The sequence below is a fragment of the Schistocerca gregaria genome, chromosome X (genome assembly GCF_023897955.1).
Source record: "Schistocerca gregaria isolate iqSchGreg1 chromosome X, iqSchGreg1.2, whole genome shotgun sequence".
Classification (NCBI taxonomy): Eukaryota; Metazoa; Arthropoda; class Insecta; order Orthoptera; family Acrididae; genus Schistocerca; species Schistocerca gregaria.
In genome coordinates, this window is record NC_064931.1 from 679,978,847 (window position 1) to 680,267,204 (window position 288,358).

A 288,358-nucleotide genomic window follows, 5' to 3' on the forward strand; every position below is an offset into this window, starting at 1 on the left:
CTCCCAAGAACTATTAAGTTCGATGTGGAGTATAAATAAATTTCCAAACTACTTGCTCGAAGTCTTCACATTCCATCCGCAAAGAATGATTCGCAGTTCGATAAACACGATTTTCCCTTTTCACTGGCAGACACCAGTATTCTGTCATTCAGTCCCCTGTAATCATCTGCAAGTAAAAAATTGGTACCAACATTCATCAGTAAATTATTTTCTTCGCAGGATATTCCTCCAGAAGCGGTGGGCTCTTGTGTAGTTCCCATACATTTTCTTCCTAATGCGCTGTAACGATTTTTCCCCACTTCTGTGTAGATGGTAACGATGTTACTAAGTCGTAGCCTCGGTTGAAGAGCTGCCCTACGTCTCCAACGTAAACTGATGAAACTGTAAAGTTTGTTTCTTTTGTCTGCTTCTTTGTGCTGACAAAATGTTTTCGCACTTCATTTGCTGATTAATGTGGAAGACAAACATGGCTGCCTTCCCCTAAAACTGTGTTACTTTTGTGGATATTCTTCCGTTGCGTTTATTCTTTTTAAAGTTCACACAGCACCAGTAAGTCATTTCTTGTTTGTTTGTTGGACTGTCAAGTCACCAACATAGTTCACTACGTCGTTAACATTAAGTTAAGTGTGCCCGTGATTGTAATGAACGAAAAACGAGTGTATGTACATTGCGTCCTAATATGTTGCAATCAGTTGTTACCATCAGGAGCGCATAAATGTTTTTCGTGCATAGCTGATTTTGCCTCTATGGGTTGGCCGCCCGTAGCTGAACACCAAAAGATATTTGTGGATTTGTTTGTTTGTCAGTGGGAAACCAGCAATGATGATCGGCGCAGTCCGGCTTTGCGATTGCGATGTTTCAGTTAAGTTCTGACCTTTGTTTCTGAGATTCCTTATGCATACGGGTGGGATAAAGTGCCACACCCTGATGTTTCACACTAGAAATGCCGATCCCGCCACATGTTGGTGGGAAAGTGGGCGTTCTGAGGCTGACCTTTGGAAGATGTTCATGGAGAATGAACTAGTTAAGTGCTTTTTGAATGCTCATCGCTACGGATTCGGGTATTGGTAGGATTTGAGCCAGTTTGCATCTTACAAGTTATTGAAATTCGCATACTTGGCATCGGTTAATGTGGGATGCGTCTCATATACCCCTTCCATTGTGGAATAATGTTGTTCTTTTCTTGTTGTTTCGAGAACCAGTAGCCTATTCCTCTTGTTCGTCTGTCAGCCTCCTGAGTTCCTGCGTATTCGAAACAGCAACCCACGGATCATCACCATATGCAATGCAATGGAGTCAGGCAGATGCCATACATATACCTGTCACTAACCATTCAGTTTTAAACAGGAGTGTTTCGACGCCAATTCTGTAGAGGGTAATTGATAATGGGCAACCCTGTCGTATTGTTCAGCTATTCGAAAGCTCTTTCGTAACATGACCGTTTAATAATGTCTTGAATTAAGCCCCCATTACTAGGTTGTGCAAGATGTTGATTAACCGTTCCCCAAATGCTGTGTAGCGTTTTCAGCAGGTATTCATGACCTATCCTACCGCAGACCTTTGAAAATTCAATAGAAATCACTGCGCTGGCTGTAGAAGAGCCGATAATATCCCTGAGGCTACATGCGGTACATATCACGCTGCAGTGGGGATAGGCACAGTTTTGAATAGTTCAACAATTTCTGTAGCGCAGGATTCATACATATCTTAAGCACGCTTGTTCTATCTTGAGGTCGGCGTTAAGAAGTGTGATAGGTCGCAATTTGCTTTGGGATAAGGACCATGAGTCCCTGTTTGAATTCAGATAGCACAGTATGTCTATCCCGTATTTCATTTGCTATTCTGGTATCTGGCGCTATGAAGATTAAATGCCCGCCAGAGGAGATGGACTTAGATGGATTCATGCATCGCATATTCGTTCGAGATTGCACAGGCGGCTAACGAATGACACATGATGAGGCAACAAATTGTGGCCATCAACGTGCCCCCGCACACTACTCTCGCGCCACAGACTTAGAACAGTCCCGAAACTGCAGCACAGTTGAAATTCGTTCTCGAATGACGTCTCTGTAGCACCAGAGCCTCTGGGCTCACCTTGTCATAGATCAAAGGGGCCGCTCCCTTTGTGCAGAAGTGTTTTTCCACTTACTGCCATGCAGACTGTCCAGATCAGTGGTCATCCTGCACACTTTGTGGAAAAGAAGTGCATCTTCGATCGGAGTCTTGCAGCCACACAACCCTCTTCTATAATGCTCCAAAAGGGCCTCAAGGTACTGTACATACACTGCAGTCAGTAATCCTGCTGGATGATCCTTTCATGTGGAAGTTATTTCTGACACTACATATATATAACAAGGAAATCCGTTTTCAGGTGGACACGGGGACCAACGTCTAGGCATATGCATCTGTATTTACCCCCGATTTATGGTGTGCCTCGAATTTTCGTGTGCATGTCACCTTTCGGCAGGATGCCACGCCACGTTTTTATCATGTCAGACCCATTTTGGTGGGCTTATGTACTGCAGTGAAGCAGAAGCTTAATTACCTCCAGGCTGCTGGAGTTATTGAGCCAGTAATATCTAGTGCCTGGGCCATCCAACTAGTCATACTTAGACAGCCCAATGGCTCTGATTATGCTGGGATTTCAAGGCTACAATTAGTGCTCAATCACAGGTCGAAACTTATCATATTCTTCAGACATAAGACCTTCTTACCAAACTTGCTGGAGGAGAATACTATCCAGAGATCGACCTTGTTGACACTTAACTTCAGTTGCTGTTAGAAGAGGAATCTCAGAACATTGTTGTCGCAACACTCGTTTTGAATATGTAAATACAAGTTACTCCCATTTGACATTGCCTCAGCACACGCAATTTTCCAAAGGTATTTGGAACTTGCCAATATTTGTATTACCATATAGCTACGTTTGTGTTTTCCTCACTTCAACGATTTTAAATGTTGATTACAATGTAGAAACATCATTTGTCCAGCAAAAAATGATAAATCATAGTTTGTAATAACTGTGATGTAGGTTACACACTAGGTGATGTGAGTGATGCAATATCGTCAAAGTCATCTACTTCTGCAGTTCTTGACATATGACAGATCTGGTGGCAGTCCAAGACCAATCATCGTAGCTGCGGCTGCAACGATACTGGTTGGTGGCAGTCCAAGTATGACTGCTATATATGTGGTTGCATAGACATGTGCTACAGACACCACTGGATGGTATAAAAACGCTGGTGCTAGTAGATTCTAATAGTGTTGGCAGTAAAGAACATTTTTATTGTAGTCTTCAAGAGTAGTGTGAGAGTGATGAATATTGCATATCTAAGGAAAGTTTGCTGTAGGTAATAACATGTTTGCGTGAATTATCTGGATGATCTCATTGTTACTGGACCCTCTGGCCAGGAGTATTTGAAAAACCTCTGCACCCTCTTTACAACCCTGCAGGACACATGTCTGCCTTGTTGTTTGGAAAAGGGTAGATTTTTTCCAACCAGAAGTATTTGGGTCATTGGCTCACCAAAATGTCACCACCTTGGTTCCCTTTCCTAACCTAGGAATTTAACTGACCTGCATGTGTTTTTGGGCAAAGTCAACTATTACTCCAAGTTCCTACCCAGGCAGCCCATATTTTGCAACCCGTCAATCACTTGCATAAAAAAGGGTGTGATCTTCTATTGGATCTCTGCCTGTGACCAGGCTTTTATCGAGTTAAAAACCATGCTGAAACCTGCCTCCTGTATCTCACCTTTCTCTCCCAGACGTCTTTTGTTTGTGGTGGCTGATGCATACACCTATGGCATCGAGACAGTCCTGGTGCACTGGAAAGAGGATGCACCCGAACAGCTAACAGCATATGTGTCAAAGATGTTGGGCCATCCTCAGTTCAGCTACTCACAGATCGTAAAGGAGGCATATGCAATAGTGTTAGCCATTAAAAATTTTCATGGCTATCGTTTTTGGACGAAGTTCTCTCAGTTATGGATCACAAGCTCTTGGTTACATTATTTGGGCCTCAGCCCAACCTACCCAAGTGAACACCTCTAGTGCTTGGCATACAATTATACCATTTGGTTTTAGCCCATGGCACAAAATTCCAATGCTGACACATTCTCGCATCTACCTGCTGGCCCAGACCCTGATTGCAACCAATCGGAGGTCCTCTGCTTCCACTTCAATTTTGTACGTCAACATACATTTGACAGTTTCCCCATTAAGGCCACACATGTCACTGCCACCACGTGCTGCAACCCCATGCTGTGGTAGGTAGTCTGATACCTGACCCATGGCTGGACCACTTAACTCATCTGCCAGTTGGCGACCAACTCCAATCCCAACACATTTCTCACAGACTTTTGGTTATCAATGACAGCCTTGTTTTGGATACTCAGACTGATACGCATTGGGTAATCATTCTACTCAAATTGCATCAATGAGTCCTTAGCTTGCTGCACCAGGGATACTGGGGGATGAAGGCATTGAATGGCCAACACATGTATAATGTGACTATCAATAGTGACATTGAGAGATTTGTCCATGGCTGCACAGTGTGCATCTGCCACCAGGCAGCAACCCACCATCATTTGCACCTTGGTCTACATCCACCTCCATTTTTCAGGCCTGTTTTTGGGGTTGACGTGGTTTCTCATCATGGATGAGTACTCATATATAGTATGCATTGCATCCAGAATGAATGACACCACCCTCATTGCCTTGGCCCAGATTCTGGCCACCAAAGGGTTACCATGCACTTTGGTCTCAGATAATGGGCACCAAGTCATTGTGTCTGCTTTCAAAGAGTTCTGTGTGGTCAATGGCATAAAACATATTTGCAGCCCTCCATTCCATTCTTCCTCTAGTGGTGAAGTGAAATGCCTCATTCTGACCTTTAAGCAGCAAATGAAGAAAGCTTTCAAATACTCTGCTACTACATCAACAATTGCTGGTCATAGTCCTGCTGAGCTGCCCCATGGGTGGCAACCACAGACTCCATTTCATCTTCTGACACCAGCTGCTGCCAGCTGTCACAGCCTTACACACCTGATTTGGCTATGTGAGCCCACTCTATGGCGGTACTGTGGCTTTGAATGCCAGTGATAGCAGTACAGACCCACGGGCAATAGGTTATGTCTCTCCAAAAACAACATGGGCTCGAGCATTACGACCACAACCAGCTCCACTAGGAATGCTTGGTAACTAACTTGCTTGTCAAACAGTTATTCTCTTTGGTTGTATCTTGAATTTCTCTCTCCACCACTCTTAGCCTTCTGTTGTTGTTATCATAACAGGCTATATCCATTGTGTCTGAGGGTCTGGCAAGATCTAGGTCCTCAGCGGACATCAGAATTTTCATCTCATCCTCCACTGATTCAGCCTCTGGGACTGAGGATGATCTGAAGCCCAGCTGCTTTTGGGCACTTCAGCCACTGGCAAGTGTCATCTTTCCCAATAGCAGAAACCTGGGAAGGGAGTGACCCAAGGGACCCCTTCCTAGCAAGAGGAGCTGAAGAAGACTTGCGTTTCTCTGGCTGAGAAGGGGGGACTGGTGTCCCCGATGGTTGGGGGAACAATGCTCCCAACGGTGTGGGAGCAACAGGGAGGGAAGTGCCTCCACCATCAAGGGGGCAGGTGTAGTCTTCTGGCTCTGAGAGCTGACTGGAACTTGTGGAACTGATGGGGCTACAACTGTCCTCATAGCAGTGGCATAAGAGGAGGTCATAGCCACAGGATGTAGGCACTCAGATTTCCTCTTTGCCTCAGTGTAGGTCAGTCGGTCCAGGTTCTTGTATTCCATGATTTTCCTTTCTCGCTGTAAAATCCTGCAGTCTGGTGAGCAAGGGGAATGATGCTCTCCGCGGCTGACGCAGGTGGGAGGCGGGGCACATGGAGTATTGGGTTGGGATGGACGTCCACAATCTTGACATGTGAAGCTGGAAGTACAGCGCGAAGACATATGGCAGAACTTTCAGCACTTAAAGCACCACATTAGGGGAAGGGATGTATGGCTTAGCACGACTGCGGTAGACCATCACCTTGACCTTCTTGAATAATGTGTCACTCTCGAAGGCCAAGATGAAGGCAATGGTGGCAACCTGATTATCCCTTGGACCCCAATAGACACGCTGGACGAAATGAACTCCTCGTCATTTTAAGTTGGCGTGCAGCTCATCATTAAGACGGCAAAAGAAGGTCCCTGTGAAATATAATACCCTGGACCATATTTAAGCTCTTATGGGGCGTGATGGTTACAGAAACATCTCTCAACTTGTCATAAGCGAGTAATGCCTGTGACTGGGCATAAGAAGCCATTTTTATCAAGACTGACCTTGACCGCATTTTGGACAAGCCCTCCACCTCCTCAAACTTGTCCTCTAAATGTTCTACAAAAAACTGAGACTTAATCGAGACAAAGGAGTCCCCATCAGCTCTCATACATACAAGGTACTGGGGCAAATAAGGTTCACTGCCATCCTTAGCCTGGCATTCCTCCCTTGGTGTGGCCAGGAAGGGGAATGATTTAGGATCATACGTCTTTGCATTGTACTGAGACTTGGAACGCTTACAGACTGCTGGCATTTGATCACCAGCAAGTGATGACGTGGTATGCTTAATCGCGTGTCATCTGCCCTGATACCACCCACGCAGAGCATGGGCCCTCCCCACAGGTGCCACCGAGCCACTGCAAAGGCCACCTGACAAGATGGCGATTGCCGGGAGTCCCAATGCCCCAGGATGATGGGCATCTTCTTCTTGGCATACGTGTGAGTTAGTGACACAGGCAGTAACAGGGCGATCCCTGTGTAGTCAGGGGGCTACAACCAACAGGGTACGTGGTGGCCCCACCACAACAGACTGGCTACCATGCTCGATATGAGGTGCAAAGAATACCATGGTCATCGTCGGTGCAGAAAATGACACTGCATAGTGGGGTGGCCTCGCTCAAGAGATGGAGGATGAGAGGGACTGCAATGCCACGACGAGCAAGTGGGCTAAAGATCTTGATGCACAATGCACCATGTAAGGTGCCCTTCCCCAATTGGCTCACTCTTCGGGAAAATTTTGAAAAATGGAGGTAAATCCTACAGGGGACCATCACATAAAGGCCAAAAGGTGTGAGACTCCTTTTAATCGTCTCTCATAACAGATAGGAATGCCTCGGGCCTGTTCTAACCCCTGGGCCTGCAGGGGGTTGTTAAAAATTTTAGCCACACTCCTCTACGTGCTCCTGCCTATAGCTAATACTTCACATTCTTGTTTGAAATAAGACACTATGGCATCTTTCTCCAGTCTATTGAACATGGAAATCTTTCTAAGAGTTCCAAACAAAGGAAAATCCAGGATGAAATATAACAGTATTCTCAGAAGGAAAGTAGCTACTCACCATATAGCAGAGATGCTGAGTCACAGATAGGCTCAACAAAAGACTCACAATTAAAGCTTTCTGCCATTAAGGCCTTCATCAACAATAGACAAACATATGCACATACACACCCTCATGCAAATGCAATTCATGATTGACTGCCGTGAGTAGTCAGTATACTGGGCACGGGCACTACAAATGTGGTGCGTGGACAGTAAGTTTGAAGGGTGGGTCTCACGGGTGGGAGCATGCCAGAGATGAGGCTCTGCAGTTGCACTATCCTCTGTGCCCTCAGTGGCTCAGTCGGATAGAGCATCTGCCATGTAAGTAGGAGATCCCGGGTTCGAGTCCCGGTTGGGACACACATTTTCAGCTGTCCCTGTTGATATTTATCAACGCCTGTAAGCATCTAATGGTCTGGTTTTCATTGTAATTTCATAAAAAGACTGGGTGTTGTGGTGGAATGACGGATGTGTAATGCTGGAATGGAAACAGGGAAGAGGCTAGATGGGTGCGCACAGTGACAAACGAAGTTTGAGGCCAGGAGGGTTACGGGAACACAGGATGTAATTTCTATTGTGATTACATACTTCGAACACGTGGGACTCCTGTCCTTGTAGTACTCCTTTCTTTTCCGTGCTGCTTATCTCTCCTCCTATTATTCTTTCTTCCCCCTCTTGGGGACTATTCCTTGTGTACAATGGGGAAACTGAAACTTGAGAAAGTATCGGAAGACTTAGGTGGATTTCATTTCTGTCTTCCTCTCTTTTCTTGTTCTGACTTCTCTTGTCCTTTCTCCGTTTAAGCGTTGGAGGTCTCCCTTTTTGTCTGTCTTCCTCCTTGTGCATGTGTGGAGGCCAGCTCATGTGTTTGATGCAGAAAGGGCGACTGAGTAATGCATAGCTCCCAGCACCCAGGTCAACAGGTAGGGCTTATGTGTACCCCCTAGTAAATGCCAGGCCCAGAGAGAGGTGATTGCCTGAGCTGTTATGTTCCCAACTGCCAAACTCTGTCTGGAATTCAGGAGGTGTGACCTTAATTGTGAACAATTACCTGAGGTGGGTATGCTCCCCTCTGTGGGGACCCCCAAAAGGAAGGAGACACTGGCAATCATGGGGGATTCACCCGTGGTGAGTAAAACTACTCCATCAATGCAGCCTCCGTCTAGTAAACAGAAACAGAATGATGCTTAATACATGACAAATCTCCCAGTTGCACCCTGCTATCTTGTGGTATCATGCACAGGAGGTGGTCATAACATTTCTGCAGTGACCCTGTCCATCATTCAGAAAAATGTGGGTACAATTGCAGGCCCATTGAAGTACCGCACTCACTCACACAATGGAAACTTGGTTCTAGAGACACAGTGCCTTTCAAGCCGAAAAACTGCTTAAAGCTACATTCCTCCACAGATGGCCTTTTCATGTATAGGGTTGATAGCCTGTTCATAATGAGTGTCATTGAACACTGAATTCTTCATATGGTGTCATACACAGTCAGCTGCTTGGTAGTATGACTGAGGGATATATGCAACATTATCCCTCTTATCAGGGCATAACCACAATCCATTGTGCTATGAAGAAGGTTTGTGCAGAATTAGCACCTATCCGCACCCTTTTTTTAATCTTTGATCGAGTAGAGCTCCTGTCAAAGATCAAGGCATGCTAAGAAGTTGTCATTGTCAGACCTTACATACTGAACACAATGCATTCCTACCAGTGTCAGCATTATAACCATACTAGCATGTCATGTAAAAATGCAGCCACACCTGTAACTTGTGGCAAGGGTGTTCATCAGAGGGATTGCCCACCTCCTTCTTTCTGCTGCATCAACTGTATTGGCAACCTTGCTGCAATCATCCCATGAATGATCTGTGTACATCAATTAGCAAACCCATGAAATACATGGCCACACAGACCTGCGACCTCCAGTTCACTGCTATGGTTGCAAAATCGCCTAATGCTAAGGTGACATCCTCATTTCTGTGGTTCAGTGAGTAAGAGTAATTTGCAGATGCTTTTGCATTGCAACAGCTATCTGCAGCTCACAGCCCACACATCAGATGCCACTGTCAAAGAATACTAACCATATTTTTGTAACGTGCATATTGCAGGCATTTGCTAGCATGGAAGCCTTAGATGTAAACATCAGGCATCACTCAGTCCATGTGAGACTCATGGCAGATTTTGCCAGTGCACACACAGGTACATCAAGGGGAACAACCCATGAATGTGTGGAGTACAGGCCATTTGACGATTTAAGTTACATCCTTCACTTTGATATAAACAGCTTCTATGCTTATGCCATGCAACAAAGTCTGCCACTTGGAAGATTCCAATGGATGTCCAAAGGGGTAATAGCTAGACTCAAGGGAAAGATCCAGGATGTGGCTGCAGATGCAGATATGTGCTATGTCCTGGAGGTAGAATTGGAATATGCCACCCGTTCGTATGACGAGAACAGCAACTTGCCACTATGTCCACAGTAGCTATTCCCATGAAATTATTCCTTCCTGAAGCTGATGAAAATGCTGGAGAACAAACAGCTATTGACTTTACAATCTCTTCCCCCAGTCTTGTGGATTTGCTACAATGGTGACTGCATGATGATCATTGTTACAGTGGCTACTTTTCGGTGATACTGTCACTTTCTTGTCACTGCTTGAGAGAACACTTACCACACTGGGTTCTTCAAAGAGCCAAATGGCAGTTGTGTACCTCTGCCATCACATTTGTCCTCTCTCTGTCAGACTGCATTGATGAGGTTGTGAGACACATCTATGATGTGATTAACCACACCAATGGAAATGTCATCCCCTTTTTCTGCAGCCTCAACTTGCTGATGCCCGAGCCAACCAAACAAAATGCATCAGCTATCCAGGGTCATCGAAGGGCCCTACGCCATTTCAAGCAGCATCCTTCACAGAAGACCTCTCCTCATCACTTTCAACTGGCTCTGTGCTATGGCTAGCTATCTAATTAGCACAGTAAGAAACAATGCTGGGAGCATTACATTTCCTCCTTAGGAATGTATGGCTCTCCATCTCAGGTGTGGACCAATCTCCATATTCTACTCAGCGACCAAACATCAATAACTTCCCTGCTTCTTCTCCTTCATGATGGTATATCTAACAAAGTGTCAGTTTCTGCTGAACACCACATGTCCTGCATGTCTTCATGCTGAGTATTACTCTTCTTCATCTCCATCAATGTGCTACTGAACTTGATAAGACCACTGGCCAACTCAGAGCTGTACATTAATGACTTTTGCATTTGGTATAGCACCCAATCTGTAGCCTTGGGTAAGTGATAGCTCCAAGGCACCATTCGAAGATCCTCCACTAGGATCCTTTCATATGGTTTCCAATTTTCTCCTGCAGGAACACATTTTGCATTTCTGTCATGGTACCATGCTATGTCCTGACCTAAAACTCTGCTAGATACCCAACACTTGGGCATTGTTGCATAGTCCCAAATTTTTGGTACTCCTCTTTGATAAAAAGCTGACATGGCTTTCACATATTCTTTAACTAAAGACTAGCTGCATGTGAAAGTTTAATGCTTTGTTTCTTAGCCCACACATCTTGGGGTGTGGACTGCACTACTCTTGTCCACATTTACCAAGCCCTTGTCTCGTCCCAATTGGACTACAGTTGTCACATTTATGTCTCAGCAGCACCTTCAGTTTTGAAATTGTTGGACTCAGTCCATCATCATGGAGTAAGACTGGCCACTGGCATCATCCAGCCTAGTCCCACAGACATTCTCCTCGGCCAAAGTGAGGATTTTCTCTCTTCAGTCTCAACAGTACCAACTGTTGCTCACTAATACAAGCATCAGCTGATAATTGCCTAATCATTCAACTTATCAAACTCTTACACTGACCCTCTGACACTTTTCTCATATGGGATTGCCAGTTGGAATATGGCTCAAGGACATGTGCTGTGAACTCTACCTGATCCCCTTAGAATGTGCTCCACATGTTTTACAGCATGCATGTGTTTATTTGTACCCAGATCACAAATTAGGACCAATCCATTTCAAGGATGTAAAGTTTCAGTTGCCTCCATGACCTTTTGGAGCCTGTTCTTCTGAGCTCTTCAGGATCATAGGATGCTACTACCATTCACACTGACAGTTCTAAAATCATGGGTAGAATGGTGTGTGCTTTTACATCTCCTTCCAACCAGTATCAACATTTGTTGCCGGGAATGTGCGATGTTGATACAGAGGAGCTGATAACCATTTACAGAGACCTACATTTTATTACACAAACCTCCCTTGGCTGCATTTTAATTTGTAGTGACTCAATGAGCAGTCACCAGGCTATTGATTGGTTTTACTCTTGTCGCCCTGTAATATCTGCTACTCATGAATTTCTCTACAATCTTAGTCGTAATACCTGCCCAGTTGTCTTTGAATGGGTCCCAAGTCATAGGGGTAACTGAGGGAATGAACTGGCTAGCTGTTTGGTTAGAGTAGTAGTTACTTGCCCAACATTCACTTTGACACTCCAAGATGGGGATTTGCAAGCAGAAATAAGAGTACTCACTTCGAGATGGAACATCATCTGGTGAGCTATTGGCCCCTCTAATAAACTTCATGCTATCAAGATGACTATGGCTGCATGGTGTTCCTTCTAGAAGGAATCCATCATCCTATGTTTCCTCCACATTGCTCATATCAGATTAAGCGATAGGTATATTTCATGTAACGAACCACCCCCACACTGGTTGGTAAGCCTTAAAGGCAGTATCTCATTAGCTGGTGGAATACTCACTCCTCCTGGCCCTCCATGCTAAGCATGGTCTTTCAGATTCTTTGCCTCTAATATTGATTAAGGTTTGAATTAGAAATAATTCTTTTTGCAGATGACACTAGTATTGTAATCTGTCCAAACATCATAGAGAAACAGAAGAAATGGAAAACAAGAATTCTTAAAGGTATCATTGACTGGTTTTCTGCAAATGGTCCCACTCTTAATTTTAAAAAGACACAACATAATCAGTTCTGAACTTTTAGGGGTACTACATCAATGATAAGTGTAACACATGACGAGGAAGTAATAAATATTGAGGAAACTTCAAAATTCTTATGTGCCCATATTGATCGGAATTTAAACTGGTAAAAGCACATTTTGGAACTACTAAAACAACTTAGTTCAGTCCCATTTGCACTTACAATCATTGCAAACCTTGGAGAGTGACAAATAGTAAGATGACACATTTTCATTCAGTAATGTCATATGAAATAATGTTCTGGGGTAACTCATCTTTAAGTAAGAAAGTATTCATTGCACAAAAACATGCTATAAGAATAATATGTGATGCTTACCCATGATCATCTTGTAGACATCTGTTTAAGGAGTTGGTCATTCTGAGTAATGCTTCACAGTGTATTTATTCCCTCATAAAGTTTGTTGTAAATAATCCACTACAGTTCAACTGGGACACTGATGTACATAACTGCAATACTAGAAGGAAATATAACATTCATTACTGAATATTAAGGTTTTCTTTAGCACAAAAAGGGAGTGCACAACGCTGCACTAAAAATTTTTCATCACTTACGCAGTGATAGATATGAACTGTCTGAAAGCAAAGTAAAATTTGAAAACAAACTGAGAAAGTTTCACCTTGACAACCCCCTTCTATTCCACAGAATAATTTCTATTTCTGCAATGAGTAAAAGGTTGTGGGAAGGAATTACTAACTCATATCTGTATATCTTTTTTTTTCTTTTTGCAGTATATACATAAAAAACTTAGAAATGTTCAGAATATGGCAACATGTTCTAACTAATTTGTGGTGTGAATGTAAAAGGAATTGTTTCCACATCGTTATGACCTATTGTGCAAAATGATCCAGGAAACATGTAACTAACCACTGGCAGATGTCTCACAAAAAGTTGAACTGATTTTCTGTTTTCTCTGTAAAAGTGGTTTTGTTATTTTCAGTTATAAGGTTTTAAACTACTTTCAGGGCAGAGTCAACATGGTTGCAGTTGTGGTGTATCCAGCCGCATGGCAGGATTAGGGCACTCCAGCCCTACCTCCTTTGCCAGCTGCTTTAGTCACCTTTCTTTTACGCTTTTGATTGCTTAGCGTGTGGTTAACACCTTTTTTCTGTCACACCATATTTTCTATTTTAGGGGTATCACTCTGATGAATAGTGGGTGCTATTCCTCTCTTTAACACTTTGATTGTAACAGGTCAGGGTTGGGATATTTCTCGTCATATGCAGAGCCCTAAGAAACACTCACCTGGCCCCAAGCACCTACTGACCTTATTATTTCTCTCACCTTACTTTACTATTTTGGTCATCTGCTGTCTACTACATTTTTAGCCTTATGAGTATCCCTGCTACAAGGCATCCCCTACCCTTCAATTGTCTTCACCTTTTAGTAGCTTCTCTGAGAGGTCAGATGTAGGTGAGGTTTGCCTCATCACAGATGACACTTGGGAGACCTCTCATTTGCCCTGACCTACATAATGGTCAACCTATATACTTCTACTTTTTTTAAAATTATTTGTCAGACCTTGCATCAATATTGATTAACCACTCCTACATTACTATTATAATGTGATCAAATTTCAGGTTGACTTCACTAACTCCAGATTAATTATCACTTGACTAAGGCACTGATGACCTTGCTGTTTAGCCCCTTACCCACCCACCAACCAACCAACCAAAGTTTATACAACTGGTGCACTTCCTTCTGGCACTGTTTGAAACATTTTCTATCAGCTGCTTCTCAAAAGGACTGGAGGACACATCAAACAAGACATCAAATTACAAACTCCTACATTAGGAAGTAGTCACAATTTGTGAATCAACCCATAAATAACACTACTAGAAAACAATCTTGAAATGTCTCTGAATTTGTTGTTGCTTTTACAATATCAGCTGCTGCTGGTGCCACACTGTTTATTTGATGGGATAAAAACACAGCAGAGAGTGAACATTATGACTGCAAGTAGTACGAGCTCACATTACTAATCATGAAGAATGTCTGAATCATTTTAAGCAATACTGCACAATTCAGAGTTCCAAAATCGAAGTCAGGCCGCTCAAGGGCTACTGCTGCAGTGGATGACCGCTATCTACGGATTATGGCTCAGAGGAACCCTGACAGTAACACCACGATGTTGAATAATGCTTTTCGTGCAGCCACAGGATGTCGTGTTATGACTCAAACTTTTCACAATAGGCTGCATGATGCGCAACTTCACTCCTTACGTCCATGGCAATGTCCATCTTTGCAACCACGACACCAAGCAGCATGGTACAGATGGGCCCAGCAACACGCTGAATGGATCGCTCAGGATTGGCATCACGTTCTCTTCACCAATGAGTGCCGCATATGCCTTCAACCAGACAATCGCCAGAGATGTGTTTGGAGGCAACCTGGTCAGGCTGAACACCTTGGACACACTGTCCAGCGAGTTCAGCAAGGTGGAGGTTCCCTGCTGTTTTAGGGTGGCATTATGTAGGGCCAACATACACAGCTGGTGGACATGGAAGGCACTGTAATGGCTGTACGATATGTGAATGCCATCCTCCAACCGATAGTGCAACCTTATTAACAGCACATTGGCAAGGCATTCGTGCCTCCTTCAAGCACATCTTATGAATGACTTCTTCCAGGATAACAACATTGCTCGACTAGAGTGGCCAGCATGTTCTCCAGACATGAACCCTATCGAACGTGCCTGGGATATATTGAAAAGCACTGTTCATGGGCGACATGACCCACCAATCACTCTGAGGGATCTACGCTAAATTACCGTTGAGGAGTGGGACAATCTAGACCAACAGTGCCTTGATGAACTTGTGGTTAGTATGCCATGACGAATACACACATGCATCAATGCAAAAGGAATTGCTACTGGGTGTCAGAGGTACCAGTGTGTACAGCAATCTGGACCACCACCTCTGAAGGTCTCGCTGTATGGTGGTGCAACATGCAATGTGTGGTTTCCATGAGCAATAAAAAAGGGGGAAATGATGTTTATGGTGATCTCTATACCAATTTTCTGTACAGTTTCCGGAACTCTCAGAACCGACGTGATGCAAAACTTTTTTTGATGTGTGTAGTTTGTTCTATGTGCTGTCATCCAGGCAAACATGTGTATAAGGTAAGTAATAAGTAATGACTGATCTATGGAGCACAGGGAAAGCATTACTGTGAGCATCTATCACGTACAGCTGCATAGGGAACTCAGTAGAGTGTTAGTTTGTCGTATCAAGGGTCTCGGGTTCGAGCCCTGGTCATGACAATTTTTGTACTGTAGTAAGTTTTTATATGGGACAACATGTTCCTGAAATATAAAGAGACTGTTCAGAGTTGATAGCAATGTTCTACTAGCAGTCCACTTTCCCTTAGTTTACTTGAAAGTAGCAAACCTACAGAGTACATTTGTAGTTGCACAGAATAAGCATAAATAATCGGAACAGCCAGTAGAATATTGCAATGGAATAATCTTCTTAATGTGCAGTCCTTCGCATAAATCCATTGTGTTCTCTACATTTCTGTAATTCTCACTGTCACGGCTGGATAATGGCAAAACTCGTTAATGGTCTCAGACCCTTTGAAACTTTGACACAGTTCTGTTTCAAGCATAAGTTTTCATTCTGCATTCTACAGGGTGTATGTGCAAATATGGGATTCATCAAATCTATTTGATGAATGAATGCAACTTGTTTCACACACTACTTCGTGCACAACTACTATTGTCAAACCTTTCTTCCTGAATGAAAACACTGTGCATGTGTGATGGTATTTGTATTTATTTATGAATGCTATGTACTTACTATTATTTTGTTTATTATTAGTATTACTATTTTATTATGCCTATTATTATTATTATTATTATTATTATTATTATTATTATTATTATTATTATTATTGTTGATGTTGAGAACTTTTAACATTGCAGCGCATCAGCAATCGTGAATAATTTAATGATTATAAAGAACCCGCCTCGATTGCAAATAGAAACCGGATATTGCCCCAGGTTTCAGGGCAGATAACCACGCCTTCTTCAGAACACATTAAAACTACAAACTGCCTAAAGAGGCATGGTCCAACATTAATACAGAACCCCCAAAAGGGCAAAAGACTTGCATAAAATGTACCTAAACGGTACGTGTGTACCATGTCAATAGCTATACTTAGCTCAAACATCAGAAATGTGCTTCCTCACTCCAGTCAATGTTCGGTGGGCCGCGGGCTCTCAGGTTTTTGTTACAACCATTAATACTTCCTCATGTGTGATGCAATTATTTCTTTATTCTGCTGTTCAGATTATTTGTATTTATTCTGTGAAACTATAGATGTACGCTACAGGTTTCCTACTTTCAAATAAATGAAGCGAAAGCAGACTGCTAATAGAACATTTCTATCAACTCCAAACAGTCATTTCACATGTGAGGAACTTCTTGTTCCATGAAACGGTTTCACATACAGTACAATATAAAAACTGGCATGATTAGGGCTAGAACCCAGGACCCTTGGTACTACAAAATAACATTTAAATGACTTCACAGTGGGAGATCTACAGGAAAGACCCTCACAGTGGAGGGTCCTGGGTTCGATTCCCAGCCGTGTTGGGGATTTTCTCTGCCTGGGGACTGAGTGTTTGTGTTGTCCTCATCATTTTATAATCGTTCATGAAAGTGGCTAGCCTGGACTGTGTAAAGATTGGGACTTTGTACAAGTGCTGATGACCGCGCAGTTGAGCGCCCCACAAACAAAACATCACTACCCTCACAGTTAAGCTGTTCCCGTGCTCTGTAGGTCAGATGTTGCTTATTACTTACTGTTCATGCATGTGTTCTTCGATGACAGCATATCAGAGTTTTGGTTGATACTCTGTCGATATACAATGTTTCGTACCTATCTGAGTGTCTGGCATCTGAAAGTTTGGATGTAAGAGACTCCTGCAGTTGAGTCAACTTAAGGAACTCCGTGACACCTGACAGCACTTTTGACAGTTTTCAGCTGTGAAGTGCAAATGGCTGCAAGCAAAAAACAAAAGCCATAGGTAAAGCAATGAAGAGGCATTGCCATAGAGACATTTACAAAATGGCCTTGTAGACATGTGAGATAGCTTTGTAAATAATGCATCTTTCTTTGTATGAAAGTTTCATAATTTCATAGGTGTTTCCGCAAATACATGGAAATGAAGTTTTTTTGATATTACACTAGAAACATAGTTCTGTTCTTGTTTCGTTTTCCAATAGCAAACTGGCAGAATGAATAACCGGACAATGTTCAGTTTGTCAGCTACTTATCCTATGTTTTAGCTTCACTTTACTCAAAGCCTTATGTGAACAGTTACAACTACTTGGTGGGAAAAAGATAAAACAGTCTATAGTTTCTATGTTCACAGCATTGTAATTTATCATCTGTGATATATGAAAACCACAACCTTCTCTTCACAGACATCAATATGTACCAGAGATACTGCAGTCAATAAAAACAAATGTCTTGAGGCTTCCAGCCTAGTGCAAGCCTTTCAGTTTGATGCCTCTTTAGCCACTTGCATCACTTACTTTTACAAGCATGTTTTAATTTGGTCTTGCAGTTATCAAAAACTTCCCCATGGCAGAAAAACGTAAGGTGGTCATCAGGAATTGGATCTAAGACTTACTCTTTAGCATCCAACAACACCAACCTCTAACCTGTGGATGCAATAATAAATCTGTAGATGTTTTACCTGTTCACAATAATACAACAGTGAGGCTAAACCAAAAGACACAACTTTTTCTTTGTGCATTGTATAGTGTTACAGTTGTAACAACTCACACACACACACACAAACTGATGAGCTATAACATAATGGCCACTGTCCCCTGCGAGAATGAATGCTGCCTAGGACTACAGCTGGCACATGACGTGATAAGGAAAATATATATGCAGAACAGAGATGAATGGGGAGCTATTCTAGTGACACTATGGGCAGCAAATGGAAAAACCCACTGACATAATTGACTTTGAAAAAGGGTAGACTGTTAGTGCCCAGCATCTGGGAAGAGGCACTCCGAAATGGTGAAGTTGGTTTGTGTTCATGTGCTACTGTCATGAACGCCTACTGAAAGTGATCGACAGACAATGAAACCACCAGCAGGTGATAAGATGTTGGACATCCACACCTCATCACAGAACAAAGAGGTGGAGTTTCGCCCACTCTATACAGAAACACAGGCTACAATCTACTGAGTACAATGCTGGTGCAAGAAAATGTGTTCCATCCATGCAAACTGCTACTCAAACATGCACAAAACCAAAAGTGCAAATTGGTGGTGGTGGTGGTAGTGGTGGTGGTGGTCGTAGTAGTAGTAGTAGTAGTAGTAGTAGTAGTAGTAGTAGTAGTACCATGCTATGTGGGATATTCACCTGGGCTTCCATCAGACCTACATTAGTTGTGGACTATGTGAACATTATCGTGGACCAGTTGAATCTCTTCATACTTGAAGTTTTCCTTGATGGCAATGGCATTACCAGCAACGTGACTGACCACGTCCCAAAGCTGTAATTGTATTACAGAGCTTTGAGGACCATGTTAGCGAACTCACTGTGTCTTACCCAGCAACTCTGCCTGATCTAAATCTGATGGAACACATCTGGGACACTATTGGCCACTAGCTCTGTGTCCCAAACCCTCCAGGCTGGAATTTATTGCAATTGCATGACTTGCACATAGACATATAGTGTCACATACCTCCAGAAACCTATCAAGGACTTGGTGAATACATGCCAAGCAGCATTACTGCTGTATTGTGTTGCAAAGGTCAGCCAACACGCTATTAAGCATGTGGTTGTAATATTTTGGCTCATGCATGTACACAAAGTGTTAACAGGAAGACTGAGTCACAAACAGATATTATTCTATGGCCACATTCACCAGTTCTCCATCATTCTTACACATGATAAGTAGGCTCTTTGTGACACTTTCAATTTTTTTCACACTATTTTAACTTTTTAGATGTAGCTATTTGTCTGGGTTTTGTTATGTGTGGATTATAATTGTAGAATATGATTGTTTTGTCATCATAGTAGGCCAGTGAACTACAGGTAGTCTTTGGTTGGTCTGTTACAAAGGTCGAATAGAAGAAACCCAGACATGCCTCTTACTGATCATTGTTCAAAGTTCTGTTCCACCTTAACCAAACAAATTGTATAAGCAATTTTTGTGTTTCACCTACATCGATTGACATAATTAACATTTTCAATTTACATAAAAACCTATTTGAGTAACATTTGAAAGTATTATTTTGCAGCTATGCTAATATTACCACATTTATTTATGTTGAAAGTAACAAAAACAGACACATGCATTACTGAATTAAAATGGCATGTTACTCTTGTATCTGATGTAGTTATGTGCCAAGTTATAAATGCTATTGTTGGTAGTGATAGCTCCTGATTGCACGCTGACATGACCACATAATTCTCTATTTTAGAGTTTGTGTTTCATTATATGTACACACCCAAAAATACACCAATTTGTTTTGGAGCAAATCTTCCACAATGGCTGTGTCTAGGTATACTAGTTACATTTATGCATCTTTAAAAATATTTCTTCCTGTCAGGTGCTTGTAAGTTCTTACTGTTAATTTTTTGGACTTTTTCATACCTATCTGGTGAACAATAAACCTCAGAAATTACATCTTTGATATGCACAATTTCGGCTATGCAATTGGTTTCCAAGACAGTACCAAATTTTGTGGCAATGAGGATATGCAGAGTCACATTCCTTCACAATTTTATATATATCCCACACTAGTGCACACACGCCAAAATGAGTTATCTTAATTATATTTTCATACAACAAGTGTCATTTCCTAAAATTTTATTTAAATAATACTGTATTGAATACAATAATTCTGTGATTAGTATACATAAATGAACAGACACATAATTAGTGTTTGACAATGCAGCAGTAAAAAGTATCACATGCCTCAGAGGAACTATTATTAAACATGACCCTATATTACTAATAAATACTTTGTACATTTCTTGGTGTAATGCTAATTTCACTTTGAGAGCCCACATTTGAATCAAATATGGGATCCTCTCAATGTTCTAATTAACTTCCATTTATTGAAATTCTTCACAGCCAATTGTAGCTTACAGTGGTAGAGGTAAGATATTTTATTTCTAGAATTAGCTGATAAAGAACATAGTAACTAAACAATGCAAGCAGAAACCATTTAAAATTACAATATTTAAAATGGAAGACCAATGAAAAGTAAAAGCTATCAGTGACAATAAGAAATAGCAGAGCAGCCCCCAAGTCTTTTGCTATTAAGACTACATTTCGATTATTTTCAGCATGGACCATGAACATGCTACCATAGGGAGTACTTGCATAAAAATATGTCAAAAGAACTTTATCATTGATCAAATACAAAGGTGAACAATTTATGCCACAATAAATATGAAGCAATCAAAATGCACATAATATAGATATATAATAGCAGCCAAACACTTAAACTAACATATTTGAAGGTTGTAATGATAATAATAATAACAAAAAATATAAAAAAGAACCATACAATCTTACTTCATGTAAGGATATTGCCAGTCTTTTATGGGTACAAATGTTTCTTTCACTGCCTGTATTGAAGTGAATCTCAGTAAATAATGTGGTCCACCAGCTTTGTCATTTGTACCTGAAATTATGAAACACCAAACATGAATCAGTGTTGTGGAAACAGTAAGCTCTCAAACATTAGTCAACTTTTTAGCTCTCCTCTATCCATTAACCAAGACAGATTAACATAAACACAAAAGTCATCTTTGAATAACCCTTTGCCATTAAACACTCTATATAAAGAATGCTACATGATAATTTGGTGAGACCTGTAAGGTAAAGTGACATGCACATGCTTAGTGAAGAGACTGAGTCTTCTCTCTAACGTTTGTCATAATCACATTGGCAGCTATAAATATTGATAAGATTTCTTGTCTCCCCTGTACATGGCATCTCAAAACAACATATTTTATAGCACAAATTTGTTATGTGTATAAATTCCTGACTATACTGAGAGTGTATCACCATGACTGTTCAAGAGATGGCAATGTGCTGAATGGTGTGTGTTCAGACCAAATCAGACACTCAAATACAAAGGTTTGATTTGATTTGATTTCTTTATTAATCCATGTAACAATTTACATTGTGTGGATTTCGTCAGCAAAATCATATACAATACAATATACCTACAAATTATGCACATAAAATTAATATTTCCACAAATTTTTAAAGTATGTTACATTAGTTTTATATCCTTATGTAATTTTCTTATAGTACTGTAAAATTTTGGATTTCATATTTTAATTATTTCCTCATGTATTACAATGCAGGCTACTTTAATTTCACTACATGTTTTAATTCAGATAGTCCGTTACTGCATAATAACTTTTATTTAATAAAAATTTTTTAGTTTTGTTTTGAACTGTCCAATTGTATCAATATCTTTTATATTTTGGGGTAATTTATTATACAATTTAACAGCATTGTACAACAAGCTCTGCTGCGTTTTAACTTTATTTTTCTCTCTAGATGCAGATTGTATTGGTTTCTGGTTCCATAGCTGTGTACTAAAGAATTTTTAACATAGCAGTCAATATTTTTCTTTACATACATAATACTTTGAAAAATGTGTTCACAGGGGACAGTTAGGATTTCCAGCTTTTGGAAATGTTCAAGGCAGTGAGCCCTACTGCCATTCTTGGTTATTATACGAATTGCTCTTTTCTGTAATTTGAAAACTATTTGAATATTTTTACTGTTGACTCCCCAAAATATTATTCCATAGGTAATAACAGAGTGGATATAAGAAAAATATACAGATCTGACACATGTAGTATCACACACTGCAGTCAGAATTCTGAGAGCATAGCATGCTGTAGCGATTCTGTTACTAAGTATTTTAATATGTTCCTCCCACTTTAACTGATTATCAACATGCATACCAAGAAATTTTGTGTAGTCTACACATTCTATAGTTTCATCGTTTAACTTAAAGTTGTTATAGTGTGGTTTTTTGCAGACATAGAAGTTTACAGCATTTGTTTTTTTTAAAATTTAGTGTTAGTTTATTATTGGATGCCCACTCACGTACACTGTTTAGTGTTTGTTCGGCTTTTTCTTTCAGTGCATCTGGTGATTTGTCATTGATTAGTACATCTGAGTCATCTGCAAACAATATTGTTTGTCCATGCTTGATGCTCTGTGGGAAGTCATTTATGTAAATGAGGAATAGTATTGGGCCAAGGACACTACCCTGTGAGATACCTATATTTACATAATTTGGGTCTGATGTATACTTTACAATATAGTTTGAGCGACTTGAAATATGTGAGATTTCAGTTATCTGTCTTCTATTTTTTAGATATGATTGGAACCACTTTTTCACAAGTCCCCTTATTCCCAGTTCATCTAACTTATTTAACAATATGTTGTGGTCTACTGTATCAAACGCTTTAGTTAGATCAAGAAATATACCTGTTGTGTAGTTCCCTTTATCTAACGCTTCTAGAATGTGATTTGTGAGGTGTGCTGTTGCTGATTCTGTGCTTTTCCCTGATCGAAATCCAAACTGGTCAACAGATAGTAAGTTGTATTTATTTAAATAATTCATTAGCCTATCTTTCATAATAGTTTCTAATATTTTTGCAAAGAATGAGAGTAGAGAAATTGGCCTATAATTTTCAATTTTTCCTGCATCACCTTTTTTGAAGAGAGGTAGTAATTTAGCATATTTTAAATAGTCTGGAAAGTAGCCCTGCTTGAAAGATTGATTTATAATATCAACTAAAGGTGGAAGTAGGCTCTTGATACAGTCCTTAATTATAAAAATGGGGACTTCATCCAGACCAGCTGAGTTTTTGTTTTTCAGTTTGCTGACTGCTTTGTAGACTTCTTCCTGTGTTGTAGGGAATAACACCATCGAGTGTGATACACCATTATTTGGCTTTTTGACCTGAGGGGCTGTTAAAAAATTTTCCTGTAATTTTTTTCCTATGCTACTAAAATAATCATTTATATAGTTTGCCAAATATATTGGGTCTTTTATTACAGTCCCTTCCTCTTTGATTTTCAGGCTTGACAGATTCACTTTCCTGGTACCAGTTTCCTGCTTTACAATTTTCCATACTGCCTTATTTTTGTTTTCAGCAGAGAGCACCAGTTTGGAGTTATGAGCTCTCTTTGCTGCAAGCAATATTTTCTTATATGTTTTCCTGTATCTTTTATAAAAGAGTGAGAAAGCTGGATTAGTTTGTCTGTGTTTAATGGAGCTCAGGTACTTTAGTGTTTCAGACGATTTTTTGATGCCTTTTGTGACCCACTTGTTTTTTCCTGCTGTTGATAATGGACATAACACTTTGGGAAATGTTTCTTCAAAATTTAATTTAAACAATGTCATGAAATTTTTGAATTTTTCATTTGCATCTACCTCTGAGTATACTGAGTCCCATGTTAGTCCTGCTATCTGTTTGGCAAACTCATGTCTATTTTGTTTAGAAAAAATTCGTCTGTAAATATGCCTTTTCTTTGTTTCTTCTGGAGCCACTTTTATAGTAATGATTTGACCTGAGTGATCAGATAATCCTAGCTCTGCTACCACCACCTCACAGTTTTCTTTGCCTAAATCTGTTAATACCTGATCAACAGCTGTCTTTGAGTATTTTGTTATTCTTGTTGCACTGTTAACCATTGGAACTAGATTGAAACTTTGAGCAAGACTTAGTAATGAGTCCCATGTAGCATCAGGATTCAGTTTATCTAGATTTAGGTCTCCACATATGAGAATGTGGTTCTTTGGAGTGGATATCTTGTCAAGAACATAATTAAGTTTAGAGAGAAAGATGTTGAAGTCTCCACTAGGAGATCTGTATATACATAAGATAATCAAATTCCTACACCTGTATTTGTCTCTGATTTCAACTGCTGCCAGTTCAAAATGTTGCTCTTCACTGATTACACATAAGTCGCTTCTGGTCTTATACTGATAATTTTGTTTTACATAAATACAACACCCTCCACACTTCATAGAAGTCCTACAGTATGCACACGCTAAATTATAAGACTGCAAAACTAATTGATTAATTTCAGCCTCATTGCACCAATGCTCAGTGATACAAACAAATGAGCACTCTGTAGACTCCAGCTCCACTTCTAGCTGTTGGGTCTTGTTTGCTAGGGAACATATATTTTGGTGAACAACTGTTAAGTAATTTTTGCTAACACTATTTGCATTCCCACTTTTTTTCGTTTTAATGTCATTCTGTGTTGGTTCAACTGCTTCTTTATTACGATTACACTTGTGTTTTTTGTTTGCATATGGTATTCTTGGATAGTCACCCCCTGCAGTCTGTATTAGTTTCCCTTATTTTTTATAAGGGAAACTAATACAGTCTGCAGGGGGTGACTATCCAAGAATACCATATGCAAACAAAAACTTTCAAACACTGTATATGAAGAAGCTGTTCTCACACCCTCGATACGAAATTGGTACAGTGATTTTATATAGGTAGGCAGTGTGAAAGTTCACTATCCTTCTGGCCAACCAACTACACACGAATACATACAGATGACATTCCAGTGTTCATCAAATAAAAATCTCTTTGTAGGACCTTGCAGTAGTTACAACTCCCCAGGATGACCATGGAACACAACAGACAAGCATGGCTAATATGCACAGGTTTGACAGATGGTGTTGTATGACCCAAGTCACGAGAAGGTAGCATGCTGAAGCTGTTAGGTTAGTGCAGACCTCACATGATTTCTGCTATTGAAGGGATATATCAACCACAAAGTAAACTGCAGCTCTCAGGAGGACAGATGGTAAACTTAAAGCTTACTGTGTTCCCCTCTCCCTATTTGAAGCTAATTCATTTGTAACACAAAGAACATCTAATGAATGCAATCTTTGCACAACTATGTTGTTCCTTCAAAAGATTAAGAGGAAAATAACCTGGTTTACATTTAAAAAATATTCCTTCTTGTAATTAATTTTGATGCAAACTGTAGTGCTGATACCCAGTTTGTGGACAGAAGATCAGTAGCACCAGTGTACAGTGGCACTGCACAGCAGTAACTGTGCAGGGAGCAGAGTGATTCACCACACTAGGGCAAGTATCTTGTTATCGGTGAGATGACTAGGCATAGAGATTTAGTGAAACAAATGGACAATGGAGGCATATAAATTAGTCTGGATTTTAAGGCAGGGATCACTTCTTGCTGTTGGAAGCCAGCAGCAAGATCATGATGCCAGAAATATATCAGAAAGTGAGATGACTGGGCTACACCAGTAGCAGCCATGGGTTCGAGACTGGACTACACCTTCCATCCACACTAAGTCCTTTATGGGCCTGGTACCATAGCCCTATCGACCTACAATCCATGACAAGACCAACACTGAGTTCCTAGTGGGGTTTGGCACCACAGCACCAGCTGCTATCTCACTTGTGTCCAAGGCCAATGGGTTGAACCCTGTCCATAGCTGACTCCACACAGTGCCACCACATCCACTTGTGGAGCCAAGGAGCTGTTCCCTGATGGGAATGCCATCAGAGCACAAAACGTAGCACCACTGACATGAAACAGTCATGGCTTGCAAAGGCAGCCGGCTTCAGCAATGCAGGGTGCTGGCTCACCAGTTATGGGCAGAAGCCATTGCCTTTTCATCAGCATCAGCCAGTGGCAATGGGGAGAGGCGCTGCATGCCTCACTGTGTCATGTAATTAAGTCAATAAAATTCATTTGTAACTTTCAACAGGGTCTCACATGGACCCGCTGGCCTGTTAACACCATTCACTCATCCCCCAGCATGTAAAGCATGCTATAATACCATGAATACTATAACATTCTCTGGAAAACCAGTGCTGAAAGTTAATCACGAATGGTGTGACTTGTTATTACATCCACTCAGTTGTGTAATTCCCACTGGATTTCCAGAAGCAGACTGTAATTTTGAAGCTTTGAAGTAAAGTATTTAACTTAATGATAAAAATAAAAATTATGTGGCTGGCACACAGATGTGCAGTTTGGCAATATTACTTCCACTCTGCAAGTTGGTTGATCCTTGTAATCTATAAACATGCTATCATACATGATGGTGTTAGTTTGTCCACACCAAGAATTCAGGATCAGACAAAACTTACAACTGACCTCTCCCGTACCCTGAGGACCAAATTAATCAACATTTTCTTTACTTTAAGCAACAATTTTCCAGATGCTTTGATGGAATATTGCACCATGTATGAAAGCATTATTTTAGGTATACTACCACTTGCAACAAGGATTGGTTATTCTCCCTTATGTGATAACAGGCGCTGAATGTTACTCTTCACAAGTCTTGCTCAGAATTGTTTTCATACAATGAGGCTTCACATTTTAACCCTTTACTACTCCAAGTCACTTCAGAAATTTACTTGCCTAATCTGTTGTTATTCCTTACCAATTTGATTACCTTATTAACCCTCTTATTCCTACCCATTTTGATACAGAAAAAAAAAAAGAAAAACGTACAAACTGCAGAATGCATATGGGACCTGAACACAGGTTCTCTGCTTTCGAGCCAGATGCCTTGGTCGTTACATCAGTGGCGCTTTCATCTAACACTGCATACCTTATGGGTACAAAAGAAGAAGTTGTAAAAGTTTATTTACCAGATTTCTAGAAAAATATGCATTTTATGAACCCGCTAACATGTTGATGAAAAACGCTTGATTTTCAGCTATCTATTGATACCACCAGTTCTTAGTCGATGCACGTCATCAACTTCAGGAGCAGTTTTGTCAAAGACTGTGTGTGTGTGTGTGTGTGTGTGTGTGTGTGTGTGTGTGTGTGTGTGTTCTTAATTTTAGGTTGTACACAAGCAACTTGCCAAATCTGCTGGCTGCGTTTGAGGCCTTCCCCTTGTAAATGTTCGACATTTTTTGTGCGACATGACTTGTAAAATTTCTGTATGAGTGTGTGGATATTGCAGCCTTTAACTGTGAACTACAGTGTAGTGCTGAAGACTAAGTAAATTCTTGAATGAGTTCATGGAGCTATCTGTCACTGCACTTGCAGCATTTAAACACATGTGTAATAAACATTTCATTCAGTGAACTGTAGCCACAATGTGAAAGGACATTTTTATTTCAAAAATCATAGGCTGTCCACAATTCAGTCAGTTACCAGGAACATACCAGAACAGTACTTTGGCACTGCAAGAGGTGGGTACACTCCACCTACGCCCCAACATAGTAAACAAACTTTAAAGTCAGTCACACACTTTTATTAAACTTTCAACATCCAAGTCTAATCTTGAGTCATTAAATTAGCAATAGTTCTTCTTAAAATACTTGGCATTAATGACTTCTCTTTTCATGTATGAAGTATGGTAAACAAACCTAACCCTTACGTCTTGCCTCCTGCATCTACATCTACATCCATACTCCGCAAGCCACCTGACTGTGTGTGGCGGAGGGTTCCCTGAGTACCTCAATCAGTTCTCCCTTCTATTCCAGTCTCGTATTGTTCGTGGAAAGAAGGATTGTCGGTATGATTCTGTGTGGGCTCTAATCTCTCTTCGCAAGATATACGTAGGAGGGAGCAATATACTGCTTGACTCTTCGGTGAAGGTATGTTCTCGAAACTTTAACAAAAGCCCGTACCGAGCTACTGAGCGTCTCAAATGCAGAGTCTTCCACTGGAGTTTATCTATCATCTCAGTAATGCTTTCACGATTACTAAATGATCCTGTAACGAAGCGCGCTGCTCTCTGTTGGATCTTCTCTATCTCTTCTATCAACCCTATCTGGTACGGATCCCACACTGTTGAGCAGTATTCAAGCAGTGGGCGAACAAGCGTACTGTAACCTACTTCCTTTGTTTTCGGACTGCATTTCCTTAGGATTCTTCCAATGAATCTCAGTTTGGCATCTGCATTACCAATGATCAACTTTATATGATCATTCCATTTTAAATCACTCCTAATGCCTACTCCCAGATAATTTATGGAATTAACTGCTTCCAGTTGCTGTTCTGCTATTTTGTAGCTAAATGATAAGAGATCTATCTTTCTATGTATTCACTTACATTACACTTGTCTACATTGAGATTCAATTGCCATTCCCTGCACCATGCGTCAATTCGCTGCAGATCCTCCTGCATTTCAGTACAATTTTCCATTGTTACAACCTCTCGATACACCACAGCATCATCCGCAAAAAGCCTCAGTGAACTTCCGATGTCATCCACCAGGCCATTTATGTATATTGTGAAAAGCAACGGTCCTATGACACTCCCCTGTGGCACACCTGAAATCACTCTTACTTTGGAAGACTTCTCCATTGAGAATGACATGCTGCGTTCTGTTATCTAGGAACTCTTCAATCCAATCACACAATTGGTCTGATAGTCCATATGCTCTTACTTTGTTCATTAAATGAGTGGGGGGAACTGTATCGAACGCCTTGCGGAAGTCAAGAACACGGCATCTACCTGTGAACCCGTGTCTATGGCCCTCTGAGTCTCGTGGACAAATAACGCGAGCTGGGTTTCACCCGACCGTCTTTTTCGAAACCCATGCTGATTCCTACAGAGCAGATTTCTAGTCTCCAGAAAAGTCATTATACTCTAACATAATACGTGTTCCAAAATTCTACAACTGATCGATGTTAGAGATATAGGTCTATAGTTCTGCACATCTGTTCGACGTCCCTTCTTGAAAACGGGGATGACCTGTGCCCTTTTCCAATCCTTTGGAACGCTACGCTCTTCTACAGACCTACGGTACACTGCTGCAAGAAGGGGGCAAGTTCCTTTGCGTACTCTGTGTAAAATCGAACTGGTATCCCATCAGGTCCAGCGGCCTTCCCTCTTTTGAGCGATTTTAATTGTTTCTCTATCCCTCTGTCGTCTATTTCGATATCTACCATTTTGTCATCTGTGCGACACTCTAGAGAAGGAACTAAAGTGCAGTCTTCCTCTGTGAAACAGCTTTGGAAGAAGACATTTAGTATTTCAGCCTTTAGTCTGTCATCCTCTGTTTCAGTACCATTTTGGTCACAGAGTGTCTGGACATTTTGTTTTGATCCACCTACTGCTTTGACATAAGACCAAAATTTCTTAGGATTTTCTGCAAGTCAGTACATAGAACTTTACTTTCGAATTCATTGAACGCATATCGCATAGCCCTCCTAACACTACATTTCGCTTCGCGTAATTTTTGTTTGTCTGCAAGGCTTTGGCTATGTTTATGTTTGCTGTGAAGTTCCCTTTGCTTCCGCAGCAGTTTTCTAACTTGGTTGGTGTACCACGGTGGTTCTTTTCCATCTCTTACGATCTTGCTGGGCACATACTCATCTAACGCATATTGTACGATGGTTTTGAACTTTGTCCACTGATCCTCAACACTATCTGTCCTTGAGACAAAACTTTTGTGTTGAGCCGTCAGGTACTCTGTAATCTGCTTATTGTCATCACCCGAGGAAAATCTGGATGGGAACTGTCCAGTAGCAAATGGGTTCAGCCTGTGGCAGCGTTTAACTATACAGTCCCAACTGATGACCTAAGTGAATTCTACAGTATTGAACTGTAATTCCTCCGGAAATATGAGATTCCAGGAGACATTCAGGTCTCACAGGTCAACATCTATTTATCTTATTATCATATAAAATTTGTATGAGTCAGTTCCTTAGAGAACAATTTGAAATTGTTACAATAGAACCAAATTCCATTTTTATGTCACTGTGTTTCTCAATTCACATATATTCATAATAAAAATATGGATCTTCACAACTGTCCGATCTAGGATTTCAATTTTTTTTTAATATGCCATTTCAAAGAAAATTTAAAGTAAATACAAAAGTTACAAATATCACTAACAGTTTTGTGTTAAAACCTCTGCACTTTTCCTTCATATACTTACCAAAAGTTGTGTTGTTGTCAAAAGATTTAACAAGACTACTACAGGTAGCTTGACTGTATCCAAATGGAATTAGTAACATAAGAACCAAATCTAGTCAAACTGAACATAGCAAAATAAAGGCTTAAGTGAATGTTTATACCACATGAAGGGAGTGCTACTGCAGAAGCCTGACTGCAGCTGACTGCAAGCAGAATATTACCACACTTTGTAGAAGCTATATTCAATTTCTAACTTCCCCAAAATCCAAACAGTGAAGATCACAATTTTATGGAACACACCATGTTTCACAATTATGCTGAATGGTGCTTCCTGGACTGCATCCATCATTTAGGTAATAGAAGACTTGTGGCACAGACCAGTATGATTCATGGCTCGCACAAATGAAAACAAGCTATTACAATACGTAGCACAAGTTAGTACAGTATGTGACTAAGAAAACACAACACCCCTGACTTGTGCTACCAAATTTTAAATGTAAACAGGCATTACATTTTTGTAGGTCTACATTTGAGGCGCATGTGCCACTGACGATATTTTACACAGCATAATTATGACCTTTAGAAAATAAAGTACCTGATTTCCTAGCACCGCCAAATGGTTGTTGTGCCACAACTGCTCCTGTCGATTTATCATTAATATAAAAGTTTCCAGCTCCATGGATGAGATAATCATGTGCTTTGGCAATGAATTCCCTGTAACCAAAAAATATTCAGTTACAAATTGCTACAACAGTTAAATGATACACAATTTTCATGCAGTAAAATTACAACTGAATGTACTATTTTAATCTGATTAACTGTGCTTCAGTCACCACTGTTTACAGCTTTTAGAGTAAGTGATGTTCTACGTGCACTAATTTTTAGATTACAGACTTCCAACCAATATAATGAATGGGACTTATATTTCACCAAGTAAAAAACTTATTTTACAAGACAACACCATCCATAGTTCTCTCTTGCCACTTAAAATGAAAGGCAGGACACTAGGAATTTTTAACAGTGTCGTCCTGTTGGAGCATACAATATCCCTTGCCGACAATGAATGATACACCACAGTCAACGCACATCACTAGGTCTTCCCACCAGAAGACACTGACTGACTGACTGACTGTTTTCAGAACCTTATTATTATCTACCTCCAACTGCTGATGTAACAATAAATTTCTGCAAAGATACTCAGAGAAGGTGCTTCCTCCACTGTTGCAGGTAACTTTCCTTCTCACAGACTTACCCTGGTACCCATCAGAATAACACTGCCATTCCTTGGATCTGTATGTGTTGGAGTGTGTCTCGAGGATTCTGTATGGACCCCTCTGTTGTGTTAATTTGTTGTACTGATAGCAAAGTATTTACACAATCAGACCATATGAGGAATTTTGCTTTCACTCTAAATAAAGGATCATTTTTGTGAATTTAAGCTCTTTGCTCCATACAATACATGTATTTAGTACATCAATCTTAGACAAGCTAAACCAATAGATGAGAATACCAAATCCCATTACCCAATTTATACTCTGCTATGTATAGTGAAGTAAAGTCACTATTTTGTTTTAAAATATTAGTGAATATAAACTTAAAATCATGATCAAGCACCCACAATTTCTTATTCTGAATCATGACTAAAAATCATTGGATCTTCTAAGGAGCCATGGTGGTTATCTATGCCAAGCCTGTCTAGAATTTATCTGACCTTAAAATTTCTAGACGCAAAATAATAATGATGGGACAGAACCACTTTCTGCACTTCATTCACATGCTCAAACTTTCATTCAACCAATGAGGAAGCCATTCACTGCCTCATACCAGTTGTGTAGAGCTGTACCACATTTTCATTGGAATCCGTGGTTCATTTGAAATGACTAAATATATTTAGAAACGTAGCTACATCAAGTTTTTGATGAAAGTTTGGTGATTCTGAAAGCAGTAGTTTGTAAGATGCAGCAGGATTATGGTGATAATGCTATTCAGTAAACAGAAAGAGAATTAACCAGATTCTAGATGGCTACACACCAGTTGTCACCAGTACTTGCATTGTACCTATTGTTGACAAACTGTAAATTCTGACAAAGGAATATTGTTATTCAACTATACACGAGATCACAGAATAGGTCAGGACCGATTAAGATCCTGTGCATGTAATATTATGCAACAATCTGAACATACTGGATACTCTAGACATAAATTCAGAATCACCTAACATCGTTATAACTGGCAATGAGTCACAGGTGTACAGGTAACACCTGGAAACAAAAGCACAGTCATCACAACCGAAGCATTGCCCGCCCTCCAACAATGAAGAGAGCATAACTGGTGTGAAGCAAGATAAAAGTTACACTGAGTGTTTTCTTTGATAGCTACTGAAATGTGCATTTGAAGGATAGTAACAAAAATAGTAGGAAGTAAAAGCTCTTAGGCATCTCTCTAACCTAGTTTGGTGCACAAACACAGATCATTACATGGTGAAAACCACAAAGTGTGTCTGAAAAGTTTGGTGAACAGTTCTATATGTTAAAAACTGTGCTGGTTAGGGTGAGGCAACCATGGATACACACTGAGATACATCACCAAGTGTCTGTAGCTCATGGTTTAGTGGCTAGCATTGATGCCTCTTGATCACGGGGTCTTGGGTTTGATTCCCAGTTGGGTCGGGGATTTTCTCCACTCAGGGACTGGTTGTTTGTTTTGTCCTCATCAGTTCATAATCATTCAGGAAAGTGGCAAGACTGGACAGCGAAAAGATTGGGAATTTGCACAGGTGCTGATAACCACACAGTTGAGCACCCCACAAACCAGATTTCATCAACACCCCCTATTGTGTCCTCTATTGTGGAAATCGCCAAAGTGAAGTAGTGGTGCTTGTTGAGACCATGCTGTCAGTCAGTATGAGAACTCATGTCATTGCAAAGTAGAGTAACATGTTAACATTAAGCTTTACTTCAAATTATGGAAAATTATGAAGGACTCTTGTGGAATGTTAGTGCAGATATACAGCATTGAAGCAGTGAGTAAAAACTGTGCATTTGAATGGTTTACAGCTATATCTGTGAGTAGCCAGACATCCGTGCATGTGTCAGAACCCAGGAGAAAAACACCGAGAGCTGCAAGGCAGAAGGGCCACCTGAGAAAGAGAACATGACACCGAGCTATAGCCAAACTATGCATGGCTGACTGATGGTGAAAAGGAGAAAACCTAAGCAACTGATGTCAACAACAAAGTGCAAAGCAGAAACCCTCACCACAATGGTGTCAACATGTCAAGAGCAAAGAGAGAGACAGTCTGAATTATAACCAGAGAGAAAGACCAAGTGCCAAGTGAGATAGTAATAGAATAGCCCATACTACAATGATGATGATGATCGACAATATGAGAAGCAAATACAGAACTGACTGACTGTTTTCTGGGCAGCCATATTTATATTGGCCACAAGAGCCACTAGTGGCTAGCATATTCACATGGTGGGACAAGTGGTACACCCAAGCAGTGAGTGCAGTGCTGCAGCGAGACTGCGTCTCCTAATGGCCATCTAGGTCAATTTCCTATGGCGGGCATTCAACTTATGTGCGGCCTGACACCAGAGCTTTACAGACAGATGAGCCATGTTCAGGCTGACTGTCAACAAACAGATATCCCAGACAACATCAAATGAGTGTGATGGATGCTAGTGGATGTTTGGTGGCTGTCTTTGAGAATGATAATGGAAGAGTTGAGGGTAAGCAAATACAGTCTAATCACAATTTTTAACAAACGTGTTCAGCACACATTGACAGATGAGCAGAAGCAAACTGATGGAAAAGTCCAGAGATTTCATTGACATCTGTGACCGGAATCTGCAGCTTTTACAAATCACCATTACAAGACGTAAGAGCTGGCAATACCAACATGATGCAGATGCCAAATGACATTTAATAGCATTGTGTTCATTTCTTCTTCAATTCCAAGATTAGACAATGTTGATTGCCTTTTTTGACAGCAAGGGCCTGATCCATCATGAATTTCTACCCCAGTATCAAACTGCCAATGCATAAATGTGCAAGGGAGTTTTGAAATAGCTGCTGCAATGCATCTGGCAGGTTTGGCTAGAACTTTACTTGAGTGGACGGTGGAATTTCCTCCACAATGCCTTTCCACACACTGCGGTCAGCTTGCTCAACTTTCTCAGTCAATGCAAAGTGACTGTACTTCAAAATCCTTGTTATTCTCCAGATTTGGCACCAGCTGACTTTTTGTATCTCCACATTAAATTGGACTGAAAGACTTGCACTTCACAGATGTTTGTTACATCCAACAAACAAATGACCGTGGTGCTTAGAGTGATTCCACAAGAAGTGTTTGCTGACAGTTTGCTACAGCATTGCAACTAATGTCAAAGTGTGTTGCAGTTAATGGTGATGACTCTGAAGACCAGTAAAAGTAATTTTGTTTGTAACGCTTGTTTCCTTGCAACTCATTCATTGATTCCAAACTAGTTTTGATGTTGAGAAGTGGAATTATAGTGTAGCGAGATTCTTTTGCTGGAGACACATTTCTCCTTGCACCTGTTATTCATTTATAGAATTGAAGAATCTACTGAAAGGATACAGTGGTAAAAGGGAGGATGTGAAACAACAGTGGAGCTACAGCCCATTCCAAAAGAAGTCTTCTGCAAGTGTTTCCAGCAGTGGAAGGGTCAGTGAGCTAAGTGGCCAGAAGCTCCAGGACACTTTTCACAGAGCCATTTAACAAATCCTCCTTCCCAAACTCCAAATGCAAATGGAATGGGAAGGAATCTTAATAGATAATGAAATTGGAAGTTCCCTTTGCCATGCACTTCACTGTGGTCTGCAGAACATAAATGTAGAACCAGAGGATTTGAGTTCCAATCATGTTAGGTATGCAATATATTTTTTCAAGACAAAGGGGTCCTTTTTAAACTGACCTTTATTATTACAGTTTGCTATACCTACCGGTAATGCTAAAAGGCACTTTCAGGTTAAAATCCCGACAGACTCCATGGATTTTAAATGATTATTAATGAAATGTTCAGAGGAAGATGACTCAAATTATCAGAAAGTATTTCCACTCGCCACTCAAAAAAATGTTCTGCAAAGAAGAGTCACAAAAGAATATTTAGCCATTCCTTAACGCCTAAGGCCTCCGGCATGGTCAGATTGTCCAGGGTAGTGGGGTACCTCCTGAACTCGCAGTGCAGTGAACTAATAAGACTAAGATGTGCTGGTCATGTTCTAAGGGGGATGTTCTGATCATGATCGTTAGATATGTAATATACCTTAATAAGGAGTTATAAAGAGAGAGGACAACCAGGCTTTGTTTAATGAAATATCCTGGTATTTTTGTCAACAAATTTAGGAAAGCCATGGACAACCTGAATAAGGATGGTCGGATAGAAGCTTGAACCTCCATTTACCCAAAATACAGGTCAAACATCTTCATTACTGCAGCACCTTTGAGTTTGTCAGATCCAGTAACCTGAGCTGGGGCTGTTCTGAGCCATTAGAGCTGTCATGGTAATCTCCGCGGATTTTTATTTTAATTTAATTTCATTTATTTTTTCTTCCATCATACCAGACAACAAAAAATTGCTCAACATACATCTGAAATTATTGTTATTAGTATTAAATATATACATATTATGTGCTTTCATTTAGAGATTATTGGAAAGGTCTGAATGTACCATGGCATCCAATTTACTGTAAGGTTTTTGTGTGAAACACCCTTTGTGTTTTATATGCTGTGAGCTGGCATCGCACGAGGAATGGCCATAAAGTTTTGATTAAACCTCAAAAAACTATTTACTCTTCAATGTGAGACTTTTTTGTCGGGGAGTTGGATTGTAGTAGTTTGCATTTTTGCTGTTCAGAATATCTTCCAACTCAAAAACTACCTTATCCCCATTCTTGAAACATGCAATAACTTCTTCAAACAAGGGAAGAGGATGATGTCACTCGGTGCCAAGACCAAGAACGACATTCTGGTCATATGGTCCTGTAACAGTTTGCTCCTTACAAGCATGGTTTGCCCATTACAAGCATAATCTGTTAGCAATACACCAAGCAGTCCCAAAAATCACTCAGCATCATGTTGTCTGATTATGGATGAGTTTCTGCTTGTTTTGACAGTGGGAAATCTAGAAGTTTCCACTGCTTGCATTACTTCTTTCTATGTGATTATTTATTGATTTAATCTATGTGCTCTGATAGTACACAGTGTGTAACAGATGTCTAATAAACATTGTTAACATATAGTATGGACAGATTATGGTATTATAATACATTGCCACCGACTGACTAAATTAGCTTCACTTAACAGTTCATGTCCTGCACTTAAACATAACCAGCGAGATTTATTTTGCTGGTATTCTTTAACAGAATAAAAACAATGATACTGCAATTAGGACTTCATGGCTCTGCTAAATTGTATGTTATTTTCAGTACACTTAATAATGTGGAAAGCATGTTCAGCAGCTGGATACCCATGCATAATGCTCTCTTTTTACAAAGTTGAGTGTTTCCGTGTCACACAGAGAGTTGAGTTTCTTCTGGTGTTGCGTTTGTGTATTTCATTATTTTTTGAGTCTGGGTTCAGCTGGCACCGTATTTAAAAAAAAATACAGTCTTCAGAACGTATAGACAAGATAGTGTTAGGGTCTCCAGTTTCCTGAAGATGGATTTGCAGGAGTCTCTAGGTTTGCTGCCATTAATTATCCTCACGTTCTCTTCTGGATTTTGAAAGTGCACAGGGCAATTGAAAAATTTCCCCTAGAATGTGTGCATTTTGTGTGATGTGAAAATTCATGGAAACTGTCTTTTTATTGTTGATGGTTACTTTGGTGATACTAGCTCAGCTACTGAGTTCTCCCCTTTGAGAAGTACAATTGTGTCATCAGAAAATATTATGGTCTTTTGTGCATATGCACTCAGGCTCAAATCCTTATTATACAGGATGATTAGTAGAAGTCCTAATACTGAGCCCTTTGGCATATCTTGTTTAACAGTGTAACAACTAGATAGGATTTCGGTTATTGAATTAAGCTGTTTGTTAGTGTACTTCATGCTGACTTTCTGTATGTGACTGCTTAGGAACAATGCAATGCTTCATTGGACAGTCTTCTGATACCACATTGTTAAATCTGTTCCAGCAGTATTCTGTTATCTGCCCTGTTAAAAGCCTTTGGCAGATCTACAAATATTCCTGTTGTGGACTGTTTTGTATGTAATAGATCTACTGGATAGTTGTTATTAAAGCACAGCTAGTCGCGGAGGTCCAATGGGCCGTAATTATGGAAGACAAATTGGTTACAATTTTGGCCATCAGGTGCAAATCTGGCACTGTGAATGCAGGGAAGATGTATAGAAATGTTTCCAGGTATAATGGATAGGGAGTGGAAAAATTCACATGTTGCGATAAATGCAAAATAGATGTGAATTCTGCTTCAAAATGAAAAAAAAAAAAAAAAAAAAAAAAAAAAAAAACACAAAATTCCCTAACGGGCACTATTTCATTGTGAATTGTACCCAGATGAACTACTTTATCAGAGACAGTGTGAAATATCTCTACTTTCTGCATATAAATATCGAAAATGTAGGCAATTTTCAGTTACTGGTATTGTTCATTATCTGGCGAAGCCCAATTTGTAAAGATAATACACAACCCTTACAACACTAGAAGAGGCTGGTAATCTGTGTGTCGGTTCTGCTTTCGCAGAACACGGGTGTAAGCTGTTGTCCTGTGAGAGAGAAGTGGTGCTTCTTTCCCCTCTAGCAGTCAAAAATCTAACTGTTTTTGCTCATAGCAGTCTGGCACTACACAGTGTCTGCACTCTGCGCTATAGCATCTGGAAAATGAAATCTGTAAAGTTTTTCTACTGCACCAAAATCCTTTCCCTAATGTTAAAATAGTTACTTTCAGTTCTACTTCTACACTAAATGCCTTGTCATTTCTATCTGTGGTGTGGACCACACTGCTACAAATGCCTACAAAAGGTTGAGCTTAATATTTTGCAGATTTTCTAATTGTAAAATTGGATGGGAAAGGGAAAATACTGTCCAGAAACACCTTAAATCAGAGGCACATTCAGTTCACTGATTGGAAAATGTCACTCTTTACAATATAACAATCATCTGTTGAAAGCTTAAATAGAGTCAAATGAAGAAAACAAAGGCCATTTCTGAACAAATGCTGTTGAAATTATTACAAAACCAAACATTCCAATGAAAAAAGCTTGCAATCAGCATTTTTTTAAACAGTTAATTTCAAAGAACTATGGCTTTGCTTGCCTTCAACTGTATAATGTGACAACCTTTTAAATTTGTGGATCTAATCATTTACAAAAAACCAAAAAAATTCAAATTTTGGCAAAAATAGAAGCAAATTTTACCAAAATTAGAGGCTACATTTTCTGGTTCCTTAATGGATTAGCAACAGGACATGGGCAGAAAAGGTCAAACATGTGAGACAGACATAACGTTGATTTTATTACTAACTACTGCTTACACAATTTTTTCACCATGAGCACCGGAAATGTCAACAACGTGCTGCATCTTTAAAATCATGTGATCACATCAGTTCCAGTGGATGATGGGCTCCATGTGGTTACCAAGTTGTGGAGCGACTGTAAACCGTAAAATTACTCAATAAGTAGCAACCAGTCACAAAATCATGTTTTATTTATTTACTTTTGCAAATCAATTTCAACTGATTAACAGCCATCATTGGTGCTTTCAATGAATATGTGCCCTGAGTAGTAACACTCTCTTAAGCAGAGGTCAAACATAAAATTATGTTTAACTTCTGCTTAAGACAGTGTTACTACTCAGGGCACATATTCGTTGACAGCACCGATGATGGATGTTAATCAGTTGAAATCGATTTGCAAGAGTAAATAAATAAAATATGATTTTGCGACTGGTTGCTGCTTATTTGGTAATTTTATAGTTCCAGTGGAATCTGAGCAACGTGTCACCGTATACTGTCCTTCAGGTCCCGTAGAGACCGAACATGTCCCTGGTAAATGCATTCTTTTAAACACCACCAACAACACCAGAGCCAAACGTCACACAGACTCAGACCAGGCAATCCTTCAGGCCTTACAACTGGAAAATCTCGGGAGATAACATGTTAATGAAAGGTTACATTAAGCAGATCTTTCACTGGGCAAGTGACATGTGGTGTTGTCCCATCTTGCCTAAAAACTGTGGTTTCTACACTGTTGTGCTCTTTCAAAGAAGGAATCACCTGCTGTATAAGGAGTTCTCAATAGCATGCAGATGTAACAGTATACCTGGCAGGCCTTCTGGGCGTGTTCTCTTCAAAGAAGAATGAACCAAGAATAAAGGTACTTGTGAATCCACACTACATAGTAACATACAGGGAGTACAATGACTCTTTATGCACCAGAACCCCATATGTGACAGTTGTTTGTATTCACTGCACCCTATAGTGTAAAATGTGCCTCCCACATTTTATTAACTTTGATCTGTGCCAGAAACTGAAGAGCAAATTCAAGATGTTGCTGCGGATCATGAGGTTTTAGTTGCTGCATCATCTGTATCTTGCACGGGTATCAGTGTAAAATAGATCCCAAAACTTTCCATACTGTTGACCATGGGATGGACAAGTTTCGTGACACTGCATAAGCACTAGCACTACACAGGGCATGTGCTGCATGGCCAGTTACATTAACAGCCACATTGTCAATGATTTCCATGGGGATAGGACATCTGAATTTTGTTATCGTCTTCTTTACATCATGTAATGATGTCAGAGGTCTCCTCAGACCTTCCAGTTGGCTATCCTCTGTCAATCCAGCACTGTAACTGCTGCCATTCACACAAAACTGTTTCACTAACAGCGCTTGGTCTCTCTTCTCAATAGCCATATGGTTCACTCACGTTATGGTTTGTGAAGTGGATGTCACATTGTCATACAAACAGTCTACAGTGCCAATTTCCACATGGTGGGCACAACTGGAACTTTTTTTTTTCCCAGTGTAAATCGGTTCCACATCAACACATTAGCAAATCTACCACATTTCACTGCCATACAATAACTACAATCTACAATGGACATCCATGAGTAGGAACACTTTGAGTATAACCACCTGGTAGTATCATTAATGCAGTCACATACTGCTCTTTTTGTAGATTTATTGTTTCTAAACCCATTTTGGGATAAACTCGGTAAACCATTTTTATCTATGAAGCCCATCAGTTGTTTGTGCATAATTTTTCAAATATTGTACAGAATCAGGATGAAACTGTTATAGGCCTAGAGTTGTTCATCTCTTTATCATCACCTATTTTGCAAACAAGAATTACTTTAGGCAGTTCTAGTGCTTCTGGGAAAGGATCTGCCTGGAGAAAACAGTAACAGAGGTGAGTCAGTGGTTCAGCAATAGCATGCACACAATTTTTGATGACTTTTGGTGGAATACCATAAATGCCAGCTGAATATGAATTTTTCAGCACTCTGTGGCCTTTTGCAACATCATTTTCCATGACTGTTGTAATGAATACTAACTCTGTACATGTGCGATATTTCTGGTTTGCTGGTTGGTATTTTGTGTTTGGATTATTTTTTACCAATTTTTCAGCTATGCTTGTAAAGAATTTGTTGAATGTGTTCACCACAGCTTCAGTATTAGATATAAATTCACTGTTGTGTTTAACTTCTATCTTGGTATGTGTAACTTTTTTTTTACTCTCCTTCCCTTTTCATAATATTCTACACTACTTTCACTTTGTTGTTGGATTTGGCAATGTACTCATCATTATGCAACCTTGTAGCATGGCTTTTCACACTTCTTAGGATACATGTGTAGCTTTTATAATATTTGACTGTTGAGGGGAGTCATTACTTGGTTTACATAACAATGGAGAATTCTCTTACTTTTGCAAGAGGTTTTTATAGCTAGCGTAATTCAGTTCTCTTGCTATTATTTATTGTTACTCATTCATGTGTAAAAGCCTTTTTGAAATGGTGGAGCACTCTGTCAAGAAGTATGTTGCATTCTATGCTGACATCATTGGCTGCATACATCTGTGTCCACTTTTCTTTAGTTAAGAAGGTATTTAGTTTGTTTAAGTTCCCTGGAGTGTACTACCTATGTACAGTTTAACATGGGATTGGGTTTGACGTGTCTGGTAGTATTGACATCTAGTATGACAACTAGGAGAGCAAGGAATCCTGTATTGTGTACTTCCAGTGTTGCACTAAGTTCATTTCTATTTTCAAGAATTTGGTCTATGGCTGTCTTTGATGTAGGTGTTATTCTAGTGGCCTTATTTACAAACTCATGCAGATGGTAAGATCTTGCAATGTTAAGCAATGTCTCCTTGTTTCTATTTTCAGTAAGGAAGTCAATATTAAAGTCACCCCATATAATGACAATCATATTTCCACCGAGTTATTTTGATAAAAGAAGAAAGTCCAATTTGAGCAGGAAATCGTGAATATTACTGGAGGGGGAATGGTAAATTTTAACTACAATGTGATTTAGATTTGCAAGTTTTATGGCTGCACTTTAAAAGTTCCTGTCTACTACTATTTCCTTTCTGGAAAGGGGGAGGGGTGTCAGAAAGTTTTTATTTGGTCTCTGTGACTTCTTTACCCATTTCTCTAGTGTTGGTTGCACAGTATAACCACTATTACCCTTTATCTTATGGCTTGTTTGGCTTGACCCATTTGCTTATAGGTAGCTGCTTTTTGGTTTCTGACTTCCAGTTTCATATTGTCTTCCATAGTCACCAGGAAGGCCAATCAATTGCAAATAATCTCCTAGCACATTTGTTCAGGTGAAACTTGTGTGATGTGAAGCAGTTTCTGGTTAGTCTCTCTATTTCAAAGTTCACAGCAACTCCTTTTTTTGTATACACATTTTGCATCACTGAGTAACTGAATCAGGCAGAGGTTTGCACTATTAATTTTTTCTATTTAAAATGTGTGCACCATATCTCCTGGGTATAATGGATAATAATATTCATTTTGTAACTTAGAGTGCCTATTGGTTCCAATGGTTCTACCACATGTTTCATCATTAGTTCAAGAGGTTTGTCAGTGTAATTTGAACCCCCATTACAACCACAGTATCCCACGTACAGTAGCTTCATGTCAGGTTTGTGCATTATGTACCCCCTCTTTTAGGGAACCACCGGTTTTCACTATGCTTTTTACTTGGTATGAGGGTCCTAGTTTGCCTTGCAGTATTTGAGCACAGTCTCTTCCACAACTGTGACATAATATTAGTACTCCACTTTTTTTCCAAAATTGTTTTGGTAGGTAACAGTCTGTTATTTCTTTTGTTTTTGTCTTGCGCACATTTGGTAGATAGTTTTGCTCATTGGCAGATCGCTCATACACAGTGTGGCTGATTGTTAATTATTTTTGCGTTAAATCTTGTATGATATTGAACTGTACACTTTCTCTAATGCATCCTGCACCATCTGGTTATCAGACATTACAGGTCTTTTATCACTTTTTGGATCTGTTTCATATTGGCCTACTGTCACATTAGATTTTTGTAATGTGGAAGTGTAGGCAACACTTGATAATGTTGGCAATCAATAGTGGGTTTTGAGCATAATTTATGGCATGACTATTTCTCGGAATTTGCTGTACTGGCAGACATCACTTTTTGCTACTGATATGTCTATTTGGAGCAAGGGATACGAGTTCATAATTCATGAGTTTACTTTTTTGGTCCACTCAAGTACATTACACTTCTCTTGCAGATCTTGACAGGTGGCTAAAAAAGTTATATGGATCAGTCCAACTCAGCTGCCACATTTTCACTGTGTGTGTGTGTGTGTGTGTGTGTGTGTGTGTGTGTGTGTGTGTGTGTGTCTGTGGGGGTGGGGGGTGGGGGGGGGGGGTGGGGGGGTTGAAAGGGTGCGAGTCCAGTGGGCAAAGGCTTTCGTCATGTGAGGTGTTGAAAACTTATCTGTGACTGAATTTCAATTTTTCCACTGTTGCCTCATTTGTGATATGTGAGTCTCAACTACCAGGGCCTCCACTTCTCTTGTGATTCCTGGTTCTTCACAGAGTGATGGTCTATCACACATACCACTGAGTCATATTATGCTGCCTTTTTACCATACACTTCGATCTGCATGGATTGTTGCGGCACTGTTTCTTCCAAATTCAGAAAATGAACTACCACATATTATTTCAGTTTACCAATAGGCTGCATCATTTTGTTTTGGCTCCTCTAGTGTTGTATTGTGGTACCGTGGAAGAAGAACTTCAGTGAGTGCCAGGACTGCAGACATGTACTTGCAAACAAACAAAAAGTGAATTATGAACTTTCTTTCTTCTTCTTTTTTAGGTGATAATTTCCTGTTCATTTGGACATGCCCAAAAGACACACACCACATATAGGCGAGTAGCCAACAATCTCTTCAGTGCAGATGCATAACAGGCTCGAACTGTTATGGGAATCGGTGAAATGCCGCGAGTAATGATAATAATCGACAAGGGGAACTACATTAGTACTGTGTGGATAAGTTGAGAATCAGGGTCTGACCAGAAATGTGCTAGGGTAGTCCTTGCAGTTGCAGTGACCAATTGGTCAAGACAGCTTAGTGGTCACAGCATCTGCCTAGTAAGCAGTGGGCCCAGGTTTGAATTCTAGTCCGGCACAAATTTTCAGCCTTCCACATTGATTTCAATTAATTCCCGCTGGCAACCAATGCATGTAATTCCTTTGTGTCTTAATTAAAACTTTTGACTATCCCTTGCATAGCGAGATCCCCAATAAGTGAGGCAGAGAACATTAATTTTTTCATAGATTGGTGTTGACTGTAGGAACTCACAGGCATAGAGGAGGTGGGAGAGGTGGTGAAGGGGGGGAGATGGAAACACACTCACACGTGATAAAATTAATGCCAGAATACAAATGTACACATCCATGTCAAACAACTATCAGTAAACCTTTGTGTAAGTTCAAAACTATACAATTTTATAGCTGTGGCAAATGTTTTAATTGCATGTGGGAAAGAGCTGGTCAGTAGATCAGGTTAACTGTTGAGTAACTCCAGTTTTAGGTAGTGTGCTACTTCCATTTACCTCAGGTACCACCATATGAGCCGGCATGCAACCTGAACCTGACAGGAGTATGTCTATTTCACAGATCCAGTCACCTGGCGAATTAATCTGATTTTCCAACTAGTGAGCTGCTTCCGATTATCTACAGTGTTGTCATAGAAAGTAGTGAAGAAACTGACAATATGCTCATTCGATGAAAGTCAGCAGATAAGATACTGACACTGTGTGTTCTAATATGTTTCACATGTTATTCAGAGAAGAGGATACGCAAGTGCTTCATACAAGAATATTATTACAATTGTAACCAGAAAATATTTTTTAGATGTGTTAAAATGGGGCTTCGACATGTGTTCTATGCCACATGTTGTAACACAGCAGACAGTAGAGACCCAAGCCGGTTTTTTTTTTTTTTTTTTTTTTTTTTTTTTTTTTTTTTTTTTTTGTAAGGTGAGGCAGAACACGTGCACACACCATGGTGCAGCCACTAGGCAGTGCACCACCCTTAACTTGACAGGGAAGCCGAGGAGGCATGGTGACCCTGCTAGTGGGAGACACTCGGCAAACCTGGTCCTTACGTATTCCATTAAGTGCCTCTGAAGATATGCTTAAGAGAATATCTGGAGCAGCATCTAGTCCACAGCCCTGCTGGGTCGATGGACAAATTGCTTGATTTTGTGGAGCACACAGGTAATGTGATATGTTACAGGACTGACAGAAGTAACCATCAAAACAATAATGGAAACAAACAGAAATAAAGGAACTGGAAGTGAGTGAAAAATTCAGATAGGGAATGATGCCAGCAGGACGTGTATAATCATCAACAAAAACTCAAGAAATCTTGGAATTCATTGGCATAATAGATATGTAGATGAAAGCAGGCATATTGGCAATGGGCAGCACAATAACATTCAATGAAGGTAACAGGTGAGAAACTAAGTTTTCTTTAGGCTGGGGTAGAAAATGGAGCAGGACAAACTTTGGCAAAGCACTGGAAAATTGACGAGACACGTGGCAGTAGCCTTTACGAGGCAGAACAAGAGGCAAGGTTGGAGACAGTACAAACAGAGGTAAAAGAAAGCAGAAGCGATGTAGAATGTCAGTGGACATAGACTTAAATTGCCTATTGAACCAAGAAGATTGTGATGAATATGATTTGGTAGGTTTGGCAACACTACAGGCGAACAATCAGGCAAGTGAATTTGTGATGTTAAAATGGCTAAGGCAATGTTTCTTTGGGTGTGGCATGGGCAGAGAGAGTTCCAGAGTTACATACTATATGTAGTAGCAAAAAAATTACATAAGCACTGCTAACAGCCGTGATGAAATTATGATGAGAGTGAGCAGTTTGTTGTCAATGATAATCTACTCACTGGTTAGTTCAGCAAAGATGAATGTGATTACGAACATAGTGATCACAATGCACAGGCCAGAATGGAGATGATGTGGGCAACACAGAAATATGGTGATTGGTACAAATTTCCTGGCACAGCAAGTGGGTAACATCACTTACAAGCACCGGTTTATAGAACTGGATACTGGTGTAAACTGAATGTATTTCAGGTTCAGAGGTGCACTAGCAGGAGTAAAAATGGTGGCGAGATTGTGTTCAGATGATACGTATCAGCAACTCTGTGTGTGTGTGTGTGTGTGTGTGTGTGTGTGTGTGTGTGTAAATATGGTAATTAAGACACATAATTAATTTTGGTATATGGAGGTCATTAGGGTTTTCACATAGTTGTTTTTGTTTTACTCTCCCCATGATTTCTTTATTGTATAAATTTGGTTTGCACAGGGGGGAGAGGCTTCATATATCCCCACCTATGAGGGCCGTGACTGAGATTTAGTTGAGTAGCTCATGGATTGCTTTGTTTCTTTTGTAGTGAATGGTCTAGTGGGCACAACACAAGGGTGATGCAGCAATGATGGCTGCACAGAAGCTACCACCACCTGAGGAAAGTGTGCATGAACATTGGACGAAATGCAAGCAATTCACAACATACCATAGAGTGAGTTAAATGTCAGTCCAGTGCTTTGTAACATGGGTAACGTCAGAAGATGACATCAGAAGATGCATGATAACTCGATACATACATATCAGACTGAAAGAGGCATTTGTTCCCGCGATAGCTGGATAGCTGAAATGGAAAGCGCAGTTGTTTTCTAGAAAACTGATGTGCCATTAATGCATTTACTGTAACTAAACAAGTGGCAGGCAACAAAAACCAAATATTGATCTCATAATTTGAAACGTGAAATCATTCTAATTAAAACTGTGAGTGAGCTATTTAACCTACTCTTTATTGTAATATATCATTTTCATCAGCATTTCAGCACACTTCAACTGACACCTCAAGCTTTGATTGAATTTCTGCGTCAAAAGTTGGGATTCAAACTCATGACTTCTCTAACTCGCTACATGATATAAATTTGCAGAAATTTCAGTTACTGAACCTGATCTTACAAAAGGGGGCCACCATCTTGGCCCTAGATCAGTCGTCCAGATGCAGTTGCGGACACGGGGTTTGCACTTCCCTGGGTGCTGATTTTTCAGCAAGATTGCATGGACTTTGAAGTTTTTGGAACAGCAGTCTCAAAAATTTAGAACAATTTTTGTGGTGGTTTATTATGGACTCTGAATATTTTTGCTTCAGTCAGCACTTAGAACATTTCCACCATGTGTTAGACGGACTTGGGTTTGCTGCAATTACTACTGGTCTGGACACAGAACATTATGGGACAGTTATCTCATGCATTTTAAATAATTTTGCAATGTTACTGGATTTATTTAAAATTTATAGTGAGCTTCTAACCATTATATGGAGGCTCTAGTCATATTACATCTGATTAGCTGCAGCAAGCAGATTTTTGACCAGTCTGCCATTTAAAAAATGAATAAATAGTATATAATATTGAATCCTATACTCTTTGTTGGGGAACATTATTTTCATACAGCACCTATGTATCAACCTCTCAATTTTTTTTATTCTGATTTTGTGCATCACATATTCATTTACATCTTTATTAAAAAACATAGTGTTATGAACTCTAGGCCCCAGGACAGTGATGCAAGCCAAAGACAATTATTTATTGTTATTCATCACAGTATTGTAGCAACCTGTAGGAATGTGTAATTTCTACAATCATTTAAAACTATTCCACAAAGACTGTAATAATATTGGAGCCAAACATCACGAAATCAAAGCATGAAAACGGAAGCATGTACAAGAAAATTTCTGAGGTTAATTGTATGCAAATGTATAAAAAAATTCAAAGCAGAACAAACGGTATACACATATGGAGAGGGGGAGAGAGAGAGAGAGAGAGAGAGAGAGAGAGAGAGAGAGAGAGAGAGATTTCTTTTTTAGTTTTGAGTAGTACAAATGTATTTAAAATTAGGTTTTCCCAGTGTTCTTGTTTTGAGTTGAATACACACCATCCAGAACTTTATGCTTCTTTCAACATTAAACTGTTTCACCAAATGATCTCTATCAGAATCAAAGTCTGGGTACATCAGACATATTGAGAGATATGTCCAAGTTCACTTAATTCCTGCTGCCCATAAAATGTTTAGCGACATTTTAGGTCTACAATAATTTTTAGCAATGAAGAATTTACTGATCCTGTGCTATGAATGGAGAATGCTTAACGAATTGAAGAACTGATCTAAACTACACTGATGGGCCAAAGAAAATGTTACACCTGCCCAATATCGGGTAGGGCCCCCACGAGCATGCGGAAGTGCCACAACACGACATGGCTTGGACTCGACTAATGTCTGAAGTAGTGCTGGAGGGAATTGACACCATGAATCCTGCAGGGCTGTCCATAAATCTGTAAGAGTACGAGGGTGGTGGAGATCTCTTCTGAATAGCATGTTGCAAGGCATCCAGATATGCTCAATAATGTTCATATCTGGGTTGTTTGTTGGCCAGTGGAAGAATTTCCTGGAGCCACTTTGTAGGAATTCAGGACGTGTGGGAGGGTGTCACATTGTCCTACTGCAAATGCCCAAGTCCACTGGAATACACAATGGACATGAATGGATGCAGGTGATCAGACAGGATTCTTGCTTACGTGTCACCTGTCAGAGTCATATCTCTGATGTATCAGGTGTCCCATAGTCCTGTATCACTCAAACTGCACATACTCCACACCATTACAGAGCCTCCACCAGCTTGACCAGTCCCCTGATGACATGCAGGGTCCATGGATTCATCAGGTTCTCTCTATACCCACACACATCCATTCTCTTGATACCATTTGAAATGAGACTCATCCGACCAGGCAACATGTTTCCAGCCATCAACAGTCCAATGTCAGAGTTGATGGGCTCATGCAAGACATGCAGACAACCAAAAGCCCCTATAGATGACGTTTTATTGAATGTTTCACACGCTGACACTTGTTGATGGCCCAGCACTGAAATCTGCAACAATTTGCAGAAGGGTTCCACTTCTGTCATGCTGAACGATTCTCTTCAATCATCGTTGGTCCTGTTCTTGCAGGATCTGTTCTTGCAGGATCTTTTCCTGGATGCAGCGATGTTGGAGATTTGATGTTTTGCCAGATTCCCGATATTCATGGCACACTCCTGACATGGTCATACAGGAAAATCCCCACTTCATCACTACCTTGGAGATGCTTTGTCCCATCGCTTGTGCGCTGACTATAAAACCATGTTCAAACACACTTAAATCTTGATAACCTACATTTTAGCAGCAGTAACTGATCTAACAACTGCGCCAGACTCTTGTTGTCTCATACAGGTGTTGCTGACCACAGTGCCCTAGTCTGCTTGTTTACATATCTCTGTATCTGAATATGCGTGCCTATACCAGGTTCTTTGATGCTTTAGTGTATATTCTGGGACCAAACATCCCACATAGTTTAACCTGAAAATATGAATTTATTCACTGAAGAGAGAATGTGTCAAAAAGTATGAGGTTTAGAACTTAAATAGTGGCAACTATTTATTCACAACTGATACAAAAGAGTTACATGTTTGCACCTGTTACTGTCCTTCAAAGTAGTCACCAGCATTGTGTAGGACCCATTGGCAGGGAAGTGGAAGGTGTAGTATACCATTAGCAGAGCCTGTTTTGTTGATGGTGCTAATGGAGTGGTCTACTGCCTGTCGAATCTCGAACAGTTCTGAAGCGAATGCCACGAAGTAGTTCCTTCATCTTAGGAATCAAATCAAAGTCACAAGGACTTAAGTCGTAATTACTGTTCATATTTGGAGCATCACCTGAGACCAGCTTTGCGAAAGAAGTGGTGACACTATCTGCGCAACCCAACCATCATTTTGCACGACAATACGCGGGCGCATACATCGCAAGCTTGGCTGCTCTGTTTGGTAAATGGGACTGGGAAGTACTGTACCATCCACCATACTCCCCAGACTTAAGTCCTTGTGACTTTGATTTGATTCCGAAGATGAAGGAACCACTTTATGGCATTCGCTTCAGAACTGTTCCAGAGATTCGACAGGCAGTAGACCGCTCCAATAGCATCATCAACAGAACAGGCTCTGCTAACAGTATACTACGGCCACCACATCGCTGGCAACGGGTTCTACACAACACTGGTGACTACTCTGAAGGACAGTAATAGGTGCAAACATGTAACTCTTTTGTATCAGTTGTGAATAAATAGTTGCCACTATTTAAGTTCCAACCCTCATATATAAAATGAAATATGTCTCACTCTACATGTGCGATTTGTGATTGCAATGCTATGTCATGATCACAGACATCAGCTGTTTGAAAATCTTGCACACTCTACTCTGAAGCTATCACTGAAATGGCTCAAAAGCTCAACCTGGAGAACCACTGCCCTGTGGCCAGGACTAATGTGAGGCAGAGCAATATATTGATTGACTCTTATTAGCATGCATTCTCTGAATGTATTTTGTTAATAGGCCTGTGCATTTCACATCACCTCTCTCCTAACTACTGCAAATAATGGCTGTGTTCCACCCTCTGCAACTGCAAATGCCATACAAAGTTGCAGGAGGCACAAGTGGCTGTACAGCAGACAGGGACACGAATGTAAAATAAGGGAGACAACTGAAACATTGAATCAGCCTGAAAACTTGAACAGATAAGACAAGAGAGACTTCCGGACCTGACTGGCAGCACTCACAGTCAGATTGGTTGCACGTAGTGCTTAGTACCAGCCTCTGACACAAAAACAGAACTGGCATCATGTACCTGTGACTACTAGTAGGAAAATACAGTCTTCAGAAGCTGGTTGCAAATTCACATTAGGCTACTAGCCATCAACAGGACTAAAATTCTACAAATAGCCATGAACTTACCTTCATCCTGTACACATACTGGGTAGGGATACATCAGACATAATAACAATGTATTATAATGAGCCCAAGTAATCACATGACAGTAGTAAAGATGCAGTACTTGGGAGTGCCTATCTACAGCACCAACAGTGTATGCCCTAAAGAAAGGCCTCTGACTATATGGACAAAATGAACAGTACATCCAGAAGGACTTTAATTAAAAAGCAGTAAGCCTACTGCTTAAGCTGTATATACTACTTGTCAGTGATGAAAATGGTTCATATAGCTTGTATCATATACAGGGTGTTACAAAAAGGTACGGCAAAACTTTCAGGAAACATTCCTCATATACAAATAAAGAAAAGATGTTATGTGGACATGTGTCTGGAAACGCTTAATTTCCATGTTAGAGCTCATTTTAGTTTCGTCAGTACGTACCGTACTTTCTCGATTCACCCCCAGTTGGCCCAATTGAAGGAAAGTAATGTTGACTTTGGTGCTTGTGTTGACATGCGACTCATTGCTCTACAGTACTAGCATCAAGCACATCAGTATGTAGCATCAACAGGTTAGTGTCCATCATGAACGTGGTTTTGCAGTCAGTGCAATGTTTACAAATGCGGAGTTGGCAGATGCCCACTTGATATATGGATTAGCAACGGGGCAATAGCCATGGCGCTGTACGTTTGAACCGAGACAGATTTCCAGAATGAAGGTGTCCCGATAGGAAGACGTTCGAAGCAATTGATCAGCGTCTTAGGGAGCACGAAACATTCCAGCCTATGACTCGCGCCTGGGGAAGACGTAGAACGTCGAGGAAACCTGCACTGGACGGGGCAATTCCTCGTGCAGTTGATGAGAAACCTAATGTCAGCATCAGAGAAGTTGCTGCTGTACAAGGTAACATTGACCATGTCACTGTATGGAGAGTGCTAGGGAGAACCTGTTGTTTCCGTACCATGTACAGCGTGTGCAGGCGCTATCAGCAGCTGATTGGCATCCACGGGTACACTTCTGCGAATGGTTCATCCAACAATGTGTCGATCCTCATTTCAGTGCAAATGTTCTCTTTACGAATGAGGCTTCATTCCAATGTGATCAAATTGTAAATTTTCACAATCAACATGTGTGAGCTGACGAGAATCCGCACGCAATTGTGTAATCACGTCGTCAACACAGATTGTCTGTGAACATTTGGGCAGGCATTGTTGGTGATGTCTTGATTGGGGCCCATGTTCTTCCACCTACGCTCAATGGAGCACGTTATCATGATTTCATACGGGATACTCTACCTGTGCTGCTAGAAAATGTGCCTTTACAAGTACGACACAACATGTGGTTCATGCACGATGGAGCTCCTGCACATTTCATTTGAAGTGTTCGTACGCTTCTCAACAACGGATTCGGTGACCGATGGATTGGTAGAGGCGGACCAATTCCATAGCCTCCACGCTCTCCTGACCTCAACCCTCTTGACTTTCATTTATGGGGGCATTTGAAAGCTCTTGTCTACGCAACCCCGGTACCAAATGTAAAGACTCTTCGTGCTCGTTTTGTGGACGGCTGTGATACAATACGCCATTCTCCAGGGCTGCATCAGCGCATCAGGGATTCCATGCGACGGAGGGTGGATGCATGTATCCTCGCTAACGGAGGCCATTTTGAACATTTCCTGTAACAAAGTGTTTGGAGTCATGCTGGTATGTTCTGTTGCTGTGTGTTTCCATTCCATGTTTAATGTGATTTGAAGAGAAGTAATAAAATGAGCTCTAACATGGAAAGTAAGCGTTTCCGGACACATGTCGACATAACATATTTTCTTTCTTTGTGTGTGAGGAATGTTTCCTGAAAGTTTGGCCGTACCTTTTTGTAACACCCTGTATATTTTAATGAAGTCTTCTACACCATTTACTGTTATCTAGCTGTCTGATGTATGTTCAATTCAATAAACACATACCTATCTGATGCAAAAACAGCTCCTGTAAGAGCGTATGGTGTCGTGGTGTTGACTTTTTCCAGAGTTGACCACACATCATTGTCCTTGTACACATACACAGTCAGAACAGGCCCAAAAATTTCCTCTGTCATCTGCTTAGTGTTTGGTGCTGTAGATTCTATTATTGTTGGTTGTATAAAATAACCAATCCTGGAAGACAAATAAGAAAATATCAATGAGTCTTACTGAAAGCAAACAGAAATTGCTGACCTCACTATCATCAACTGAGATACTGTATTACACAAAATTTCACACTTACAAATATTGTGCAGTTATGTGTTATATTATGTCAATTAAGTATAGTTTGGTGCTATGGGGTGTGGAGCTCACTCCAGATGTTTTCTCCTTGAACACTGCAGAAATTGGTGGTGATTACAAATACACTAGAAGGTGGTAGTGGTATAGAATTCACAAGAACTGCACTAGTGTTAAGACATGAGCCCTCTTGAGTCGAGGCTAGAGAGTAGCTGCTGGTTTATCGTTGTTTCTAGTGGCTTGCACAATCCCTTTATTATGCAAAGTGGCTGCTCTGAGGCCACTGAGTAGCCCTCTCTTGCAGCTTTTTGTGGCTGAGATTCTTGCATAGGCTTATCCACTGAAGGTGTGGGGACAGATAAAGGGCAGACAGCACTGGGAGAGGAGTCTGGAGAGGGCCTGAGAGAGAGAGAGAGAGAGAGAGAGAGAGAGAGAGAGAGAGAGAGAGAGAGCCCTGTCACTAGTAAACATTGGAGGAGGTAGCTGCTTCTCCAGTTGGGGGAGGGAAGTGGTTTGAAAATGTGTCGCAAGAACTCTGCAAGTGGAGGTCAGTGGTAGATCTGGCTTGGAAAAAAGTGGTGTGGGGTTACAGAAGTGACTTTTGTGTAATTGGTTATCAAGTCAGCAGGATGCAGATGTTCACATTTTTTTCTTACCTCAGCATGTGACAGGCGACTTGTACTTTTTGTATTTTCTTTTCTTTTTTAAATACTAGGCAAATCTGTCAACATGGAGGATGACGTTCAGTATGAAGGTGACTGTTCACGATGATGACCTATGTGGAGTGATGGTCCGTGATGACTCATGACCAAAGTGTAAACATTAAAAACACCTCATGGGCAGTGGGAGATAAAGTTTCATGTCACACATGCACATCATAACTACCTTTTTCTGGGAGGACATTTCTTTCACAGGCTAGAATGAAAGCACCTGTATCTGTTCTGTTATCCTTGGGACCCTTTTGTACGGATCAGACAAAATGTACACTTTGCATTCGAGAATATCTCATAGTTCTTTGTCCCTCCGAAGTGTAAGATCTGCCTGAAAGATAACTCTTTGCACCATATTCAGAGTTGTATATGGGGTAGTAATCACCAGTATGTCACCCTATCCATGTGTCTGAACAGCTTGAGATTATGCAGCAGAGGCAGCCTTCATCAATGGTAACCCTTTGCGCATTTTTTTCCAATGAATCAACTTCTCCAAATTCGTCTTCCAAGTGTTCCACAAGAAATAATGATTTTGTAGCAGTAAAAGTATCTCCATCTGTTCTAGAGTACACCAGGTATTGGGTAAATTGTTTCACTCCCAGTCATCCAGTTTGTCTTCCCTTGCCATGGGTAGCCAGGGTGAAGAAAGCAGTAGGATTGTAGCCATCCACACTGAAGTAGCTAGACCAGGCTGTTTCAACCGAGCTCCAGGGAGCCGGAGCGCTCACTGCGGCGGCTCGGAGCCCGCGTGGAGAGGGAAAGCGAACTCACTGCCCCCTGGCCGCATGCAGCCACAACTGACGCAATAATCCGTGTTCAATGACAGCTATGACTAGCCCTGGGAGCCCTGTACCTCTATTGGAGGATACCTTTCTATTCATTGAGAGGAATGGTCACCCACAGTGTGTTGTATGTCATAAAGTATTTTATTCTACAAAGAGGTACAATATACAACGACATTATACACATCTTCACGCAGCGCGCTACGATCAGGTAGAAGGCGTTGCACGCAGAGAACTGGTAGCCAGGCTTAAGAACGACATACCAGGAGACGTAAGTTTAAAAACGGTTTTGTAATACGGAGGGTATCAAAACATGCAACACAGTTCATGTTCCGTAATGTGTTTATAATGTTCAGGTGAATGAGAGCGGAGAAAACACTAATGAATTTGCAATTCGAGCAAGCTACAGGGTCACTCACATCATTGCGACGAGTGGCAAGCCGTTTTCGGTGGGACCACTCAAAATCGTGCATGGTAGCAGTTGCAAAATGTTTGTTTGCAACTGAAGGGGTTTGCCTGTTGAAGCAAACAACGTCTCGTCGAATCCTTGACATGGCAGCGGATTTAGAGACACAGCTCAGGAAAAAGGCGAGAGATTTGTTGCATTTTTGCTAGCGCTTGACGAAAGCACCGACATATCGGACTGTGCTCAGCTTGCAGTCTTTGTGTGTGGTGTCGACATGGAGCTGCAAGTAACTGAAGAACTCTTGGATGTGGTACCACTCGATTACACCGCAACAGAACGTGACATTATTGAAGCTGTTTGTGAACCAGTGGACAATATGAATTTGCCGTGGGATAAGCTCCATTCTGTAGCGACAGACGATGCACCACAAATGATCGGGCGTCACTAAGGTTTTGCTTCTCGTTTGAAAAATAAACGGGACAGACATTTTGACTCTTCATTGTTTTATTCACCAAGAGGCACTGTGTGCTCAAACAGTAGAGCTAGGTGGCGTAATGAAAGATGACGTGAAGTGTGTGAATTTTGTGCGGCGTCACGATATGAATCATCACCAATTCAAAGGATTCCTGAAAGATATGGAACCGGAGTATGGGAATATACCTTACCACAGTACAGTTCATTGGCTGAGTCAGGGAAAAGTTCTCGATGTTTTCTTTGCCATTAGTGAGGAAATATCCCTTTTTCTCGAAATGAAAGGGGAAGAAATGCGTTGTCTGAAAGATATAAAATGGATATCAGACCTAGCGTTCCTAGCTGACATAACTATACATCTGAATAATTTAAATCTGTCATTGCAGGGCAAAGGGCAGCTAATCATTGACATGCGCGACCAGATCAAAGCGTTCATGGGAAAGTTACGTTTATTTGAGAGGCAGATGAGTAATGGATATTAAACGTTCTTCAGTCGTCTTGCTTCTTTAAAATTACCTGAAGGTACTACTTTGGGTGATTACCAGCCAAAGTTAAAGCAGCTCAGCAAGTCGTTTGAAACACCATTCCGGAACCTCACTAGTTTGGAAATGGAACTTAAGGTGTTCAGCACTCATTTTTCAGTTTCTCCCGGTGACTTGTCATTGTCACTTCAATTGGAGATTATTAATTTGCAAAATTCAATTTTGTTGAAAGAGAGGTACTACAACACGTTGGATTTGTCACGATGGTATCGTTCATTACAGCAAAAAACATTTCCAAAGCTTCACAACAATGCCACTCAGTATCATGTGCATGTTTGGATCTGCGTATTGTTGTGAGCAGCTTTTCTCAGCAATGAAAAGAATAAAAAGTAAGCAATGATCGTTTCTTCAGGATGCAACAATGAAGGCCATCATCCGCATTAACGCTGCGAATACTTTGACGCCTGATCTTTCCGACCCTGTAATGAAAAGAAAATGTCAAGCTACAGAGGCCCAATAAATTTAGTATGCAATTTCTTGTAAACCAGTTGTTTCTTATTTATTTCCTGAACATCGTATTTCCTGGTGTAGCATGTCACCATGTTTTAGCACCTAAGAGTATGAGGTTGTCGATCTTTATGACGCAGCTGGCACATCGAAACGCTTGCCTTGCCGCCTGCCACAGCCAGCCGTGCCACGTGCCGGTGTGCCGGACCACTTGAATGGTCACAGCGAGCGACATGGCTCCCTGGAGCTTGGAGCGCTCCGCGGCTCACAACGGAGCCGACGAGCTGGAACAGCCTGAGCTAGACCTTTCTGTCAAGATGGCCAAATCAGAACGGCCATTGTGTTGGTTCAATTTGATATCTTTCATATGCAAAACAATGAAATGTCCATCCTGAAGGTACCTACTCCGAGCAAGAGCTCTGCTCAACAACACTGTCTATCTGCAGCAAAGGTAAACTGGCAAGATGGCCATTGCTGAGAGTCCTGACGCCCCAGGAAGATGGACATCTGCTCTTTTGGCATGTGTGGGGATCTAGCAGTTTCAATATCAGCAGTGTGATCCATGCATTGTTGGGGGGTTCTACTGAATGGGTATGTAACGACCCTGCCACATCATGTTTATTACTGTGTTGGTTTTCAATTGCATATGAGTCTATGCATTTATTTTTTGCAAAGGGTCACCAACACTGTAAACAGTAGGGGCTACTTAAGGCATTCTTCCCCAGTCAGTCCAAGGGCACAAAAAGAATTTGACAATTGAGGGCAAACTCAGAAGGGAACCAAAATTATTTTGCCTCAAAAGTGATGTAAGGGAAATGAATGGCGATGCCAATGAACAGAGGTGAAACCTAGGGAAATAGTCAGTTCAACATCAAAATGCCATGAGAAACACAGAAAAGCGGATGTTGAAGATGAGAGATTGCAGTACAAGAAAGGAAGTACCATTTTTACCCGATTATACGATGCGATTTTTTCCTATACTCGCCATTTGAAAAATATGGCGTCCCTCATATTAGCAGATAAAACTACTGCTACTGAGGTCAGTGTTTTCACATTGTTTAACTGAATAATATAGGGGTCATCTAACACTTATGGATGAAGTATTGGCTATTAAGGTTTTGTACAAATTTATTTTGAAGAATTCCAAAGCCACTTGCATAAGAGTAGGCTCAAGATTTTCTGGTATATCGAAGCACTTGATACAGTACTGACCTTCCTCTAACAACCATGTGAATTTGACTCATGGTCCTAGTGCAAGGGATGTATGAGAAACTATGAACTAATCACTGCTCTGCTTAAAAGTTGACAGTTTTGTGAAACAGGAGGAAATAGCATTTTATTCTAAAAACTTACAAACTTGTGTTGTATTGGAACAGATTTGCCATAAAAGTTATCATATATGTATGAATACTGTATACATACATTTATGCTGCTTTTTAAGTAAATGTAACATACAAAATCAAAAATCTTGGCCTTCAAACACCATTACTTGAAACTGAACCAAAGTCAGTATTTTATTTGATTGTGAGAAACTGTAATGGTTTAGCAAGGTTATAAATGATTCAGTTATTGTTCACATGTTAGAATACCGGAGAAAACTGTTACCAGGTTTTAGTCAGCTTCAGAGCAAGGTTGTGACATTCACATGAAACAAGGAAAAAAATATCCTGAATCAAACATCTAACAAATGAAATAAATCACATTAAACAGATTGCCATTGCTATTGCGAGAATAAATTACAGTGGCAAAACCCTACATGGAGATAGTACCAACAGAGGCCACTAGAATGCAGGAAGAGCAAAAGGTCAAGAATTGGACTGAATCATAATTGCGATCTTTTATTTATGTACTACTTACTATTGTGACAAATGATTTGCACCCTAGAGTACATTGCGGTCTGTGCTTCACTTTTGCTCAAGCACAGCACTACGGAGCTTTGGACAGGGAACAGTGACACCATCTTGGCTGAGAACTACATTAAGTGCAGGAAGCAGTGTGTTGAGCAGGCAGCAAATGTCATCCTCTTGCGAACTGTGGGAAACTATACTGCTTTCTTCAGCTTTTTATGTACATCTACAATGTTTAAACTGCAGTTTCCTTGAATAAGTTTGTATTTGGAATTGCAATTACCTTAAAATTTGACAAACCTTCAACAATAACATACATTTCTGCAGTAGATGCTGAAAGTCTAGATTGAGGTCAATGGCATACCTATATGTTTGGTGCAGCAATGTTGCGGACACTCAGAGTAAGGTATGATGGGAACAAAAAGGTTTGTCAGCTGCTGCTTCTACACAGCCAATGAGAGAATGGAAGACAGATGGTACATTTGGAGGCAAGAGACATTGTAACATTCTCAAGCCAGTATAGATGTGACATCCGCAACGTTTTCAGAAAAACAGTTATGTACCCACAACCTTGGAGATCATAATATATTTGAGATAAACAGCCAAATATTTGTGACAATAAAGATATAAGTTTCACAGTTGTTTCATTAGGATGATGATGATTAAAAACAGTGACATCATAGATGCTAAGTAAACAGAAAAGGCAGTGAATATAAAAATTAATGTAAACAATATCTTTTCCTTTATTTTATGACCTCTTGTACTATCAAATGTAGACAATCAATAAATGACATAAGAATGAGTGTAATGTTAACTTCTTGAGAAGCTGCCTTACGTCAATAAAAGTTTCTAATTTCACTTGGTCATAATATGTTAAAAAAAATATATTTTTCTCAAGGAGCCTCTTAAAAAAAGGGGGAGGGGGAGGTTGTCTTACATTTAGGGTCATCTTATTATCAGGCAAATATGGTACGTGCCGCAAACCTTGTGTTCACCATGCACATACTCGCGAAAGAGTCGTGAGGCCCCTGAGGGATACGAAGATCTAACACCAGGGTTGAAAACGAATATAAATTCTTTTAAAAATTTGTAAGTGTTCCCCAGACAATAACTTTAGTTTTGCAATCAAGGATTGAAAAAAGCTATTTTCCAATCAAAGGCCTTCTAAAAACAGGTACTTACACTCCAACATTAATGATAATAATGAATAATTGGTCACCTGTGTTGCACAGTTATGAATTATGGAGTGAAATAATAAATCTTTATTGAATTTTCTATGAGGAAATAATAAGTTGTTATGTTCTTGTACTAGACCAGTAAAAAACAATGAAGTTAGTTCTTACTCATCTGAATAATCTCCTCCAGCAATGATTGTTGTGGAAGACTCCTTCTTTGCTAGATCTATGTACGATTTGATTCTCTTAAATGCATTCTCATCGATTACAGCACCCATGAATGATTTGAAGTCTGCAGGATCTCCAACTTTTATCTGATCCCGAACTTCAAGAAGTCTTGACTTAATCTGCAAAGAATGAAAATAAATAAAAGCTTTGTATTAATTCATCAAGACACGATGCCATTCAAGAAGTGCTTATCCACTTTTGGAAAAAAAGATATATATATTTTTTTCCAAAAAATGGATAAGCACTTCTTGAATGGCATCTATGGGCTTGTAAAATGGGAACAGTGTCAAACATTATAACATTTTTCAAGAACCTATTCTTATATATAGTAACAGTCACACTATTATCATTTACACTGATCAGCCAGAACATTATGACCACCTACATAATAGCCATTATGTCCATTTCTGGCATGGATGACAGCAGCGATGCATCATCGCACAGAAGCAATGAGGTCTTGGTAGGTCGCTGGAGGGAGTTGGCACCACATCTGCACACACAAGTCACCTAATTCCTGTAAGTTCTGGGAAGGTAGGTGATGAGCTCTGATGCCACATTCAATCACATCCCAGATGTTTTCGATTAGGTTCAGATCTGGCGAGTTGGGGGCCCAGCACATCAATGGCAACTTGCCACTGTGTTCCTTGAACCACTCCATCACACCTCTGGGCTTGTTGATAAATGCCATTGCTGTTGAGAAATATGATCATCATGAAAGGGTATACGTGGTCTGCAACCAGTGTATGATACTCCTTGGTCATCATGGTTCCTTGCACAAACTCCACTGAATTCATGGATGCCCACTTGAATGTTTCCTAGAGCATAATGGATCTGCTGCCAACTTGTCTCCGTCCTGCAGTACAAGTGTCAATGAGCTGTTCTCCTGGAAGATGATGGACTCGTGGCCTCCCATCAGCATGATGAAGAAGCTATCAGGATTCATCAGACCGTGCAATGCTCTGCCACTGCACCAATGTCCAGTGCTGATGGTGACGTGCCCATTTCAATCATAGCTGCCAATGTCATGGTGTTAACACTGGCACATGCATGGTTCATTGGCTGCGGAGGTCCATCGTCAGGAGCATTTGGTGCACAGTGTGTTCACACACACTTGTGCTCTGCCCAGCATTAAAGTTTGATCTTAGTTCCACCATACACTGTTTCACCAGTCTGCCCAGCCTGTGACATCCAACATCTGTAATGAGAGGTGGCCACACAACCCCACAACATCTGGACATGGTTTTACGTTGATTTCACCATGTATTGAAGACACTCACCACAACACTCCTGAAACACACAACCAGTGGTGTAGATTCCGAAATGATCAAGCCTGGCCTCTGGGCCATCACAATCTGCCTTCTGTCAAACTCAGATCACATGCCTTCTTCATTCTACACATAGAAAACATGCTCACTGATACTGCATGTACCATGCATGTGTCTGACTAGCAGTCAGTCCTCAACTGGTGATGCTGCTATCGCTCAGATGGGTTTATATCAACAGTAGGTCCATGGTCATAAAGTTCTGGCTGATCAATATACAGTGCAATTAATTAAATAATCTTGACATACTACTAAAATACCAAACAGAACCCCCTTTTAATGATTTATATAACAGCCAGGACAAAACACTCATTACATTCAATCCATAACTACTGATAATTAAAACTGTCATCTTTTAACACATTGAGTGCAAATATCTTATTCTCAGCAAACAAATCACTATATGTTAAATTCTGATCTGCTAAATGTGGTGCACCACATAGACTGTACTCTGCTGTTAATCAGTACTATTAGAGGAGACAACCACATGGACAGACTGATGTTCAAGAGACATAAATACAATGTCCCTTCTTAAAAACTAATTAACTTTCCTTATTCATATTTCAGGTAAATAAAAAATTACAGTAACTGTTTGATTGTAGATATGCTTTTTCCAAGAGTTTTAAAATGTGTGTCATTTTCCCTATAATTTATTCAGTGAGAAGTAGCTTATCAGTTATGCAAAATGCTAGATGAGGAATGTAAGGTAGACAAGCCATTAATACACAATCACCATAGGAAACACTTCTAGTCAAGCATGTTTATCTTCAAATCATTTTTGAGACTAGAGGTGACTGCATAGTTCAATGCAAGAAATGCACAGTTTGCCCCAGTTACGACAGGTAATCCCAGGCGGAGCATCTTCTATCCATCCATTTTGTCTCTCAACTTCCTTTTCTTCTCTATGCTGTCTCTTATCAGTCAGCATTCTTTTCTTCAAAAAGTAACAAATGTTGGGCTATTAACCTCTAGGCTGAGTGAAAAAGGGCTCTGAGGTCTTCTAGTTATTACCATTAATGTGACACATTTTGATATTAGTCTTAATTACATTCTTGGAGCATTTATTCCAATCTCTTGTGAAGCATTTGTTCACTGTAAATTAGAGTAAAACACTTGTGTTGGGAATGTGATTATTGGGCAAGTGGATTATACAATCTCACCATCAGACCTGGCATCTTAAAGCCATCATTTCTATACTGATTGTGTGCGTCTATTCAAGGACGCTGATATTCGAGCAAGTACTTTGCCAGGTCATGTGCAAAAGCCTTCTAATGCATCACAGGTAATATTGTTGCAGCTTTAACATGTCGAAGATTCAGATTCATAAAACAAGGTGGGCACTACAACTGAATTGTACACAAGAATCTTTGCTGCAACATAGGCATCATGACTGTCAAATACTTGAGACTATAGTCTGGCAAAGGATGTGCTCCAGCACTGTTAATTTTTTATCGAATTTCAGACTCTATAACTGCACTTGATGAAAAGAAGCTGCTAAGGTAAGGAAAAGTGGTAACTACTCAGTCAATGTTGACACATTTCTTTATCCTTCCATAGGTGCTGGTTGGTAAGGGATCTGTGTTGCACTAGTATACAATTTGACCCCCATATTTTTGTATGCTGTGGTGTAGACATTCAGGATTAATCCTAGTTCTTTCTCTGACTGAGCTACAACTGCATTATCAGCAGCACACAACAACACAACTAATGCTACAGAAAATGTTAAACATTCCTGGTTTTTAGAGGGTTCTAATTACAGTTCCCAATCCATCCCGTAAGTTAACTTTATTCTTCAAGGAAGACCACCTTTAACTGCCTGTATCGCAGAACTCCAAAATATAAGAAGTGCATTGTCCATGTTACAATATGGAAGCAGAGCATGACAGTACCACTCCTAATGACCTGGCAATGAACTCTGGATATGGGAAAATATGATGTGAAAATCCATATTCTTGCTTTTTGAAAAGTGTGTATTAGATGACACTATTTTTAATTTATACTTTACAGTGTGTGGCTGGAAACATTTCTGTGGCCTTGCAAAGTAATATTTTCCATAAATCTCAATCAAAAACTAAGATTAAATTCTCATTTCACAGTAAGGTAAAATTTTGGAAATGTCATAATGGTAGCCTTTTGATTGCAAAATTATTTATTTGTAAAATCCAATATAGCAACTTTACTGTGTGGTCATTATCAAGTGCAACAATTGTACTTCAGCATACATCAAAAGCTAAAAATCAAGTGACATGATATGACACAGAAGCTAATTTCATCATGCTATATTCCTGATTAATACTACTTGTGTGTAAGGCACGCATTGAATTGCATTTTAAGTAAGTATTCATATTCTGCTTGCTTTTTGCTCACATCTGTAATATTGGGTGAAGTAAATGATCCCACATTTGCTTTTGTTTTGTATAAAACAGAAGCTGGTTTCTTTATGTAGTGGTCTGTGGACTAGTGTACATTTGTTCTCTTTTACACATCCATGTGTGAACTGCTCGATTTAAACTGAGTGCAAGTATATTGCTGCTATTCTACTTTATTTTTGTTCACATCCATTTCCTGTACTTTCTTGCATTTAATACTGAGCTCCAAAATTTTCAATGGAGTGGGATGATGATTTTAGTACACTGATCTCAGCTAAAACTTATTGTTTGTAGTACCCGAATAACGTGTGAACACATTTGTTTAGCTAATGGTGGATTTTTATCATTTGCAAGGTAGAACACTCTAGTCAATAAGGCTACACAGCATACTCACAAGGGAACATTCCCAGCTGTAAATAAACAGTCCTGATGAAACTTGGTAAGGATGCTGAAGGATCCAAATAATGCAATACATATTTTTCCACTTTTGTCCATTTTCACTTTAAAGGGATAAAACGCAAACTGAAAGGTAATTTGGTGTATTCAGTTTAGAGGAAATATCCTGGGAACCATGACATAAAAATGTGTTTCACAGAAAAGTTGAAATGTAATTAATGATCTTGAAACCTATGTAATCAACTTTTTTTAATAATTTATAATTTTCCAAAATACCCCACCACCATTATAATTTTTTTAAAAAACTTCTGTTCTAACATAAATTAAAGAAGCTTTCATGTCACTTTCACCCATGTGAAATAAACCTGGTTTCTGTTGTTTTGTTGTTGTTGTTGTTGTTGTGGGTTGTTTTTTGGGGAAGGAGACCAGACAGCGTGGTCATTGGTATCATTGGATTAGGGAAGGATGGGGAAGGAAGTCGACCGTGCCCTTTCAGAGGAACCATCCTGGCATTTGCCTGGAGTGATTTAGGGAAATCACGGAAAACCTAAATCAGGATGGCCGGATGCGGGATTGAACCGTCGTCCTCCCGAATGCGAGTCCAGTGTCTAACCACTGCACCATCTCGCTCGGTCCTGGTTTCTGAAACACTATTTTTGGAAAATACGGTGTACACAGTGTGTGTCAGAGCATATTCGAAATACCTAATTAAAAATCTAAATTCTCATTATGATTCTTTTGTTTCATGTTTTAAGTTGTTATTTTATGTTTTAAATTCTTTTTTGTCTTTAGTTTATAGTATACACATGTGTATTTTGTTAATTCAAAATAATAGGTAACTCATTTTTATGATACAAAATCATCACAGTAATGATAATCTGTACACAAATGTTGAAAATATAACATTCTTCTACACCATGCACATAAAATGAACACAACTTCTTTACATAACACTAATGATGGACAACACAATATAAAACAAAATTCAGCAGGGTTCAATAATAGTGGTGCAGGTGATAAACTAAATACCCTGATTTGTATCAGGCATATTCAAGTACATTGGAAAACCTTGACGAAGAGAACTGATTATGAACTAGGACTGCAGCTTCATTATATTGTGTCTCAAGTGGTGATTGACATTGCAATTGTAGTAACTATTCAGCAACTGGTCCAAAGTAATCCAAATATGGCTTTTCACATGAAGCACTCAACTACAACGGAAAACACATTTCCATGGATCACCATGTAACAAGACACAGTACATTGATGTGAACAGCACACTGGAAAGACACACAAGAGAGACTAGTTAGCACTGCTCCGTGCCTACGTATGCTTGAGTCACTGGCAGACACCACAGTGGAGACCACGCTTTCTGCCGGTGACCTCCAAAGGCCAGTCCACATTAATACATTTGGTGGCCGATTCAAATGTGCTAGCAGCGACATCACTCTCTGCACATGTGCACTAGTTGCAAGATATCACATACCTCTGCCTCATGTGAAGTGGACAGCCAGACGACGGAGGAGATGCCAGTGGCCTGATGAGGCACATCCATCGGGTCCGGAGTGGCAGCAGCCGGTGCAGTGGGACAATGTGCCAGGCGGCCATCGGAGCACAGGGTCAGAATATGAGGGGACGCAGGCTTGTGGGCTTGCACGAGGGCGCGCGGCACCTGATGACAGTGCCGGAGAGGAGGAAGCCATCGCCATTTCAACGTCATCATCAGCAAGTCCCAGTGCAGGGACAACAGGATGGGAACCCACTCCCTGTCGATGACGACTGATGTGATAATGGAGAGGGGGGCTGGTGGAGTGGCCCGATCAGAACAAGGGGCTGCAGTAACGGACCTGAGGTGGGACATGGACTGGCACCCAGAACTGGGAAGCCAGAAGCCCTGGGCACTGCACTGGAGTCAGCAGCCAGTGTAACAGGGGTGGCTCCACAGCACGTGATGGTGGGCTTGGGGTAGAGGGCAGTGGGGCACGGTATGGTGACAGGGGCAGAACTCACAAACCAGTAGCTTCTGGCAATTCATCAAGGTGCACGCCACTAAACCATCAGCCATATGGATGTCACACAGACATTGTCCTCGGTGGTGGACAAACATAGCCGGTATCCACTTGGGACAGCTCCTGAAGCCTTGCGCCCACACTGGCGATCCCGGCACGAAGTAGCCAGATGAACCCACCAGTGGCAGGTGCTGCGCAGGCCTTAGAAGGTGGAGATGTGTGCATGGCTGCTGGCCATGAAGCATCTCAGCCAGGCTCTGCTCTTTCATAGGCGTGAAGCAATAGCAATAGGTGTTCAGAAAACGGAGAAGGGCATCATCTGGCATAGAATCCATAACAAACCTTTTCATTTGGGACTTCACCATACCCATTAGTATTTCTAATGCACCACTGTACTGTGGGTGGAATCACGGAAGCGTAAGATGACCACTGCAGTGATGGGAATGAAACAATTGAAAAGTGTGAGGAACAGACTGGGGCTCATTATTAGAAACTAAGGCACAAGGCAGTCCCACAGTAGAAAACAAACACTTAAAACTGTACCAAAAAAGGAAAATGGGAAAATGCATCCACAATCAAGAGCAAACAGGAATTCAAGAAAGGACCTGCAAAGTCTACATGAACGCATTCCCACAGCTGGCATGGAGTGGGCTACGGGGCAGAGAAGCCCTGGGAGCTGCTTGTTGTTAGGCACACTGCTCACAAGCCGCAACAAAACAGACAATTTCACCATCAATACCTGAGGGGGGGGGGGGGGAGTCTCCTAGCTAACTGCAATGCGTGAGCTCGTAATTGGGAAACTTCCAAATGTACCCTGCGTTTCCATATCAAGACAGAAGCAAAGCAATTCTTCACAATCAAAGTCAGGATCACGGCCCACAGGAAGACGGGACAAGACGCCTGTATTGGCATGTTTAGACGTGCGTCGAAAGCAGATTTCGTAATTACAGCAAGACAAGAACAGTGCTCAGCATTGGTGGTGATGTGCTGCCTTGTGTTAAGACTCAAACCATGCACAATAGGCTGCATGATGCGCGACTTCACTCCCGGCAACACCAAGCAGCACGGTACAGGTGGGCCCAACAACATGACGAATAGACCACTCAGGATTGGCATCACATTCTCTTCACCAATGAGTGTCACATATGCGTTCAACCATACAATCGTTGGAGACGTGTTTGGAGGCAAACCAGCCAGGCTGAATGCCTTAAACACACAGTCCAGCGAGTGCAGCAAGGTGGAGGTTCCCTGCTATTTTGGGATGGCATTATGTGGGGCCGACGTATGCTGCTAGCAGTCATGGAAGGCGCCGTAAGGGCTGTAAGATACGTGAATACCATCCTCCGACCGATAGTGCAACATATCGGCAGCATATTGGCGAAGCATTCATCTTCATGGATGACAATTCGTGCCCCCATCATGCACATCTTGCGAATGACTTCCTTCAGGATAACGACATCACTCGACTAGAGTGGCTAGCATGTCCTCCAGACATGAACCCTATAGAACATGCCTGGGATAGTTCGAAAAGGGCTGTTTATGGACGACGAGACCCACCAACTACTTTGAGGGATCTACACCAAATCGCCGTTGAGGAGTGGGACAATCTGGACCAACTGTGTCTTGATGAACTTGTGGATAGTATGCCATGAGGAATACAGGCATGAATCAATGCAAGGGGACATGCTACTGGGTATTAGAGGTACTGGTGTTTACAGCAATCTGGACCACCACCTCTGAAGGTCTCGCTGTATGGTGGTACAATGTCCAATGTGTGGTTTTCATGAGCAATGAAAAGGGCGGAAATGATGTTTATGTTGATTTGTATTCCAATTTTCTGTACAGGTTTTGGAACTCTCGGAACCGAGGTCATACAAAACTTTTATTGATGTGTGTGTATGGCATTCGATGTTGGGAGAACATGAAGATTTTCAGATATAGTTCTGGTGAAGGATTATGTCAAATCTCCACTTGAGAAACAATATAATCAAGCTTCAGTGGCCAGTACATAATCAATTCTCTTTGCTAAGGTTATCCATACGAAAATATGCCTGAAATAAATCAGGATATTTCAATGATAGGCTGCCACTATGAGCAAACCCTGCTCAATTTTGTTTTCTACTGTGTTGTCCATCATACGTATTTGTTGTCCGTCATACATATTATGTGAAGAAATGTTGCTGATTTTGTGTGCATTGTGTAAAAAAATGTTATGTTTTAAGCATTTGTTTACAGATTGTCATTATTGTAATGATATTGTATCATAATAATGAGTTTATTATTGTTCTGAATTAACAAAATAGACATATGAGAAATGGTATACTAAAAACATAAAACAACAACTTAATACATAAAACAACAACTTAAAACACAAAACAACAACTTAAAACACAAAACAACAACTTAAAACATGAAATGAAAATAAGTAAAACAAATAAAACAAATAATAATGAACATTTAGATATTTTAATAAGGTATGTTGAGAACACTCCAACATCACACCATGTACAGCGTATTTACAAAAAAGATGTTTCAGAAACCTGGTTTATTACACATGGATGAATGTGGCATGAAAGCTTCTTTATATTATGTTGTAACAAAAGTTTTTATTTTTTCAAAATTAATTAATGCTGGTGAGGTATTTGGGAAAATTTAAAATTATTGCAAAAGCTAATTAGACAGTTTTCAAGAACATTAATTGTGATTCAACTTTTATACTAAACACATTTTTTTTATCCATCATGGTTATGGAGTTATTCTCTCTAAATCTAAAATACTAAATTACCATTCATGGTGTGTATTACATCTTAAAAGTGAAACTGGGCAAAAATGAATAAAACTGTGTTGCATTATTTTGCCTCCTTTACACACCTGCCAAGTTTTATCAAGATGATATATTTACAACTGGAAATGTTCCTGTGTCAGTGACAAGAGACAGTGCCATTCAAAGCAGAATTCCATACTCATTCAGTGAAGAGACTGCATAACAAGGCGTAAATGCAGACAAGAAAAAAATATTCCCAGACTTTTCCTGGTTAAAATACATTATTCCTGGGTGAAACAACACTATATTACAGGCAAAAGCATATATTTTCCATGTTAATTGACAATATACTTTCCCTCGGAGCTGTAAAACTTACCAGTCCTTTGAATGGTATAGGTTTTATACACAGGCATAGAACATTCTAGCATTTTAAGAGGGGGGGGGGGGGGGGAATGAATTCCATAAAATACAGCACACTAGCTTCCGAAGCACTGAAATTGAAATTGCAATGTGTTTTTTCAACCACTCATAACTCATGTCACATGACCTTCATAGATGTTCAAAGCACAGGACACATAATGTAGTCAGCCTATAGCAACATGATTTTTAAAGGAGCATGAACACACAATTAGGAAAAGTTAATGGTTTACATTTAGATACATACAGTACAGCTACATGGAAAGCTGAGCTTTTACTTATTACAGTGTTTTTTTAATTGGTGTGGTTAGACAGGATCCTAAGAGCACAGCTTAAATTCCAGCCATGCACAGCTGTGCACAGAACATTTCATGGGTTACCTGACCGAATACACATTCAGTCGAGCACTTTGACCTTTCCATGTGAAATTGCTCAAGAATTCACCTCACACATTTTTAGGGATAGTTATAATTTTTGCCATGTTGTTGCATGATTTATTATCTATGAAAGAACTAAAAGAAATATGAAAATCTAACCTTGAAGCTTGGTCTTTTTTAGGGCGTGTTACACTTTAAAATATATAAAGCACAGATGCACCAGTAAAATGTTAAATAATGGTATAGATGGTTGGTCCTTTGGACCCAAAATTTTCCTAAGTTCCTCAAAGTGTTAAATTTTGAATGAGAGTCAAATGATCCGCAATTTAATACATTCATCATACAGTCTCATACATAACATAATTTGCCTTGCCTAAAAGGAAACTTACAACGAAAGTTGTTTGTTCTTGTGGTCTTCAGTCCAGAGACTGGTTTGATGCATCTCTCCATGCTACTCTATCCTGTGGAAGCTTCTTCATCTCACAGTACCTGCTGCAACCTACATTCTTCTGAATCTGCTTAGTGTGTTCATCTCTTGGTCTCCCTCTACAATTTTTACCCTCCACGCTGCCCTCCAATACTAAACTGGTGATCCCTTGATGCCTCAGAATATGTCCTACCAATCGATCCCTTCTTCTAGTCATGTTGTCCCACGAATTTCTCTTCTTCCCAATTCTATTCAATACCGCCTCATTAGTTATGTGATCTACCCATCTAATTCTTCTGTAGCACCTCATTCCAAAATCTTCTATTCTCTTCTTGTCTGAATTATTTATCGTCCATGTTTCACTTCCATACATGGCTACACTCCACATAAATACTTTCAGAAATGACTTCCTGACAGTTAAATCTATACTCGATTTTAACAAATTTCTCTTCTTCAGAAACGCTTTCCTTGCCATCACCAGTCTGCATTTTATACCCTCTCTACTTTGACCATCATCAGTTATTTTGCTCCCTAAATAGCAAAACTCATTTACTACTTTTTCCCATTTCCTAATCTGATTCCTTCAGCATCGCCCGATTTAAATAGACTACATTCCATTATCCTCGTTTTGCTTTTGTTCATGTTCATCTTATATAATCCTTTCCGTTTTCCTACTATTGAATTCCAGCCACCCATGACTATTAAATTTTTGTCTCCCTTCAGTATCTGAATAATTTATTTTATCTCATCATACATTTCATCAATCTCTTCTTCATCTGCAGAGCTATTTGGCATATAAACTTGTACTATTGTGTTAGGTGCGGGGGCTTAGTATCTATCTTGGTCACAATAAAGCTGTTCGTAGTAGCTGTTCATAGTAGCTTCCCGCATTCCTATTTTGTTATTCATTATTAAACCTACTCCTGCATTACCTCTATTTGGTTTTGTATTTATAACCCTGTATTCACCTGACTAGAAGTCTTGTTCCTCCTGCCACCGAACTTCACTAATTCCCACTATATCTAACTTTAACCTATCCATTTCCCTTTTTAAATTTTCTAATCTACCTGCCCAATTAAGGTATCTGACATTCCACACCCCGACCCACAGAACGCCAGTTTTCTTTCTCCTGATAACGACATCCTCCTGAGTAGTCGCCACCCAGAGATCTGAATGGGAGACTATTTTACTTCCGAAATATTTTACCCAAGAGGACGCCATCATCATTTAACCATACAGTAAAGCTGCATGCCCTCGGGCAAAATTACAGCTGTAGTTTCTCTTTGCTTTCAGCCATTCGCAGTACCAGCACAGCAAGGCCGTTTTGGTTAGTGTTACAAGGCCAGATCAGTCAATCATCCAACGGCAAGGTCCATAGTTCATGGGGGGAACTCTGAAAGTAAAGCTTTTCAAACCATCATTTGCAATTTTTTCCCATGACCTGTTATAAATGTAAACAGTCATGACATCAAAAGCACTTTGTTGTTACATAGTATTGCATATCTTCATCCTATTGCCTTTTGGCACATTTTACTGTCAACAGATGCTTGTGTGTGTGCGCTATATTTTGTTGTTGTAAGTGGCATATTTTCTTTGCAACTTAAGTTTTATTTTGGTGTTTTTCTCTAGTTTGTTTTATTGCTGCAGTAGTATATTGCAGTAGCAGGCTAAAGTAAAATTGTTAGAATATCAGTTCTTACCAGTCAAAAGCACCAAAATTTAACTCAGAACTAAAACAATAAAAAATTCCCAGGGTTTTCTCCAATGAAAATATTCCCAGTTTTTTCCCATAGTTCCCATTTGTCTCAGGGCGTATACACCCTGAATAAAGTTGAATGCCAATTCTGCCAAAAGTTGCTAATATGGAGTTCTCCATTGAAAAATTACGGGAAATGGATAGTAATAAAAATAAAGCAGAATATGAGCAATATAATTATAATGCATTTAAATCGAGCACGGACTCATAAGAAGGAACAAATATAAGCAAGTCAATAGAACACCATGCGATGAAACCAGCTTCTGTTTTATATGAGACCAAAACTATCATGGAATCATTCTCCTCACTCAATATTACGCATGTGAGCAAAAATTAGGTAGAATATGAGCAACATATTTACAATGCAATTTGAAAAGTGGAATACACACACGAAGTCTTAATTAGGAACACAATGCAATGAAGCCACCTTCTGTTTACTGCAAAAAGAAAAGAAATATGAAAGACTTTAAATTGCCCAATAAGAAAGCAATATGAGAAATAATTGATAAACTAGCAGTGCTTCAACTGACTTGGCAGTGAATCAAGGTTGTGTTATCAGAAATCTTTGAGTTTTTCCCCCTGAGCTGCATGACAATGGCAACACACAGGGAAAACAATGTTGGGATAATCACACATTGTTACTTAATACTGGTACTGATATGGAATCACTCCCTAGCAGAGTTGATGTGACGTGTGTAAATTAATTTCAAGATAGTAATAAATTTCTGCTGAAAACCATACAGAGCTACAAGCTTCCACGAAGCTCTAGTTTTCCATGTCAAATGCTTTAGCGTGGCCAGTAAAGGCAATGTAAAGAGGTCTATTTTGTTCTCTGCATTTTTCTTGAATGCTGACATGCTGCTAATACCCGGAAGCTGCACTGGCTCTCTGGTAGCAAATCTTCCACAAAGGGAATAGTACAATATGTGAGAATTCAAGCCATTAGCTTTCCAAAGGCATACAGCTACTATATTCCCCAGCAGTTACTGCAGTTTCTTAAATCAGGAGACATTTCTTCACTGGTACAAGTTTTGACAATAAGTTCCTGGATATGTCTTAGGATTTCCTCACCATCCTCTTTGAGCTCCTGATGGGGTACTATCATGACCTGTGGCATCATGTTCCTTTGCCTACTTAATAAAGCACTTCGTCTAGTACTGATTCGGGTCTTGTAGATGTTCTTTCCACCCATTTGTCATGGAGCACTGATCTTTTAGAAGTGCACTCTTCTTACTAAACCTAAGTGATCTTTTGTCAAAGGTCGTGGGACCATAAATTGCTTCTGTGCCTTGGAAGAACTGTCCCATACTTTTGTTTGCAAAATATTGCTATTGTTATCCACCACACATTCTTGAGCACATGGATAGTTATTTATAAATCTCCTTTGGCAAGACAGAATGCCACACATAAAAGGTTTTCCTGTTCTCTGATATTAATGCTTCAATTTCATCACCTTTCTGTTGAACCAGTTCTGATGTTTCTCATTTTTATATCCCGTTTCTTTGCAAACATCCAGAATGATGGTCTCCAAGCTCTTCCACTGCTGCATTACATCAAGACATTCCTTCAACACTTTCTGTACTGAGAAGCATATTCTGACTTACCAAGCTTTTTGGAATCGTGTGTGGTTACAGCTCTTCTCTTGTTTCCTCCTCTTGAGGGGATAGAGACAAATGCATGACGGATCTAGGAAGTTCATAATCTGTCCAAATGTCATTAGTTCCAGTCGTTTTCGTGATGAAAACTTCCTGTAGATCTTTCTTGTGGACTATCACGTAGTCAACGGGATACCACTGCTTTGATCGAGGTTGCTACCGTACTGTTTTGAAGTGATACTTTTGTCAAAAGATGGTGTTGGTACTTGTTAATCCATGTTAAGCACGTTTTGAGAAGAGTCTAATGTCACTTGAGTTTTCCTGCCATCTACGTCCTTGCCAATTACATCACTTCACACTTTGTGGTCCCTACTTTAGCATTAATATTGCCAAGTAAGATTATTTTGACTTGGCAACTGATATTTGATACAATGTCATCCAGATCTGAATGGAATGTTTCTCTGATATCATCATCATAATCTAAGGGTGGGGGCATACTGTGGCATGCTATTTACCACCCAGTCAATATCTTAATATCATGCAGCATTCGTTATGCTCAGTTGGAAGCTCAGCCAGGTGCCTGAGAAGCTTGTTCTTGATAGCAAAGCCCATTCCATGTATTTGATGCTCATTGGTAGTCTTTTGCATCCATAAGAAGCTGTGTCCTGGAGAGAGGGTTTTCAGACATTTCTCCACAACCATTTCAGAATATTTATGTATTGAAGCTGCAAAAGCCATTACTGGAGTTCACAGGAAGTGAGTGGCTACAAATCTATCACCCTGGAAGAAAACAGAAAGGAAGGGGGGAATTTCCATGTATAGCAAGTGGAAATCTGCTAATGGATAATATGACCTGGACTTGATCTAGATTTTTTATTTTATTTTTACTTAAATATGGTTTTCCTGGGTCGCTTCAACTGTTACCTAAATGCTGCAGATATTTGTATAATTGGAAGTTTACATCATTGATTATTTTAAGGCATAATTAGCTTTACCTTCGGCCACAATGATGCAGGCACATAGAGTCGTGAACAAGCGGAACACTTCTGTCCCTGGTACTCAAATGCTGAACGGATAGTCTGAAGGGACGCAGACTCAACATCAGCACTTGGATGAATGAAGTGGAAATTTTTACCACCACATTCACCAATCAATCGGGGGTAACTCTTGTAACGGCTTACGTTGTTGCCAACAAGTTTCCAAAGTACCTCGAATGTCCTGAAAAAAAAAAAAAAATCTCTTATCAGAATGCTATGAGGAAAATCACTTTATATGTAACAGCATTTTATTAAAAAATGTATGGAATGTAAATGAAAAAAATACAAAATACAGCGTAACTACCATTATTTTTATGTTCTTTGTTGTTCTTTAGTTGCTACCATATAGCTATTATGAATAAATGAGACCTGGGGCATTTTACTTAAGACCTATGTAATTGTGGCATGTAATATCTTTATATACAATTAGCAGTGGTACTTCGATGCAAGAATATATTGTTCAGAATGTTCTTCCAGTCATTGGAGGATAACAGTTTTAATCCCAAATGGGTTGTATGAAACAAATATCAGAATATCAGTTCAAAAAATTCTGGACATTCATAATTTTGCACTAATATAATGTGTAACTGCCAGATGTTTCATTGTTGCATGTCAGTTATTTTTCAGTGCTGTATTGAGTAGAATGTTGTGTCGCTGAGTTTGCAAATTTCGAGATGGCAGAGTTAGAGGAGCAATGCATCTGCATTAAATTTTGCATGAAACTCAAGAAAACCTTTACAGAGACACACCAAATGATGCAGAAAGCCTGAGGTAATAATTCCTTAAGCCATACTCAGTGTTACAAATGGTTCACATGGTTTAAAAATGGCTGGACCGAAGTTGAAGATGACCTTCACTCAGGACACCCTTCAATGTTTACCGATGGATGCTCATATCTGGAACACCAATGAAATTGCGCAGGCCAATCAAAGACTGATTGTCTGCAGAAGAATGTGACATTTCAGTTGGATCATGTCATGGAATCCTGACACAGAACCTTGGAACGCATCGTGTTGGCACTAACTTCGTCCCACTGTTCACGAGTCAAGATCAGAAAGACCTATGCCTCGCAATCTGTGAAGAGCTTTTGGATTGCACAAATGAGAATGAGATGCTCCTTAAGAGAATCATAACTGGTGATGAGACATGGGTCTATGGATATGATGGTGAGACCAAGGTCCCATCCTCACAGTGGGCTGGGAAAGGTTCTCAAAAACAAAAAAAAGCTCGTCAAGTCAGTTCAGGTCAGATCTTATGTCAAAGCCATGCTGATAGTTTTCTTTGACGTTGAAGGATTATTTCATCATGAATTCGTGTCACAAGGACAAACTGTTAATCAATGGTACCATTGAGAACTACTGCAACACCTGCAAGAAAATGCGTGAAGGAAACAACCTGAATGGTGGGAAGACAACTTATGCCTCCTTCATCACAATAATGCACCCACACATTCATCCCCTTTAGTACCCGACTACTGCACGAAAAACAAAATCACTTCACCCTCATATGCACACAACCAGTTCTGGATGATGCATGCTGTGTAAACAGGGACCTTTCATTTTGGAACATTGCATCACCACTGGGAACAAGCATTGTACCATGGATGGACATGACCAGCCAAAATGGTCACATAATCCTAGGCAGTAATGTGACCTTGCAGGGTAACCATGGAACCCATGGAATATCACAGACAGCTGCCCAAATCACCACCGAACCCCCACCATGTTTCACTCTTGGAATGTAAATTAGGCGAGAAGTTGCAAACAGTGTGATACAAGACTCACCCAACCAAATGACACTCATCCGACCAAATGCCCTCATAACAGGCATTTTCATCGCTAATGAGCAGGTTTGGAATTCAAGATTGCCCTGCTTCTGGAGCTCCCTTCATGGTGTTTTGGCACTGACAGGGTTCCTGAGTGTGACATTAAGTTCTGCAGTGACTTTTGCAGCTGTCATCCTCTATTTTGTGTCCCAATCCTCTTTAATGGCTGTCTGTCACAATCACTTAACCCACACTTTTATCCACATTGTAAGTTAGCACGTGATGTTTTTGCGCATTCCCTGCATCCGATATAAATCTTTGATACCCTGTCTCTTGAAACACCAAACAATTTGGCTCCCTTGGTTATGGAAGCACCCACCATATGAGCACCAATAATCTGCCCAAGTTCGAATTCACTTAGCTCCAACATAATGCACTCATAACTATCCAGAATACCGTTTTGACCACAACTGACACTTGCAACACACTGAGGACATTGCACAGGAGCCTTTTGTGGTAAAACACAGCGCTACAACATGCAGCCTTGGCTAGAATCTGTATTTAAATTCAAGCATGTGTTTCTTGCAATGTTTCCATATTTTTGTCCAATCCCTGTATGTGCCCATAAGGCAGTTCATGATGAGGAGAACCCTCCCTGGTATACAGCAAAGTAGTAAGTACTGCCATCCTGCGGGTGGTGAGAGCAACCAAGCGGGCAGTCAAAGCATATTGGACTGTTGGGGAGCGACTGAGCTGTATCCTCCTCGCATTGAGTTTTTGCCACTGGTTGGTGCTGACATCTGATGAGAATTGTCAAAATAATGAATAGTAACCACTACTGATACACAAGTCTGCTCACAAAATAAAAACAGGATGCCTGCACTGATCCAGTTGGATTTGTCCTACTCTATTTAATACATTTTTCCTACAATGAAACATACCGAGGGCATTGCACAGGAGCCAGAAACACACGATTTATTATCGTACCTTTCAAGCTCACTAGCCAGGTAGGTTTCAAAATTGTAGTATAGGCCTAATAGCCTACTGGGGATATAGTAATACATTTTTAAATTTATTAAGATGCAGAGCCCAAACATAAACAACTTTTTTCTTTTTTTCTCCACAGATTGCCACATGTTAATAACAGTATGTTATAACTGTAGAAATATAATGAATTTTTTTTTTATGAAGTTCAGTTCCAAATGCCACTGACCTCAAAATATTTTAGAAAAGAAATTGCAGATATTAAGAAGGAACTAGCAGATTATAACACAGAGTAACAGAAATATGAATGTATACCAGGGACTACAAACCATCAGCTATCAGTGTACCTAATATGTGAAAGAGTCTTCTCTAATAAAGCCATGAAGCTTTCCACAATAAATGAACACCTAAGAAAGGCACACCCTGACAAGGTGACCACAAATTTAACTTTCTTTAAGTCCCTCCAAATAAGTTTGAGGAGCAAACGCCTCTCTCAAACATGTTTCGCAAGGGTTCACAGCAAAATACTGATGGTTTACTTGCAGCATACAGTATTTAATCATTGACGACTAAGTCTGGACAATTACATGCAATAGGTATGGGATTCATCCTACTATGTGTTGGTGAAGTACTGCAAACTGTGTTAAGTAAGTCACCATAGAGGATAATCAAGACTACACTACTGAGCACCAGTTCTGTGCAAAGGCAAACAGATGAAATGGTTAATAACACAGAAAGCATGTTATAATCTACACTTAGAATGGTTGATTTTGAATTACAACTTGAGTCAATTTTACCAGAGTTTGCATCTTTACCTTTAGCTTGTGTGTGCCTTAAAAAGGATGTAAAAGCTTGGTTCATGAGCTATTATTTGCAAGGCTAGTAGACACCAAAGGAGAATCAATACATGGTGTAGTATTGAACAATTCTTCAGAAAGAAGGAAAACCCAATGAAGAAAGCTGTTCTGGGTGGGTTTAGAATTCACTTTGTTATTCATCGCCAACATTTCGTGGCAAGAAACCTAAGTGACTGTTCTTACAAACCACTTTAGACTGTCATTGCTGCAGTGAATAAAATTAAATCCAAAGCTCTCAATGACAGACTTTTTTGGCTGCACTGTGATGAGCATACAAAAGTTAAATGTTTATCAAAAGGCAACTGTGCTAGGATATTTTATGAACTCTTTGATATTGTTGTGGAGTTTTTTGAAAGAAAGAATTCATTGCTTGGTGAAGTATTAAAAGTGATCAGACATGATGTTGCATACTTGTCAGGTCTGTTTGCAAAAGTTAATAAAATTAAGGTCCAACTACAGGGTAACAAAACCAGTCTTCTCAAAGCCACATCTGTGAGCTCAATATTTGTTTCAAACTTGGCTTCGTTCAAGAGAAACCTAGGCTGTCGAGAGTTTTACTGATTTCCAAGCCTCTCAGTGTTACATAAAAAGAATGGAATTCATGCTGCTGATCTGCAAGTTTACTGTGATCATTTGAGTATGTTGCATGAAGATATGCCTGAATGACTTAAGAATCTGCTTTTGATAGAAATTCTTGACTGGGTGATAAATCAAGTTTCAGGTATTGGGAAAATGGGAATTTTGGAGGAATAACTAAGGGAGCTAAAAAAAGAATGAGAGCTCAAACCAAAATTTAAGATTTCTTATCAGAAGTTTTGTCCACAGAAAAAGATCACTGGCCAGTCTCTTGCAGTATGAAGATAATAGTGGATTAAGAAGATTCGTATTTCATTCCAAACATTGTATTTGGTAGAAGATGGTTAAAATGTGGTGGTGCAGCATGTGGTGAAGCAAAGACATTAACTTAAGATTACTCAGTGTTGAGATCTGAGGCTCTTATTAACTGGATTAAACCAGATATCGGAAAATTTTATATAGACATAAATGCTTCAAATAACATGGGGGTTTCATCAAATCCAAATAAAGAGCACAAAATGACAAAAAGATGGTGCTTCATATGCTACAGAAGCAGTAGCTAGCATAACAATTCATTTTTAGCAAAGATGATGTTCTTTTTAACAAATACTCAACATGTCAGCCATCATTCATCAACAATAACTGTAGTCCAGGGGCTATGTTGTGAACAGCACTGTACAGGATATCAGTAGATATGGTGATAAATTGCTGTCAGATACTGTCTTTTAGCATATCCAATGAGATTTGACAATCATGGCAGACTTGCGACTTGAGGTAGCCCCACAACCAATAATCACACAGACTCAAGTCTGGGGATCAGGGAGGCCAAGCACAATGGAAGTGGTGGCTCAGCATGTGATCCCCACCAAATAAAGTGTGCAAGAGATCTTGGATGGAGCAAAATCATGCCTTTTCTGGTAAAGTCACCATGCTGCAACTGCTGGCACATCTGACTCCCTCTTTCAATACAGCTCATTTTATACACGATTCTCATGTGGTGTCACTGATGTGTTGCTATCCAGCCCCATTGGTTGACCAGTTTTTGCACTTGTTTTCAGTTTCAATAAAACCCCATATCATTTCTGTGAATGAGTGAATTTTCAAATGTTATTGGACTTCTCAGTAACCCTGTATCTTGATCAAGTCAATCCATCGCATTAAGGTTTTTGAGTGTTCACTCAGAACATCAATACTATCTTGTCACATTTCAAAAGTCATTGTTTAGTTATAAAATTTAAGATAAATGTCAATTTGTTGTTTTAAAACAACACACCCCTTTCTGCCAATTCAACTGTGTTTATAACAAGTGCAGCAGACACTCTCTCTTTCATTACTCTATTTATTCTTTGCCCACTGCTTTTCCAATTGGTCACCCCAGCACTAAGCAACAGTAAGTATCAAGTCAGTGCTTTGTTTGTTTTACTCATCATAATGATTTCAAGGAGACACTTGATTTTAAGAAGTAATCTTATTGTGTTTATACTCATATTTTATCTGTATAAATCATAAATATGGGCAGAATTATGTGAAGAACATTTAAAATAATTTAGAAAAATGAGAAAAGCTTTGTGGGCCACCTTCCCATATTTAGATTTTAAAGATTAATATAGGATAATTTAGGGGGGCACTAAGGACGAGTGCATTTGGCTAAGTGGGTGGTAGTCTGAATACATTTGTGAACCGCTGGTATATAGTTACTGTAAAGAAATTTCTAAAGTGGCTGAGACTACTGCATAATAGGTGTGAAACAAAGCATAGGGGCTATAGATAGGGAGATCTACATGAAATGTGTTTGGCTCTCATGAGAGCAATGTGTGAAGTATTCAATGACTACCACAGCAATATATTGTCAAAACACGTTTCATACAACCCAAATAAATTCTGGTCATGTGTAAATGTTGTCACCCCCAAAATGTTGGCACCAAAGTTAGTGTCCAGTCACTCATTGATGAGACAAGAACTGAAATTCAGTGTACCAAATCAAAAGCAAAAATACTTAACTCCATTCCCATATGTTCCTTTAAAAGGAAAACCCACAAATATTGCCCTAATTTAATTCTCATAGCATCTCATTCTTGGTTCAAGAATCATGAAAGAAGGTTGTATACATGGAAGAGGCCTGGAGATACTGGAAGGTTTCAGATAGATTATATAATGGCAAGACAGAGATTTAGGAACCAGGTTTTAAATTCTGAGACATTTCCAGGGGCAGACGTGGACTCTGGCCACAATCTATTGGTTATGAACTGTAGATAAAAACAAGAAATTGCAAAAAGGTGGGAATTTAGGGAGATGGGACCTGGATAAACTGACAGAACCAGAAGTTGTGGAGAGTCTCAGGGAGAGCATTAGGGAACGATTGACAAGAATGGGGGAAAAAATACAGTAGATGAAGAATGGGTAGCTTTGAGAGATGAAGTAGTGAAGGCGACAGAGGATCAAGTAGGTAAAAAGACGAGGGCTAGTAGAAATCCTTGGGTAACTGAAGAAATATTGAATTTAATTGATGAAAGGAGAAAATATAAAAGTACAGTAAATGAAGCAGGCGAAAAGGAATACAATCATCTCGAAAATGAGACTGACTGGAAGTGTAAAATGGCTAAGCAGGGATGGCTAGAGGACAAATGTAAGGATGTAGAGGCATATACTACTAGGGGTAAGATAGATACTGCCTACAGGAAAAGTAAAGAGACCTTTGGAGAAAAGAGAACTACTTATATGAATATCAAGAGCTCAGATGGAAACGCACTTCTAATCAAAGAAGGGATAGCAGGAAGGTGGAAGGAGTATATAGAGGGTCTATACAACAGTGATGTACTTGTGGGCAATATTATGAAAATGGAAGAGGATGAAGGTGAAATGGGAGATACGATACTGCGTGAAGAGTTTGACACAGCACTGAAAGACCTTAGTAGAAACAAGGCCCCGGGAGTAGACAACATTCCATTAGGACTACTGGTAGCCTTGGGAGAGCCATCCCTGACAAAAGTCTACCATCTGGTGAGCAAGATGTATAAGACAGACGAAAGACCCTCTGACTTCAGGAAGAATATAATTCCAATCCGAAAAAAGCAGGTGTTGACAGATGTGAAAATTACCGAACTATCAGTTTAATAAGTCATGGCTGCAAAATACTAAAGAGAATTCTTCACAGACGAATGGAAAAACGTAGAAGCCGACCTCGAGGAAGATCAGTTTGGATTCTGTAGAAATGTTGGAACACGTGAGGCAATAACAACCCTATGACTTATCTTAGAAGATAGATTAAGGAAAGACAAACCTATGTTTCTAGCATTTGTAGACTTAGAGAAAGCTTTTGACGGAATACTCTCTTTCAAATCCTGATGGTGTCAGGGGTAAAATACAGGAAGCGAAAGGCTATTTACAATTTGTACAGAAACCAGATGGCAGTTATAAGAGTTGAGGGGCATGAAAGGGAAGCAGCAGTTGGAAAGGGAGTGAGACAGGGTTGTAGCCTATCCCCAATGTCATTCAATCTCTATATTGAGCAAGCAGTAACGGAAACAAAAGAAAACTTTGGAGTAGGAATTAAAATCCATGTGGGAAAAATAAAAACTTTGAGGTTCACCGATAACATTGTAATTCTGTCAGAGACAGCAAAGGACTTGGAAGAGCAGTTGAACAGAATGGACAGTGTCTTGAAAGGAGCAAAATGAGGATAATGGATTTGTAGTCGAATTAAATCGGGTGATGCTGAGGGAATTAGATTAGGAAGTGAGACACTTAAACTAGTAAATGAGTTTTGTTGTTTGGGGAGCAAAACAACTGATGATGGTCGAAGTAGAGTGGATATAAAATGTAGACTGAGAATGGCAAGGAAAGCTTTTCTGAAGAAGATAAATTTGTTAACATTGAGTATACATTTAAATATCAGGAAGCCATTTCTGAAAGCATTTTGTGGCATGTAGCCATGTATGGAAGTGAAACATGGAAGATAAATAGTTTAGACAATAAGAGAAGAATGCTGAAGATTAGATGGGTAGACCACAAACTAATGAGGAGGTACTGAATAGAATTAGGGAGAAGAGAAACTTGTGGCACAACTTGACTAGAAGAAGGGATCGCTTGGTAGGACATGTTCTGAGGCATAAAGGGATCACCAGTTTAGTATTGGAGGGCAGCGTGGAGGGTAAAAACCATAGGTGGAGAACAAGAGATTAATACACTAAGGAGATTCAGAAGGATGTAGGTTGCAGTAGGTACTGGGAGATGAAGAAGCTTACACAGGATAGACTAGCATGGAGAGCTGCATTAAACCAGTCTCTGGACTGAAGACCACAACAACATCACTAGAAAGGCGAGTGAAATAGATATTAGCATCAGTGGCATTGAGAAACAGCTTTAATCATTAAAACTGAAATAAAACTGTAAGACCTGATGCAATCCCAAGCAGTTTTACACTGAATTTGTGTTGAATCAGCCCATCTTTCAACTATTATCCTACCATACATCCCTCTAACAAAAAAACAATACCTAGTAGTTGCAAGAAACCACATGTCACACCCGTCTACAAAAAGGATAGCAAAAGTGACCCACTAAACTACCATCCAAATATCCCTCACATTCGTTTGTTGTAGAATCTTAGAACATATTCTGACCTCAAACATAATGAGGTATTCTGAACAGAACAACCTCCTCCATGCCAACTGGCATGGATTCTGAAAACACTGATCGTGTAAAACACAACTTGCACTTTCCTTACACGACGTCCTGAAAGCCACGCATCAAGGCAGTCAGACAGATGCAGTATTTCTAGACTTCTGAAAGGCATTTGACTGAGTATCCTGTGTTTGCTTAGTATCACACACATGACCATTTGGGATATCAAGAGTAATTTGTGACTGTATTGAGGGTTTTAATTTTTATTTTTTTTAAGGGAGGATGCATGAGATTGTGGTAGAACACTTGCTGTTGATGTTTATTAATGGCCTTGTGGGCGATATTAATAGTAAACTCAGATCTTTTGCCGACACTGCAGTTATCTGTAATGAAGTCTATCTTAAAGAAACTGAATACATATTCAGTCAGATCTTGATAACATTTTAAAGTGGTGCAAAGATTGGGAACCTGCACCGAATGTTCAGAAATGTAAAACTGTGCACTTCAAAAAGAAAAAAAAAGGATAGTATCCTATGACTGTAACAAAAATGAGTCACAGATGGAATCAGTCAACTTGTACAAATACCTGGGTGCAACAATTTGCCAGAATACAAAACTGAATGGTCAATTATATTTAAAACAGGTGGCAGGCTGCATCACAGTGCTATAATACTAGGAAAATGCAATCTGTCTACAAAGGAGACTGCAAACAAAACACTCATGCAGTCCATCCTAGAATACTGCTTAAAAGAACCAGGATGTAAAAATGACATAATAGTGACTTTTTTTACTGTGTTAAATTATACTCCATTTCTTCCCAAACAAGAATATCTATGTTTCTGTGTACTGACTTATACTGTTAGGAAAGAGAGAGTATGACACATCCCCTTTTTGTCAATTCAGCTGTGTTAATCCCGGATGTAGCAGACTCTCTTCCTTTACTCTATCTGTTCTTTGACCACTGCTTTTCATGTTGGTCACCCCAGTGCTAAGAGAGAGAGAGAGAGAGAGAGAGAGAGAGAGAGAGAGAGAGAGAGAGAGAGAGAGAGAGAGAGAGAGAGAGAGTAGATAACAGTTGAACATCAAAGCAGCACTCTGCTTCAGTTTTACTCATCATATTGCTTTGAAGGAGATGCTCGATTTCAAGAAGCAATCTTACTGTTTATACTCATTAGAAACACTGTGTGGGCCACATTCTTTCGCAGAACTGTTAAATATGAGGACCCTTGTCATTCTCCCTACCCAAAGGGCCATGAGACATTTTGTAAGTATCAGAGAGCTAGTGTAACTGATGGTGTATATAGACACAATCACCTCCATCAATCTCAAAAGCAGATGTGCTATAAAACCTAACTATAGGTGTGGTGTCACCACCAGACACCACACTTGCTAGGTGGTAGCCTTTAAATCGGCCGCGGTCCATTAGTATACGTCGGACCCGCGTGTCGCCACTATCAGTGATTGCAGACCGAGCGCCGTCACACGGCAGGTCTAGAGACACTTCCTAGCACTCTCCCCAGTTACAGCCGACTTTGCTAGCAATGGTTCACTGACTTCTATGCTCTCATTCGCCGAGATGAGAGTTAGCATAGCCTTCAGCTACGTTATTTGCTACGACCTAGCAAGGCGCCAGTATCCGTACTATTGATATTGTGAATCATGTACCATAAATAGCGGCGTACGTCATTAATGGATTAAAGTTAAGTATTCCACCAGTTACGTCCGTTTTTCTCAATTCTAATTCCCTTGTCATGTTCCAGACCTCACGCCAGCCTGCGTGAGCTAAAACGCGTGCATATCGGCCTCCTTTAACCATACGGTTGGCTCTCCTGCCAACCACAACATTGGTGACGAGAGTAAAAGTGTTCTTATCTAAATTGCCCTGATTTACTTGTGTAATGGCTTCGCCACAATCTCCAGATATACTGTCCGAATTTTATCGCTTGCAGAATCAGCAGACACAGGCCTTACTGGATGCCCTTGGACAGCTCGTCCAGGGTCAACGTGCGATGCAAAATGATGCGGCAGCAGCCGCTTCACCGCTAACGCAGCCACAACACGCTGTTGCACCAACTTTTCGATCTTTTGATGCTGCACTGGAAAGCTGGACGGAGTGGTCATGCAAATTTGGATTCCATCTCGCCACCTACAGAATTCAAGGTAACGAGCGGCAGCCTTTTCTGCTTTCATCCGTCGGGGTGACCACGTACCGTGTGATAGTCAAATTATTTCCCCGACGCGACGTAGCAACTCTGTCCTACGAAGAAATTTTGTCTGCATTAGATGCATATTTCAAAGAATCTGTCAATGTAGTTGCGAAAAGGTATACCTTCTTTTGTACAAAACGTACGGCAGGTCAGACTCATCGGGAGTGGGTTGCAACCTTGCAAGGCCTTTCTCGGGATTGTGCTTTTGAGTGTCAATGTGGACTCCCTTATTCAGATACTATGGTACATGATGCAATTGCACAGAACGTTTCTGATGTTTCTATAAGGGAACAGATTTTGAAACTAGTAAATCCCTCCCTTCAACAAGTGATGGACATATTGGATCGGCAGGACACACTTGACTTTGCTCAGGATTCATTTGAAACTTCGCCAGCAGTGTGTAAGGTTAACCGGCCCGCCGGGCGAGCTGCACGGAGCAGTGAAGAGTCCTCGCGCCCGGTCGCGCCGCTGCCACCAGGCTCTCAGCCACGTGTACCGCGCCGGCAAGCAAATGAAGTGATCAAATCATGCCCGCGGTGTGCTACTAAACATTCGCGTGAGAATTGCCCATCACGCCAAGCTATTTGCTTTTATTGTAATAAAAAAGGACATATTCAGAGTGTTTGCCAGAAAAAGCTCAGGTTGGAAACTCAAAACCATTCCAGGCCCTTTGCTTCGCGCCAGAATCGGAATCGAACCAAGGATACTCAGGCTCGCGAAACTTCGCCCATGGAAATTCATGAAGTTCATACCACTCCGCCCAGTGCCACTCTCTCTAACAGTGACTGTGTTCGTCCCAAAAATAGTGTGCGTCGACATTGCCGCAACTCCCATCAAGTCGCAAGTGATTATGTACCAGTGTCGGTTCACGTTGAACGAGACAGTCGTTCTTGTCGTCAACAGGACAATAAACTTTTTGTAGACTTGGACATTAACGGCAAAGTGATACCTTTCCAGCTCGATACAGGAGCTGCAGTTTCACTGATCAATCAAGACACTTACAAACTGCTGTGCACACCTCCGTTGCGTGCCGCAAATGTTAAGTTAAGCAACTATTCAGGGCAACATATCTCTGTGTTAGGACAGTGCAGGCTTCTTGCAACATACAAAGGACAAACAAAACTTGTGTCATTTTACGTAATTCGTTCTTCTTCTGCAGTGAACTTGTTTGGTTTCGATTTATTTCAGTTGTTTAACTTGTCTATAGTAAATCAGGTCCTATCAGTGAACCAGACTGTGCCTTCAGACAGTGTTTCTCATCTCTGTGAAGAATTTGCAGACATTTTTGCACCGGGCCTCAGTTGCACTCAGAACTATAAAGCCGATTTGGAACTGAAAGTCAACGTGCAACCGAAATTTTTCAGAGCGCGCAATGTTCCCCATGCATTGCATGATGAGGTCACAAAAACATTACACAATTTGGAATCGCAAGGTGTAATTGAACGTGTGCAGGCTTCTCTCTGGGCATCACCCTTAGTAATTTTGCCAAAACCTTCCGGAAAATTGAGACTTTGTGTAGACTTCAAGGCAACAGTGAATCCACAACTAGTGATTGCAACTTTTCCTTTACCCCGCCCGGAAGATCTTTTTGACAAACTGTGCCTGGGTAAATATTTTTCGAAGTTGGACCTAGCAGATGCGTACTTGCAAATACCGGTGGACAAAGAATCCCAGCGCGTTTTGGTGGTTAACACGCATCTTGGTTTGTATAGATTCAAACGACTGCCATTCGGGTGTGCATCCACCCCTGCATTGTTTCAGCAATATCTACAAACTGTTTGTGCATCGGTCCCTACTGCAGCTAATTATCTGGACGATATTGTCATCTCCGGAAAGACGGATGAAGAACATTTGGCCAATCTCAGAACATTATTTCAGGTCTTGCGACAAAATGGTGTTCGCTTGCGGAAGGACAAATGTGTGTTTTTTTGCTCGGGACTTGCCATACTTGGGACATGTACTCAATGCCCAAGGCATACATCCCAGTCCCACGCGCCTTCGTGCCATACAAGACTTGCCTTCGCCGCAGAATTTGAAGCAGCTACACAGTGTGCTGGGAAAAATAAATTACTATAACAAATATGTTCCGCATGCCTCTTTCATTTCAGCTCCGCTTCATCGCTTACGCCGTAAAGGTGTTCCGTTCGTCTGGACGACGGAATGCGAATGTGCCTTTCGCCAGATGAAATCGGCGTTGCTTTCCAATACTTGCCTTACGCCATTCGATCCCCAGAAGCCCCTCTTATTGATGGTGGAAGCATCGGATTTCGGGATCGGTGCTGTACTTGCGCACAAAGATGGATCGCACGATCGGCCTATTGCCTTTGCGTCCACATTGCTCTCGTCTGTGCAAAGAACTTATTCACAGATCGAGAAACAAGCGTTGGCTCTCGTATTTGGTGTTACAAAGTTTCATGATTTCTTGTATGGTCATCACTTTACCATAATCACAGACCACAAATCTTTGACATCGCTTTTTCATCCGACCAAGCCTGTACCTCCACGTACAGTTCAGAAATTCATTCGCTGGTCTATTTTCGTCTTGCAGTACCGCAACGATATCTTGTATCGGTCCACTGCTAAGCTCAGAAACGCCGATGCGTTGTCCTGCTTGCCTGTTGCTGAGGATAGGGCATTCGATTCCTCCGAACTTGCTTGCATGTTCATTGATAAGGAAACCGATGACGTGGTCGATTCGTTTCCGATTGATTTTCGTCGTGTAGCTACAGACACAGCTGCCGACCCTGTCCTTGCGCCCATTCTGCGTTTTGTTGCTACGCAATGGCCCTTGTCTCAGTCACGGATCAGGGACCCGTTGGTTCACCGATTTTTTGCTCACAAGGAGAGACTTTTTGTACGACGTGGTGTTTTGCTGTTGCGTTCTGATAATGATCAGTCCAGGGTCGTGGTCCCATGTTCATTACAGTCCTCTGTCTTACAGCTTCTCCACCAAGGACATTGGGGTTTAGTGAGAACAAAACAACTAGCTCGTCAGCACTGTACTTGGTTCGGAATCGATGCCGCGATTATGAATATGTGCTCTTCTTGCATGGTGTATCCCAAACAACAATCAGCACCACCGCGGAAATTTTTGCATGGCCAAAAGCCACTTCCCCTTGGCAGTGCTTACACATCGATTTTGCTGGTCCATTCTGGAATGCTCGATGGTTGGTTGTGGTAGATTCATTCAGTAATTTTCCTTTTGTTGTCCGGATGTCTTCCACAATGTCATCTGCCACCATCCAAGCATTATCCGCTATCTTTTGCATTGAAGGTCTTCCACAGACTATTGTTTCCGACAATGGCCCACAATTCACGTCCGCAGAATTTCAGTCATTCTGCGAGGCCAGTGGTATTCAACATCTGACGTCCGTGCCGTTTTCGCCGCAGTCAAACGGTGCCGCTGAGCAATTGGTCAGGACTTACAAGTCACAGATGTTGAAGTTGAAAGAGTCGCATTCTCGGGAGGACGCGTTATTGCTCTGTTTGTCCTCTTATTGCTCTCAGCCCTGAGATCGTCGCTCGCCAGCTGAGTTGCTCCATGGTCGCCCTCATTGAACCTTGATGTCTTTGCTCCATCCGCCGCATCAGGTTCCTGTGCAGTGGCAGACACCTGCTTTTGCTCCAGGCGACATTGTCTACTATCGCCACTATCGAGGTTCACGGTGTTAGCTCGAAGGGCGCATTCTTCGCTGCCTCAGACGCGCTCTGTATCTGGTTTTGGGGGCCTCTGGTGAGGTGCGTCGGAATCTCAATCAGCTGCGCCTCTGTCGTTGCACGGGATCTGCCGCTCGCCGTCTGCTTTCAGCGTCGGTGCCGTCCGGTCAGCGCCCCGGGGACCCATCTACTGGCTCGCTCAGCCCCAGGTGTTACCGACGCTGCCTTCCATTTTGCCCCATGGCGATGCACCGCTGCCACTGCTACCGCCGCCGCCACCTGTTCTCCCGCTGGCGATGCCCGCAGTAGACGCACCGCTGCAGCCGTCAGGCGCCTCCCTGAGTCACGCGCCACCGATCGCTTCCCGGGACCAGTTGTCCTCCGACATGGAACTCTTGTCCGATCCGGACCATATGTTGTCTTCGCCCGTCGGGTGCCCCGGCTCGATGGAGGTCGACCCTTCGGCCCCTCCTGTCTCTCTACGGGCGCATACACGGCATGTTGGCGTGCACCCTGTAGCAGGTTTTCAGGCGTTCCCTAGCTCCCTGCGGTCCGAATGGCAGGGTGCGGGTGGCACAGCCTCGCCTGTTGTTAGGCTCCCCACCTCGTCGCATACGTCAACATGCAGTCCTCCCCACGGCGGGCGGATGCCACAACCGTACACCGATTTGCGGGGGAGGAATACGGTGTCACCGCCAGACACCACACTTGCTAGGTGGTAGCCTTTAAATCGGCCGCAGTCCATTAGTGGCGACACGCGGGTCTGACGTATACTATCAGTGATTGCAGACTGAGCGCCGCCACACAGCAGGTCTAGAGAGACTTCCTAGCACTCGCCCCAGTTACAGCCGACTTTGCTAGCGATGATTCACTGACTTCTACGCTCTCGTTGGCCGAGACGATAGTTAGCATAGCCTTCAGCTACGTTATTTGCTAAGACCTAGCAAAGAGCCAGTATCCATACTATTGATATTGTGAATCATGTACCATAAATAGTGATGTTCGTCGTTAATGGATTAAAGTTAAGTATTCCATCAGCTACGTCCGTTTTTCTCAATTCTAATTCCCTTGTCATGTTCCAGACCTCACGCCAGCCTGCGTCAGCTGAGACGCGTGCATTTCGGCCTCCTTTAGAAAAAGAGGCTCTCCTGCCAACCATAACAATAGGGACTTTGCTAGCAAAAACTTGCTTGCTTGCTAAATGCAAATGTGAGAACTCCAATCCCCAACAGAAGTCTCAATAACAGTATGTATGGGCCTCAAACACCTAAAGACTGGTGTTATGGATGCAGTGTTGTGTTTCAATGATGGGTCATGTCAGCAGGCTGAAAATTTTCACTTATATGGAGACAGAACATTTGGTGAACACAAAGGAAGTGTTACTGTCAATTGATCAGCTGAGGGTGCAGGAGGCTGCGAAAAGTACCCTACAGATGACAAAAGGGTAAAATTCAAAAGAGGGCCTCTGAATATAAGTTGGAGGATACAGAAACCCACAACAATGACAGCTACGGATCTGGCGAGTTTTAACACTGAATGTAAGTTGAACACATTGTATCAATGACATTAAATGTATTTTCTCGTAAGTGTTATATTTTCAGTTATATTTTCTCCAAAACTACCATATTTACCTGAGTATATGATGACTCTGATTTTAAGACAACCTTCTCTTTTTCAAGAGACTTCTTGAGGAATTTTTTAAACGTATTCTGACTAATCAAAATTGCAAACTGTTTTATTGACATTATGTATCCACCAAAACAGTTAATATTATATCTATTCTAAATTTATACCTTTTATTGGTTGTCTACGTTTTGACAAGACAAGGAGAAATAAAATAAACAAAATGAAATGATTTACATTAATTTGCAGGGTACCTCGAGTACCTCTATCGGTTCTCCCTTCTATTCCAGTCTCGTATTGTTCGTGGAAAGAAGGATTGTCGGTATGCTTCTTTGTGGGCTCTAATCTCTCTGATTTTATCCTCATGGTCTCTTCGCGAGATATACGTAGGAGGGAACAATATACTGCTTGACTCTTCGTTGAAGGTATGTTCTCGAAATTTTAACAAAAGCCTGTACCAAGTTACTGAGTGTCTCTCCTACAGTCTTCCACTGGAGTTTTAGGATTGCATTAGGATTGCATTTCCTTAAGATTCTTCCAATAAATCTCAGTCTGGCATCTGCTTTACCGAAGATTAATTTTATATGGTCATTCCATTTTAAATCACTCCTAATGCCTACTTCCAGATAATTTATGGAATTTACTGCTTCCAGTTGCTTACCTGCTATATTGTAGCTAAATGGTAAAGGATCCTTCTTTCTATGTATTCGCATCACATTACACTTGCCTACATTGAGATTCAATTGCCATTCCCTGCACCATGCGTCAATTCGCTGCAGATCCTCCTGCATTTCAGTACAATTTTCCATTGTTACAACCTCTCGATACACCACAGCATCATCTGCAAAAAGCCTCAGTGAACTTCCGATGTCATCCACAAGGTCATTTATGTATATTGTGAATAGGAACGGTCCTACAACACTCCCCTGTGGCACACCTGAAATCACTTACTTTGGAAGACTTCTCTCTATTGAGAATGACATGCTGGGTTCTGTTATCTAGGAACTCTTCAATCCAATCACACAATTGGACTGATAGTCCATATGCTCTTACTTTGTTCATTAAATGACTGGGGGGAACTGTATCGAACGCCTTGCGGAAGTCAAGAAACACGGCACCTACCTGTGAACCCATGTCTATGGCCCTCTGAGTCTCGTGGACGAATAGCGCAAGCTGGGTTTCACACAACCATCTTTTTCGAAACCCATGCTGATTCCTACAGAGTAGATTTCTAGTCTCCGGAAAAGTCATTGTACTCCAACATAATACGTATTCCAAAATTCTCCAACTGATCGACATTAGAGATATAGATCTATAGTTCTGCACATCTGTTCGACGTCCCTTCTTGAAAACGGGGATGACCTGTGCCCTTTTCCAATCCTTTGGAACGCTATGCTCTTCTAGAGACCTACAGTACACCGCTGCAAGAAGGGGGGGGGGGGGGGGGCAAGTTCCTTTGCATACTCTGTGTAAAAGCGAACTGGCATCCCATAAGGTCCAGGGGCCTTTCCTCTTTTGAGTGATTTTAATTGTTTCTCTATCCCTCTGTCGTCTATTTCGATATCTACCATTTTGTCATCTGTACGACAATCTAGAGAAGGAACTACAGTACAGTCTTCCTCTGTGAAACAGCTTTCGAAAAAGACATTTAGTATTTCGGCCTTTAGTCTGTCATCCTCTGTTTCAGTACCATTTTGCTCAGAGTGTCTGGACATTTTGTTTTGATCCACCAACCACTTTGACATAAGACCAAAATTTCTTAGGATTTTCTGCCAAGTCAGTACATAGAACGTTACTTTCAAATTCATTGAACACCTCTCGCATAGCCCCCCTCACACTACATTTCACTTCGCGTAATTTTTGTTTGTCTGCAAGGCTTTGGCTATGTTCATGTTTGCTGTGAAGTTCCCTTTGCTTCCACAGCAGCTTTCTAACTTGGTCGTTGTACCACGGTGGCTCTTTTCCATCGCTTGCAGTCTTGCTTGGCACATACTCATCTAACGCATATTGTACGATGGTTTTGAACTTTGTCCACTGATCTTCAACACTATCTATACTTGATACAAAACTTTTGTGTTGAGCCGTCAGGTACTCTGTAATCTGCTTTTTGTCACTTTTGCTAAACAGAAAAATCTTCCTACCTTTTTCTAATATTTCTATTTACGGCTTAAATCGTCACTGCAGTAACAGCTTTATGATCGCTGATTCCCTGTACTGCGTTAACTGTTTCAAATAGTTCGGGTCTGTTTGTTACAAGAAGGTCTAATATGTTATCGCCACGAGTCGGTTCTCTGTTTAACTGCTCAAGGTAGTTTTCAGATAAAGCACTTATAAAAAACTTCACTGGATTCTTTGTCCCTGCCACCCATTATGAACGTTTGAGTCTCCCAGTCTATATCCAGCAAATTAAAATCTCCACCCAGAACTATAACATGGTGGGGAAATCTACTCGAAATATTTCCCGAAGTATCCTTCAGGTGCTCAGCCACAACAGCTGCTGAGCCAGGGGGCCTATACAGACATCCAATTACCATGTCTGAGCCTGCTTTAACCGTGACCTTCACCCAAATTATTTCACATTTCGGATCTCCGTCAATTTCCTTCGATACTATTGCACTTCGTATCGCTATAAACACGTCTCCCCCTTCACTGTCCAGCCTGTCTCTGCGGTATACATTCCAATCTGAGTTTAGGATTTCATTACTGTTTACGTCTGGTTTCAGCCAACTTTCTGTCCCTAGTACTATATGGGCACTGTGACCGTTTATTAATTGCCCACTCCTACCTCGCCGCGTCTCAGGAGGCGTCTTGTCGGGCCTAGGGAGGGAATTCTCTAACCTAAAAAACCCACATGTGCACTCCACACGTACTCCGCTACCCTTGTAGCCGCTTCCGGCGTGTAGTGTTTAATCTGTGAATATAAGATGACCCTGTATTTTTTTAATAATGAATACAGGAAAAAAAACCTTGTCTTACAATTGGGTAAATACCGTAATACATCTATGTCAATGAAACTTTGTACAGAAATTTATTAAATCTTTCATTTAAATGTTCTCAAATTATTGCAATCAAATAAAATGTGTGACCCACATTTATATATTAAAAAATAATAATTTCAATTTTTACTATGATAACAAAGCTACTGTCATATAAGTAATGCACTTTGAAGAAGATATGATAACTTATGCAGGTTGCAAATGTTGCTTGATTTGAGAAAACCGTTTTTGAGAAATGTGTATCAACATTAGTTTGGTCAACCATAGGAAATACTCTCATGACAGGATTCCCTTAATTGTGTGAGACCCATACCACATAGGACTGCCAAATAATATTGAATGGATACAAAAAAAGGACACCATGAATGGTCACTGGTTTGTTCGACCCATGAGAGAGTGTTACAAAGATGCTGAAAGAACTGAACTGGTAGATGCTCGAAGATAAGCAAAAACTATCCTGTGTGATCCTATTTAGAAAGTTCCAGAACCAACTTTAAGTGATGAATCTAGGAATATTTTACAATCCCCCATGGATTGTTCCCATAGGACTTGAGGAAATAAGATTAGACTTATTACAGCACACAAAGAGGCATTTAAGTAACCATTCTTCCTGCATTTCATACATGAATGGAATGGGAGAAGTCCTAATAACTTGTACAATGAGACGTACTCTCTGACATGCATTTCACAATGGTCTGCAGAGTACAGGTGTACAAATCACAACTGTTTGCTAACACATACATACTTAAAAAACATGTACCTACCAAATTCCATTACATCATTCCAACAAAAATGTTTTTAATGAGAAGTGTGATGACAAAAAATACAATTAAAATAATAATAATAATCTAAGAGAAGGTTCTAACATAGAAGTGGACAGACTTGCATCGAAATATGCCCTGTTTTTTTTTTTTTGTTTGTTTTTTGTTTTTTTCCCCATTGGTAGTTAACATCAGTTGAAAACCACATTCTAAATTTCAGCTGCCAATATGAACATGAAGCAACTGCAAAACAATTATTAAATGTGACATTTTTTGCATAGTTTTCACACTTGCAGCTGCCTGATGTACTGCCCTGAATTCTCATGCTGTGCAATGCAGTGTTCTCTTGTCAGTGCTTCTACTGGCTTGTGAGGCTACAGCCGAATTGCCAATTGAAAGTGATCTTAATATACTTAATATCCATGAAGAGACATAGGCTAAAGAAATACAGTAAGTATTAACAATTGTACCATATATAAGACTAACAAAGATTATTTGGGATAAATGAATCTTTTGTACTTTGACACGTTCCACATCATTACGAAAGAATCGTGTTCATGATCCATGGAACAAGTAATATAACTAACTAACTAACTCATGTTTTTTCCACAAAGTTCCTTCTAAACTGGTTTGGAGAATGAAAAAATACATAGATGGTTGCTAGCGTGTCCACATTAATTTTATTCTGTGTAACTATTGTAAAAATGTGAAATATTGATGCAATGTCCCAAATTTATATTTTTTGTGCACAATGAGCATACAATTAAGGATAAAATTTGACAGTCCTGAGAATCACAGTCAGTCATTTTTAGACAAAGCTGGGCCACGATCAGGAATGAAGTCAACCTAATACTGGTGTAATTTAAGGAGTGCCACACATGCTTAATCACATTTTGAAACCAAGGAGAGGCAAACTGATACTGTATTAGCAACTGCAATTTGATAATATTGTCACAGTTGAAGACAAACATATTGCACCGATAACAATGAACCATCCACACTGATTACAGACATTTCTCTCTCTCTCTCTCTCTCTCTCTCTCTCTCTCTCTCTCTCTCTCTCTCTCTCTGTGTGTGTGTGTGTGTGTGTGTGTGTGTGTGTGTGTGTGTGTGTGTGTGTCCTTTCAGCTTTGATGAAAGTCATGTTGTACAAGATGGTATAGTTGGAACTAAACGACTTTTTCTGACTTCAAGTCCGATTGACTCTTATCTCATTTTGTAACTTAATTTTTCCATCTATACAATTCATGTTCTGAACAGTCACGGCAAAATTCCTTTCGAGCAATACTCTTACATATTCATTTATTACTGCTTTCACTCACTCAGCACACCACTGCTTTCTCTTTGCATGATAAGGTAATTTTAGTTCTTGGTGTTTCTTTAAAAAATAACAGATAATTAAATGTGCACTATCACTTCACTTGATCGGTGAAAGACGGAAGTACAAAAAATGCTCAGGGAAATTCAAAAATACAGAAATAAAAGTAAATTGGGAATGAAATAAATACAAATTGCAGGGAAGGTAAAGTGAAATGGCTGCATGAAAACGTGAAAAAAATCAAAAATGAAATGACTGTTGGGAGGACTGAGTTAGCATATAGAAAAGTCAAAACCACCTTTACTGTAACTAAAAGCAATGGCAGTAACATTAAGAGTGCAATGGGAATACCATTGTTAAATTCAGAGGAGAGAATGAATAGGTGGAAAGAATACATTGAAGATGGGTGAGGACTTGTCTGATGAAATGGCAGAAGAAGAAACAGAGGTCAATATAGAAGAGAGATGAGGTCCAGTACTAGAATCAGAACTTAAAAGAGCTCCTGAAGACAAAATTAGGAAATGCAAAATGGATAGATAACATTCAATCAGAATTTCTAAAATCACTGCAGGAAGTGGCAACAAAACAACTATTCACACTGGTGTGTAGAATGTACGAGTCCAGTATACCACCTGACTATTAGAAAAACATCATCTACACAATTCCTACGATTGCAACAGCCGACAAGTGCGAGAATTATTGCACAGTCAGCTCGACACCTCATGTAGCCAAGTTGCTGACAAGAGTAATATACAGAAGAATGGAAAAGAGAATTAAGACATCTTCATAGCATTTGTGAACCTGGAAAAAGCATTTGACAATGTAAAATGGTGCAAGATGTTTGAAATTCTGAGAAATATAAAAGGGGTAAGCTATAGGGAAAGACGGGTAATATTCAATATGTACAAGAACCAAGAGTAGAAGGCCCAGCACAAACTGCTTGGGTTAAAATGGGTCTAAGACAGGGATGTACTCTTTCGCCCCTACTGTTCTATCTATACATTGAAGAAGCAATGACTGAAATAAAAGAAAGGTTCAAGAGTGGAATTAAAATTCAAGGTGAAAAGATATCAATGACAAGATTTGCTGAAGACATTTCTATCCTCAGTGAAACTGAAGAAGAATTACAGGATCTGCTGAATGGAATGCACAGTCAATCACTACAAAATATGGATCGAGGCCAAACTGAAGAAAGACAAAGGTAATGAGAAGTAGCAGAAATGAGAACAATGAGAAATTAAAACACATCAGGATGTGGCCACACTTCCTCGATCATGAGCTTCTGTAGTTAGGTTTTTGAATTATTTGACAGTTCCTGCATGTTCGTCAGGGTCTAGAGTAGATTTCCGTAGTGCACGTCGATAGTCATTTGTTTGTTGGTTTTGTAAACTACTGACCGCTTGTGTGCCCGACCGAGACTTGAACTCGGGACCTTTGCCTTTCTACCATCTGAGCTACCGAAGCACGACTCGCGCCCGGTACTCACAGCTTTACTTCTGCCAGTATCTCGTCTCCTACCTTCCAAACTTTACAGAAGGTTCGCAGAAGAGCTTCTGTAAAGTTTGGAAGGTAGGAGAACGAGATACTGGCAGAAGTAAAGCTGTGAGTACTGGACGTGAGTCGTGCTTTGGTAGCTCAGATGGTAGAGCACTTGCCCGCGAAAGGCAAAGGCCCCGAGTTCGAGTCTCGGTCGGGCACACAGTTTTAATCTGCCAGGAAGTTTCATATCTACTGACCGCTTGTTGGTGTTAGTCACGCAGTCAGGAAGTAGTAGCTGACCGAGACAGACACAGCAACAGAGAAGTAACCGCTTTTGTGACATTTACGAGCTCCTAACCAGGAGCGAAGGGTCCTCCCGGATACCATGAAGAGCACAGTGCAGCCAACTGCAGATGGTTGTTCAAGTCGGTACCAATGATGTGTGTCACTTTGGATTAGAAGAGATTCTCTCTGGTTTCGAGCGACTAACAGAAGTGGTAAGGCCTGCCAGTCTTGCTTGCAAGATGAAGGCAGAGCTAACCATTCGCAAGATAGTCAACAGGACCGATAGCGGAATCAGAGGCTCAGACGGTTCTGCGACTGTGTAGGCTACAGATTCCTTGACTTGCGCCAAGGGGTGGTTGGGTTTCGGGTTCTGCTGAATAGGTCAGGTGTTCACTATATGCAGGAGGTGGCTACATGGGTAGCGGGGGCTGTTTGGCATGGATTGGGTGGTTTCTTAAGTTAGAGGGTCTCAGGAAAACACAAAGGTGCAGGCTTAACACAGGAAGAACGTAGATACAGGAACCATTGATATAACAGTTGTAAATTGTCGTAGCTGTGTTGGTAAAGTACCAGAGCTCGAAGCGCTAATAGAAAGCACTGATGCTCAAATCATTACAGGCACTGAAAACTGGCTAAAGCTCAGCCAAAATTTTTGCGAAAAACCTAATGGTGTTCCAAAAGTATAGGCACGGTTGGTGGTGGCATATTTGTTACTGTTAGAAGTAGTTTAACTTGTCGCGAAATTGAAGTAGATACTTCCTGTGAGTTAGTACGGGCAGAGGTCATTGTTGGCAATCAGAATAAAATAATAATACGATCCTTTTACTGACCTCCCAATTCAGATGATACAGTTGCTGAAAGGTTCAATGAAAACTTGAGTTTGATTTCAAACATATACCCGATTCATACGATAATAGTAGGTGGTGACTTTAATTTACCCTGAATATGTTGGTGAAAATATATGTTTAATTCCATATGTACACATAAAATATCATCCAAAACTGTGCTAAACGCATTCTCTGAAAATTATTTCGAGCAGTTAGTTCATGAGCCCATGTGAATAGTAAACAGTTGTGAACACACACTTGACCTCTTAGCAACAAATAATCCTGAGTTAATAATGAGCATCAAAACCGATACAGGAATTAGTGAACACAGGGTTTTTGTAGCGAGATTGAATATTGTAATCCCCAAATCCTCCAAAAATAAGTGAAAAATATACCTATTCAAAAAAGTAGATATAAATTAAATTGATGCCTTCCTGACAGACAAAATCCACTCATTCCAAATTAATAATATAAGTGTAGACCAGATGTGGCTTGAATTCAAAGAAATAGTATCAGCAGCAATTGAGAGATTTATACCAAATAGATTAACAAACAATGGATCTGTGCTTCGTTGGTACACAAAACGGGTTAGAACACTGTTGCAGAAACAATGAAACAAACATGTCAAATTTAAACAGACGCAAAATTCCCACAACTGGTGATCTATTACAAAAGCTCCAAATTTAGTGGGGACTTCAATGTGAGATGCTTATAACAGTTTCCACAATGGAGATACTATGGAAGACAGTGCCTTCTGAAATGTCTTCACAAAAGAAGACTAAGTAAATATTCAAGAATTCGAATCGAGAAGAGCTGCCAACATGAGTACTGTAGAAGTAAATATCCTCAGAGTAGTGAAGCAACTTAAATCACATAATAAAAGCAAGTCTTCTGGTCCAGGCTGTATACCAATTAGGTTCCTTTTGGAGTATGCTTAACAATCATATACAACTGTTCACTCGAGGAAAGATCCATACCCAAAGACTAGAAAGTTGCACAGGTCACACCAATATTCAAGAAAGGTAGTAGGAGTAATCCACTAAATTACAGGCCCATGTCGTTAACGTCGATATGCAACAGGATTTTGGGACATATATTGTGTTCAAACATTATCAATTACCTCGAAGAAAACTGTCTATTGACTCACATTTAAACATAGGTTTAGAAAACATTGTTCCTGTGAAACACAACTAGCTCTTTATTCACATGAAGTCTTGAGTGCTATTGACAAGGGATTTCAGATTGATTCCATATTTCTGGTTTGCCGGAAGTCTTTTGACACTGTACCACTCAAGCGGTTTGCAGTGAAATTGCGTGCTTATGGAATACCATCACAGTTATGTGACTGGATTTGTGATTTCGTGTCAGAGAGGTCACAGTTTGTGGTAATTGACAGAAAGTCATCAAGTAAAACAGAAGTGATTTCTGGTATTCCCCCAAGGTAGTATTATAGGCCCCTTGCTGCTCCTTATCCATATAAATGATTTGGGAGACAATCTGAGCAGCCATTTAGGTTATTTGCAAACGATGCTGTCGTTTATCAACTAATAAAGTCATCAGAAGATCAAAACAAATTGCAGAACGATTTAGAAAAGATATCTGAATGTTGCGGAAATGGGCAGCTGACCCTAAATAATGAAAAGTGTGAGGTCATGCACATGAGTGCTAAAAGGAATCCGTTACACTTCGGTTACACGATAAATCAGTAAAATATAAAGGCTGTAAATTCAACTAAATACCTAGGAATTACAATTACAAACAACTTAAATTGGAAGGAACACATAGAAAATGTTGTGGGGAAGGCTAACCAAAGACTGCATTTTATTCGCAGGACACTTACAAAATGTAACAGATCTACTAAGGAGACTGCCTACACTACGCTTATCTGTCCTCTTTTAGAATACTGCTGCACAGTGTGGGATTATTACTAGATAGGACTGATGGAGCACATCGGAAAAGTTCAAAGAAGGACAGCATGTTTTGCACTATCGCAAAATATGGGAGAGAGTGTCACAGAAATGGTACAGGATTTCGTCTGGACATCATTAAAAGAAAGGAGTTTCTCTTTGCGCCGGAATCTTCTCATGAAATTCCAATCACCAACTTTCTCCTCCGAATGACAAAAATATTTTGCTGACACCGGCCTACATAGGGAGAAATGATCACCATGATATAATAAGGGAAATCAGAGCTCGTATGGAAAGATATAGGTGCTCGTTCTTTCCGCATGCTATGCAAGATTGGAATAATAGAGAATTGTGAAGGTGGTTCGATGAACCCTCTGACAGGCATTTAAATGTGATTTGCAGAGTATCGATGTAGATGGGCACAACATTCGCTGTTAACAACAGCTAATGAAATCAAGGGGTGTCAAACCCTTAGTTCCCACTGAAAGCAAGGAAAAGATCAGTTTTTGTGAATTCCAGTTCATGTTGGCAGCTGAAATTTAGCACGTGAATTTTAACTAAGGTTAATCAGGAATGGAAAAAGGGACAGGGCAAGTTTCAACATGACAAGTCTGAGCATTTCCTTGTAACATTTTCAACAACTCTGATAAGCTGACCTTTAAGAATATTAATTAATTTAGTAAATCATTCACTCTGGCAACAAATAAGTGCACAAAGCAATAAAAAAAAATTCAAAAACTTTACTACTTAATCTTTCTATAATAACAGGAATTAATACTAAATACAAAAAAAAGAGGTGCTCCCACAATTTCCTTACATACGTAACAGTTTAATTTTATATTCAAATGTTTTAAAACAAGCAACTGTGAAGATGAATTGAATTTAGAAATGAAGAGTTAATACTCACCGTGCAGAACCAGTGAAGTTTATGGCAGCTAAATTTGGATGAGAAGTTATTGCATCACCAAATGTTGGTCCAACAGCTGGTACAAAGTTAACTACACCTGGAGGTAAGCCTGCTTCTTGCATGATTTTGAATATTAAATAATTGGAAAGTGCTGCTGTATCAGATGGTTTCCATAGCACAACACAACCCTATCAAGAAAAGTATCAAAATCAGTATCAAAGAAATAGTCCCATAAAAACAATATCTTCATTTAGATGCAATGAGAGGAATAAAAAAAAGAAAATTGTGCAAGAGACTCTAAATTCGTACACAGAAATATGATTACATCTTCAACTGCACCATTCAAATAAAAATCTGGTGAAATAATTAAAGTGTGGTATTTTAGTACAGACAAAGCATTTCCAAGTCATCACTACAATCTCCAAGTGAAACAGCATCCAAGGAATTACTGTTTGTCACAGGCAATGCTATTTTTAATGACAATAGTTTGTGTATTATCAATAAGTGACAGAAGAAAGGAGACATACTGTCATACATACCAATAAATATGCACTTTTAGACATTAGTTAGGATGGAGACTATACCCAACACATTTTTGTTTTACTCTCACAACTCAAAACAACCCACTGCATTTTTTGTTCAGCAAATAATTGGGTATATGGAGATGGGGAGGGAGGGAGGGAGGGAGGGAGGGAGGGAGGGAGAGAGAGAGAGAGAGAGAGAGAGAGAGATGTATCCACCACCAGTCCACCAGAGCTGCTGAAAAAGCTCATTCATATTTAGCAAATCAAATTTTATTGCCATAAGAAACAGGATACAAATATGCTCTAATAGAATGTTGCACACTTAAACTCTTACAAAACTAGATATGTCAAATGTTCCTTATTTTGGACTCTATTTGGTTTTAGCTTCAAAACATACGGTCACTTTCTTGACACATACCTTGTACATGATTTAAGTCCTTCACATCCCCCCGCCCCCTTTCGGAAAAAAAAAAAGAAAAAAAAAAACCAGAATAACAATCTGTTAGAAGCTACCCACTGACTGAATTATATTTCCCCAGAAAGTGCAAGAAAACTACTACCATGGAGTTTTCATAGCATTTTTGAAGAGGACATGAAGTTGGTCTCTCATGAGCTTTCCTGCAACCTTCTAGCACAAACTTTATTTTCAGTTAATAATGCAATGTTTCTCTGCTCTTTTCTTCCACAGCACTTTCGGTTTAGGTGAATAACTCCAGTTTTCTCCTAAAACTATGTGCACAGAATGGTTTTAACATGCCTTTAGCTTCAAGCGATGGTGTAATATAAAGGTGGAAATTCTTTCTTATGTCTTGTTACACACTTTTTATAGAGTCAAATGTATTTCCTTGTGCTATCGCAACTGTTTCATTAATTTTATACATAAAATATTTTACTTAGTGATTATTTCAACAAGAGTACTACTTATTGGTAATTCAACTCTTCTACTGTTTCACAGTGACATACAGAAATACTTATCATGGAAAATACATTATGTTCAACTCTGGGAATTTATTCTTTGGTACACTTTTAATAGTGATTAATTCTTCTAACAGTACCACAACATGTATCAACATGAATAAAGACATATCACAGCCCTCTTATGTATGATACGCCAGGTTCAAGATCAGCCTATAACACAATGAATGTGAATTGAAGCAGCTTTCTAAGGAATAAGAGTCCATTCAGTAGTTATAAAAAACCTATCAAATCGAGGTTTACAAGGGCTCTGAAAACAACTGCTTCATAAAGGAAGTTAGGTGAAGTTCCTTGTGCCCACTTGTTTCACATTTTAAGAACCTCCATGGCACTGATAAAGTCACTCAGAGTATAGTAGTTTCCATGATGAAGTAAATTTATAAAGCATCAGAAAATATTTTAACAAAAATTGAGATCCAAAATCAACACTATCCTTTTGTAGCACACTATTGACATACAGGAGCTGATGCACCACTCTTTAGAACATAGGCAAGCTGTGCCTGTTTATAATTGATGTCAATTTGATGCTGCTCACACTGAAATGTGCCACCTAACTGAAAATTAGCAACTTACCCAATCAATCTAATGTACACTCCTGGAAATGGAAAAAAGAACACATGGACACCGGTGTGTCAGACCCACCATACTTGCTCCGGACACTGCGAGAGGGCTGTACAAGCAATGATCACACGCACGGCACAGCGGACACACCATGAACCGCGGTGTTGGCCGTCGAATGGCGCTAGCTGCGCAGCATTTGTGCACCGCCGCCGTCAGTGTCAGCCAGTTTGCCGTGGCATACAGAGCTCCATCGCAGTCTTTAACACTGGTAGCATGCCGCGACAGCGTGGACGTGAACCGTATGTGCAGTTGACGGACTTTGAGCGAGGGCGTATAGTGGGCATGCGGGAGGCCGAGTGGACGTACCGCCGAATTGCTCAACAAGTGGGGCGTGAGGTCTCCACAGTACATCGATGTTGTCGCCAGTGGTCGGCGGAAGGTGCACGTGCCCGTCGACCTGGGACCGGACCGCAGCACCGCACAGATGCACGCCAAGACCGTAGGATCCTACGCAGTGCCGTAGGGTACCGCACTGCCACTTCCCAGCAAATTAGGGACACTGTTGCTCCTGGGGTATCGGCGAGGACCATTCGCAACCGTCTCCATGAAGCTGGGCTACGGTCCCGCACACCGTTAGGCCGTCTTCCGCTCACGTCCCAACATCGTGCAGCCCGCCTCCAGTGGTGTCGCGACTGGCGTGAATGGAGGGACGAATGGAGACGTGTCGTCTTCAGCGATGAGAGTCGCTTCTGCCTTGGTGACAATGATGGTCGTATGCGTGTTTGGTGCTGTGCAGGTGAGCGCCACAATCAGGACTGCATACGACCGAGGCACACAGGGCCAACACCCGGCATCATGGTGTGGGGAGCGATCTCCTACACTGGCCGTACACCTCTGGTGATCGTCGAGGGGACACTGAATAGTGCACGGTGCATCCAAACCATCGTCGAACCCATCATTCTACCATTCCTAGACCGGCAAGGGAACTTGCTGTTCCAACAGGACAATGCACGTCCGCATGTATCCCGTGCCACCCAACGTGCTCTAGAAGGTGTAAGTCAACTACCCTGGCCAGCAAGATCTCCGGATCTGTCACCCATTGAGCATGTTTGGGACTGGATGAAGCGTCGTCTCACGTGGTCTGCACGTCCAGCACGAACGCTGGTCCAACTGAAGCGCCAGGTGGAAATGGCATGGCAAGCCGTTCCACAGGACTACATCCAGCATCTCTACGATCGTCTCCATGGGAGAATAGCAGCCTGCATTGCTGCGAAAGGTGGATATACACTGTACTAGTGCCGACATTGTGCATGCTCTGTTGCCTGTGTCTATGTGCCTGTGGTTCTGTCAGTGTGATCATGTGATGTATCTGACCCCAGGAATGTTTCAATAAAGTTTCCCCTTCCTGGGACAATGAATTCACGGTGTTCTTATTTCAATTTCCAGGAGTGTATATTGCAGTGAAGTCTGTACCGTATGCATTAAGCACCCACAATGTATGTAGATTATCTGAAGAGCAGTATGAAAGTATCAAAACTTGTTATGGTTTAAATAACCTCTTCACACACATGACTAGATCTGCCTTTTAGCAAAAAGAAAATTCTAAATTTGCACAAACATGTTTCAACATAATTGTGGTGTCATCAGTGGCTGTTTATTTTCTCTGTAAATGTATATTTTTTCACAGGATATAAATGATACTTACATATTTACAAACTTATAATCTTCTTATACAACTACTCAATACTATTTAAGCCAAATCAATTTTGCTTAAAAAAAAAAAAAAATGCGCAAGGGGCTGTCTGTCACCATCCTGAAGGTTGGTTTGAACAACACAGTGCTTTACTAGGCATGGTCCTGATGAAGGTGTATGCCACTGCCTTCTTCTGACCTTTGAACTGATTGACCCAGTCAGTTATATGGGGACCTACAGTTTAACATGGATTACAAACTACAGTGAAACTTGACATTTTCCATATTAACGAACACTGTCAGAAGTGAAAGAAGTAATAGATGACAGGTAAAAACATTAGAACTGAATGATGATTTACCCAAGATCTGTAGATCTATAGACTAGCACCTGCCTAATGAGTCACATTACACTTACAGCACAAAAAAACAATGATAATTTTTGCCCTCCACACACTGATTGCAATTATTTTCTCAGAACACACAGTATAGAAGAATGTGAACCAAAACATATGATAAATTAAGCAAAAAAGCTGTATCTCATAGAAAGAATAAGGCTGCAGGACATTCTGTGGAAAAAATGCTGCTACTCAGCAGAATAACACACACAGGATGGACTGACAAATTGTGCAAGATGAACCTTCATATAAGATTTATCAAGTAGCTCTATCTATACAGTATTAATGTACTGTATTAATATTAAGTTACTGTTATCAGCATAAGGTATATTGGAGATACAAATTTTTTGTATCTCCAATACCTGAATAAAATTATACAAATATGTATTTTATGAGATTAATAAAGTATGATGCAACAATAGCAATGTGTAAACACAAATATATTAATTGTATTTGCCTTGAAAGAAAAAGACAACCCTATTAATCACATTTTCTGCAAACATGGGAAAAAGAGATAAAAATTTAGGTTTGTTCTACATGTGACTGGTTGCTAATACAATAATATGCAACAATATTATCTATCATAATCACAGAATATCTATCAATAAAAATGTGTGCAGCATTAATGAAATTGAGGGGGGGAATCTGAAATTAGTGTTATACCACTAACAATAACTTTAATGAGATGAAAAATGTACTTGCCATTAATGCAGGAGCATATGCCAAATTTCCTCCAATTGCTGTGAAATTAAATGGGCTTATGGCTGCTACAAAACCTTCCAGTCCTCTGAATCTGACGCTATTTAGTGTCACCTTTGGGTCAACACTTATTGGCTGATATTTCAACATCTCTTTCAGATAATAGGTGTTAAAGCTGCAAAACAATAACACCTATAATAATCCTGAAATCCCAGCTTGAGAATAATAAGTTACACGATTATTTGATGTAATGAGTGGAAGAAAACATACAATTTAATCACTGTGTAAAATTGCAAATCAAATTCTGCTAAAGCACAACACTGAGAGACATTCTTACATCATAACAAATCTAATAGAAAGGTGCTGTCGCGTGTGCACCTCCATCCTAATAATAATGACACACTTCACAGTTAGTGACATAGGAGTTTGTTAATTCAGATCCACAGCAAAATGTTATTGGCATTATCATCTAAACTATTTTCATTAAAGCAAAAGGGAGCAATTGACAGTAATCTGAACTGTAAAACCTTCTGCACATGACTCAGTAAGGAAATATTACCCATGAGAAATAAGTCCACAATGCAGTTGTATTTCTTGTTTCCGTCAATGTTTAGAATAAGTCTTTCCTACTTTTTAAATTGTGGAGTGTACAACGTAAGGCAGAAAAAAATAAAACTCAACATACATTCCAATTTAAGTGCATTGGACAACATTTGTGCATTGCATTTTTAAAAGGAAAAGGTTCTGTGCCATACAGACTTTCATATTATTTTGGGAACCCCCAGACTCAAAGTTCACCAGAAGCTTGACAGACCATGTGCTGTATTTTCCACTCATAACTATACTGTATTACGTTGTTGAAATAATACACAGGCTACAAAGACAGATGAGTTATGTTTGCAAAACTTGAACCTTTTATAATGATTAATGTTTCTTTCAGTGTAAAATGTTTACTTGGAACAGACATGCACGATGCAAATTTGTGCAAAAAGTTGTGTCAGGAATTAAAAATTAACCAATTACCTTGGATCTTACAAGTAATTGACTCGCCTGAACCTAAATGTGAAGATCTTCTAATGTTTGGTGCTCTGCAGTATGCAAGTATTTGTTAAAAGAAAACTCGCTGTACACGATGTGGCTTTCTAATATTTTGTTATTTCACATGGGTAGGAAGGTAGCCACAAAGCTATGATCATTCAGTATGTGTGTAAATTAAGTAACCAAGTGATGTGGTTAATAACGACACAGATAAACAGCAGTAAAATAAATGTCCCAAAAGTGTAATTTGTGCTCAAAACTTATTTATGGTCAAGTAGCAACCAATGGGAATGTTTAAATAGACATACATATTTTGACAAATTGTATGAGTTACAACTATCCTTGATCTCCATCATGTTCTGTTGAACCATCAGTTAAATATAGGTCTTCACATCACAACCAGCAACAAAAGTTGCACAACTACTTGAACACCCACTCCCTGCTGCTCCTGCTGCTGCTGCTAAGGAGTTTGAAGCTGAGTTAAACAATATCAAATAGAATATAGTTGTTTTATCAGAAATGCAAAAGAATTAAAAACAATTGCCATATTTTATGCCAGAGGAACAGAGCAAGAAAAAAATTTGAGTAAAGTTTTTATCGTAAACAAGAAAATTAGAAATGATATTGCAAATATCAAAGAAATCTCAGTCTGAAGATTGTTATTTAAAAAATAAGATAACATGCAGCAACGTGCTCACATTTGGATGAGGAGATAAAAACCACTGTGGCATTACATAAACGTATAAATGACAGCAAAGGCCATTTCAAGATGGTTAAGGGATATTTTGAATGTAAAAGTATGGCGAATACTAAAAATCAATTATTTGGTGGGAAATTTTGGTTATTGTATCAGAAACGAAAGAGGTCATTAGGACATTAACTCCTCTAATTTTCCAAAAGTGCAAGATGTTTGTCTTAAGACATTCTTTGACAAGAAAGTTAACCTAAAATGGTCTTGGCAAGGATAAAATTAAACTGACACTATTTTATGATAAAATGCATAAATTGTACAGTGTGTGATGGTTGTAGAACATTTCAAAATTTCAAGTGATTATACAACTATTAAGATGCAGTATGCAGAAAAGCCTCTGTGGAGATTGTAAAGAAGGATAAACAAACTACAAGATTTAAAACTTACTTAGATAACACAGTTGGCAAGAACATTGCCTGAAAAAGACAGAAAGTTTGGGTATTTAATTTCTGGAGTGCATATGGCTGTGATATGTTATGAAATTTCACTACGATTAATATACCTGGTGCTAACACATTATGATATGCCACAGAACACAACAGTTCCTTGGATTTGTAATGTGGATACTCATATAACTGCCTTAATCACCCTTCTCACAGTCAATGGAAAATGCAGGCAGAACAAGTACAGATTAGGTCGTTCTCCCCTTCAACACTTACTTCTAGCATTACATTGGTTTCAGTGGCACACTACTCTTCTAATTTTTACTTATGTCATTCCCAGCATTGTTAGGAAGTGAAGTCACTAGCACAGTTTACAAGGTATATTATAGTTCCAGAGAAATCATTAGGTAATGTCTGAGTGAAATGGGTAAAGGAGGGGGGGGGGGGGGGGGGGGGAGGACAACAACAGAAGACAGAGATGAAACAGTGAAGGCAGGAACGAATAAAGTAGGTAAAATACAAGCCTTAGTAGAGATCCTTGGATAGCACAGGATATATTAAATTTATTGTTGGAACAAGGAAACATAAAAATGCATCAAATGAAGCAAGTAAAAGGAAATACAGAGATCTAAAAAATGAGACAGACAGAAAATGGCTACACAAGAATGGCTAGAGGACAAATGCAAGGTTGTAGAATCACAAATGACTAGGGGGACATGTATATACCACCTATAGAAAAATCAGACACATTTGAAGAAAAGAGAAGCAGCTATATGAATATCAACAGCTCAGATGACATACATTTATAGCATTGGTATACCATTGGTGGATTTAGACTAAGGTTGACTGGACTACATTCTTTGTAATTCTGAAGGTACTAGGGATAAAATACAGGGCGCGGAAGGTTATTTATTATTTGTACGAAAACCAGACTGTGGGTATGAGTCCACAGACATGAGAGGGAAGCAATAGTTCAGAAGGGCATGAGACTGGGTTGTAGCTCATCTCAGATGTTACTCAATCTCTGCATTGAGCAAGCAGCAAATGAAAGAAATATTTGGAGAAGGATTTAAAGTTCAGGTAGAATGAATAAAAGTTTTGGGGGTTTGGCGGTGGCACTGTAATTCTGTCAGAGAAGGCAAAGTACTTGGAATAGCAGCGGAACAGAATGGGAAATGTCTTGAGAAGAAGATATAAAATGAACACCAACAAAAATAAAACAAGAGTAATGGAATGTAATTTAATTAAATCATGAAACAAGGCACTAAAAGTACTAAGTGAATTCTGCTATTTGGACCGCAAAATAATAGTTGACGGCTGAAGTACAAGAGATATAAAATGAAGACTGGCAATAACAAGAAAAGCATTTCTGAAAAAAGAAGTAATTTGTTAAAATCTAACATTAATTAAAGTTAAGAAGTCTTTCCTGAAGGTAGCTGTGTCGAGTGTAGCCTCGCATGGAAGTGAAATGAGGATGATAAGAAGTTCACACGAGAGAACAGAAGTTTTTGAAATGTGATGCTACGGATGAGTGCTGAAAATTAGATCGGTAGATCAAACAACAAATGACAAAGTAATGAACAAATTGGGGAAAAATTTATAGCACAACATATCCTTAGGTGTTGAATAGTTAATTTGCTAATGAAGGGAGTGAGTGTATTAGTTCAAACTATTCTACTTTGTATTTAATACTAAAGGAGAACAAAATTACAATAATTTCTTGTAACTCAAAATAGCGAGAACATAAGCATTTAAAAGATAAACATTCTAATAGTTTTCAAAACTTGGTTTCAATTTAACAAGAAAATCTCCAAAAATATGGTACTGACAAATTGGCTTCACAAAAACTACTATCCACACATCGATTCTTGCTCAGTAACTTTACGCTTCTGCATAAGATGCTAACAGTGTTTTGGGCCAAATTTCTAAATATTCATGTAACCCAAACACGTTTAAAAATGCAGATTGCATTCAAGATCTTACACCAGTCATTTCAGAGACTGCTATTACCTTGGTACCTGTATAAGGAGAAAATGACTGCAGTACTTCAAGAATGAATGATTTGTTGCAATCACTAATTAGTTTAGATTCAATACATACACCAGAAAATAGAAAATCAAATGAAACATTTAAGCTTCAACCCCTTAAGTGAGATTTTTCTATTATGTTATGAAGGCTATTCAGAAAGTAGAGAATGTTTCCATCTGATGCCGCTAGGTGTGCGCCGATCGCATATATGTACATGCTCAGCAGCTCAGTCAGCATCCATCCGTGACAGCGGGAACATCTCTGCGCGTCTGGTTTATTCAATATTCGAATTTGAAATGTGCACTGCAATCGAAAATCCCGCCAGTTGTGAGGTGCGATCTGTGATATGGTTTTTATTAGCAAAAAACCTAAAAACTATAGAAATTTATTGTGAACTGTGCGAAGTGTACAGAAACAACGTAATGAGTGAATGTTCCCTCTGGAAATGGTGCATTCGGTTTAAAAATGGCTGAACCAACATTCATGATGAAGAGAAGAGTGGACGCCCGAGCATTGTGACTGACGATCTTGTCACTCAAGTTGGTGAAACGATTCATGAAAACCATCACTTCACAAAAACGAAGCTTTCGCTTTCTTTTCCTCAAGTTTCATGGACTTTGTTGTTTGAAATTGTCACTCAAAAGCTAGGCTACAACAAATTTTGTGCACAATGGGTGCCCAAAATGCTTACATAGCACCATAAAGAACAGAGAATGGGGGCAACGTTGACATTTCTGGAGTCCTACCACAAACATGGTGATTCATTACTGAATTGAATCATAACCAGTGACGAGACTTGGGTGTAACACATCAATTGCGAGACAAAATTACAGTCAATGGAGTGAGGACCCACAAGGTCCTCCCAAAAACCAAGAAAATGTTTGCAAACCTTGTCAGCAAGGAAGTGGATGGCGACAGTGTTTTAGGATAGATAAAGTGTGCTGCTTATTGACTTTTTTCAAACAAGGAGCAACCATAAATTCTGCCCAGTACTGTCAAACTTTGCACAGCCTAAGAAGAGCAGTTCAAAACAAATGCCAAGGAAAGCTGACATCCAAAATTTTGTTTCTGCACGACAATGTCCGACCTCACACGGCAAACCACACTGAATAACTCCTTAATTCATTCAAACGGGAAATTTTCCCTCATCCGCTCTACAACCCTGATCTTGTACCAAACGACTTCCACTTGTTTCCCAAGATGAAGAACTGGCTTGCAACGCAGTGCTTTGATGACGATGCGGAACTCCAGGCAGGTGTGACTCACTGCCTGAAGTCTCAGGCACCAGAATTTTACGATGAAGGTCTTTCAAAGCTTGTCCACCACTATGAAAACTGTCTCAATGTGTTTGGTGACTATGTGGAAAAGTAATATGTCAGTCGCTCTTTCAGATGTATATAATAAAATGTATCTCTTCTACTAAGTTTTTTTTTTTTTAATGACAAAATTCCATACTTTCTGAATAGCCCTCATATCTTACAGTCACATGAAAACTTTACAGATCAGTCACAAGCCATCAGAAACTCTGCAGCATCAGAATCTTTTATCAATTTCTACGCAGGGCCACCACAACTTGCAACAAAAATTTGCAACTTGCGACAAGAATGAGGCATGCTCTCTCAAGTTGCATATTTTCAAATATTTAAAGTAGGTAGTCCACCAAAACATAACTGATTACCCTACAGAAGTACGCCATATGACTTTCATAGCACAGTACTTACTTAAAGAAGTCTGCTAATTCACAAGCTGAGTCAATTTCAGCTTGAACCACTGTTTTGGATTGACCCAACATAGTAACTGCATTAAGATCAAATCTATACTTTGTTGCAATCATTTCTGCTGCTCTCTGAAAGATTTTTATTTTCTCTTGCCAAGGAACCTGTGCCCATTTCTTTTGTGCTTGCAAAGCAGTGTCTATCGCATTATCTAACAATTTCTGGAATGAGAATAATTTTTTTAACAAAAAATAAAAGAAAATGGTCATTTATGACATAACTGCATAATTAACTTGCAAAAGAAAATATAACTAACCTTATCTGCCTGGTACACTTTAGCCAGTTTTTGATGTCTGTTGTGTGGCTGCAAAAGACAGGTATTAATGACAGACATTAATTATTGGCCATAAGGAACTACAAGTTATTATCAAAAGTTAAAACATTGCACATATGTCCCTGTAGGACTATAAATGAATGCAACTACAATACAATATCAAGCTTATTCCATATCCCGCACATTCCTCAAACTATTAGCCAGATACATTTCCAGTCAAGTATGTGTCCAGTCGATCTTATCTCCATATTTATTCATCGAGAAGCAGCTTCCATCACCATATTTGTCCATCAAAAATCTTGGTATAGTACAAAAGTGACAGATAGATACTTCTACTTTAACTTACAACAAAAGCGTATGCTTTCATGGTGACCTGACATTTATACACATGGTATCTGAACTGGACATGGGTGCACAGACATCACTGCAAACAGGCCCATGCCAAGGGCACAGAAACAATGGGGACATAAAAACTGGCAACAAAAAAAAAAAAAAAAAAAAAAAAAAAAAAAAAAAAAAAAAAAAAAAAAAGTCAATTTCAGATCAGTTCATGATAGATATGCGAGTTCTCCTATCCCTGCAGAATCTATCTTCTGAGTTTGAGAAAAAGCCTTTTGCTCAGCCCATGACCGAATGTGCTTGCTGTTGTGACAGTATCATTTCACCCAATTAGCATCATAAAGAAAAAACTACTATTGAACAGGTGTCAAATAGGTTATGATATGTCAACAGTCTACTCTGTTCACACAGCTCCCTTCAACACAGCTCACTCATGTTCAACAATGGAGTTTTTGCTGCTACTTTGCTGTGGTATTCGAGTATCTCAGATGCCACCGAGCAAGTGCTGAACCAAATATACTATTTGACTGAAGGCTTCTGATTTTTGACGATCTCTGCCAACTGAGGGCTGGAGTGTCACTGCTTCGAAGTATCTGATAGAATTGTAAGTGAATTGCCATGCAGATCTCTCACATAACTCATAATTTCACCTCACTTTACATTCCTGTAGGGAATGCCTCAAATGAGAACGCTGTGTCTTATTTTGAAAAATATACCTCAGATTTGGTGTCACATATAGCAGAAATATCACTACAGACGAGCTATTGAATGAAACAGCAGCTTTAAAGTTCCAGTAGAAAGAGTTGATGAGTGTTGATACAGCTTCTTATTTGCATGTTTTGAAGGTATTTTTTTCCAGAGAGTAGGTTATGAGATACTTATCTAAACAATGAAATAGCTTTGGTGTTATTTATGATAATTCAATTGACTAGAGCATTCTGTGAACACTATTTCAGCAAATTAAAGATGATGAAAAGCTACTTAAGATTGAGTGTATGTGAAGCAAGACTGTGAAATTCAGTTTTGTCAACAGAATACGACACAGCTGCTACATTTGGCTTCAATGACATATTCAAGGGGTTTTCTTTTCTCAAATTAAGAAAATAAAAAGTAAAATTATAATAAAAACACAATTCTTGGAAAGGTATGTGTTCTCCACACTTAATTGCAGCCCTTTATCTTTTATTTCCAATTAATAATTTATGCACTAATAATTTATGAGGGACTAGTAAAATATGTTCTTTATTATACATAATACTAAAATATAGTCAATGCCATGAACATTAAGACATATTTAGTTTTACTTCTAATTTCTTTATTCAGTTTATACAATGTTTTATTAATTTCCTACAATGACACATCTAATTTGTAGGGTGCAATATTTTTCCATTTATATAAATCATTTAAGCAATATTTTTCAGTAACACTTCTTTTTTATTAAACCTATTTTTGGAATTATAGAATTTCGTAAGTATGTCTAGTTTATTCTGGAGGAGCTGGGGGAGGGGAGGGGGAAGTGGCAGCTTTAGCAGTTCTGCCAGAGGGTTGAGCATCACCTCACTATGGCTCTCATGGACACTAATCCAGCCATAATTAATTATTTCTGTTAGTGACAGACAGGAAACAGCATCAGAACATTGTATCTGTGTGTTCTTGTGTGCTACGAACAAGCACTTATGTTCAGCTATCAGGTTCCAGTTCTTATTTGTAAACTTATCCGTTACATAATTGACTTGTTATTTCTATTGATTTGATTGCTAAAATGTTACATACTTATTTCTTGGTTTGTCTATATCTTTTATTTTATTGTTTATGATAAAAGAAAGTTCAAGTGTAAAAGACGTATTAACTCCATTGGAAGAAGAAATTCAATAAAGTGAGTTCACAGCAAGAAGCCTCAAATACCATTGCAGTAATTGTAGTTGTGGTAAAAAATGACAAGACGTGTCATAAAGGTAAATGTACCAGCACTCCTAAATTATTCATCATCATCATCATCATCATCATCATCATCATCATCATCATCCAACAAAATCAAGATCTTTCTATGTATGAAAAATGTGATGTTACAGTAGAAAGTGGTGAGCAAAGTATGATCCATATCTGTAACCCAAATTACTGTTGAAGCTATACAAATTGCATTTATCATAGTAATATTGGCACATGATCATCACACAGTGACAGTATTCGCATGGAAATAATTGAGCAAGTGCTGTAATTAATCCCCACTCATTTAGATCATTTGAACCCGAGCAATACATACGTAGCAATGAAACCATTTACAGTGTGTACTTATTAGGCCAACTCATTAACGTCTTCACTGTTTGCCACCAGCTTTGTTCCAGAATTTCTGTAAGAGGGTTGTGTTAACTGAATACCCTATATTTAGTAAAGATTATTGCAATGTCGTAAGGATCTTATAAGCTCAACCAATGTTTCAGAATAATTTGTGCTAATAATTTGTGAAGAGTCCTGTTCACGGATTTAGTTTTTCAGTATTCTACCAATGAATTGAGTTCTATCAAATGTCCATATCTGTTCTCAAACCACTGATACAAAACTGATATTTTCCAATGAAACAGAATATTTCAAATTTTCTGGTACTGCACATTACCAGTAACCTTAATGTAAGAAAGCTTCATAATAAATGATCAGGACTCATGTTCTTATCAAAGCAAATCCAGTGAGACACACGTAAGGTCACCTCCTTTCAGTGATCATACTACAATGAAAACATGTTTCATAATCTTCATTAATAAACTTATTTCTTGTTACTAATCAATTTGCAATTAAGAGTTGACATATACTGTGTATGTAGTTAAGTCCAAGATATATAACCAGTAGTCCTGACATTCAGATCAAAATTTTCAAACGAATTCCATAAAACACGTATGTAGTGAAATACAATCAAGAAATTCTGTTAATCCTTTTGAAAATACGTTAAACTTTTTGTGCCCTTTTAATCTCTGCTTCTCAAGGTATTAATCAAAACACTGCTTACTGTAATGTTAATTGAGTTACCAAGTCAAAACCAAACATAAATATAAAATTCCTGTGAGGCAATTTATTTCAAAAAGTATTTGTCTTTCATTTTAATGCCATCAATTCATATGAGCATAATTCAGGAGCAACTGAGCTGTAATCAGTGAGAATAAAAATTTCATCATTGTGAAGCCCTGATGCACTTCCTTTCCACTGGCTATCATATTACCATTTCAATCAACCCAATTTGTTACATTTTGTAATTATCTACATAATGGTCTTTTTAGTAAACCCATTGGATGTGCAAATGGGCAAGGCCAAATATCACAGACCAGCCATAAGAGGTTCTGTAACAGGATAAATATAGGACAGCCCGATGGCAGTCTTAGTTCAGTTTTTTGTTATCTGACCTGCCTCTGCAAGTGGGATTGTGCAGTGCTATGGCTGTTTATTTTGTGTTTAGTGCTATGATCCAAAAACTTGTGGTTTCTGCCAATTCTTATCCATATGGGACTTTTATTACAAAATAAGTATTATCTGACTAAATCACACTTTGACTTTATTAAGTTATCTGGAACTCTCTCATATTAATTTCCATTGTGGTTCAAATGAATATTTCACCAAGAATTATTACTGTTTGGTTCATGGACTAACAAGTAATTTTACATTGTTTTTACAGAAATTACCTGTGTTAATAAACATTGTTGGCTCTCAGTGAGGGCTACAACAATATTATTAAAACAAAGATTTTTGTAAACCTTTTACTCATCGATTTAAATTCTTTAACCAAAGCTCTTCCATATTTCTGTGTCAGATCTACTTGTTTGTAATTTGTATACTGGCGGAAAATAGAAATTGGAATATATGTTAACGATGACACAGCGCCATCCAAGGTGGTTCAGTTCATGCTGTATAAGCAGTTTCTTTGTCAAAGTCTACAGCAATCCTATTTATTTATTTATTTATTGCTCCTGTAAATCTAAGCCTGTATGGTGTCCAAAAGATAATTAATCATTCTTTAAGTACCACACACATTTTTTTCTCCATATATCAATTTAGCAAAAGGTTAATGTTACACAATATCTTATTAGCCTATACACTTTACCAAAACAATCTTAATTTGTGCTGCAGTTTTCATTTTCTTGAAACTTCCTTATGTGTAGAAGCAGTGCTTCACCAAGTAATCCTTCTCTGTTGATTTGAAATTGTTTCTGTCTATTATTACTTTTGTGGATTTTGGTAATGTATTAACAGTTTGGTGTCATGGTGGATTATGCATTTTTTTTAATAGTGCTGTTTCTTTTCTGTTGTACATGTGCGTCACATATTTGTCTTGCATGGTAGCTATGTACAGATTCATAAGGACGATGCATGGACTGCTACTGTTTGATTTTTCTTTTATAATTATTACATTTTCTAGCATGTAAATACATGGATGTGGTAGTATTTTATTTTTCTTAAGTAGTGGCTTCCATCATGGTCTTTGATCTATCCCTTCCATTAGTCTAGAACCCTTTTTCTGTAATTTAAATTATTTCAAACTTGGTCCACAATTTCCCCAAAATACTACACAATATTTTAGTACTGAGTGAATATAAACAAAATATATGGTCCTGAGATTATCATATGATTATGAAACATGTTTTGCCCAGTTTTCTGTTTATGTAGCCTACATGTGTATCCCATTTCATATTGTGTTGTACGCATACACAAAGAAACTTTGCACACACTGCTTTGCCATTTGTTTAGCCATTTATTTCAGAATGTGGATTAGCTAATGTCCTATTCTTGGTGGTGAACACGTCCACTGCAACACTTTTTTCCCAGATTTATCATCAAGATGTTTGAATCAAAGTATTCTGCTATAGTCTTTGTGAAGGCTTTACTGTTGTTTTCATATATAGTTCACCATTGCCATTTGAGTTTACGTATTATCATTTTGTCATTTGGAGATAGTGAGTGGAATTGTGGGCACTAGAAAATGAAGTGCAAAGTGGAGAAATTGGAATATTTCCAATGTATTCTCCTGTTTAAGTTAAATACAGAGATGACAGCACCAGAGGCAGCCAGAAACATTAGCATGATGTATGATGATAATGCGAATGGACAGAGCATGGCAAGAAAATGTTTTCTCATATTGAGGAGGATCATTTTGACATTAGTGACTCTCGATGTTCAGGAAGACCTTCATGTTTGAAGCAGACCGTTTAAATGCACTAATCCACAATCACCCATGTCAGTGAACTTGAAAACTGGAAAATGTGATCAACTGTGATCAGTCCACTGCCATGTGATGTTTGTATGCAATGGGGTAGATTCAAAAATTACTTGTATGGGTGCTGCATGCTCTAATCCAAAATCACAAAAACCAACAGGGGGCCATATGCACATATCGACTTGCTCCTCATCAATTGGCTCATGAACAACATTGACTATTCCTATCCTGTATCACTGCTGTTGATGAGAGTTGAGCCCAAACAAAGCAGCAATTCCCCCTGATGCATCTGAACGAACAGCAACATTGTGGTGTACTACAAATTGCTTCCTCCAGGTGTAATCATCACTGCTGATATTTATCATCAATAACTAAGATGTCTTGCAGAGGCAATCCAAAAACAATGACCAGAAGACTGAGTGAAGTGATGCTACTCCACGATAATGCATGCTTGCATTCTGCTAGACCAACTAAAACATTGTACACGAGTTGTGTTGGTAAGTCATGACGCACCTACCTCATTCACCTGATCTTGGGTCTTCAGATTTTTACCTTTTCCTCTCTCTATCAAACAACATTCAAGGGACTTCCTTTCTGGATAAAATGCACTCTGAACATGACTCAACAAATTCTTCACCTCAAAATCACGTGACTTCTACAATCGCAGAATCAAAAAGTCACCCCAGCACTGGCAGACTGTTGTAAATAGTGAAGGAAAGTATATTATTGATCACTAAATTCTCTGTTATGTGTATTTGTTGTTTTTATTAAACGTACAGAGAAACACTATGAACTTATGCAACAACTCAAGACCATTCACATATATTAAGAACAGGATTGGACCCAAACTGTAACTTTAGGGAACTCCATGTTTGATCACAAATACATCACACTGATGGGTACTTACTGCCACATTTACTTTATATGTTATCTCTATGAGCTGTTTTCTTTCATGGATGTATGATTTAATCCAATTATGTGCTGCTCCCCTAACACCTAAATTACAGCTCTTACCAAGTAATTTATCATGACTTATGGCATCAAACATTTTTGATAAACCTAGGAATATGCTCAGGGTATGTTCCTGCCTACCTATGGATTGTAGCATTACATACAGAAAAGAAAAGTTGCTGTTTCTGTTGAGTGATTTTTCCTAAAACCACGTTGTGATTTTATTAGTATATTATATTCATTTATGAAATTAAACAGTCTTTCATAAAAAAAATATCTCTCTAAAATTTTTGAAACTACAGACAGCAGAGAAACACTTCTATAGTTTGACACCTCTTGCTGGCTTCACTTTTTGTAGTGGTTTCACTTTAGTAATTTTTAAGCATGCTAGAAAACTGCCAGTTGAGAAGGACAGGTTTACGAGACCGATCAGTGGTTCAGGGATTAAGTCCACACATTTTTTACAATGAAATCTGGTATTTTACCTATTCCTGATGAGTATTTGCTTTAACAATCTTGCTGTACTTTTTATATATTAGTTGGCATGAGAAATATGGTGTCATCTATCTGATTAATTTTTTATATCATTTGTATGGGAAGATTATGGGTCAGTTTGCTCAATAGGCTTTTCTGCTACATTCACAAAATCACTAAATTATGCAATACATTGCAGAGGACTGTCAAAGTTGCAATATTGATTTCCTTTATTACTTGATCACTAGTTTTGAGACTAAGTTCACTATCAAGTCATCCCACAAGCTAAGCAATACCATACTTTACTGCAGCCACGTGAATGTTCATTGTAGTACAACATATCTTTAGTATACAGCAGTACATCTACATCTACATCTACATACATACTCCGCAAGCCACCGTATGGTACGCGATGGAGGGTATGCTGTATCACTACTCATGCCCACCCTGTCCACCAGATCATTTATGCATACAGGAAATAAAAGCACTCCTATCACACTTCCCTGGGGCAATCCTGGCAGTACCACTGTCTCTGATGCACACTCGCCATTGAGGACAACATACTGGGTGCTATTACTTAAGAAGTCTTCGAGCTGCTTGCATGTCTGGCAATCTATTCCGCATGCTCCTACAACAGTCTGCAATCGGGTACTATGCCACATGCTTTTCGGTAATCTAGAAATATGGGATCTGTCTGTTGCCCTTTATCCATAGTTTGCAGTACATGATGTGAGAAAAGGGCAAGTTGAGTTTCCGAAGACTGATGCTTTATAAAACCATGATGATTTGTGGACATAGGCTTTCCAGTCTCTAGGAAATTTATTATATCAGAACTCAGAATACGTTCTAGAACTCCATAAAAAACTGATGTTAAGGATATTCTTCTGTAATTTTGTGGGTCTGTTCTTTTAGCCTTCTTATATACAGGAGTCACCTATGCCTTTTTTTTTTTTTTTTTTTTTTTTTTGCTGCTTGCAATTTTTGTGCTGGCAAGAGATTTATGAGACATGTAAATAAGGGGCCAATGCTATACAGTAATCTTTGTAAAAGTGAACTGCAATTCCATCAGGACCTGGTCACTTATTTGCTTTCAACTCTTTCAGCTGTCTCTCTACACCAGCAATGCTTATCACTGTGTCCTCTATAGGAGACTGTGTGACAGTAACAACAGTATATTTCTACGATTCTTCTGTGTGAAAGATTTCTTGAATGTGGAATTTTGAATTTCGGCTTTCATTTTGCTATCTTCAACAACCACACCAGACTGGTGAGTGAGTGACAGGATGGAAGCCTTTGACCCACTTAGCGAATTTACATTGGACCAGAATTTCTCGGGTTCTCAACCACATCTTTTTCTAAGGTACAACAGTGGTAGTAGTTGTATGCTTCACGCATAGATCTTTTCGCAGACACACGGACCTCTAACCTTTGCCTGTTATCCTGCGTGCGTTTTCTTTCGAACTGTGAGTGAAACAGCCTTTGCTTCCTCAGAATTTTCCAAATTTCATTGTTACACCACAGTGTCTTTTCCACCCTTAATACACTTACTAGGTACATACTGGTCCACAGCACGATTTACAATCAGTTTAAACTTTGCCCATAATTCTTCTATGTCCACCATACTGGAACTAAACAACTGCAATGCACTAAATGAGATGATAACAACTGCTTACCTGCTTGTTCAATCAGAAACACTCTCCTAGCCTTCTTGATTGATTTGTTAACTTTTCAAAACATAGCCACTACGATGATATCGTGATCACTAATCCCTGCCTCTATACTGATGCCATCAATATGGTCTGGCCTGTTTGTAGCCACAAGGTCTAAAATATTTCCACCATGTGGGCTGCCTAACTAGCTGCTCAAGACAGTTTTTGGAAAATGTGTTCAAAAGTATTTTGCAAGACTGACTGTCTGCACCCCCCACAATGAATCTGTAGACGTCCCAATCTATACTTGATAGGTTAAAGTCGCCTCCAACTATTATTGCATAATCCGGGTACCTATGCACTACTGGCCATAGACTTTCTTTGAATGACTCTAGAACTGTCACAGCAGAGTCAGGTGCTGATAAAAGCATCCAACAATTAACTTTATTTCACCTAGATCTGTTATACATAACCAGATAACTTCATTGTCACCCTTAATTTCAACATCAACAGACACAATATTTTTGTCAACTGCAATGAACACTCCCCCTCCTATGGCATCTAATCTGTTCTTCCAATAAATATTCCCTGACACTAAGTACCTCAGAGCTTTCTACTTCGGGTTTTAGCCATCTCTCAGTCCTAGGAATAATTTGAGCATGAGGAGTTTCCTGGATGGCAGTAAATTCAGAAACTTTATTGTGAATACTTAAGGCAATTTACTGATAAAATTTTACAGTCAAAATGCCTCTACTCTGGACGCGGTCTGATGTCTCTATCTGCAAATCAACTAGTGAGTATTCATCAGAGTACCTCAGACTGACATCTAGCCTAAAAAAAAAAACCATGTGCACCCCACAAGTACTCTGCTAACCATGTAGCTGCTTCTCTCATGTAGTGCACACTTGACCTATCAACATGTACTGCACACTTGACCTATCAAGGTGAGTCCTAAAATTCCCTACCAGATAACACAAGTCTAGAAATCTGCAGCCAAGACAGTCACAGAGTCAACGATGCCTTTGTTCGAGACCCTCCACTCAGCTCCAAACCGAAGGATCCTGATCAACTCTGGGAACAATGCTGCAAATTGCAAGCTCTGCTTGCACCCTGCCAGCTGTCTGTCTGAAATGAGGATGGCTTCAGGACCCATGTGACAGGCATTGTTGTTCCCGACATTAGCCACATCCAGCAGGCGACTACACCCTGCACTATCGATAGTCTCAGGCAAGGCCACCTCCTCACTTATTACACAAGGACTGAACATTCTGATGGAAAAGCATAAAATTAGGGACCACTTTTTGTGGATTGCTTGGTTTAGCACATACTTCTGTTTTGCTTTCTGACTCCTGTTTCTCCTTCTTTCTTTGAGTAGATGATTTATTCTACTGGAGGACAGAAATCTAATATTTTTGTCTTCTTATTTAAATTATCACCCTCTTTACTAAAACTCAGTTTACCTTGTTTTTTTATAACTGCACACATTTCTACCAAAACTTTACTGCAAGTTCAAATGGGATCCATCGTGTGTTAAGCAGTTACTAGTAACGAATTTATTAAGACCTAAAAATACTGCCCCTAAAGTATCACACTGTTTTCACATCCAGTTCTTTATTCTTTTCTGTTTATCTATCACTCACTGATCTTCTATGCATAACTCCACTTACCACTATTTTGGACCTGGGACAGACAGTTTTGCTGTTAATTTTGTTGTTTTATTTATGATCTAAATTTCACTGCAACTGTGAAGACAATCTGTCCCAACATGCACAAAGACACTTTTATATATTTCACTGCAGGCTGTAGACCAAACTACCTCTGAGTTTTGTTTGGCAATCCAGATGTTTCTCAGGTGTTTATTCACCTGAGGTATCCAAACCCCAGGTCTAGCATTAATTTTACAATTCAGGACATTGATATTTTTCATAAGAGAATAGCCAATTAAAAGGAACTAGTTTTTAACATGCTGTTTCTCTTTGTAATTATCAGTTCTCTTTGTGTTTATTCCTAAACCTTTGTCTCATGGGTCATAACCCTGTGGAAGACACAGGTGCAATACCTTTTCCACACACATAAACCACTCCTATTCCAGAACTGTCATCATCATTTTCTATGCCAGCAAAGACAGGGCTTCCTGTAAAAGCTGCTACACCATAACCAACTAGTCTGTAACAACTACATAGCATTCTATGTAAGTAAGAGCAACAACAAACAGTCCACACTTATGAATTGCAACCACCAAACTAGCTAAAGTCAAGTGGAGTGAGATGTTGCAGATGTTGCTGCCCAATATAATTTGGTTGATTACATTGTTGCTTCGTCACATAGAATATGGATTTCCCCCCCCCCCCCCCCCCCCTCCCTGCCACTCCCGCCAACATGTTTTACATTACTGAGGATAAGAGAGCTCTCCCTCTGATACATCATTCATTGCAACAACCCCCTGTCCTTAGTCTCACCCCCTGTCCTTAGTCTCCCCCTCTCAACTGGTCCCTCTCCTCCATCTGTCTCCACCCTTCCCTGACTCTCTCCTCTTCTTCCCATCCCATTCCACATTACTCCATTACTTATCTATCTTCTTCTTCTTCTTCTTCTTCTTTTTAAAATATATATTTCAGTGTTTCTCCTAATGGTCCCCCACCACACTACTGTACACATCATCAAATCCTCTCCTCATTCTGTCCCTCCGCCTCCGTCTTTCCAAGTTAAGATTGCTTTGTTACCCGCTACTGAACACAAGACAGTAGATAGATTTCATTATTAAGGTTTCCAAAGCTATGCCTACATGAGCATATACTTTATTTTGCAGCTCTTTTTAACCAGAAATATCACATAAATTATTTACATTTCATATTTGTTATGAGTAATACTTTTGTCTAACAATTGATTAATGTCCCCTCAACATTACAATTTGCCATGATAGGTCTTTCATGATGACTTACTTGCTATTACAGCCCCCCTACCCCTCTTTTTTGTAACATGGCCTCTATTTTTTATACAATTTGGTCTTTGTACACTATTTCCAAAAAGTGTGAGTTTTAGTGCAGTATTTTAAGCACTTTTTCCTTCAACATAGGCCTACATTTTGCTGCTGGAAATTATTTTATATCCATTTTAGTTCACTAATTATAAACTCAAAACTAGTTTCACATTATTTTTTTTTAAATTTCATCCTCATCATTTATATATGCTTTCTTTTTACATTTTTTTCAGAGATATACCTTTATATTGGCCACCATATTTTATATCTTTCTAAAATTTCTTAAATCCTTTCATTGGTGTCTTCAAGATCATGGAGCTTTGCCATGCATTATTCTAGGTAGATCTTCTAGTGCAACCAAAAGTTGTTTTCCAAAAGATGAGTTACCTTAGTGTTATTCCATAAGACATCAGGAAAATAAGAGGTTGTTTTAATGGCTTCAACATAATTTAGGTAGTTGGTTAAGAAGTTTCAGAATATGTTTTTCCTCTATTTAAATTCTCCTCAAAATGTACATTCCAAAATTATAAGATTATTTTCCACCCACACATTTCTCACTGATGTTTAACCACTATTGTGCGGCACCAGTTGTAACTACTTTATATAAATTAGGGGAGGTACTATTTATGGAAAGAACATGTTATATATAAGGAGTAATCAAAAGGTTTCAGTTTGAGGGCGCTGGTGGAGAATATATGCACTGTAGCACAACTGCAATACAGATGTACGAACACCTACATGTAGGCAATGGATTAGAATGGCATTTCTGTCTTTCTGATGAGTGTGCAGTACATGCAAAAATGTGAACTATACCGAAGTTATTACCAAATATGTCCAAACAGAACCACTATGCAGTTATTTTTTTCTTGGCTGCAAAAAATGGTAGACATCCAATGGAGAACTAAGAATGTGTATGGAGCAGCATGTCTGTTGAAAACCACCATTGTGGAATGGTGCGCCACGGAGTGCTGCTGCTTCATGTTAATGCATGTCCCCATACCACAAATGTAATAATGCATTAGTTATGCCAACTCAAGTGGAAGACACTTGAACACTCGCCCTACAGTCCTGATCTCCACCCACACAATTATAATTCCTTCAGTCCTTAAAAAATGCTTTAAAGGATGTGCAGCACGCAGTTATGCGCTTCTTCACACAGGAGGACATGGTGTTTTACCAAACAGGTATCTTCAAACTGGTGCATCAGTGGGATGACTGCCTCAGTGCTCATTGTGATTTGCCTGACTGGCATATCGATTCCAGTCTGTACGGCCTCTGAACAGAAACTTCTTGGTTGCTTTTTATGTATGTTTAAGAAAGCTATTCATCCTTTCCTACAGTCTTTTTAATCAATCCAAATACGGAAAATACTTATGTCATCAGTAAAAAGTACACATTCTAATCACTGAATAATAAAAGGAAGGTCATTTATATACTAAAAACAGCGTAACACCTAAGACTGAAACTAATCAAAGGCAAGAGATGCCACAACATCCTGAAAACTTTTGCTCCACTATTTAAGAAAACAGTCAGCATTCTTTTTGCTGAACCCAGTGTGATCCAACAGTCATCCTAACAGTTTCACTTTCTGCTATCAAAATTCAAGATTTAGACAGTTAATAAGTCACAAAATATACAAAAAACTGTATTATTTCATTATTTAATTTTTGTAACACAGCACCCATGATGATTAATCAGAACAACATTTTTAGATGATAAATAATTGTACTATGCATGCGCATAATGATTTTTATACCCCTTATTTGGCAACAATTAGAATAAGTGTATTTCTTTTCAAGTTTCTCAGCAGTAGGCTCAATTTAAATGTAAATATTTTCACCAGGAAAATTTGTGCTGTGATTCGTAGGCTGTAGACTCCTGAAAATATCACCTAAGATGTGTGAACTACCTAACTGACGAATGAACATTGCAAGTAATAAACTGTGACAGGTGTGATATGTTCTAAAACTACCCTCAAGTTAATCAACAGCATTCAGCCACATTTATAGTGGACTAAATAAGCATAAAATCAAATTTTCAAATCAATATATTAACTAGGAGTAGTAACAATCATAAATAGAACATTAACAGATTACTAGCACAAAATCCGATATTATGATATGTAATTAAGAAACAGTTAAACTACTGCACTAAGGATACAGAGCATGCAATTCTGATTTAAACCTTTTCATTTTCTTCTGTACCACTCTTGGATATGAAATGCCAGTACTGTAGAAAGTTAAATAGTCAAAGTTCTTTTTTGTGCTATTTAAAAGCAAACACATATGCCATGTTGAAAAATGCAGAAGTACTGGTACTCTCGATATTAAATCCAATTGCTAACACCAAATCAGCCTTTCTACATGCACCACAACTGCTTATCAAAATATTACTACTGATATAGATACATAAATTCATAAATTTACATCAGGGTGAAATGACCTTGTTTACATAAAAAAATAAGTGGATCACAAAACTTTAATTTAAAATTCAAATTAACTTTTAAACAGAATCCTGTGTTCTGTGTATTTCATTTCTGCATCTTCAGCATGCTGGGATTTGAGTGCATCTACATTTTTTGTGATTACAATAACTGTTATGAAAACAATGTTAAGTTACACAGGAAGAACATTTATTTACAGATGACCAGTTTTGGAATGCTTGTCTATTATTGAATCAGGCATAACTATAAGCCTTGCATTATACCAGTCATACAAGTGAAAAACTGGCCATGAAGTCAGTAAGTGTGATACAAAACATGGCCTCCACATGTGCTCATCACTAACTGTCAGAGCAAACAGTCTTCATTTCATTTGACAGCCCCATTGAAATATAAATCTGTCAGATGTTAATCCTACATTCTTTTATATATCTCTCAAGTCTTACAAATATATCATACTTTAGAGTGCAAGGAAACATTTACAGTCACATTATATTTATTGCCAGTAGATACCAGAAACATTTTTGCATGCTTTATATATGAAACCTTCCAATTTTCACAGCACTTATAGTTCTGGATAAAGTCTTTAATTGAAAATAGTATGTTTACTTTCTTTTGCATAATAAAAGTCTTTAAATAATATTTATCTTTAAAGTAGGTTTTAACGTTATCTCAAATCAACCAAGTGTCCTCCTTGCCAACATTTAAAGAAATTATATCTCCTCTACACAAAGCTAATCATCTGGAGGAGCATGAATTCTTGGGAACTTTTGAAAACAATTGACAGTCCCATTTTGCATTTAAATCTGTCATCCAATAAATAACCAACTTTTTTGATAGTAGGTTCCCAGCATCTTAGCTTACTTGCACTGTCCTCAGAATATGTAATATACAGCAATGATACAGCTACACTCTCACCATGCTCTGTATGCAGCATGTAATAGAGCATGAATTTTTATGAGCATCTCAGAAATTTACTGTTCACTCACAGTATAAAGAAAAAAACTATGATGTTTCCATACATGCAAAATTGGGCAAAATCACTTTCTAATCAATCACAATGACTTGCGCAGATGATTAAAATAATTTACCTGCTTGCATGAACAACTGTAATCAAAGACAAGCTTAAAAATAAAGTAAGTACTGGACAGGACACTCTGCTGTTATCATCCATACATTAGCAACAATAGGTGTGTTATTCACAGTTTCGTTCCAGGTGTTCTGCAAGAGTTGCTCTCCACATTATTTTGTAGTTGCTTTCTGCATTTTGGGTATGTACTTGCAATTGCAGCTGTGTTGATCAACTGATCCCTGATGTAACCTGATGTCCAGGAGTTCAGCTGGACAGTGATACTACAAGTTGGGGAGAGCCACGATTGTGATTATCAGAAAACGCTTCACTGTAGTTGCTGAACAATTCATGTAAGAATTCAGAAGACAGATTGAATTTGACGGTTATGTACTTTTCATTGATGGCAGACTGTGTCACAGGACAGAGCAGAAGGCCTATATAAGCTTAAATTGCTGCCTCACAATTGGTGTTTCACCATTCTGCAATACATGCAAGTTTAGCTTCAATGTACCTCTACAAAATATGTCACCTGGGAGCTGTATTCTAATTGGTCACTTAACAAACTGCCAACACATCTTACAATTCCACTACACCTCTCAGCAAGAACTGCCAACATTTCCCCACAAAACATACGAGAGCTATTCACAAAGAAGGGAACGTTCCCATCTGATGCCGCTAGGTGCGCACCGATGGCGTATGGTATGTGCGTGCTCAGCAGCTCAGTCGGCATCCATCTGCGACAGCGGGAACATCTCTGTGCATCTGGATTTTTTGATAATCAAATTTGAAATGTGTGCTGCAATCTAAAACCACACCAGTTGTGAGGTGTGATCTGTGACATGGTTTTTATTGGCAAAAATCCTAAAACCTATACAAATTTATAGTGAACTGTGCGAAGTGTATGGGAACAGCGTAATGTCTGAATGTTCTTTCTAGAAATGGTGCATTCAGTTTAAAAATGGCTGAACCAACATTCATGATGAAGAGAAGAGTGGTCACCCAAGCATTGTGACTGATGATCTTGTCGCTAAAGTTAATGAAAAGATTCGTGAAAACCGTCGCTTCACAATAACGGAGCTTTCGCTTTCTTTTCCACATGTTTCATGCACTTTGTTGTTTGAAATTGTCACTCAAATGCTAGGCTACCACAAATTTCGTGCTCGATAAGCACCATAAAGAACAGTGAATGGGAGCAATGTTGACATTTCTGGAGACCTACCACAAACATGGTGATTCATTACTGAATCAAATTGTAACAGGTGATGAGACTCAAACACGTTAATTGCGAGACAAAATTAGAGTCTTACAGTCCATAGACTGGGGGCACACAAGGCCCCCTCCCAAAAACCAAGGAAATGTTTGCAACCTTGTCAGCATGGAAGTTGATGACGACAGTGTTTTGGGATAGGTAAGGTGTGCTGCTTATTGATTTTCTCAAACATGGAGCAACCATAAATTCTGCCCGGTACTTTCAAACTTTGCACATCCTTAGAAGAGCAGTTTAAAACAAACGCTGAGGAAAGCTGTCGTCCAACATTTCGTTTTTGCACGAGATTGCCTGACCTCTCAAGGCAAATCACACTAAAGAACTCCTTAATTCAGTCAAATGGGTAATTTTCCTTCATCGGCCCTACAGCCCCGATCTTGCACCAAGCGACTTCCACTTGTTTCCCAAGATGAAGAACTAGCTTGGAACGCATCGCTTTGATGACGACGCAGAACTCCAGGCGGGCATGACTTACTGGCTGAAGTCTCAGGTGGCGCAATTTTATGACAAAGGTCTTTCAAAGCCTGTCCATCACCATGATAAGTGCCTCACATCACCATGATAAGTGCCTAAATGTGTTTGGTGACTGTGTGGAAAAGTGGTATGTCCGTTGCTCTTCAGATTTATATAATAAAATGTATTTCTTGCACATAGTTTTTTTTTTTTTAAATGCCAAAATGTTCCCTACTTTCTGAATAGCCCGCCTATAACAGCACTTACTCTATACTGAAGGTTCACCATAATCACAATACCTAAAATTATTACTGAACCCATTAACAGGGCTCTGTTAGCCATGACACTTACAAACATCAGAGACCTACCTTCCCTTTATTAAAGATGGAATACTGAATACACAAACATATTAAGTTCCTGATGGGCTGCAAACATTTAGGATTATCTCATTAATATTTACTTAAAAATTTATTTTCTAGTCATTCACTTGGTAGTTTTCAAAATTTTACGCCTTTAAGTAGAATCTGCACTATCTTCCTCCACTTGTGGCTTTCATGCTACAAAGGTAACTCTGAGAAATACAAATTTAATCATGTAAGATTCAAATTTCTGCTTTGATAGCCAAATAGTAAGGCTGCTGCTCATGAAAAACAGGACATATAGGTTGAAGTCATCACACAATCTTTTATTTGTCAATTCAGAGAGATTCAAACTGTTGTCATTGTGTACACCAATAATTAGGTCCCTGCATTACATACCATCAACTGATAAATGAAATCCCCATCTTTATATTCCTTATCGCCAATTATCACAGGGATTTCTGTAGTTGTCTTGGACCATTTTGACAGGGCTGCTTGCAGCTGCTCTCTCTCCTTTGACCCAGGCTGATACTCTGAAAATTCACAAAGACATTGCAATATCTCTTAATTAAATCATTTCATAAAAGGACAAAATTTTAATAATATGATAATAATAAATTTCTACAAGTCAACATTGACAAATAAAAATAAAACCATATTTCAACTGTAATTACAAAATAATATGCCAAATTACTCTGACAAAATATATCTGATGATGTAGGTTTAAAATGTATGAAAATGTGCAGACTCGTAGTTTTCTAAACACGAGACACTAACAAGCTTTCCACACAATGCTTATCAACAAATATGTGTTTTTTTTTTGGGGGGGGGGGGGGGGGCGGGGGAGAATCAAACCCCCACTACACAAGCAACGTGAAGAGAGGTAAAGTACAAATATAAACCACAATTCTCTCTTATTTGTCACGTTAAATTGTGGCTTCACCAGATGATATGATAGTACATCTTCCACAACCACAAAACAAACCTATTTACTTAAGTAGCTCAGGATTCAGTGTCATTATTATTATTATTATTATTATTATTATTATTATTATTATTATTATTATTATCACTCATACAATCAGCTATCAGTGGCCTGCAGATATGTTTAATTCCAGAAAGTGAACAGATTATGTTACATTTTTCAACGTATTTTTTTGCTGAAAGTTTGCTTCCCAAAAATAAAAAGAATCCACACACTTTCCTAGGAAGGACAGTAGCAGTGCAAATGAAAACTACAAATACTGTAAAATTGCTCTGCAACATGCAATGCACTTACCAAGAGTAGGTTCATTCTTCACAGTAAAATCTTCTACTGTACCAAGTGCACTGGAAGAATATAATCTGCATGACAGAAACCTGTAACGGAAAAATATATCTCAATATGCATGACACATACTGTATTTTCAGCTGGTAAGAAATAGTTGGATAACTTCACAAATCTTCTTAAAAATTTACTGTACCATGTCCCCTTTTGTCTCAAGTAAGCCAAGGAAATTACAGGAAACCTAATTCCGTATGCCTTTTGCACATGCACTGCACTTGTACTCAAGTCACTTTTGTAGTTCAGTTGCTGAAATTTTCTAGATATGTTCAAATACTTATTAGAAAAAGCATTTAATGAAAGGCTGAAAGATTTATATGAGTCTCGACAACAGGATTGATTAGATTGCTGAACTGATGCATTTGGTACCACCTTTCAGCTTTGAGCTGTGATGCAATGGTGCTGGGAGAGTGACATCATGCAAAAATGCTGCTTTTGAAAGTTAGTTTGTTTCATGTAGGGGCATTCTTTAATTTATATGGTGTTAGTAGAGATTTTTTGGACTGTCCCAAAAGTGGGTCCAAGTCATCTGGGGTAGTATGTTTTTAAATTAGTTTGGTGTGTGCTTGTGTTGAAGACAGTGTACCTGTGTGCATGGGGGGGGGGGGGGGGGGGGGAGGCGGGGGGTGGAGGCAGAGGCATGGTACATGTGTGTACATATACTGTGATGATAATTCCACTGGTACTTGAATCTGACATTTTTTATTAAGTTCTACAGTTGTTTAGTACACTCTGGGGAAGATAATATTTAAAGTCCTGTTGACTAGGAAGTGAGATCAAGCTAGAAGAACACAAACAGTTGAAAAAAAAGGGTGTCTTTACTCCCAACTGACCATGAATTATTTCAGTCTGTTTTCTTTTCTTTTTTCTACAAGGTTTTCATCACTCTCATATTCTGTAAACTTTTGTGGAGTTCAGAGCAATCTGGCTGGCACTTTTTTTTTTTTTTTTTTTTTTTTTTTTTTAAGAATTCTGAGTATGTCTTTTTATTGTGGAATTCTATTGACATGTCTAGTTTAATTCAATTTAATGTTTAGTGTATTTTGTGGTTTATACTGAAAATTAGTGAACTGATTGAAATTGTATAAATGTGTTGTTACTGTTCATGGTGACTTAACCACTGCTCAGTTCTTTTAAAGTGAGAAAATTAGCATCACCCTCATGATAGGGGGCCATGCCCAACACCTGCACAACAGCAACCCTGGGTGGATTTCTTCCCCACAGGTTCCCAAGCCTGATGATACATTCCTTGCCAGAGGCCAACACCAGAAGAGGTATCTTTTGGGATCCTAAGCTTAATGTTTACTTCAAGCTACTTGATTTTTTTTTTTTTTTTTTTTTTTTTTTACAGGTCTCAATAATTTGTTGTAGCCTAACATGAGGAAAAATATTACCATCGGCTGGATGATTCATGAATGGTGCTGAAATAACTGCAGTAATGTTCTGTTCCAGAACCCAGTACTTGTAACTCCTTTTTGGCCAATAAAATGCTGCATGCGTTTATGAAAAAGAGTGGTGAATTGGAAAGATCTGTGAGACTTCCCAATATTGTACTTTTGTATCTGACTGTTGCCCTACTCTAGTTCAGTCTGTCTTTCCACAAAACCACCAATGCCCACAGTTGTCCATTTAGTTAACTGTTCCATATTAGGAATTGGATTTACTTCAGAATCGACAATTTTAACTTTTTCTTTTTTTTTTGTGGTACTGTAATTTATGTTTGTTATGCAATAGTTACCATCACTTAATTCGGTTGGTGATGCAATTGGGCCATTCTGAAGACGTCACTGCTCAATGCCATTGGACAGCATCGAAAGCTTCTGATGGTTCTTTGGTGACAACAAATGGGAAACAATTTGTAAATGGTCTGGGGTAGGAGCTATTTTACATTTGGAATCACCATTTAAATGCTTAAAAATGCAGAATTGACTAAGTTTATCAATAATATACATGGTTCAGCACCTACTATCTCAATATTGCTCTCTCTTTACTTCGCACAAAAAACCAGAAACTTGGGAGAGTTGCAGAATTTTACAAAGAATATAAATACTAGTAATTACATCGCAACATATGACCACATTCGGACAGATCTTACATCCAGCCCTGCGCCTTATGTTGACAAGCAGAGTACAGTTAAACACTGAGCTTTATCAACCAATTGGGGACTGATGACCTCAGATGTTAAGTCCTATAGTGCTCAGAGCCATTCGAACCAGCCATCAACCAAACATTTCAATGCACAACCAACAGCTACCCCCATCCCTCCACAGATCACAGTTGTTAGTACAATTCTGAAGAAAAAAAATCAGCAGTTGGCCTTCTATTTGGTTGGTTGTCATACATTTTACAAAGGGACAATACAAATTCTAAATAAATTGTACTTAATTTTGTGATATCCTGAACGTGGAAAACTTGGAAACTGCTTTGACCCAGGACGTAATGGTAGTGGTATGTGTGATGTCACAACGGCGTGGAGTTTTTGAGTTGGTTGTGTTTGTAGATGTCGTGTTGTTGTATTTTATTGTGCCCTCAGGTAGTGGATGTGGACATGCTGAGTTTCACGTGTGATACTGGGTTTATTTGAGTTTTGCTAACGTGGTTTTGAGTTTAGGTAGTTGGTGTGGTAATGTGTTTTGTGGAAGTGTTTTCAGTGAGTTAACATGGTTTGTTTATGTGTTTGGCATTTTTGTTACATGTGATTAGTTTGGTGTTTGTTGTGCAGAAAGAAGTCTAAATTTTTTTACTGTGACAGCGAAGTTCACAAGTATATCATTATGTTCCGAGATCGGTGGTGATATGCTGTTTGACACACAGTTTCTGCAGATGTTTGGTCTTGTTGTGTCACTTTTGTGGCTGTGCTTTAATTGATGTAGTGAATATGGGATATATGGGATTCTGAGTTGCTGGGGTTTTGGTTCCACTTTCTGGAGTTGTAGGTGCTGACTTTTTGGTATTGATAGCTGCAGTTGTGCTATATAGGTCAAGAGAAATGTGCAGGCCCACTTTCTGGAGTTGTAGGGTTTGATTGTTTTGGTATTTCTCTCTGCGGTTGAGCCACAAAGGTCAAGAGAAATGTGCAATTACACTTTTCGGAGTTGCAGAGGTTGGTTCTTTGGTAATGATATTGATATGTCAAAGCGGCTGTTTTTCATAGTTTGTGATCAAATGATCTCAAGATGTTGACAGAAGATACTTTTAAAAATCCATTCAAGCATAGATTATTTATAAATGCCAGTATAAGACAGATTTAATATGAATAACAATGTAACCAACAACCTCATGCTAGAAATAACTATCATGGTAAATCGCATATAAAACCAACTGTGTACTAAGGAATGAATTACTGTCCTGCTTAAGGGGTTTCTTGGGCAAAGCATCAGATAACGTTGTCAAAACTACACAGTACTTCAGTGAGACAGCTACTTGTTATCTTGAAGTGTCCTGCAGTTACTGTGAAAAAATAATGTTGTAATTTTTACTCTGCTGACAGTGAGTGTGGATGGAATGTTACATGTTATGAGCAGAAAGTCAATTTAGTATTACACCATTTGGCTTTAAAGAGAATGCTGTGAACTACCATACAAAGTTGTAAAGTGAATAATCTTACTTTACAACTAATTCTCTGGCCAACTACTCTAGTTATTGCACAATTAATTAACAGTCCATAAGCTTCTAATCTATGTTAGCAACAATTACATTAATTTCAAAAGAATTTCAGGCTCTACTGCATACGTTAAATATTTTCAGCTGGCAGAAAAAAAGCAGTTAGATGCAGATTAGTCAGTCCTGCAGAAAACACTTCAAACTCCCTTAATATTGCAGCATCTAGTTGTTTATAAACATACAAGCTAGTTATTTAATGTATGTTACAAAAAGAAAAAAAAAGAGATATTATGTACATAGCACCAGAACCAGCCCCTATCTAGATATTCCTTCTTCCAAGACTGTCCCTGATCCACAGTAACTACAAGTATCTAGCAGGCAATCTTTCAAATCATATTTCTTTAAATAAATTTTAGAAAGTATTAAAAACTGACATAAGTGCAATCAAGTTCTGTTAGAAATTAATGATTTTGAAATACCTATACACATGTGGTAATAAACCTTTTACATTTCTGTGTTCATCTATGTAATTATTGTACAAAATTCAGCTGCACTGTTTGGTGACACCAGTTGTAAGGAAAATACAGAAAGGTCAAAAAACTATTTGCTCTCTACAGGAAAAATTCACCACAGTAAACTCTGGCAAATATTCTTATTGTAGACTTGGAAATGCTTCTACACTGAGTGCCTACACCATTTCAGGCATTTTTTAAGTGTGTTAATGGAGAATTACTATTCTTGAGAGTTTTTTAATAGGTTCTATTCATATTTCAGCTCTGTGCTTTTGCATAGTGTTATTAATCTAAGTTCACTCTCTGAATAACAAGTTAAAATATTAGACCATGAGACATTCAACGCCAACTTTTAAACTCCAAATGACCAGCGAAGTTGTAAGGTATGACAGTGCAACCACTCTGCTACAAACATGGAAATCACATCAGGATCTCTATCTCCCCCTCCCCCATTCTTTGATTTGATTTCCACATGTGTAGTAATGTACACAGTTCAGTCATACTCTTTGTTTCACTGATGAAAATTTGCTCATTTGGATATTTAAGGTGTTAGAGCTGAATATCATTGTACTAATTTTTATCTTGTCATTCAGAGAGACTACAGGACCAGTTTTTTTGTTCTAAAATTTAATTAAGACAACACAATTTCAATGGAAGTGCCACTTCATGGCGGGTTATTTTTTCCCCACTTTAGAACCATTATTCTCTCTGAACTTCAGAAGTACTACAGTTACATATGGATGAGCCAAGGAGGAAATATCTGCCTCGTCAGGAAAAACTCTCCTTGGCTAAATATGGAGCAAAGATTCCTTATAGAACAGGAAACTTTAAGAATCATGTCTATTCTTTTTGTATTCCTCTCATTCAGCAACCCCCCCCCCCCCCCTCAGCTTATCTTTTACTACTACTTCTACTTTCAATTTAATAGTACTCAAGAAGAAAGATATGATGCTTCTCAAGATACATGCTTAGGGATATTTTTGCTTTCACTATTAAGCAATACAATTTTATCAGTTTCGAGCAGCCTATATACCCAATTTACACCATCACTGCCAACAGTTTTTGTTTTTCTGGAAAGGAGGAGGGGTGGAATGGGGGGTAAACTTTAGATGGCTCTATCCTAGCATCAATTTTTTTTTCCATTTACCATGAGCAAGGAGTATTCTTAAACACAACTAGTACTTATATACATTCTATTTATTGTATTGAATCCTATTAAATATGGCAAACAATGACCAATTTCATGACTTTTTCTCTCTCTGTAGCCAAAATTTAATTCCTAATCATATGAGATGTTTCCATGCAAAAAATCACACTGACACAAACCAACCACCACAGGAAATTAGGCATGATTTCTCACATAATTACACTAAATTGAAAGAATGTATACCAAATACTTCCAGCATATTGTGAAACTATTGCCTTCACATGCAACTCTCTTGTATGTCATAAAGTCCTCCAATGTTGCATACTGTATGACAGTAATGTCTTGTCATTCTTCTGTGTTCAACATCTCACTCATCATGGGGAAATGTTGGCTCATTTTTGTAAGTGGACTGAGGGGAGGTCATGGAGATGTGCACATTTGAAATGCTGGTGTCAATTCTCTGGATGAACTGAAAGGAGCACAAGGGGAACAGCTGCACATTCTGGTCCTGGTGTCACCAGAGGATGTCCAAAGTGTGACCAGTGACAGTGCAGAGAGATGCAAACAAACAGTGCAAAACTAGTTTTCATATTAAAATTTATCTTGTACAAATTATGTATCACCGAAAGAACATAGGGTTTCTTTCCATAGATCCAAAAATGAGACGATTCTTATGGGTCTGAAGTGTGTCATAAGATCTAAAATAAAAAACAGAAATCATCTGAATATAATTCTCACTACCCTGATCCTTTATCAGGAGATTGTCAAAATATATGACAGTGAAGTGGGACTGCTTATATTTGCATAATTAATACGATGTCAGAATGAAATATAGTTACGCACTTTTAACAAATTTATCACACACAAAATACCTAATCTTGACTTTTGTGACAACCTGCTGTAAAAACTGAAATCTAACTTATGTTATTATTTAAACCGGTCTAACTGCCCCCATTAAGATATTCATTTATAGAGCCGAATGAGTTGCCTAAACAGGAAATCTTCCAAACTTTGTTTAAACTGTGCGTTATCAGAAACCAAGTTTTTAATGGTGGCTGGCAATTTATTGAAAATGTGTGTTCTTGAATATTGAACCCCTTGCTGGTCCAAGGTAAGTGATTTTAGGTTTTCATATAGATTGTCCTTATTCCTAATATTGATACTATGTATTGAGCCATTGGCTGGAAATAGTGACATATTGCTTGCAAAAAATTTCACCCAGGAATAAATATACTGAGAAGCAATGGTTAGAAGAAAAAATTACTTGAACAGGTTTCTACATGATCATCTTGAATATACACCACAAATGAGTCTTACTAAATGCTTTTGCACTCTAAAAACTTTTGCTCAATTTGACAAGTTACCACAGAATATGTCCCCATATAGAAAGAAAGTAAGGAAAGTATGCAAGTTTTTTTTTAACATTTACATTTTTCCTCTGTCCAGCCATCCTGATTTTGATTTTTCTAAATCATTTTCGGCATGGTTTCTTGACCAAGATAATGACTAACCACCCGTCCTATTCTCATAAAGCATATTTATATATTCCAAGTGTATGTATACCTTCTGAGCTATTTTTTTCCATTGCATTATAATCCAATATAACTGTAAAATGATGCCCCACAATAATGTTCCAAAACATGGATATGGTAACAATGAAACTGTTCTCTTAATTTAAGACCACCCCTTTTCGTAAACTACTACGAGGATTTGTTTTGAAACCTATTCATGCAGGGGGTATTTCTGCTATTATTACGCAGTAATGAAATTCATTTGCTTTCTGCTCGCTTTCTCGGCGAATTTTTTCATTTTACTCTACACACACAAACACACACAGTCCACCCACCAAGCGCTAACGTATTTCTCAAATGATAACAATAATCTGTGTTTTAGGCATTTTGTTTTTAGGAAATATTCAGAAAACCGTTTTAAAAATTGTTTGAACTTCTTGAATATGAAGATCGTCAGAGTACCTAATCCAGCAAGAAAAAAATAAGACGGAATATTTGCTTTGCATTCAGTAAAAGTATTTAACAGTGTTTTCTTTATTTTGATTCATGGGAACTTTGGCCAATTCATTGACAAGTTAATTCTGCTTGACACTTCCTTTCAGCCTACGACTACGAAAGGAAAGATATTTAATGTACACACTGACAGCTGCTATGATAAGACTCCGTTTGTTTACCTCTCACCGAACCCAATAAGACGAAATCTTCCAAGGGTCAACATGCCACTTCTGATAGCAAGCTTCCAGTCAAACTAAACAAACCGACTCACACTCCTTACACCTAACTCCCACACAGCGCACCCATCACAGATTTTATATTCTTTCCATAGAAGAAATCGGCAAGGTCTCTGCATGAGATTTTTGCAAAGATTGCTTTGTGCAGAAAATTACGTGGACGTAGCTACAAGTTTGAACACAACAGTAATTAAATTAAGAAAAAACATTTGTATCCATTCGGAGAATACTTTTTTGTGAGCTAATTACGAGCAACAGTTAAATGTTCAACATTTCTTTTAGCTAAACGTAGGGGCAAAAGAAAAAAAGGTTTTAGTCACACAGCTTTTTTAAAATCGTATGAGGAGGTATCCCATTGATCTGGTAATATTACTGCCGGTACCACATTTCTTTCGGGAATCTTTACTAATACAGATGGAGAATATAAAACAAAAGCAAAGTGCAAAGGCTTTCTCGGTTAGCTTTTTCATTCACTTGATCTTGCAAGATGTTATTGGGTGCTATGGGAGTCTGACGTGCGGATCTACACTCTTGCTAACATTACAGTTTGTCAAAATTATTCATTCCCTCATTCTTGTTTTGTTTGCACAACGCAAAAAACAACTACCCTTCACAATATCTCGCGGCAATGTTCAAGGAGATTTGACACTATGAGTCAAAGCAGTCTGATTTTTTTAGTTTTATGTGTGCAGTCGTGCGTCCACTTCATTTATGTATGAGGCTTCTGGGAGTAAAACGAAATGTTAGTTGCTCCCCACTTTCTGCATTTAATATGTGCATTACAGCTGCACCTACGAAGATTACGTCAAGCAGAAATTAAAATACATAGTGTCTTCTATATGTTTCTCGCTTTTGATCAATGAAATGCAAATCTTCCATTACGGTGCAGTACACATGTACAGTTCTCGGACGATCTGCCCTGCATATGGAACAACCAACTTTTGTGGATAGAAATGTAATATGCAGTGTGTTGAAAAAAAGTGTCGAATGCTTTGAGAGGTGGTAGAACTCACCGAAACAAGAAAAATAAGTCCAGTAAACATTTGCCCGGAAACTAATACTTTCCGAGATAAACACGAGTTTATCGGAGGGACTGTGCGAAGCGCAGTCGTAGCATTGACGCTCCGTAAAATGTGACGGCAGGATACTATGATGTCTTACTCACGGTACTCTACATACCATTAGGTAGTCTGCAGTCAGCTGTGTGATTCGAGACGTGTTGTAGGTTACCTTAGTTTTCGCAACCCTGGGTACGTATCACGGCGTTCTACCTTCTTCCAACCATGGACCCTGTTTACTGATATTGCGCTGTTTGTATGAACAAATGTTATAGTTCATTTACCTTTTCTCTCTTCCATCACTTGCTAGCAACGGAAGCCTACTACTCGACAAGTAAAATGGGGGATATGATATTCTGCTATGGTTTAGCTAATGAATGTAGTCTGCGAGCCACTGCCCACTACGCTAAAAGATACCCACAGCACAGAGTGTCATCTGACAAGCTGTTCGTCACACTTCTCCTGCGACTGAGGGACACAGGTACCCTTGCACCTCGGAAGATTGGCAGTGGAAGGCCCTGTCGAATCCGCAGGCCTGACATGGAGGAGCTTGTGCTACGTTCAGTGGAAGAAACCTCTGGGACCAGTGTGCGACGATTAGCAGCAACAGATAGTGTGTCTCACTCTCTTACCTGGGGGAGGGGGGGGGGGGGGGACTTCATGAACAATTGCTGTACCAATATCATTTACAGCGCTTTCAGGCCCTAAGGTCACAGGATCGTCATGTCAGACAGCGGTTCTGTCAATAGCTGTTGCAGAAGTGTGCCACAGATCCACTGTTCACATCCGAGATTTTATTTACCAAAGAGGCAGGGTTAGCAAGAAATGGTGTTACGAATTACCACAACGATCATGTATGGGCAGATGTAAATCTAAACCAATCCAGGAAAGTGGGCATCAACACCGATTCTCAGTCAGTGTATGGGGAGACAGTCTTGCCTATAGATTAATAGAGAGATGCATGCTACCACAAAGGTTAACTGGGGCGCATTATCTGGACTTTCTCATTAATGTATTGCCTACCTCGCTGAGGCTGTGCCATTGCAGCAACAAGTATACATGTGGTTAATGATATAATGGCGCACCAGAACACTTTCATCACAATGTATGCAAGCATCTGATGCAGACATTTCAGGATTGCTCGGCAGGGAGGCGGGAGCATCTTGGCCAGTTCTTTCCTCTTTCGTTATGGGAGCACTTGAAGGAATCGATCCACACCACGCCAATCCATGATGTGCGGCCACTACAGGTCGCGTCTTCAATGTGTGCCAGCAGGTACAACAATAACCAGATACACTTCAAAGCGTGCATCATTCCTTATGCTAGAGGGAAGATGGGTACATTGTCACGAAAGGACGCCACGTTGAATTCCTCCTGTAAATAGGTGTTTATCGCTGAAGGTACGCATTTCCAGACCCATGGCTACTGGGATTATTTCAGAAAGTATGCATTTCCAGGCCCATTTTTAGTGGACTTATTTTTCTTGTTTTGATGAGTACTACCCCCTCTCAAAGTATTCGACACTTTTTTTATCACCCTGTACTTCGGAAACGTTACTGTAGAGAAGACTTTTCATTCTTCTGTTTTTCTACTCCATTGCAAAGGCTGAATCTTTCAACTATGACTTGTCCTTGGTTTACGATTGTTTGTTTTTCCTTTCCAGTATTTCATGGAGACTTGCCCTGTTGACTCAGTTGACAGTAATCACAAAATGTATTCCCAGGGCCAGTGAGAGACAGGACTGGGCCCGGGTCAAGATGTTTGATTGGGCCCCATGTCCAAACATAGCAACTCAATAATACTGTCATTTTAAAGAAGGTTTGACATGGTTTAAAAACAACACAGTCCAGGGAATACTGAGATACACTAAAAATTCTCATTGAGGTGAACTATGAACAAATATATTTTTTTATTAAATACTAAACAAATCTTCACAAATGCAAAAGTCTCGCAAGGAAATGCGATTTTTCAAGAGGTCACATCTCAGGTTGTGTCCATCACAGAGATGAGGGGTCAAGTGGTTTGGATAACCCTTGACCTATTCACCATTTGTATACCTAACGAAATAATGGGCATACTGAAGCTATCCTACCACAGGGCGTCAAAATTTAAACACCACACACTTTCTCCAGACCAGGAAAATTGAGCAAATCGATTGGTTCTTTTTCATTAGGCGTGGTCTGAAGTGGACCTTGGGCGGCTTATAAAAGCACCATTTGTTCATCGACAACTCCTAAGAAAACCCCGTAAAACCTCAATCCTTGGGTATGAAAAGTACCAATTGTGGGGATGGCAAATTCTATAATTTCTGTTGATAGCAGATCGTCGAAAATTTTACCGTACGTTCTTAAGATGATATTTCCAGGGAACTTCGAAACTTTCTTCGATAGGATTACCTGTTACCGATAACCAGAGGTAACACTTACTGAACTCATTCATATAACCGTAAAAACCGGTTTTTAGCCTTTTCGCACTGTGTGTGTGGCAAGAATCTAAATAACTGACTGTAGAGGACGATTCAAATGTATTCTGTAGTTCTTTAGACATTCATCCACAAACACCATTTTCCCATTTTGTAAAATCTGTATCCATTACGAAGATACACCCGAAAAACCGTGATTTTTGGGTAGAAAGCACCAATTGTGGGGATGACCACTTTTGTGATATATGTTGATGGCAGATCGTCGAAAATTTTTCCATATGTTCTTAAGATGATATTCTCGAGTAACTGTTAGCAGAGCAAGGTTAGGCATTGAAAAAGATAAGTAACAGATTGTTCATAATACTTTTACTCATTGTAAATAAGGCACTATCACTGTCATCTCTGTCCAGCTTCAGGTATTCTTCCATACTACCATTCAGCAACTTTGCGTTGATATTTTCTGATGTGAAATTTTCGTCCGTTGTACTGGACTCTATACCCATCCGGTATGGTAAACAAACTTTTGATAAATCTCTAAGTATAATCAGTGCAATTAGCCCATCATCAACTGGTTTCCCCAGGCTCTGCAATTTGTTGGCTACATCCAAAATGTGAGTAACGTAATTTTGAATATTTCCTTCGCATTTGGATAATGTAGTATCCAGCAGAACATCCCAGAGATACATCCATCTGGTTTTATTCTTACCAGCAAGCAGGTTTTCCAAAGTATCCCAAGCTTCCTTTGCTTTTGTTGTGTCTTCCACGTGTGCATACAGAGATTTATCCACATGCGAAAGAATAAGTGTGCACGTATCTACACTCCTGGAAATGGAAAAAAGAACACATTGACATCGGTGTGTCAGACCCACCATACTTGCTCCGGACACTGCGAGAGGGCTGTACAAGCAATGATCACACGCACGACACAGCGGACACACCAGGAACCGCGGTGGTGGCCGTAGAATGGCGCTAGCTGCGCAGCATTTGTGCACCGCCGCCGTCAGTGTCAGCCAGTTTGCCGTGGCATACGGAGCTCCATCGCAGTCTTTAACACTGGTAGCATGCCGCGACAGCGTGGACGTGAGCCATATGTGCAGTTGACGGACTTTGAGCGAGGGCGTATAGTGGGCATGCGGGAGGCCGGGTGGACGTACCGCCGAATTGCTCAACACGTGGGGCGTGAGGTCTCCACAGTACATCGATGTTGTCGCCAGTGGTCGGCGGAACGTGCACGTGCCCGTCGACCTAGGACCGGACCGCAGCGACGCACGGATGCACGCCAAGACCGTAGGATCCTACGCAGTGCCGTAGGGGACCGCATCGCCACTTCCCAGCAAATTAGGGACACTGTTGCTCCTGGGGTATCGGCGAGGACCATTCGGAACCGTCTCCATGAAGCTGGGCTACGGTCCCGCACACCGTTAGGCCGTCTTCCGCTCACGCCCCAACATCGTGCAGCCCGCCTCCAGTGGTGTCGCGACAGGCGTGAATGGAGGGACGAATGGAGACGTGTCGTCTTCAGCGATGAGAGTCGCTTCTGCCTTGGTGCCAATGATGGTCGTATGCGTGTTTGGCGCCGTGCACGTGGGCGCCACAATCAGGACTGCATACGACTGAGGCACACAGTGCCAACACCTGGCATCATGGTGTGGGGAGCAATCTCCTACACTGGCCGTACACCTCTGGTGATCGTCGAGGGGACACTGAATAGTGCACGGTACATCCAAACCGTCATCGAACCCATCGTTCTACCATTCCTAGACCGGCAAGGGAACTTGCTGTTCCAACAGGACAATGCACGTCCGCATGTATCCCGTGCCACCCAACGTGCTCTAGAAGGTGTAAGTCAACTACCCTGGCCAGCAAGATCTCCGGATCTGTCCCCCATTGAGCATGTTTGGGACTGGATGAAGCGTCGTCTCACGCGGTCTGCACGTCCAGCACGAACGCTGGTCCAACTGAGGCGCCAGGTGGAAATGGCATGGCAAGCCGTTCCACAGGACTACATCCAGCATCTCTACGATCGTCTCCATGGGAGAATAGCAGCCTGCATTGCTGTGAAAGGTGGATATACACTGTACTAGTGCCGACATTGTTCATGCTCTGTTGCCTGTGTCTATGTGCCTGTGGTTCTGTCAGTGTGATCATGTGATGTATCTGACCCCAGGAATGTGTCAATAAAGTTTCCCCTTCCTGGGACAATGAATTCACGGTGTTCTTATTTCAATTTCCAGGAGTGTATATACTTCTCTGCATTTGTAGCAGTACTTGCACCTATGGTAAAAAGCCATAATTTCTAGCGCATTGGAATGAGTTTCACTCCGAACTTCCAAGTGTTGTAATCATCCTTCTTTCTCAGTTTGGCTATCACTGGAGTAGCGGTTTTTGTCAAACTTACATTTGAAGCCACTTTCAGACACTCGAATTCAAAGCACTAGCATATGTGACTGATTTCTTCAGAAAAACCTAACATAACCTAACACGATTCTTCAGTTATTTATCTTCCTACCCACGCAATAAACATAGTTCACTGCACAGATTTACCTTTCTGGGCCTATAATCTGTTAGCAGAGCAAGGTTGGGCATTGAAAAAGATAAGTAACAGATTGTTCACAATACTTATATTCTGATAACAACACATTACATGTAGCACACTTGATGTTCACTCTCTTAAGTGTGCTCCATGTAATGAGTTGTTATCAGAATATAAGTATTATGAACAATCTGTTACATATCTTTTTCAATGCCTAACCTTGCTCTGCTAACAGTAACTTCGAAACTTTTTTCGATATCCAGAATGAAATTTCCACTCTGCAGTGGAGTGTGCACTGATATGAAACTTCCTGGCAGATGAAAATTGTGTGCCCGACCGAGACTCGAACACAGGAACTTTGCCTTTTGTGGGCAAGTGCTCTGCCATCTGAGCTACCCAAGCACGACCCACCACCCGTCCTCACAGCTTTCATTCGGCCAGTATCTCGTCTCCTGCCTTCCAAATTTCACAGAATCTCTCCTACAGATCTTGCAGAACTAGCAGTCCTGGAAGAAATGATATTGCGGAGATGTGGCTTAGCTGCAGCCTGGGGCATGTTTCCAGAATGAAATTTCCACTCTGCAGTGAAGTGTGAACTGATATGAAGCTTCCCAGCAGACGAAGACTGTGTCTCAGACTGATCTAAAGGTTCAAAGTTGTTGTACTGCTGCAGTAAACTATGCATGTAATATCCGGTATGAGGCATAAATGTAGTTTTAACTGACATAGTGAACACTTGGAAGGGGTTCTAGGGTCATTACAATGGGCCTGAGGTCGCCAAACTATGTTCTTAGTCATCATTTTTTCACTAATAAAACTTTGACACAGTGTCTCTTTATAATGTGCACTTCATGCCTATACAAACATGCTGAAAGTGATACTCCAGTAACAAAAAAGAGGCTGAAAAGAACTTAAAATGATGCCAAAGATTATGTAAAACTGGAAAGACCGGAAACTCAGTAAAATATTTCTAACAACATGTTTTACTCTTTTGTGATACAGATCATAGGCTGGGGTGTTCAATGAATTGCGATCGTTGAGCAAAGTGATGAGAAAAAGTGTAAAGGAAACGATTTTTTGTTAACTTTATATTAAGCATAGTTACTTGTTGTTTATATGTGCCGTGGTATATAAATGTGTTGAAGTGTAAAAATAAACTTTCAAAGCTTTACCGATCTATAGGATTTGTTTTATATAAGCTGCATATGCTGTTGTAGTGGTGAAAAGAAGGAAAACACTGGAAAAAATGCTCCTGTATGAGCACAAAAAGTTGAATATGTTCCTCTTGAAAAGATTCTGACAGAAATGTGGAAACCAGCTGCCTCAGTCCACATTTCTGTTTCCTCACCAAATATTTGGGCATGAGTTCATATTCGCCCTTTTTTCTACTGAAAGACAGTGAGACAGAGACAGTGACAGTGGAACAGAGAGGAGAAAGTGCCTGTGGAAAATAAAGACAAAGGAGACCGTGATGGTGGGAGGGAGAGTGTGTTAGTGAAAGAGAAAGAAAAATCGATGAGGATAATAGCAGTAGGAATGCAAAGAGAAAGGAGAGATTGGTGGTCAGTGAGAGACAGTGACAGTAAAATATATATATATATATATATATATATATATATATATATATATATATATATATATATATATTACTAGAGAGAGAGAGAGAGAGAGAGGTAGAAATAGTGGGGTGGGGGGGGGGGGGGGAAAGAGAAAGGAGACAATGGAAATTGGAAATGATAAAGAGAGATGAGGAGACATCAAACACAGGTGGGGGAGGGGGATCTGGGTCCTCCCATAGACATGAATTTCAACACTTAAGTAACAGGAACTGTGCATTTTGGACCGAAATTTTTACCACATCAGTGTAGGGTAAAAAGTAGGTTCAACCCCACCCCCCACTAGAATTACTGGAATGCCGAGAAATGGTGGTGAAAGTGACAGTGGCAGAGAAAGACAATAGGAGACAGTTTAAGTGAGAGAGGAGACTTTGGTAATGACATATAAGCTAAATCAGTGAGAGAAAAGTGAGGCAGTGGGAGAAACGTGAGGCAGTGGTAGAGAGACATAGACAGTGGTATTGACAGGCAGATGTTGAGTATGAAGGCTTCAATACAGAGAGAGACTGGATAAAAGGATGTAGGATGTTGTGTGTTAAAAAAGCGTGAATATTTTCAAAAAAGCGCGAATATTTTCGCAGGCCAAAGTTTTTTCTGATGAAAGTGGAATGAAGATTGAAGCAGCTGGTTCCCAACTTCTCTGTCAGTCTTTTTAAGAGAAACATACACTATGCGATCAAAAGTATGCGAACACCCCCACAAGCATTCGTTTTTCATATTAAGTGCGTTGTGATGCCACCTACTGCCAGGTACTCCATATCAGAGACCTCAGTATCCATTAGACATCGTGAGAGAGCAGAATAGGGCGTTCCATGGAACTCACAGACTTCGAATGTTCTCAGGTAATTGGGTGTCACGTGCGTCATACGTCTATACTAGAGATTTCCACAATCCTAAACATCCCTTGGTACAGTATTTCCGATGTGATAGTGAAGTGGAAACGTGAGGGGCACGTACAGCAAAACAGCGTACAGACCGACTGACAGAGACTGCCGACAGCTGAAGAGGGTCGTAATGTGTAATAGGCAGACACCTGTCCAGGCCATCACACAGCAACTCCAAACTGCATCAGGAACCACTGCAAGTACTATGACAGTTAGGCGGGAGATGAGAAAACTTGGATTTCATGGTCGAGCACCTGCTCACAAGCCACACATCACGCCAGTAAATGCCAAACGACGCCTCGCTTGGTGTAAGGAGCGTAAACATTGGAGTATGAACATTGAAAAAAAAGTTGTGTGGAGTGACGAATCACGGTACACGATGTGGCTATCCGATGACAGTGTGTGGGTATGGCGAATGCCCAGTGAACGTCATCTGCCAGCGTGTGTAGTGCCAACAGTAAATTTCGGAGCGGTGGTGTTATGATATGGTCGTGTTTTTGTGGAGATGGCTTGCACTCCTTGTTGCTTTGCGTGGCACTATCACAGCACAGACCTACATTGATATTTTAAGCACATTCTTATTTCCCACTGCTGAAGAGCAATTCGGGGATGGCGATTGCATCTTTCAACATGATCAAGCACCTGTTTATAATGTACAGCCTGTGGCGGAGTGCTTACACGACAATAACATTCCTGTAATGGACTGGCCTGCACAGAGTCCTGACCCGAATGCTATAGAACACCTTTGGGATGTTTTGGAACGCCGATTTCAGACTTCTTGCCAGGCCTCACCGACAGACATCGATACCTCTCCTCAGTGCAGCACTCCATGAAGAATAGACTGCCATTCCCCAAGAAACCTTCCAGCACCTAATTTTACCTATGCCTGCGAGAGTGGAAGCTGTCATCAAGGCTAAGGGTGGGCCAACACCATATTGAGTGCCAGCATTTCCGATGGAGGGCGCCACGAGCTTGTAAGTCATTTTCAGCCAGTTATCCGGATACTTTTGATCACACACTGTATTGTACTAAACATTGTACGAAATGTTGGCAACAGCATTACAGTCAACTAAGAGTTAGTTATTACTTGTGTAATAGTTTGAATCAAAGTGAGCGGTAGTATACACACATGCATCATGGAGCCACTATTAACAGAACTAACTTCGGTTGCATGTTGGATATAGTGTTACCCTGTACTACAGAACATGTGAACACTGGGGGAAGTTACACAGATCGTGACTTATCATTGTATTGTATTTAGAATCTAGATACCCCGTAAAACAAGCACAAAGTGTACCGACAGAGAGCAGAAAATGTATATATAGGTGTATCGGAGCAACTGTTCCTAATTTTATGATGTTGTAGAGGACAAGAATGTAAACATTAGCGGTACTTATCGATAATACTGTGCCTGCAAATGTTTCGTTTTCTATACAAAAGCCAGAGCTGATAATTCAGGTTTTAGATGCTTGTGTTTCATTTATTATTCTTACCATTGGAAGAAAGGACTAGTAAAGTTAGCTTGTTATTATTTGTCATAGAATATCTTCCGTGAAATTTGGTATGGGTGTTAAAATACGTAACATTAGTTTTCTGACAAAGTGTGGAAAGACAAGTTCCCTAATTACAGAATTGACACCGAAAGCTAAATTTGCTTCCTCTAGTATATAATTCTTTTCTGAATTCACATTTCTGCTTTCCACACGTATTTTCAGTCAGAATTAGAGTAGTTTGCGGTAACTACAAATTTAAATAACGTTTACATACATATTTGCAGCTTTCATTCTATTTAATTATAATGAATTCATAACAAGAAATCAGTTAGTTGCACACCTACATGATGCGCCCTTGCTAAAACCAAGCTCTAAATGTCACATACGTTTTGTATTTAAGTCCTTCCAGCACTTTCTTTACAATATACAACTTCTTTCATCCTACTGCAAGTTTAAAACAATGTATAATTGGAGATTGCTTTATTGAGAAACATGTTCAATTTCACGCCCTCTATTCTTTCAGAAAATATGTAATAGCCATGATGACACACCTTGTATAATGTTCTGTTACAACCAGAATTACTTGGAATGTACTAAAAATGGACATCAATCATATCTGTCGCTTTCCACTGGAAATTTGAAACAAGTAACACACGAATGAGATGAATCATGAGCGAGCGTTCAGAAAGTGTTTGAATCGCAGCATCAGAGTCTAGCTGAATCACATTCAGTTTCCAAGGTTCCCATATTCGTGAGACGTTGTTGATGCATAGTTGATCTGAGACAACTTTTAATACTAGTCATGGTGCTGAATGATCGTTCTGCATCAGCTATAGTTACTGGAAGAGTATAAAGTACGTGCATAGCTGCAGAAACATGCTTAACATTTTAAGTTTTCGTTTCTTATCCAAGAGTTGCAATGGTTCCAAAGTAATGTTTTCAAAGTTTGAAGTATAATCTGTTTTCAAATATTTAATTTTGTCTTCTAAGTCCGCTATGACATCATTATGGAATTCACTGATAAATAACTTGCATACTTCAGCGATCTAATCGTCAGTCATCATTGAATATGTCCAGAAAACCCAAATGTTTCATTTAAAATCTTAAGTGTTTCATATTGTACTTTTAAGTTACACTAGTTTACCAGTAGTGACATAAAATACATTTATATCGAATGAATTTTCTGAATGCACATCTGTCACTTTGTTCCTTGCTTCATCATGAAATGATTTCCACTTCTTAGTGCGCACCTCCAGAAATTGAGGATCGATATTAATTGCATTGGCAACAACCTTAGAATTAGGGACAATGGCGTCCCAACTTTTGTGAAGTTTTCTAATTAATTTAATAAGCCCTCAGAGTGCCTTATTTCAACATCAATGGTAGTATTTGAGCTTGTAGTAATTTTCTTCTGCAGTCAATTGGCATCAACAACTTTAGCTATATTTATGCCATTATTAAACACTTGAATGATCTCACATAATCCAAAACATCACCTCCCACAGAACGTGTTCCAGTTTACAAATTTAACTTACTGAGATTCTCAACAACAATGGAAATCCTATCCAGGCGAGCTGCAATTGATATTCAAGCTTCAACTGGAGAACTCCAGTAGGTGTCAGACATGGAATATAAGGAACTTCCAGCACACTGTTTCAGAATTTACCATCGTTATGGACTGCTGCTGAACAAGTTGTAAAGAGGTAAATTTATTTCAAAAAAAGTATCTGCTTCATGACAACTATCAACTGCATGAACTCCATGGAAAGTATTACAAGCACACACAGAAAATTTTGCAAGAGGATTTCAATGAAGAAAATGTGTCTGAGCTCGTTTATAAGAATCTCTAATATTACTTCTGTTATCATAACCTCGTCTGCAGCATTCACTGATAGTGTTGATCAAATATGTGATAGCAACTCTAGTTTTCTGATTACAAGCTATTAATCCCAAAAACCGTTTCTTTATTTCATATTCATCACGTAGCTTCTTGAAGTAAATATAATGCAAGATGAATGTTGTTTCTTGAATATGATTTGAATCAGGAGTTGTTTCAACAATATTCGAATAGCAGTTCTCATTTTCTCTCTGCTCTGTGACAGCACACCTGCCATCATGGGCACAACTAGAAATAATTCTTTGTGAGTATCACTTCACAGATAATGCACTAGCAACTATTTTGGTATTTCTTGTCGGGCTCTGACCATGTTAATGTGTTTTACAAGAAATGGACCACAGTGACTTAAGAGTTCTACTATTCTGAGGAAATTTCCATTATTTGGATACAATTTTACGAGCTGGATCTCTTGAGGCCAAGCCTGTCTGACCATCAAGTAATGTAACAACAAATAACATGCGCATTCCCATGTAAGTTGGCTATTATACAGACAAACAAAAGAATATCACCTCTTTACTTCCGAGTACCAGTATGTCCAATATACCTCTTTCATATCATTTCATTTCTTCAGTTTTACTGTTCTTCCAGGGCAACTATACACAATTTTATTTTGCGTTTACTTGTTAATGCAAATATTTTATGAAAACTCGTTTTTAATGTAAAATCACCTTGTGGTGGAATCAGAAGTGCCTGATCTTTGAATGCTGTTGGCAAAATTACCAAATTATAACGATGTTTCACAGCTATAGCCCTGTACACTTGTTGGGAAATTTTTTTAGTGCGATTTTCAAGGAGAAAGTGCAATCTTGGATCCATACAAGGTGGTTTTAGTACATTATGTCTAAGGACTATATAGTGCATTCAAGTATGCAGTTGGTTTGTATGACTCATAAAACTGAAAAGCTCAAGTGGAATGGCAGGAATTGGTTACACTAATTGTGGGATAATGTTCTTGAAGCAAAAACACGAGATCGGAAATAATGACAAAAATGCCAGTCGAAAACGCGGTTTTATGAGGTTAAGACATTGAACACCCAAAAGCAACTGAGTGCTGCAATTCTATTACCTATTGATAATATCGACGAAGGCCCATGGTTGTACCATGAACTGACATGGCAAGAAGTCTAAAAATGTTTTATACAACAGTGCTGTCAAGAAAGACTTTGTTCTCATATTAGTTGTACTTTGCAAACAATGCAAAACAGCGAAAAAGAAGAAATGGATATGAGAATGTCGAGAAAAAGGAGCGACTGGTCACATGTTAATTTACTGAGAAATCAGAACCACCGAACAGAAAGACTTCATAGATTGTTTTCCGACGAGTCCTGCAACATAGGACAAATTATTAATGTTGATACAAGATAAAATAAGGTAGCAAAATACGTTAATGTGAGAGGCAATTCCGGTCGACGAGAGATTAAGAGTTATTTTGGAATTGCTGGCTATGGGCAGGTTATTCGAATGCTCAAAGTTTAGTTCTGTAATATCAGCAAACGTAATTAGTAAAATTATAAGTAAAGCTCTGAAGCAATTATATGTTTACCAATGATATGCTCAGGCAGTTAATGTAAATTTTTTAAACATTTAGTAGTAATTTAGTGAAACTAGCATTTATTTCACAGACTTCTTACTAATAACTGTAGGTGTATGATGTATTTTTTCAAAGTGGGAACGTTTTTCCAAACTGCTATGTAATTCCTCAACCCATACCATATTTTCAAATTAATAAAGTAAGCACTGTCATAGAGAATCCTCCGTCAACCATCCTCAACTACTACATACAATGAATATCTTCACACAGTTCTATTAAAATTGTTTCATGCTAAAATACTACTTGAAAAATTGAATCTGATATATGGTTTGCATCAAGGCAATAGGAAAACATAAACAGAGCACACTAATGCTGAGTGGCTGAGTGTTACTTTGTCAACATCTGAATGGAGAATATTGTCAAACTATCAAAGCTTTACCTCACACATTCAGTATATATTGAAAACACAGAGAATATTTGAGAGCCATCAACAGTGCACATCGTTATTTCTAGTACTGATAGTACATCAATACATGCCCTCAGATGGTCAACATACTGATGGTTTGACAACATTATTAAATGTGTGAGGGTTCCTTAAGACTAAGAATTAACCTCTAGTTAATTTTATGGTCAGAGTAAACTTACAATAAATTCAGTTTGGTTCTTACCATCTAAAGATTAAGTTTTACTAGCAGTTAATAAATCTGTGCAACATTTGTAGCAGTTGGTACACATCTTGACGACATACATACTATCATGTATCAATTTTTTCATGTTTTGAAAGTTTTTGTGAAGGAAATGCACCTCGTGCACTGTTTGGTACAATGGCGAATAGTAAACACAGAATAAGATGGGCTTATGTTTCTGAGCTATACAGGGTGGTCCACTGATCGTGACTAGGCCAAATATCTCACGAAATAAGCGTCAAACGAAAAAACTACAAAAAACGAAACTTTTCTAGCTTGAAGGGGGAAACCAGATGGCGCTATGGTTGGTCCGCTAGATGGCGCTGCCATAGGTCAAATTGATATCAACTGTGTTTTTTTTTTAATAGGAACCCCCATTTTTTATTACATATTCGTGTAGTACGCAAAGAAATATGAATGTTTTAGTTGGACCATTTGTTTCGCTTTGTGATAGATGGTACTGTAATAGTCACAAACATATGGCTCACAATTTTGACGAACAGTTGGTAACAGGTAGGTTTTTTAAATTAAAATACAGAACGTAGGTATGTTTCAAATTTTATTTCGGTTGTTCCAATGTGATACATATACCTTTGTGAAGTTATCATTTCTGAGAATTCGTGCTGTTACAGCGCGATTACCTGTAAATGCCACATTAATGCAATAAGTGCTCAAAATGATGTCCATCAACCTCAATGCATTTGGCAATACGTGTAACGCCATTCCTCTCAACAGCGAGTAGTTCGCCTTCCTTAATGTTCGCATATGCATTGACAATGCGCTGACGCATGTTGTCAGCCGTTGTCAGTGGATCACGATATCAAATATCCTTCAACTTTCCCCACAGAAAAAAATCCGGGGACGTCAGATCTGGTGTACATTTGGGCCATGGTATGGTGCTTCGACGACCAATTCAACTGTCATGAAGTATGCTATTCAATACCGCTTCAACCGCATGCGAACTATGTGCCGGACATCCATCATGTTGGAAGTACATCGCCATTCTGTCGTGCAGTGAAACATCTTGTAGTAACATTGGTAGACCATTATGTAGGAAATCAGCATACATTGCACCATTTATATTGCCGTCGACAAAATGGGGACCCATTATCCTTCTTCCCATAATGCCGCACCATACATTAACCCTCCAAGGTCGCTGATGTTTCACTTGTCGCAGCCATCGTGTATTTTCCGTTGCCCAATAGTGCATATTATGTCGGTTTACGTTGCCGCTGTTGGTGAATGACGCTTCGTCGGTAAATAGAACGCGTGCAAAAAATCTGTCATCGTCCGTAATTTCTCTTGTGCCTAGTGGCAGAAGTGTACACGACGTTCAAAGTCGTCGCCATGCAATTCCTGGTGCATAGAAATATGGTACGGGTGCAATCGATCTTGATGAAGTATTCTCAACTCCGGCGTTTTTGAGATTCCTGATTCTCGCGCCATTTGTCTGCTGCTGATGTGCGGATTAGCCGCGACAGCAGCTAAAACACCTACTTGTGCATCATCATTTGTTGCAGGTCGTGGTTGACGTTTCACACGTGGCTGAACACTTCCTGATTCCTTAAATAACGTAACTATCCGGCGAACGGTCCGGTCACTTGGATGATGTCGTCCAGGATACCGAGCAGCATACATAGCACACTTCAGTTGGGTATTTTGATCACAATAGCCATACATCAACACGATATCAATCTTTTCCGCAATTGGTAAACGGTCTATTTTAACACGGGTAATGTATCACGAAGCAAATACCATCTACACTGGCGGAATGTTATGTGATACCACGTACTTATACGTTTGTGACTATAAAGCAAAAAACGTGGTCCAACTAAAACATTCATATTTCTTTATGTACTACACGAGTATGTAATAAAATGGGGGTTCCTATTTAAAAAAACGCAGTTGATATCCATTTGACCAATGGCAGCGCCATCTAGCGGGCCAACCATAGCGCCAACTGGTTTTCTCCTTCAAGCTAGACAAGTTTCATTCTTTGTAGTTTTTTCGTTTGATGCTTATTTCGTGAGGTATTTGGCCTGGTTACTATCAATGGACCACCCTGTATAGCACAAGCAACAATGACAGTCACAGTTGTTTGTAAGTTAACTCTCAAGCCTTGTGATAACACTGGAAATTTTCACTGCCAAAAACTGAAACGCCTTTCTATTACATTTTGAATGTGAGATTCTTTATTGAGCCTCTCTGCTTTGCTGAACTGACCATCTCACAACAGTCTCAGTAACCAGTAGTCTGCATTGACCAGTATTTTTACATTTAAAAGAAAATAACCTTTTCTGTTTCTAAACATTTCAGTGTGGTTGCCTCCAGGTAAGTGAATTATTTCTTGGTTGCAATCTAATGCACCTAAAACTTTAGGAAATTTTGTATTATGAGAGAAGTTTAATTCAGTATTTTCAATTTCATCTTAAGTTTCTGGAAGTTTTATGTATCCTTTTTGCCAATCTTGCAATAGCACTACTTACTGTTTTTACTATTTGAGAACCAGTTGCGGTGCTAAATCGTACAAAATCACCAAGTGCAATTAGCATGCTTCCTAGAGCAAGGATAGAAGCACAGTAGTTCGTTCATCAGTGATACAGCATTATTCCTGAAGTTAAAGTGTAATGTACACTCTTAGATTTGTCAAGTACTCATTAATATCATAAATAAACATTATGCAAGAGCCAAAAAGAACAATTAAAATAGTAATAATAGAGAACATGATTTTATCTTTGCGTTTTATGCTGAAGTTGATTACATAGAAGACCAAGGAATAAGTAAACTGTTGTTTATTTAGGAGAAATGCTTAAAGAATTTTTGATTTTCTGAAGTTTTGTAATAGTTTGTTCTGGTTTTCACTACTTTAGGTGCTCTTCTATTTCTCATAACTGGACTGTCATTGCCATCTTCAGTCACTTTCAATGACTAAATGTAATTCCTATAAACTGTCCCATAAACTGTTTACTGGAAATTGTAAGACTGGGCCTTAGTGATGAGCAACCCAATAAAGGCTTCTGGTATATGAGGTTGTCATTTACTGAAGTTCTTTGGTGAACTATAGCCAAACCGCAAAAGTGTGTCATTCTTAGGATGAATGCAGACTTATTTCTCCATCACTGCCTGAAAATATTTTCATATCAAGGATGTCAAGACGATAGTCATATGTACAGTTAGTTAAACAGAAAGCATTTTTGTCAGTGCTAAGCTGCATTTACACAGTTGATATGTAAATACCGAGACAATGGGCTACCCCAATCAGTTTCGATGCTCAGCTAAAATTTTTATCAGCTCTATGGGAGAATCTACAAACACTGAACATACATCAGGCTTAAAACATGATATACTGACAAGTGAAGAAGACAGAATGATGTTGGTGCAAACAGTGAGCAGAATGTGGTTGGCAGCAGAACCTAACTATTTGCACTGGGGCAAGTACTTCAAATGGGGCCCCTCCATCCTCCATGACTGACCCTTCCCTATTTTCCCTGATTACCAATACATCACCCTTGTCTCAGCTGTCACACTGAGCACTGCCTCCCGACCTCCCTACATAGATGCACATATTAGATTATCACCCTGGCCACTCTACCATTTTGGTCAAAACGCAGAATAAATAAGAAAAAACTTCAAAAACAGTTAATTTTAATACTCTCCGCTATATCAGTACATAAAAACACCTAGTCCCATCTACATAACAGCATGTAACAAATAGTGGACTACAATGCACAAGATAAATTTTACGGAAACACAAAAAAACAGTTTTTATGCAATCTGTATTTAACAGTTATTAATTAAAAACAAACTGGGTTGTATTAAACCGTAGTAACGAAATTGTCCTCAAGTAAAAAATATGTCGAAGCAACAGGAACTTCAAATAGGACACCATACAGATAACATAAACTTAGAACACATGACATAGCCACAAACAAATCCAGCTACACAGGAATTTTTCAAGTAACATGTAATCTTGTCATGCTCTGTATGGACATCATACTAGAAGCAACGTTAAAAGAACTTATTCGAACCCCCCCCCCCCCCACAATGGAACAGCACACATTCCACATAAGCTAACCATTTAATGACACAAAGAGTTATCTAATAAACATAGATACAATCTCAATAACATTTAACATCTGCAGCCTATATCAAAAGCCATTTATGAAAATTTCTACATACAGTGGGTAGTAACTGAAGGGAAACAAATTTTAAGTCAATAGACAACACATGCAATTAATTATACAGAGAAGACAGCACAGACAGATGAAAGGATGCCAGGAGGGTTGGCAAGTGGAGGGGGGGGGTGAGAAATACACCCACCCATCACTCTCATATATACAAACACATGTATACACACATTTAGATAACAAGAGAAAGAAAGAACAGGTGATACTAACATTCACATTTCGCTGTGAAAACAATTGGACATTATATGCATAGATAAAGAACATATAAATTGTGTTTGTAGGTATGTTTTCACATGAGGTACAAATGAATGAACAGATTAATACCGAATAATATGTCAGCATCTGAAATGAAAAAAAAAATTCGATCATTTTGTACAGTTTGTGATTTTCTTTAGTTTCATCCAACTTCTAGAAATAATGTTGGAAACGACAAGCTACCAAGACAAAATGAACGTATTTTATACAAACCATAAAAACTAGTAATCAACGTACAAAGATAGTTGTAAGAACCAAACAATTTTAGCCTAATTTTCCACTATCACTGGTATTTTTCAAACATTAAAATATCACTGATTAAGTATTCCAGTTTAAATTTTCAAGTGTGAACATTATAGGTTCAGCTTGACAGTGAACGTTTTGAATACCAATTAAAAATAGAAATTATAGTAGCCAGTCATAACATATTTATTTTTCTTCCCAGGGTGTGTTTCAGAAAACAATATCTCTATCATCAGGTTGACTTATTTCCATTAGGAAGACAAAAATAGTTTGTAGATGTTGTATGTGATATTAATATGAATGAAAAATCAGCCTGTGACCACTGAAAGACAATAACCACAAATAATTGTTCACACAAATCGTTTGTGCCTTATTTATTTAAAAAAAATGAACGTTATGATTGAGTTTCAGTGCAATGAAAAGTGCAATGGAACGAATAATAAACATGGCTGGTTAAGATAATTTGTGTTTTCAATTGGTACAGATGTGCTAAATCATGTTTGGGAGAAGAAACCCAGGAATAAAATTGTGATTTGTAAAAACAGATACAACCCACTCCCATAATTGTTTATAATACAAAACTGATCAGTGAGTGCTTAGGTTTTGGGATGAATAAGCCCACAGAATTGTAAAAATATCTAGACATCATGCTGGACTGGCATTTCAACTGAAGCATGTATAACAGAGAGAAGGTCAGACTGACTAAAAGTAGGATAAATCTGCCAACCTAGCGCAGGGATACTGGAACACTGATAGGATTTGTATGTATCAACAGATTTCATTGACAGTCATATTTGCACAGATGATAATAGAAAATTATACATTATTCTCAAACACAATTATTAAGTTCATATCCATTTTTCTTCTTAAATTAGTTATTGTTTGCATAATTCTGATTATTCGGTATGCAATGTAAGAGCTGTCAATGAAATTACTTATTTGGGAATCGACCTAAAAATCTCACATTTTCTATATCACTCATAACTCTTGTCTTTTGTGCCACACATACTCTACTAGGTGCATAACTTAGAAACCAGATGCCCAACAGGGCCTTTAAGAAGTCACAATTCAGTCTATATATGGAATACTTCAAGAAACTCATAAGAATACTTTAATTAATGTAACCTGTTAAAAGATATGGAATTTAATTAAAGTCAATAAACTCTATCTGAAACAGCAGTAGGCAGTTGCTGGTTTATTGTCTGTTAGGTGCTAGAAGGATGCATATTTATAGCAGGGCCGTGTTATAAATAATACTTATGGCCACAATAATGTTGATCCTTGAGGTTTCCTTTTCTATTGGCTGATTCAGCTACACTCCTGGAAATGGAAAAAAGAACACATTGACACCGGTGTGTCAGACCCACCATACTTGCTTCGGACACTTCGAGAGGGCTGTACAAGCAATGATCACACGCACGGCACAGCGGACACACCAGGAACCGCGGTGTTGGCCGTCGAATGGCGCTAGCTGCGCAGCATTTGTGCACCGCCGCCGTCAGTGTCAGCCAGTTTACCGTGGCATACGGAGCTCCATCGCAGTCTTTAACACTGGTAGCATGCCGCGACAGCGTGGACGTGAACCGTATGTGCAGTTGACGGACTTTGAGCGAGGGCATATAGTGGGCATGCGGGAGGCCGGGTGGACGTACCGCCGAATTGCTCAACACGTGGGGCGTGAGGTCTCCACAGTACATCGATGTTGTCCCCAGTGGTCGGCGGAAGGTGCACGTGCCCGTCGACCTGGGTCCGGACCGCAGCGACGCACGGATGCACGCCAAGACCGTAGGATCCTACGCAGTGCCGTATGGGACCGCACCACCACTTCCCAGCAAATTAGGGACACTGTTGCTCCTGGGGTATCGGCGAGGACCATTCGCAACCGTCTCCATGAAGCTGGGCTACGGTCCCGCACACCGTTAGGCCGTCTTCCGCTCACGCCCCAACATCATGCAGCCAGCCTCCAGTGGTGTCGCGACAGGCGTGAATGGAGGGACGAATGGAGACGTGTCGTCTTCAGCGATGAGAGTCGCTTCTGCCTTGGTGCCAATGATGGTCGTATGTGTGTTTGGCGCCGTGCAGGTGAGGGCCACAATCAGGACTGCATACGACCGAGGCACACAGGGCCAACACCCGGCATCATGGTGTGGGGAGTGATCTCCTACACTGGCCGTATACCTCTGGTGATCGTCGAGGGGACACTGAATAGTGCACGGTACATCCAAACCGTCATCGAACCCATCGTTCTACCATTCCTAGACCGGCAAGGGAACTTGCTGTTCCAACAGGACAAAGCACGTCCGCATGTATCCCGTGCCACCCAACGTGCTCTAGAAGGTGTAAGTCAATTACCCTGGCCAGCAAGATCTCCGGATCGGTCCCCCATTGAGCATGTTTGGGACTGGATGAAGCGTCGTCTCACGCGGTCTGCATGTCCAGCACGAACGCTGGTCCAACTGAGGTGCCAGGTGGAAATGGCATGGCAAGCCGTTCCACAGGACTACATCCAGCATCTCTACGATCGTCTCCATGGGAGAATAGCAGCCTGCATTGCTGCGAAAGGTGGATATACACTGTACTAGTGCCGACATTGTGCATGCTCTGTTGCCTGTGTCTATGTGCCTGTGGTTCTGTCAGTGTGATCATGTGATGTATCTGACCCCAGTAATGTGTCAATAAAGTTTCCCCTTCCTGGGACAATGAATTCACGGTGTTCTTATTTCAATTTCCAGGAGTGTATATTGATAACTAGAAGGAACATCCATACTGCAGGATAAATGGCATCTTCATTGACCACATACAGATATATAAGAGACTGTATTTTTGAACGTTTGGCCAGTGTGCTCTTATGCGAGCATCACTCTTCCATCGCTTACTGTTCTCCATCGTGTGATACCATGCATGCATGCCACCAGAGGACACAGAACTGGCATGACCTCTTTGCATGCAACTCTGATTGGCTAGCACATCACTTTATGTGGCCACACTCAGAGCTTCAATCTAGATCCAATGCATTTACAGACTTAGCAACGTTAATATAGATGACTGCATTGAGGACATTACATCAGTATTACTTGACAATACTAAATTTTACTGTGGGCCAGTGACTTATATAAGTGTACCAGCATTTGGGACTATTTAATTACAATCAAAAATATTACTATTACTGTACATAACTCAGCACAACAGAGGAACCTATAGCATCAACAGTTATACATAACTCAGTAATTAAGTGTATATATTATAAATAAACTTATTAATGTGTTATCATTTTTTGTAGATGTCTGATTGTGTTAAGTGACCACCTCCACTACCAGTTTGCTATGTTAGTTAATTACATGTTATTAAGACGATGGGCCTCAATCAAATTCAGTAATGGTAAATTTCCTTGACAGTTCATGCAAAGTAAAACAATTCATTTCTACATTGCTAGCAGTATTTCTTTTGCTACATCCCAGGAATGATGTCAACATTTCAAAAGACATAAATTATGTTTGTTTACTTTGAATCTGGGAATTATTGCTTAAGACTGGAACCTTAGGAGCAAACATTCCCATATATCCATCATATTTTTGATGTGTTACAATGCACTAAAATATGTTTTTCAGGTGTTCCCATGAGGAATGCTGTTTAAATTGAAAAATAAAGACTGTACAATTGTCAGTATTTTCAGTTGGCAAAACTATTTTACAAGGTTAAGACATTGAACACCCAAAAGAAAACGTGTGCCGAAATTATATTATTTGGAACCACAGAAAACGACAAAAAAGTGGAAATTTTTTTCAGAAAGTGGCCAAAAAAGAGGAGCGACTTGTCAGATGTGAATTTACTGATGAAATAAGAATCATATTCCCAAAAGACTTCATAAATTATTTTGGGGTAACTTCTGCATAGTACAAAAAATTATTAATGTCGATACGTAATGAAATGGAAAAAGAAATACATCAACGAGAGATCGATGGCTGTCACCGAGAGAGTGGGAATAACATCGACATTTCTGGCGACAGGCAAGTTATTTGAATGGTTGAAGTTTAATCCTGTAACATCAGCAAACACAATTACTAAAACTGTGTGGAAACCTTTGAAGCAATTACATCTGCCTGGCAAGCACATGTTCAGGCAATTAATGTAAAACATTTTTTTAACTTTTGTGATAATTTAGTGAAACTGTCAGAATTTTTCGAAGTATTCTTCCAAACTGCTATATAATTCACTATCCTATACTATATTTTCAAACTAATAAAGTAAGCAGTGTCACAGACACTCCCCAGTTGACCATCCTGAAGTGGCATATACAATGATAACCCTTACATAGGCCTACTAAAATTTTTCACAGTTAACAGATTACTTGAAAAACTGAATCTGAGCTATTATGCATAGCTCTATTCACGTAAGTTTTTTTGTTCAGAAGATGAATTTAATGCTCTTTACCAGGCTGGACTTCTCACGTCTTGCCATCATAGTTAGGAAGGCTGGAAATACTTGATTTGATATTCTCAAAGTCAACAAATTTCACCAGTTGCCAGTCGCGACCAAAGGGTTATTAGCGATGACAGTGTCACAACACTCGACTTCCGAAAAGCTTACCAGTACGCTGCACTCACCCTACCTTCACACACACGACTGACGCATCGAACGTTCCGTAAACTCCGCTCATTATTAATAGCGTCTAAACCTCAACAGTCTTGTCAGCAGTAGAAATGTAAGAGTACGGCAGCGTCCTGAAAAGTGTTGCCTCCAAAGTTTTTTATGTGAAAAATTTTAAATTTTTTAAGGGAGGCGGGAGGCAAACGGGATTAAAAATTGATTCTTAGATTTTTAAGTTTGAAAAGCCCGTTATTCCCTGCGTACAACAGTTTTTGTCTCATATAAATATCACAATTTGCTCGGGAGTTATAATTGTTTTCGTGATACTCTGTGCGATCTGCCTTCTTTTTGGTGCCACACAGAGAAAATTTTTATGTCCCTTCTACGCCACTTGCCACTTCTATTGTTTTATCGTGGCAAGGTTCCCTTCTGTACACTATGTGAGCAAAAGTATCCGGACACCCCAAAAAACATGCATTTTTCATATTAGGTGCATTGTGCTGCCACCTACAGCCAGGCACTCCGTATCAGCGACCTCAGTAGTCATTAGACATCGTGAGAGAGCAGACTGGGGCGCTCCACTGAACTCATGGACTTCGAATATGGTCAGGTGATTGGGTGTTACTTCTGTCATGCGTCTGTACGCGAGATTTCCACACTCCTAAACATCCCTAGGTCCACTGTTTCCGATGTGATAGTGAAGTGGAAACGTTGAGGGACACGTACAGCACAAAAGCGTACAGGCCGACCTCGTCTATTGGCTGACAGAGACCGCAGACAGTTGAAGAGGGTCGTTATGTGTAATAGGCAAACATCTATCCAGACAATCACACAGACTGCATCAGGACCCACTGCAAGTAATATGACAGTTAGGAGGGAGGTAAGAAAACTTGGATTGCATGGTCGAGCAGCTGCTCATGAACCACACATCACGCAGGTAAATGGCAAACGACGACTCGCTTGGTGTAAGGATCGCAAACATCAGACGATTGACCACTGGAAAAACGTTGTGTGCAGTGACGAATCATGGCACACAATGTGGCGATCCTATGGTAGGGTGTGGGTATGGCGAATGCCCGGTGGACGTTATCTGCCAGCGTGTGTAGTAAAATTCGGAGGCGCTGGTGCTATGGTGTGGTCGTGTTTTTCATGGAGGGGGCTTGCCCCTTAATTGTTTTGCGTGGCACTAACACAGCACAGACCTACACTGATGTTTTAAGCACCTTCTTGCTTCCCACTGTTGACGAGCAATTCGGGGATGGCGATTACAGCACCTGTTTATAATGTACGGTCTGTGACGGAGTGGTTGCAAGACAATAACATCCCTGTAATGGACTAGCCTGCGCAGAGTCCTGACATGATTCCTATAGAACACCACTGGGATGTTTTGGAACGCCGACTTCCGACTTCTTGCCAGGCCTCACCGACCGACATCGATACCTCTCCTCAGTGCAGCACTCCGTGAAGAATGGGCTGCGATTCCCCAAGAAACCTTCTAGCACATTCCTGAACGTATGCCTGCGAGAGTGGAAGCTGTCATCAAGGCTAAGGGAGGGGCAACACCATATTGAATTCCAGCATTGCCGATGGAGGGCGCCATGAACTTGTAAGTCATTTCCAGCCAAGTGTCCGGACTCTTTTGATCACATATGTAGTCTATGTACTATCAGGACCTTTCGCTCCGATCGCATTTATTATTTTTTCGAGGCTCGGGCGCTATTGTTTGTACTTAGTGAAATTTCCTGTGAGGGAAGTAAGTGTTGATTTATATTTTCTCTTGTTTCGAACGTTTTTTAAAAAAAAATGCCATGAATGAAGAAATTCTTGCCTAAACTAAATTTCAGAGAAATTAAATATTTAATGCTAAATGAGGTTAGTGGGGAAAAGGAATCAAAAAGACAGGTGTAAAGAAACTCAGTGTCTCAAGAAAGCAACTGCAATGTCTTCAAGGCGTTTCCTCACAGACAACTTGTGGAGATGAATACTCATTTGGAAATACTGTGGTAAACTTCAGCGTGCTCAGTAACTTTATTTCTAAAAATACTGTGTGCAGAATATGTGATGGTGATATATATTTGAGAGAGAATCAGTTTCTTCGAAAAGGGATTTTGTCAAAACTTACACTGAACTGGACAAAGTGTGAAGTAGTTGCTACATCAGTGACACCACAAATGGCAAATTATAAGCTGTATGAGAATAACATAAGGCTAGATTATGGTGTCAGAGCAATTGGTAAAGGATGAAGGCAGGCAAACACTTTTTTTTTGGGGGGGGGGGGGCAGTGCTTCACATTCCAAATCCACCTGCAACATTTATGACTTATAATGAAATTATTGGAACTGCTGTTGGTGAAGTCTGTAACATCTCGATGAAGAATGCAGCTGAAGGGGCACTCAAGGAAAGTGATGACAATGACAGTGATGATATTTCTGCGTGTTTTAATGGCAGCTGGCAGAAACATGTCCAAATTTCATTAAATGGTGTTGTAATAGCTACATCATTTGTTATCGATAAGGTACCCGATGCAGAGATTCTAAGCAAGTATTGTATAACTTGTTGCAGTGAAACTGAGAAAGAGAATGAACTCAGCTGTAAGAAGAATTATTGTGGTCCAAGTGGTAGGATGGAAGTAGCAGGATTTTTAATCGTTTAGTGGCAAATAGAGGTGTTAGATAGACACAGTATTTAGGGGATGGTGACAATAAGGCTTATGAACCCTGTGATTCAGGTACCAAAATTTCCAGATTAGAGTGCAGTGGACATGTACAGAGGAGAATGGGATCCAGGTTGAGGAGATTATTACAAAAAAAGTCAAAAGTAATACCGGATAATGGTATGAAGATAGATGGTAAAGGTTGCCTCACAAATGTTGAAATAGATCGATTACAGAAGTATAATGAATTTGCCATAAGAAGAGGTGCTGGGACACAGAAAATATGAAGATAGCTGTATGCGCAATCTTTTTCCATAAGCTTTCCACAAATGAAAATCCACAGGATTTTCTTTGCTCAATGATCCTGACACTTGGTGCAAGTGCTGGAGAAGTATAACATACAACCACAATCAATCTTTACCTGATGCAGTAACAAATGAAATTAAATATATATTTAGAGGTATTTGTAAAGATTTATGTTGAAGAAATGTCTTTATGGGAAAACACAGATTTTAAATAAATGTGTAAATTATGTCTTTTGTTCCCGGTTACCAAAAACTGTATTTGTTCAGATTATAACACTGAAGTATGCTGTTTGTGATGCTACTTTGTGCTTCAGTGATGTAGTAATATGAAAACTGGATGTTTTGGAAGCATTGGGCATAAAATTTACTGAAAATACTGCAGAATCCTTGATGCAGATAGATAAAGACGGATTCTGTAGAGCAGATATTGCTAATTTAAAATGCACAAAAGAAGCAAGACAGAAAAGAAGAGGAACCAAGTGAAGAAAAAAGGATCAGTATGATTCAGGTGACGCTTAATACGGGACATGAAAATTCACAGCAATTCTCATAATCAACTATTCTAAAACTGCAGTATTAAACTTTAAATTGATTTTTCTCAAAACTGGGTTTTGTGACTTTAGGCACCATTACAATCTGAACTAAGGAGCTCAGAAATATAAAATTAGTTAATTTGTGCTCAGGATGGAATAAGTAATTACGAGTAATCTGAGAACCATCAACCCAACAGAAAGTGTTTTTTGATCAGTAATGTATAAAATAAGTGAAATTTTATTAGTGAAAGTTTTAAAAAATTTGACTGAAATCCGTAAGGGGCATTTTGTTCACTTTACTTTTAAATGCATACATATATATTACACACATTCATGAAAATTTTTTGTGTTCTAACACTAACAGTTCTTTTGAAAAATGTACGTATTAAAAGGGAGAAATAACATTAGCAGAACAAGGATAAAAACTGTCTTCCACCTACCCTTAAGTAAGACAAATATTATTTACATTCTACATCTTTATTCTTCTTGTTGACATATTTGCAGCCCTCTGCCATTAGAGAGCTCAGAACTGTAGCGTGTAATATGGCGGTGTGTTACCTAACTAGACTCTAAGACAAAAAAAGCGACGCTTCGTGAAAGAAATATCCGAATAGGACGGAAACAGGTAGACGTGATTCACATGTGGAGATAAAAAAATGATAAGAATTTCAGAGAAAATTGGATGATTTATTTAGGAGCAAGAGCTTCATAAATAGAGCATTGAGAGAAATGTGTTTGTCGCCAGGGCGACTATGTTGAGATCTATATATATAGACGTGAAAAATAAAGATGTTGAGTGTTAATAACGTTTGTTTTATTTAAAAAGCTTGCACATAATAAATTCGGCATTACTTTTCAGGGTGTCCTTGTATTTCGAAAACATTGTTAAAGTTCACAGCCTGCGTGATTCTACTAAGATAATGTTATTGGCGCTCTATGTGTATTACCAAAACTTACTGTGCAATCGAGATTGGGCTGCTCTCGATGCACGTCCGTCCCGTTGAATTGCTGATCTGCGTCCCCTCTAACAATGATGTGTCGCCCCACTGCTCAGGATTCTTGGTGGCAGTGACGTCAGACACCACAGTTTACCAAATATTCACTCTGCTTGTAATTATATAATTCTCTGTGATTTAAGTACATGGAGACAAACTCTGAACATTGTTTTAGTAAATATGATGAATTCCCTATGGTCCGCCACAATGGAATGAACTGCGGATTATTTTTCCTTTGTGCTCAGTCCACTCATGGAATCGTCCACAGGGACTAAAATGATGGGGTGACTGCCCTCAAGAGCTGCATCTTTTACTTTGGGTCTTTTTTCTTTGTCCCTGCGCCGGCTCCTACCCTTTCCAGACACTGCTGGCTTCACCCACGGTGCTGATTCGTGATATTGGGAGCCGCCACACAGTAGGGTCAAATCCCAAAAAGTTGGCCAAAGGTCGAAAGCATTACATATTCGGCTGAAAGTCAGTACTCGGGATTTTCGGGATCGCTGATTATGAATCCGAAGTCAAAATTTGGAATAAAACAAAATGGCAAATTTAACATTAATCACTATTAAAAGAGAAAATACAAAATATATCCATATGTTGTATAATGCAATAAAACATACAATCGGTTGGTCCTAAGTTCATAGATCGTCATTCAAAGAATAAGTTGATTCATGATCAGTTGATTCAACTTCTGAATCGCTGGAGCTTACTGTACTTTCTTCGAAAGAAACAAACACGCTCAACTGTTCAAATATTTTTGCAGATATTTGCCTTCATTTTGCTTAACTTACTGTCACTTCTTATGCAAGTCATGCAACAACATGCGGAGGACAGGTTTTAAATTGTCTGATAGAGCGAAGGGGCGTTTTAATTTAGAAGGCACGAAATTTTCGATCACTGCATACACTTCAGTCACTTTTTCATTCAAATGACCTTTCAATATCGAAAAAATTTCCCCTCTTGTCATGCCACATGCTTCAGCTTCATCAGCGAAAGATTCTGAAATTGGAAAATATAATATCTATATACGTGGATAATTTCATATTTAATCTGGTTACTATTACTTATTGCAAAATATTATTTGAAAAGGAGAAGAATATATTCATAAAAGTTAATTATGTATCATAGAACTCGAAATACAATGACGACCGCACATAAATTCAAGAAAAAGAGCAACATTCCGCTTAGTTGTTGTGAGAAATTCAACGAACTATGTATTACGCTCCAAGAATTCGTACCAATGGCACGGTTGCAGCTAGATGCAGTAAGTTTTAATCTTTTTTAATTCAATAATAGTTGCTCTACAACGTGCAATCGGTCAGATCATAGAACTCTACAGAACTTATAAACTTTTCGTGTTTAAAAGTTTCCACTCTAATTTTTTCCGTTCATTTACGCACAAATGATTCATTTATTGTTATCACATGGACTATTATTAGTAATTTTATGTTACACAATGGTTTTCTACTTACTTGCGGCTGTTGATTCCATCCTTAAGAACTGAATCGATTGATTTTTAGAGATTTGGCGTGCTGCCGATTGTAGGGTTGAAATATTTGCTCACTGCGCGACGCGTCTAGCTTGCTGAAGGGTTCCCTATCAACTGTCCTACAATAGCAGGTATAGAGGCTAAGGGGTTCTGGCGATCGGAATTCGACTTTCAGACCCTTACTCAACCTAACCCACAAGTAGAAACTACCGGAAACTGAGCTTTATTTTTCGACTTTTGGCTATCTTTTTGGGATTTGGCCCCACTGTGCGCCGTCAGCACTTGCCCCCAAACGCGCTATCCGGCCTCCACGCGCCAGCCACCTCTGAATCCATTCTGATAGACTCGCTTGATAAAAAAATAAATGTCTCCACTCTGTATACTCCGATCGTTGTGCTGTTTTCAGCATTCTTCTTGTAATAGAATTCTACATCATTACACAGGTTTTTCAACCAATTATGTAGTTAATCATCATTCTTAATTGTTTAAATAGTTAATATCAGTTCGAGCCTGCACGGTCTTATGAAAGCACACTACCATGTCTCACAGTCATGTGACTATCTTGGAACATTTGCGTTTGGCTTTAACTCGAACACAATTTTTCTTCAGTGACCCACACTGTCAATCTAAAGTCTAAACAGAACAAAACACACGTCAGGAGTAATTATCACAAGTGTTCTAAGTTGCAAAAACATTCGGCATTTCTACACTACTGGCCATTAAGATTGCTACACCACGAAGATGACGTGCTACAGACGCGAAATTTAACCGACAGGTAGAAGATGCTGTTATATGCAAGCGATAAGCTTGTCAGAGCATTCACACAAGGTTGGCTCCGGTGGCGGCACTTACAACGTGCTGACATGAGGAAAATTTCCAACCGATTTCTCGGTTGTGAAACGTTGTTGTGACGCCTCGTGTAAGGAGGAGAAATGCGTACCATCACAATTCCGACTTTGAAAAAGGTCGGATTGTAGCCTATCGCAATTGCAGTTTATCGTATCGCGACATTGCTGCTCGCGTTGGTCGAGACCAATGACTGTTAGCAGAATATGGAATCGGTGGGTTCAGGAGGGTAATACGAAACGTTCGTGCTCGATCCCAACGGCCTCGTATCGCTAGCAGTCGAGATGACAGGCATCTTATCCACATGGCTGTAACAGGCGTGCAGCCACGTCTCGATCCCTGAGTCAACAGATGGGGACGTTTGCAAGACAACAATCATCTGCACGAACAGTTCGACGACGTTTGCAGCAGCATGGACTATCAGCTCGGAGACCATGACTGGGGTTACCCTTGACGATGCATCAGAGGCAGGAGCGCCTGCTATTGTGTACTCAACGACAAACCTCGGTGCACGAATGGCAAAACGTCATTTTTTCGGATGAATTCAGGTTCTGTTTACAGCATCATGATGGTCGCATCCGTGTCTGGCAACATCACGGTGAATGAACATTGGAAGCGTGTATTCGTCAACGCCATACTGGCGTATAACCCGGCGTGATGGTATGGGGTGCCAGTGGTTACACGTCTCGGTCACCTCTTGTTCGCATTGACGGCACTTTTAACGGTTTACGTTACATTTCAGACGTGTTACGACCCGTGGCTCTACCCTTCATTCGATGCCTGCGAAACCCTACATTTCAGCAGGAAGCACGAGCGCATGTTGCAGGTCCTGTACGGGCCTTTATGGATACAGAAAATGTTCGACTGCTGCCCTGGCCAGCACATTCTCTAGATGTCTTACCAATTGAAAACGTCTGTTCAATGGTGGCCGAGCAACTGGCTCGTCACAATACGCAAGTCACTACTCTTGATGAACTGTGGTATCGTGTTGAAGGTGTATGTGCAGCTGTACCTGTACCCGCCATCCAAGCTCTGTTTGACTCAATGCCCAGGCGTATCAAGGCCGTTATTACGGCCATAGGTGGTTGTTATGGGTACTGATTTCTCATGTCCTATGCACCCAAATTGCGTGAAAATGTAATCACATGTCATTTCTAGTATAATAAATTTGTCCAATGAATACCCGTTTATCACATGTATTTCTTCTCGGTGTAGCAATTTTAATGGCCAATAGTGTATAGTTACTGTGTCACATACACATAAATTCGAACACTGATACCTGTATTACACTTTTTTGTCTGCACATAAGAATATGCGAGACCAAGTGCATTATAACAAGTTTGTTTGTGTGGCTATCCTCCGCAGCAGGCATATAAATACTTGTTTTGTAAATAAAACTGCCTTTTCCTGCTGCTAGTTACTTTATTTACCGTATCTCATATGCGTTTCGCCTTCTCCTGTTCTAAGGCATCAGCAGTGGGATGATTTGCTGATTTGCGATTCGTCTCATCTGGTCTGGAGGTCGCACTACCACTTTTATCACTGCCAAATAATCACAACGTTGTGTTCTCGCCTTCCACTCGCTGTTCACCATGTTTCTCACAATTTTTTGTGGTGGACTATTGTTCTTTTGTCACTCGATACAATTGTTTCGTGGTACACTGTGTTTCACAACGTAAATATTGCGACTCCGTTACGTGTACGACGAAATACACTCCTGGAAATGGAAAAAAGAACACATTGACACCGGTGTGTCAGACCCACCATACTTGCTCCGGACACTGGGAGAGGGCTGTACAAGCAATGATCACACGCACGGCACAGCGGACACACCAGGAACCGTGGTGTTGGCCGTCGAATGGCGCTAGCTGTGCAGCATTTGTGCACCGCCGCCGTCAGTGTCAGCCAGTTTGCCGTGGCATACGGAGCTCCATCGCAGTCTTTAACACTAGTAGCATGCCACGACAGCGTGGACATGAACCGTATGTGCAGTTGACGGACTTTGAGCGAGGGCGTATAGTGGGCATGCGGGAGGTAGGGTGGACGTACGGCCGAATTGCTCAACACGTGGGGCGTGAGGTCTCCACAGTACATCGATGTTGTAGCCAGTGGTCGGCGGAAGGTGCACGTGCCCGTCGACCTGGGACCGGACCGCAGCGACGCACGGATGCACGCCAAGACCGTAGGATCCTACGCAGTGCCGTAGGGGACCGCACCGCCACTTCCCAGCAAATTAGGGACACTGTTGCTCCTGGGGTATCGGCGAGGACCATTCGCAACCGTCTCCATGAAGCTGGACTACGGTCCCGCACACCGTTAGGCCGTCTTCAGCTCACGCCCCAACATCGTGCAGCCCGCCTCCAGTGGTGTCGCGACAGGCGTGAATGGAGAGACGAATGGAGACGTGTCGTCTTCAGCGATGAGAGTCGCTTCTGCCTTGGTGACAATGATGGTCGTATGCGTGTTTGGCGCCGTGCAGGTGAGCGCCACAATCAGGACTGCATACGACCGAGGCACACAGGGCCAACACCCGGCATCATGGTGTGGGGAGCGATCTCCTACACTGGCCGTACACCTCTGGTGATCGTCGAGGGGACACTGAATAGTGCACGGTACATCCAAACCGTCATCGAACCCATCGTTCTACCATTCCTAGACCGGCAAGGGAACTTGCTGTTCCAACAGGACAATGCACGTCCGCATGTATCCCGTGCCACCCAACGTGCTCTAGAAGGTGTAAGTCAACTACCCTGGCCAGCAAGATCTCCGGATCTGTCCCCCATTGAGCATGTTTGGGACTGAATGAAGCGTCGTCTCACGCGGTCTGCACGTCCAGCACGAACGCTGGTCCAATTGAGGCGCTATGTGGAAATGGCATGGCAAGCCGTTCCACAGGACTACATCCAGCATCTTTACGATCGTCTCCATGGGAGAATAGCAGCCTGCATTGCTGCGAAAGGTGGATATACACTGTACTAGTGCCGACATTGTGCATGCTCTGTTGCCTGTGTCTATGTGCCTGTGGTTCTGTCAGTGTGATCATGTGATGTATCTGACCCCAGGAATGTGTCAATAAAGTTTCCCCTTCCTGGGACAATGATTTCACGGTGTTCTTATTTCAATTTCCAGGAGTGTAGTTGTATCGAGTGACAAAAAAGAGTGAGAAACATGGTGAACAGTGTGTGGAAGACGAGAACACAAAGATCTGATTATATGGCAGTGATAAAAGTGGTAGTGCGACCTCGAGACCAGATGTGAGGAAACGCAAATCAGCAAATCATCCCACTGATGATGCCTTAGAACAGGAGAAGGCGAAACGCGTATCGGATATGGTAAATAAAGTAACTAGCAGCAAAAAAAGACAGTTTTATTTACAAAACAAGTCAGTGCATTATAAACTGTTAGTGTTAGAACACTGAAATTTTTCATGAATGTGTGTAATATACAGGATGTCCCAGCTATCTTGTCCACCAAAAATATCTCTGGAACAATAACGGCTATTGGAAAACAACTTCCACCGGTATCAATGTAGGGCTGGGCCCCATGAATGTACATATTTGGCAACATTCTAAAACGAAAGCATATGTGTTTTTTTAACACAAGCTTATGTTTTTTTAAATGGACCTCCTATATTTTTTCTTCGGCAATCCATAGAATGACAAAGCACATACACAATGGCGTTGATTGCATCGCAATATTCCCATTACATCCCGAGATATTGAGACGCGAAGTTGACGCTTCAAACACCCGACATGCGCTGCTAGCGCACGTCCTGAGGCTCAGGCGTGAACCCCATGCTGCCCGTAATCGCGCAGCAGACCGTATTATTCGTTTCGGACCTCTTGATAAGTATGGAAGTGTGATTACGCATGTCAATCACATCGCGATTACGGGCAGCATGGGGTTCACGCCTGAGCCTCGGGACGTGCGCTAGCAGCGCATGTCGGGTGTTTCAAGCGTCAACTTCGCGTCTCAATATCTCGCGATGTAATGGGAATATTGCGATGCAATCAACGCCATTGTGTATGTGTTTTGTCATGCTATGGATGGCCGAAGAAAAATTATAGAAGGTCCATTAAAAAAAACATAAGTTTGTGTTAAAAAAAACTTATGCTTTCGTTTTAGAATGTTTCCAAATACGTACATTCATGGGCCCCAGCCCTACATTGATACCGGTGAAAGTCGTTTTCCAATAGCTGTTATTGTTCCAGAGATATTTTGGGTGGACAAGATAGCTGGGACACCCTGTATATGCCTGCATTCATAATTGAAGGCTTCATTAATTATACCATATTTATTATTGTTCGTTGCCTTATATGTGTAAGTAATATAATATGATTATTGACTTGCATGTTAGAGATTGTTTTGCATTTTGAATTATAGATATAAATGGTAGATTTTCATGATACTGATAAATACCGTTGTGTCATGAGTTACTCAGAAGAAATAAACCATTAACTGTCACAGTATCAATGTGTGAATATTGAAACTGTGGTCTAATAATGTATTATTTTGCTATCGAGGGCTTCTAGTGTCTTGAAGATTATTTCTGACGACCATAAAATAGTGCATGAAATTTCTGTGTAAGTAGTTACTGCTGCAGAGAGTTGCGCATTTCCTACAGGAAAAAAATACCAATAGGAACCAAAATCCGGAACATGCACGAAAGTAATGGAAAAAACCCCTTCGTAATGTCTGTATTATCTTCACTTCAAGGGAGAGAACAATGATAACGATTTAATGTTTATGCCAAATAAAATACTTTTGAGGCTATCCTTATTGAAGACGAGATTACTCAATTGCTTTTCGAGTAATATAAAACTACAGCTTCGACGTGAAGAAGATTCACTTACATGAATATCTTAGACGCATCAGTTCCTTTGTGATCATGGTTTTTTTATTATAAGAAATATTGTTCTCAAGCTATCATATAGTCGCTACGTCTTTTATAACTGCAATTCCAAGAGAGAATTCGTTAAAATGTGACTGTAGACAAGAGGCACAGAAACAGGAATGAATATTGGGGTATTTATATACAGAAATCCGCATAATCTCCCAGTATAATGTCTGGAACATAAAAATCCCGTATTACCTAAATATCGATGTGTGTGTGTGTGTGTGTGTGTGTGTGTGTGTGTGTGTGTGTGTGTGTGTGTGTGTCAGAGAGAGAGAGAGAGAGAGAGAGAGAGAGAGAGAGAGAGAGAGAGGGAGAGAGAGAGCGACAAAATAATTTTTCCTAGACTGTTTGTGGAGAAACTGACGACTTTGATGTTGAGCGTTAACAAACAAAACAACCAACAATGCTGTATCTATATGAGACCCTGCAGTTATTTGGGAAAGGGTTACATTTCTACAGTCTATTGACTTAAAGAAACACCGAACGCAGATTAATATAATAAACGTTTGATGAAATGCTTGCAGACGACTGTGTATTGGATCTTAATGAAAACACTAGATCGTTTAGGCACATAGTAGTTCAAACACAAAACACTACATAGGCCTAGATATCGCATTCGCCTGATAGGATCGTCGCTAACTCGTGCCTAACCGGAAAGTTCCGCAGTAGATAGAAATGCGTAACGATTTTCTTGTCATTCGGAGAAGGGTTGGCATTAGTCCAGCGACTCGCACCCACACATGTAAGCGCATACAGAATGAACACTTGCTAAGTTGCCAAGAAACGACACGTCATGCATGTAGAAGCTGTTTTTTCTAGTTCCAGTACATGAACTTGCAACAATTTCTTGCTGCAAATGTTGGAGCAGATGTGTTTGCACGAAAATCCGGTGAAATTATTATACAGACCTTAGCCAATACGACATCTAAGGTCAGGTTCAGAGGAACGCTCCCAGAGCCGTTCATCGTGAAAAGCGAAATCAGACAAGGAGCTAGACTCATCCCATTTGCTCTTTAACCGTGTCCTTGATAAGGTGAATAGGGAATGGCGACAAGGAACAAAAGAAGTGGATGGAATACGACAGAGATACAAGGAAAAATGCATTCGCAGACAATATTGTAATACTATCGAAATCGTAAGAAGAGGTGACCCATCACCCCACCAAACACCAGAGATAGGTGGCTAAAGCAGATTCACACATCTCCATCAAGAAGACACACCATACGAAGAATGCCAAGAGAGCTCCTAGTTGAATGACATTAGGAGGAGGGAAAGTTTAAAAGGTAGAGAGATTTAAATAGACCTAAATAGAAAACGGTCTGGCAAAAAAAAGCAATGTGAGTAGGAATAAACAAGATTAATTTAGTATGGAAACATACTATGAAAAGCTAGACTAAGAAGAATCCTAACGATTTAAAGACATATTGACTTGCAAGAAGAAACTTTCGATCAATGCAAAATTAAGACTTTACCAGACATTAATCCTGAAGTCTTATACACATCAGAAAGTCTGAGCCTTGTAAGAAACAGATTGCTGAGGGGGGGTACAACGGATTCACAGGAAGATACTAGGGTCACGAATAAAACGAAACGTTCAATACAGAATACTAACGAACCAGGAACTGTGTACCCAGATAGAAAGGATTTTAGACGTCAGGGGAAAAAAGACTCTGTTTTTCGAACATATCCTTAGAATGGCACCTTAGATAATGCAGTTTCCTGTGAGCAAGAGAATCAAAATACGGTGGAAGTAAGAGCAGCAAAGGGATCTGGAAAAAATACACTATGTGATCAAAAGTATCTGGAAACTCCCAAAAACATACGTTTTCCATATTAGGTGCATTGTGCTGCCACGTACTCCGTATCAGCGACCTTAGTAGCCACTGAACATCGTGAGAGAGCAGAATGGCGCGCTCCGCCGCATTCACGGACTTCGAACGTGGTTAAGTGATTGGGGGTCACTTGTGTCATACGTTTGTACGCGAGATTTCCACACTCCTAAACATTCCTAGGTCCACTGTTTCCGACGTGATAGTAAAGAGGAAACGTGAAGGGACACGTACAGCACAAAAGCGTACAGGCCGACCTCGTCTATTGGCCGACAGAGACTGCCCACAACTGAAGAGGGCTGTAATGTGTAATAGGGAGACATCTATCCAGACCATAACTCAGGAATTCGGAACAGCATCAGGATCCACTGCAAGTACTATGAGGTGAGAAAACTTGGATTTCATGTTCGTGCGGCTGCTCACAAACCACACATCACGCCAGTAAATGCCAAACGATGCCTCGCTTGCTGTAAGGAGCGTAAACATCAGACGACTGAACAGTGGAAAAACGTTGTGTGGAGTGACGAATCACGGTACACTGTGTGGCGATCCGAAGGCAGGGTGTGGGTACGGCGAATGCCCAGTGAACGTCATCTGCCAGCGTGTGTAGTGCCACCAGTAAACTTCGGAGGCGGTGGTGTTATGGTGTGGTCGTGCTTTTCATGGAGGGGGCTTGCACCCCTTATTGTTTCGCGTAGCACTTTCACAGCACAGGCCTACATTGATGTTTTAAGCAGCTTCTTGCTTCCCAATATTGAAGAGCATTTCGGGGATGGCTATTGCATCTTTCAACACGATCGAGCACCTGTTCATAATGCACGGCCTGTGGCGGAGTGGTTATACGACAATAACATCCCTGGAATGGACTGGCCTGCCCCGAGTCCTGACCTGAATGCTATAGAACACTTTTGGGATGTTTTGAAACGCCGACTTCGTGCCAGGCCTCAGGGACCGACATCAGTACCTCTCCTCAGTGCAGCACTCCGTGAAGAATGGGCTGCCATTCCCCAAGAAACCCTCCAGCATCTGATTGAACGTGTGCCTGTGAGAGTGGAAGCCGCCATCAAGGCTAAGGGTGGGCCAACATCATGTTGAATTCCAGCATTTCCGATGGAGGGCGCCACGAACTTGTAAGTCATTTCCAGCCAGGTGTCCGGGTATTTTTGATCACATAGTGTAGGACTACGAGAAACAAAGATTTACAACAGGGTGGATTTTAAATAAAAAGTAAGGTTTCATAGATTTCCAGGACAGAATTACACCGAAGGGAAAAAACCATCCTAAACAGAATAGCCAAGAATGTTGCAAAATACGGGGGTAAGTCAATTATTATTCGCAAAGTAGTTATATAATTTTATTGTAATCAAATAGGAAACTTACAAGAACTTCATTTTTCGATATAGTCTCCTTGCGCTCCAACGCACTTGGTTCATCGTTGTAAAAGCTTCCTGATGCTCTCATAAAAGAAGATTCTCGGTTGAGCTGCGAGCCAGGAATGCACCGCTTCTTTCACTGCGGCCCCTCAATGCCTGTTTGAGTGGACCAAACAAGTGATTGTCAGAAGGGGCAAGATCGGGATTATATGGAGGATGATCATTACTTCAAATTTGAGTTTATGGAGCGCTGCAGCAGTGTGGGCAGCAGTATGCGGACGGGCATTGTCATGGAACAACACAACACCTTTTGACAGCAATCATCGGCGTTTGCTTCGAATTGCAGGCTTTAGCATGGCAGTAAGCATCTCACTGTAACGTACACTGTTTATTGTTGTGCACCTTTCTCAATACGTTGCAGTACTAGACCTTGTGCGTCCCAAGAAACCGTAAGCATCAGTTTTCCTGTGGACGGGTGGGTCTTGAACTTTTTCTTGCACGGCGAATTTGGATGTTTCCATTCCATACTCTACCGTTTACTCTCCGGCTCGTAGTGATGGATCCATGTTTCGTCACCAGTAATGATCCTGTCTAAGAAGTTCTCCCTTTCGTTACCACAGCGATGCAAATGTTTTTGCATATGTCCAAGCGCGTTTCTTTATACAACCGAGTGAGTTGTTTTGGAACCCATCTTGCACAAACTTTATGAAACCCAAGTCTGTTGTGGAATATTACGTAGGCAGAACCGTGACTAATTTGTAGACGAAGTGCCACTTCGTCAATGGTTAATCACCTGCCTAATAGAATCATTTATTGTGAACGCTCAATGGTTTCTTCATTTGTGGCGGTAAACGGTCGTCCGGCTCCTTCATCGTGAGTAACACTTGTACGACAATTTCGGAATTTTTCAATCCTTTCGTACACACTGCGTTGTGGCAAAACACTGTTCCCGTACTGTACCGAAAGTCTTCGATGGATTTCGGCCCCTGATACGCATTCCGAACACAAAAAACGGGTCACTGAACGTTGCTCTTCTTTGGTGCAAATAGATAGCGGAGCAGCCATTATTAACAGCACGGCAGCGATAACGATACTAACCTAGCAGCTTGAAAATTGCGAAGATATAACAACAAATAAACAAAGCATGCGTCATCAACTTAAAACGACAGTACTACCAAAATAAACAAAAATATAACTAAATTGCGAATAATAATTCATTTACCCACGTATGAAGATGAACGCATATTGGACAAGGTTGAAGACCAGAAGAAGCGAAGTAGTTTCGAATTAACTTGGTCCTCAGGGAACGAAAATGAAAAGAAGAAGAAGGTGCAGGTGAACTATATTCCGCAATAGTTAGCGCAACGCAGATCATATACATGTGTTTTATTCCACAGGACTAATATAACACTGTCATACAAGCGCGGTACATGCCATAATATTAAGTCAGTAAACGGATCAAAATTATCTGTTCAATCACTCATACTGGCACATTCACACATCATATAAAAACTAAAGCAGTCGTCATTTCGAAGATTGTTTTGAACACCGCATTGCTTTCCTACGAATGGTCCTCTTGGAAGTGGAATGCCGTTGCCTTCCTCTAACCTTTGAAACGACTGACCCAGCCAATTATTACAGGGACCTACAGTTTAACGTGGATTCCAAACCGCGGTGCAGCTCGGCATTCTTCACATCAACAAACATTACCACAGGTGAAAGAGTCGTGAGTTACAGATAAAAATCGTAGGATTAAGCGGGTATCGAACCCGCGGCCTTTAGATTCGTACCGTGCCACTTTAGCATATAGCAACCTAACCACATTCAGTAAACGCACTGAAACGGAAACGGCAGATGACGGGGGAAGACCGAAACACTGAATTTAGTCGTCTAAAACTATTTCACTGTAGAGCCAAATACACTTCCTCATTTAAGTCTTCAACGAACGCCGAAACGTCATATTCTGAGATAAATCATAATGGAATGGAAAAAAATCGCCCAACAGAGGGAAGCCATCAGGACCTGATAAGACAGATACCGCGATTCTATATAGATTATGTAACAGAATTTCTCCCTTTGTAGCAGACGTTTACTGTAGATTATTGGTTCAGTGATGGGTTCCGAATCATGGAAAAATGTTCAGATCGTGCCTCGTTACAAAAAGAGTCGTAATTACAGATCTGTATCGATGTTGTCAATTTCATGAAGAGTTACGGAACTCGATTTAAATTCGTGTATTGTGTCCGATTTCGGTAACAAAAATCGATGATGGTTTGAAGTGTACGAGAACCAGGTGTTTAATGTTCTTAAAGGTGATAAAACAATAAAAACCAAACAAAACCTGAAATATGCAACATTTCTCTAAAAATTATGTGTATACTCAAATACACACCCACTGTGATGTAGTTAACGGCCGAGCTGATTCCACGAGTTCTATCGAGGACAGATCTGGGAACCTGCTGGACGCAGGAGTACCTCAACATGACACAGACAGTTCGTATAGACGAGCATTGTCCTGCTGAAATATGGCACCACGATATGGTTGCATGAGAGGTAACACATGAAGATACAGAATGTCCGTGACGTACTGTTGTTCCACCAGAGTTTCCACAGTCCCTAACAACCGTGACCTCAAGTCTTAGCTAATGGCTGCCGACACTACGCCGTCAGGAGTAACAGCACTTTGCCTCTCTAAAACATTGGGAGAATGGGAATAGTGTCCAGGTAGCCCCCATACTCACCTACTATGGTCATTCGGGGCAATGCAGAACAGTGATTCATCGCTGAACATAATGCAGCGCCATTCATCAACTGTCCACGATTCACAGTCACGGCATCACTCCAAACGCAGCCGTCTCTGCTGTGGCGTTAACGGCATCTTACTCGTGGGACGATAATTCCTTAGTGCTGCTGTAACTAGTCTCTGACCAATGGTGCAGGACAACACTTAAAGCTTCAGGGAGTCCATTACCTGTTCTCGGATGGCAGGCACAGACATAGAGAGGTTAGGGGTTACAGTGTGCTTAGTGGACAATACAGCGAGCCTACCTAGTAGGATGAGTATACCTGTCCTCGTACACCCTTGCAATCCAACATCAGGCTACTCTAACATCCGAAGGTCCCACAAATCTGGTTGTTGCACTATGCGACTACTAGAGCAGATGAGAGCCACGATGAGGACCTTTTCAGACTCTATTGGGTGCTGATAATGCTGTCCCACATGTATATTCGACATCTCCGTTTCCTTCACAGTGACCACCCACAGATGATGCTGTTCATGCACCTTATACGGGGTGAAGAAAAAGTGCCGCATTTGGAGGGCAGCATGCGATTCCTCATCCAGATTGAAGACAGAAGTTCATCTGGCAAATTCAGATCTGATGCATTTTGAAAACACATGTGTGAAAACGAAGAACTGGCAACACTGTTATGTCGTGAAGCGCATCTGAATGTACAGAGGAACGTGTATCACCCTACTCTACAATAACAGTCATCGTAGCTCACTGAGTAGACTTCTGGGACATCAAGCCCACATCCACCATGGAGCTATGGTTCGATTCCGCGTCAGGTTTCTTTTTTATTGTTTAGACGTCCGTTCCCTAGTTCTCGTCGTTTATAAGCAGGCCATCATTTTGTCACATGACAATAGCCTGTCATATGACTGTGGGATCCATTAAACTTCATGCATGAATCTACTAACCGTGCAGTGCATAATCATCACAAATCCCGTGTAGTTCATGTAGGGAAGCTTTCTGATGGAGTGCACAAACGATGATGTGTCGATATGCTTTTGGTGCTGAGTGCATCCGGTAACCGTGCTGCTGCTGCTTGCGTGTATGCTGTATGGTACCCTCAAAGGCGTCATCCAGGTAAGAATGTTTTTCGTCGTCTTGGGCAACTCCTTCGGGAAACGTGTAATCTTTGTCCACAAGTAATGGACAGAGGTCGTCCAAGGTCTAGAGTTGCTCCACAGAGGACGCGATTCTTAAAACCATTCACCAGCTACCTCGGTGAAGTACCCGTGATATTGCAAGGCATTTACAGATACCTCAAAGATTGGTTGTTGAAGTGTTGCACGATCAAGAACTGCATCCATATCGTTACATGGTAATCCAACGCCAGTGGCCAGAAGACTGTATCCGACGAGTACAGTTTTGTGAATGGCTTTTGCACCAAGCGAAAGATAACAAACATTTTATAAATAACTTGGCATTGACTGAAGAAACTAGCTTCACTCGTGAAGGCATTTTAAAATTCGACAACAGCCATTATTAGTCGCTACACAACCCACATATCACCCATGAACGTGGCTTACAGGCGCACTTTGGCATAAACCTGCGGGCTGGAATCATGGGAGGTGTGCTTTTGGACCCTTACCTGTTGCCGGACGAGTTTAATGCGCCCCTATATATAGCACGTTTCTTTGCAATACTTTGCCTGACGCATTAGAAAATGTTCTATTTTGTGTTCTGTGGTAGTAATGGTTTCAGCATGATGGTGCACAGCCACACATTGGAATGCATGTGTGTAACAATTTAAATTAAGCGTTTCCAGGGTAATGGATTGGCAGTGGAGGTCCAATTCTCCACGTTCCACGCACCTTAATCCACTATATTTTTATTTTTGGGGCACTTAAAGAAACAAGTTTATAGAACTCCACCTATGGCTGTATACGACCTAGTAGCTCCCTTGTATGCCACTTCAGCAATGGAGGATGAAGGTGTGTTGCATAGGGTCCAGCAAGTGATGATCCAACGAGTGGCGAAGTATTTGCAAATGCAAGTTGGTTGCCTTGAACACCTTCTCCAAAATGGAAGTTGGCCGCACGTGTGATTACCAACTCTGTGAAGATAAGCTTGGATGCCAAACGTACAGAACGGAACTATTGTGCATAGAACAATGTGCAATCTAGTGTAGCCTACTTATTTTGTTTTTGGTACATTATTGGATACAGACGAAGATACAGAATCCATTATTATTTTGTATTGGCTTTATTTGTGCCATGGACGATACAAAGTGGTCATTTACATCTGTAAGAAGTTCATGTTATGTCTTAATGTTTAAATAATGGTACCAGTAACAGAAAGAAATATCTAAGATACCGTACTGTAGAGGTGTCAACTGGATACAATTTGATGCTTTAACTGAAAAAAAAGCTGGATGCGACTCGAATATCGGCGAGTGTGCATATCCATTCCTCATGGCACTGCCTCGTCTCACTGAGCTAATGGTACAACTCCAACAGAGTGGAGAGTTCACGGTACAAGTTCATGGTTACGCTGCAGGCAGTTACAGCGTTGCCAGAGCCTCGATTTTGATATCATATTTCTGCTACATCTATTGGCGGGACTAGATTTTGCTAGATACACTTTTGTCTTGAATTGGGGTGAGAAGTTCCATGCCGACCGCCAAGTGCGGCATTTTTTTTTCACCCTGTATACCCTACCAGACCTGGTAACAATATTAATCACGAATAACACTAATGCACTCTGGTAGCCATTCTACTTGTCACAGAGAATCACAACTCTATAGTCATTTAAATACCTACCAGTGATGTGTGCGTGTAGCTAACATGCCTTCTGGGTGCTTCATTTTTTTTGTCAGCCAGTGTAAATGGAAAGACTAAACTAATGTCTACTATCACTTCTTAGTTGTAAACCTTTCTGTAAAGAAGAGAAATACAAACGTAATATTTGACATAAAAACAACAGATAAATGTTGCCAGTTGGTCAGCTGATCGCTGTACTAAAGAGGATGAGCTAGTCATTTTGCAACACTCTAAAACAACAACTTAGACCGGAGTCCAGACGGTACACAAATTTCATCTTACTTGTCTTAAAGTCAGCTAAAACAGGGGGTAGGTGTTCGCTTAAGGGGGGTAGGACGTCAAACGGGCCGACTTGGAGCTGGAGAGGCACCACAGGACATTTTAATTTCCACTGTCTATACTTTTACAAGTAAATTCATAAAACTTTGTCAGCATGACCAGGAAGGATTCAGGATTCACACTCGTAGCAGCGGAAGTTCAAAAACATAACAAAATAATTTCTTTTACATGTGAAATTTCATCATTTTTTCACTTACTATTGGCTGCATTTGTTGCTATAGGTACAGTTTCCTTAATTAGTAAGGGAGACTTTTCGATGAATTTTGCACAGCAGACAAACCATACGTACAGGTGTCTGAAATTCGAGAATCTATTTAATTTATGAAAAAATGAATGAGCTTTTACGTTTTAAACTTCATGTTTAGAAAAAAATCAAATTTTGTAGTTAATTATCTCAATTTGTACCACAGTTTTTAATACATTTGGAAAATTCTAGAGTTTCATACACCTGTAAGTATGGTTTGTATGCTGTGCAAAATTCATCAAAGAATCTCTCGTACTTGTGAAGAAAAATGTACCTATAGCAAAAAATGCAGCCAACAGTAAGTGAAAAAATGATGAAATTTCATATCTAAAAAAAAATTATTTTGTTATGTTTTTGCACTTCCACTGCTATGAATGTGAATCCTGAATCCTTCCTGGTCATGCTGACAAAGTTTTATGAATTTATTTGTGAAAGTATAGACAGTAGAACATAAAATGTCCTGTGGTGCCTCTCCTGCTCCAAGTCGGCCCGTTTGACGTCCTACACCCCTTAAATATGCTGCTGCCCTCTCGTTGTTGTTGTTGTCTTCAGTCCTGAGACTGGTTTGATGCAGCTCTCCATGCTACTCTATCCTGTGCAAGCATCTTCATCTCCCAGTACCTACTGCAACCTACATCCTTCTGAATCTGCTTAGTGTATTCATCTCTTGGTCTCCCTCTACGATTTTTACCCTCCACGCTGCCCTCCAATACTAAATTGGTGATCCCTTGATGCCTCAGAACATGTCCTACAAACCGATCCCTTCTTCTGGTCACGTTGTGCCACAACCTTCTCTTCTCCCCAATCCTATTCAATACTTCCTCATTAGTTACGTGATCTACCCATCTCATCTCCAGCATTCTTCTGTAGCACCACATTTCGAAAGCTTCTATTCTCTTCTTGTCCAAACTATTTATCGTCCATGTTTCACTTCCATACATGGCTACACTCCAAACAAATACTTTCAGAAACGACTTCCTGATACATAAATCTATATTGGATGTTAACAAATTTCTCTTCTTCAGAAACGCTTTCCTTGCCATTGCCAGTCTACATTTTATATCCTCTCTACTTCGACCATCATCAGTTATTTTGCTCCCCAAATAGCAGAACACCTTCACTACTATAAGTGTCTCGTTTCCTAATCTAATTCCCTCAGCATCACCCGATTTAATTTGACTACACTCCATTATCCTCGTTTTGCTTTTGTTGATGTTCATCTTATATCCTCCTTTCAAGAAACTGTCCATTCCGTTCAACTGCTCTTCCAAGTCCTTTGCCGTCTCTGACAGAATTACAATGTCATCGGCGAACCTCAAAGTTTTTACTTCTTCTCCATGAATTTTAATACCTACTCCGAATTTTTCTTTTGTTTCCTTTACTGCTTGCTCAATATACAGATTGAATAACTTCGGGGAGAGGCTACAACCCTGTCTCACTCCTTTCCCAACCACTGCTTCCCTTTCATACCCCTCGACTCTTATGACTGCCATCTGGTTTCTGTACAAATTGTAAATAGACTTTTTCTCCCTGTATTTTACCCCTGCCACCTTCAGAATTTGAAAGAGAGGATTCCAGTCAACATTGTCATAAGCTTTCTCCAAGTCTACAAATGCTAGAAACGTAGGTTTGCCTTTTCTTAATCTTTCTTCTAAAATAAGTCGTAAGGCCAGTATTGCCTCACGTGTTCCAACATTTCTATGGAATCCAAACTGATCCTCCCCGAGGTCCGCATCTACCATTTTTCCATTCGTCTGTAAAGAATTCGCTTTAATATTTTGCAGCTGTGACTTATTAAACTGATAGTTCGGTAATTTTCACATCTGTCAGCACCTGCTTTCCTTGGGATTGGAATTATTATATTCTTCTTGAAGTCTGAGGGTATTTCGCCTGTCTCGTACATCTTTCTCACCAGATGGTAGAGTTTTGTCATGACTGGCTCTCCCAAGGCCGTCAGTAGTTCCAATGGAATGTTGTCTGCTCCGAGGGCCCTGTTTCGACTCAGGTCTTTCAGTGCTCTGTCAAACTCTTCACGCAGTATCTTATCTCCCATTTCGTCTTCATCTACGTCCTCTTCCATTTCCATTATATTGTTCTCAAGTACATCACCCTTGTATAAACCTTCTACATACTCCTTCCACCTTTCTGCCTTCCCTTCTTTGCTTAGAACTGGGTTGCCATCAGAGCTCTTGATATTCATACACGTGGTTCTCTTCTCTCCAAAGGTCTCTTTAATTTTCCTGTAGGCAGTATCTATCTTACCCCTAGTGAGATAAGCTTCTACATCCTTACATTTGTCCTCTAGCCATCCCTGCTTAGTCATTTTGCACTTCCTGTCGATCTCATTTTTGAGACGTTTGTATTCCTTTTTGCCTGCTTCATTTACTGCATTTTTATATTTTCTCTTTTCATCAGTTAAATTCAATATTTCTTCTGTTACCCATGGATTTCTAGCAGCCCTAGTCTTTTTACCTACTTTATCCTCTGCTGCCTTCACTATTTCATCCCTCAGAGCTACCCATTCTTCCTCTACTGTGTTTCTTTCCCCCATTCCTGTCAATTGTTCCCTTATGCTCTCCTTGAAACTCTGTATAACCTCTGGTTCTTTCAGCTTATCCAGATCCCATGTCCTTAAATTGCCACCTTTTTGCAGTTTCTTCAGTTTTAATCTACAGGTCATAACCAAGAGATTGTGGTCAGAGTCCACATCTGCCCCTGGAAATGTCTTACAATTTAAAACCTGGTTCCTAAATCTCTGTCTGACCATTATATAATCTATCTGATACCTTTTAGTATCTCCAGGATTCTTCCATGTATACAACCCTCTTTTATGATTCTTGAACCAAGTGTTAGCTATCATTAAGTTATGCTCTGTGCAAAATTCTACCAAACGGCTTCCTCTTTCATTTCTTAGCCCCAATCCATAATCACCTACTATTTTTCCTTCTCTCCCTTTTCCTAGTGACGAATTCCAGTCACTCATGACTATTAAATTTGCGTCTCCCTTCACTACCTGAATAATTTCTTTAATCTCATCATACATTTCTTCAATTTCTTCGTCATCTGCAAAGCTAGTTGGCATATAAACTTGTACTACTGTAGTAGGCATGGGCTTTGTGTATATCTTGGCCACAATAATGCGTTCACTATGCTGTTTGTAGTAGCTTACCTGCACTCCTATTTTTTTATTCATTATTAAACCTACTCCTGCATTACCCCTATTTGATTTTGTATTTATAACCCTATATTCACCTGACCAAAAGTCTTGTTCCTCCTGCCACCGAACTTCACTAATTCCCACTATATCCAACTTTAACGTATCCATTTCCCTTTTTAAATTTTCTAACCTACCTGCCCGATTAAGGGTTCTGACATTCCACGCTCCGATCCGTAGAACGCCAGTTTTCTTTCTCCTGATAACGACATCCTCTTGAGTAGTCCCCGCCCGGAGATCCGAATGGGGGACTATTTTACCTCCGGAATATTTTACCCGAGAGGACGCCATCATCATTTAACCATACAGTAAAGCTACATGTCCTCGGGAAAAATTACGGCTGTAGTTTCCCCTTGCTTTCAGCCGTTCGCAGTACCAGCACAGCAAGGCCGTTTTGGTTAATGTTGCAAGGCCAGATCAGTCAATCATCCAGACTGTTGCCCCTGCAACTACTGAATAGGCTGCTGCCCCTCTTCAGGAACCACATGTTTGTCTGGCCTCTCAACAGATACCCCTCCGTTGTGGTTGCACCTACGGTACGGCCATCTGTATCGCTGAGGCACGCAAGCCTCTCCACCAACGGCAAGGTCCATGGTTCATGGGGGGAGGGCTGCCCTCTCATGAAGATATAAATTGTGTTCAATTAATATGCGTCGCACAGAGATTTGTGCACTGACTCTTTCTGGCGTGTGTGGAGAGGGAGAGATGTGTGTGTGGGGGGGGGGGGGAGGGCGGACGGGAGGGGGGTGGAGGGGGAGAGGGCTCCTGCTAGAGAATGAAACTGTGTTGATGAAAGTGTTCTACGCAGAGGTGGGTCAGGATGACGTCATCCCAGCGGAGCGGTCGGTTCGAGGTATGCAGCGGCTGCATGGCTGTACGTCTGGCTACGCCCACCACAGCTTATTGCCCCCACCGCCAGCCACTTCTCCCACAGTTGCATAGCTTTCTGACTCAGCAGCGAGATAAAAGCCTGGAAGGAGTGACTCATGTGTCGCAATGTTTTCCTTGTAGACCTCTTTGACTGTTTGGGCTGCAAGCGCATTGCTCCAGTTTCCCAGGTGCCCGGGCACCCAGCAGAATGAAACATTAATGCAGTTATAACATTAAATTGGCATGAAGGACCAGCAACTGTATTTTATTATTTATTTAGTTTCCTGTCACAACTGTATACATATTCCTGAATGGTGACTAGTTTCGAACGATCTTTTCATTTTCGAATCCGAATGTATGCAAATGCGTGCAACTGTGACAGGAAAATAAATAGTAATAATAATAATAATAATCATAATCATAATAATATGATACATGTGTCCCCTGCTGTTGCAGTAGAAGAATTGTATCCTGTATTGTTCGTCTACATTCGCTGCAATGCTTGTAGGAATCGGAGTAGATGAAAAACTTTTTGCATTGATGATAATGACTCTTTTGCTCCACTCATTCAGGAACGAATGCAGTTATGTTCATTGGGAAAGAGAATCCTCAATACATGGTTGGGGAAACGACTGAGCAACCAAGGGCTTCCCCCTTGCTGGGAACTGCAGCATATTTTAGATTAGTATGCAAAACTTAAGGACAAAAGCAACTTTCGCATGATGTGTGACTGCCAAGTAACATAGGTCGACGAAGCTTGGACTATACGTAGAAAGAACTGCTACAGTATACTAGAGATGGTAGCTGAAAAGAAATACACACTAAGACGAAGAGAAATCTACGTCTACATCTACATCTACGTGATTACTCTGCTATTCACAATGAAGTGCCTGACAGAGGGTTCAATAACCACCTTCAAGCTATCTCTCAACCGTTTCACTCTCGAACGGAACGCGGGATAAACGAGCGCTCAAATTTTTCTGTGCGAACCCTGATTTCTCTTATTTTATAGTGATGATCATTTCTCCCTATGTAGGTGGGTGCCAACAGAATGTTTCCGCAATCGGAGGAGAAAATTGCTGATTGAAATTTCATGAGAAAATCCCGTCGCAACGAAAAACGCCTTTGTTTTAATGATTGCCACTCCAATTCACGTATCATGTCTGTGACACTATCTCCCCTATTTCGCGATAATACAAAACGAGCTGCCCTTCTTTGGACATTTTCGATGTCATCCGTCAGTCCTAGCTGATGGGGATCCCACACCGCACAGCAATACTCCAGAATAGCGCAGAGAAATGTGGTGTAAGCAGTCTCTTTAGTAGACCTGTTTGCACCTTCTAAGTGTTCTGCTAATGAATCGCAGTCTTTGATTTGCTCTACCCACAATATTATCTATGTGATCGTTCCAATTTAGGTTATTTGTAATTGTAATACCTAAGTATTTAGTTGAATTTACAGCCTTCAGATTTGTGTGATTTATCGCGTAATCGAAATTTAGCTGATTTCTTTTAGTACTCATGCGAATAACATCACACTTATCCTTATTCAGGGTCAATTGCCACTTTTCGCACCATACAGATATCTTATCTAGATCATCTTGCAAGTCGTTTTGATCATCTGATGACCTTACAAGACGGTAAATGACAGCATCGTCTGCAAACAATCCAAGACGGCTACTCAGATTGTCTCCTACGTCGTTAATATAGACCAGGAACAACAGAGGGCCTATAAGACTTCCTTGGGGAACGCCGGATATTACTTCCGTTTTACAACCTTTCTGGCAGGAAATCACGAATCCAGTCGCACAACTGAGGCGATACTCCGTAGGCATGCAGTTTGGTTAGAAGACGCTTGTGAGGAACGGTGTCGAAAGCCTTGATGATACTTCTGTTCAAGGGCAATAATTACATTGAAGTCACAGCTATTTATGATGGTCCCCTGGACGTTAGAAAAGATATGATGGAATTTTAATAGGGTTTGTGATCATCATGGACGGCAATGCATGCTCTACAACCTGCTCCCATGTTGGCCAGAACGTTGATAAAGAGTTCTTGTGGTAGGGCGTTCCATTTCTCTACCAGCACATTTGAAAATCGCTGGATGGTCGTTGGTGGATGTACAAATGCTGCAGTACGTTTCCCCACCAATCGCACACGTACTCGATTGGATTTAAGTCGGGGAACGTGCAGACCAGTCCAATCGCCTAATACCCTCTCGTTTCGACAGCTCCTTCATCTGCGCTATCCAATGTGGTCGCGCATTGTCACCTGTAAAAATGAAGTCAGGGTCGAATGTACCACTGAAGAGACGCACCTGGGGTAGGAGCGCAGTGTCACAATAACGCAGCCAGGTGAGTGTACCGTGTTCAAAGACTTGGAGTTTAGTACGCCCATGTAACATTATGCCTCCCCATACAACAACACCTCGATCACCAAAACTGTAATTCTCGACGATGCTGGACCCACAATCGGACCAAAAAGTATTGGCACACATGCGTATTTATCGTTGCTGGTTACAAACGCCGCACCTACCGGTACACAGCACAGGAACGTGATACCTCACATACTAGACATTACAATTGTGCGCACAGTGTCTACCATTAACAAAGAAATGCAGTTTCAAGGGCAGAAATGTATCTCCTCTGCACACAAAAAGTATTGGCACAGAGCGTGGCTTCTCGGTATATTGCTGGGTTTTCAGGTACCAGAACGCCATCTGCTGATGTAATAGACACTGCCTATTGTTAATTGCCCAGTCGCTAGTATGTTGCTGTATTGCGCGATATTGGGGCCGAAGAGAAAGGAACATTCAAAAAAAGAATGTTCAAATGTGTGTGAAATCTTATGGGACTTAACTGCTAAGGTCATCAGTCCTTAAGCTTACACACTACTTAACCTAAATTAACCTAAGGACAAACACACACACCCATGCCCGAGGGTGGACTCGAACCTCCGCCGGGACCAGCCGCGCAGTCCATGACTGCAATGCCCTAGACCGAAAAGAACATTCAGTGGCGTTGCGTGAGAGGGTGGAATTGCCCCACTCACAAGGGAGAAGCTATCGACTAATCGGAACAGAGGTGTCTGTTAGCTACACCAGGGTACGAGCCATCATTCATAAATATAAAGAGACTGGAACAACAGTGAATAAATGTCGTCCTGGACGTCCAAAAGTGCTTACAACCCAAGAGCGTCGCCGTATCATCGCACTTGCTCGGAAGGAACCTGCTGCAAGTGCAGCAACTATTGCTGAGGTTGTTCAGATAACGTCTGAGAAGACGGTTAGTGTTCAAACTATACGAAATGTGTTGAATGAGGCTGACATGTATGGACATTGTTCCAGGAAAAAGCCACACATATCGGAAATCAACCGGCAGACACGCCTGCAGTTTGCCAAGGACTACATCAGCAAGCCGACGGAGTTTTGGAACACTTTGATATTTAGCGACGAATCGAAGTTCAATGTGTTCGAATTTGATGCAAGAAAGAAAGTTTGGCGCAAGCCGAATACTCTCCTCGACATCAAACACATGCATCCCACAGTCAAACACGGTGAAGGTGCTATCATGGTCTGGGGCTGTAAGGCGGCGTCCGGCGTTGGAACTCTAGCTGTAATCCACGGTACAATGGATCATATGAGATATATCGACGTGTTGCGAGGTCATTTACACCCTAGTGTACAGACATTGGGCCTTACTGGGGAGTTTCATTTCCAGCACGACAACGACCCAAAACATACCACCATGAAAGTCCGGGGGTGGTTACTGTACAATGCCCCCAGAAGGGTTCTAACACCACCTCAGAGCCCTGATTTGAACCCCACTGAGAACCTGTGGACTCATCTTGAGCCGGCCGCGGTGGTCTCGCGGTTCTAGGCGCACAGTCCGGAACCGTGCGACTGCTACGGTCGCAGGTTCGAATCCTGCCTCGGGCATGGATGTGTGTGATGTCCTTAGGTTAGTTAGGTTTAAGTAGTTCTAAGTTCTAGGGGACTGATGACCACAGCAGTTGAGTCCCATAGTGCTCAGAGCCATTTGAACCAACTCATCTTGACACACAAGTCAGAAAAAGGCGTCCGTCCGGTAAAGACGACCTGGAGAAAATGCTCCTGGAGGAATGGTCGAAAATTAGCCCTGATATCACCCGGAATTTAATACAAAGCATTCCTAGGCGTTTACGTGCTGTTATAGATGCTAAAGGGATGCACACTAGCTGTTTGAAGGTGAACATCAATGAAGTAAACGAACACACTGTCCGATACATAAGCGTATGCCAATACTTTTTTTGGATGCAGAAGAGCGATGTTTATTTTCATAACACTGTATGTTACTTTACGAACAGGTGATTAGGACATATTTGCAACCTATGTAACGTAAGGTAGCGTCTGGTCCCCGGCACGAATCCGCCCGGCGGATTTGTGTCGAGGTCCGGTGAACCGGCCAGTCTGTGGATGGTTTTTAGGCGGTTTTCCATCTGCCTCGGCAAATGCGGGCTGGTTCCCCTTATTCCGCCTCAGTTACACTATGTCGGCGATTGCAGCGCAAACGAGTTCTCCACGTACGCGTACACCACCATTACTCTACCACGCAAAGATAGGGGTTACACTCGTCTGGTGTGATACGTTCCCTTGGGGGTCCACCGAGGGCCGAACCGCACAATAACCCTGGGTTCGGTGTGGGGCGGCGGAGGGGTGAAGTGGACTGCGGTAGTCGTCGTGGGATTGCGGACCACTGCGGCTGCGGCGGGGACGGAGCCTCTCTGTCGTTTGTAGGTTCCCGGTTTACATATAATGCAATACAATGTCGTGGTCGTTCCAAGGCGTGGCAGGCAGCGAAAGGAGTCCCCGGAGGCTGATCAGAAAGCTTCCCCGGTGCGTCTGACAAACAGGTTTCAGGCACTGTCTCTGGCTGAGCCAGATGCAGCTGCCTGCCCTGTTTCAGAGGATCATTCTCAGCCTTCAAGGTCAGGGCAATCGCAGAGGGTGGGCTTACTGGTAGTTGGGAGCTCCAATGTTAGGCGCGTAATGGGGCCCCTTAGGGATACGGCGGCTAAGGAGGGGAAGAAATCCAGTGCGCACTCCGTGTGCATTCCGGGAGGAGTCATTCCTGATGTGGAAAGGGTCCTTCCGGATGCCATGAAGAGCACAGGGTGCAGCCAGCTGCAGGTGGTGGCACATGTCGGCACTAATGACGTGTGTCGCTTTGGATCTGAGGAAATTCTCTCTGGATTCCAGCGGCTATCTGATTTGGTGAAGGCTGCCGGTCTTGCTTACGAGATGAAGGCAGAGCTCACCATCTGCAGCATCGTTGACAGAACCGACTGCGGACCTTTGGTGCAGAGCCGGGTGGAGGGTCTGAATCAGAGGCTCAGACGGTTTTGCGACCGTTTTGGCTGCAGATTCCTTGACTTGCGCCATAGGGTGGTGGGGTTTCGGGTTCCGCTGAATAGGTCAGGAGTTCACTACACTCAGCTGGCGGCTACACGGGTAGCGGAGGCTGTGTGGCGTGGACTGGGCGGTTTTTTAGGTTAGAAGGCCTCGGGAAAGTGCGGGATGGGCTGCAATGTCAAAGGGTGCTTGGCAATTACAGGACGTGCTTGGATCAAGGAACAGTCGGAATTATAGTTGTAAATTGTTGTAGTTGCGCTGGAAAAGTCCCTGAGCTTCAAGCGCTAATAGAAAGCACAGAAGCTGATATCGTTATAGGTACAGAAAGCTGGCTAAAGCCTGAAATAAGTTCTGCAGAAATTTTTACGAAGTCTCAGACGGTGTTCAGGAAAGATAGATTAGGCAGAATTGGTGGTGGAGTGTTTGTGTCTGTCAGTAGTGGTTTATCTTGTAGTGAAGTCGAAGTAGATACTCCGTGCGAATTGGTGTGGGTGGAGGTTATACTTAACAGCCGAATTAAGTTAATAATTGGCTCCTTCTACCGACCCCCAGACTCCGATGATACAGTTGCGGAACAGTTCAGAGAAAGTTTGAGTCTCGTAACAAATAAATACCCCACTCATACGGTTATAGTTGGTGGGGACTTCAACCTACCCTCGGTATGTTGGCAAAAATACTTGTTCAAAACCGGTGGTAGGCAGAAAACGTCTTCCGAGATTGTCCTAAATGCATTCTCCGAAAATTATTTCGAGCAGTTAGTCCACGAACCCACGCGAATTGTAAATGGTTGCGAAAACACACTTGACCTCTTGGCCACAAACAATCCAGAGCTGATAGAGAGCATCATGACTGATACAGGGATTAGTGATCACAAGGTCATTGTAGCTAGGCTCAATACCATTTCTTCCAAACCCATCAGAAACAAACGCAAAATAATTTTATTTAAAAAAGCGGATAAAGTGCCACTAGAAGCCTTCCTAAAAGACAATTTCCATTCCTTCCGAACTGACTATGCGAATGTAGACGAGATGTGGCTCAAATTCAAAGATAGGTAGCAACAGCAATTGAGAGATTCATACCTCATAAATTGGTAAGAGATGGAACGGATCCCCCGTGGTAAACAAAAAAGGTCCGAACGCTGTTGCAGAGGCAACGGAAAAAGCATGCGAAGTTCAGAAGAACGCGAAATCCCGAAGATGGGCTAAAATTTACAGACGCGCGAAATTTGGCACGTACTTCGATGCGAGATGCCTTTAATAGGTTCCACAACGAAACATTGTCTCGAAATTTGGTAGAAAATCCGAAGAAATTCTGGTCGTATGTAAAGTACACAAGCGGCAAGACGCAGTCAATACCTTCTCTGCGCAGTGCCGATGGTACTGTTATCGACGACTGTGCCGCTAAAGCGGAGTTATTGAACGCAGTTTTCCGAAATTCCTTCACCAGGGAAGACGAATGGAATATTCCAGAATTTGAAACACGAACATCTGCTAGCATGAGTTTCTTAGAAGTAGATACCTTAGGGGTTGCGAAGCAACTCAAATCGCTTGACACGGGCAAGTCTTCAGGTCCAGATTATATACCGATTAGGTTCCTTTCAGATTACGCTGATACTATAGCTCCCTACTTAGCACTCATATACAACCGCTCGCTCACCGATAGATCTGTACCTACAGATTGGAAAATTGCGCAGGTCGCACCAGTGTTCAAGAAGGGTAGTAGGAGTAATCCATTTAACTACAGACCTATATCATTGACGTCGGTTTGCAGTAGGGTTTTGGAGCATATAATGTATTCAAACATTATGAACCACCTCGAAGGGAACGATCTATTGACACGTAATCAGCATGGCTTCAGAAAACATCGCTCTTGTGCAACGCAGCTAGCTCTTTATTCGCACGAAGTAATGGCCGCTATCGACAGGGGATCTCAAGTTGATTCCGTATTTCTAGATTTCCGGAAAGCTTTTGACACCGTTCCTCACAAGCGACTTATAATCAAGTAGCGGAGCTATGGGGTATCGTCTCAGTTGTGCGACTGGATTCGTGATTTCCTGTCAGGAAGGTCGCAGTTCGTAGTAATAGACGGCAAATCATCGAGTAAAACTGAAGTGATATCAGGTGTTCCCCAGGGAAGCGTCCTGGGACCTTTACTGTTCCTGATCTATATAAATGACCTGGGTGACAATCTGAGCAGTTCTCTTAGACTGTTCGCAGATGATGCTGTAATTTACCGTCTAGTAAGGTCATCCGAAGACCAGTATCAACTGCAAAGCGATTTAGAAAAGATTGCTGTATGGTGTGTCAGGTGGCAGTTGACGCTAAATAACGAAAAGTGTGAGATGATCCACATGAGTTCCAAAAGAACTCCGTTGGAATTCGATTACTCGATAAATAGTACAATTCTCAAGGCTGTCAATTCAACTAAGTACCTGGGTGTTAAAATTACGAACAACTTCAGTTGGAAGGACCACATAGATAATATTGTCGGGAAGGCGAGCCAAAGGTTGCGTTTCATTGGCAGGACACTTAAAAGATGCAACAAGTCCACTAAAGAGACAGCTTACACTACACTCGTTCGTCCTCTGTTAGAATATTGCTGCGCGGTGTGGGATCATTACCAGGTGGGATTGACGGAGGACATCGAGAGGGTGCAAAGAAGGGCAGCTCGTTTTGTATTATCGCGTTATAGGGGAGAGAGTGTGTCAGATATGATACACGAGTTGGGATGGAAGTCATTACAGCATAGACGTTTTTCGTCGCGGCGAGACCTTTTTACGAAATTTCAGTCACCAACTTTCTCTTCCGAATGCGAAAATATTTTGTTGAGCCCAACCTACATAGGTAGGAATGATCATCAAAATAAAATAAGAGAAATCAGAGTTCGAACAGAAAGGTTTAGGTGTTCGTTTTTCCCACTCGCTGTTCGGGAGTGGAATAGTAGAGAGATAGTATGATTGTGGTTCGATGAACCCTCTGCCAAGCACTTAAATGTGAATTGCAGAGTAGTCATGTAGATGTAGAAGGTGGCACGTGTCTGGGTTCTGTTCTGAAATATATGATTCGTTTAACCTACAACCACTAAAATGTAACTGTGCCAATGCTTTTTGGTGCGATTGTACCTTCATATGGCGATAGGTACAATACATAATCCACCCAGGAACTTTGTCGAACACGATCGTTTTGGTGTGCCAGGTATTATGGTATGGGGAGGCATAATGTTGCATGAGAGTAATAACCTCCAAATATTTGAACAAGGTACAGTCACCGGTCAACGTTATTGTGACACTATACTTCTTCCCCAGGTGCGTCTTTTAAGGATTGCATTTGGCCCTGACTTGACTTTTTATAGATGACAGTGCATGAACGCATCGAACAGTGCAAGTGGAGGTGATCTAGGGACGAGAGAATATTCGGTGAATGGACTGGACTGTTTGTTTCCCCACTTAAATCCCATGGAGTACGTGAGGGATGTGTTGGGGGGGGGGGGGGGGGGGGGGACATACCGCAGCACATCCACATTCTAACAACCCTACCACAACAAAGGTCAAAATTTAATAATGATTGTGGCGTTGCTCACGCTGCTAAATACTGCATTTTCGGGCAACAACAAAGTTATTATTGGTAGGTGCCATTGGAGCATAGTTAGTAAAGTCATTTCATGTAATAATGAATAAACTAGGCACTCATATTTTTGTGTTTCCCACGCTGGTCTCGTTGTAAAATCATGACTCAATCGTCGAAAATCTAGGTGGTGATGATTCCAAGCTCGAATGCAAAGAGGCCTATGTGTTATTCTGCTATATTCAAAACTTTTATAGATGTGTTTCACAAACTATTCTTGAAGATTAAACCTTTGGAAGTTAGCACAATGGTGATGTAAAAAAGTAATCAGCACTCCGAATTCAAGTTACACTTCTTTTTTATTGCTTTTGTTGCGATGGCACGTAACACACAAAACATTACTTCACAATACAAAACATACCTGAAAACATCTTCCTCACTGTTAAAGTTCACATTTTATAAGCTGACTAAAATATGCGTCTTTCCAACATGACGTCCAAGACTCGACTTTCTCAAGGTCCGACTCTCTAACAACTGACTAATAATCGCTTACGCGCCCAAAAATCATGAGTTACAAGTACGTCAAAGATCATAGTAACAAAAGAAAGAATGCACATACAAATAATATCATTGCAATATAAACATATCGATGAATCAAAGTACTTCTACATTCATGAAATCAAATCTGAATGTTGTCTCAGAAATATGTCAACTACTTTACAGAAACACAGTAGAATATTGCTGGTATCGAGAGGTTAAAGTTGAGGTGCCGTAATGTTTACATAATTCAAGTACCATTACAACATGCACCAACGACCGCTAGCAGTTGTCAGTTTCGCTGGTGGAGGAATGGAACGCCCTACCACAAGAATTCGTTACCAACTTTGTCGTCGACGTTTGAGCACGTTCCAGAGTATGCGCTGCCGTCTTGGTGATCACAAAACCTTGTTAAGAACCACTTCCCACCTTTTGTGGTGTTCAGGGGCACATAAGGATTCGCGATGACTTGAGTGTAATTATTGTCCTTCAACAGAAGTGTCATTTCTTCAGAAATCCGTCATTAGAAATATGTACAATGTAGGACGAAGAAAATCATGTCGCCCACCTCTAAAAAATCTGTGTGTACTAAGTGTTCCCTCACTATACATATATGAGCTGATTATCTTTGTACACAGTAACCCTGATTTATTTGTAGCAAATTATTTTCAACATGATTACAACAGCAGATATCAAAATAATTTTATGCGGCCCACCCACCATTTAAAACTTTATGCTCAAATTCCACGTTATTTGGGTATGAAAATTTATAAGAAAGTGAAAGGAAGAGAACTGCTCAGCATAAATTTAGAAACACTGAAAAAATCCTTATATGAGAAACTAGTGCAGAAATGTTACTATTGAGTAGAAGAATTCATAAATGACAACCTGAAAATTTGAGCAGGAGAGAGCAAATACTTAGGACTGATAATCTTAAAAGTTTGTTAATTTTGAAGAAAAATTATTAACTGCTTAATTAAGTAATTATTCAGTACTGTACGTTATATTACTGGTATTATAAGGAAAATTGTAAACCAGTTTTTGTGTTTTGACGAGTCTCCTGTACGTTTAAGTCAATGGCTTGAAATTGTATGTAGTGAGGCCATAAACTTTTACTTCTACTACTTCTCATTGCGTAATTCTTTCAGTTACTTTCTGTACTATATGATAACAGTTATGGTTTCATTGGGCTACGTTACGTGGCAGTGACATATAATGCGAAAGTTACTTTCGTCATTAAGTTTTAACACTAGTGTATATTAAAATCTTGATGTTTATGTGAAATGTTGTAAAAATGACTCTAAAGTTAAATCTGGAGGGCTTTTCTTCTTAAAATACGTTAAAATTAAAATAATTGTGGAAATCTAAAGAAGTCAAGATGGAAATCTGCCCCACCCTTCGAATAGGCCGTTGAAATAAGCCACACCTGTGTCTAGAAGCTCGTACGAGTACTTTGGGCGAGTAACAAAACGCCTCTTTTCTCGTTTTAGTTGCTGAAAAACCGCACAATTACGGGAGGAGAAACGACATGATGTGCAGATGTTTGTGGTGTTGATGCTGTCTGATGATAACTCGGGTCGGAATAGGACTGAGTACGTCTAACATTTTTCAGACAGGATGGGTTCGCAGACTCACGATCTATGCAGCTATAATGAAAACGGGATCGCGCAGAAGCTCTTGAAAACTGGGGCAAATCTAAAGTTGTTATGGACAATATTTTCATGTCCCTAAGATGTGACAATCACATAAGCTTAAAATCAAATGTGAAGGTCACGAACCTCACCTTTCTTTAAAATTATGAACGGTGCCCAACATCGTCAGTTCAAGAAAGATAAACTGAATGTAAATGATTAAATGGGACAAGCACAGATTGCTCAGTTGAAACAATAAAACTTTAATTTTCTGTCCATCGTGCCAGTATTTTACACTGAGCTGACAAAAGTCTTGGGATACCTCCTAATATTGTGTCGGGCCTCCTTTTGCTCGGCGCAGTGCAGCATTACGATGCGGCATGGAGATAACACGTCGCTGAAGTCCCTGCAGAAATGTTGAGACACACTGCCTGTATATGGTTCAAATGGCTCTAAGCACTATGGGACTTAACATCTGAGGTCATCAGTGCCCTAGACTTAGAACTACTTAAACCTAACTAACCTAAATGTAGTATCGATAGCTACGATTCCACAACGTAAGTGCGCTCTGCTAGGTTGGCACTACGATACCGACACCGACGACAGCGCCCTCTAGCCGGCGCTGTGCTGCTCTATGAGCGCCGCTCAAGATTGTAAGATTGTACCCATTTGATTCCGAGTAGACGACCAAGCAACATTGTTTCTATTTCATAGTGGGCGAGCCACTACAGATTTTGCCTTTGTAACTTCTAGCCGCTGTTAGATTTGATTGATGAACGGCTTTGCACCTACGTGCTCGTCTGTACGCAAAGCTAAGTAATAATATCAGTTGTATATGTTCATACCCCAGTAAAAGAGTTATAACCTATACGCAGTACAGAAGCATTTCACCTTTTCCTGCTCCTCCTCACTTCCTACATTCGGCCTACCCTTCAGTTTACAAGAGCAGACCCACACGCCGCCTATCCAGGCAGGATACAAAACTAAGGACATCACACACATCCAAACCCGAGGCAGGATTCGAACCTGCGAGCGTAGCAGCAGCGCGGTTCCGGACTGAAGCGCCTAGAACCACTCTTCCACAGCGTTCGGCTCGCTGCCTCTATAGCCGCCCATAATTGCGTAAGTGTTGTCGGGCAGGATTTTGTGCACGAACTGACTTCTCTATTACGTCTCATAAACGTTCGATGGGGTTTCAGTCAGGCGATGTGCGTGGCCAAGCCATTTATTCGAACTGTCCAGAATGTTCTTGCCGGCCGGGGTTCTAGGCGCTACAGTCTGGAACCGCGAGACCGCTACGGCCGCAGGTTCGAGTCTTGCCTCGGGCATGGAAGTGTGTGATGTCCTTAGGTTAGTTAGGTTTAAGTAGGTCTAAGTTCTAGGGGACTGATGACCTCAGAAGTCCCATGGTGCTCAGAGCCATTTGAACCAGAATGTTCTTCAAACCAATCGTGAACAATTGTGGCCCAGAGACAGGGCCAGTCAATTCCACGTAAACACAGCCCAAACTATTAAGGAGTCACCACCAGCTTGCACACTGCTTTGTTGACAACTTGGGTCCATGGCTTCGTCGGGTCGGCACCACACTCGAACCCTACCATCAGCTCTTTCCAAATGAAAGCGGGACTCATCTGAACAGGCCACAGGTTTCCAATCGTCCAGGGTTCAGCCGATGAGGTCACAATCCCAGAACACGCGCTGCAGGCGATGTCGTGCTCTTAGCAAAGGCACTCGTGTCGATCGTCTGCTGCCATAGCCCATTGACTTCGAACTTCCTAACGGATACGTTCGTCGAGCGTTCCACATTGATTTCTGCGGCTGTTTCACGCAATATTGCTTCTCTGTTAGCACTGACTAGGCAAACGCAGTTGCTCTTGGTCGTTAAGCGAATGCCGCCGGCCACGTCGTTGTCCGTGGTGAAAGGTAATGCCTGAAAATTGGTATTCTCGGCATACTCTTGACACTCTGGATCTCAGAATACTGAATTTTCTAACGATTTCCGAAATAGAGTGTCCTATGCGTCTAGCTCCAACTACTATTGGTTGGTTCAAATGGCTCTAAGCACTATGGGACTTAACATCTGAGGTCATCAGTCCCCTATACTTAGAACTACTTAAACCTAACTAGCCTAAGGACATCACACACATCCATGCCCGAGGCAGGACTCGAACCTGCGTCCGTAGCAGCAACGCGGATCCGGACTGAGGCGCGTAGAACCGTTCGGCAACAGCGGCCGGCAGCTACTACTCCCTGTTTTGTTAAATGTCTGTTAATTCCCGTCCCGCGGCAGAAAATCACGTCGGAAACCTTTTCACGTGAATCACCTGAGTACAAATGACAGCTCTGCCAATGCACTGACATTTTTTACCTTGTGTATGCGATACTACCGCCATCTGTATATATGCATATCGTTACCCCATGACTTTTGTCACCTCATTGTAATCGTAGCAGCAGCAACTGACTGATTGTTGTTGCAAGGATGGAAGGAAAGAAAGCAAGAAGATTAGCGTTTAACGTCCGCCCGACAAGTTCATTGGAGACGGAGCACAAACTCTGATTAGGGAAGGAAATTGGCCTTACCCTTTCAAAGGAACCACGCCGGCATTTGCCGTAAGCGATTTAAGAAAATCTTATAAAACCTAAATTTTGAATGGCTGGACGGGGATTAGAGCCATCGGCCTCCGAATGCGGCTGGAGAGAGAACAAGAAACGAGAATTCGTCTACAATCTACGAATACTTGGGAAATATTTATACTGTCTATATTATACTATTAATGACAATGGCAAAAACAATTACACTTAAAATACTAACGCGGGATACTATTCTCTTGTTCAGAGCGGACGCCACCACTGGACAGCGAGGAGAGAAGGAACCGTATAAACATGAGAAGAAGTAAATAGTCTTCACGGGTTTGCCACCGAATCACGTTGTGCAAATTCCACAATATTTCCTCGGAGCAACTGTCCGACATCTTCAGGTGGTTCAACCTTGCCAAATACCTCACATCACTATTGGGACCTCTCGTAGGCAAGTGCGACCATCACATTCGAAACTCTGAAGATTTCATAGGTCGCCTGAAAACCCTTAGATCGCAATCAACGGATATGTTAGTAAGTTTCTATGCTGTGTCTTTATTTACAAATGTGCCCTTGCAGGACTCTTTGAAGCTCATTAGCAACAAGTTTGAGGATGACTTAGTAGCATTATTCAAACACGTGCTTACTTCAACTTACTTCTTATTTCAAGACAAATATTTTGAACAAGTGGACGGTGTCGCCATGGGAAGCCCTCTGTCTCCTGTGGTGGTCAATTATTTTATGGAGGACTTTGAAGAAAAATCACTACAGTCAGCCACTCCCAACCTCTCTTGTTTTCTGCGGTAAGTGGATGATACATTTGTGATGTGGCCACATGGACTTGATACTCTACCTACGTTTCTTCAGCATCTGAATTCGGTCCATCCGAATATAAACTTCACAGTGGAAGTGGAAAAAGATGGTACTTTACCTTTCTTGATGATGTCTTGGTACGAAGGAAAGCAGATGGAAGCTTGGGACACAGCGTCTACCACAAGCCAACGCATACAGATCTACATTTGCAGGCCACAATGCGGTAGTGCATTACGCACATTAGTTCATAGAGCACATGTGGTATCTGATCCTGAGAGCCCGTCGAGTGAAATACAACATTTGAAGACAGCGTTCCGACAAAACCGTTATTCTGAGAGACAGATACGTAATGCATTCAGGCCCAGGCGAGTTCAATCTATGGAGCAGAATGAAGATACGAAGCCACCCACCACTTTGGCCTTTTTGTCGTATTTTGGTGCCATGTCGTCAAGACTCCGAAGAGTCCTCGGAAGATACGGAATTGTATTTTTCAGCCATCTGCAAATCTGAGAAACCTGTTGGGTTCGGTTAAGGATGACCTTGGACTGAGAAGATGTGGTGTGTACAAGATTCCTTGACAGTGTAGGGCAGCGTATATAGGCCAGACATGCCGTACAGTACAAGAACGCTGCGATGAACATCAGCGTCATACACGCCTTCGGCAGTTGCGGAACACTGCCTGAATACAGGACATCGTATGATTTATGAAAAGACGGAAGTTTTATCCCCGGCATCATCTTTCTGGGACTGCGTCATTAAGGAAGCAATACGTATCTGTGCAGCCGATAATCTTATCAACAAGAATACGGGATTTCAACTGAGTACAGCCTGGAACCCTGCATTGGCTGCTATTAAATCACGACGCGAAAATAAAGTTTCTTCGAGAACAGACCCGTCATGACACTGGGCTAGTACGGCCGTTGGTGAGTAACGTCTGGCCGCATAGTTAAACGCAGCGTACAGCGCAGGGGCGGAGAGCCGCTCTGCGATTTTCGCCAGAGGTAGTTTGAATATGGCAAATCACTGCGCATGTGCGATCTCCGCGGCTGCGCATTCTTCGCGCGCGTGTTCTAAAAAACGGGGCGTCGATGTGCGGATACCGTCAGTTGTACCTAGTCACGAGCAAGGTTGAACCACCTGAAGATGTCGGACAGTTGCTCCAAGGAAATATTGTGAAATTTGCACAACGTGATCCGGCGGCAAACCCGTGAAGACTACTTACAACACATCCGCCGGGAAAGCTTGAAGAGGCACATGAGAAGACGTGCCAGTAGGAATGTAAAGAAATGTAGGAAGATATTTCTGTTTGGCAAATGCAACAAGAAATAGATTTCACATTACTTGAACGCTCAGAATCAAAAATTCACCTTTGAGACTAAAATTATTGCATACAAATGAACAAAACTGAGGACTTGTGCCGTACGACTTAATAGGAATGTGCAGAGCAATGGGAAAGACCCACTGTGGTTCAACAGATGCATTAGAAACCTACTCCAAAAGCAAATCAACATTCCCCGCAGATTTAAAAGCAATTAAAGGCATGTAGGCAAACAAAACTAAACGAAGTCATAATGAGCTAAAGAAGAGTCATTAGTGTTGCATTGAACAAATCCAAAGAAAAATTCTGTCAACCGATCTGAAAGTAATTCCTACGAAGTTCTAGTCTTGTTTTAAGTCGGTAAACGGATCGAAGTCATCTACCCGGGTACTCAATCATCAGACTGGCATCGAAACGGAGTGTGATAAAGAGAAGACCGAAATACCGAATTCTGTTTTCCGAAATTGTTTTACAAAGCAATATCTTACTATGTTTCTTCTTTCAATCGTCACACGAACTCCAAAATGACATATATCGAGATAAGTGATCGTGCTATACAAAACCAGATAAAATAGCTCGACAGAGCGTTTATCGCTTAATGAACAAAATACGAGTGCACGGAATATCAGACCAACTTCGTGAATGGACTGAATAGTTGTTACCAAGCAACACACACTGGAGAACACTTATCTGCTCTTTCGTTATCCAATGCGCCTCGAGACGATAAGGCGATAGCAGAGCAACAAAGACGTCGTTAACGGAAGAGAAGTCTTCAGACGTAAATATAGTTTCGAACTTACATCAGGAGAGTGTTACAAGACAATTACTGATAACAACATTTACAGGGCGGGGTTAAATAAAAATATAGGAGGGTACAAAGAAACACAGGAGAGGAAAGGAAATACAGTACTAACCTGACTGCAGCAGATGTTGAAAGTGACCGCCATTCATCTCTTGGCACTTTTGTACCCTACTTATCAAGCTGCTCACGGCGTGTCGAAGCTGGACTATCGGAATTGCTGCAATATCATCCGAAGACTGTGAGGGTTGTTGCGATGCACCTTAGTCTTGAGGACTCCACGCACAAAGTAATCGCACACTGACAGATCAGGTGACCCGGGTGGCCAGCTAGGGCCAGATTGACTTCTGCTAACAACTCTGTCAGGCGTGAATACTCCAAGGTTCGGCCGCCTGTATGGGCAGTTGCTCCATCCTGTTGGAAGTAACTGTAGGTTTTTTTGCTCCTCTGTTAATGTTGCCACAAATAGTCTCAAAATGTTGGCAATGTAATGCGCCGAAGTCAGCGTCTGATGAAAGAAGGTGGGACCAATAAAGCGGCGTGCGGACACTGCACACCAAAACACTTCCTTATGATCATGTGCAATGGTGTTTCGTGGGAGTTTTGCGGTTTCTCCACTGCCCAGAACCTGTGACTCTGTGAGTTGACATAACCACTGATGTGAAACCAGGCTCTGGACATAAAGACCAGATCCGTGTCCAAGCCATTCATTGTTACCTCAAAGAACAGCCACTCACAAAACTGGATGTGCTGAGGAGCATTTGCTGGTTTTAATGCACGAGCAACAGACGCTCGGTAGCGATGCGTGTGCAGGTCCGCATAATCGACGTGAAATTCCAATATCTTGCGAAAGGCGTGTGCGGGTACGTTTCGAAATGTTGACTTGTCCTAGCAGATCATGTCTGACGCCATTTTCGTACTAAGCTTTGGCAGGCACTCTTCGCTGGCACTTTCAAACCATTAAACTTTGCACCAAACAGATGACCACACCGTTTTACGACTTCGTTGTCACGTAACTTTCCATAACGAACAGCCGCTGCTCCACTGTGAATACCATTGTCCCCTTTGCACTGCTCCACTCACACTGACAGCCCACACTACACTTTGAACCGGCGTGGATCACGTGACGGGCGTTCACGTGGTGTGCGCGTCACGGGGTGTGGCTGTATGCCTACATTCAAGTCCAATCGTATCCACTCGTTGGGGCCACTTTTATCTGGCCCACCCTGTATAAATGACTTAATGGATAACACAGGGAGCCCGATTAATACGTCTATGGATACTGCTGTTGCATATAGAATACTCGTAATGCTAGAAAATTGTTAAGCAATTTAGGAAGACCAGCAGAGGATCTACGCTTCATGCAGATATTGAAAACTGAACCCCAGAATAAATAAATGTAACTTTCTGCGCATCAATATGTAAAAAGACACGAAATTTTTATTCCACAATAGTCGAAAAATTGCTGGAAACAGTTACATCAATTATATCTCGGGGATTATGCGTACAGGGCTATTTAAAATGGAATGATAGCATAAAGCCAATTATAGGCAAGCCAGATAGCAAACTGAGATTAGTTGCAAGAATTCTCAGGAAGTTTACTCCAGTTTACTCCAGTTCACAACTCTCATCCTAGAGCGTGGTGTAATTTATGGACGCCCCCTCACATTCAATCTTAATTTAATGTTTAATGTCTATTTCTAGTGAATAGTGAATGTCTATTTCTGTACATTAGGCTGTCACTGAACACTAAACAGAATTTATATATATTTTCAAAATATTTTATTTTCTTGAGATTTAATTTCTCCACAGAAATTCCGCAAGATTGTGAAGGGGAAGAGCTGGAAGCATACTTCCAAGATGACGTGGAATTCCTTAACAGTAGTTTAATTTGAGCACATAAAAGATCAGATAACTAAGTGAGATAACTATTAGTCAGAACTGTGTATTAAAGTGTATAGTCAATTGCAGATTGAGATGCGACGATCATTCTGTATTGTATCAAGTGATAACAGTTCTAGTGTTCAGAAACAGTAACAAAGACATAGTGACGTTCCTGTGGACTGGGTTGTTTCCAATTTAAATATTCTAGGTGGTTCAAATTTTATTAAAGTGATGTGATATTTCTTATGTGTTGTAGTATCCACTCGACCTTGTCCAGACGTAAATCTAGCCTTACTACAACACACTACAGTGGCTATGATGATGATTGCTTTTGTGCTCTGATGTATTGTCCGGTCTACCATGTACCTCACATGACGACGACGAGGTTCGCACACTTGGCACGAGTGCATAGCGTACCGCTAGAAACGGCAGAAATAATATTTGTATATTTTTGTGTATCCTATAGAGTTTTTAACAACGTCTGAGCCCCCACGAGAACTCTGTCTAAACGAAGTTGTTCAGTTTCAGGCACAGCAGATAAAGTGACTGATGCTCACAAGGGAAGGACCTCAGACGCGGCCAACCAGCTCGGCGCATTTTTGATAGGCTGCTTGTGTACGAACGAAATGGAAGGACTGCAAGATATTCTGGCTCTTTCTGATAAATCAAGAAAAGAAACTTTCACGGCTATCGCTTATACACGCATGAAGGTAAACACGCTTCAACGAAGGCGGTGCTAGCCTAGCGACCAAGATACCCGATTCGCTTATTTAACATTTGAATATATTTATTTACGATGGAAAAGTGTCATCTTTGTGATCTTTGTGTGGTTAAAGGATGCATTGTTAACTCGTCGTTGTCTAATTCATTTGTTCCAGCCAAGCCTGTCATGTTAGCTATAGCTTGATCTTCTTACAGGTCTAGAACTGCGGTCTTCCACAGAATTTGTCCATCTGATTTGTCCTTTGGTTTTGCCTCAAAAACTCTCAACGAAGCGCAGTGGAATTACAGTCAACTTGAAAAGGAGGCTCTCGTGGTTATCTACGGTGTTACCAAGTTCCAGAAATATTTATACAGTTGGAAGTTCCATTTGATTACAGATCATCAGACTTTAACGGGTTTGTTCAATTTTTCAAAGCCTGTCCCACCATGGACAGTACAAAAATTGCGATGTTGGGCTCTGTTATTATCTAACTATCATTCGAATACTGACTTCCTGTCTCAGTTACCGGTCGGTATCGCCACACCATTTGATTCGTCTGAGGAATCATGTTATCAGATCGATATTCAAGACTTTGAAGTTCTTCAAAATTTTCCTCTAGATTTTCAATTTATTGCTGAAGCAACTGCTTCCGACCCACCTCTTTGGGTAGTTTTGCAATATGTGCGCCATCGGTAGCCAAATAGTTTGAAAGATATTCCCCACCCAGTGGCACCTCGCTACTTTTCGTATCATCATGCACAGTTTGCGCGGTCAGATATTCTGCTGCTAAATACAGAGAACGATGGTGCAAAAGTTGTGATTCCTCATTGCCTCCATCGTGAAATTTCGTCTTTGTTGCACCAGTCGATGAGATGCCGTTGTCACAAAGCAACTCGTCCAACGCCATTGTACTTGGCGGGACATGGAGGAGTAACGTTTGTGAGAAGCATCAATCCACTCCACAGATCGTTTTTTTCAGGGTCATGTCCATCAGGGCTGCGACAATTTACACACGCTGGTATCATGGTTCCATTCTGGAACACGCAATGGCTGTTCATCATAGAATTATACTGTAAATTTCCTTTTGTAGTCCCCATAACATCTACCACTACTGCTTTTAATGTATTGGCTTTTTTTTGTGTCGAAGGACTTCTTGACTTCCTTGTAATGGATCACAAGTCACGTCATCTGCTCCCGTTCTTAGATGTCTTGGTCCACAGAAAAGAAGATGGTTCCTTGGGGTATATGTGTTTCGCAAACCAACTTACACTGACCTATATCTACGAGCTGCCATCACCCATGTCAATGCAGTGGTATGTTACGGACTCTCGTTCATAGGATTAGAGTTACCTCAGATGCAGGGAGCTTATCAGCGGAACTTAGCCATCTTCGATCTGTGTTTGTACGAAAAACAATCCGTAATGCATTTCAACAGCCAGAAGAAACAAAGAATTCCGGGAGGATGGTTTCTCTACCGTACGTTGGTGGCGTGTCCTTTAAGATGGGCAGGCTGTTAAAGACGCACCAAATAAAACTCGTGTTCCGCCTTCCAGCGTGAGTATAAACTGTGCTGCGTTCTGTTAAAGACAATCTAGGTCTAAGGAGACCAGGGATATATAAAATCTCATGTGGAAAATTATACATGGGTCTGACGTGTCACACTGTCAAGGATAGATGCGCTGAACACAGACGTCACTCTAGGTTGGGTCAGCCAGAAGAGTGTGCTGTGGCTGAACACTGTCTTTATACGGGGCACAACAAGAACTACAGAGAGACAAAGATCATTTCATCTGCTTCCACGTACTGGGACTCCACCATTAAAGAAGAAATCTAAATGCGTCTAAGTAACGACCTAATCAAAAGAGACACGGGATTTCAACTCAGGACCGCATGGGAACCAGAGTTGGCTGTACTAAGACATCGTCTGTCGCAAATGAACGAATCCGAGCCAACATAGATGGAGAATTGAAGTCCGCACACTTAAACTGGGCGCCAACACACTGCCTGCAACCGCGCTTTTACCACATCGCGAATGCGAAGACTGTGTCCCGTTTCTTTGACAGGGAGCAGTGGATATGCTATATGATTCGTATACCATTACGTTATATACTCACCCCTTTTCACCTCTGTTTTTCTAGCGGGTCAGCTTATATATTGGCGCGACATTGCTGCAACACGTCAGAAAGCACCTGAAGATGATGAGCAGCTTCCATAACATTATCCCACGTGACGCCCGTGAAGCAATGAAGCTGCTCTTCAACAGTTTCCTGCCAACAGCAGCAAACACCGTGTCACCTGCTCCTTTCCACCCTCAGTCAGCGGTCGTCATTACCATACCCTGTTGCATCTTCTAAGGCCGTCATGGTAATAGTTCGTTTTGCCAGATAACACACAGCTTCAGCCCCAAGACCAAGATTCCGTTAGAGCTTCTGGCAAGAAACAGCATGTGATGCACAATGCTATCACACAAGTTTTGAGTCGTTCATTTATGTTGTTCAACTCCCTATGGGCTGCATTGGCGTCAACAGAACTAGCTGTAGCGCTCATATGTCAATGATTCAGCAGCAGAATTTTTGCCCAATGACGCCACAGCCATTGGGGTTCACAACAACAGTCATCTCCATTTCTGTTCCATGCACAGTAGACGCCGTCTAGAGCAGTGCCGATGAAAAGCGATGTCATGCCGCCGCCGCTGCCACCGCTGCCGACGTCGCTGACATCTCCTCCAGTTCTGCAGCCAGAGCTGATGTCGGTGGACGTGCTGTCACTACGCCCTGGGAGTCCTTCCTGTAGTCATGCCGACCACAGCGTCGGCGTCCGAGGTTGCAGGCGTGCACTCTGTGGCTGACTTTTCAACCAGTGTCACTCGCAAGGTGGTGCAACCATCGGTACAATCCTTGTCCCATCAACTATGTCAGTAATACTGTATGAGAGTTCTCACACAAAGGGCATACTTTTTAAAAATTCTCAGATTTAAAAAAAATTATTTTAGTTTTGTTGTTTACCAAATTTAAAAATTTCTCTATATTCACAAGTGAAATTTTCATTTATTTTAAAAATGAAAATCTAATAAATTTTTTCCTTATCAATAAATTCACCAAGAATGGGTTTATCTATACAAGCAAACGAATTTCTAATTTTACTTAAAGAATAAAAATCTAATAAATGTCAAGCATCATCTATCTATACCAAAATTTAAAATTTTCAATTAAAAACTCAAATGCACGTGTCAACTGTAAACTTTAATTTTTTTAAATCTATATTTTTTCTATATAAATAAAACAAAAACAAAATGTACTCCAAAGCTGAGCTATTTCAAAACTTTGAAAAAAAATATTTTAAGGAAAATAATGAACTTAATTATACAATTTATAAAATTATAGTAAAGAAATGACATTTCAAATGAAATTAAACAAGATCACTTGAAATCTATCGAATATTTTAATATGACAGAAATGAAGAAGAGAGAACAACGATATAAAAACATAAAAGAGCTTCGATCAATTTGTAAAACAAAAATTTGAAAGAGTTCTTCCATACCTAAAAAAATTAATCTATATTATTCTAAATCCTGGTGAAAATATTAATAATAATGATAATGAATTGAATAAAAAGCTATTAAAAGAACTTCATGAAATCTATAAAACAAAAAATTTAAAAAGTTATGCTAAGTTTAATGAACAACAGTTAATAGCTCTTATCAAAAAATCTGATGACATTATTAATAATAACAGTTGCGAATTTAATAACAAATCTTTAGATCGTCTTTGTAAAATCTGTAAAACCAAAGAATAAATACTTATTCTAAATTTAATGAACAACAATTAATCGATGTTATCGATACATATATAGTAATAATAATACTGACAATGAGAATTATTTTCAAAAGCTCCTAGTAGGTAAATGTCAAGAAACTAAACAAAAAACCTATCTGAAAATTTTTTGGTTTACGTTTTTCTAGCTGATGATAATTTTTAAAAGATTCAGCTATTAAATCTAGAGCAAAAACTTATGACACTGATTTTGTTGTAATATGTTGAACCACAAGAATTTTTAATCACATTAAAGGAGAAGTAATCACTAAATGTAAAAATATTTCAATAGTATGAAGAGCAATTAAAGCTAAAATGAAATTTTATTGTAATTATAAAAGACATGACAAAAAACAAGAATTTCATTTTTATACAAGTAATGAAGTCTTATTAAGAACAACTAATTTTTTTGGTTATTATCAAAAATCAACAAATAAACTATTAACTGAAATGGAAGAATTGTAAAGGAAAATATCTGATTGGTCATTATTTTATATAAATAGTTTATAATTAAGTGTTAATAGGCACAAACAATTATCTCGTTCTTATTATATAGATTTACCAAAAGAAATTAAAGATAAAAAGCTGAAATTAATGTAAGAGATATAGATTAAAATGTTTCCTTTTTCAATAAAATCAGCTTTATATCAAGTAGATAATGATGGAGAAAGAGTTAGTAAATATAAAAATATTGGATTAGAATTAGACAAAGTTATTAAAAAAGAAATTAATTTTCCTATTCAATTAACAGATAATCAAAAAATTTGAAAAGAACTCAAGCATTTCAATTAATGTTTACACTTACAATGAAAAAAGTATTGTACATTCCCTTTACCATACAAAAAATAAACAAGAGTAACATGATAAGCTTCGTTCGATTCCAGAAGAAAATAATTCTTGTTATTGTTGGATAAAAAACAATCTACATTAATTAGTTCACGAACAAGTGAACACAATGAAAAAATTTATTCTTGTAATAGATGTTTAAGATATTTTTTACTGAAGAATAATTAGACAAGGTCGAAAACGATTGCAAAGGACATAAAGAAAAAAAATGCTTTAGAAAGCAAGAAAATTGAATAAAAAAATTATAATAATTCATTACATTACCTTTTGTATTTTATGCAGGTTTCTAATGTATTCTAAGAGAAGCCTACACTTGTTACACAAATCCTGAAAAACCTTTATTAATAGATATTCACTTAGTTATTATGTTAAAATTTTTAATGGTGATTATAAAAACCTGTAACTATAATGGTAAAGATACAGCAAAAAAGAAAGTGCTAAAATATGCTATCGAAAACCCTAAAGGTAGTGAGAAATGAAGATAAACGTAATATCAAACCTTAAAAAGCTTGTTTTATTTGTGAAAAGGAATTTACTAAAGAGGAAAAAAAGAGGTCATCATCATATAACAGCAAACTGTTGAAGTGAAGACTGTAATCTTAATTATCAAAATCCTAATTTTATTCCAGTTTATATTCATAATCTAGCAAATCATTCCTTCATTTATTAATTAAGGAATTAGCAAAAGATAATCAAGAATAAATGCTATTCCAAATAATGAACAAAAATTTATTTCTTGTACTAAATCGGTTGAAGATGGATTAACATTAAGACTTTTCCAAAAATGTATATTTATGGCTTCAAATATTGGTAAATTATCTTCTGATCTTACAAAAGAACAATTTAGAGGAACAGTAAGAAAGTGAACAAATCGATTCAACTATATTAAAAGTAGTTTATTTTAATGAGTATATTGATGGTGAAGGAAAAGAACAAAATACGTAATGAAGAATATTTTTACTATCGACATTACAAAAAATTTCTATATTAAAAATGTAGATGAATATATAGCGTTATTATTGATCTAATGTATTAATACTATTTGAAGATTTTAGAGATTCTTGGATTAAATCATATAAACTCGATCCATCAGGGTATTTTACAACACCTGGTTTATCTTGACGTTCTGTGTTAAAAATAACAAAAATTTAATTAGATTTATGAGAGAATTATAATATAATATTTTTCTTGAAAAAGGAATTAGAGGTGGAATTTCTCAAAGTATTAAAAGATAGGCTAAATCAAATAATAAATATATGAACAATTTTGAACCAGTAAAACAATCAAATTATATTACTTATTTATATGAAAATACTTACATATTTATGCAATGTCTCACTTTTATCATTTAAACTTATCTACGTGTTAGATTCAGAATTTTTAAATTTGACAAAAACATTAAAATACCAGAAAATATTAAATATGGTTATATTACAGAAGTCGAATTGGAATAGCCAAAATAATTACATGATTTACAAAAAAGATTTGTAATTAGCGCCATAGATAGAAATAAATTATTAATAACATTTAATAACAAAGAAAAATATGTTTATATTATACAAATACTTAAAAAATGTAAATATCTTAATATAAAATCTTACAATATTATCATTTTAACGATCAGATTATTTGAAAAAATTATTGATTATAACACAAATATAAGGAAAAAATAAAGCTAGCGAATTTAAAAAAGATTTATATAAGTTTAACAATAGACAATGTCAATAATAGACATATTATTAAAATAATACATAGAAATATAAGAAATATATTTAAAACCAAACTATGGACAAGTGATTTTATACTTATTTTTGACAGTTTAATTCCAATTCATATGAATGTATACAGTAGTAAAATTCCATTTGACAGTTTATATTGGAGTGAGTATTCTAGAAATTTCGAAAATAAAAATGTACGATTTCATTATAATGTATTGAAAATAAAATATAACGATTATATTGGTCTATGTTGTAAGGATATAAGTTCTTTTATTTATGATATAAAAACGAAAACTTTAATAATGATATTAAATCAATGAAAATGAATTTGACGATAACGACTATACAAAAAATTATATTTTAAATAAAATTAGTGAAACTCCACAAGTAAACAAGAACGTTTTAGGAGAATGGAAAATGAAAACTGTTGAAGACTTCTGTTAGAACACGTTAGTTAAAATTCGAAAATGTATGCTTGTAAAGTAGGAGGTAAATAAAATAAAAAATCTGAAAATGCATTGTGAAAATAAAATAACTTTTGGTGATCATAAAAACTATGCAGATGACAAAACAAAACAACAAAGGAAAATGAATTTAATTCAGTCATATAAACATGAATTCTATATGGTTGAGTATAATCAAATTGTTTTAATTTCTGATGATGATAAATCTAATATATTACAAAGTGAAATTAATGCTTTACCATATGGACATTATAAAGTAATAGAATTAAATCTAAACACTGAAAAGTATAAAATATAAAATAACTTTTTTGATTAGTTATAGTTACAGTTGTGAATGTATATCAAAGGATTTTTAATTTTATAACTGTGATTTATTTCAATTATTAATTAGTTCTTTTATAATTTCAGACTTATTTTTTCAATATTCTCTTTCTTTTATTTGTATACAATTAATACAATACAGTTTCAAGGTATATTCTTACTTGTAATAGTTATTTACATGATTTTCATTTTCTTAAAGATAATGTGTAAAAAAAACTTTTATTTGAACTTATCAAACGACTAACTAATAAATTTTTATATATAAATGGAGTCTTTTTTAGATTTTAAAAATATAATATTTATATAAAATAATAAAACTGTTTTGATAATAATTGATGAAAATAAAAATCCATGGTATAAAGCACAAAAATTTTCCAATATTTTGAATTATTTGAATTTTAAGAGATATTTGAAGAACAATATATATATATATATATATATATATATATATATATATATATATATTTCTATATATATATATATATATATATATATATATATATATATATATAGAAATTTTTCATGCAAGTTATGTACAAATAAACAGTTTATTACCACATTTTGTTCCTCAATTAATTAATAAAAATGTGCATCATATATTTGATATTTTTGAACTTAAATGACAATAATTACTATTATGATCAGTACATTCGATCACAAATTAGAAATATTGAAAAACAAATAAATTTTGTAAAAAATAGACATACAGATACTGCAGAATTTTTAAGAAACGGTTATTTACTTAATACAACAAATTTTTTCGAAAGGATGAAAGAAAGATTGAATGTTTTTTGTTGAAATATTATACCTATATTTTGGATAATTATTTACAAGGACAACTTTATAATTTTGTAAGTCATCTTACTAATTTTTTGGATAATAAAATAAAATATTCACTACAACTACATATTAAAAATTTCATAAAGATTATTAATATATTCATCTAATACTCCAAAACAATCAAAACCAGCTGACTCATTTATTCAAATTTAATATTTTTAAATAATCAAAAACTGAATAGCTTTTGTTAAACTTTATTTGGAAACCAAAATATACACAATTTTATTTAATAAAACCATGAGCATAATAAATATACTTTCAATACCAAATATGTTTAATTTTGCAACAATTAACTGCATTTACATATAAAATTTATTTTATATGAATTATGAGGCGTTAGATGCATGAAGGTGCTTTATACGGAACTACTAGTTTCACGCCAATTTAGATGCATCTTGAGATTTGTAATTTTAAGTTTTACTTCATTGGTTTTATAGAGATGGTGTCTATGGGATCTTATAAAATATTCTACAAGGTGTTATCTGGCCAAGCTCAGTCAGCAGTAAAGTTTTGAGCATTTTGACAACCATCTTTTGGATGTACTCCATTTAGTCATGAAAAACCTCCACTATGATTTTGACTCTTAATGTGGATAGCTTCCTGAAAGCTGGGGCTCCGTAATTGTCCAACTAAATTATGGAAATATTACAATTACAAACCTGAAGATGCATCTATATTGTCGTGAAACAGGTAGTTCCGAATAAAGCACCTTCATACATCTAACGCCTCATAATTCTTGACTTTTTAGTTGTTGTAATTTTTATGATAATTTGAATGATTATTCAGTATTGAGCGTTATTATTGTCATTCATAATGTCTCTGAGCTGTTTTTCCCTGCTCAGGAGGTTGTTTGTATTAGAGCTGTGGATCAAAGTTTATAGTCACTTGTTTATTGAGATGTGACTATCATTCTGTATTTCATCAAGTGATAACAGGCCTAGTGTTCAGTAACAGTACCAAATTCACAGTGACAATGCTGTCTATATCAGTTATTTCCAAGTTAAGTATTTTAGATTGATCAATTCTTAATGAATTAATCAAATGTTTTGTGTGTATCTTTTCCAGAAGTAAATCTAGGCTTGCTGCGACATATTACAGTTGCAGTACAGTTAGTTGAGAATCTGTGGTATGAATCTACTGTTACAGCTACTTGGTAATCTATTTCAATATGTAATATGAATCAACTGCTATTATCTTCCTGAACCTGCAATGAGACTTAATTGTATGAATCAAGGGAATGAACAAACAACAACAACAAGCAATACCAACTATTAGTATTCTTCCAACTGAGCCACGTACACTACTCATTTTGAAGAAGTACTATTTGCATGTCAGTTAAGTCAGAAATCTTTTCATGCCCAACTTCAGTTCAGTGTTTCTTGCAGTAACATCTTAGTACTGAATCAAGTGATGCTAGTAATTGTAGCTGTTATTATTATGACTGGGGTATAATCTTGCTTTCTATGATTACTGGTTTGTGCATTAATGGTAACTACTGCAACCCACGCCTTAGATCATCCTGTATTCGTGTGTATCCAGTATGCTATTCAAAGGGAATCTTAAATGAAAGTATTATGATAACTAGTATTCAATTTTCTTAAACATAATGTTTCAAATTGAAGTGCCTTATTAGGCTGGTGATCGTTTGTTGTTTCATTTGTATGAACTTTTCTACTTTCATAACCCCCAAGGTAAAGCCTATTTAGTTTTCCATCGATTGCAATATCTACGAAATACTGTCCGATCCCCTTTTTTCCATTAGACAAACACACAGTCATATACTACATTCCTCACAGAGGGTAACACTAGTTTGTGTCACAGCAAACGAGCCTAGTGTTAGAGACCGTCTTCATAAAATGAGGATTTCTCGTCACCTTAGTTCAGTGTTCAACAAAATGCGGCCCACTGGCCGCATGCAGCACGAATTAAGTAATGGTGTGGCCCGCAGTTCTAAGCTGCATTTTTTCATAGTATGCATCCAACAAGTAACAGCTGAGTCCAAAAATGTCAGAAAATGTTAAGAGCTTTTAAAAGGGTACTTTCCTTACCCAGTAACGAACAGTAATATGTAGAGATGCAGTAATATTTTAAAATATACATAATTTTAAGTGACGTTGGTGTATTCGGCCACAAAATAAGTGAAGTTTGTCATGTACTTCTGGGGCAGAGGGATATGTAGTGCACCCACTGCAGAGGTAAAGGGTGTGAGCGGGGCATGTTTTATTGTTTATATTCCATTCAAAACGTTTAGTAAACATTTGTTGCAGTCTCTCGGATTGCATAATGAATTTAGATATAACAACAGTTACTGTTATTGATCAGTTAATAATCTACTCACACAGAAAGACAACAACACTTAGTCAGGCAATTACAGTGTCAAAACTGTAGGGTTGCTGACGGAGTCAGCAGTCTGAACACAGAACAGTCGATATGATGTGTTCAGATTGGTACCTACTTTTAACGATCAGTACCTGGGGGCTGACAGCCAACATGTCGTGCCCTTAATGTAACAAGTCAATTGGGGGCTTATAAGATTCACATTTACGTACATTACCAGTTGATAACAACTTTGGTACATGTGCTGCCGGAGATGCCGCCATATCCTATCAGTATTGGCTATTGAGCAAAAACGTTTGACGACCACTGCCTTAATTTAATGATTAAACGTACACTCCTGGAAATGGAAAAAAGAACACATTGACACCGGAGTGTCAGACTCACCATACTTGCTCCGGACACTACGAGAGGGCTGTACAAGCAATGATCATACGCACGGCACAGCGGACACACCAGGAAACGCGATATTGGCCGTCGAATGGCGCTAGCTGCGCAGCATTTGTGCACCGCCGCCGTCAGTGTCAGCCAGTTTGCCGTGGCATACGGAACTCCATCGCAGTCTTTAACACTGGTAGCATGCCGCGACAGCGTGGACGTGAACCGTATGTGCAGTTGACGGACTTTGAGTGAGGGCGTATAGTGGGCATGCGGGAGGCCGGGTGGACGTACCGCCGAATTGCTCAACACGTGGGGCGTGAGGTCTCCACAGTACATCGATGTTGTAGCCAGTGGTCGGCGGAAGGTGCACGTGCCCGTCGACCTGGGACCGGACCGCAGCGACGCACGGATGCACGCCAAGACCGTAGGATCCTACGCAGTGCAGTAGGGGACCGCACCGCCATTTCCCAGCAAATTAGGGACACTGTTGCTCCTGCGGTATCGGCGAGAACCGTTCGCAACCGTCTCCATGAAGCTGGGCTACGGTCCCGCACACCGTTAGGCCGTATTCCGCTCACGCCCCAACATCGTGCAGCCCGCCTCCAGTGGTGTCGCGACAGGCGTGAATGGAGGGACGAATGGAGACGTGTCGTCTTCAGCGATGAGAGTCGCTTCTGCCTTGGTGCCAATGATGGTCGTATGCGTGTTTGGCGCCGTGCAGGTGAGCGCCACAATCAGGACTGCATACGACCGAGGCACACAGGGCCAACACCCGGCATCATGGTGTGGGGAGCGATCTCCTACACTGGCCGTACATCTCTGGTGATCGTCGAGGGGACACTGAATAGTGCACGGTACATCCAAACCGTCATCGAACCCATCGTTCTACCATTCCTAGACCGGCAAGGGAACTTGCTGTTCCAACAGGACAATGCACGTCCGCATGTATCCCGTGCCACCCAGCGTGCTCTAGAAGGTGTAAGTCAACTACCCTGGCCAGCAAGATCTCCGGATCTGTCCCCCATTGAGCATGTTTGGGACTGGATGAAGCGTCGTCTCACGCGGTCTGCACGTCCAGCACGAACGCTGGTCCAACTGAGGCGCCAGGTGGAAATGGCATGGCAAGCCGTTCCACAGGACTACATCCAGCATCTCTACGATCGTCTCCATGGGAGAATAGCAGCCTGCATTGCTGCGAAAGGTGGATATACACTGTACTAGTGCCGACATTGTGCATGCTCTGTTGCCTGTGTCCATGTGCCTGTGGTTCTGTCAGTGTGATCATGTGATGTATCTGACCCCAGGAATGTGTCAATAAAGTTTCCCCTTCCTGGGACAATGAATTCACGGTGTTCTTATTTCAATTTCCAGGAGTGTATAATGGTAGATTTGCGTTGTTGTGCTCTTGGCTGTTAGTAGTGTTGTAGCGTAGTGTGGGGTACCGAGGAGACAGAAGGTACTAAAAAAGAGGGGGCGTCATTTTTCAGTTTTCGCCTAGGACAGCAAAACACTTAGCAACTGTACTGAATGTGCTACCATTTATTTTCGATCGCAAACCTGTGACACTTGTCATCGTGCAGCTAGTATGTAACGCAATCGAAAAGCATACTTTTCCACGTGTAGAGCTATTTGCAGCACTTGTGGATACAAGACTTCCACACTGCTTCATGTCTATCGTTTATGTGTACGTGACATTCACAGCGTATGACAATTTGGCTCACGGCTTTCTTGGTCAGGTTAATAGTGTGAACAATACCCAATTTGCGTTGAGCTGCCTTCGGAACCTCGTGTGTTGCGTGTATACTCGATGGAAATTTGAGACGATTCAATATGACAAGTGTTTTCGCTGAGAGCATTGATAGCATTTGAACTCCTGCCACTCAGGTCCTCCTGGGGTGGGGATCCTCCACAGACGGCGTGCCTCCCTCTGGCTGACACGCGCTTCTCAGCTGCGGTTGTGGGCCTCGTTTACGGCGGTAGTTTCCTCCATTGTCGCTGTACTGCGGCACGGCGCGTGTGGGCGTCCGGAAGGTGAGTGCGTGGGATGTAAGAGTGTTTTCAACGACCTCAGGCATCTAGCTGCGAATGGCTCGTGTTTCTCAGTACATCACAGCGGCATTTATTGTTGTTACTAGGGGACTGATGACCTCAGATATTAAGTCCCATAGTGCTCGGAGCCATTTCAACCATTTTAGAGCCTGTGGTACATCTTCTGAAGCAGCATTTATGACATCTTCAAGATATGATATTCCGCACCAGATTTAATAATTCCTATAGCAGTTCATGAACTGCAACACAAGGAAATGCGCCAGGAAGGCTCTCTCTCTCTCTCTCTCTCTCTCTCTCTCTCTCTCTCTCTCTCTCTCTCTCTCTGTATGCAACGATCTTTTTTAAAGTGTAATTCAAGTCAAAGTGTTAATAGTTTTTCGACATCGTCAATTTGTGTGTGTGAAGTAGCTCATCTGCGTTATGTGCCCTGCGTCACGATCATGTGAACGGAAATTAATTATTTATTAACTCCAGCAGTATTTCTGGATCGATTCCCAGTCAGGTATTTGTTTTGGAAGGAAGGCGTCTCACGCTTGCGCCGGTATCCATCAGGTTGGTTCACATATACAGACCACTTGACATGGCAGTGGACGCCGACAGGAAGTGTGTTTTTGTTCGGGAGGGCTTAACTCGCTGCTACTTGTAGCGGCCGGCACAGACATACGTGGTACAAAGCCCCCGGCGCTTACGCCAGAGCGCGCTGCTGCATGGGGCTGCATGGCGAGGCAGACTACAGCCTTGGCGGGACCGGAGGTGCGCGCCCGGGACAGCCTGCGATGGTGGCAAGATGCGAGAAAACTTTTCAGATATGTTTAAGCGATCTTTGACGAGGTAATCACATGTTTCCTTCCACGATCGTAATGAAAAAAGCGCCGCAATTGTTTAAATATACCACACACTGCAATCGATTTCCTGACAAATACTTTAAATAAACTATATTCCATACACAACCTTGTATCCGTTAATTTTTTTAAATAAAGAATATTCCCCACATTTTTCTAAATTTTTTAAACAATGTTCTATAGACTGTAATAGATCAATCAATATTTCCAGCAGGGGGAGGGTGGCAAGGAAAATTGAGGATATCGATTTTATTAATTAATTAGTTAGTTAGTCAAATTGATAGAATGGTAGGGGGTGGGGCTGTTCGAATAAATTGAAGCAGCTCATGAGTACCGAAAGTGACACATTTGAAATATTTCTCCCCAATTTTTAATCAATGTAATTAATTAGTCAATTAACTTGATATCAGAAGTGGTACCAGGTTTCTGAGAGGGTGGGGAGGAGGTAGGGATACATTGAAAACCTCTTAATTAAACAATATGTTAAGGACCTGTCAATCAAAAGGACGGATATCCCCAGGGGGTCTTAATTCTCTTAGCAGAAAAGCAGGTGAAGAACCTGTCAATCAAAAGAGAACAATAGATATACTCCTGATTGTATACTTGCCCCTGATGTAAACAACCCACAATGTGCACTGATGCTAGTGTTGTCCCCCCACTATCAGTGGTCTCACCAATGTCCCCGTCTTGTGTAGCACAGAATCGGCGCTGTAATGTATACCAACATGCTAACGTTCCTCAATAATGTCATGCAAACAAAGGAAATCCTGCATGCCTCCAAAAAGCATGTAGTCTGCATCAGTGCAGAGGGAAATCTGACAACCATGAATGCTATAAATAGCTCTGAAACTCCCTGTATATCTGAGTGAGTAACAGTTTTTATTTGCACTGGGAAGGATGTTAAGTAGCTTTTCACGTCACTGAAAGTAGGTCAGCTATATATAGCAGGAAAGTCCTGATTGGGTACTATATATAAGGCAAAAAATGTGTTTATGTATACTAAGGGGATTCTTGAGTATGCAGTCTTGGACCTGCATGGGGAAAAATCATTTGTCTACAGTCAGACAATGCCCTTTGTCAACAGGCCACCCCCTCCACCTGTACCGGTTCTGGGACAAAGGGCATTGGTGAGATAATACACTTTGTCGCAGTAGTTTGACCAAGACACCATCTTGGATCCTAATGTCATACAGAGTGTCCTTAAGGAGACAATGTCCATTATTCAAGTATGCCTATATCTTCAATTCTGACATTATACAGACTGTCCTTGCATTTCACACAAACAGAATATTACACCATAGTAAACTTCCCATCAATTTATGCTCAGGACAACATCCATAGTTCAAGTGAGACGTCAAAGGGGTGGGGGAAGAACTTGCAGCACAATAAAATATTTTGAATTTAGCACTAATTTTTGAACTACCTGCCATTTGATTCCAATGGGGCTGTGTCAGAAGGGTTGGGGAAATCTGGCAGCGTTGCATGACATCACAGATGACATCATTGAGAGAAGCAGGGGAGGGGGTAGAAGTGAGATGGTAGGTGGGAGATGAGGGTGGCGACATCGTTTGTTCCTGAACTCTTCTGATGAGATCATTTATCGACAACTTTAAGGACTTGAATAAATGCTTCATGGATTTCTTATCACTTCATATTTTTATGTAGACTCAAGCTTTCGACGACTTCCTCTGTTTTCATCCTCATAAGTTATCTGTAGGCAATGCAGTTCTTTATTTAGTTAAGGGAATAATGTCATGGAGATGTCACGAAGTCACAGAACTTTCATTTGCTACCAGAAACTATGTTGAGGTTTACGATGAAAGAACACTTGTAGCAATGTTGATTTCGATAGATGAAGGATGACTCTGCTTATTTCCCTGTTGCCTTTTAGCATCAAGAACGCGTTTCCATGCGCCTCCTGGTTAAAACTGCTGTTGCACATTCTGATCTCAATGGCTTCTTTGATGACAGAAACCCAGTAAGTAGATATATGAGATAATATTTCACTTTCATCAAACATAATCATGTCTGTGTTCACGACGCTCTGTTAGACAACAGCAGACTTCTCGAAACCGCGATATTTAATGAGACGTTGGTACTGTGTGAAGCGCTCTGAGATCGTTCGTATTGATTGATCAGTTTAACAGTGTTGTAAACCCTCGTCGCCAGTTTTGTAACTGTCTCGTCGCACTGATGTGGAGACCGAATTTCCACAGTTGTTACGGAACGCCGAATTTGTGAGTTCGTGAAAAGGCTTCTAGTGCAGTACACCGCTAAGACAATTTCTCCCTGCCACTATTACATAGCTACGCCCCAGGGTCAGGTAACAGGACAGGAGAACGAAGGTTCTACAGCGCTCCAACAAATTAGTAACAAAGTCACACAGATGAGTTAAAAAGGTTTACTTACCTTTATGACTTGTCCAATAATGAAGTCTGCAACACTGCATGTAATACAACAAAAAAAGGCCCTCAATGGCTAAGTGCAAATAATAGTAGATAAACTTCACAGTACATAATAAATGCAATTTACTACAGCTGTATGTTCACTTGTAATAGTTCGCTAAACGACGTTCCCTGTCTAAGTCAGCTCTGGATGATGATCTATAACCAAGTGGGCGAGAGCTGCTCCTCCGTCTTCCGAGTAGGCTTCTGTCCGTTGCTGTCCGGTCATTGGTGGATTGTGCTCGGCCGGCAACCTATTTCTTGCTTTTGTTTCTTAGATATGGCTAACTAATTACTCGTTCGTAATAGCCATTCCTCTGGTGCAGGTTTCTTGGCTATCTGATCTCGGAATCTAGATGGTCCTTGTCAGAAACAGTTTCGGCTCAGCATATCAAGCGTGTTCAAAACTGCTTTGTTTTCGGCTGGGTTACGTAAGCTTTGCACACTGAAATATAGATTAGTATGTGTTGGTTTCCAGTAAACAGAGTGGCTTACCCGCACTTCTCATTTCCGTTGAAGCAAAAAATCTCAAATTGGTCTTCAGTCAAAACAGACTGAGCGATGCTCAGGTATTTGTGGCTCGCAGCAAGGTAACAGTCGTCGGCATATCCAGATTTCCTTGATGTTGTCTTAAACATGCCTACTACATAAAGGCAAAACAGTATATGTGCTAGCACCGATCCTTGTGGAAGGCCATTGTTAAGCTTCGTTAGAGGGCTGATCTTATCCATCATTGGAGGCTTAACATACCTCGATGAGGTATCCAATTTTAAGACGGTATGAATCATAAAAGTTTGAATATTACTCATTGCCTCCTCATAGTATCATAAGCTGCTCTTAGATCTATAAATACACTAGAGGTATTTTGTTTGTTTTGAAATCCCGTTCCAATAAAAGTTATCAGTGATAGGACCTGGTCTGTACAACTGCAGTTTGGGTGGAATCCTGTCTGTCAACAGGCAGGTATTGGAAAATTTTGTGGCAGACTCTGTTATACGGTATTCTTTCCAGAAGTTTATACACTATGCTAAGTAATGCAGTAGGTTATTAGGTCTGCGGTTCTTCATTTGGGTTACCTCGTTTTAAGATGGCTGTGATTTTTTGCTATTTCAAATGATGGGGTTTGTTACCAGTCTGGAGAACATCAGTGAAGAATGCTGCTAGCCAGTTTTTTACGTACATCCCACTGTGGATTAGGACTCCACATCCTTAATGGATGCCATCAGAACCAAGTGAATCTTCCGTAACAAGAAATTAAAGACCGCCAGAAGCCGGGTGCGGTGTGAACACGACCGCTTGCTCATCAGGTGCTCCGTGGGTCTGCAAGTTAGACTGATACAGAATCTATTATCCTAGATCATATAAAAGATGGATTACCCCCATAAAGATAACAGACTACATGAAAAAATCAATTTCCTCGCACATTGTAAAACGTTATTTGATAAGTTCCTGAACTCGTCGAAGGCTTCACCATTGCTTATGAATGGAGAACCTTGATATTTCAATAGAATTACTTACTCTAATGGTTGCTGAGTCATAGATTTTGATCTGGTAAAAATAATACACACTCCTGGAAATGGAAAAAAGAACACATTGACACCGGTGTGTCAGACCCACCATACTTGCTCCGGACACTGGGAGAGGGCTGTACAAGCAATGATCACACGCACGGCACAGCGGACACACCAGGAACCGCGGCGTTGGCCGTCGAATGGCGCTAGCTGCGCAGCATTTGTGCACCGCCGCCGTCAGTGTCAGCCAGTTTGCCGTGGCATACGGAGCTCCATCGCAGTCTTTAACACTGGTAGCATGCCGCGACAGTGTGGACGTGAACCGTATGTGCAGTTGACGGACTTTGAGCGAGGGCGTATAGTGGGCATGCGGGAGGCCGGGTGGACGTACCGCCGAATTGCTCAACTCGTGGGGCGTGAGGTCTCCACAGTACATTGATGTTGTCGCCAGTGGTCGGCGGAAGGTGCACGTGCCCGTCGACCTGGGACCGGACCGCAGCGACGCACGGATGCACGCCAAGACCGTAGGATCCTACGCAGTGCCGTAGGGGACCGCACCGCCACTTCCCAGCAAATTAGGGACACTGTTGCTCCTGGGGTATCGGCGAGGACCATTCGTAACCGTCTCCATGAAGCTGGTCTACGGTCCCGCACACCGTTAGGCCGTATTCCGCTCACGCCCCAACATCGTGCAGCCCGCCTCCAGTGGCGTCGCGACAGGCGTGAATGGAGGGACGAATGGAGACGTGTCGTCTTCAGCGATGAGAGTCGCTTCTGCCTTGGTGCCAATGATGGTCGTATGCGTGTTTGGCGCCGTGCAGGTGAGCGCCACAATCAGGACTACATACGACCGAGGCACACAGGGCCAACACCCGGCATCATGGTGTGGGGAGCGATCTCCTACACTGGCCGTACACCTCTGGTGATCGTCGAGGGGACACTGAATAGTGCACGGTACATCCAAACCGTCATCGAACCCATAGTTCTACCATTCCTAGACCGGCAAGGGAACTTGCTGTTCCAACAGGACAATGCACGTCCACATGTATCCCGTGCCACCCAACGTGCTCTAGAAGGTGTAAGTCAACTACCCTGGCCAGCAAGATCTCCGGATCTGTCCCCCATTGAGCATGTTTGGGACTGGATGAAGCGTCGTCTCACGCGGTCTGCACGTCCAGCACGAACGTTGGTCCAACTGAGGCGCCAGGTGGAAATGGCATGGCAAGCCGTTCAACGGGACTACATCCAGCATCTCTACGATCGTCTCCATGGGAGAATAGCAGCCTGCATTGCTGCGAAAGGTGGATATACACTGTACTAGTGCCGACATTGTGCATGCTCTGTTGCCTGTGTCTATGTGCCTGTGGTTCTGTCAGTGTGATCATGTGATGTATCTGACCCCAGGAATGTGCCAATAAAGTTTCCCCTTCCTGGGACAATGAATTCACGGTGTTCTTATTTCAATTTCCAGGAGTGTATATTCAAGCAGTGCGGCAAAATTACTCCGTAAACATAAACGTAGAGGTTATAAAGCAATTTGAAATGAACTTACATAACTAAAATAGAACAATGACAAGAAAAGGAATGACCGTTAGGGTCGCCACCAACATGATGCTGGACAGCTATGATTGACACGGTGCCCAGACACATAAAGGACACAAATAATGTTTTCAGCCGTGATTGCAAAATTATGTACTTACACACAAGGGGTATGAAATGGAGCATAAGTGCACAATAGATTAATAAATAAGGGAAAAATCAGAAAGAAACGTCACTAGGCAAGTGAGTTCCAATGACTTAACTCGATCAGGAAACAAACATGAGTTCGTTACGAAAAGAATCCCCTTTGAAGCAAGAATTAGGTTGCCAAAAAACTTGCTTACCCATGTGTGAAACGCATAGATCAAGTTAGGAAGACTAAAAGATAACAACCAGGAATAAACTCCTCTTCCCTCCGTACATCGCGATTTCCTCAGTCAGGAGTGTGCATTGCATATGCGATATTACCATGATTGCCATTGAGGTGGTTGCTGACAAGTCGGCGTGCGCCGAAATTAGTCCGCTGCTAACTGTTGCTGGGCTGATCCGGTGTGATGTGATTGCGAATTGCAGATCTTGCCATCCTTGTGATTACTCGTCGTGGATGTGCGTAAGTTCAAAGTGAAATTTCGAAGACTTTGCAGATGGCAGAAATCCCGTGCGGAGTCCACGGTAGCATTACCAAGTAGAAATTCGAATCAGAAAACCCTCCCTAATCTGAATACGAACTCGAAAAATGCCTCTCTCAGTGAGTTCATAGTGAAAATCAGTTCTTGTTGAACATGGAAGCCATGCTGTTAAACTGAAAGCGAATTTTGTCACCTGGAAATGCAGCTACGTTTTGCAGATTTGTCGTGACTAGAAAATATGAGCGTTAGATATTAGCAACGGAGTTCTTTAGTAATTTCTGAGTGCATCTTAAAAATAATGGTTATTTACTGTTAAAACTTGAGGTTTCAGTTTAAAGCGTGATTGTTTAAGTAGCCTTTTTTTCCTCCCATTTTTATACTGCCTTACATATTCCGCGCCAACGGCCTTGCCGCAGTGGTAACACAGGTTCTGTTAAAACTTGAGGTTTCAGTTTAAAGCGTGATTGTTTAAGTAGCCTTTTTTTCCTCCCATTTTTATACTGCCTTACATATTCCGCGCCAACGGCCTTGCCGCAGTGGTAACACAGGTTCCCGTCAGATCGCCGGAGTTACGTGCTATTGGGCTTGGCTAGCACGTGGAAGGGTGATCGTCCGGGTCTGCTGAGTGCTGTTAGCGAGCGGAGTGCACTCAGTCCTTGTGAGGCCAGTTGAGGAGCTACTTGATTGAGAAGTAACGGCTCTGGTCACGAAAACAGACAACGGTCGGGAGAGCGGTGTGCTGACCACATGCCGCTCGATGTCTGCATCCAGTCACGCCTATGGGCTGAGAGTGACACGGCGGTCGGTCGGTACCTTCGGGCCTTCCGAGACCATTTCGGACGGAGTTAAGTATTTTACACGATCCGCATTTGATCAGTCTGTTCATATTGGTACTGAGACATTAGTTTATAGGCAAATGTAACACATTAGAAGGAATGTTGTCTACTCCATATGTCACCGAATCGCATAAAACTCTATTTCGAGAGTTTTTGGGGACTAAACGACCGTGGCCTCGTTCAAAGAATACATCTGCAGTTCGTCACGTGTAATGTAGGGACACAAAAGAAAAACTGAATCAGAATGGGCGATCGATTTTGATCACAGCTTGCGGGATTATAAGGTTTAGCGTGCACTTGCCAACCCTCCCAAATCGCCTCAATTCACTTACAGTATGGGTAGTATGCTGAACTAAGGCAAACTACCAATGCATCTGGTGCATATAAAGTTGCTAGATTTTCGTTCTAGAGTATACTTTGCTTCTGAAAGCCAGTGCACAGAAATAAGATGTCAAGTTTTGTTTATAACCGTGTAATCTTCTGTGAAAATTGAGGAGCATTGCAATAATCAGTTAACTGGAATGAAGTCTACGGAGAAGAGAATATGGATTGAGAGCAAACCAAAGAAAGAAAAATTACTCAGGAATAACAGACATGAGACTGGCGATAAGCGTAACACCAAAATTGGTCACCACATAGCAAACGAAATGAAGGAATTCTGCTACCTTGGAAGCAAAACAACGCTTAACGGACGACTGTTAACTGTTAACGAAGGCATGAGGATACAGAACAGGTTCTCAGTTGTGTGAGCGGTTCAAAGATTTCTAAGTAACAGAACCCAGTACGTAGTCCTCGACGGCAAATGTTCATCAGAGACAGGAGTGTCATAGGGAAGTGTGATGGGACTGCTGTTATTTTGTGCGGCTGTTTGTTGATGGTGTTGTGGTGTATGGGAAGGTGTCGTCATTGTGTGACTGTAGGAGGATACAAGATGAAGTAGACAAAAATTTTAGTTGGTTTGATGAATTGCAGCCGGCTGTTGTGGACGAGCGATTCTAGGCGCTTCAGTCTGGAACTCCGCGACCGCTACGGTCACAGTTTCGAATCCTGCCTCGGGCATTGTTAATATGGCTTTGATCGCTATGGGACTTAGCAGCTGTGGTCATCAGTCCCCTAGAACTTAGAAATATTTGAACCTTACTAAGCTAAGGACAGCACAAACATCCATGCCCGAGGCAGGATTCGAGCCTGCGGCCGCTCGGTCACACCGGCCGGCTGCCTCAGGCATGCATGTGTGTGATGTGCTTAGGTTAGGTTAGGTTAGGTTGTTTTGGGGAAGGAGACCAGACAGCGAGGTCATCGGTCTCATCGGATTAGGGAAGGACGGGGAACGAAGTCCCGGCATTTGCCTGTAGCGATTTAGGGAAATCACAGAAAACCTAAATCAGGATGGCCGGACGCGGGATTGAAGCGCCGTCCTCCCGAATGCGAGTCCAGTGTTTAACCACTGCGCCACCTCGCTCGGTGTGCTTAGGTTAGTTAGGTTTAAGTAGTTCTAAGTTCTAGGGGTCTGATGACCTCAGCAGTTAGTCCCATAGTGCTCAGAGCCATTTGAACCATTTGATGAAATGCAGCTAGCGCTAAATGTAGAAAAATGTAACTTAATGCAGACGAGTACGGAAAACAAACCCGAATTTTCGAATACAGCATTAGTAGTGTGCTGCTTCACACAGTCATGTTGATTAAATATGTAGGCGTAAGGTTGCACAACGATATGAAATTGAACGAGCAGGTAAGAATTGTAGTAGGGAAAGAGAATGGTCAACTTCGGTTTATTGGGAGTATTTAGTAATGTGTGGTTCATCTGTAAAGGAGACCGCATATAGAATACTAGTGCGAGCTGCTTTTGAGCTCTTGAGTACTACTCGACTGTTTGGGATGCGCAACAGGTCGCACTGCAGGAAGACATCGAAGCAACCCGGAGGCGGTCCGTTAGATTTGTTACCAGTATGTCCAAACAACACGCAAGTGTTAGGGAGATGCTTCGGAAACCCAAACGGGAATCCCTGGAGATATGGCGACATTCTGTTCAAGGAACGGTACTAAGAAAATTTAGAGAACCGACATTTGAAGCTGACTGCAGAACGATTCTACTGCAGCCAAGCTATATTTCCGACAAGGATCACGAAGAGAAGACAAGAGAAATTAGGATTTGTACGAAGGCATGTAGATTGTCTTTTCCCCTCGTTCTATCTGCGAATATAACAGGAAATAAAATTACTAATAGTGTTACGATGTGCCCTCCGCCACGCACCGTACCGTGGCTTGCGGAGTATGCATGTAGATGTAGAAGCAATGAGGACATAGGAAGCGGATTAGCACTGGCACAGAGAATGCGTGTTAAAAGAAGTCATCTGATATCAAAGATAGGACTTGATTTGAGAAAGGAATTACTGAGAATGTACGTATCGAACACAGAACTGTTTGGAAATGAATCATGGAATGTAGGAAAACAGGAAAAGAAAAGAATAGAGAAGTCTGGGATGTAGTGTTAGACAAGGATGCTAAAAATTAAGTGGACTAATAAGATAAGAAATGAGAACGGTCTCCGTAGAATCGGAAAAAAAAGAATGTGTAGAAAAGTATAATTAGACTAAGAGACAATATGATAGAACATGATATACAGTATCAAAGAACAACTACTACAGCCAGCTGGCTGCAGAGGACAGCAGTTGTGGAGGAAAACAAAGATTGAAACATATCACACAAATAACTGAGAACGTGCGGTACTAGGGCTACTCATAGATGAAGAGTATGATGCAGTTGAGGAAATCGCGGAAATCGTCGTAGAAGCATTACACCTGTCAACACACAGATTAGAAAAAAAAGCAGAATTACAGGCCATGATACATTAACCATATCAAAACCAGCTACCTAGCCGATTAAGTGGTTTTGTTGACATGGGCTGCATCCGATTTTCCACGTCACATTTTCAACAGACAACTACTCAAAATGGTTCAAATGGCTCTAAGCACTATGGAACTTAACATCTGAGGTCATCAGTCCCCTAGACTTAGAACTGACTAAACCTAACTAACTTAAGGACATCACACGCATCAATGCCCGAGCCAGGATTCGAACCTGCGACAGTAGCAGCAGCGCGGTTCCGGACTGAAGCGCCTAGAACCGCTCGGCCACAACGGCCGGCTGACAACTATTGCGCATGTGATTGGTTACTTGTGGCTCAATAGACTTACAGCATTAATTTACTTTGTAGAAACAACCACTTTAGCTCCTTGTTTTCTTATTTTACGTTATTTTCCTCTAAAATCCGTCGAAGTCAAGTCAGCACTGGTGAGGAGGGCAGAAATTATGGGCTAGCGCTGGAACAGAGCAGAGTAGTGTCCATGGATGGACACGGCGTCCTTCCATTACGCAAAATTTTTTTAACTTTTATGTAACCACTTGCCATCGAACATCAGAAGGTCTACACGAGAGTTGTGAAAGGGGGACGTGGGACTTGGGGACGGGGATATAATATATTAAATATATCCTACTGATAGGTCCTGTTCTCTCGCGTACCAACGATATCAACTAACTCAGAACAATTAAGTGTATACCGCATATATTCAATTGCCCTGTGTTAACCGCTTGTTTTCCCTGTTATATTCAAATGCCCTGTGTTAACCGCTTGTTTTCACAGTAACTTCACAGCATATCGTCTGGAAAGAAAGCGGTGAGTGATTCTGTATCAGATGCAGCTGACTTGAGCCACAGTCACTGGATACAGCTGCACACCGGTCCCCAGTGGTTAGCGAACTCCCGTCGGCCTGTTTTCACTCATTAACAGACGTGTTGGGAAATGTTCTCGCGGCTCAGCTGCAACGCCCATTAACAGCCTTGCTATTTACAGCAGCACCAGCCTCGGCTAATCAGACCATATGCACAAAATTTCTCAGTGAATACTGCCGGAAATTGAAAGTGTTACACCGTGAATACCTTGACAGAAAGCTAGTAAAATAATACTTCAGTATTTACATGCCTGTGGGCATTAATAATAAAACTTTGCTTGTGCTTGCTTATTTTCAGCGCAGAAAGGAAGCCATTGAAACACTAATTGGCTCTGGTCACTGCGAAAATCTCGTCGATGTTTCCAGTTAACTTGTTGGCTCTCTAGGGGTGCTATCACATAGTTTCTTGCCAGTATTAGTGTTATTTAAACAATTTTTTACTGAATGAATCTAGCTGTGGGCCAAATAAAATCGCAGTTTACAAGGCATGTTACTGTATTCCAGTTATAGTTCACATCAACCCTCCCGCATTCTCCCAACGGAGGATACCTCGAACAACATTTGTGTTTGTCTGGGCCTCTCACCACTTCCGCTGCTTCCGTCACGAAGTCGTCATACAAAGTGGTCTCTGCAAAATAACCACAATAACCACAACTTTCACACATTCTGACATTCTCAGATTATTGTTTAACTCGAAATTCTACATCTACATCTACATCTACATCCATACTCCGCAAGCCACCTGACGGTGTGTGGCGGAGGGTACCCTGAGTATCTCTATCGGTTCTCCCTTCTATTCCAGTCTCGTATTGTACGTGGAAAGAAGGATTGTCGGTATGCTTCTGTGTGGGCTCTAATCTCTCTGATTTCATCCTCATGGTCTCTTCGCGAGATATACGTAGGAGGGAGCAATATACTGCTTGACTCTTCGGTGAAGGTATGTTCTCGAAACTTTAACAAAAGCCCGTACCGAGCTACTGAGCGTCTCTCCTTCAGAGTCTTCCACTGGAGTTTATCTATCATCTCCCTAACGCTTTCGCAATTACTAAATGATCCTGTAACGAAGCGCGCTGCTCTCCGTTGGATCTTCTCTATCTCTTCTATCAACCCTACCTGGTGCCGATCCCACACTGCTGAGCAGTATTCAAGCATTGGGCGAACAAGCGTACTGTAACCTACTTCCTTTGTTGTCGGATTGCATTTCGCTGTTCACAACGAAATATCATTACTGTGTTTTACTTAGGAGGCAAAATTCTCAAGACATTTGACGCAAAGACACAATATTTAAGAGTACAAATTTCCAGTGCAAATCATCGATATGTGGGAATAACACCTTTGGGTTACTTTTAAAAAAGTCTCTAGGGTGTTCTCCTCTACATACATCGATGCTGTTATAATGTTATACCATTCTTACATATGAAGATTGGGGTGAGTATATGATGGCTATAGAGTGTCTTTAAAGTTACTGGAACTGTTCAAGTGGCCAGAGGGTGTGCACCTGAAGCTTATTATCGCCATCTATTTCGGACTTTGGGAAAGGTCGAATCATTGGAGTGAGGGACATGGCCGGGTGCTGTGGTCGAGCGGTTCTACGCGCTTCAGTCCGGGACCACGCTGCTCCTACAGTCACAGTTTCGAATCCTGCCTTGGGCATGGATGTGTGTGATGTCCTTAGGTTAGTTAGGTTTACGTAGTTCTAAGTCTAGATGACTGATGACCTCAGATGTTAAGTGCCATAGTACTCAGAGCCATTTGAACCATTTTTTGAGGGACATGGGGTGAGTATATGATGGCTAAGGGTGTCTTTAAAGTTAATGAAACTCTTCAGATGGAGCTCGCAACACAACATGCCCAGAGGACGTACACGTGACGCTTCTTATTGCCATTTTTTTCGAATCATTGGCGTCATTAACATATCATAGGAATGGATCACACTAACAGCTGACTACAGTGCAATAACTGTGAACGGGTACTGACGAGATGGACTGAGGACAACAGTGTATCAAGAAAGGATAGGCACAGAGCCCTCTAAAAGGACTACACCAAGAGAACATGATTGGATTATCCGACTGGGTCATTCGAATAGACGGGTGACAACAGCTGAAATCCGGACGGAGGTTACAGGCGTAGTATCACTACGAACCGTCTGGAACAGAGTACTAGAAGACGGGTTGAGATCTCGAGTTGACATAGGTCGTTTATCGCTGACACCGTACCATAGATAACAGAGACTTGTTTGGTGTATAGGCGGAGTTAACTGGGGGACTGAGCTGTATTCTGTGGTGTTCAGCTGTGAATCTCACTTCCGTTTTTGAGTGTCAGACCGACGTCGAGGTGTGCATAGATCACCTGGTGAAAAGGGTGAAAAGTCATACGAAACAGCGTCCTCTAAGTGGTTCCTCTCAAACTCCGGGAGTCATAGTGTGTGCATGGATGTGTGTGGTGTCTTTAGGTTAGTTAGGTTTAACTAGTTCTAAGTTCTAGGGGACTGATGACCTCAGAAGTTGAGTCCCATAGTGCTCAGAGCCAGTCATAGTATGTGGAGCTACTGGATAGAACAATAGGACTGATTTGGTGTTTTTCGAATGGAGGCTGAATGCTCGCCGGAATGGTAAACCCTTCACATCCACAGAACGAAATGGTATATTCCACGGTAATGTTAGTCTCACTACTGCAGCTCACACTACAAATGCTGCGAGGAATATGCGGATTATTGATTGGCGTGCCTGACCCCTTGCTTTACCATCTAAACAGCATGTCTGGGATGGAATGGTAGAACATATACTTCCATATCCGTCTTCGTCATAATCTCATGAACTGACACATTTCAGAAAGGGCAAGAAATTCCTCAAGCTGTTTGCTTCCATGCCACAACAAATATAAAAACGTATTCGTGTCCTTGGACGTCACACCTCACACTGATGATGGAAATAAAGTTCCAGATGGAATGAAAGTTTAATCACTCAACAGACGTTATGTGATAAACGCCTCTACAAAGTATGATAAATACCTGAGTGGTGCTTCATGATTTAACATTTTCCATTTCTGTCAGTGTCAAATGTAACAAAAAGAAATCTTCCACGATGAGCCGTTTAAGCGAATACTACGATTATTTAAACCGCTTGGGGAAGGAAGTACGGCGAAGCTCAGTTCGTTCGTACACAGCCAAGAATACAAATCATCGGATTTATGTATTTTATAAAGGGCAGTCAAATAAAAACGAGAAAAATTGATAAAAGTAAGTAAACTGCTTACTATTTCAAAAGTAATTGCCATAACTGTTAGTACAGTGGCGTGCTTAAACGTAATGCCTTCGAATTTTACATGTGAAAACTAGTAATACTTTTGAAATAAAACAAACATTATTAACATTCTACATATTTATTCTTCATGTCTACATATTTATTCTCAACACAGGCACCCTGGCGACGAACACATTTCTCCCAACGAGAGATTAGTTTGCTCATACTGTCGCTCTAGAATGTCTGACAATGTTGACGGAGCTACAACCTTACCTCTGCTTGCACCGCTTCATCACGATCAAAGTGAAGTCGTCGAAGGCGTTCTTCAAGTTTTGGTAACAGATGTAAATCGAATGGGGCCAAATCGGGACTGTATGGAGGATCATCGCTGACAGTGAACTCAAGGCGTCGGATAGCTGCAAATGGCGCCGCACTCGTCAGTGGTCTGGCATGCTGAAGGAGAGGGCGCTCAATGTGTAGATGTTTTCTACGTTTAGAAGCTCAATTTCAGTACACTGTTTCTCTTGCACCGACGTATTTACGTTACTCACCGCCACGTTACACTCTACAATTTGGTGCTCTCTAGCAGCAAAGGGTTTTAAATTGAGTCAGCGAAGCGGGGAAGTCGACCAAGTAATATAAATAAAATGTCGTGTGACTAGGGCCTCCCGTCGGGTAGACCGTTCGCCGGGTGCAAGTCTTTCGATTTGACGACACTTCGCCGACTTGCGCGTCGATGGGAATGAAATAATGATGGTTATGACAACACAATGCCCAGTACCTGAGCGGCGGAAATGTCCGAGCCAACCGGGAATAGAACTGGGCCCTTACGATTGACGTTCTGTCGCGCTGACCACTCAGCTACCGAGGGCGGGCACCAATTAACATGAATGACATGTAATACTACAACCGATAAGCGAACAGAAGAAAAACATTCGGAGTCATTGCTTTAGGCATACCCTCATATCGTACATTTGTCCCACTGCCGCGCGGGATTAGCCAAGTGGTCTCAGGCGCTGGAGTCATGGACTGCGCGGCTGGTCCCGGCGGAGGTTCGAGTCCTCCCTCGGGCATGAGTGTGTGTGTGTGTGTTTGCCCTTAGGATAATTTAGGTTCAGTAGTGTGTAAGCTTAGCGACTGATGACCTTAGCAGTTAAGTCCCATAAGATTTCACACACATATGAACATTTGTCCCACTGTGAGACAAGATTGTCAATTGTATCATGGTAAAATGTTTGTTTCGCTGGGAAGCCCTTCCACATCCTCCATACAGTGCCGATCTCTCTCATGCGATTTCCATGTTCTTGAAACCGTGAAGAAATGTGTTTGTGGCCGCTGATTTGCTTCGCACAAAAAGATGCACACTTGGGTGGAATCACGGTTTCATAGGCAACCTTAAATATTTTACTATGAAGGTACTGACCGTCCTGTTTCATAACGAGAGAAATGTATTAACGGTTATTTCGATTACTTTTGAAATAATAAACAGTTTACTTACTTTTTTCATATGTCCTTCATTTGACTGCCTCTTACACTTAAGTCTTTCTGTATGAAACCTACAAAACAACAACTTGTTCTGGTAATTATTTACACTTTGGAGGTGACTGACGAAAGGGTAACGACGAAATAGGGGAAGTAGGGTCTTGTAAAAAAGCTGCATCTCTAATGCCAATGGTCATAATTTTATTTCGAACTACAGTGTTGAGCCAGCAGTATCATGTCGGGAGAAAAATAATAGTGTCAAGTTAGACACAAAGCTATTAACCTCTAGTTTGAGGAAACTACACTCACAGATGACACCACTGAGACGGCAAGGTTCATATTATTGTGAATTTTTTAATTACTTTGAAACACTTCGTTATGTTTCTATGAATCTGTCAGTCTTCTGTGGCGAGTGCACTTTATGAGGATTCTTGGTGCATTAGTACAAGGAAATGGAAAACCCATATTGACATACTGAAGCTTAGGAGCGCATTGTAAGTTTTACGTGGCTAGCCCTTACACTCTAATAGTGAAAGGAAACGTTTCAGATTCGATTCCCAGTTCGGTACACATTCATAACCTACGAAAAATGTTTCCTTTATTTAGCTTGTCAACATAGATAGTTTGCTTCTAGTTGCGTGTAGCAGACAGTACATTAGATTATAAAAACATACTTAAGCGTCTTGCATCACATTCACAAATTCTATAACGTTTTCCCAACGGACACTATTCTCAATAAAAAATAAAGAATGCTACAAAGAGTATAATATGAAGGACTGGAAAATAGAGTGGTCAGTATTAGTAGTGGGACAAAATTCTAGTCACACCATTCTCCATTGTTGCCAAATTTATTCAAGATGGCGGATCCAAGATGGCGGCATAGGTATGGCAATGTCGCAATAACATCATGGCAGGAAGTTCACATTTTGGCAGGAAAATAGGTTAATTGGTCTACCACCACTAACCTAACCACCTACCCGCCACCCCCCTTACCACCCCCACTCCCTTCCCCCAGAAAATGGAGGAATGTTCAAATTTCAGCAGGACAGTGCAACACACCATGGCTACCTGCACTAACCTAAGAAAATGGCGTCAAAATAGGTCACTTGGTCTACTTCCGCTAACCTAAGTCATCTGACTGCCACCTCTTTCTAGGAATTGGAGGGAAAGGGACTCAGCCTGTGCTGGATAGAATGGACATAAGTCTTTATTTTCATTCTTTATTTAAACAATTAGTGTGTCCACCATGAGGTCCGGAGTTCAACTGACCTAGTACACAGTACCACCACCAGAGTGCACTTTCATCCCATGCCGGTCTGAGGAAAAAATGGCGGGAAAAGACTCAGATTGTGCTGAGCTGCTGGAGAGAGGAAAGAGTGTACTTTATTTATTTTGGAACAATTTATTTAGGGACGGATTTCACATGGTTTATTTATTACACTGATACAAAACACACACTTGATTGTCTTTGGTGTGATGTCATATGCATGTGGCTGCGTGTGAGATCGCTCTCTAAGTTTTTATATATTTTTAGGTTTCAGATAATATTTAAACGGTTTTTGTGATAATATTTACTATATAAATGACTTATTAGTGGTTTCTTCATTCACCTCTGCCTTTATTGTGTTGTGACCTGATATTTGTGGGTGTTTCGTATCAAGCAACTTAACCTCTTACCTGTGTTTACATTCTGTGCTGAACAGTTGTAGCTGTAGCGGCGCATCGAAAGCTAAGTACTAATTAATTGTTTCTGTATAGTGATTTATTTAGGAACTTTAGCAGTCTTCAACCGGTGTTCTTGGTGTTTTCTGGTGAAATAATTTCAGAAGGACTTTTTGGGAACTATTTTCAGTTTCGTTACTGTGTCATTAAAAGTTTGATGTTCTTTCTGTGTTAGTCTTTTGTTACATTCTTATTTGCTGTTGATTAATACTGTTAATAATAGTAGTTACTTCCCTTGCAGAGTAAGTTTGTGATTATTGTAGTTAGTTTTTTAACATCTTATTGTAGTAGCGGAACTTAGATAAAGTAGTGTTCTTGTTTCAATAACTGTAAAATTTTACCATGAGTGAGATGTGTGGGCTTTGCCGTAGGTTCGTGAGTAGTGGATTGCGGTGTGAGACTTGTTCGAAGTATTTTCACGGGGGGGAATGCAGTGGAGAAGCCAGTGGGCATTCTGGTGAGATCCTCTCCTGGAACTGCAGGTTATGTAGCAAGAGTAAGTTGGTAGAGAAGCAGGAGCGTAAGATCTGTGCCCTTCATGTGCAGTTGAAAAACACACAGGAGGAGCTAGATAGGATGAGGAGGGGGAAGGGGGTTGGGGAATGGGAGCGGGCTGTTGGCAAGAGATCTGCTAGGAGAGAAGATTTTCAGATAGTTTTACTATTGATGTTTACAATAGATATGACCAACTGTCAGAGTCTAGTGGAGAGGAATCTCTAGTAGCTGTAGATGTAGGAAGTATGCAGCAGACCTCAGCAGTTACTGTAGCTAGGACAGTTGCAAAGTCGAAGAGAAAGAAGAAGGTTCTGCTGTTAGGTAGTTCTTATGGCAGAAGTGTAGGCCAGCAGTTGCAGGAAGTGTCGGGGAGTGAGTACCAGGTCACCAGCATTGTGAAGCCGAATGCAGGATTGGCTCAGGTGACTGTTAACATAGGGGGATTATGTAGGGATTTTACTAGAGAGGATCAGGTAGTGATTGTGGGAGGGGCTGGTAATAGTATTGATAGGGATGGGGAGTATAACATAGATGGTGACCTGGAAAAGATAGCCACTCAGACTGGCAACACGAATGTGCATTTCGTGGAGCTGTTTCAGCGTGACGATCGGCCTCACCTTAATACAGCCGTCAGGTGTAATAACATGAGACTTGGGGGTGCGATGATGACAGAAGGCATGGGTCACATTTCAGTGGTGTTGGTGGAGTCTATCAGTAGGACGGGTTTCACTAGACATGGCCTGCACCTCAACAGGTATAGGAAGAGGATGCTAAATCACAGTAAGACTCAGTTTTTACAGTTTCTAACTCACAATTCAACAAGAACCGATATTTTGATCAGACAGAATGGGCTTATTATAAGCGAGACGGAACAGTTCATGTTCCTAGGCGTTCGGATAGATAGTAAGCTGTTGTGGAAAGCCAATCTTCGGGATCTTGTTCAAAAACTAAATGTTGCTTTATTTACTACTAGAACAGTATCCGAAAAAAGTGACAGTTCAATACGAAAAGTAGTCTACTTCGCATATTTTCATACACTTATGTCATATGGTATTATTTTTGGGGTAATTCTTCTGATTCAAAAAGGGTATTTTTGGCTCAAAAATGGGCTGTTCGAGCTATATCTGGTGTAAGTTCGACTACCTCTTGTCGACCCCTATTCAATAGTCTGGGAATTATGACATTGCCCTCACAGTATATATTTTCTTGTTGTATATATTTTCTTGTTGTTAGCAATATTAACTTATTCACTCAGTTAATATAAGACAGAAATCAAATCTGCAATTTGAATGCACTTACTTGACTCTTGTGCGGAAAGGAGTGCAGTATTCTGCTGCATGTATTTTCAATAAGCTACCACAAGAACTCAAAAATCTTAGCAGTAGCCCAAACACTTTTAAGTCCAAACTGAAGAGTTTCCTCATGGCTCACTCCTTTTATTCTGTTGAGGAGCTCCTGGATGAGCTGAAAAATTAAGCAAATTCCAGTGTTACATTGTTGATTTTCTTTATTTAAAATTACGACTTGTCGCCTGAATACGTTTCTTATATTTCATTTTATCTGTTTCCACTATCGTGCTATAATTTCATGTATTGACTCGTTTCATGACCATGGAGACTTCTCTTTAATTTGGTCCCACGGAACAATAAATAAATAAATAAAAATAAACGTGCTTGGGGTCGCAATTCACAGCCTACAGACCTGCAAACCACTTGTAAATCACCAAAATAAATCACTACACTGAGGTACAGATACGCAAACAACTCGTAAATTGTCAAAATAATGTATGTATAATGCTCCGCAAACACGCCTGCTAATTATTAACTGTTGAAATAATGCATTGAACAGCCTACAGAACTGCAGACTACTCATAAATCACCGAAATAATACAGTTCACTGATGTGCAGACAAGCTCACTAATTATAAACTGTCGAAATAATGCATACAATTTATTTAGGGACGGATATCACGTAGTTTGTTTATGACACTGATGCAAAACACTCGCGCTGGAGTGCTTGAGGTCGCAGTAAATAGTCTTCAGACCTGAAAATAACTCGCAAATCACGGAAATAATGTAGTACACTTATGTGCAGAGATGCTAACGTCTCCTAAATTCTCAAAATAATGCATGTAAAAGGCTCTGCAAACACGCTTGCTAATCGTCAACTATCAAGATCATGCACTGCGCAGCCTGCACACATATTCACAAAATAATGCAATAGACATGAAAACAACTCGTAAATTGTCAAAAGATAATGCATGTGTAATGCTATGCAAACACGCTCATAGCGCTTAAACAGCCGAAAATAATGCAGTGCACAAACACTCATTGTACGTAAAAAACACTCGAACTATCGTCAACCACGATTTATCAGCGAACAGCCCCCTACAGAACACCAAGGCGCCCGCACTGGACAGCATGCTCATGCTGGCCATACACGAGACGCATCTGGGCCACGCTCTCGTGTTTACCATATTGCTGGCGCGATACCTCTCTATTTGTGGATACTGACGTCACAGGTCGCACTATAGAAATCTGTTCCAATGCTTCTCAGAATAGCACAGGGTACATTCTTCCTAGCGATCCTAACAGGAGATGAGAGCTGCGTCTAGCCATGTACATGTTTACCAGTCGAGCATGGCTGATTCATCACCGCAAAATGCTTGCGTAGCTACACACCATCGTAACTGCATCTAAAAGGTTCTCAGTGTTATACTGATGTCACATGGCTATGTAAAATAAGAGCCAAGCCGACTTCTCGGAAATTGTATAATGTCCCAGAAATAGCTCGCTTTTGTAGGAGCTTTCGTGATGTCTCAGCTTGTCTGCACGGAAATTCTTGTCCTAAAAGAACCTGTTTACGAAAATAGCGCAGAATTTAAGTAAAGAATGAAGATAAAGACATACATCCATCCTATCCAGCACAGGCAGAGTCCTTTTCCCACCAATTTCTAGGAAGAGGTGGCAGTTGGATGACTTGGGTTAGTGGAGGTAGCACAAGTGACCCATTTTCCCTCCATTTTCTTAGTTAGTGGAGGTAACCATGATGTGTTACATTGTCCTGCTGGAATTTGAGCTTACCACCATTTCCTGTGGGTTGGGAGGTAGGGGGGAAGAAGTGGGGGTGGGGGTGGGGTTTAGGTTAGTGGAGATAGCCCAATTGACCTACTTTTCCACCAAAGTTTTGCCGGCCGGAGTGGCCGTGCGGTTCTAGGCGCTACAGTCTGGAGCCGAGCGACCGCTACGGTCGCAGGTTCGAATCCTGCCTCGGGCATGGTTGTGTGTGATGTCCTTAGATTAGTTAAGTTTAATTAGTTCTAAGTTCTAGGCGACTGATGACCTCAGAAGTTAAGTCGCATAGTTCTCAGAGCCATTTGAACCATTTGAACCCTCCAAAGTTTGAACTTCCTGCCATGACGTTATTGCGACGTTGCCATATCTATCGCCGCCATCTTTGAAACCCAGTAATTGTCTCCCAATACGACGCAGAAGCTTGAAATTTGGCTCAGAGGTGCCTCCAATCTTTCTCTGCAGTGGTGCAAAAGTGGGCGGACTGCAATTTCACCCTCGGGCTCGACAACGCTTTAAACAACAAGATGTCGACACATTCGGAATAAAAGGTTAGCTTTCAGATTTTCATGTTAGCTATAAAGTGGGTTAAAAATGTCCCATTTTCACCAGATTTTCCCACAATTCTACCCAAAGCCACCTTGGGCGTGTTACATTATAATAAAGTTGTCAAGTGCCCTTTTACCCACAAATCACCCCTTCATTTGACAGCTATATAATGGAGTCAGAACCGCGACGTCCAGCGTTGAAATTGATCAGGTTTTTTATTGGTAGGCAAGGAAAACAATTCTATGGCACCTCCGCTCAGAACCGCCACGTAAATGCATCAGGAGATGCCCTAAATTGCGTCTATGATACCACCTCTCCCCTAGGGGCCTCCATTTTCACGGTGTTTAACAGGACGACGTTCTTGAAACATTCTGCGTCTGCTGACGCTCCCCCGGACTATTCAACCCTTTGCTAAGGACATCGACAGGCTGCAACCCCACTGAACGTGATTTCACCCTTTGTCGTGTAGCGCGATCGCTATATTTGCTCTGATATACAGGGGAACCACTAGAGATTGTTCACAACCATTCGACGAAATTTGAACATGATTCGTAGCAGAAAAGGGTGTTAATGATTTTCACCCCTCCTTTTTCTCCCCGTCCAGTGGTGTGTGTTCTTGGAGATGGGACACTGAAATGCACGTGAATAAAAAGGCAAAGGGTCGCCTAAGACCCCACAGTTCGGCAACGTCGGTGCCATCTGCGGACCTTTGCTGAGCACTTTAAAAATGTTTTTTGTACAGACACATCCCTCTACCGATCTGTATCCGCTGCCCATAAAAAGGCAACCATTATGACATCCCTTCTGATTTCATCTGCAACCAGCAGACGATAGTATGGAGCAGGTTGCTTGTCCCACCTGCAGGTAGGGATGAGTGAATGAGTATCTCTGCAAAGCGACATTTCTAAAGTGCCCACGAAAGGTGATCAGGCGGCACCAAGGGTGTTTCCAAACTGGGAGGTCTTAGAAGGACCCTTTGCCATTTCATTCACATGTTTGTCCATGTTGCGCCCCTCTGTGCATACGCTACAGGAGGCGTGAAGGAGAAGGAATGAAAAAGCATAAACACCCTTTTCTGCTTTAGATTACGCTCAAATTTCGTGTAATGGTTTTGAACGGCCCTTAATGGTTCCACTCTGTATAACAGAGCAAATATTGCGATTGGGCTACGTTCCAAGTGGATGAGATCATGTTCTGTGGGGCTGCAGCCCCTCGATATCCTTAATAAATGGTTGGATAGTCCGGGGGAGTGACAGCAGGGAAAAAATTGTCAATAACGTAGTCCTGTTGTACACCGCACTAAAAATTGTCGTTTTTGAGCGTGAAATGGGTGAAAATGAATGCCCTTAGCGAAGGGGTAGTTTATTGGCGCTCTTTATGTCCTCTCCTGAGGACGTTTCGTGTCGATTCTGAGCGGCGGTGCATTCGAACTGTTTTTCTCAGCCACTCATATGAAACGTGCGGCTGGCCGGAGTGGCCGAGCGGTTCTAGGCGCTACAGTCTGGAACCGCGATAGCGCTACGGTCGCAGGTTCGAATCCTGCCTCGGGCATGGATGTGTGTGATGTCTTAAGGTTAGTTAGGTTTAAGTAGTTCTAAGTTCTAGGGGACTGATGACCTCAGAAGTAAAGTCCCATAGTGCTCAGAGCCATTTGAACCATATTTTTTTTATAACGCGCGTGATTCCAACGCTAGATGTCGCGATTGTGCCTTCCATTGGAGAGGCGTCAAACGAAAGGGTGAAATGTGGGTAAGAGGAGATCTAATGATATTCTCATCGTGTGATCCAGAATTGTGGTGATATCTGGTGCCAATGTGACATCATGAACCCACTTTACACCTCACATGAACATCTGAGTTCCAGCAATGTAATCTGCACGTGCCTACACACTGCTGTTGGAGGCGTCGCCGAGCCCGAGGTTGACATTGCAGGGCGCCACGCTTGTGCTCAGTAATAGAGGAACGTTGTATGCACCTTTGAGCCAAATTTCAAAATTTTGTATCGCAATTACGGGGTTTAAAAAAGTGATATTTGTGTTGCGTTGTATAATAAGTTTATTGAACCAATACACCACCAGCTGATGTGTCTTAAGGTGGCTGGATGGACACTACTATGGGTGAGTGCACTGAGTGCAGGTGGCTTTTGAGTGCAGTCTGGTCACAATAACAGAAGTGTCTGTTCATTTTTGCTATTCAGATGGTTCAAATGGCTCTAAGCACTATGGGACTTAACATCTGAGGTCATCAGACTCCTAGACTTAGAACTACTTAAACCTAACTAACCTAAGGACATTACACACATCCATGCCCGAGGAAGGATTCGAACCTGCGACCGTAGTAGCAGCGCGGTTCCGGGCTGAAGTGCCTAGAACCGATGAAAGACTTCGTTCGAGCCCTCATCTCCTGCTTCCACGGAAAGGCGTAAGAGCACCTATGCCACAGTCCTGGTATTGGGTTTATCATGACGAACTGCTTGCAACAGAGCTTCACAATTAATGAAAACTATTATCCTTTTCTTTTTTCTCGGTCGCATCAAGAATTGGGGGAGAAGAGGCAAGAATACCCACGGGCAGTGCTACCGGCGGCTAGCAATACAAGGCCATAAAACAAGGTTGGTAAGGTAATGTAATAGTAGGTGAGGAATTTCTGTTTTATAAGACTTGATATCAATATAATATAAATGTGAATTGACAGGTGACTGAATTTTTGTGCGGTGCGATCTTTTTTTTTCTATTAAGCTAGAAGCCTGAAAAATTCATCGACATACCTCGCCTGACAAAAAACGTGAAGCACCTAGAAGCTATGGTGTATGTCAATCTAACTTTGTAGGGTGCACATCATAAAGAGGTATGTTAATGTTTAGAGTTGCAAGCCATCAGAGTGCTTTAGTGTTTTTCGTGTATAGTGTTCTTAACAGCCCTGACAAGGTATATAAGGGAGGTGAAAAGCGCCTGCCGTTCAGTGATCACTTTGAAGGACACGGGGATGCCGTATACGTCTGTGAGACAGCGTTATCAGCACCCGACAGAGTTTGAAAGGGGCCTCATCGTGAGCCTCTATTTCGGTGGTCGAATATTAAGATTTGTGGAGCATCCGTATGTGACATTGGACTCCGTCGGAACGTCAGGTTCCACTCGATCACATTTACTCACCATAAGGGAAGGTCGCCTTATTGTGCGCGAAGCACATTTATTGCGCCTGCAATCTGAGAGCAAGTAATGGACTGCATGCAACATTCTCTTCAATACCGCACCTCTGGTCAGAGATTAGCAGCAGGCGAACTACGGAATTATCATCCCCCGCATAGACTACAGCCATTCACATCAACGAAAGTTATTCAGCAGAGATCGAGGGAGGTAACTACCGCACTACTGCAGTTTGTCTTCAGTCGTTTAACTAAACCCCAAAAGAAATAAACAAGACCGTCCATGATGGCATGACATGATATGGCTCAGCTTCGACTGCAGAATGTTCTGGATGAATGCGCCACGATTGGCCAAGTTCTTAGCACAAACGAGAGAGTGAATTGTAGAAAGTGAGAACCTCTGACTGAATTTCAGGCACGTTTCACGTACATTTGTGTGGAAGAGTAGCCTCGTCTATCGCTCTACTCAGAATAGCGATAAGACATCCAGCCAACGGAGCGTAAGAGACTTCTGAATGTTATCTCTCCGACTCCCGTAAGACCTCTAAGAGACTGGCTTTATCAGTCTGCAACGACCTTGCTAGTGATTCAGAGTGGAGTTCCGAGTAAATAAAAGGAAAACAGATCACTGCCCTTCGAAGATAACCACACAGTGTCAGAAAACGTACTTCACTCACACTTCGTTCAAAGACTGAAAGACTGTTTAAGACATCTGAGATATCGATTACATAACTTTCTCCATTTTTTTCCAGATCCGTTTATTTCGGCCACTGGCTCTCTTCTGCTTTTACCCCTTTTGAGAATGCCCTTGTAACATCATATTCTTCCTATGTTCGATGACATCCTCCACATTCAGAGTTTTCTCTATTTGCTATTTGTTCTTCTCTGACGCCGCGTTCAGTTAAGACTTGTTTTAGTTGTGGGACTTGAGGAATTCTCAACACTGACTTTCAGTTTCGCTGTTCTTTTACGTCTCATTCTTGTTTCTCCTGTAGAAAGCCACTCTCCTTTAAATTGGAGCAGTCAGGGTATTTTCCACGAAATATTTTGACGTAATTCTGTTACTTTTCGGGTTTAAGATATTCTTTAGAAATTACGTTCCTGACACAAATAATGTTTTCGTAGGACCTGACAATGCTGGGTAAACATATTCTGAATCGAAACTTATACTATAAATTGCCAATTCTGTTTAATGCAATAATAGTTCGGAAACGGTCTCTTCCTTTTTCACAGCTATCGGCTAATGTCAAAAATGAGATCGTACCATTTCCAAAGAAAGACATAGTACTTTCAGCACCTCGGTATATAAAAGAGTTACAAATATTAGCTATACAGCATCATAATTGCCTCTTAGTTGAGACCCTACTTCTTGATATATTAAAGAGTTCGTGAAATATCTTCTCGACACTGATTTTGTTTACTTTGCAGTATGATAAATAATCTTACACAGGAGTCTAAGGTCACTTTTTCACTCTGTTAAATCGGTTGAAGGGGCCTCTCGGACTTCTGTATTATCTAATTTCAGCTACGGGTAATGTTGTGTTCCTGATAATGCAAGAGAAAACAAACTGATGTGGACACTAGCACTGAATATTTCCCAGTCCCACTCACATCATCAACAGCAAGTACATACCATCATAAGGTTTCTCGGAATTCTATTCCAACATTCCTGTACATATACTCCATTATGGGATTTGTTGTTGAAAATACTAATTCAAAAGGAGCTGGAGTATTTGAACAGTAGACACAAAAACGAATTGTACTTGGATAACACTACCTTAAAAATTGTACCGGAGGATGTGCACTATTCAACAGGTTTCAATACGATTCCAACTCAACTGAAAAAAATTGATTGCTAAACACCAAGTCTACCAGTCTAAGTTAAAAATTTTCCTTATGGCTCTCTCCTACTGTACTGCACATGAGTCCCCCGTTGTAGTTGAGAACTCTCCTCCCCTTCGTGTACTGTGTCATAGTTCTTTCGCATTTTATTAAATCTTTGCTTTGTTTTGTTAACGATTTTATAATCGGTATTTTCGAAACTCGCTCCAAGGCCAGCTAGCTCTGGCTCGGATGGTCCAACTGAAAGTGAAAAAAAAAAATTAAAAAAAAGTACACGTGTAGCTTCTAAATCTCTAGGAAGCTCATGATGAATTATCAGTGTGACATCTCGCTTGCGCACCTACACTAATATTCAAAAGTTAGGCATCTATGGGAAATGAGGAAAGTGGAAAGATACACGAGTATTTGTGCTCCGTTTTGTGAAGCAGATCTACCTGCGCCGAATAGCCACGTGAATCAAAGTTAATGAATAACAGCGCATTTATATCCATCTCTCAGTCGTGTTTTCACTTTCATTATAGGCAGAAGTATTTAACGTAACGTCACAAAGAGGTCACCTTGATCCTGTTTTGCAGAGTACGGTTATCGTACACGTAAATACAGGGCTGACGCAACCAGAACCTCAGCAACGATGAAGGTGTCACAAAATATCAGCCGGCCGGGGTGGACGAGCGGTTCTAGGCGCTACAGTCTGGAACCGCGCGACTGCTACGGTCGCAGGTTCGAATCCTGCCTCGGGCATGGATGTGTGTGATGTCCTTAGGTTAGTTGGGTTTAAGTGGATCTAAGTTCTAGGGCACTGATGACCTGAGCAGTTAAGTCCCATAGTAATCAGAGCCATTTGAACCATTTGAACTAAATATCGTTTTAAGGATTCCCAGATGATTCTGAAACACAAGAATTACTCATTATACACCAGTAATAGGTCGATTAAACCTCCCAACCGAAACCGTACCCAATGTTCCTGTAACCGTCGAATGAAATTCAACAATGTCGCCACGTAAATTTTCTGCTGCCTGGGAATTAGTAGTTTCGCAAAGAACTATGTGTCATAACAGTCGTGGCTCTGCGCCAAAAATCTGAAAGTGCCTTGAAGTGCTTGGATGTTAGGGAATCAGCGAGACTGAGTTTGGACCACGACTGGCCAGAGGACTACGTCTTTCAAAGCTGAATCTCTCTTCTGTTTGTATAATAGTTACAGTCGCACATTCGTCCAAAAGGAAATTTGTAGCCGGAGCAAACACAGGATCACCTTGGAAAGGGACTAGTTTTTTGGTACTGAGATGTTGCTGTGGAAAGGCATCATGTCGAATGGGTGTATGGAACTACACGTCTGTGTTGATTTGACAAATAGTTTTAATTCCCAAAAGCGAAGAGGTAAAGTACTTTACCACATAGGCAAATTTTCAGAGAGGTATGTGGTTCAGCCTTTCTTCTCGTGTATGATAACGCCGTTTCACTTGGAATGGTCTGGAGGATGAAATGTTTGTGTGTGAAGATATCTACGACAGAAACTGACCAGCGAGGCTCCGGGATCTAAATCTTATAGATCATGTATGGTAAGTGTCGGAGAGACGTACTGCAGCCCTTCAGTTAACACCAAGGACTGTTACAAACCTTGGCGCAATTCTGTATCAGACATGAGACCTGTTACCAACAGAATTCTAAAATCATCTCATAAAGAACTTACCTCAGGGTTGCCAGGTATGCAGAGCAGCTATGCGTAATCATTATGCATTAACTGTTTTGCTGTCTTGGAAGAAGTTTCCCGTTTTTTCGTGTCTATCTTCGTTATCGGAATTTTTTGAAGTTACATGTTGCCCCCATTATTTTGTTTCTAGTGATTAAGTTTTTTCCTATCTCTAACCTTCCCGACACGATCTTCACGAAATTTGATATTATTTATCGATTATACTTTCTTCTTGGGCACTAAGGCAGTGTTTAAATCACATACTTGGCCATTATCAGAATGAGTCGCCGGAGACAACTGAATTTACTGGAACAAAACACAACTGTAAGTGTGTATAAGTTCGGGAGTCCGTTAGTGACATGTCACAGGAATTATATGTGCCCTGATCGATGGATAGTGGTGCTATTGGAAAGTGGAAACGTTGGTGAAGAATTAAAACCATTAATTTCTCTTGAGGACCCAAGAAATTAACTAATAGTGAGCAATACACTCTAAAGTCTACTGAACGGAGCAATCGTCAGACATTCTCTCCAACTGGTTTAGTTTAGTTTTTGGGATGTGTTGTAAATTATGTTGATGAACTTGTCAGTGAGTTTACAAAAAAAAACTTTGTCTGTGAAAACATGGCAACATACTGCCCAGTTACACAGTTGGATTTCAAAAGCTCTTAAGGTACAACAAAATTTGAGTAATGTAACGCAACCATCTGAAGAGAGTATCTATTAAGAAATTCATCTATTGAGTAGAAGCTCTTGCTAAGTAAATATGATTTCAGTTTTTTTTTAAACTTTCATTAGCTGCCAGTACCCTTAATTCACAAGAAAGATGCTCAAATATTTTATGGCTACATCCTCTGCTTCTTTTTGTGCAAGAGTAAGGTTAATTTGTGGATAATGGAGCCTAGTTTTGTTTCTAGTGCTATATTTATCAATGAAACTATCATTTTAAACTTATGCCTGATTCCTCACATGAAATTTCGTTAGAGAGTAAACGTATTGTGAGGCATTACTAGTACGCCAAATTTTTAAGCAATTGTTCTACATGAAATTCGAATGTGGGTACCAGATATTGTTCTTACAGCAAGCTTCTGTGCAATAAATAATTATCTATATGTGAGAACTTGCGCTAAATAAATTTCAAAGTGATATATTCTGTGACAAAAAGTAGGCCTGTCTAAAGTAAGTCGATTTTCTAAGGTTGTCGTCGCCAAAATTAGCAATTAAATGTAGAGAAAATGATGCTGAAATCAAGTACTTGATTAATTCCATAATATGTTATTTACAATTCATGTTCTGATAAATACACGCATCCATTAATTTTGAACAATCAGTTTTAAATATTTCCTTTCTCGCGTTCTGTATTGTTATTAATAATGATAAACCTTGCTTTGTCCATAGTTGGATGAACGATGTCTTTTCTGAGGTACACCTGCCTCTGTAGGGCCCCAGCGTGCACTCAGAAGTGCCGCAGCACGACGTGGCATGGACTCGACTAATGTCTGAAGTAGTACTGGAGGGAACTGACACCATAAATCCTGCAGGGCCGTCCATAAATCCGTAAGAGTACGAGGGGTAGGAGATCTCTTTTGACACCACGTTGGAAGGCATCACAGATATGCTCAATAATGTTCATGTTGGGGGCGTTTGGTGGCCACGGAAAAGTTTAAAGTCAGAAGAGCGTTCCTGGAGCCCTTGTGCAGCAATTCTGGACGTGTGGGATGTCGCATTGTCCTGCTGGAATTTCCCAGGTCCATCGGAATGCACAATGGACATGAATGGAAGCAGGTGATCAGACAGGATGCTCAGATACGTGTCATCTGTCAGAGTATCAGGGGTCCCATAGCACTCGAACTGCTCACGCCCCACACCATTAAAGAGCCTCCACCAGCTTGAACAGTCCCCTGTTGACATTCAGGGTCCATGGATTCACGAGGTTGTCTCCATACCCGTACACGTCATCCCCTCGATACAATTTGAAACGAGACTCGTCCTACCAACAACATGTTTCTAGTCATCGACAGTCCAATGTCAATGTTGGCGGACCCAAGCGAGCTTTGTGTCGTGCAGCCATCATGGATACATGAGTGGGCCTTCGGCTCTGAAAGCTCATACGGATGATGTTTCGTTGAATGGTTCGCACGCTGTCACTTGTTGATGACCCAGCACTGAAATCTGCAGCAATTTGCGGAAGGGTTCCACTTCTGTCACACTGAACGATTCTTTCCAGTCGTCTTTGGTCCCGTTCTTGCAGGATCTTTTTCCGGCTGCAGCGATGTTGGAGATTTGATGTTTTACAGTACCCTGATATTCACGGTACACTCGTGAAATGGTCGTACAGGAAAATCCCCATTTCATCGTCTCCTTGGAGATGCTGTGTCACAGCGCTCGTGCGCCGACTATAACACCACATTCAAACTCACTTAAATCTTGATAACCTGTCATTGTAGCAGCAGTAACCGATCTAACAACTGCGCCGGACACTTGTTGTCTTATATAGGCGTTGCCGACCGCAGCGCCGTATTCTGCCTCTTTACATATCTCTGTATTTGAATACGCATGCCTAACCAGTTTCTTTGGCGCTTCAGTGTATGTTGGGCTTGATTATGATGTTTGCATCAACAGCGAAGAGCACTATTTCTGCTTTATTAGTGTAAGATGGAGGGTCATTTATAGAAATCAAGTGCAACTGTGGTCCGATAATTTAACACTGTTGAACACCGGGAGTAATTTCTTCCCACTCAGATGAGACTCATCATGGGGCTTGTGTGAATTATTAACACGCTATTTTCCTTTCCATTGATTAAATATTAAGAGAACCACTTACTCATTGTACGTCGAAAATCTTAAACTTTAAGTTTCCCCTAAGGGCTACTGTGATTTGTACCGCCAGATACCTCAGACAGATAAAAAAAGTCCCAGTAGGTGAAATCTTGTCATTCAGACATCTTAACGGACGCTCAGTGGAATAGTATATTGCACATTCAGTGGATATACACTTCCGTTTGTGAAAAGTGCAACACCGAGAAGGAATTGCCCGAATAGCGCCACATTTGCTGGAAGTGGCAATGGGTGTGCAAACAATATATGATACGTTTTGCAGGGAGATGGGGTACACGTAGGCCGAGTAGAGCCCTCTCGTGTCGGTCCGACAGGGTCGGTGCTGCGCCTAGTGTAGTCGGTGCAGAGCCGTCACACAATGTGGAAACAATACAGTGAGTGCCAGTATGCCTCGTCGACGTCAAAGGGAGGCATATCGGCATGTGAGCGAGTTCGAACGGGGCAGAATGATCGGTCTCCGGGAAACGGGGTTGTCATACCGTGACATTTCGGCTCGCACAGGGCATGCTGCTACGTCAGTGATGCAAGTGTGGATAGAGGAAGGTCGTACGCAGCTACGAGCGGAAACTGGACCACGGAATATGACCACAGCAAGGGATGACCGTCATCCCTCCAAGTGCAATGGGCACGTGAAAACCGTCACTGGGGTGCTGAGTGGCAACGTGTCCTACAGTGTTGGCCGCATACGTGACCGGCGGCACCGTTTTGAGCACAACCTGGTGGGCTGCATTGTGGAGCGGTATAGCGGACAGACGCCAGGTGTGATCATTTGGGCTTCCATTGGTTACAACAACCGATCTCGCCTCGTACGTATTGCGGGCACTTTGAACAGCAACCGGTACCTAACGGAGGTTGTGGAGCCTGAGGTACTCCTCCTGTTTCAGGCATCTCCACAGGCCACATTTCAACAGGACAATGCGCGGCCACATACACTGCTGGAAATGGAAAAAAGAACACATTGACACCGGTGTGTCAGACCCACCATACTTGCTCCGGACACTGCGAGAGGGCTGTACAAGCAATGATCACACGCACGGCACAGCGGACACACCAGGAACCGCGGTGTTGGCCGTCGAATGGCGCTAGCTGCGCAGCATTTGTGCACCGCCGCCGTCAGTGTCAGCCAGTTTGCCGTGGCATACGCAGCTCCATCGCAGTCTTTAACACTGGTAGCATGCCGCGACAGTGTGGACGTGAACCGTATGTGCAGTTGACGGACTTTGAGCGAGGGCGTATAGTGGGCATGCTGGAGGCCGGGTGGACGTACCGCCGAATTGCTCAACATGTGGGGCGTGAGGTCTCCACAGTACATCGATGTTGTCGCCAGTGGTCGGCGGAAGGTGCACGTGCCCGTCGACCTGGGACCGGACCGCAGCGACGCACGGATGCACGCCAAGACCGTAGGATCCTACGCAGTGCCGTAGGGGACCGCACCGCCACTTCCCAGCAAATTAGGGACACTGTTGCTCCTGGGGTATCGGCGAGGACCATTCGCAACCGTCTCCATGAAGCTGGGCTACGGTCCCGCACACCGTTAGGCCGTCTTCCGCTCACGCCCCAACATCGTGCAGTCCGCCTCCAGAGGTGTCGCGACAGGCGTGAATGGAGGGATGAATGGAGACGTGTCGTCTTCAGCGATGAGAGTCGCTTCTGCCTTGGTGCCAATGATGGTCGTATGCGTGTTTGGCGCCGTGCAGGTGAGCGCCACAATCAGGACTGCATACGACCGAGGCACACAGGGCCAACACCCGGCATCATGGTGTGGGGAGCGATCTCCTACACTGGCCGTACACCTCTGGTGATCGTCGAGGGGACACTGAATAGTGCACGGTACATCCAAACCGTCATCGAAGCCATCGTTCTACCATTCCTAGACCGGCAAGGGAACTTGCTGTTCCAACAGGACAATGCACGTCAGCATGTATCCCGTGCCACCCAACGTGCTCTAGAAGGTGTAAGTCAACTACCCTGGCCAGCAAGATCTCCGGATCTGTCCCCCATTGAGCATGTTTGGGACTGGATGAAGCGTCGTCTCACGCGGTCTGCACGTCCAGCACGAACGCTGGTCCAACTGAGGCGCCAGGTGGAAATGGCATGGCAAGCCGTTCCACAGGACGACATCCAGCATCTCTACGATCGTCTCCATGGGAGAATAGCAGCCTGCATTGCTGCGAAAGGTGGATATACACTGTACTAGTGGCGACATTGTGCATGCTCTGTTGCCTGTGTCTATGTGCCGGTGGTTCTGTCAGTGTGATCATGTGGTGTATCTGACCCCAGGAATGTGTCAATAAAGTTTCCCTTCCTGGGACAATGAATTCACGGTGTTCTTATTTCAATTTCCAGGAGTGTATTGTGAGGAATGTGCAGGCCTTCTTCGAAGAGTGACGGGTATCATTGCTTCCTTGGTCTACACGTTCACCAGACATGTCACCCATCGAACATGTCTGAGATATGGCTGATCGTTACCTTGTGCGTCACGGTCTTCCAATAACTGGTGTCACGGATCTGTGGGCTCGGATATAAACTGCGTGGAGGGAAATCCCTGAGGAACGTATTCAGAACGTTATTGATTCAATGCCACGGCGTATTGCAGCTTTAATAGCAGCGCATGGTGGCCACACGACATACTGAATAGTAGAGCTCAGAGGACATGTACAGATTTGAAAAGGTAATCATTTGTTACTTGTCATGTAACTAAACTGTGGTATTAAATTAATTGAATTCATGCATTCCCTTCTTGGTGTTGCAATTTCCACAAACGGTAGTGTTTCTTTAAGGAGTCCAGAATGTAATTGACTGAGAATCTCACATGCTCAACCATTCTTAAATTCATTCTTCCAAGACTTTGGAGAAGGAAGTTATTAATGAAACACGACGATAGTCGGTTATATCTGTGCAACTATCTCTCTTAAAGAGAAGCTAACAATAACATACTTTAAACACGATACCTGTTGAAAGTGACGCGTTATTCCCTCGAATACTTTCCGAGTTTCATTCTACATGTGCTCCATATTCTGTTGATCTTATTCCGAGAATTATTAATCGCTTGCTTGACATGCAATCTTTTTCATTTTTATACACTGAGGTGACAAAAGTCATGGGATACCGATATGCACATATACACATGTCGGTAGTTTTGTATACACAAGATATGAAAGGGCAGTGCATCGGCGGAGTTGTCATTTGTACTGAACTGATTCAAGTGTAAAGGTTTCCGGCGTGATTACGGACTCAAGATGCAAATTAACAGACTCTGAACGCGGAATGGTAGTTGGAGCTAGATGCATGGGACATTCTGTTTCGTAAATTGTTAAGGAATTCAGTATTCCGAGATCCGCAATGTCAAGAGTGTGAGAGAATACCAAATTTCAGGCATTACCTCTCATCACGGATAACGCATTGGCCAACGGCCTAAACTTAACGACAGTGAGCAGTGGCGTTTGCGTAGAGTTGTAAGTGATAACAGACAAGCAACGATGCGTGAAATAACCATAGGAATCAATGTGGTACATGCGATGAATGTATGCGTTGTGACAGTGCGGCGAAATTTGTCGTTAATGGGCTATGGCAGCAGACAGCCTTTGCTAACAGCACGACATCGCCTGCAGCGCCTCTCCTGGGTTCGTGACCATGTCGACTGGACGCTACACGACTTTAAAACTGTGGCCTGGTCAGATGAGTCCCGATTTTAATTGGTAAGAGCTGATGTTAGGGTTCTAGTGTGGCGCGGGCCCCATGAAGCCACAGACCCAAGATGTCAACAAGGCACTGTGCAATCTGGTCGTGGCTAGATGCTTGTGCGGGCTGTGATTACATGGAATCGACTGTGTCCTCTGGTCCAACTGAACCGGTTATTGACTGAAAATAGTTATGTTCAGCTACCTGGAGTACATTTACAGCCATTCATGAACTTCACGTTCCCATGATAATACGCCAAGTTAGTGGACCACAATTCTTCGTAATTAGTTGTAACAACATTCTGGACAGTTCGAGGCAATGATTTGGCCTTCCAGATCACGTGACATGAATCTCATCGATAATTAATGGGATTAACCTAGTGGTCAGTTTGTGCACAAAATCCTGCACCTGTAATACTTTTGCAAATTTGGACGGCAATAGAGGCAGCATGGCTCAAAATTTCTTAGGGGAACTTCCAACGACTTGTTGAGTCCATGCCACGTCGATTTAATACACAACGCCGGACAAATAGAGGTCCGACATGATGTTACGGGATGTCCCATGACTACTGCCACCCCAGTGTTAACTCTTTTCAGTATAGAACAATACCTCTATACCATGAATGCAGTTGAACATCTATGCTAATTCTGACGTTTTGTATAATTCTCTCTTCTTCTCATACGATGCTTTAATGTCTTTCGTTATCCAGGTTTCTTTGATACACCACTGATGCCCTATTTCACAGTTTTCTTTGGGAAACTCTTGTTAAGGGCAGAGAGAAACTTACTAAGAAAGGCACAGAATTTAGAATTTACATCCATTCCCTCACATATCTCACTCCAGCTGATGCTTTGCAGGTTCTTTCCAAATATGTTTGTTATGATCCCATGTACTATTCTGTTTTCCCAGGTAACTCTTAATTTATAGTTCAGTTTGTAGTTCTCATGTAGTCTATTATGGCTACTTCAAAAAGTAAGTTACGCGTTAGTATGTAATTTATTGAATGCTGCACTACACTTTAAAGTGACACAGATATCTTCAACTTTTGTAGTTCTGTCTTCCTCAGTTGCGACACAAACCAAAACATTGCATCGAAACAAGTGTCAAGTTCATAGTGCTGTGAAATGTGGGGGAAAACCGCAAATTGGCATTTAGAAAAAGAACAACAACACCAAAAATGCAACAGGAGCGTAATATGTAGGAAATCGTCCAGACACAGATATATTTTCAACGTGGTCATCAAATATCTGTAAACAATGGTTGGAACGTTCTATCAATCTTCCCATTTCTCTGCGATAGAAATCTGTTTCCGGGTCACGGAGCCATTTGAGAACCGCTGTGGGAACGTCCTCGATGTTGGAGAATCAGCAATTTCTGCGATTCAATTCCTCTATTGGCTGGACATTCCAGTCCGCGGTCCATGTCGATGGCCTTCCTTCCCGATCAGCATCATCGAGGTCTGTGTGGTCGGTCATGTCTGCACCATTTCACTGCGGCTGGACGCGACATTGCGTCTGGTCCACACACTGCCAGTATTTCACGGTGAACCTGTGTGCAATTTAAAGTCTTACCAACGGGAATCACACTGTTTCACGTACTTCAATTTTGGGGTATGTTTCTGGTTGCCACGCTATTTCATTCGGACACAGTGATGCATCTGCTAACCGCTCCAGAGCAGAACTGTGTCTGCAGGAAGCCTAGAACATGTGCTGTTTTCTGAAAATGTGCCTCTCTTGTTGCGCAATGGTCTTAGGGCGGGCGGCGAGGGGTAGCCGATGGTCTGGGGCGTCTTGCCCAGGTTGGCACGGCTCCCCCCGTTGGAGGTTCGAGTCCTCCCTCCGGCATGGGTATGTGTGTAGTCCTTAGCGTAATTTAATTTAAGTGAGATTAAGTAGTGTGTAAACCTAGGGACCGACGACCTCCGCCGGCCGCGGTGGCCGAGCGGTTCTAGGCGCTCAGTCCCGAACCGCGCGACTGCTACGGTCGCAGGTTCGAATCCTGCCTCGGGCATGGATGTGTGTGATGTCCTTAGGTTAGTTAGGTTTAAGTAGTTCTAAGTCTAGGGGACTGATGACCACAGATGTTAAGTCCCATAGTGCTCAGAGCCATTTGATGACCTCCGCAGTTTTGTACCATAGGATCTTACTACAAATTTCCAATTTTCTTAGCGCGGGACAACATGTGTAACTTACTTTTTGCAGTCCCCTTGTAATACTGGACAAAAGTCGACTTCGTTGACATTCGCTGCAGCCTAGGTGCAGCAGCCACTGACCGAACGTTCCTTCGAAAAGCGACACTTCTCGGTCTGCATGACCGTGCTATTGCCCAGAAGTCACTGATCATAACTGAAGAGCTTCATCACTTAAAGTGACAGAATCAACACGATAACAGGTCGGCAGAGGAGTGGGAAACGATTTTTCTGAGTAATTAGTCACAGATGTGTTTATCGGATGCGTGTGTGTGGACCTGGCGAATACCTGGCGAAAAGGAGAAATGAAAAAATAGGGTTCAACTTCCCGACGATGTTAAGATCAGTAGAGGACAAGGAATCCGTACGTGACATTTGCAAAGGAAACATCCCGGCATGCTCCTCTTGTGATGAAGGGAAACATAATCTGGATAATCTGAATCCCCCCTTTTTCGGATATGAGTCCACTACCCTAGCCACAGCGCCACCTTGCGTGGGCGATGTGTGGGGAATAACTTTTCTCACAGTATGCTGTGCCGACAGTTAATTTCGGTGCTGATAGTGATGACCTGTGGCTACTTCATCTGGTTTGGACTGGACATGTGACATCTGGTGAGTGATAAAATGAACGCAGGTTTTTACGAAACATTTTTATACAATATGAGACTGGTGCAACGAAAACTCCACTTCAGCTGGTCTACATTGTTTTTATTGTATTTACTTCGCAGCTAGTTTCTTTCGGCAGTTAGCCGTTTTGAAGCAGTACTTCACCAGTGATGCAGCACAATGTTCCCTCGGAAGCTCTTTTCTCAGTGCGAGGTTTACTTGACCGCTGGAGCCAAAGGTACTTTTAATGCAGTATATTAATATACTTTGAAGATTAACAGGAATAACTCAGCATCGAAAGAAATGTTCGTTTCACTTAGTGTAAAATTTCTCCTGAAAACTCCGATCTGAACAGCATCGAATATTTTTAGGATGCGTGCTAGATCAGTTCGCCGCAAATCCCAACAACAATTGTTCACTTTGACGGAGGAAGAACGCATCAGATTTAGTCTTCAGTCTCAGACCCTAAAGGAAAGTCCCCTCTGGAACTTAAATGCCATAACAGTAGCAGTCGGAAGAAGAAATGGTTCAAATGGCTCTGAGCACTATGGGACAGTCCCCTAGAACTTAGAACTACTCAAACCTAACTAACCTAAGGATATCACACACATCCATGCCCGAGGCAGGATTCGAACCTGTGACCGTAGCGGTCGCGCAGTTCCAAACCGTAGCGCCTAGAACCGCTCGGCCACAAGGGCCGGCCAATCGGAAGATATTGGATGTGTAGAAACTTTGGAAAGAACAGCAGTGGATATCGAGAGACTTTCAGTCGCATAGTTAACGATTTTGTATCTGGAAGAAGTAGTCAGTGATATCGGAGTAACGGGAGGCGATGGGAAAACATACGTCGCTCTGTGACCGGAAGGGACCATGCTAAAGTTGAACTACAACGTTGAGCCGTCATTTATTGCCGTCGGTCTCAAGGTAATGCATTCCTTTGATATTCTCGGCAATTTTAAGCATCATATTTTCTGTTTCTGTTCCGCAATTATGTTCTCAAGCAATATGTGTGAGTGACAATAGAGAGTATCCAATATAAGTGCGGAAAGCTCCCGAATTTAATTAGCGCGCCACAAACACGCGCTGATATATCTTAGGAAAAAAAGAAAAGAAACGGCAGTAACTCCCCGATGAGGCTCAGAGAAGCAAGTTATGCTGAGCCTCCTCGGTATCATCCTCTGCCTACTGGCGTCTTTAGGATGCGGTGTCGGGTCATCACGTCGTTCACGTACCCGTTGTCAGCTTTCCAGAAATCGGAGCTGCTGTTCTATTCTCGTAAAAACGTACTTACGCAGGCTGGTCGGAAACAGTCTGGAAATCTTTTAAGGGTGTTGCAGTGTAGGTTGTGGTTAGAAATAACAGTTAAAAATTCGATACGTTGTGCCATTTCAGAGTTAATTAGCACTGAAGTTAGCCGGTCAGGCCGTTGCGCAAATTCAAGCGACCCGCCAGAGACAGGTGTCACCAATTGTGGCCTTCATTTGGTTTCCTAAAACGGAACAAGAAAGCGATACAAAAACTGGACATGGGACGCTAGTAAGGATCGAACCCGAGCCAAAGGTTGAGCAGTCTCGTGCGCTACAATCTACGCTCTGCGAACAACTAACACTAACTGTATCAGGCGGGCCTCCTGAATTTGCTCGGGCAACGGCGTAATTGGTTAACTTCAATGCTAATTAACTAGGAAACAGCACGATTTTTTTCTGAACAATTATTTCTCAGCACAACGTACTCATAAACATCCTTACAAGCTTTTCAGACAACTTCTGACCACCGTGTATATTCTGTGTCAATGTATATTTTGAGATATTTATTTTCACTGGAATCCGATGACAAATCCTATACCATTGTGAGACCACCCCTTATAAAGAAATGAGTATCTCCGCTATTGGCCTGAAGAGGCCGACTGCACCTCTTTCCAGTCGCCTCACCGAGAAAAAATTCCGGCAGACATTAAGAATTGAATCCTGGTCCTCCGAATGGTGCCGGCCGGGGTGGCCGAGCGGTTCTAGGCGCTACAGTCTGGAACCGCGCGACCTCTACGGTTGCAGGTTCGAATCTTGCCTCGGGCATGGTGTGTGTCATGTCCTTAGGTTAGTTAGGTTTAAGTAGTTCTAAGTTCTAAGGGACTGATGACCTAAGATGTTAAGTCCCATAGTGCTCAGAGCCATTTGAACCATTTGGACCTCCGAATGGTAGTCAAGCGCGCTGGTCGTTCAGCTACAGATACCGACAAACAGTTATCAGCAGATTTCAGATAAAAAGTCGTAACGTTGAACAAGCCCTCCTTCTGTTATGGTACGACATCCCAACACAGAAACTTTCCATGTCCTTGACATTGGCCGCTAAAGGTGACATTCTTAAGCTTGGAGTATCTCTTTCGATAAGTGGTCCTCAAGATGTGTTGTGAAACCCGCAAACGACATTTGAGGCTCTTACCTCGTGGACGCAACTCAAATAGAGTTCCACGCAGTTTGCCAATCTTAATGATCGTCCGATAAAACTTCTTATCAAGTATACGACTTCTTGTCGAATAGAACTCAACGTCGTTATAAATGGGAAGATCCCGTTGAATGGCTGTAGGAGGATATAAGATAACTCCGGCCAATCCCGTAATGTGCAAATACACCATAAGGAGTGTAGTACTTGACATAGTTACGCCAATTAAATATTTAGGTGTGGCACTGCAGAGCGATATGAAATAGAACGAGCACGTAAAGTCTGTCGTAGGGAAGGCGAATCGTCGACTTCGGTTTATTGGGAGAATTTTAGGAAAGTATAATTCACTTCTGTAAAGGAGACCGCATATAGAACACCAGTAAAGCACATTCTGAACGGAGCATTCGCACCAGGCAGTGTACCGCGGAGAGTCTTAATGACTTCTCGATTGTTGTATATGAAGCGATCGGAAGTTAAACAAGAGTATCCCTGTCCTACGAAATGCAAATGATGTCCTTCTCAAAGCACCGATTTCCCATGCTTGGAACTCTTTTTTTTTAAATTTTTTGCCGCCCATTCCCGTTTTACAAACAATTTCCATCAACAATTTACGTTAGTATTAGGCCTTCTGAAATGACAATTGATCTGTACAGCGAAAATTCGAAATTCTTGCCAGCAGGATAGGTGCGGGAGGGGGAGGTCTGGGGAAGGGGCGGAGAGCGGGGAACCCACGTGCAGGCTGAGGAAAACACATGGCATCATCCTGGGGTGAGGTGGGGAGAGGTGAGGGGTAATTAATTGATCAATTTAATTAATTTGCATATAAATTTGATATCAAAATTAGGGTTGTGTCCCCATTACCCTGCTAGTGATATGAAACCAATGCCGCGCAGTCTAAGGCGTTGCAGTCATGGACTGTGAGGCTGGTCCCGGCGGAGGTTCGAGTCCTCCTTCGGACATGGGTGTGTGTGTTTGTCCTTAGGATAATTTAGGCTAAGTAGTGTGTAAGCTTAGGGACTAATGACCTTATCAGTTGAGTCCCAAAAGATTTCACACACATTTGAACATTTTTAAACCAATGTGTCACACGTTGAGTGAGTTTAAACAACGACTTCGTTACGGACACAAGCGTCTACCAACACTACCATCTCTGGCTACGGTTCTTGAGGAAGAATAGGCTGTCATTCCTCCACAGACATTCAGACATCTCATGAAACGTTTCCCTGGAAGAGTTTAAGCCAACATAAAGACGAAGGGAGGACACATCTCACATTAATGTCCACTAATAGTTGTCTGAATACTTTTGATCAGACAGTGTACAACGTGTATACTGTGATAACTGTCTTAATTGTAACAAAATAATTGTAACACAAAAATGTTCAAATGTGTGTGTATCCCTAAGGGACCAAACTGCTTTGGTCATCGGTCCCTAGATTTACACATTACTTAAACTAACTTATGCTAAGAACAAAACACACACACACACACACATACACACACACACACACACACACACACCAAGACCGAGGGAGGCCTCGAAAATTCGACGGGAGGGGCCTCAAATTGTAACACAGTCCAATTTTACATGGAGAAGTAGAAAGACTACAAAATGAGGTAAAGGAGGCTAAGAGCTAAAACGTATCTGAGGCTTTGGTTAAGGAATACTGAGACGTCAGATTATAGTGTATATCGTCCAACAAGGGAAGAGTCTCAGACAGGGCCAACCAATTCAGCTGTTATTTGGAAAGTCCCCTGGGCACAACCTGAAACGAGAGGCTAAGATGTGGTGGCCCTACAACCTCCAGCGTTTTGATAAGTAACAAGGGGAGGCCGCCAATTGTGAAATTCAGATTCGATTCATACTGCGCATAATAAAAGCTCGTGGCCAGAGGTGTAATGTGGCAAAGCACCAAGATGCACTTCTCAGCCGTTGTCGAGAAAATCGACAGTTAAAAGAAACCGTTGCGGTGAAATACTCTCTACGACTTATATTTTCCTACAGCGTCGTGGCGCAGCGGTAAGCGCTCGGATTCGTAATCCTAAGGTCGCCCGATCGGATCTCACGCCATGCAACCCTTTTTTATAGTATTTGTTTTTTGTAATATATATCGTGGGGACTATTCTAATTCGAACGTTTGACTTACACTATACGTATTCGTTTCGGAATATCGTTTCTACGCCTTCCGTTAACTACACGTGTAAACATTATGAAGACAATTAATAACAGTTTTGAAATACAACTTTGTTTGCGGGAAACATAATCATGTTCGAAGTCGCCAGTTTTTTCACGACAAATGACTTTCAACAACTTATTATATGTATAATTGTTGCAACTGATTGCCGGGAATTTTATATATATATATATATATATATATATATATATATATATATATATATATATAACAAATACTAAAAAAAGTTGCATGGCGCGAGATTCAATCCGGCGACCTTCGGATTACGAATCCGAGCGCTTACCGCTGCGCCACGACGCTGTAGGAAATTATAAATGGTAGAGAGTATTTCACCGCAACGGCTTCTTTTAACTGTCGATTTTCTCGACAACGGCTGAGAAGTGCATCTTGGTGCTTTGCCACATTACACCTCTGGCCATGAGCTTTTATTATGCGCAGTATGAATCGAATCTGAATTTCACAATTGGCGGCCTCCCCTTGTAAGATAAAGAAGCGCAATCGACTCAAAGTTGACGGGTCTATAGATAACTGAAAACTGAGCATTTTTCATCTTCATGTATGGGGTCTGTAAATGCATATTTTCCTATAACTCGTGGAAACTTTTATAACTGCCGCTTATGTACCCACCAGGTAAACGTCGTTCAAAGAAACCGCCGCTAGCTTAGCGATCGAGTCATCTAGCTGCAGAGCAGAGAATTCGTGTTTGATTCCCAAAGGCATACTGCAGTACTTTTTCATTAGTATTTTTTCCGTTTCTAATTAGCAGAAATTGGATGGTTAACAAGGTAAGTAGATCATTAAGTAATAATAATAAAATAGGCAAATAAATTTCTCAAATTACTTCCATTAGTATAGAATAAAAAATTTTATCCTGACGGCTTTACATAGCTCTTGCACTCACTCTGCTACATCTCCTGAATTTCCTTCGAACAACTAGATGGGTGATGCTTGTAAGCATTCTAAGGAAACATATTCGCGGCGTCAATAACATGTAGCGAGTACATTTTTCTTCCGAAGATTCGGCGGAAAACAAACCTGGTTTCCAGTTAAAAATATATATTTTTCAGGAGTTAATTTTGATGCTAATCAAGTATACACTAAACATTCTCTGCAAAATCGGTGCTGCAAGTTGAGCATGCATTGTGCTGGGAACCATTATAGCATTTGCACGGTTGTGCAGTTCCCTATGGGTTTCCAGAAGCAGGTTGCAATTTGAAACCTCGAAATAATGTTTTCAACTTGGTGGTAAAAATAAATATCACATGGCAAAGGTGTGCAGTTTGGCTATATTACTTCTATAGTGCAAGTAGATTGTCCCTCATAGACTACAAACATGCTCTCATACATGACGGAAGTAGTTTGTCCACCCGAGGAACCCAAAGTAGGAGAAAACTTTATATCAGCGACTAACGATTTTAAAATGCTCTCAAGATACGATCTGTAAATTGAATTTGTCAATTTCCCGGATTTGGAACTGTTATAACTAGGAACAACACAACAAAATACACTCCTGGAAATTGAAATAAGAACACCGTGAATTCATTGTACCAGGAAGGGGAAACTTTATTGACACATTCCTGGGGTCAGATACATCACATGATCACACTGACAGAACCACAGGCACATAGACACAGGTAACAGAGCATGCACAATGTCGCCACTAGTACAGTGTATATCCACCTTTCGCAGCAATGCAGGCTGCTATTCTCCCATGGAGACGATCGTAGAGATGCTGGATGTAGTCCTGTGGAACGGCTTGCCATGCCATTTCCACCTGGCGCCTCAGTTGGACCAGCGTTCGTGCTGGACGTGCAGACCGCGTGAGACGACGCTTCATCCAGTCCCAAACATGCTCAATGGGGGACAGATCCGGAGATCTTGCTGGCCAGGGTAGTTGACTTACACCTTCTAGAGCACGTTGGGTGGCACGGGATACATGCAGACGTGCATTGTCCTGTTGGAACAGCAAGTTCCCTTGCCGGTCTAGGAATGGTAGAACGATGGCTTCGATGACGGTTTGGATGTACTGTGCACTATTCAGTGTCCCCTCGACGATCACCAGAGGTGTACGGCCAGTGTAGGAGATCGCTCTCCACACCATGATGCCGGGTGTTGGCCCTGTGTGCCTCGGTCGTATGCAGTCCTGATTGTGGCGCTCACCTGCACGGCGCCAAACACGCATACGACCATTATTGGCACCAAGGCAGAAGCGACTCTCATCGCTGAAGACGACACGTCTCCATTCGTCCCTCCATTCACGCCTGTCGCGACACCACTGGAGGCGGGATGCACGATGTTGGGCTGTGAGCGGAAGACGGCCTAACGGTGTGCGGGACCGTAGCCCAGCTTCATGGAGACGGTTGCGAATGATCCTCACCGATACCCCAGGAGCAACAGTGTCCCTAATTTGCTGGGAAGTGGCGGTGCGGTCCCCTACGGCAATGCGTAGGATCTTACGGTCTTGGCGTGCATCCGTGCGTCGCTGCGGTCCGGTCCCAGGTCGACGGGCACGTGCACCTTCCGCCGACCACTGGCGACAACATCGATGTACTGTGGAGACCTCACGCCCCACGTGTTGAGCAATTTGGCGGTACGTCCACCCGGCCTCCAGCATGCCCACTATACGCCCTCGCTCAAAGTCCGTCAACTGCACATACGGTTCACGTCCACGCTGTCGCGGCAAGCTACCAGTGTTAAAGACTGCGATGGAGCTCCGTATGCCACGGCAAACTGGCTGACACTGACGGCGGCGGTGCACAAATGCTGCGCAGCTAGCGCCATTCGACGGCGAACACCGCGGTTCCTGGTGTGTCCGCTGTGCCGTGCGTGTGATCATTGCTTGTACAGCCCTCTCGCAGTGTCCGGAGCAAGTATGGTGGGTCTGACACACCGGTGTCAATGTGTTCTTTTTTCCATTTCCAGGAGTGTATATCACCGTTCTACGGCCTATTGACACAAAACTGATACAAATAAGCGCCAATTTGTAGATGAACACTTTGTGGAAAATTATATAAATTGATGGTGGTTATACCAATGTTCAGGAAGTGCAAGTGAAATGCAGAATTCCGTCGGAAATCTTAAGTCCGTGGCATCGTGGCATACTAAGCCTAGTGAATGCTGAAGTCCAAGTTCCAGTGTAACATTCGGATTCTGTGTCAAGAGCGCAGGTTCACTGCAGCGTAGTACTTCCGAGCAGTGGAGTAGAAACATAGCACGATGAGAACTGGATTTTAGATATCTGGTGCAGCGTTAACTAAGGCTCCATAGTCAATGGAACCGGTGGCTGGAGTCGCTGTATATTCTGGGCAGCGAGTCGCTGAGTGTAAGGGTGGCTAATCGCTGTGTTTCGAAGGACGCTCGTGAAAAGGGCCGCGCACGGATAAGTGTGACCAACGACGCACACGTCGGCCGCGCGTAACTGAGCGCGCTGCTGCAAAGCACGGGCATTTAATAGTGGTGGATACTGCAGGAACAAGTGACGTAAGCATATTTTTTAAGGAGGTGGGTAAGGGATTGACATCTTCTATATATCGTGGACAAATTAATCATTAGTTTCTTATCAGCACAGGAAATATGTAGGCAACTATTTTCCAGATGCTGTGCTGGAATATTGCACTGTGTATGAATTCGTTAATCTATATTTACTGCCAACTGCGACAAGCAGTTTTGCGATAACGTGAGTCGAATGCTCGTCTTCGCAGTAGTTTTACAAGTAATTGTTTTCATACAACGGGGCCTAAAATTTTAATTCTTTCCTAATCCAAACCTTTTGGGACATTTATTTGCTTACCTTGATCTGGCAATCGAACACTGGTTCTCTGCTTCGCAGCCAGATGCCTTGGTCGCTACTTCAGAAGCACTTTCTTTGAACGCCGTTTACCTTACGGGTTCATAAGCAGCAGTCAATAAAGTTTCTTTCCTCTATTTCTAGGGAAATATGCGTTTGCGGACGTCATCTGTAATTATAAAAAAATGCTCTATTTTCTATTATATATCGATCCCGTCCATTTCGAATCACCGGCCGAAGTGGCCGAGCGGTTCTAGGCGCTACAGTCCGGAACCGCGCGACCGCTACGGTCGCAGGTTCGAATCCTGCCTCGGGCAAAGATGTGTATGATGTCCTTAGGTTAGTTAGGTTTAAGTAGCTCTAAGTTCTATGGGACTGATGACCTCAGAAGTTAAGTCCCATAGTGCCCAGAGCCATTTGAACCATTTGAATTTCAAGCCGATTGCGTGTTATGAACTTTAGAAGCGGTATTCTCAAAAACGTAAAAACATGTTATAGATATTTTGGTGAGTTCTACCCCTCTTCGTTTTTTACGATGTGCATTTCATGTGTTTTATTAATGTTTTTAACGGAGTCCTAGCTTCTTCTGTTTGTATGAAGTACGTTTTATGTAATTGTACCAACGTATTGTTACTGATATCCTTTCATGAACAAAGGCGTTCAACAAGTTTTTCACAGTCGTCTCTAATTTTTTATTTCTTGCAGGAGGAGAACTAAAATTTTTGTGAACATACTTGGAACATTTAGCTATACACTGAGCCTACTCAATGTAGCCTCCATCAGCTGTGACGCATCTGGCCTAAGGTTCTTTCCATGATGTAAATGCATTTTGGTAAAATTCTGGGGACTGACTTTTACACCATCTCTTGACACAGGAAATAAGGTCTTTCTCATTATCAAATGTTCTACCACGTAGGTTGGCCTTCAGACGATGAAAGAGGGAAAAATCAGACGAAGTCAAGTCCGGACTGTAGGGACGATGAGGAACAATTTTCCAACCCATTTTCCTGATTTTCTCCTGCTCTATGGGGTTTGCCATTGTGATGGTGCAGTCTGATGAGCTGACCCTGAAGCTGTGGTCTGTGGGTCTTGATGGCACGTCGCAGCTTGTCCAATGACAAACAGTAACGGTCTCGGTTAATTGTGGAGCAAGGTTCCAAAACGTCAATGGTCTCCTTATTCACATCACTCACTGCCGTCGATGGTGTACCGCATCGTGGATTGTCCAGTAGAGAGAAATCACCTTCTTAATCCTCTGCAACCACCGCTGGATACTGCTGCGATCCACAGTGTCCTCTCCATAAACAGGGAGCAACTTCCTGTGAATCGTTGTGGCAGAGTCATCACCGGTCTTGAAGAGGAACTCCATCTAACATCTACTTCACGGTCCATTATGGATCACCTGTAAATAAAAGAAAATGCTTTTGTATGCCAACTTATAGCTAAATGTTTCAAGTATGTTCACAAAAAATTTCATTCTCCTCCTGCAAAAAATAAAAAAAATAGAGAGGACGGCCCAAAACTTTTTGAACGCCCTTTGTATTTCTCTTGTAGGGCCTTTGAGAACAGCGAGAGGCCGAAACGCGTAAGGCAGTACAAAATTAATAAATATGGTACTGAAGACTAATATCACTTTTTGAGTGTATTAAAAATGGCCACAACGTCTCACAAAGTATTTATGCGTTTTGCTCCTGTCTTTCATTTTAGGTTGTACACACGTGACCTGCCAAACATGAGCCGAATCTGTAGGAGGCGTCTTGTCAGCGAATGAAGGGCAGACTTTTCCAAAGTAGATTTTTTGCAATACGGAAGCCAGTATCACTTGTGCCACGAAATAAGGAAGCAAGATTAAGGTCTGTCATCCCGTCGACGATGGGGTCATTAGAGATAAAACACACGCTTAGAGTACTGGAGGATATGAAGGATATCGACCGTGTCCTTTTCAATGTACACCCCTTCCATCCAGCATTTGCTTAAGCAATTTTGGAAAATTGTACTAGTGACAGGAAGTGGACTGACAGTAATTTCGAAATAAAGATCTGGTGTCACGCTAATGATATTGGTGTGGGGATAGACATGTAAAGTTGTCATTATCAAAGAGTGGATAAACTATACGAAGCAAGTGGTACTCCCATCTTTCGACATTACATAACTAGGACAGCTCTCTGTAGGAAGGGGTAACGTTATCATACAGTGGTGTGTAGGTAATATATTTTAATCACAAATTAACGCCGAGGTAAACGGGACGATATTTGGCACTGTTTGTACCTTCTTGTAGGATGTCACAAGCATCGAAGTTGAACAAACAACCCCTTGAACACTACGAAGGGCGTCTGTTTCATTGCCTAACGTAACAAATATTCATATCAGCAATTTTAAACACTATGCATTTTATACTTGATTCAGAGTCTCATGTGCAAACATCAGCTTGGATAGACCCATCACAGACTTACACAGGGTGTTACAAAAAGGTATGGTCAAACTTTCAGGAAACATTCCTCACACACAAATAAACGAAAGATGTTATGTGGTCATGTGTCCGGAAACGCTCAATTTCCATGTTAGAGCTCATTTTAGTTTCGTCAGTATGTACTGTACTTCCTCGAGTCACCGCCAGTTGGTCCAATTGAAGGAAGGTAATGTTGACTTCGGTGCTTGTGTTGACATGCGATTCATTGCTCTACAGTACTAGCATCAAGCACATCAGTACGTAGCATCAACAGGTTAGTGTTCATCACGAACGTGGTTTTGCAGTCAGTGCAATGTTTACAAATGCGGAGTTGGCAGATGGCCTTTTGATGTATGGATTAGCACGGGGCAATAGCCGTGGCGCGGTACGTTTGTATCGAGACAGATTTCCAGAACGAAGGTGTCCCAACAGGAAGACGTTCGAAGCAATTGATCGGCGTCTTAGGGAGCACGGAACATTCCAGCCTATGACTCGCGACTGGGGAAGACCTAGAACGACTAGGATACTTGCAGTGGACGAGGCAATTCTTCGTGCAGTTGACGATAATCCTAATGTCAGCGTCAGAGAAGTTGGTGCTGTACAAGGTAACGTTGACCACGTCACTGTATGGAGAACCAGTTGTTGCCGTACCATTTACAGCGTGTGAGGGGACTATCAGCAGCTGATTGGCCTCCACGGGCACACTTCTGCGAATGGTTCATCCAACAATGTGTCAATCGTCATTTCAGTGCAAATGTTCTCTTTACGGACGAAGCTTCATTCCAACGTGATCAAATTGTAAATTTTCACAATCAACATGTGTGGGCTGACGAGAATCCGCCCGCAGTTGTGCAATCACGTCATCAACACAGATTTTCTGTGAACGTTTGGGCAGGCATTGTTGGTGATGTCTTGATTGGGCCCCATGTTCTTCCACCTACGCTCAATGGAGCATGTTATCATGATTTCATACGGGATACTCTACCTGTGCTGCTAGAACATGTACCTTCACAAGTACGACACAACATGTGGTTCATGCACGATGGAGCTCCCGCACATTTCAGTCGAACTGTTTGTACGCTTCTCAACAACAGATTCGGTGACCGACGGATTGGTAGAGGCGGGCCAATTCCATGACCTCCACGCACTCCTGACCTCGACCCTCTTGACTTCTATTTATGGGCGATCATTTGAAAGCTCTTGTCTACGCAACCCTGGTGCCAAATGTAAAGACTCTTCGTGCTCGTATTGTGGACGGCTGTGATACAATACGCCATTCTCCAGGGCTGCATCAGCGCATCAGGGATTCCATGCGACGGAGGATGGACGCATGTATCCCCGCTAACGGAGGACATTTTGAACATTTCCTGTAACAAAGTGTTTGAAGTTACGTTGGTACGTTCTGTTGCAGTGTGTTTCCATTCCATGATTAATGTGATTTGAAGAGAAGTAATAAAATGAGCTCTAACATGGAAAGTAAGCGTTTCCGGACACATGTCCACATAACATATTTTCTTTCTTTGTGTGTGAGGAATGTTTCCTGAAAGTTGGGCCGTACCTTTTTGTAACACCCTGTATACAGGAGCTGGACAAAAACATGCGAACCCCGAAAGCACAATACTATACCATGCCTAACAAGATGGAGGAAAAGCGTTGGTATTCAGAATAGCTTAAAGTCGTTTGGGAATGGATAAATGCAGATCCAGTATGGAATTCAAGTATGATCTTAAACCATTCTTACTGCAAAGTGATGACAAGTGCAGGTAACGATAATGGAGATGGTCAGCGACCACGCACCCTTCTCTCCAAGTAGACGTCAAAGCTCAACAATATTGAGATGTGGTGACTGTGGTGTCGAGGGGAGATGGGACAATACATCCTGGTGCCCACAAACCAGTCCTGGACGATGCGAGCTGTGTGAACGGGGACGCTGTCGTCTTGGAACGCAGCGTCCTCACTGGGGAACAAACACTGTATCATGGGATGGACCTGAACAGCCAAACTGGTCACATAATCTCTGGCAGTAGTGCGACCTTGCAGAGTAACCATCGGGCCCGTGGAATACCACGATATGGCAACCCACATCATTACCGAACTCTTGGACAGATTGTGAAACGCGTGCGACCAAGTGACATTCTTTCATTGCGCCATGGACCTGGTGTTAAGGCTTTGCCACCACGTTTTCCTTTCACGGGCATTTGCGTCACTGATAGTGGCTTTGGAACTCCAGCTGTACTGCAGTTCCCTTATTATGGCGCTCCCTTCGCATTGTTCTGGTGCTGGCAGGGTTCCCGAGTGAGACAATCAGTTGTGCAGTGACTTTTGTAGCTGTTATTCTCTTATTTTTCCTCACTGTCCTCTTCAATGACCATCTGTCATAATCACTCAACATACACTTTCGTCCGCGTTGTGGCTTAACGGATGGTGTGTTTCCGCTTGCCCTGCATGCGTCATAAATCTTGGATACAGTGCCTCTGGAAACACCAAACACTTCGGCAACTTTGGTTACAGAAGCATCCATCATACGAGCACCGAAAATCTGTTCACGTTCGAATTCATTTGGCTTCGACACAATTCACCCACTACTAACAGAACGCTGTTCTGAGTACAACCGACATTTGCAACATACTGAGGACATTCCACAGGCGCCGTTCGTGGTCAAACAGCGCAACAGGCTCTGCTAGCATCCGTTTTTATGTTCGAAATAAAGCAACCCTTTTGTTTAACGTTCCTGTTTTGAAGGTTCTGTAACTCCAATGGTATCTAAAAAGTGATTTCGCGTAATAAATTAAATCTCATAAAATTGATTATTCCATTTGGTTACTAGTAGATCATGCTTATCCAATATATGTTCGCAATATTTTGCATTTACAAATGAAGCCATAATTAAGAAAATTTAGGTTAGCATTGTCATCTTTCAGTATTTTATATAATAAGATGTATATTCTATGTAAGTCTTTTCTATTGTATTCACCAGTTTCAGCATAAAATAAGCAAGGTTTTGCGGATAGTTACTCATAAAAATGTTAAATTTTTAATTGTTAACTTAATAAATTTACACTGTAGTTTTGTTGACTTAATTGATAACAAACCTATAAATAGGAGGCGCACAAGACTCAAGAATGGACAGTTGGAGACAGTTTTGAGACGCAACCACTGAGTCGCACGTCTGTGCATTAATGTAATTGTTGTAATACAGTATTGTGACTATGTAGTCTGTTATGTGGAGTGGGCTCCCACTAAGAAGATGTGGTGCAACTTGTCATGAATAAACCACTATAAAACGACTTGGTACCTGGATTATTTCATGGAATTCGCGTAGCTTGATCCAGTTAGCACATGAAATGGCCCGAGGCAACGACTACTTCAGCAACAGCAGCAGCAGCAGCAGCAGCAGGAGGAGGAGGAGAAAGCAGATTACTCCGAGTTACACCAAACTAAGATACGTATAAGAAATCAACTGAACTATATAAGTGTCACTGCAGAACTAATTACTAAAGTGTAATGTTTTGGAAATTTTTTCTAGCAGTAAACATTTGCGTTTGTCTCAAAGTAATTCTTTGAGTGGTGGAGGACAATGTGATCAGTAAGAAACACCTCTGTGATCACACGTTTCTTGATGTCTATCGAACACAATAATAACAAAAAAATTTTGAGATTTTTTGTTTAAACAAAATAATCTCTTTTCGACGTTGAAAATTTTCGCCCCAGCAAAATTTCACTGTCTTCCCCACGTAACAACAGTAGTTTTTGTTACATGTTCAAGCATGCATTTGTCGCAACGTTTCCATATTTTTACCTAACCCCTGTATATGATAATGTGCTTCATGAAAAATAATACTATACGAATTTCTTTACCATTTTATGCAAGCGAAACAATTTGTATTTTATTTGAACATACCTTACATACTTGTTGAAATTCACTATCATAACCTTACGAATGTTTCAATCGTAAGAATAGGGTGCTTCACAAGATCGGGGAAGCAAAAACATATGTGATGTGCATATCTGAACTGAAAGACATTAAACGAAATCCCACAATTCAAAAAATCACACACTTTAGTTTTTGTTTCTTGTTTCCTCAACTATTATACTTCGTTGTGTTACTAATTATATTTAAGTTTTATGTATATCGATAAGCCAGCCTTGTTAGAACTGCCCTTTTAACCCCATAGTTTGAATTTCAGTTTTCTAACTGTGTTTTATTGCATATCAGATCTAAGTTGGTTCACCTGTCAGAAATTAATTTATGTTTATATGCTGGTGTACAAAACTTAAGGATAACTATAACCTTCGCATGGTGTCTCACTGCCAAGTAATTTAGCTCGATGAATCTTGGACCATACATAGAAAGAACTGCTACAGTATTGTATAGAAGGTAACTGAAAAAAATACGCGATGACACGAACAGAAATGACACTTTCATTCAGAGACCATAATTACACAGGAGTCACCGCTGTTTATGATGTTCCCGTGGACATTAAAAAAGTCGAGGCACGTTTCTCAACAGAATGTGTGACCACAACAAACATTAATGCGAGGTGCTGACATGCTGACCATAAGATTGATAAGGAGTTTTTGTCGTAGTGCGTCCATTTCTCCACCAGCGTGGTTGATAACTAATCGATTGTCAGCCTTGGATATAGGCGTGTTGCAATGCGTACCCCACTGCATCCAACACGCGCCCGAATGGATTTAAGTCTGCGGAAACGGGTGGCGGGTGGGGAGGGGGCAATCCATTCGTAGAATATCCTCTCATTCTAAGAGCTCCGCCACCAGCTCTGTTCGATGCGGTAGGGCATTGTCATCCATAATAATAAAGTAAGGGCCGAATGTACCTGGGGGCGTTACGTCGTTTTCACCTCTCGTCAGATGAGGGTACGTCCAGAATCACTTCTCAGATTTAATCTGTTCTCATACGAGAAGAGCACGTGACACCACTCCTCGTTGGTCGAGTCAAATGGTTCAAATGGCTCTAAGCACTATGGGACTTAACATCTGAGGTCATATGACCCCGAGACTTAGAACTACTTAAACCTAACTAACCTAAGGACATCACATACATCCATGCCCGAGGCAGTATTCGAACCTGGGACCATAGTAGCTCCGCGGTTGCGGACTGAAGCGCCTAGAACCGCTCGCTCACAGTGCCCGGCTGTTCGAGTCCCTATGCTTTTTGCACCACTGCATGCGGTACCGCCAGTGTGCTGGTGGCAATGGAACACAACGTACCGGTAGTCGGACAAGGATACCAACCCCACGCACTCGGCGTGTCCTGATATTGTGCGCCTCCCAGTCCTGTTAAATATGGTTGCAATGGCACCCGCTGTTTGACGTGGGTCCCTTCTTGTCTCTTGCACAATGTTGCGGTCATCTGCTGCTGCAGATGACCGTGGTCACCATTCTCCTCTCCTTCAGCTGGTAGCCTGCATTTCGGAACGCTCACCATGCACGTGAGCTATACCAAGCTCCTCGGCTACACTTGTCACACTTCGTCCTTTTCCATTTTCCCGATGATCCTTCCACATTTGAAGTCATCCAAATGTTACCTCCGTGCCATGTTGTAATGATGTACACCACCGAAGTGGACCATAATTGCTCGCTGATTGACACACGCTGTCTTTTCCCGTTTCTTCAACTGCCTCGTGTTGTGGATCCAGCCCCATTTGGCGCTATAGTCACGATGCCTCACTATACGAGATGTCCAACTTTCTGTGTAGGGCTAGGTGACCTCTGGCAACATGCTCCCACACTTTCATTCATTTCAACCGTGTAGTTAATGTGTCATGTTACTTTATCTATCTCGTATTTAAGTTTTCCAGAGCAATGTATTTGGTTTACCCAGTCTGTCATTCGTTGAAGCCTACAGACGATCGTAGTACACAGCCTGGATGACAGTCATCTTGGTCATCGCTGAAGAATATTTACCGACGGAGGGAGGTGGTGCAGCGGTTAGCACACTGGACTCGCATTCGGGAGGACGACGGAACAAACTCTCGTCTGGCCGTCCTAATTTAGGTTTTGCGCAATTTCCCTAAATCGCTTCAGGTAAATACCGGGATGGTTCCTTCGAAAGGGCACGGCCGATTTCCTTTCTCATCCTTCCCTAATCCGAGCTTGCCCTGCGTCTCGTTGTCGACGGGACGTTAAACACTTATTTGTTCGTCCTTCTGCTCGTCCTCGGAGAATATCTAGCGTTGCGGACACAGTCCACTGTCTCCTTTCTCCTCAGCTGGTAAGAGCGGCAAAGGTCAGCCTTCAGTCGGCCACAACGGAAGACATCTGTGAGCTGCTTGTCGCACACGCCAACGTTCAGTCATTAATGTCTCCTACTGCGAGTTTTACGACCTGTTCTACCAACTGAATTTACAAGCAGTTCTTATGTCATGGACTTGGCTCAAACCTAGCTTTCTCTGTGCCTCTGTTCGTATTGGAGGTTGTATATCACTAAGGGTTGACAGTGCAACTCGTCAAGAAGTCGGTAGGTGCGTATTTTCCCTCTGTTCAAAAAATGAAGATAAGAAACACATCGAATGAAAGAGAAGCACATTCTTCTCTCTCGAAATAGATGTGCCTAGTCAGATTTTTTTCGGGGTAATCTATAAAAAAAAACACAACATCGGCGAGGCATCATCTTTTCAGCAAGCCTTCCTGCTGATGATGTGATATTCTTAATATATTTCGTGCACTGTGACAGAGAAAAACGACACCTGCTAATGCACAGAAACTTGAAACAGGTTAACCATAGTGTTCTACAAATGGAACAATAATATTTTCCATGGTGGGATATAAGCAATGAGCTGACATTAGAGATAAGGCCAAGCAATACTTTCACGGATTTTCTGTACTTCATGACAAACATAAGCAGGTCAGATAAGAAGAGAATAAAAGCTTCTGAAATGTGGTGCTACAGAAGAATGCTGAAGATTAGATGTGGTAGATCGAATAAGTAATTAGAACGTACAGAATCGAATTCGGGAGAGCAAAGGTTAATGACAGAATCAATATAACAGAAGGGACCCGTTGATAGGACACTTCCTGAGCCATCAAGGAATCATCAGTCTGGTAATGGAGGGAAGTTTTGGGGGTGGGGGGGATAAAAATTGTAGAGGGAGATCAAGGTCCTAATACGGTAAGTTGGTTCATGTGAATGTGCGAGGGCCGTTCAATAAGTAATGCAACACATTTTTTTTTCTCGGACAATTTCACTTTAAAAATGCGGAATTTGTTGTTGGACGTCATGGAATAGGCCTCCTTCAGTCCCTATAGTTTCATGAAGATCCAATAGGTGGCGGCGATATGCGTAGCATTCAGCATGGCGTCTGTGAACGGATGTGCATTCCAAGCAGAGAGTTGTAATTGGCCGGCCGTTGTGGCCGAGAGGTTCTAGGCGCTTCAGTCCGGAACCAAGTTGCTGTTACCGTCGCAGGTTCGAATCCTGCCTCCGGCATGGACGTGTGTAATGCCCTTAGGTTATTTAGGTTTAAGTAGTTCTAAGTGTAGGGAACTGATGACCTCCGATGGTAAGTCCCATAGTGCTTAGAGCCATTTGAACCATTTAGTTGTAATTGAGTTTCTTTTGGCGGAAAACAAGAACATGGCAGATATTCATAGGCGCTTGCAGAATGCCTACGGAGACGGCACTGAACAAAAGCATGATGAATCGTTTAGAGAGACGTCTGTCATGATCGTAATGAGGTCGCGTAAACCTGTCCTATCTCCGGCGTGCCGGTCCGCCACACACAACTGTGACTATTTCACTGTTGGAACGAGCGGACACTCTCCTCTCATTCGTGGCGAACGACGAATCACAATCAAACACTTGGCTGCTCAACTGGACGTCTCTCCTAGTAGCGTTGACGCACTCGGGCACCAGTTGGTATAACCAAAGGTATTAAACTTCACCTTTGTATTTAAAGAATGACTGTGCTGGTAAAACTTCCACGTTACTTGATTTTCAAACTCCAGAGTGATACCGAGCGTACTGAGACTGGTTTCTCTTTTGTTATTCTGATCATTTCTAAACTGACACACAATATTTTACCTCAATGCAATGTGACTCTCAATAATCCCTACAAAAGAATAGCCCTGACTAACAATAACCTATGCCCTTCATGAATAACTTACCTCACACTAATCTTCGTTACTCGAACTACTGCAATACAGCGAGCGCCAATACTGCCAGCTAAATAAAAAATTCTACTTACTGAAGGCACTAACTACTGATAGGCATATAGTTAGCAAATGAAAGATTTTGATAGAGAACAAACACTGTATCTACCTTAATAGTGTTCAAAAGACAATATACAGGGTGTTACAAAAAGGTACGGCCAAACTTTCAGGAAATATTCCTCACACGCAAATAAAGAAAAGATGTTCTGTGGACATGTGTCCGGAAACGCTCAATTTCCATGTTAGAGCTCATTTTAGTTTCGTCAGTATTTACTGTACTTCCTCGATTCACCGCCAGTTGGCCCAATTGAAGGAAGGTAATGTTGACTTCGGTGATTGTGTTGACATACGACTCATTGCTCTACAGTACTAGCATGAAGCACATCAGTACGTAGCATCAACAGGTTAGTGTTCATCAGTGAAATGTTTACAAATGCGGAGTTGGCAGATGCCCATTTGATGTATGGATTAGCAAGGGGCAATAGCCGTGGCACGGTACGTTTGTATCGACACAGATTTCCAGAACGAAGGTGTTCCAACAGGAAGACGTTCGAAGCAATTGATCGGCGTCTTAGGGAGCACGGAACATTCCAGCCTATGACTCGCGACTGGGGAAGACCTAGAACGACGAGGACACCTGCAATGGACGAGGCAATTCTTCGTGCAGTTGACGATAACCCTAATGTCAGCGTCAGAGAAGTTGCTGCTGTACAAGGTAACGTTGACCACGTCACTGTATGGAGAACCAGTTGTTGCCGTACTATTTACAGCGTGTGCGGGCACTATCAGCAGCTGATTGGCCTCCACGGGCACACTTCTGCGAATAGTTCATCCAACAATGTGTCAATCCTCATTTCAGTGCAAATTTTCTCTTTACGGACGAAGCTTCATTCCAACGTGATCAAATTGTAAATTTTCACAATCAACATGTGTAGGCTGACGAGAATCCGCACGCAGTTGTGCAATCACGTCATCAACACAGATTTTCTGTGAACGTTTGGGCAGGCATTGTTGGTGATGTCTTGATTGGGCCCCATGTTCTTCCACCTAAGCTCAATGGAGCGCGTTATCATGATTTCATACTGGATACTCTACCTGTGCTGCTAGAACATGTGCCTTCACAAGTACGACACAACATGTGGTTCATGCACGATGGAGCACCTGCACATTTCAGTCGAAGTGTTCGTACGCTTCTCAACAACAGATTCGGTGACCGACGGATTGGTAGAGGCGGGCCAATTCCATGACCTCCACGCTCTCCTGACCTCAACCCTCTTGACTTTTATTTATGGGGGCATTTGAAAGCTCTTGTCTACGCAACCCCGGTACCAAATGCAGAGACTCTTCGTGCTCGTTTTGTGGACGGCTGTGATACAATACGCCATTCTCCAGGGCTGCATCAGCGCATCAGGGATTCCATGCGACGGAGAGTGGATGCATGTATCCCCGCTAACGGAGGACATTTTGTACATTTCCTGTAACAAAGTGTTTGAAGTTACGTTGGTACGTTCTGTTGCAGTGTGTTTCCATTCCATGATTAATGTGATTTGAAGAGAAGTAATAAAATGAGCTCTAACACGGAAAGTAAGCGTTTCCGGACACATGTCCACATAACATATTTTCTTTCTTTGTGTGTGAGGAATGTTTCCTGGAAGTTTGGCCGTACCTTTTTGTAACACCCTGTATATATATAAAATTCGTGACATCCTGTTTAACAATTAGCGGTTCCAGACTGTAGCGCCTAGAAACGCTCGGCCACCTCGGCCGTGTTCACATCCAACTGCCCAACACTACACTGGCGAATAGCTACAAATAACGAGTCCAACTCACCAGAGTGCACACAGCCCAGTCAGCGATTTCAATACAGAGCGCTACGCGGTGTTACCAACATAAAAACTTAAACAGCCTACTTACAGTATGTGCCTGCTGAGTTCGCCTTACAGAAGGCAACAAAAAGCAACGAAGGGCCGTCTGTGCGGAATTGCTTGCGCGTAAAGATGCTGATCTTGACTTTTTTCGTCGATCATCGTCACAGACGATGATACACGGGTTCATCACTCTTCGAACCGGAAAGGAAACGGCAATCCATGGAGAGGCGCCAATCTCTTTTCCGAAGAAAAAGTTAAAAGCAACTTAGCTGGTAAAACCATGGCGACAGTCTTCTGAGACACTGAAGGGGTTGTTCTGTGCAACTATCAACTCTGAAGTGTACCGAGCAATCCTCTGGAAATGGAAGAAACAATTTCAGTGTGTTCGTTGCCACAAAAATGCAAACGACCTGGTCTTCATCCACAATAACGCAAGGCCTCGCAAAATCTGCGCACCCGAGAGGCATTCACAAAACTTCATTGGACTGTTCTTCCCCATCCACCCTACAGTCCTGATCTATCACCTTTCGACTTCTATCTTTTTGGCCCACTGACGGATGCACTCCGAGGGAAGCAGTACGTGGATGGTGGGGAGGTTTTTGACGCAGCAAGACGTTGGCTCCGACGTCGACTGGTAGAATCGTACAATGCGGGCACACAGGCCCTCCCAGTAACGTCTAACGCACGGCCTTCCGGGCGGGAAGAAGCGCCTGGTCCGCGGCACAAATCCGCCCGGCGGATTTGTGTCGAGGTCCGGTGAGCCGGCCAGTCTGTGGATGGTTTTTAGGCGGTTTTCCATCTGCCTCGGCGAATGCGGTCTGGTTCCCCTCATTCCGCCTCAGTTAGACTATGACGGCGGGTGATTGCTGCGCAAACAAATTTTCCACGTACACGTACACAACCATTACTCTACCACGCAAATATAGGGGTTACACTCGTCTGGTGTGAGACGTTCCCTGGTGGGGGGAGGGGGTCTACCGGGGGGCGAACCGCACAATAACCCTGGGTTCGGTGTGGGGCAGCGGGGAGGTGAAGTGGACTGCGGTAGTCGTCGTGGAGTTGTGGACCATTGCGGCTGCGGCGGGGACGGAGCCTCTCCGTCGTTTCTAGGTCCCCGGTTAACATACATACATATAATACTGGCCATTGAAATTGATACACCACGAAGATAACGTGCTACAGACCCGAAATTTAGCCGACAGGGCGAAGGTGCTCTGATATGCAAATGATTAGTTTTTCAGAGCATTCACACAAGGTTGGCGCCGGTGGCGACACCTACAACGTGCTGACATGAGGAAAGTTTCCAACCGATTTCTCATACACAAACAGCAGTTGACCGGGGTTGCCCGGATAAACGTTGTTGTGATGCCTCGTGTAAGGAGGAAAAATGAGTACCATCACGTTTCCGACTTTGATAAAGCCTATCGCGATTGCGGTTTATCGTATCGCGACATTGCTGCTCGCGTTGGTCGAGATCCAATGACTGTTAACAGAATATGGAATCGGTGGGTTCAGAAGGGTAATACGGAACGCCGTGCTGGATCCCAACGACCTCGTATCGCTAGCAGTCGAGATGACAGGCATCTTATTCGCATGGCTGTAACGGATAGTGCAGCCACGTCTCGATCCCTGAGTCAACAGATGGAGACGTTTGCAAGACAACAACCATCTGCACGAGCAGTTCGACGACGTTTGCACCAGCAGGGACTATCAGTTCGGAGACCATGACTGCGGTTACCCTTGACGCTGCATCACAGACAGGAGCGCCTGCGATAGTGTACTCAGCGATGAACCTGGATGCACGAATGGCAAAACGTCATTTTTTCGAATGAATCCAGGTTCTGTTTACAGCATCATGATGGTCGAATCCGTGTCTGGCCACTTCACGGTGAATGCACATTGGAAGCGTGTATTCGCCATCGCCATACTGGCATATCACCCGACGTTGTGGTACGGAGTGCCATTGTTTACACTTCTCGGTCACCTCTTGTTCGCATTGACGGTACTTTGAACACTGGACGTTGCATTTCAGATGTGTTACGACCCGTGGCTCTACCCTTCATTAGATCCCTGCGAAACCCTACATTTCAGCAGGATAATGCACGACCGCATATTGCAGGTCATGTACGGGCCTTTCTGGATACAGAAAATGTTCGACTGTTGCCCTGGCCAGCATAATCTCCAGATCTCTCACCAACTGAAAAAGTCTGGTCAATGGAGGCCGAGTAACTGGCTCGCCACAATACGCCAGTCACTACTCTTGATGAACTGTGGTATCGTGTTGAAGCTGCATGGGCAGCTGTACCTGTACACGCTATCCAAGGTCTGTTTGACTCAATGCCCAGGCGTATCAAGGCCGCTATTACGGCGAGAGGTGGTTGTTCTGGGTACTGATTTCTCTATGCACCCAAATTGCGTGAAAATGTAATCACATGTCCGTTCTAGCATAATATATTTGTCCAATGAATACCCGTTTATCATCTGCATTTCTTCTTGGTGTAGCAATTTTAATGGCCAGTAGTGTACATACAAGGTGGCTAAGGCCCTCGCACTGAAAGGAGATTGTGGTAAAAAGAGGGTCTGCAGCCATAACGGTGAGGAATAATATGGTGTATCGGAATCTTGAATAAAACCAACGTGCTTTCAGAAAAAAAAGTGCTGCATTACATACTCGTATGTTGCAGTAGTTATGCGGAGATGACGACTTGCACAGGAGAGATTATCGTGGTAACCTGCACCAAACCAGTCTTTAGATTAAACACCAATACTACAACATGACAAATACACTGATCAGTCTCCATTCTGCGGGCTTTCAAATAACTACGCACCCTCCGACTCCCTAAGCTGGTCGTAGGTTGTGTTCCAAAAATGAGCAGCATAGAGGCAGAAGTGATAACACCTTCTGCAGGACCTGACTATCATTTTGCAGGATAATGCTCAAGCACGTACAGTGCAAGCTGTTACTGATTTTGTTTGACTGATGGGGCTGCTATGTGCTATACCACCACCTGCACTCCCCTGACTCAAGCCCTCGTGAGTTCAACTCGATTTCTAAACTGAAGGAAACATTTCACGGCATTTGCTTCAGAACTACTACAAATTCGTCGGTCAACAGACCGCGCCGCACGAACTGTCAACACAACTGGCACTGCTAAGAGTATCCTACGACTTCCACATCGCTGGCAACGGTTTATACACAATGCTGGTGACTACTTTGAAGCTCAGTAAAACTTTGAAACACGTATCTATTTTGTAAGAGCTGTAAATAAATAGTTGCCGCTATTAAAGTTCCAACCCTCGTACTTTGCACCTCGACGCTTCGAGCTGCAGACACAGAAGCAGGCCCCATTTGGCAGTTAACCTGCGTAGCGGTGGAAAAAGAAAATGGAAATGTGTGGCAAAGTCTTATGGAACCAAAGTGCTGAGTTCATCTGTCCCTATCTTACGCACTACTTAATCTAACTTAAACTAACTTACGCTAAGGACAACACTCACACCCATGCCCGAGGGAGGACTCGAACTTCCGACCGGGAGAACCATGTAGCGGTGGGACGCTGCTAACGCAGCATAGCAGGTGCAAATTTTTTGAATACTACAGAATTTATACTTGTACTGCAAAAATGAAGGTGACTTCCTGTCCTTCGACTACTGCATATAATGAATATCATGACGATTAGAACCGTCGCCTCGCCCACGACGTCTCTGCAAAGTGCGAACGCTTACCGCTTAACCACACTGAACTTTTACTGCCGGCACCTTCGCACACAAATATCTGTTACATAAAAGAAGAGTAAAGCTTCTCTTGCGGTTATCTCGGATTTTCCAGAGTAGTGCACCTTACTAGCTACACATTATGTTGCTTTAATGGCCTACTAAAGGTCTACAAAGTTTTGAAGTAAACCAGTGAGCCCAACGTCGTGGCGTCCCCTTGTAAGTCCCGCTGTGGTCATCAGAAAGCTCCTCACATCAAAGTCTTGCACCTGCGGCCCTCGCGCCCTGTTTCGAAGCCCTGCCTCTTCCGAAACTAAAAACCAAATGCTTTGCCACTCACCATCTTCGTTCCACTTTGGCTCTGCCTAACAAACGTATATGTTCATTCGCCTGCCAATAGCGTCGATCTCCTCTTCCCGTATTTGAGGCGATCTCCTCTTCTCTTATTTGAGTCGAGACGTGTTCGAATGCCTATATGGGGAAAAATTATTTGTTTTGCCACGCCCTCTCCTGGTGCCAGAAGACGACGCTGTATGGAATTCTCTCATTGTGAATGGATATAAACATTGCTTAAATGGAGTCTGGCAGCCCAGTAAAGCATCGCCAAATGATTTCACTTTCGTCAACGTCTCGGAGCACCTACATAGAAGACGCAACTCGTGACTATTGTCCCATAAAGACGATCTGCGAAACGGCGGCCCCTGTTTCCCGTGACTATTGCTGCCCTCCTTCGCAAGGAAATTCACTTCAGCTGGAGCCCACCCCAAGGCTGATGCTAAACACCAACATTTACGGAATTTATAAACTATAAATGGAATAACAAAACTAACAAGAGCTGCCTATACTCTGAATAGGAAAGGAACTCCATTGTTGTTTTAGTGGTCTTCAGTCCGACTATTGGTTTTATGCAGCTCTCCATTGGTTTTATGCAGCTCTCCATGCTACTCTATCCTATCCAAGCCTCTTCAGAGTAAAATTTTGGAAATTTGTAGTAACGTCATATGCGACCAAACTGCTGAGGTCAGCGGTCCCTAAGCTTGCACACTACTTGCGCTAAGGACGACACACAAACCCATGCTCGAGGGAGGATTCGGACCCCCGACGGGGGGAGCTGCGCGGACCGTGACAACACGCCCAAGACCACGCGGCTACCCCGCGCGGCTTTCCGACTAACTACTGCAACCTACGTCCCTCTGAATCTGCTTGCTACGATTTTTGCCCCACGCGCTTCCCTCCAATACTAAATTGGTGATCCCTTGATGTCTCAGAATGTGTTCTACCAAATGATCTCTACTTTTGCTCAGGTTGTACCACAAATTTCTCTTCTCTCCAATTCCATTCAGTACCTCCTCATTACTTACGTGACCTACTCATCTAATCTTCAGCATTCTTCTGTAGCACCACATTTCAAAATCTTCTATTCTCTTCTTGTCTAAACTATTTAAAAATGGTTCAAATGGCTCTAAGTGACATGGGACTTAATATCTGAGGTCATCAGTCCCCTAGACTTAGAACTACTTAAACCTAACTAACCTAAGGATATCACACACATCCATGCCCAAGGCAGGATTCGAACCAGCGACCGCAGCAGCAGCAGCAGCGCCGTTCTGGACTGAAGCGCTTATAACCGCTCGGCCACAGCGGCCAGCCGAAACTATTTCTCGCCCATGTTAGTAGCAGGGTAGTGGTGGCCTCAGTGTAGTTTTTATATCAAATTGGTATGCAAATTAATTAAATTGGTCAATTAACCACTCCCGCTCCCACTCACCCCCGTCCACTCCCGATCACCCCCGCCTACCCCCGCCTCAGACCACGCCCACCCCTCCCGCCCCCAGATGATGTCACATGTTTTTCTCAGCTGCACGTGTGCCCAGACCCCTTCCCCTCCTCCACCCCTCCCTAACCCCTTCCTTCCCCCAACCTATCCTATTGCCGGGAATTTCGAATTTTTGTGGGAATTTCGAATATTGGCGGCAATTCCGAATTTTCGCTGTACAAATCAATAGTCGGTTCAAAGGGCATAATATTAACGGAAATTATTGATGGAAATCGTTTATAAAACGGGAATAGGTGGTAGAACGCGGTAATAAAATTCAGCGGAAAAACCGAGATTTATGTTCTGAGAAGGTCATAATTTGCATTTAGTAAAACATGGATACTCTTGCTTTAACTTCCGATTGCTTCATCGCTTCATATGTTGTGATCGTAAAGTCATTAAGGCGCTCCGCGGTGTCCTGCGGGGCTGACCAGCTGACCCCTGATCAGCTGCGGGCGTTCTGACGTGAAAGGCGCCCCCGCCACACAACCTCGTAACTCTTAGGCAGCTTACTGACTGAACCGCAACACATGCGCTGCCCGGCCACATGTCCGTCAGGGGGGCGGCAGGCAGCAGCTGGAATCAGCGTACAGTGCGGCTCTCAAGGCGCACTTTGTTGGTCATTACCGGTTTCAAAAGTTAGCGTCTTCCTCCCCAGCTCAGTCCAAAGGAAAACAGCAACATATGTTTCGAGGAATGCAGCTGGCAATGGACGTGTCAAACTATCCATCTGTCTCAGAATGAACAAAGTGTGTTTTACTAAAGCTAGCGGCTGCATCCAATATTCCATCCACTTGGACGCAAACACAGGATGTTTGTCTCAGATCTTCTTTTCCTTCCCTTCCCCCCTCCCCCACAGACATGATATTTTCCTCAAACAGCTGCAGCAAGCCTGCTTGGAGGAAAAAAAGAATGCAAGTTATAATTTGCTAGTATGGCAGACAGAGTTCCTATTGTTCCTTTACAAAACAGAGGGTGGAGTCTGAAGCTGTACCATATAAAGCCCAAACCCTACTACAATCATCGTCAGTCTTTGACAGTTTATAGTTGTGTCAGTGTGATACCTGCACCATGAAACGCTCAGCCAGCAATGATGCCAGCGGCGTTGGTGGTGGCAAACGGCAAAGCTTGGATCAATTGCCATGTAAGTGTTTATAAAATAATTATGAGTTCAAATTGTGACAGCTATGAAATTTCGTAGCAAAGTATTCAAAATTTTTCGAGATTGGGATACATTTTCGTAACAAGTGGCTATAAAAGTTTTTTTTCTTACTATTACAGAATTCATTCCCGAAATGTCGGAATTAGAACGTCAGCTGGAAGCTGAAAGTCCCCAGCAGGTGGAAGAGCTTATGCTACCATCATGTAAGTGCATCTCCAAATTCTGTGTGGTAGTTTACATGTTCAGAAAACAGCCCTTGATGTATTCAGATTGTAACAAGTGTTTATAAAACTTTTGATGTTGCTGTTGCAGCATTAGAGCAGCAGCTGATAGACATTGATCTGCTGCTGCTGGAGTCTAAAATACAGCAAGAAAGTAAAGTACAGTTGTAATATGTGGCCATTAGACTTTTTTTCATCATATACAGTTGTGTGAGGTATATATAAATTAATTGTTGTTGATGTTGCTACCGCTCAAGAGGAAAATAAGATTGCTGCAGGGCTATGCGTCGAGAATGATGACCAGGAGTATCTGGTATGAACTTATTACGTATTTATTTAATTTTTTCGTAGTTATAATCAGTATCTCGCTGTACTCAAATTCAGTACAAATTTTTTTGTTTGTTTTCTAATAATCAATATCTTGTTGTAGGCGACTTCCGTGAGATGGATCGATGGTTCCACAGTAACATCAACAATTCCGGCGAGGGTGAGATGCTTCAGTGGGAGCGTGACATAGTGGCTGCTGAGAGACAGTGCAAGCTCTCCCTTCTGGAGTGGGGGATGGAGATATTTGACTGGGTGGGAGAACTACCAGAAAGATCGACTGAACTGCTCAATCCTGGGACCCAGAATGTAAAAGGTGATTATAATGTGACCGCAATCATTTAAGCATATAATTATTATTCTGGAATGGTGATTTATTTACACTACTGGCCATTAAAATTGCTACACGAAGATGAAATGCAGATGATAAACGGGTATTCATTGGACAAACATATTATACTATAACTGCACTTTGGGTGCATAGATCCTGAGAAATCAGTACCCAGAACAACCACCTCTGATCGTAATAACTGCCTTGATACGCCTGTGCATTGAGTCAAACAGAGCTCGGATGGCGCGTACAGGTACAGCTGCCCATGCAGCTTCAACACGATACCACAGTTCATCAAGAGAAGTGACTTGCGTATTGTGACGAGCCAGTTGCTCGGCCACCATTGAACAGACGTTTTCAATTGGTAAGACATCTAGAGAATGTGCTGGCCAGGGCAGCAGGCGAACATTTTCTGTATCCATAAAGGCCCGTACAGGACCTGCAACATGCGCTCGTGCTTCCTGCTGAAATGTAGGGTTTCGCAGGCATCGAATGAAGGGTAGAGCCATGGGTCGTAACACATCTGAAATGTAACGTCCACTGTTCAAAGTGCCGTCAATGCGAACAAGAGGTGACCGAGACGTGTAACCAATGGCACCCCATACCATGACGCCGGGTGATACGCCAGTATGGCGATGACGAATACACACTTCCGATGTGCGTTCACCGCGATGTCACCAAACACTGATGCGACCATCGTGATGCTGTAAACAGAACCTGGATTCATCCGAAAAAATGACGTTTTGCCATTCGTGTATCCAGGTTCATCGTTGAGTACACTATCGCAGGCGCTCCTGTCTGTGATGCAGCGTCAAGGTAACCGCAGCCATGGTCTCCGAGCTGATAGTCCATGCTGCTGCAAACGTCGTCGAGGTTGATGTCTTGCAAACGTCGCCATCTGTTGACTCAGGCATCGAGACGTGACTGCACGATCCGTTACAGCCATGCGGATAAGATGTCTGTCGTCTCGACTGCTAGTGATAAGTGGCCGTTGGGATCCAGCACGGCGTTCCGTATTACCCTCCTGAACCCACCGATTCCATATTCTGTTAACAGTCACTGGATGTCGACCGACGCGAGCACCAATGTCGCAATACGATAAACCGCAATCGCGATAGGCTACAATCCGACCTTTATCAAAGTCGGAAACGTGATGGTACGCATTTCTCCTCCTTACACGAGGCATCACATCAACGTTTCACCACGCAACGCCGGTCAACTGCTCTTTGTATATGAGAAATCGGTTGGAAACTTTCCTCATATCAGCACGTTGTAGGTGTCGCCACCGGCGCTAACTTTGTGAGAATGCTCTGAAAAGCTAATCATTTGCATATCATAGCAGCTTCTTCCTGTCGGTTAAATTTCGCGTCTGTAAACGTCATCTTCATGATGTAGCAATTTTAATGTCCAGTAGTGTAATTGTCATTGTTTGTTTACAGCATATATTTTTAAAAAATCTTGAGCATTGTGCTTGATTTTTCCCCGTGATTCGTGTGTTACAGAGGTGACACCAACACCGCCACGACAGGATATGGCTGTGGCACGTGCACTTTGGACGGCGGTTGTGGGGGTGGGTGTCAAACACAACCGAGCGGCGTGCACTGCCGTGCAAAGCGCCGCTCGTTGCCGAGCGGTATGCGGCCGTGGTTGCTGCAGTGCCTGCCACGAACCAGCACATACCATCTGGCATCCTTGGGTGGTTCAGTCAGAGCAACCATCTCCCACCCCCCAGGCTGGCGACAGTGGAGGCTCCAATAAGCAGGAGCGTCAAGGAGCGCCCTCGCTGCAGCCTGGGTGCTCCCACAGGCGGTTGCCGCCACCACCTCCTACTACTCACACTCCGCCTGCTCGCCCTCGCCGGCCTCGCCTCGGTGCATGCCCCTCCCCCCTGAAGGCGCCTCATTCCCAGCTGCCTCATCCACCGGCTGGACAGAGTCGTCACCTAGCTGTAGTTCCCCACAGTCGTTTAATGAACAAAGTAAGAGCATATGGACTATCAGACCAATTGTGTGATTGGATTGAGGAGTTCCTAGATAACAGAACGCAGCATGCCATTCTCAATGGAGAGAAGTCTTCCGAAGTAAGAGTGATTTCAGGTGCGCCGCAGGGGAGTGTCATAGGACCGTTGCTATTCACAATATCCATAAATGATTTGGTGGATGACATCGGAAGTTCACTGAGGCTTTTTGCAGATGATGCTGTGGTGTATCGAGAGGTTGCAACAATGAAAAATTGTACTGAAATGCAGGAGGATCTGCAGCGAATTGACGCATGGTGCAGGGAATGGCAATTGAATCTCAATGTAGACAAGTGTAATGTGCTGCGAATACATAGAAAGAAAGATCCTTTACCATTTAGCTACAATATAGCAGGTCAGCAACTGGAAGCAGCAAATTCCATAAATTATCTGGAAGTAGGCATTAGGAGGGATTTAAAATGGAATGACCATATAAAATTAATCTTCGGTAAAGCAGATGCCAGAGTGAGATTTGTTGGACGAATCCTATGGAAATGCAATCCTAAAACAAAGGAAGTAGGGTACAGTACACTTGCCCGCCCACTGCTTGAATACTGCTCAGCAGTGTGGGATCCCTACCAGATAGGGTTGATAGAAGAGATAGAGAAGATCCAACGGAGAGCAGCGCGCTTCGTTACAGGATCATTTAGTAATCGCGAAAGCGTTACAGAGATGATAGATAAACTCCAGTGGAAGACTCTGCAAGAGAGAGGCTCAGTAGCTCGGGACGGGCTTTTGTTGAAGTTTCGAGAACATACCTTCACCGAGGAGTCAAGCAGTATACTGCTCCCTCCTACGTATATCTCCCGAAGAGACCAGAGGATAAAATCAGAGAAATTAGAGCCCACACAGAGGCATATCGACAATCCTTCTTTCCACGAACAATACGAGACTGGAATAGAAGGGAGAACCGACAGAGGTACTCAAAGTACCCTCCGTCACACATCGTCAGGTGGCCTGTGGAGTAGGGATGTAGATGTAGATGTAGATGTATTAATGATAATGAATGTGTGGCTAGTGGTAGTCCTCTATCCCGTCCTGATTGTGAAGGACTTCAGATTAGCGGCTTCATGCCCCTCAAGAATACTCGGTGGTTGCTAGGAACTTTGAGGGACGTATCCCATTTACTAGAGTAGAGAATCCGCCTGGGGGGTGGGGGGGGGGGGGAGAGCGGAGTACCATTACCCAGCCAGATTTCTAGAAGCGTCCCTCCTGGTGCTAGAGGCAGAGCTCCTGAAAGCCCTTGATGATGCGAGATATATTGCCATTAAATGTAATGCAGTACTCTGTTGCGAATTTACTCACTCGCCCAAACAGCAGGGTGCTGCTGAGGAGAACACCTTGTACTACATCTGGGGTGATGATGGCGTTATATCTCAGAGTACATCAATCGCCGAGTGGTATCGTGAATCCACCTTGTGTGCTATACTGGTCCGATTTTCCGAGATG

At 41.2% G+C, this 288,358-nt stretch overlaps 1 protein-coding gene and 1 non-coding gene across 2 annotated transcripts; one reads left to right on the forward strand and one right to left on the reverse strand.

Annotated features, from left to right (window-relative positions):
• Positions 1-7,653: 7,653 nt before the first annotated feature.
• On the forward strand, positions 7,654-7,728 carry Trnat-ugu (transfer RNA threonine (anticodon UGU)). The gene has a single exon. It is a non-coding gene; the product is annotated as a tRNA-Thr (tRNA).
• A 12,476-nt stretch (positions 7,729-20,204) lies between these two features.
• On the reverse strand, positions 20,205-137,980 carry LOC126299043 (delta-1-pyrroline-5-carboxylate dehydrogenase, mitochondrial). The gene is made up of 12 exons (XM_049990696.1): positions 137,779-137,980; positions 130,287-130,366; positions 129,407-129,540; positions 111,809-111,856; positions 111,499-111,713; positions 105,581-105,752; positions 100,732-100,919; positions 73,921-74,143; positions 59,434-59,612; positions 52,592-52,780; positions 30,873-30,991; positions 20,205-21,044 (listed from the first exon to the last, which is right to left on the reverse strand). The coding sequence occupies exons 1-12, from the start codon at positions 137,820-137,822 to the stop codon at positions 20,932-20,934; spliced, it is 1,704 nt and encodes a 567-aa protein (XP_049846653.1). The 5' UTR covers positions 137,823-137,980; the 3' UTR covers positions 20,205-20,931.
• Between the last annotated feature and the right edge of the window lie 150,378 nt (positions 137,981-288,358).

Coding starts and splice junctions, on each gene's coding strand:
- LOC126299043 (XM_049990696.1), bottom strand. CDS start 137,822: ATGTTGACCCTTGGAAGATTTCGTCTTATTGGGTTCGGTGAGAG. Junction 130,367..137,778: donor CTTATTGGGTTCGGTGAGAG/GTAAACAAACGG, acceptor TTTCCGTTACAG/GTTTCTGTCATGCAGATTAT. Junction 21,045..30,872: donor TGGCGGTGCTAGGAAATCAG/GTACTTTATTTT, acceptor TCATAATTTCAG/GTACAAATGACAAAGCTGGT.